Consider the following 288,358-nt stretch of genomic DNA (forward strand, 5'->3'; position numbering starts at 1 on the left):
GCCCTGGAGAGGTTAATCACTTTGCCCAAGGTCACGAGGTCGGGGATAGTTTTGCTCCAGGGCCAGGTGTCTGGACTCCTGCTACACCAAATGGACAACAAATAGTGATATCTTACTGCCGCCTCTCCACTGACCTCAGGTGTCACTTGAGTAAGGAGGTGGGACTTGACAGTGTTAAAGCATCTGCTGAGTTTGTAAAAGGAGCTCTGGGCTCTACCCCAGACCAGGAAAAGCAGTTTTCCTAAGGTGACATCAGTATTATTTTCTAAAGTATCCACATCATTTTTTTTTTTTTTGAGGAAGATTAGCCCTGAGCTAACATCAGCTGCCAATCCTCCTCTTTTTGCCGAGGAAGACTGGCCCTGAGCTAACATCCGTGCCCATCTTCCTCTACTTTATATGTGGGATGCCTACCACAGCATGGCTTGCCAAGCGGTGCCATGTCCGCACCCGGGATCTGAACCGGCGAACCCTGGGCTACCGAAGCAGAACGTGTGAACTTAACCACTGCACCACCGGGCCAGCCCCTCCACATCATTTTAATGTGAAGCTTGGTTGAGAACCACCGGCCTGGATGGATGCCAAAGGCCTTGCAAGTGCAAACCTTTCACGAAACTGGGGCCACAGTGGAACTGCCTTCTTTTGACTAAGACCCAGAATCTGGACAAAAACCTAATGATGCTGGTCTGGGAATGTATTATGGACCACATGGGGCTAGAGGAAAATGCGCCCTCAAGGATAGAGTAGGGCGAAGAGCCCAGGAGAAGACTGCATCATTAAACAGCTGGCTGACGATGGGCGCCTGACCCTGCGCACAGTCTACAAGAAGCACTGACCCCTTAGGACTGCGGTGTGAGCCGCGGCTGAATAAAGAAGCTACCCGGTGTTGCAGAGGCGCAAGATACACGTCAGTTAGTTGACACCTCACCTCCTTGACGCCTTCCCCACAGAATGTAGGAAGCAACTGCCTGTCCTCGGATTTGGGACGTAAAAAAAAGACGCAGCTATGTTGTTGCAAGTATCAAATGAAAAAGTGTTGTACACTCTAACGCAATATAAAATATACTGTACGTTGATTTTTCACATAGGAATAAAGATGGCGCCCGTTTTATCAGAGACCGTTATACAGACGTCGTCAGGATACAAGAACAGCTTCTCTGTTATTTCACAATAAGCTGCACAATAAGCTGGTTCCTCTGTACTGAAGACACTTGTTTATCTCATTCGTCTATCTAGGAACTTCAGACTTCATCCTATTAATATGGCAGGCTTATAAAATGTAACAGTCAGCTTAAAATAAAAATATTTCCCTCAAATATGAGAACTAAGATGAAGGAGACAGAAAATGCAGTGTTCTCCATTGGGATGCTATTTGAGATACACAACAGACATTCAAGAGAACTTGGAGCCTTGAGAAAAATACACTGGCTTTCTTTTACTCTCTTTTTCCTTCGTCCTCTCTTCTCACTGTCTTGCCCCAAGAACAACCTGGGTCTCAGCTGTTCTTAGATTACTTGAATAGAAGACAGATTCCATTTAATGTGAGAGCTGAATAAACAACTAGAATTTTAACACGGTAGTTACCTAGTTTGTCAAAACAAAATAGGAATTCTTTAGAATTTATCAAAACAGTGTGTTGAGAGTCTTTTTACTTTTTAGGGTAAATATGACACAATGGACAGCTTTAGAACAAGCCAACGTTACTGAGATTCAGGCATGTGCAACTGGTACAGTTTAGCAGTACACAAGGGACTCACACGGGTGTGCTGCAGGCCGGAGACTTCAGTTACAAAATATCGTCAATATTACAATTAATACAGATAGGTATAAACCACTGCTCTCAGATTCTGCACACTTAGAAAAAACATAAACTTTATACAATAATTGAAATCACGCATTTCTACTCAGATTATCAGGGCATATTACAAACACACCGAAGCCTCAAAAGTTACAGTCACATTTTTGGTTCTGTTCCAGTGATGTACAATCACATGAAATGTTCTATCCGTTTCGTGTGAAATAAACATTTGGCTGAAGTGCAATAGCTGCTGAGTTAAAAATACTTCCATAAAAATCTTTAGACTAAAATAATCCTAAACACTGGGATGTTTAGGATTATTTTAAGAGTCCTTATGAATTATAGAAATAGAAACAGTTAGGAAATTTCAGTGTATTCTATTTTTTTTTTAACATGAGTAAACAAATACTGGGTTTAAAGTGCAGCTTCTTTCTCCTCTCCCTTCGATTCTCCCTCCCTGAAGAAGATCAGGTCTGTATTAATCTTCAGAATCTCCACGGAAAGTTGCTGAGCGACAGTCAAGTCTGTTTGTCTCGAAAGTCCGTGATGGCCTTCCACAGCGTGCAGAGCACCCCTCCCCTGGTTAAAGACACAAGAACAGGGTGAAGAGAACGCTTCATCTGAAACACTGCCCTTGAAACAGAAAAGCGACTTCTCAGCTTTCAGCTGCTCTGATCAGAACATGAGGATCCCAGAGCCTTATCAGGCTTTCTGTATTCTTTTTGTATATATTTTCTCATCGTCCCTCCAAGCCTTTTCTTTCCCCTCCCACAAACCCTCAGGTCCCAGCTCTTTTGAAAAGTGTCTTGATGGAGGTAGGTGGGAGTAACAGTTACGTGTATGCTTGGCCTGATAGCAAAACGAATTATTGTAAGAAACTGTATCAGACTCTACCAGGCATTTGGATGGCAAATCAGCACATCATCCTAATATTTCTAATAAGTATGGCACAATCATGAACCAAATTAGAGCCTTTGTTTAAGGCAGCTGTAGGATATCTGCATGCTCTTAGTCTGACACGTTATCAGGAAAATTCTTCCAGCTGATTTGCATTTACTAATACAGAAATATTGGTTATTAGAGCACCTGATAATAGCCTGATCCACCTAACTCAGTTTACTCAGAGCAACTGAGAACCAGAGAGCTCCGCCCGGGATTGCAGAGCTGGTCAGAGCTAGGTTAGAGCTGGTCAGAGCTAGGTTAGAGCTGGTGAGAGCTGGTGAGAGCTGGTCAGAGCTGGTCAGAGCTGGTTAGAGCTAGGTAGGGACCAACCAGGGCCAGAGCCTGGGCTTCCTGCTCTCTGCCCTGCTCTTTCCATCATGCCAACTGAACACAAAGAAAAGTGGTACCTTAGTCTCAGGCATTTTAAATCATCACGTGTAACATAGTAGAGAACATCCACTAGTGAATAATCCTCAGCCAAAAACTGTGGAGAAAGCAAAATATGCACAAAATTAAGATGTTTTATAAAACCTTTAATTAATAGCAGATTATCCATAATGTAAACACTGGCAATAATAAAAAGTGAACCTAAAAGGAAATCCACATAATCTTCTGGAATTATTAGGGGAAAGTGCCCCCATAACAAAATAATTACAAAGAAATACATCCATATGTTTTCAAAATGCATAAAGTAAAGATTACAAGCAACACAGAATTTCTGACTGGTTTTCTAATAACTAGATAAGACTTGCTTGTAATTACATCCGCTGCTTGTAAGATAATTTTTTTAAGATTGGCCCTGAGCTAACATCTGTTGCCCATCTTCCTCTTTTTTTCCTTTTTTTTCCTTTTCTCCCCAAAGCCCCACTACATAGTTGTATACCTTATCTGTAAGTCATGCTAGTTCCTCTATGTGGGACGCCACCACAGCATGGCCTGATGAATGGTGGGTGGGTCCACACCCAGGATCTGAACCCGAGAACCCCAGGCTGCTGAAGGGGAGCACTCAAACTTAACCACTAAGCCACAGGACTGGCCCCTAAGATAATGTTTGTATTTGGGGGGTTTGGGGCCACGTACCTTTATTTCTCTCACATGGATAAAATATGTTCCTGGAAGGGTATTCCTTACACAATTTCTGAACTTATTTTTCATGGCTAATAAAAGGTACTTTCCAATAATTACTACAAAATCAGAGTCCTGAATTTAAGTGAAGCTTTTAAATATAAAAAAAAAGGGCAATGATTTAGTGTATCATCAATTACTACTTTTTCATTGTGATTTGAGTCTGAGTTAGAGGGATGAATGTTTTGGAGAACTTGTTGGGATACATTATTTCTCATGGGCAAGAGAGTTGCTTCCATTTATATAATCTGTTATGCAGATTTCTAAGGAGACCCTAAATTTCATTTAGTGGTCTAATAAATTATCAAGTCAAAAGACATCTTTATTCTTATTTTTTAAAATTTAAATATAAAGTTGAAATCAATGTAATATTGTATTAAGAGGCCATTTCTATAAAATAATAAAAATATAACCTCATGTGTATATGTGTGCACATATATATAATCTTAAAATATAAATAAATGCTATTCATGCTGAATACAAAAGTCTATAAGGAACGGGGTTATTAGGTCATTATAGACAGAATACGGTTTATATAGAAAGTGTTTGTTTCTGATGAAAGTTCACTAACTAGATCTATTTTATTAAGTAACAATAAATAGCCATTGCCCTGTGGAGTCTAGTAATGTTGCAAGAGAATTAAAAAGTTAACAAACAGAAGAAAGAATTGGAAACAGAAGAACTTCTTTTTGGTTCTGTCTTGATTTTTCCCATTTCTTATTTTCAATCCCAAAACACAGAAATCCTCAGGGGTTCTGGACCACAAAGCCCTGGCGAGCCTCACTAGGGGTCTTTGCACATGCTGCACCCCAGCCCCGGTGATCTCCCCTTCTTGTCTGCCCCCCACCCCCAAACACACAAATGGATGGCCTGGTCTGTTCCTGCGTCTTCCTTCAGACTTCCGCCCACCCAGCACCTCTTAAAGACCTTCCTCGACCCCCCCCCCATCCCCTGACACCGGACAGGCCTCCTTCACAGAGTTCATCAGGGCATAATTATACTTCTATCCGTGGAATTATGTGATTATCGTCTGCCTGCCCTCGTCTGTCAGCCCCAGGAGGGCAGGGCTGGGCTGGGTTCTCCCAGTGTCTCCCCTGTGACTAGCGCACAGTAGGTACCCCACACTATGACATGAGTGGAAAGGAAGCTTGTCCCACAGAGAGTTTTCTTTACCCGACTTATGGTGTCTTCATCGGCTCCATTTTCTCTCAGCCACTCAGTAAGTTCAGAATCTTCAGTATTTGTCCCAGGAGAATTCAGGTGACACACGGGCAACCCAGGAATGTCTGGAACAGAATTGAGGGTGGGGGGATGGACATTCATCACCAAGAGAGTGTTGATTCACCAACAGAGGTCACCAAAGACCCTCCCAGTCAACAGACATTTACTGACACTTGAAAAGATTTTTCTCTATCAGAGAATAAGCAATAGAAGCCATGGAGGCTGCAGCACAAATGATAACATAAATAAAACTCTCAAAGACTACTGGATACACGGGTAAACGGCGAGTCAGAAGCAATCATGTAATGACTACTCCCACCTCATTCTTTCATGTCAACTTTATAGTCTCTTAGAATAAAATGGTGCGCCAAAATCGTACTGTGTATTTTGCATGCAACGAAGATGAGTATAATTAGCAGAGAACCATATAACTATAAGCCTATTTTTCCACTATTTGCAATAATATGGAAGAGCCAGATATCTGAACAAAAAACTAAGAATTTATCTTCCTCTAAACTGGCTACTTAAGATTCTCTAAAGATTATCTCCCACCTACAATCTCTCACAGAAAAGATTTCTTCAAAGTTCTAATCTATGACTTTTTTTAATTGAGATATAATCGACATACAACATTGTATCTGTTTTAGATGTATCCAATCTATGACTTTTTATTACTACATCTTTATTCTATTTAAGCCCTGTCAAATAATAAAGAGAGAAAAAAACCTGGAATACACAGAATATAAATGCAAAATGGTAAAAAATAGCATTATTTCATTCTAGTAATCTCATTGTGAAATCTTCAAAAAGAAAGAAAGTCAAAAAAAGTGGAGAGCCCTATTTACCTCAATAATGTATAATCTCAGGAAAAGAGGACTCTGAATCATCTTACGTTTACTGCACTTACAAGAATTGATAGTTTGCTACAATTTTAATTGCATGTTTTTTAAACACAATTTCTGCGTGTAGCTGTGGCACTAGTGACAGATGCTGATCAAGCCATGAGATAAAACAGCCATTGGCTTTCTCAGCACTTGTGGCAGCCTGGCTGACCAGTATGACTTTAAAGTTTTCTGCTGTTCACCTATTGGTTGGGACTTAAGCTTCAGGTGTTTAATTTCTTGGTCTTTTTCTTCAATAGCTTGATGAAGGAGTGCTTGTAATTCTTTCTCTTTCTGAACCAATTCTTCCAGTAACCTGCGGAAGAAAATGACATTGGGTGACAGGAGCAGCCACAGCGACCTCCCAGACCTGGGCTCTCAAGCCAAAAGGAGCACAGACACCTCTGAGATTTCCCTGAAGTGCAGACTCTGCTCCAGCAGTCCTGGGCAGAGGGCTGAGGGTCTGCATTTCTAAGGAGCTCCCAGGTGACGCGCAGGTTGCTGGTCACAGACCCCCACACGGAGTGGCAAAGCTCTGGAAGGCGTTGTGCTTCCAGACAAGAATTTGAACCCCCACCCCAACTGTCTGCCCAAGTCTTCCGAGATGCTGCTCTCCTGTTTCTTTTCATGACCATAAAGGGGAAAAAGAGAGAAAAGTTTACATATGCTATTAACAGACCTATATTTTATGTGTACGGCCCCTCATCAAAAAAAGTTAGTCAAGACTAAAAAGCATCTGCAAAGCAAAGGAAACCATGAACAAAACAGAAAGACAACCCACCAACTGGAAGAAAATATTTGCAAATCATTTATCAGACAACGGGTTCATCTCCAAAATATATAAAGAACTCATACAACTCAACAAAAAAACCCCAAACAACCCAATCAAAAAATGGACAGAGGATATGAGCAGACATTTTTTCCAAAGATATACAGATGGCCAACAGATACCTGAAAAGATGTTCAACATCACTAATTATTAGGGAAATGCAAATCAAAACTACAATGAGATATCATCTAATACCTATCAGAATGGCTATAATCACCAAGACAAAAAACAACAAAGGCTGGAGAGGGTGTGGAGAAAAGGGAACCCTCATCCACTGCTAGTAGGAATGCAAACTGGTCCAGCTACTATGGAAAACAGTATGGAGATTTCTCAAAAAATTAAAAATAGAAATACCATAAGATCCAGCCATCCCACTACTGGGTATTTATCCAAAGAACTTGAAATCAATGATCCAAAGATATTTATGCACCCCTATGCTCACTGCAGCATCATTCACAATAGCCACGATGTGGAAGCAACCCAAGTGCCCAAGAACAGATGACTGGGTAAAGAAGATGTGGTATATGTTTACACAGAGGAATACTACTCAGCCATAAAAAAGGACAAAATCGTGCCATTTGCAACAACACGAATAGACCTTGGGAGTATGATGTTAAGCGAAATAAGTCAGGCAGAGAAAGACAAATACTGCATGATTTCACTCATATGTGGAAGATAAACAAATACACGGAGAAAGAGGACAGGTTAGTGGTTACCAGAGGGGAAGTGGGTTGGGGTGAGCAAAAGGGATAAAGGGGCATGTATGTATGGTGATGGATAAAAATTAGACTACTGGGGGGAGCACGATGAAGTGTATTCAGGAATTGATAAACAATAATGTACACCCCAAAACACACAATGTTATAAACCACTATAATCCCAATAAAATGACTTGGGAAAAAAAAAAAAGTTGGTGAAATGGGTAAAATAATAACCCATGCAAAGCAGAAAGGTAGTCACTTTTTTTAAACTATGAAAATTTGAGAAGTAACCAGAGGTGAGGTCGCCTACGGTCCCTGGCACCTGACAAGTGGTTGCTGGGGTTGTGACCACTATTCCCCCTTCTAAGGGGCAGTGGAGTGGGGGACGGACGGCTGTGCTCCTGGCACGTTCAGTTCCTCGGTGGCATCTGAAGCCTTCTCCAAGGACACAAGGAGCAGCTGAGCTATGATCACACGCAGTTCTCACGCCTGAGGTTGTCTGGGCAACTGAGAGCCCACTGCAACCCGCTCACCATTTCCAACACTGTTCTCTGAGGGAACACTCCACGTTATGAGAGAGATGCACTGGATTTTTAGAAAACTGTCTGTGAAGAACGTGGATTCAGAATTCTAATAACGTAAGATACACAATTATTCCTAAGATCATGGAGATGAATGCTTGCATACCCTAAGCTCTTAGCGAGTGGTATTTGTTCCGTTTCCTGAGTATTGGTAGATTTAACTCAGGACCAGCTTCCCTTCCAAGAGTTTGTCTCTGCTTCAGTTGACACGTTCTGAGGCGCAACTGCAAGGGGCCCTCGGCTCATCCTGGTTCAGCCAGCACTTCCTGTGCTAACTCTGACAGACGGCTAACGCCTCTGGGCTCCGGCTTTCTCGTTTGTAAAAAGGGAGAGCAGAACCTCCGGAAAGGATAAAGGTGACATTAAATGAGAGCCTAGGCAAGGGGCACGGGGCCTGCCTTTCAAAGGGCTGCTCTGCTCCCCACTGCAGCCTCGGCCCTGGGAGAGAGCTGCCCAGGGCTCAGTGGGGTTCCTTCCCCGACCCCCAGGCTCCAGCACTTCCCCCGGGACACAGAGACGTGTGGCCCTTAGGTAGGAGCAAGCATCTGAGCAGAGCAGGCAGCAGAGGCGGAACAAGGAGACGACCAGAGAAGGTGGTTTGAGGAAGACACTTGTTAAAGACAACTTCGGAGGCAGCAGCACACAATTAGGTGAATCAAGTGGATGAAATGAGAGCAAGCGGGAAGCAGAGGGTTAGAAGGAGACTCATCCACTCCGGCACGAATGGTGTTCAAAGAAATGGGTGACAGCTCAGTACGAATGTGTAAGTTGGCAATTTTTATTTTATTTTTTTTCGGTGAGGAAGACTGTCCCTGAGCTAACATCTGTGCCAATCTTCTTCTACTTTATATGTGGGAAGCCACCACAGCAGGGCTTGACAGTGGTGTAGGTCACCCCAGGATCCAAACCTGGGAACTCTGGCCACTGAAGCAGATCGAGCCGGACTTAAGAGCCGTTGGGCTGGCCCTGTAGGTTGGCAATTTTTTGATCTGGAATATATTTTTGTCTTCATTGCTAATTTACACGTATAAATAGTGATGCCATAGTCTTATTGTTTTCTCAAAGAACACAGTGAAATTTTCTAGACTTTAACCTAAGTTTATATAGACTATGTTTCCTTTTCATCTTTAAAAGCCAGAGTTTAACACTGGAAACAAAGTATTGGCAGGCCACCTCATTTGTCCCAAATCCAGCTCTCAAAATTATTTTAAGGACATATCTAGTCCATCAGGTTTATTTTTACTTTGTCTCCAGTTAGTGAGGAAATCCTTCAAAACCAAGGCAATTGCCTGCCTCTCTGTTCCAGAAAAGTTTGACAAGGATCCATCGGCCCTGAGGTCAGTTTTTTGTCTCGGATGGGTAGGGGTGGGGAGGGGGTCGGTGGGTCATTCCAGAACTGCAGGACTGGGAGAGCAGCTACCCGACAGCCCTTCCTGCGTTGGATTTCAACTGTCTCTGCATTGTTGTCCCAACTCCTCGTGTGAAGGGAATCATTTTTGGCACGTTTTATGTAAGCATATCCTTAAATATAAGTAAAACATACACTCTACCGCCAATTTATGACTTTCTGCCGTTAGTATGATTGATGATCTAACAATCGAGAGCTGGATAAACCTCATTCACCTCCACAGGGGGATTCTCCTAAAAAGAAGATTAGCATTTCTAACACTAGGGCTGCACCTTTCCTAAAAACACACTAGCATTTCCTCTGAGTTTATTCTGCAATATGTGTACTTCTGTATATCAAGTAACATGCAGCTGAAGATGACAAGGACCACGCAGCCGAGACCGGGCCCTTCTCTCCGTGGTCAGCACTCGGACTAAAGCCGCGGCTTTTCCTCCATGTTGAGCTTCATCTCAGTTTTCTGGGGGAGACGGAGGAGCTGTGGGTGAAATCACTCAAAAAAGAAAAAGGGGCTGATAATCCTGGAGATATCACAGATTCAAGTGTAAATATGTAAAGACAAATGTGTGGGCTATCGTGGAAAATGCAACTACGTTCTGATGTAGGAGGGAACGTGGCAAATCCTGTCTTTTCAACAGAGATGGGCAGGCGTGGGAAGCAGGCCCTCAGCAGCCGGTACCCTCAGAACAGAGACAGGGAGGAAAAGCACGGGAGAGCAGCCCTGGGGAGGCCGATGCGCGGCGGGCAGCAGGCGGGGGTGGGGTGTGAGCCAGGTAACTCCACCGGGCTCGGAGGGAAGGGCAGGGCTGCATCTGGGGAGGCAGGATCTGTGGGCACGGCCTGGGTGCGCAGACAGAAGGCTTTCGGGCCAGAGGAACAAACAGCCCAGCCCGTTGGTAAACAGAGTAGCTTTACTGTCTGTAATTCTGACTGGATGTCCTGGGGGGAGGAGGGCCGTACCTAAACAGTAATGAGGGCACGTCCCTCCTCCAGAGATCCGAAGGGGTGAAAAACACAACTCCCTTCCAGCCTGGGCGACACCAAGTGCAGGAAAGCGAACACCGGCGCTAGAGGAGGGAGCGTCGTGACTGGATGTTACTCGAGACGAGGAGGAAACGAGGCCCAAGATTTAGACTGAAGTTTTGGGAGGGAAAAGATTCAAATTCTCTTCCCCTAAGTCGAAGCGATGGCAAGTGAAGAGTGGGGTTTCAGAGAACAACATGGGGATATGGAAGTCAGAAAGTCACTGCCCCTTTGTCCAGAAAGATTTCTCCGTGTAAATCACAGAAGATACGATGGACTGACTTAATCATGCAACCAAAATTCACGTTTCTGAATACAGGAGGAGCTTTGGGCTACTCGGACGAAGCATGGCATTCAAGCTTAACTTTAAAAACTAAACTTAGGACCAGAAATAAAATATGCTTTATCTCCCAGGTGAACAACTAGAATTTTCAACCAAGGTTTCTAAACATTTGAACAAGCTTTATTGATTCACTTCAAAAAAAAAGTTTTCACTGTAAACCCAGAGCCATAAAGTCAGCTGCCCACCTGTCAGCCGTAGCCAGCTCGGGAAGCTGTAAACCATAAAGACGCGGACCTTGGCCTGTGCCAACATCTGTGCAGAACAGGAAATATTTACTGTTCCCTTCATAACCTGATCACGTGGGTTCTATGTTACCTAATTCTCAAAGAAAAATTAAATTCCAGACATGACACAGCACATTAAAAATAAAACAATCATAAATGTCTCCAACTGATCGTCCTTCCACGGTTCTGAAATGCAAAGCTTTAGCACCATTAGTTTTATCTCCTTAAGAACAGAGATCTTTCTCGCCTGAGAGAACGTGACATCCTAAGTCACGGGCCTTGAAGAACAGGGGCTGCAGTCTGTGTGTCTGTCAGGTACCTGCCTGGAGACACGAGCTGCTCAGAGTGCTTGCCCAAGACAGACTGCGAGGTTGCAACCAAGTTACTCGGCAAATCGCAGGGCGCGGGGAGAGAAAGCAGAGATCCAAGAAATGGTGCCGACAAAGGCTGGAACTGGCGGAAGCAGAACACGGATCTGACCAGAGACTGAAATAAGTCTCTCTTGTCTTAAAGAAAGGCATTAAGTCAAGTTTGCGCGAATGGGAAAAAGGAACCGTGTTGTGTATTTTCTGTGGACCAAAAACACATGTTTATAAAAGTAAGAAAAAAGAAACCTGCCCGCATGGGAACAGGACTTACCTGTTCGTTTCTATCTTCATCCTCCCAAGCTGGACGGTCAGCGATCGGTGGGCGCTCTGCGAGTCGTGCGAGACGGTGGAGCTGAGCGTGCTCACCCCCGAGGTGGCCACGGCGTCATCGAGGACCACGTGAGGTCTTTGGACAGTCTGACTCGAGGGCTGCTCCTCATGGTCATCCTCCGCCTCCAAGTCGTCTTGATCGGCGGTATCACTCTCAGATGCGAGGCTAAAATGCGGCCTCAGCTCTGTAAGGCATCACAGCAACAGACGCGTTAACAAACGCCACACTGAGGGCCTTAATTTCTTCAGACGTGAATGCCATCCCCCTGCTATCGCTAAGATCTGTGTCCCAAACCGCTTCTCCAAAAGTGGGGATGGATTTCCGCGCATTAACTCAGGTTTGTTCTTCCCGTGAATTTGCAAAATTCACAGAATATATAAACTCAGGATGATCTAACTCAAACAGAAGAAAAATGTTCACGCTGCACATAAGGTACGTGGGAAACATACTAAAATCAGAAAGGCAATTATGTAAAAACTGGGTAAGAATATAAAAATTTGTTCATACAAGTAAAATCCATTTTTTAGATTATATAATATCTGGCAACTATTAACTCACTTAGAAATGAGGAAACTGAGATAGAGAGACATTATATAAACAAAGGACGTACACAGAACGCTTTCTGACTGTAAAGGTCATAACATAAGGGGATGGGCCGGGCACTGAGAATGCCACACACGCTTACATTCACTCTAGGAAGACTCCGTTTTTGACCCTTGGGTCGATCTTTAGTGTGTGTCCCACCCTCACCTGCTGACCAACCATTACCATTTAAAGTGCAATAGCTACAGGTCTCCAACCTGAACACGCTGGATGACGTGACTTCAACACCACGCCATTTCAGAACCTGGATGATATCTCCCCATAAGAAAAATGATAAATTATAAATTGTGATGAGGTTCTCAAAATGGCCCACAAAAAGGAATTGCCTTCCTAGTTTAAGTGAAATCAGGTAGCAGAAATACTGGATCTTGACTCCATATGCTATGGCACCTGGGACTTTTAGTGGAGCACAGAACCCACTGAGATGGAGCCACGGAGATTCTCCCAGAAGAAGAGCACATTCGTACAACATTCTGCCTAGATTTCCTAAGGGCTCCCAGCCTCCCTAAAGCCTGTCCCGAGAGCCAGGAACCACAGGTTAAGAGCCCCTGAGTTGGGGAGAGGGCTCCAGTGGGAGTGACAGAGGACCCAGCCCACCACCCCAACATAGCCACTGTGGCAAGACCCCAAGGCCTACTCGTTGCCAGGTCCCCCAGGTAACTTCTCCCCTCCCCTACCGGGAGTGTGTCCTGCACCCTCCTCTAAGCCTCTGGCTGCTGTTTCTTTTCTTCAGAGCCTTTGTGTCCACTACCTGCCCCTTAAAACCTGGAACCTGGCATTCTACTCTTTGAGTTTTCACGTTTCTACTTACTCTCCACGGATGAGCTCGCTAAGATCTAGGAAGGTTAAGCACATGTAATGTGTGGGTGATACTGTATTTCTATCCCTGATCCTGCTGCAGTCAATACCTGCCAGATAGCCTGCTGGGGAAGCACTCAAAATTCAACAACCTAAAAAAGAACTCATCTTTTGCTCATAACGCAAAGCAGAGTGCCCTTCTTCAGAGCCAGGCTACTTTATGTAGCCCTGACTTCCTTTAACTTTGTTTATTTTTAAATTTTTTATTGTGGTTAAAAAAAAAACGCATCACATAAAATTTACCATTTTAACTATTTCCAAGCATACAGTTTAGTCAAGTATATTCACATGGTTGTTCAACCAATCTCCAGAACGTTTTCATCTCGTAAAACTGAAACTCTGTACCCATTAAACAACTCCCCCTCCCCCCACTTCATCAGTGGCAAACACCATCCTACTGTCTGTCTCTATGAAATCGACCGCTGTACAAACCTCATACAAGTGGGATCACACAGCACTTGTCTTTTTGTGACTAGCTTATTTCACTCAGCACAATGTGCTTAAGGTTCATCCACGTCGTGGCAGGTGTCGGAATTTCCTTCCCTCTTAAGGCTAAATCATCTCCCACTGTATGAACAGGCCACACTTCATTTATCCATTCTTCCTCAATGGACGCTTAATGTCACTTCTCCCTCTTGGCTACTGTACATAATGCTGCTATGAACTTGGGTGTGAAAATCTCTTTCAGATCTTGCTTTCAATTTTTTGGATATATACCCAGAAAAGGAATTGCTGGATCATATGGTAATTCTATTTTTAATTTTTTGAGGAGCCGCTATACTGTTTTCCGTAGCAGCTGCACCATTTTACAATCCCACCAACAGTGTACAAAGCTTCCAATTTCTCCATATCCTCACCTTTTATCTCTGAAGGTTCCCCAAACTCCTCCTCTCCTCTACTTCCTGCATGCTCTCTTTTCTCTCTCAAAACTCCAGTTCCTAATTCATCTATATAGTAGGAGTGACTCAAATCCAGGTTTCAGTTTTGTAAACCCAGCACCCAGGATAGGGGCCAAGACATATGAGGCTCTCGAAAAATGCTGGCAGAATGGAAGGGTTATCCTACTGGGATGATGTGTACTTAGAAGGGAACAATAGCGAAAAATTGTTTTACTTTAAAAATAATTTAAGAAAGTGCAATTCTAGATTAAATTAGAACAAGATTAGGCCTTTTAAAATTTTCTAAAATTAATCTTAAACTTCTTTTATGGTCTCTAAACTGAGATTTTAAAAACAATTTAAAAGTTTTGTTGTCCTATTGAATATCATCTCACTTTTGGGGAGGGAAAATTTCTGATATTTATTATTATATTTAAATATCCAGAGCTGGCCCCGTGGCTCAGTGGTTAGGTTAAGTTCGTGAGCTCCACTTCAGTGGCCCAGGGTTCTTGGGTTCAGATGCTTGCACGGACCTACACACTGGTGATCAGGCCATGCTGTGGTGGTGTCCCACACAGAAGAACTAGAGTGACATGCAACTAGGGTATACAACTATGTGCTGGGGCTTTGGGGAGAAAAAAGAAAAACAAAAAGAGGAAGATTGGCAACAGATGTTAGCTGAGGGCCAATCTTCCTCACCAAAAAGCAAAAAAAAAAAAGTGAGATGCAGGGAGCCCAGGCTCCAACAGTCTCAACCAAGTAACTCTTAAAAATAAATAAATAAATATCCCCTTATATTCCCCTGACTCTGTACCCTTTAAATTACCATAAATTATTATTTTATGTATGCATAAATGACTGAAAAATCCTCTCAAATAATTTGAAGAAAGCAGAAATTGTACGTGAAGGCAATACTTTGTTATTTTTGGTCTTTCAAGGTGGCTCCCTGAGCACGCGTCATCCAATCACACATTACAAAACACGCAAATGAGACAGAGCATCTGGTCCTTGTCCTCAACGAGGTGACACTCCGAAGGAGCACGGGGTGGGTGTACAGAAGAGCCTTAAGGGCACGCACAAAGATAACGCGAAGTTCTAAGTGTAGTTAATGCAGCGAAAAAGACCTCAGACGACCTCAGTGGCAGACCTGGCGTCATATGGAAGCCACGTGGACGTCAGCAGTGCTGGGGGTAAAGGAAGCTCATCCGCAATGACCAAGTCCAGTGGAGGTTTCCTCACTGATGGACTCGTGGAGGCAGAGGGGCCCAGGCAGTTTCCGGAGGAGGGAAGGCTCTGGCTCGGTGGAGAAAGGGGGAGAGGCATTTGAGAGAAGAAAGCTCGGAGGGCGGCCCAGGGTCCTCTGAGAAGAATGGAGAGCAGAGTGACTGTCAGGACAAAGGCAGGGACTCGAGGCCTGGAATGAGTGGACGGTGTTGGAACCCACGCGTGGGAAACTAGAGCTGCTGCATTTTTCCACAACAGCAAGATGGGTGAAACAAAAGCACTATACTCCCACCCCACCCAGGAAAATAACTAGACCAAGCTTTCTCAACACAGGGCGTGTCTGAGCCAGAGTAGATCCCAATGCTCGTCAGTGCAGCGTGCCGTTCCCGCAGCGAGCTCCTTGTATGGTGTAGAATTCTGGTCATTTTACACGAACGTGGACACGGGGCACACGACTGATTCAGCTTAACGACTGGTAGGAATCTCAAGTGCGTCAGCAGTTCAACACACTTTTGTCACACGAGAAGTCGGCCCATGGTACCAACTTTCTCCACCTTGTGCTGCCTCCATGGTCCTACGCTCAGCATTTCTCCATCTGGTTCCCACAGCCAGACTGTCCTTGAGGAGTACCAACAAATGCTCCACGCTGCCAACAATCTAAAGCTGATTCTTGATGACACGCGGGAAAACGGCCTGAGGAAAAAGCCTCTCACGGGGCTTGTACTGTACTCTCTGCTCTGTGCGCTCTTTTTGGAAGAAAGACGATTGAACACTTTATTTTGAAAGAATTTTAGAATAACAGAAAAGTTGCAAAAACAGTACAGAGAGTCCCCGTATAGCTTCCTGCAGCTTGCCCTGAACTCAGCACCTTACACCACTTTGGCACTGTTACCCAAACCAGGAAGCTAACATTGATACAACCCGGCTGACGCATCTCTGGGCCTTACTGGCTTTCACCAGTTTCCCCATCATGTCCTTTCTCTGATCGGGGGTCCCACCTGCCTGCGCTGTCACGTTCCCTCAGTCTCCACAGCCCGGGACAGCACCCTACTACTTCCTTACCTCCCGTGACCTCCATGCTTTTGAGAAGGACGGTCAGTTATTTTGTACTTGTCCCTCATTCTTGGTTCACTCAGTCTCGTCGTGATTAGGTCGAGGCTGTGCATTTTTGGCAGGAATACCACACGGGCAACGTTGCGCCCTTCTGAGCCACCGTCTCAGGAGGCACACACTGCTGACGTGTCTTGTTACTGCTGATGCTTACCTTGATCGTTCGGTAAAAGGGGTGTCTGGTACAGGGGTGTCTGCCAGGCTCCTCCACTACAAAGGCACTGTTTTCCCTTTCTAACTAGTAAATATCAGTGTGGGGAGATACTCTGAGATCATTCAAAGATCCAGCTTCCCATCACAGGATTCTAGCAGCCATTGACAGTTCTTGGCTGCAACAGCCCTCCCTGTGATGTGTGCCTAACAGTGATTTCCTATTTCCCATTTCCCTCGTTGCCTCTACATTTACTCAGTGGAATCCTACTACGACAACAAGCCCGGCCTTCTCTTCCACATATTTATTTACTCAATTACTTCTATCAGTATGGACTCATAGATATTTAGTTTATTCTATGGGCCATACTCCACTACGATCATTATTTTATTTTATTGGTCAGATTGTTCTGCTTAGCCTTTTGGGAACTCCTTCAAGCTATGTGCACTGTCCTTTCAATAATGCTCCATCTTTTCAGGGCACTTTGTTACTTTTCGGCACCACAAGATGTTCCAGGCTCAGCTTGTCCTTCCCCTGCCCCAGGCCTGGAATCCCGCATTTCTCCAGGGAGTGCTGATTCCCTGTCCTGGAGAATGGGGCTTAGAAACCAGGATCTGGGTCCTCTCAGCAAACAGATGGAGGAAATGTGTGTACTATTGACGGTAGACTTTTGAATGTGCGTTCTCTTTAGCACATCTTTCAAAATTTGGTAGATTAATTGTAGTATTTTGTCATCCAAAAGGAATTTTTATCAGGGGAATATGAAGGCAGACATTTTTAATGTAGTTTTTTAAAATCTTAACTGTATAACAAAATCTTTAGGGACATTTGGAAATTTGATGGAACTGTCAAGTGCATGAAATCAGTTCATGTTTTATGTATCGTCGTGTGGTACATATTGTCTTCCCCTGTCCGGAGAGCAACATAAAAATATTTCCTCCATGTAATTCTCCTCTAAAATTTCCCCCCTCTTTTTTTTAATGCTTTCAAACAGTAATTTCAGTTGCCACCTGAGCCTCCTAGTGGCCTCAAAGCAACCAATTTCACAGTGGAAGGACAAATAACTTTCCTGAGCAAACCCTTTTCACAAAGAATGTGACTGCTCCGTACATGGGCTGGGCTAAACCAGTGGCCATCGCTGGGACACCTCGCGAGGACCGTGCCTCTCTGTTGCTCTCCCTAAACTCAGTGTCTCGCCCACAGTGTGATTGTCACGGTACTTCTTAAACTTTCTATTCTGGAAGAATTTTAGATTTACAGAAATGGTGCAAAGATGATAGAATTCCCTTACAGCTTCCCCACAGGTCCCCTTGACACATCTTATCAAACTGGTATATTTGTCAAAAATAAAAAATTAGCATTGGTACAGTATTACTAACTAAACGACAGACTTCGTTCAGATGACACACTTTTTCACCGTGTTCTTTTTCAATTCCAGGATATAATCCACTGCATTTAGGTAATCAGTTTTTAAAAATTAGATTAACAGGTCATTTATAAACTGTTAAATTATTTCCAAGTATAACCCTCCCCCCCTCCTCACTTGGGCACCCTAGTTTAGCTACTCCTGTGTGTGACCATGGCCTGTCCCCGTCACTCTCGCTGATACACACCTGTCCCCTTCGCCCCTTGTGCCTGCTGATACACAGCCCCTCCATGGGACGCTGCCCACATGCGAGCTTCTCCCAGTGCAAATCCTCTGAGTGTAAGCGCCTGCTGGCTTCCTCCAAGCTTTCACAGGGTCATGTTAGCATTCCATCACATCCAGCTGCTGCTCACACATTTCAAAGCCTCTCTAGAATTTTTCTCTAAGTTACGCCAATTTTCCACCCTAATTTGTTATAATCAGGTGAAACTCACTTATTGTTTCAACCAATATTTATCAGAGGGCTACTGTTTTCCAGAGGTATACTGTGGACAATATACTGGGCACAGAATGAAAGAAAACAGACCCAGTTACCCTCTGAGGAGGGAAACAGCCATTGGACAAGAAAACAAGAGTAGTTTGATTGGGGCAAGTGTCACAAATGGGGAAAAACCTTGTTTCCTCAACACTGCCCCTGCTGCCTCCTCCACTGCAGATGGAGCTGGGATCTGCCTAGATGAGTGATTTCCGCTGGCTGTGTAACAACACAACCTGGGAGCTGGATGAAAATCAGATTCCTGGGCTTTTTCCAGCAGATTCTTACTCACTCGGCCTGGGCTGGGGCTCTGCAAGCTGTAATTTTAAAGAGCTCCTTACATCACTTGATGCGCTGGTAAAGAACAGCATAGAAGTGTGTTTTGTGGGCACAGATATCTGTAGATTGAATGCATATACATCCGGGCAACCTGTATGGTTTTCTCTTTCTCTTCATACTCAAACACGCTCTTTAAAGACAAGGAAACAAGTCTTCTTCCTCATAGTAAACCTCTGGCTTGGAGTACCATCGCTCAGACCGCATCTTGGTGTTAAAAGCAATAAGGAGACCATAAATGATGGATGAACAGTAAGTTAAATTATCAAACACTAAATATTGGCAAAGTAGTGAAACATTTCTGACCTGGAACCAGAATGGTGATGGCTGCCTGCACCGCCTTCCGGATGATACTGTCTAAGGCAAACATCCAGTGTGGCTTGATGTTATGATTCCGAAGAACTTTATTGACCTGGAGAAAGAGAGCAACATTTAGTCCACTTTAATTTCTAGTTCCAAACAACCTAGTGAACGCAAGCATTTGGATGACATCCTACCAACAAAAAAACCTAAGTTTTCTTCACCTTGAATTGTGAATAATTTATGTCACCAGAAAACAAATGAGAAGTTGCCGCTTTATATTAAAGTTTGGTGATCCCCATATAAGCAAATGAGATGCACTGCTTAAAAGAGAGGGGGTCTGCTTAAGGGGAATGTTGCTTCTTTGGGACTCAGAACACGCAGCTCCCACCTTTCATGATGTCTGCAGACCAGAAGGTGGAGGCGGAAAGGAGGAGAAAAGAGACCAAGTGGCTTCAGATAAAAAGTGACTGCATTTAACCCCACCAAGCACTGCTTCGTGCTCCGGTGACGTGGAGAAGCAGGTGGAGGGAACAAGCCGTATGTTCTACCCGCAGATTCACCACAGTGATCGGCTTGTTTTCCTTCCCACAGTTATTTGTACCTCTGTAAACAGAGGAGTCATCGCTAGAATATTCCAGAAAAGTTGTCCACATTAAACATCTTTGTGGTAAGGGTATCTTTTTTTGGAGACGAGTAACAGTTCACACATTTAAATAGACACTAAAATCGATATCCGTGTTACCTTCCTTTTTCTTTTTAAAAATTGTGGTAAAAGGCACATTAACATAAGATTTACCTTCTTCTAAGTGCACAGTTCAGTGGCATTAAGCACATTCACAATGTTGTGCAGCCATCACCACCGTCCATCTCCAGAACTCTTCATCTTGCAAAACTGAGACTCTCCACCCATGAAAGACTAACTCCCCATGCCCCCTGCCTCAGCCCCCCACCCACCCGGTGACCTCCTGTCTCGTGAACGGGAATGCTAGGTGTCTCCTGTGAGTGGAACCATACCATGTCTATCCTTTTGTGACTGGTTTCTTTCACTTAGTGTGATGGGTCAGAATTCCCTTCCTTTTTAAGAGTGAATAATATTCCATTCTGTGTATAAACCATGTGTGTTACCTTTTAAAGAATAACCTTTCTCATAAGGCTAAGAGAGGCTCACTTAAAATTTGGGATAACTCCACAGACTGATGGTTGACACGGGCCTCCAGGAAAGAGGCTGTTTTCCCAATAGGGCTTTGACTAGAGGCCTCAGAGGAAGCTGAGGAGAAGGCAACACGGAAGGTGGCCCAGTGCAATCCCACATCACAAGCTGGGGTGCCAGCAGCTTCTTCCTGTCCTTGGTCCATCTTCCCCAAAACCCCCAGTTTGGAGGGAGTGGGTCTGAGAAGTCCTCATGGCAGTACCTCCCAAGGAAGGGAACCACGCCAGGGTCCCACATGTCATATGAAATCCTTTCAGAGTGTGTCTTTCCTGGCACCTTCATCTCTTTAGAGGATCTGCCCATTTGTTCAAGTAATGTCGGGTATAACATTTCGTGAATGAGAGTATTTCTCTCAGAGCCACACACAGAAGATGGAAGAGGGGTCCTCGATAACCACGACCCACTCTGCATTAAACAATATACTACAGAGGCCCATTTCCTGGGTTCATTCCCATCCTGGACAGTGAGTGAGCAAGAGCGGGGGTGGGGTGTGTTTGTGTGCGTGCATATGTGACCTGGGCCCAAGGCCCAGGATTACACCTAAACCACTCTCGAGCTAAATTCTACCGGCCAATTTGCTTTCCAATTTCTCGGCTAGAAGCCAAGTGTGTGGGCAAGTGCAAATTCACTCAATTATTCCATTCCATTCCATTTGCAGATGGTAGGGTCCGCCTCGTTGCAGGGTAAACGTGCCTTTGGCACTGAATATTAGTGATGGGTTTGCCAGCAGCTTTCATTTCCCATGACTTCAATCAAGTCAGGAGCCCTGTTCCTACCCACAATGCAGCACAAAGACCACGTGGCTTATACAGACTTGGAGAACATCAGAGGTAGACCACGTGGCTTACACAGACTCAGAGAACATCAGTGATACACCACATGGCTTACACAGACTCACAGAACATCAGTGGCAGACCATGTGGCTTACACAGACTCACAGAACATCAGTGGCAGACCACGTGGCTTACACAGACTCAGAACATCAGTGGCAGACCACGTGGCTCACACAGACTCACAGAACATCAGAGGCAGACCACGTGGCTCACACAGACTCAGAGAACATCAGAGGTAGACCACGTGGCTTACACAGACTCAGAGAACATCAGTGGCAGACCACGTGGCTCACACAGACTCAGAGAACATCAGTGGCAGACCACGTGGCTCACACAGACTCAGAGAACATCAGTGGCAGACCACGTGGCTTACACAGACTCAGAGAACATCAGTGGCAGACCACGTGGCTTACACAGACTCAGAGAACATCAGTGATACACCATGTGGCTTACACAGAGACTCAGAGAACATCAGTGATACACCATGTGGCTTACACAGAGACTCAGAGAACATCAGTGATACACCATGTGGCTTACGCAGACTCAGAGAACATCAGTGATACACCATGTGGCTTACACAGACTCAGAGAACATCAGCGATACACCATGTGGCTTACACAGAGACTCAGAGAACATCAGCAGCCACTGAAAGATTATAATTTGGCTTTAAATCAAGGATCATTTGATGCATCAGGTACCACTGTCACAACATCTCCTCTGTAGGAGCAATAGACACATTAGGAGTGGGTGAATTTGGGGGATTTAAGTCAAATTATGCAAAGTGTTTCCATATTCACACCACAAGACTGTGAAGAAGTCTTGTTTCCATCTCCTACACTTGGTAACGCCTCCTGGGAGTGGGTTCAGGCTTTTTTGGTACAAAGTTCCACAGATAAGTCTCATTCAAGAACAACAGATGGTTCTGATCAGGCTTTTGGAAGATGGGCTTCCAGTCTGCGTTGCACGGCAACTCCCCTGAGAGAGCAGAGTCGTCAGCACCTCTCATTAGATCCCGTGGACTAATTTCATTCAGTGACGCCCTGGACTCTGAAGAATATTGCTGGCTAGGAAATAGTGACTATTTATTAAACAAACGTGTTTTTTTTTTAAAGATCAGCATGTGAGCTAACAACTGTTGCCAATCTCCTTTTTGTTTTTTTTTTCTCCCCAAAGCCCCCCAGTACATAGCTGTATATTCTAATTGTGAGTGCCTCTGGTTGTGCTATGTGGAACGCCTCCTCAGCATGGCCTGATGAGTGGTACCACGTCCATACCCAGGATCCGAACTGGTGAAACCCTGGGCCACTGAAGCTGAGCACCTGAATTTAACCACTCAGCGCCGGGGCTGGCCCCACAAACATGCTTAAAATATTCTGTAAGGAAACCAGAGAAAAACTGAAAAAATTTTTTTGGTTTTATTCCACAGCGACCATTCCAGTCTTCAGGGCCCCATTTCCCTCCACAGCCAGTAGATGGCATCTCTCAACAGAATTAGAAAGCGCTGGACCAAAGGGTGTTTGTTCTGTTGCTAAAGTTGTCAAAACCAAGAGAGACCCACTCCACGACTTCCTCAGAACGGAGTCCAGCCACGAGGGGTGTCTGGGAGCTCTGCTATTCTCCACGGTGCCCAGCTCTGCGTGCATCTAACTGGGAGGGTGCGTACCCACCAAACAACAGATGCGACACTTAGAAGCCCACAGAGAGGCCAGCGCCTCACACTTGTTTGTCACCCAAGGAGAAGAGAGTTCATCGAAATCATCAAACAAAGAAAAGATAACAGCACTTAGTTTCACCATATTTTTCTGAATAGTTTTAGCTAGAGTTTGTGGGAAAACAACAGCTAAATATTATACTTACAGCGTCTTGGAAACCAAAGAGGACCACCTGGACCTGGCTGATGCCGTGGCTGTCGAAGTCCAGCTCCAGCTTCAGCTTTGACAGCGTGGTGGCGATGATTTTTCGGTCGGTGGATCTCACAAATTCTCTGAGGCTTGCGATGAGGGTTGTGATGTGCTCCCACTTTAGCTTTGGTTCCTCGGCCCCCTGTGAACAAAACCCAACAAGCCGTAAGCTGATCCGTGCTGGACACACCGGCCGTGGGCCCCTGCTGGGAAGAGCCGGGCTTCAGAACGCCCCTGCTAAGGGAGAGGACTGCATCTGAACCACACTGCTTCTCCCCCAGCAAGAAATCATCAGACTTCGGGAGGAAGGGCGCCTGCCCCCTACGCTGGCCAAGAGCCATGATACAGTTAGATGCGCAAAACTGCCAAAACGGGGACAGGCTGAGGCGACAAGATTCTTGCTGTCAGAAATTTCAATCAGGAGCTAAAGAGAGATTCCGGCAGCAAACCCCGGGATCTCAGGCTCAAAGTCTGCCCAGAGAGAGGGGTCATAAAATAGGGGCAAGGGTACATCCAGTGATCATTTAGGAATCAGAAGCAATGGAGTTGAGAATGACAGCCAGGAGGAGGAGGAGAAGTGGACACAAACAGAGCTGGCAGGCCAAGAGGGCCAACGGCCACCGAGCCAGAGAAGAGACCTGCCAACTCCTGGAAGCTGACGTCCCTTGGAATCGCACTCCGTTTTCCATCTCTGGGAGGCTTGGCCCAGCACTGTGGTTGGAATTCCTTGAATCTACCTCCCTCGCGGCTGTGTGTGTCCACCTACGACATGTCCCGAGGACTTCGACCACACTTAAAGTGGGTCAATTCCTTGCAACCAAAAGGGGCTTGCTTCACACTCCACCCTTGAAACCTTTCCTTACCCACCAAGGAGGCAATTAGGCCTAAGAATGGACCAATGGACTATTTTACGTATTAAAAATATAATACAATATTTAAATAAGTTCCCTCTCTCAAGTTGAATTTTTTTTACTTTGTGCAAGGAACATTCTTTCCTTAAAGGAAACATAGCAGGATGTTATTTATCCTCATTTAAGTTTAAGAAACAACGAGATTTTTGTTATGCTCATTCTGTCTTATCTTGCCCATTCGGTTACTGCAGCATTAAAATTAAATTCCTCAACTGGGCTGTGAAAATGACAATTTCTAGGATTCTATTAAAATGAAAGAGAAACGCACCATCAAGTTCTTCCTCTCAATATATTTCCTGTGGGGGCTCCCTCTCATGTTTCCGTTTTCATGAGAAAAGATTACATTGAAAAGCTTGAAAGCTGTCATTACGGGAATATTTTAAAATCAGACGGGGAGCAATTATAAACTTTGTTTTTCTTACCATGAACTAAATTACACCCAAAGTAAAGATTCACAGGCAATATCCTAACAACGTGAACATATGTTCAAGAAGAAAAATGTGAGTTATTCAGAAACTGGAAGCTTGTCTTAGTGAAAAATCAGTTATGCGTTTGCCAGCAGTTTAAACAGCAAACATTTTTTTGACATTAGCTCTGTTTTCACAACAGAAAAACATGTTGCTTCTGGTTTTGATGTGTGTGCCCCGTCCTACAAAGGAAGGCTGTCTGCTCTGGGAAATGCTTTCTGTCTGGGCTACTTCACCCACTGACACGATCACTATTTCTGCTCCAACTCCCGTCTCTGCCTGCGGATCGACAATGTGCCTTCACAGACGAGCTTCCACGGGGTCAGGGAGCCTGACTCAGTGCCAGGAGGCAGCATTTGACGGACAGCCCTTCCTGGGCACTCGTGGTACCACCTCGGATCCTCCTGCAAAGGCGTTCTCTATTCTTCACCCTTTAAACCTCTTTCAAAGCGAGGAGTGGATTCCAGAAGGAAGTTAAAGACTGAAAGGGCTTTCGGGCACTGGTTGCAGGATCTGACCAACGTCTACATTTTGGTCTTGTTATAAAGGGTAGGCTTAAACATAAAGATGTAGCTAGAAATATTTAATACAATGAAAAGAATTACTTTGACCTGGTTGCAGAAAACAATTAAAGATATCAGATAACTGTTATTAGCCTCCTTGATAGCGACAACAACAACAGTTAACAATCGTGGAAACACTTGCTGTCATTATTTCAATTGCCCATGATCTTGGCTACTGTCAGTTCCTCCACTTTACAGATGAAGGAATTCAGCCTCAGAGGAGTTAAGTCACTCTTCCACGTCGCAGAGCCTTAAGTGGTGGGACCCGGCTCCTGCTCACTGCACTCTCCGGCCCCACTCAGCCAGAAGAGCTGCTTTGACCTGGCGGGGACCTGCTCTCCTGCTAGGTCAGCGAGTGATGTCCCAGGAGGGGCTCACTGCCACCCAGCGGCGCCATCAGAGGCCCCTCCCTCGCTCGACGATTCTGGACTTAGCAGGTGCTTCTGACCAGCATCTCTGGTCCTCACTGGTCACTCAGGCAGGTGCCCGAGGCATGGCCTCCGAGGGCTGCTTTTACGGTTTTCCTTCCTCTCTCCTTTTACAGAGAACATTCAGGTGTGCTTAAGAAACCAGTGAGACACAAACAATCGACTAGCATTAGCCAACTCCAAAGCTGAGGAGTTTCAGCGTGGTCGCGGAAGTGCGTTCTCCCGCCAGGCTCTGCTGAGAGCGGGGACAACAAGGACGGCAGCAGTCCTACCCCGAGGGACTACAGCCCGGCAGGGAGACAAAGAGAACCCCAAGTGGGCAGATGTTTTCTGTACTGGACAAGCACACCCTTTGGGGATAATGATGAGACTGAGGCCATTGCTGTGTCCTGTGTGTTTCTGACCCAAACAGGCCTCTCACACTAGTGCCCACAGGAGACGCCTTTCTCCCACATTGGCTAGCGGCGACCTCCTCCTTCGACCCCTGCCACGCCCCACCCCCAGCCCAGACTTGTCACCATCAGGCAGACCAGGGAGGGGAGTGTGTGGTGGTGAAGAACACAGACCCTGGAGGCAGATGGCCGGGTCCAAATCCCAACTCCATCAGCGAGGGCTCCACGGCCTTTGCAAGTTCCTTCTTCTGTGCCATGGTTTCCTCATCTGCTAAATGAGGATACGACTACAACGACTCCCAGAGTCCTATGTCATGAGGACTATGTGAGCCAATACACACGAATAGTCAGAATGCCTGGCCCACGGGAAGTGCCTGCTATTATCACTATATATTTCATAGACACTATGACTCTCCTGTATAGCTATACATTTAACCATGCATGCTACTATATATTCAACTACATTTGCTCATTTTTAAGGCTGACATCTTGCTCTTAGACTCCAGCTTCCAGAACTCTGAGAGTGATGTTCTGTTGTGTAAGCCACTGAGTCTGGTATTTTGTCCTGGCAGCTGAGCAAACGAACACACCCGGGAACAAGCGCGTGACTGACCAGCGTTGTTTCCTCCAGCTCACTATCTAAGGCACCGCATTGCCCAGCACCTTGCATCCGAACGCAGCCCCGCAAGCGTAGGAGTCTTGGTCGTAACTGCGACGTTTCCCAGATGCTCAGAGGAGCCCACGGCAGGCAGCCTGATGTTAAGGTCAGAATTAGCTGTTCCGTGGCTCCATGTGTGTTTACCAACTGAACGAAGGAGGAAAAGGCTTGTAGGGACCAACTGGAACCTCACCAATGTGAAAATTTTGCTTTTGACTTAAAACAGCTTATGTTCAAACATGCGGTTCTGTGTTGGGGGGTCTGCCTCCCCCAGCCCACCCTGGGACAGGCCACCATCTCGAGCTCTAATCAGAGCTTCCTCAGGCCCCTGCACCTGCGGCAGTTCCAGGGGGCCAGGACACAGTCCAAATACGTTTACTTGGGGAAACGAAGCGTCCAGGAGCGGTTTACCTGAGCCAAAGCCTCCATCAGGTTCCTCACGACCTTGTCCTGGTCTTCTGTCAGGATCCTGTGCAGCGTGGCCCGCCGTTCGCTGTCCTTCCTCAGCATGAAGAACCCGGAGTCCTTCTCCTCAGGGGACGGGGGCGCGCTGTGGTCTTCGAAGTTTTCATCCGGGATGCTGCGATAATTTACACAGCACAGATCACTTCCTTCACACAGCAACACACCACAGACTCCTTTCACCCCAAATAAGCCAGGCCTTTACCCCAAAAAGAGAGTCCGTATTCCTTTTCCGTCTTTCTCCCCGCAGGACTTGGCTCTCGTCTTGAAAGAGAAGGGGTCCACCTTGAGCTCCGTGTCAGGAGAGACGGAGCCGTACTCGCTGCTGCTGCTTGTGTCCTCCACCAGCACGGGCACCGGCAGGGAAATGCTCCTGAGGTACTCTGCTTGTGGGGGTGGGGGGGGGTGGGAGAAGATAAGTAAGGCTTTTAAAAACCTACACATACTCAAACGCCTATTCAAAGAGAGCAGTGTTAGTTGTCAGGTGTCTAGTCCCAGGGAGCAGCAAAATCACGTCCCATAAGGGCTGGTCACAGGATCGCGACTGCCCCGCGCTCAGGACAAGCCATGCAGGAGTTGGCAAGGAACATCGCGGGGGCAGGAAATAGCGGGGCACCCTGAGTTCTGATCCCGTCATTGTCACTGTCCACCTGCAGACTTTAGGAAGGTCATATATAGGTCTCAGCTGTCACATCTCTGAAATAAAGGACCTGACTCATAATTTTTAAACCATTTTCTTCAGAGGCTTAAGGGTCCATGTTGGCATCTTGGGGCTGCCTCGGATGGGTGAGTACAGAGTCTGTGATTTGAGGACACAGGTTCCAACCCTGTTTCACCTGAAACAAATACGTTCCTTCGGTCATATACCAGGGCCCTGCCTAGAGATTCACATAAAAAAGGGTTCTTTGCTAAAGACAGATTTTGGAAACTAATGGATCAGCTGATCTCTCAGGTCTTCCCCAGTCCTCAGATACCATGACTCTACAGCAAACACACGCTTTTATTTTATTTTGATGAAGACTGAGTTGGCACAATAGAACCTGCCTTCCTTTCATCAAACACTGGTTTTAAAGAAAGTCATCTTTGCCAGAAACATCTTTACCAAACAAATCAATGTCTCAGGCCAGGGGGGCAGAGCAGAGAGGATGAATCACGGGATGTAAAAATTCCAGAGAATTTGGGAGGCCTGGGGGAAGTTCTGGGTGAGGACAGGAGGGTCTTCAGGGAGAGGAGACAGACCCTTTGGCTGTGATCATGATTCTAAACATGCCACGGGGCATGGGCAGGCCAGAGTAAGAGGAGACCAGCAGGAGTACTCATAAGAACTGCCTGGTCAAGTGCCTGCTGCGCTCAGCATCCCACATACATGACCATATTTAACCCTCACAAGACCCCAGGAGCTGGCAGGCTTCGTGAACCCTCTGCACAGGTGAGCTGACTGAGGGGAGGTCATTTTCAAGGCCACTCGGCCAACAAGTGAACCCAGCTCTGACCCCAACACCCAGCCTCTTAATACTGACCCTATGAAACCTTAAGTTGCTATAATGTCTTAAGTGAAGTTGGACTCTAAAGCCAGAGCAGAGTCCAAGATTCTCTTGAATTACCCTGACACAGAGCGTGAGGGCACGTGGGGAGGGGTCTGGCCCCAAGAATCCAGAGGGTCTGCACCCCATCTCACGCGCATTCTAGGGCACACGGTCACGGAGGAGACTGGGTGCGACTGTCGGCTTACACCCTCTCCTGCTCTCTCATGCCAAGTGTGTACACTTGAGCTCACATAATTCAAACGTGTGTGTGACGGGATCTGTTTCCTGCAACAGAAACCTACCCACGTGGAAGGGATAAAACCACCACAGACAAGCTTCTGGGCCCGGCTCCAGCCTCTTCTAGCCTATTCTCTGCTTTATCCTCAGAACCAAATCTGTCAAGGAGGTATGTTACCAACACAGAATGCGTGACGAAACAAGGGAACTGTGACGAGTCACACCTTTAGAAAGTGGCTCAGCTGGGATCAGAAGGGACTTGTGCATAACTCCAAAGTCAGTGCTCATTTCGTGACACCAGAGACAGGCTGGGTGGCAGGCTGTGGGGCAGCCAGCATTCACCCTGTGAAAACGCAGACGGCCCTCTGGAGTCCAGGCTGCCCAGAGGAAGGAGGAAAGGGAGGCGTGCCCCTCTCCTTGGATCGTCCCAACTCTCAGAACCACAGGAGAACTGGGGAGGCTGTGGCCCGGAGACTCCAGTCACTGGCCTCTCCTCTGGACTGACCGGCTTTGAGGCGCCTGGGGAACCTGCAAAACCTGCTGTGCCTCACCCGATGTGGGAACCCTCCAAACTACGGTCACTTCTTCATTCTTCCCTGAGATGCCTCAGTCGACCTTCCTGGAGCAAATTCGCCTTCTTACTTACAATCTGAAAAGGCCGATATTAGGAAGCGGAAACACAGCTACTCCTGACAACTGAAACCAGTTAACATGCGACCCCAAAGAGGACAGAGGAAGGGGTCTGGCACTGGCAGTTTCCACAAGAAATCCCACTGGCTCTTAGATAAGAAAGAATGAACTTCACCCAAATTGAAGATTGAGAAAATGAAGTCCCCATCTGGCATTTAGGGAGGAATAACTCAAGCCCCTCTCGTGACAGAGGGATGTGTGGGGTTTCTGAAGGAAGGAGCCCAGCCAGGCGCACAGTGGCACACCCATCCTTGGTACCCAGAGCCCGGTGCAAGCAAGGAGCAGAAGATGGGCTGTCTGCTGGGAAATCTAGAGCTTATCACACGATGCGCCACACGGCAGCTCAGGGAGCAAACAGAAAAGGGACTCACCATTCGATCCGGCGGCCAGAGCTGTGGGAAGAGAGCGACAGCAACGTAAGCTGGGTTTGTCGTGAAACTGAGCAATCAACAAACGGGGGATGCTTGAAAAGAAATCAACGTCCTTTCCAAACATTCAATCTGCCCATCCTCGTCCCATATAGACCCCAAACATGCCAACAACAAACGGATCATACTTGGTTTTTCCTTCTTAAAGGAGTTATGGAAATTACTGTAAAAAGACCATTTATATTTGTATACTGCTGTTTTATTTATAACTAGCAATTTTCTCTTTTTTTGGGAGGAGGCGGTTAATTATTCAGAAAGATATTCTCTAAGCGGCAATAAGTATTTCCTACTGCCTAAAATTAAAAGAACAAATTATCTAGACAGCTCGGAAGCATAAGGACTCTCTAACAGCCCTGTAGCCCTTTAGTGGTAATTTGGCGTTTCTGCTGGAAACGGCTACAGTTCACCCCCTTTGCACTTGACCCCTGGTATCAGCAATGCCAGAACGCCATCGAGGCTGCCTGACTACCCACATGACGGAAGACCACTATGTATGGGGTCATAGCATTTGTGAAATTGATGGTAACGCAGCTGCCTGGTCCAGAAATCAAATGCCTGAGAACACTGTGCTAACGTTTACGCCACTTTCCAGTGATATCTGTCAACAGATTAGCTCACTTCTGGAAAAATCTTTCACCTTCAGAGCTCACGATTTAGTGACTGACCCATTTCCTCTTCAAGGCCACCACGTACCCGAAAGCTTCGGCTGTGTCTTCTTCTTCTTGCCCGAAACTTTTAAGAACTCATCCAGAAGCAGGTCGTTCGCGTCGTCTCTCTTGTCAGGGTCAGGTTCAAAACACTTCAGGATGAACGCCTTGGCCTCTGCCGACATGGACTCCGGGACCTCCGGGTGGACTTTGAACATCCCCACCTAAGACACAGCACAACGAACGCGGCTCCTGAGCGGCCCTGTCATCGCGTGGGCCCCACGCCCCAGCCTGGCTGCCCACCGCAGCGGGACCTGTAGCATCCACCACGCGCCCAGGCCTTTCTCAGAGGGACACAGGACTCGTTCCTCCAGGTCATGGAAGGTTCCACTGATGAGTGCTGCTGTAACCCCACCGACCACACGGGCAGAGGGACTGGCTTAAGACAGCAGACAGCACCTCGAGGTACGAATTTGGTCCTCAAAGCTCTAGAACAACGAGCACGCGGGCTCTCCGCAAAGGCATTTTTCACGGAGACCACTGGGTTACTCACGGCAGCTATGTGCCAGGAATTGTGCTGCCTTTTTCCTCTGTGAATCTCATCAAGTCCTCCCTACAACCTAGTGGGTTAAATTATCCTTGTTACAGCGATGGGGGGAAATGTTAGGAAAAGGTGGATCCGGGATCTGAACCTTCACTTGTCTGGCTTAAAGCTTGTGTTGTTTGCCTAGACCACGCTGTGCGAATGTCTCCCCGTCTCAAACTGCCTACGTTGAAAGGGATACTTAAAAATACTTAAAAATTAAACAACAGTATTTTTATAACAATCAGAATTTTCTTCTCATTGCTGCCATTCTACATTTTCTTCAATAACATTTTCATTTGTTTAGTACAGAGAAAATTTTCTAGGGAAATCTTTTTTTGGTCATTTTATAGCTTATATAAAGTTATTCTTCTGCGGATAATAAGATCCACTTATTTGTAATAATTAAATAGCCTTTACTGTGTGTCAGACACTGTTGTAGGTGCTGTGTGCAAACCACCTCACACACACCTCTGAAAGCCTTTATCAGACAGGTACTATTCTTATACCCATTTTACGGATGAGGAAACTGAGGGATAAGGAGGTTAACTAATTTGCCCCAAGTCATCCAAGTCCTTGACGGTGTGGAGCCTGGACTGGCGCTGTAAATCAGGGCCAGGGTCTACGCTCGGCCCTCTAACGCATGTTGTATGTAACAGGGCAGCACCCCACAGTGACGTCCTACAGACTGCTGGAAACTTGAACGACCGGCCAAGATGAGAAAGACCTGCATTCCTGGCAGGAGAGGCGGCTCCCTCGGCCGCTCTTGATGGGTCACATGGCCCATTTCTGTATCCACAGCCTCCCATCAGATCGTCTTCAAGCTTAAAGTAAACCAAGCTTTGTGCAAAAGTAGAGGGTATGTAACCCGCAGCCCTCACGAGATGCCATTCACTAACGGAGTAAGTGCTAGAAACACAGTCAGCGGCCGGGAAAGGAGGAACAAGTTATCATCACAAGTCCTCCGCTTCAGAGAACAGCAGACACGCGAGCTTTACTTCTTGGAAACAGGGTCTCCGTGTGAACCCTCCCCTGGCTGAGCGCAGCCGCAGGGGATGCCTCTGGGACTCGGGGGCAGGTCGCTGTGTCGCTCGGCCCCGGATTCCGCAGCTGCGGCCCCTGGGCTCTCTCAGGCCTACTTCCACCTCACGCGTTCCCTGTTTTGGGAGGTGGGGCTGCTTCCCACTCCCCAAAGAGCTACTAACGGGCAAACTAACAGGCGAGAAGAGCGGACACAGGAGAATAAGACTGCTGTACTTATAATAGTAATTATGTCCTTTGTGCATGGAGCCTGAATCATGATAGAGAAGGAAAGGAAAACATTTCTTTAATACCTAAATGGATTAAAAATGTTCTTATATCTCCCTCCGTGGAAGATTTTTAGACTGTGTTTCCCAAAGAGCTAAATCATCTTCCACGGAGTGTGTGCTCTTTACGCCGCGCTGCAACAAGGCGGTCACGGGGGTTTCGCTGACCCTCCCTTCGTGGCTGAGAACACTCGAGTGAGAGAGATGGACGCTGGCTCGGGGGCGGGAACCTCCTTAGGCTTAATGTTCTCTCAGAGCATGCTCACTGGGGCTCCCCTCCTGTTGCCTAAACAGATATGACGCACGCACACACGGAACATCCAGTAGCCACGAAAAGCCTTATGCATTGGTTTTTCAGACTTTTAAGACACAGGAAATGCGACCTTGAACATAGCAGCTTGTGGCTCTCCCAGCTCGTGGAAGGGTGGTTTTCCCGTGGCCATTTCGATGATGGTGCAGCCCAGAGACCAAATGTCTGCAGCCTTCCCGTAACCCCTGGGTCCTTTGTCTATGATCTCTGGCGCCATGTACTGAAGGGTACCTGGAAATACGCAAACACAGCTCCACTTGAAAACAGACAACAGATGGATATTGAACGACAGTTTCAATTTCCCCACACAAATAAGACAACTTTAAAAGCATGATTCAGGTCTTCACAGCTCATCTTTCTTGAGTTCCAGTTTTCTCTGCTGTTAATAAAAGAGGAAACAGCAGTTTTTGTAATGGGTTTTATTAGGGACATAAAAATAGTTTACCAATATTATCTGGTTATGAACAGATACTTTCTCACTTCCTAGATGGCACAATATGACGGAGGCCTCATTTCACTGGGGCCGCTTAGAAACCTCGAACAGTTAGCCACTTGAGAACAAGAGAGAACACAGCAACACACATTTTCTGCAATCAGATTTTCAAACATATGAAAACTCCTATTTTGTATACTTCCAACCGTGTCCAGGAAAAACCCAGGTCACTCATCCACTTCCTTAGACTATTATTTTCAATTCCTGAACTGAATGCTTACTACTTCTGTTTCCATTCTTATTTCTTATTCATCAAAGCATGGAGATTCTGAAAGCCAGTGTTAAAAATAATGTAAATAATTTCTGGTGTACTTTATTGCATAAATCAAATAAACAAGGCTTCTGCTGTGTGCCTGTGGCCCACGGAAAAACAGTTTTAACAGGGCAAAGACAGGACACGAGCCATCAGTACAGACAAATCACCAGACAGAGTGAAGAAGAATGAAATGAACCAGCGAGGAGGTGTGAAGGCTGCATGACAGAGAGCTGAAGGGCGTGTGTGATGGAAGGAGCATTCACCCGTCGGTCCTTGCTCTGACCTGGGAGATCCTAGAAACACTCCACTGCAGTTGCCTCCTTGGCCCAAGGAGAGGCCGGATTTGCACTTCTAAAAACCCCAGGAGTGACTTCTCAAAGCCCAGCCACGAGTCAGGAGAGCCACAGGAAGAGGTTATCATCATATCTGTCCCCTGCTTCTGATATACAAGCGACAGAATCAGCAGACAGGGACCCATACGAGGCACCATGTGGCACGAGTTCAAATCCCAAGACACTTGCCACAAGAGCTGCTCAGTATTTTCTGATTCATAACCAAAGTGACAGACATTTTGATAACTATGGGCAACTCCTTTTATGAACGCTCCACGCATGATTTATAGGTAAATTCCTCTAAACTGGGCCTATGAAACCCACTATCCTAGGCTGGAAACTAGCTGTTGTTCATAAAAATAGATGAAAACACGTTGTGTTTGTCAAGGATTGCCATCTTGCTGGGTTTACCCACCAGACCTCACGTCATACGGCAGCGGCCGTGTTCATGCTCACGTACAACAACACGTCTGCTCTTGGTTTCAGTCAGCGACATCCCTGGAGGGAAGCACATCAGCCGGTAATGGACAATGTGACCACGCTCCTCAACCCACCCCCCCTCAGTACAAAACTGTGGGGATTTCTCTTCACTTACAGCTTCCCCCAAAGTGGGCATTTCTATGATGGAAAGGGGATCGAGCGGTCTTTTAGAAAACAGGTGTTGAAGCCTACCACTCCTTTTTGTTATCTCTGGGTCTAAAATAGAATTGACGGGAAAATTTAAATTGTGTTAATATCTGAGTAGGAATTACAACTGATCAAAAATATAGTGAATTTAAAAAATTGGACAATTCAAGTAGTATCTTAACAATAAATTACGCAATGTTTTTATCCATCAGATACTATTTCAAAGAGCACTATGTGCCAGCTGTGTTTAATTATCCCCCATGGGGCAAGTGCCAAAAACACGAGGTTTAGCCATGTGTTCACATCTGCCTCTTCACTCCATGAACACACAACACACAGGATTCCACATAAAGAGTTTTCCAGAGCTGGACAGTGAAGCTGCCAGCCAATCTGAACATCAGCCCAGGGAAAACAAGCAAGAGTGTTACCTCTAAAACCTACACCTCCAGCGTCTTCACTCCAAAGTTAAAAAAAATTATCCTAAAATAATCTTTTAGAATTTCTTTGCCACTGAAACCCCCCAGGGAGGTGGCACAGCTTCGTGGGTAAAAGCTGAACCTCTGACATCACACTTCGTCCACTTGTTCAATCAGCAGATCTAGACTGAGCCTAGTGTGGGCCGGGCACTGTTCCAGGCACTCGGAAAATAGCAGTGGAGTGAACAGACAGGAATCTCAGGGCCCACGGAGCTTGCATTTTTGCAGTGGGAGACAGACAATAAACTGTAGGCATAATAAATAAGTAAATCATATAGTACATTACAAAGTGACGTTGTGACAAAAAAGAGACAAGAACAGGGAAGGGGGCTCCGCGGTGCCCAGGGGCAGCTGCCATGTAAACAGGGCTTCCCGGGCCTCGCTGAGATGACACTGAGTTAGACCTGCAGGAGCAGAGGGACTCTGCCATGCAGGTAGCTGGGAGAACAGCATCACTAGCAGAAGAAAAGCATGTGCAAAGGCCCTGCGGCAGGACCCTGCCTGGTGTAATGAGGAAAGGCAGGGAGGCCTGTGCTTCTGGTACAGAGTGAGCAAGGGGGGACGGGTAGTAAATGAGGTCGAGAAGCTAACAGACTCCGAATCAGGTCGGCACCTTGTCTACTGTGGCGTTTGTTTAGTCTGGAAGAAAGCTAGACATCCCTGAGTGATAGGGCTTGATTTATGTTTTAAAAGGACCACTCCGCTGTGGTGACACGCGGAGAGGGAGGCTGGAGAACAGGCTATGGAGGTGAGGCAGGCGAGCGGAGGGCGCAGCAGTGGAGGCGGGGAGGGGCTTGTCCAGTTTCGGCCACGTTCTGAAGGCAGAGCCACAGTGTTCCCTGACGGATGGGGCTGGGGTGGGAGAAGAGGCGCCACGGACAACTGCGTTTGGAGCGGCCATCCACTGAGGCAGGAAGAGCGCGGGAGGAACAGGTTTCGGGGGAAGATAACTAATCCCACTGGGCGTGTTAAGTGTAGTCTGAATCGCAGCTCTATTATTTCCCAGCTTTGTGACCTTGGGCAAGTTATTTAACCTCTTTGAACCTTAATTTTCTCACCATAAACTGGGATAATGACACCTAAGGGTTAGGGTTGACGTACGAATTTCAACGAGATAATCTATGTAAAGTGCTGAGCACAGTCAGGTACACAGTAAGCACCCTGTAATGGTGGGTGCTGTCTTCCCTCTCCCGTCACCGAGCGGAGAGAAAGATCAGCGTCTCCGGATTCTGCTCACCGGAGGCTGGCCGGGCCCCGTGAGACGGCCAGCACCGAGCGAGCCCTTGAGGCTAGGTGGTGGGCGCACCAAGGCACGCACAGCCCAGGCCCTCAGGGTCCACGGGGACAGACCCAAGCACGTCAGCCACAGGTCCCTCCCACGAGAGTGCCGAGCAAGGGCTCTGGGAGGACGGCTTTACTGACTCCTTTGGGGATTAAAGAAAAAAATGTTTTGAGTATTAAGTTAACATTTTGCCCAAATAAAGTGTCTGAAAGTAGGGATTTTCCTCCCAGAAGTGACGGAGTCTTGGCAGCATCTAAAACGTCTCTTGCCAAACAGAACGAGCATAGGGAAAGAGACGCAAAGACATTTACAGTTCCTAACTGGCTGGAATTTATTTTGTTCAAAAATATGCTTTCTAAGTGTGATTAACTCCATGCCCTGAAATGCCCATGGCCGTGAGGGTGGGAGCAGGGTCAGGTGCTGCAGACTGACCCTTCTGAGGAGAAAACTTAGACCTCTGTCCCCGGTCCCCCTCCCAGGCTTCCAGAGCAGATGCTGAGCACAGTGGACCGAGCCAGGAGGTCAACAGAGAGCAAAGGGCAGAGGGACAGTTGGAGTCCCCTCGCTGACACCCCATCACGCCTTCACTGTGATGGCTCCTCTCTCCGTTTCCCCGTCTGCAAAGCTGGGGTACTAACGTCCACCCCACTGACCTCAGACCCGGGATGCCTGGCCGTTTGCTTTCTAGCAGGCCACAGACGATTCATGATCGTTTTGCTAAGTTTCTCCCTCTGGTTCTAAGAACAGGACCTTCGCCCCCCATGAGGATCCCAGGACGGAGGGCCGGAGCCCGGAGCGGGGGCAGGCTGGAGTCGCCAAGCCTCCCGAGCTGGGCGCTCAGTCACCTCTCTGGGCCTCGGCTTCCTCTTGGCAACTGCCACCTTTTCGGAAATCACCGTCTCCACTCCCAGAACTCCGCTGTCTAGGTGGCTGGCTGGCTGCATTGCCTAATTTCCCAGGAAAGCTCTCCCCGCCCCGTTCTGAGCCACTGACTCACTTCCTCCTTCTGAACTCAGATCCTACAGTCCCTTCTGCTGTGAGGAGGGGAGGAAACAGACTGGGAAAGGGGACTCGCAGTGCAGACGGGCAGGGAGGAAGGCGTGAGCAAGAACCACAGAGAGGCTGGGTAGAGAAATGTTAAAAAAAACAAAACATCTCGTCAGGGTTATAGTGGCCGTGGGCCAACCAGGAGAGAAGGAACAACATGAAAAGAAAAACAAATAACAAATTGAGAGTTTAAAGAAAACCTTCAGTAGCATCAGGCAGGAGACTGAGCAAGTCCCATAAACACAGGATGAGAAAAGGGCCACATCAGATTCTGCACCTCTTCAGCGAGCTTAAATGATACCAGCATCGATGTCGTGAGAACGCGGACCACACTGATCTCTCACGTTCAGCTCAAACGCAGCAATTATTTCTTTAATTACATAAGATCTCTATCATCATCGCAAAAACATACCAGTAAAGGTTTCAGTGCATGGGTTGATGCCAGCGAGCCTCTTTGATGTCCCGAAGTCGGAGATCTTGAGAACACCGCTGTACGTATTAATCAACACATTGTCACCCTAGAGAACAGAGGACTCTGGTCAAAAATGGCACCTCTCTTCCAATATTGTTGTGGCTGGCTCGAAAGTCCAAGAAGAAAAAGCCTCCTTAGGGTAGATGGGGACACTAATAATTCTGTACACATCATTAATAGTTAATTTCTGGACACCATTTTTGTTTCCATGTTATCAGCTCACAATCTGCTGCTCAGGTCACAGGTCAATCACGTTCCTGCTTAGAGGTCACAAGGAGCAGGGGCTTGCTGTGTGCAAACCATGTATGACACGCTCAACTCTGACCTTCGTAACTTCCCAGTCACTTTACTTTCTTTCCTAACTTGTTTTGTTTCTTTTCCTGGAACATTTAGGGACAGCACAAATACATGGGCATTTGGGTTGGTTTTAGGGTAGTAATATTAACTTACTTTCAATAGTCCAGACTTTGTCAAAAATCCATTCATTCTGAATTTTCTTTTTAAAAGAGAACTTAATAAATTATATAATTTTAGTTTAACCCATGAGTATACGATACTTGTGACCAGAGGGGTTTTTTTTTCCTTCTAACCATTCATCCATTGATCCAATACATATTGACTGAGTGGCTTCTATGGCAAGGACACCAAGATGAACCCTCCTGTCAGCTCTTCAGCAGGAGGGACATGCCCTGTCCCACTGCATTCTTTTGCGCCACCAGCCCCCAGAGCATGTAAAAAGGGCCAGGCACGGAGCGGAAGCCTAATTTTTGTTGGCTGAACATGATTAAGGAGTTTTTTCCTTGAGTAGAAGAGACAAAACATAAACATCAATAACTGATTCAAGGCAGAGTGATATCTTATATTTCTCCTATTTCTAAGATTGATTTATTCACCACTCTAAATTAATACCCATAACACAATAAGGCTTTTACAAATAGAACAATTACCCACCAAGGAACCTTCGAAAACGAATCCTAGTGCATCCTACCTTTATATCCCGGTGAACTATCTGATTGTCATGGAGGTATTTTAATCCTTCGAGTATTTGCTTTGTATAAAAGCCAATTGTTTGCTCATTGTCTTTCAATGGGCCCCACTTGGAACGAAGGAGAGCAGAAAGACTTCCTGTAAAGTTGAGAGAGGAAATGGATAAAATCTTATCCAAATGAGTTCTTTAGAGCACATTACGCAACATTAACTTAAGCTAACGTTGACTGGTTGTTCTCGTCGCCCAGGAACTGTACCAGACGCTTGGCTCAGATACGACCAGGACAGTGTCCCTGCTCTGAAGACGCTCCTCATCAAACAGCGGGGGTGAAAGCCCGCGCAGTCGCTAACCTTATCCCAAGTCACCAGGACTAACGGTAAAACGGTTCCAATGTTTATTTATCGTCTCCTAACAAACCCCAAGGTGAGGTCACATGTCTAGTTTCTCTTTTAACTTAGACAAATTAAAAGCTGTAAACTAGGAAATCCCGCTCAATTTTACTCCTCTTCAAGGCCCCAGTAACTTATGCTTTTTAAGGAAAGAAGAACATCTCTTACCTCCTGGGACCTGCTCCATGAAGATTTTAATGAAACCGTTCTCACTGAAAGAGCCCAGATACTGGACGATATTTTTGTGCTTCAGATGCTTATGCAACGCTATTTCTTCATGCAGGGGCTGGGAGTACCTGAAAGGCACACAGACGGCATGAGCTGATTACGCGGCCAGACGTCAGTGCAGAAATTTAGGCAACACAAATAGAAAACGGCAGTTAAAAATAGGTCCATAGATAAAATCACATATGACCTGTCTAAGACGTTTATTTCTCATAACATAAATTCCGTGAAGTTGGAGCCCTTGTGGGGCGTGAGGGGACATGTGTCAGGCACTGCTCTCAGCCTTTCGAATATATTAACTCAGTTCTCATAACCCCGTGAGCAGGTACGATTAAGATGCCCATTTTACAGATGAGGAAGTTGATTCCCAGAGAGGACGCCTAACCTGCCCAAGATCTCAAAGCTAGTAAGTGACAGAGCGAAGATCCGAGCCCAGGAAAACCAAAATCAGCCACCCAGCTCACTGTCCACATCAACAAGACTTCCTCTTCCATTGGCCTCATGATGTAACTTTACTATTCCAGGAGACTCTTGCCCAGGAAGATGAAAACTGTAAATAACTTTAATGTTCATTCCAGAACTTACTGAAAGGTCATTTCCATTGAAATCAGCTCTTCAATGGAAAACACAAACCATTTATATCTCAAGTCTCCTGGAGCCATTTGCCTCAAAATCCTCACCTTACGGTGTCCATGAATTCTCTTATATTTTTACCCATTCCTAACCAAGACTTCACACCGAGAGACCAGTTTTAAAACAGACTTCAAAATCACGTACTTGGTGTATGTTGCTTTATGAAATTATAAAATGAAAGTAATCTGCATTTCTGGAGAAGACAGAATGACACTTTTGATGATTATTTGAAGTACTATAAGGCTCATGGACTCTTAAAAATCCTGGATATCAATTTTAATATTAAATTATATATATCACTACATTTTCTATTAATATAATTGTTGTATAGCTAACTATGGTAGGGTGTCAGCAATGATAAACAGAGACTCAAAGCTATTCCCTAATTGTTTTTTCTGTTGTACACGAAGGCTGCAGGTGTGAAAGGCATGAGCTACTAAGACACAGTAAACGTAGAGCCCAACGTGCAGGAAATGCTTGGATCTTATTGTGGCAAATGCATATAAACAGAATGGATGCTTTTGAATGCCAATAACGAATACTAGAATTGGTTAGTATTGCATAATACTATTTTCATGAAGCTTTTCAGGATAAGCTATAAAACTAAAGCAATTAGCAGGTCACAAAACTCCACAAAAGTTTTAAATAAACTTTTATAATCTGTGAAATATTATTCAGAAAGCTGTCTCAGCTACTCAAAAAAAACTGACTCGTATTTTAGATCTTTTACTCATTTCCTTTTTCTTTAGAACTGTTCTAGGAACTATAAAGGCAGCTAAAAACCGAACTCCTTAACAGGACACCAGTTAGACACCACCACCATTTTGATAACTGCCTGAACAAAGTAACACGAGAAATACGAGCATATGGTGTTAGCAAAAAGATACCAGGTAACGACTCTCAACTATGAAGATATTTGCAAGTTACTTCTTCTATGGGATTTAAAACATTTCATTTAACACCAGTTAATAAGCTTGCTTTTGACACGCAGGAGATAAATTAGTGGCAAATATTGGGCTTATTCTAAAGATTCAGGAGATCAAGATGACTAAATAATCTGAAGCAAGCAGCTAACTCAGTTTATGATGAACCAAAGGGCTCCCACCCAACCCTCTATGGGAAATCAGTCGTGAATGTTTAAACGTAAGATCCTGGAGAAGCAAATAATACAGTTTCCCCAATCATATCACCAAAGGTCAACTCAAAAGTGACAGCAACAGTCAGAATCCATCCCGGGTATGAGTAAGACCTGTTCTCCAACACGGAAATGATTAGTAACACCCACCAATTCTCCCTAAGTGTAAGTCACAGCGTAAGCCCCAAGCACGGTATAAGCATGAAACTATAATTCGTTCAGGTCAATAAGCTATGTTCACTTATGGGAATTGCAAAAATATCTTATTTCTTCTCAATTAGCTGTGACAACGGAAAGAAGGAACGGCACAGATAATCAGAGACACTTGTGTATATTTAGCTTTGAAGAATTATTACTCCATATGCGTCCCCAGAGCGCCTGGGAGTCAAACTCCCATGACAACCACCTAAACCGGTGTCCCAACCCCGGCTGGACATCAAATAACCAACGCCCACGCCCACCCCAGAATTCTGAGGGTAGGGCTTGAGCATCAATATTGTTAACAGTTCCCCGCTACTCTAACATACAGCTGGGTGGAGAGTAATTGGTCTAAATAAATAGTTCAGGGTGGGTAGCGTGTTAGAGGAAGAAGTCAACCGAGATTAACCCCTCGGTGGGAGAGCTCATGAGAGTGCACTTGAAATCCGCCACCTCTCTCTCAAAACTACTCTGAGTCTCTAACAAGATGCTTTTAGAATGTGAAGGAAACACACAGGGAGCTGTTTCATTGCTAGGACCCTTCGTTACAGATGGAAGGCTTAGTGTATGTGCCTCATGCCTTATTCACACCCCATCCAACCTTAGCAATTACCCTTCCTAACCGCTTCCTTTTTAAGTGCAACGTCGAAACTTCTCTGGGGCACACAGGTGCACATGCCTTTGTGTGTTGTATCTTGCAATAACACAGTGGGCTTCACTGCACTCTTCCTGTACAGGCAACGAGAAGATGCCCTGCACCAGCTGTTAAAGAAAAGGGCTTGTCACACAACTGTTCTCAAGCTACCCACACCATGCCGACTGCCTCATCACAGAACTGCACCTCTGCTGGCCTCAGTGTGCTCTGTGTGTGCTCAAGGGCCGTCCAATAAACTTAGGCTACAAAGGTGATCTTAAAAGTGGCTTTCTTCCAAGTCCCTATTCAAATGCTTCTGGTGGGGGGGGGGGGAGGGGAGGGGAGGGTGCTAAAGACCAGGGAGTTTGCTGCGGCAATTCCATAGCGACAACCCCTTAAATTGACATTGTTTAAAATCCACTCTCTGACTTATTACTTAAGAACCCACAGGAACATTTAAAGAAAATGTTAGTATGATAAATTTATATATATATTACTCTAGGTATTTAAGGAATCATCTCTCTGTTTTGTAAGAATTCATAATCTGTCTCATGAAATAACCAAGAGGCAACTCTGCACCACCACCACGGAAGACCCAAATTGACGCCATGCACGTGGCACACAGCAACGCTGTTCACCTACCTCACATCTGTTCTTGCCTTTCTATGACTTTTTGGGAGAAACAGACAGCTGGCTAAAAAGCTACGGAGTGCCTAGGTTCCCCTCTGGCTGGGATGGACACTTTTGGCCAATGAAACAGGTGAAAGGATGCCGGACACTTCTGGGAAAGTCTGTTTCCCTTTTTCCTCCTCCTGCCTGGAGTGCAGATACGGAGGCTGGAGGCAGAGCGGCCACCTGTGAAAGGCTCACACGAAGGATGGAGAGGCAGGAGGAGAGCTGGGACCCGGGACACTGATTGCAGGGGAGGGGGTGTCCTTTCCTGGGGTGGTCACAGAAGGTTCTCCGAGGGCTTGAAATTTGAATTAAGAACTAAACGCTGAAAATGAGGCAATCCTGCTGGGTTCTGGGGAATGAGCCTCGGCGTGCCTGATGGGCAGAGAGAGGCCGGTGTGGCTGCCATGGAGGAGGTGAGGCCACAGAAGGAGGAGGATGTCTGTGGCCTGGTGGTCTGAGCTAAGGGTCCTGGGTTTTATGTTGGTTACAATAAGAATCCATTGAAGGATTTTAAGCTGCAGTGACATGATGTGATTTCAACTTCGGAAAGATCTCTGTGGCTTCTGTGAGGAAGGATGGAGTAGGGGTGGAGGAAACAGTGAAAGCAGGGACTACTCACAAGGTGGGTACAGCAAGGGGTCCGAGTGAGAGACCTGAAGGCTTAGGCCGGAGCTGGAGCTGTAGTGATGAGAAAGATTCAGAATATATGGCGGGGGCTGAGACAGCAGTATGACTTACTGATGGAGTAGATGTGGCGTGAGAGAGAGAGGGGAATCCAAATGGATCCTGGTTTTAGCCTGAACAGATGGATGGATGGATGGATGGATGGATGGATGGATGGATGGGGTCACCTTAACTGAGACAAGGAATACGTGAGGTGCGTATATTTGGCGGTAAAACTCCATGGTTCAGTTTTGGCCATGTTAACCTTGAGATGCCTTTTAGACTTACATTGGAGAGGGTGGGTAGACAGATGACCCTGGGAGCTCAGGGGAGTGTCCTTTCTGAAGAAAGCAGGTCATTGGCCCTACCACCATGGCCAAAGGAAGCAGACTTGAAGGCAGCCAAAATACGTCCATGATGTAGCCTGGCATTAAACTTTGGCCAAATAAGGACTATAGCAATGACGGACTCAGTCCAATTCCCTCCCTTTCAGAGTTTAAATACACGACATAGAAAATGTACACAGTTGACTGAAAGAGCACTATTTTACAGAGAGAAGGTGTAAGAGAAGCCGTGAGGCAGCAGGAATCACGAGACTGAAAGAAGAGAGAATTCCCAGTTAGAGGACAGAGCCCTAGAGCAGGGAGCAACAGACAATCCCGTTACCAGAGCTGTTCCACGCCCTGAATGATGTCCTTGTTCCTGATAACCCTGCCATTTTTCACAAAGCCCCACTTTGTGTGGTTCATACCATTTTTTCAAATATTTCTTCTGCTCTTTCCTCTTTCTTTTCCTTCTGGTTTTTCCACAGGTATGTTACACCTGTAGCTGTCCCACCATCCTTGGATATTCTGTTCTGTTTTCTTCTGTCTCTTTTTTTCTCCTTGCTTTCCAGTTTTGGAAGTTTCTACTGACATATCCTCAAGCTCAGAGGCTGAGCTGTGCCCAGCCCATCAAAGGTGTTCTTCATCTCTGTTACAGTGTTTTGATCTCTGGCATTCCCTTTCGGTTCTCTCTTAGGATCCCCGTCTCTCTGCTTACACTGCCATCTGTTCTTGCACACTGTCTGCTTTATCCATTAGGGCCCTTAGCATATCAATCACAGTTGTTTTAAATTCCTGGTCTCCTAATTCCAACATCCCTGCCATGTCTAAGTCTGATTCTGATGCTTGCTCTCTCTTCAAACTGTGTTTTTGCCTTTTAATATGCTTTTTAATTTTTGTTGAAAGCAGACATGATGTACCAGGTAAAAGGGACTCTGGGAGAGGACATACGCTATAGTCCTACAATGGTCAGTCTCTTGGTGAGCTGTCCCACGGGGCTGTGAGCTTCACAAATGTTGACAGTCCCTGCCGCCCCTTAGGTGGGACAGGCTGGCAGAGCAGGCTGGAGTTGGGCATCTCCCTTACCCCAGGTCAGTTAGGCTCCTATAACACCTCAAATAGGTTAGGCCCTGGTAAAAATAGTTTCTCTTGAGGGCAGGCCTTGTTAAGAACAGAGCTCTGGCATATTTCAAAATGGTTACTCTCCCCCGCCAGAAGCAAAAGGGGATTTTTCTCCCATGTTCACTGTGAGGACCTGGTAGGGCTCCTGGAGGCAAAATGGAAAGAAGCGTGGGGCCCCCTATGACTGTCTCTCCAATTCTGGGGGGCATTGGCTTGTCCTCTGACCTCACTTCTCCAACGGATGCAAGATGAGCTTTTGCCTTCTCAGTTGGCCGAGCTTTCCGCTTGTCGTTAGGATGGAGGAATGACTTCCAACCTCCGTACGTTCCGGACTAGAAACTAGAACCTCTGGTTCAAAGCATTTCTGACAGTGCTTGCTCCCCATCTATCCATGTAATAAACCATCATTCGACACAAGCTGAGCCCAGCACGCACAGGGCCACTCTCTCTTCTCCTCCTTAACGTCCTTCCTCCTATCTCGGAGATGCGGTGCCTCCCCCACAGCCTCGTCCTGGAATCACGGATGACGCAGCCGCTAAACCTCACAGGGAGCCAACTGGAACAACGGAGTTTTCAGACGGAGTTTCACTAATTAGAACTCACCCAAATATTTTCTAAAGTGCTAAGAACAACCCAAAACACCTTAGAAAACAGGTTTTTCTTAACCGCAATTACAGTACCTGCTATCTCTCTCTGGGATTTCCTTAATAGCGATTCGGACTTGGTTGCTCAGGTCTCGGCCTGCATAGACGATCCCGTAAGTGCCTTTTCCTAGAACCACTCTGTCCCCGTTTTCATCATATTCGTAGTCATACTACAAAAGGAAAAATGGGGAGAGAAGATGGAAATATTAGTTGCATTCTACATTTTAGACATCAACTTTTTCCACGGGCATTCTTCCTTATTTTATCAAATAAAACAGTAAGTTCTAAGAAGCCACTTCAAGAACCAAACAACACACACTCTCAGCACACAGCACACGATGCTGGTGTTTCACACTGTTACGAATACTGTGGGGGCCGTGTATTTAAACCCTAAGGTGCTTCTCCGCCGGCCCGCTTGGATTGTTTATCGCACCAAGTCCTGTCTTTCATTGACTCTGGAGATGAGTCTGATGAGCATCGATGTCTGTCAATATCCATCCCATCTAATTAATCTTTCTCTTGTTTTTCAGCTTTTGGTGCTGTCAAATATTTCACACTCTGCCAGGAGAATAAAATCACTGAAAGGCTTTGGGTGAGAAGAAAATATTGAGATCTCACTAGTTGACGATAAAGTAAGAATTATTTTTATTTCACTCCCAGTTCCCCAAGACCAAAAAGCATTTTAAAAATGAAAAATAAAGGAAAAATTTCATCTTTGGAGTAAAAAGGAAGTTTCTATAGCCCAAAACACCAAGCTGTCAAGTGTGTCAGTCAGATGTGGAAAACCAGATCAAAATGAAAGCGGTTTTCAGCATGCAGACCTTCTCAGGCCTGGAGGCATCATCCAGAAAGGCACATGCTTGGCCTCGGACTCGAATTACAGGATTCAGGGCTGTCAGATGATCAGGCCACAGCTCTGTAGAAACCTGGTGTAAGACCACAGACCAGCAGGAGAAGACAGAGAGCCAGCTCCCTGTGTTGTCTATGTCCTGCTGGGTACAAAACTAGCCATCCACAGCTGGACTGAACTCACGGAGGATTTGAGTGGCCATTCAAAAAATTGATTTCTAACATTTATAAGCCAGTAAATTTAACATTAACATAGACAGATAACCCACAAAGAGGATAATGATCATGGATTTTTATACCTACTAACAACAATTTTAAAATACATAAAGCAGAACTGACAAAATTACAAAGAATAGACAAATACAAACCACAGCAGGTTGTTTTTTTTTTTTGAGGAAGATTAGCCCTGAGCTAACTACTGCCAATTCTCCTCTTTTTGCTGAGGAAGACTGGCCCTGAGCTAACACCCATGCCCATCTTCCTGTTTTATATGTGGGACCCCTACCACAGCATGGCTTTTGCCAAGCCGTGCCATGTCCGCACCCAGGATCCAAACCGGCGAACCCTGGGCTGCCGAGAAGTAGAACGTGCACACTTAACTGCTGCGCCACCAGGCCGGCCCCACAACAGGGTTTAACAGAACTCCTTTAGAATCTAATATATCTAGCAGGCAAATTTAAAATAGAGATTTTAATGGCACAATTAACAAGTCTGATATAACATATACACAGAGAACCCTGCACTCAGATATAAATTCCTTTCATGCCTATATGAAAACTACATGATAACTGGTCACATATTAAAACTCAAAAAATTTCAACAAATTCCAAAGAACTGATATCATAAAGACCATCCACCACAGGATATTAAAAATAAGATAGCCAAAAAATATATTTGAAAACTGACTATTGCACTTTAAAATAATCAAGGGGTTTAAAATGAAATGATCATGGAAATTACAGAATAGTTTAAAAGAATGACAAAGCGAATGGAACACCACGGGTACAGGGGTATGTAGATGGAAAAGGTCACGGCCTTAAAGAATTGCATTAGAAAACAAAGAAAATTTTAAGTGATCAAGTTAACTGGTCAAGTCAAGGAAACATAAAAAGAATAACAATTACTATCCAAAGACAGTAGGAGGGTTTCTGGTTTGGCAATATGGTGGAGTAGGTACCTGAAAACCTTTCTGCTAAAACACCCAGAAAAAATGAAACAGACACATGTAAAACGCCTCGCTGGGCTTATTTAAAAGTAAAGAAGACTGTCAGGGGATAGGAACAAAGAGGAAAAGGGACACTAGGTGGGTAATCATAAGAAGTGATGGCCCCAGTGCCCCGGGGTGGGCACGAGGGCAGGGGTTGGCAAACCCCTTTCTGTAAGGGGCCAGAAGTGACTATTTTCAGATTTGTGCAACACATGATCTCGGGTCAGCCACTCAACTCTGCCATTGTCAATGGCCAGTCAATATATGCAAGGGGACATATATTGTTCCAACAAAATTCTCTTTACCAAGAGAAGTGGCGTGCTGGATCTGGCCTTTGGGTTCTAGTTTGCCAACCCCTTATCTGGGACTTTGGTCTTAATGCCCAAGAGGGGATGGAAATGAAGTCTGTGCCTATACCAGGTGAAGAGCTGGAACACGGAAAACCAGGGCCCCCAAAGGACCACACCGTGGTGAAGGGCAGATTGGACAAGTCAGCCCACTGCCCTGGGAAACGGGAGCTTGTCCGTCTTAGCCTGAGCTCTGGGTAGACAGAACAAGTCTCTGAACACTCTCAGCTGATCCTCACGCTGCCTGGAGTTCAAATTTACACTTGTCATAATACCCATCATTGGTCTCGGCCCTGGGACATCCCTGGAGTGCCTCACAGAATCAGAAAAACACGTCAAAGGGAGACTCCTTCTCTACTGGCCGTGCGGCATTCTCACTGATAAGGCACCACTGAAACTGAGCTTGCAATCCAAAATTTTAAAACACATAAAGAAAGAATTCACTGCCAGTGAGTATTAGCTGATTTGACAAATATCAATGCCCCCAACTTCATACAAGAAATTGAAACTTTAAGGTAAGGACATTTAACATAAAGATATAAAATAGGAAATCAAAAAACATGAGAAAAGGATAAGATGCCCTAAAATGGCCAGATTTGAGACAGAATCAAATATAACTTTCAGAAACTAAGCCCTAAATAGGAAAAATAAAAATAAATTCACACTGAGATATAATACAGGGAAACTACAAAAAATGAAAGGCAAAGAGAAGATCATGAAAGGAAATAGATAAAAAGAACAAACTGCCCATAAAGGTGGGTAATCAGATCACTCTGAGACTCTCTGGGGTTCACACTCGACTCGAGAGACCACTGCTGCCGAGGATGAGGAAGACGTGGGCTGCCATCACCAGCTCCAGTTTACCTGTTTCCAAGCCTTGACAGAAGGCAATCGTTTGCATTCTCTTGGGGAAAAACTAGGCCCAATACCATGCCAGGACTGGGTCTGCACTGCCCTCCCAATCGTGTGCTCCGGCTGAGGACAGAGGCCAAGCTCTGGAGGGGAGCTGTCTCCCTTGCCGGTGGCAACACTGTACCCAACCGACATTAGAGAAAACTCCTATTCTAGCCGCCTAACGTAAGGCTGGAGACCCTCCTAGTCCAGAGCAGAAGACCAGGTGTGTTTTCAGGTGAGAGGACAGGGAGCAGGGATCATTTAGTAATTTCCCAGACCAAGAGATGAAACCGGGCTCCAGCAAAGAGGCAGGAAACACAGGCCAAAAATTCCACCTGAAGGAGCTCAAGTCTCCACACCCAGTTCCTGGGGTCTGGACTTCCACCACGCTGTGCCATGCATGCTGGACCAGCCAGGGCCCAGGCCAGCAGGAGGCAGGGCAGGGACCATCCCCAAAGGAGCTCATCTGTGCGAGGGTGCCCTGTCCAGAAGAACAGAAACCTACACTGAACCTGTACGACCACCACTCACACCATTACAACGCACTACAATTTAGAAGAAATAAACCAACTGTCAACAAGCCACCTTGTTTGTTGGGCATAATAAGCCCGTGTCATATTAGTGAAGGTCTATGATTAGCTCCAATTTACAAATGATCAGACACATCTTTTCCAGTGACAATATGTCACAGGTGTGGTTTAAACCCAGCTCATCAGATTCCAGATTTCATGTTCTTCCCACTACCAGTGCTGTAGGGAAGTCCTTTGAGAGCTTCTAAGGGGAATGTTAGTTCTGTTTCCAAAAACCAGTGATGCAGAGGTGTCCCAGCATATTGTCAATATCCACCAAACAGCCGTCTGCCGACTCGAGCAGACACCTGGCAGACGACGTCCGGTGACGACATCTGGGAGACGGCCAGCTCAGACTTCATCTCTCCCTCCCCACATCAAACTGCCAAACGCTGTCAGGTTTACCCTCACCGCTCTTACCCGATCAGGACCTCCCTGCCTTTCTTCTGGACTAATCCTACAGACCCTTCACTGACCTCCCTGCCCCCTTTCTTATTGCCCTGTCCCCAATTCACTCTCCATTAAGTGGACAAACTTTCCAAAGTCCAGAGTGCCACAGTGAGATTCCCACGTCCGCATCACGGCCTCTGCTCTATCAGCCCCTCGCTACGTTCGGGATCAAATCCAGACTCCTTCGCAAGCATCACTGCCCCTCAGGGTCTTATAGGTGCCTCAGGGTCCGACCCTCAGTCTCCTCCAAACAGTCTCAGGGAGGTTCCCAGATCATGGGGCCTTTCCACACGCTGCGTGTTCCACCCGGGTAATTCTGCCCCCTCCTTCAAGACCATGCCCTAGGAAGCGTTCCTGAACCATCCACCTGGCCCTCAGAGGCTGGGTCAGATTCTGCTGATGTGTTTGCCCGGCCATCTGCCCTCACTCTCCCACGCACTGACCGCTATCCCTCCTCCCGGCCAGTCTGTGTCCCAGTCTGCACTCGCTCCTTGAGAACCAGGACGTTGTCTCCAATGCTCTATCTGGCAGAAGATGCTCAGTGACTATTTGCTTAATTAATTAATCAGGCTGTAGGAAATTTGATGAGAACAATTTTTAAAACCAGGTGCCAAAACGAAACATTTAAAGTGAGTACGTGCTCATCTTTGGTTGAAAGGATGCCACAGGGATATTCACGTAGCAGAGTGAAGAAGAGATAAGCCTTGATGAAGCTGCCCAAGTGTTAGCTTCCCTCAGGAATCTAAAGCATCAAAACACTACTCTTTTTTTAAAAGGTTATTTATTAGGTACAGAAGTTGAGTTCTTTTGAACCAAGTGGTCATAGTAAAAATCAAAAGGACTTTTAATAAGACCGACGTGACTGAAAGCATTCCAGTGGGTGACAGCTGCTTGGATCCTTTTTAATCTCTTCTTCCTATTCTTACGATATAGAGATACAAATTGAAAAGGCAGGTTTGAGGAAACCACCATGGCTACAAGGACAGAGAATTATCTATGTGACGACCAGAAAAAGGAGAGCAGAGCGCAGGCCTTGGGCCAAGGGCAGGCAGGGGCTTAAATGACAAATATGGAGGAGAAAAATGGGGGGGAGCGTTTTAAAAAATAAAAAGTGAGATTACACTGCCTATATATTTTGCATTCTATTTCTATGGCAATAGTTAGCAAACCAGGTTGTTGCTAAGGGAACAATTTCATTTTGAAGCAGCGACGGGAATACATCTAGAATGATCCCTCCATTGTTGCCTGCCTGGAACAGTCTAAACGGGGCTGGAGGAGAGTGAGGGCAGCAAGACGACACAGACAAGGCCAAAGAACACAGCGGTGACCCACTAGTCCTCGCACCGTCAAGGGACTCCCCACAAAACCACCACCTTCTAGGAAGCCTCACACGTCCCTCGGGTCCTCAGGAGAGGAGCCACCTCAGAGACCAAATGGCAGCTCTGTTAACTTCCAGTCTGTGTCGCCCTCTCAATACGTAAATGCTACAAACATCCGTAACTACAGCAGCATGAATAGAACGGTAAAAACGCTGTAGGTACACATCTCCTAGATCTTTACTCAAACATCACCTGCCCAGTGGCCCCCCCGGGTCCTTGTCTAAGACTGCACGCCCGTCACACCCTTCACCGCCTACATCCTAACACGGATCATCATCAAACACACTCTGAATTTTACGTATCATGTTGTTTCCCATGGGTCTCTCACTGGAATGTAAGCTCAGTGGCGGTGGGGACTTTTCTCCATTTTGTTCTCTGCACCTAGAACAGTGCCAGCCACAGAGCAGGTGTCCAATAAAAACTGGGTGAGTGACGGGTGGGTGAGTGACGGGATCAACTTAGAACCATCAATGTGGTATGAAGATTATTTTAAGCTGAAGGCATCTGATAAATGGCAGCTGCAGAAAACCCTTATCTGAACTCCTTTTGCTGACTTCAGCAACCCTTCTTGAAAACACAGCTGCCATAACCCCTCACTGGGAGGTTAGGACCTCTCGGACCCGGACGAGAAATTACATCAACAAAACCTTGTCAAACTTTGTGTACCTTCCCACGAGTTTTCTGCCATGTGCTTCCCCTTGACGTTCAATTAAGGACTTTTTTATGAGAATAAATAAACTCTTAATTCTGGCTGTTCAGGAGCCACTTCTTTGTATGCCCCCACATACAGGAATAAGCTTTATCTTTTCTCCTGTTAATTGGTCTTTTGTCAGTTAATTCGCAGGCCCCCAATCACTGAATCTAAGTCGGTAGAGGAGAAAGTTGTTTCTCCTCCCAACAGAATGAAGGAATGAGTAACAAGTTGATTCTCCTCTCATACAACACTGTAAGTGATGATGTTCCCAGACAGTGCGGTAATGTGGCTGTTCAGCTTCAGATCTGTACGAAAACAGAAAGAGGATGTTAAAGAAAAACCACTAGAGTGCTACTTGGTGACTCCAAAGCAATTTAAAGGAATTCTAACCATAATTCACTGTTTGTGAATGTTTGCAAGGTAAATCAGCAGAAAAGGAAATGGGGAGGAATTTCATCATCCTGCAGAGGTCTGAGTCTAAGGAAAACGTTCCTTTTACCTTGCTTGTCCCCACTCCATCCCAAAGGGGGTCACCTTTCTCTCTATGCACACTGGAAACTACTGTGTGTGACAGCTTTACAGGGCCAGCTGCTGTGACTGCCTCAGGCTTGTGTCAATCACACACCCATGTTGATGAAACAGTGAGGTACAAACGCATGTAAGACGAAGGGGGAGGGAGGGAGGGAGAGAGAATATATGTACACGTTTGGGAGAGGAGGGAAGAGGAAGACAATGTATTTTTATTGAGCACCAAAGGACCTCAGTAATTTGTATGTTCTTTTCCAAAGAAATAAAAAAAGAGATGAAAAGAGAATGGGTTCATCACGGCTTGATTATGCTATTCAGTCTTTCACTGACTCAACACTGATTAAACAACCTTCAGGCCAGTTTCCCAGCACGTACTCTGCCCCTCCAAACCATATTCCCTCCCCGCAGTGGACATACTGTTTACACGATTCTGGTGTTGTCACTCCCCAGCTTCAAACCTTCCAAGCCTTCTGACTGACCCTCTGCTTGCACGCCTGGCACCACGCAAGCCAACGTGATGAAAGGACAAACAGAGTCACAGCCCAGCCTTGGGACGTTAACCATCTGGGGCAGGCTGCCGAACTACAACACCACGAGAAGAGCTGGGACAGAGGAGGGGGGGAAATGCCGAGAGCAGCGCAAAGTGAGAAAAGGTGCTGACAAATGATTCAAAGGATAATGATACGAGGTGGATCTCAAAAAGTCAGGATGCTGTCACCAAGTGGGAGACAGCAGAAAAAGCACGTGGAGCTGGGCATCTGCATGTGAAGCCTAGGGCAGGAAAGCTTGCCCATGTGGAAGACAGAAAGGAGTTTGGCGTTGCTGGACTGCAGGGCGGAAAGAAAATGGCAGGTTACAGCCAGAGAGTTAGGAACAGTGCACAGTGCAGAAACCTTCCTCCACAAAGAGAGCATCAGAGGGTTTTACTTAGGGAGTAACAGGACTAAATCCGTGTGAGAGATCCCTCTGATGACGACAGAGACAGATCAGGCCACATGGAGATGACAGAGACCTGAGATGGGGGAGTGACAGAGAGAATGAAATAAAGGGGCTCGAGGGAAGACGGGGCACAAGGGCCAAGACAGGCTGGAGAGGAGGTTTCTCGGAGGAGTCTGGCTTGGGTTCCTGGGGAGATGCCCTTGATCTAAGTGACGATACAGAATGTTGGGAGAGCAAAGATAGGGACCACAGCTGAGAAGTGTTACTGTTCAACGACTTCAATATAAGTTTATTAACACAATTAAATTTTTCAAGATATGGGTTCATAACTCTCCCATTTCAAAATACAGCCTTGAGTCAAAAAACATGGCCTTGAATCAGAAGTTGTTGTTTCTGTTTCTGTTTAAAAACAGAGCCATCCTCTGCAAGTGGTTTTGAGCTACACTTGAAAAACGCTGTACAGTTTGTACTAATCTTGAAAATTATGAAAAATTTGAGCCGGGAAAGGACATTTAAGATCTTCTTGCTCAGGGGCTGGCCCGGTGGCGCAGCAGTTAAGTTCGCATGTTCCGCTTCTCGGCAGCCTGGAGTTTGCTGGTTCAGATCCCGGGTGCGGACATGTCACCGCTTGGCAAAAGCCATGCTGTGGTAGGCGTCCCACGTATAAAGTAGAGGAAGATGGGCATGGATGTTAGCTTAGGGCCAGTCTTCCTCAGAAAAAAAAAAGAGGAGGATTGGCAGATGTTAGCTCAGGGCTAATCTTCCTCAAAAAAAATTAAAAAAGATCTTCTTGTTCAACTCTCTTTTACAGAATGCCCAGCAGGAGTATGAATTTTGTCCAAAGTTACAAAATGAGCTGTTGGTGAAGTCAGAACCAGAACCCACGGCTCCTGACGGCAGCACGGGGCTCTCACGGGAGCCAGGTCCGGCGAGTTGCAGGAGGAGTCTGTGCATGACCTGGAGGAGGCTGAATTCCTCCCACAACAACACCGCTTCAAAGAAACCTTACTATTCAAATCAGAAAGGAAAGCGCATCTTGACTCGGGCTTTGGATAAGAAGTTTCTCAAACACCAGAGTCTAAGGATTAGCTGCCAATTCATAGTTTACAGAACCACATTAATAGTTAATAGTTGCTGAATGTTGACACCACCCTAAGGGAAGTTAAAAACATTAAAGAGCTTCCAACTTTGCCAACATTTTAATTTTGTTCTGGGCCAAGGTACACATAGGCTTCAGGAATAATTGACAAATATGTTGAAACAATTTTAATTCTATCTCAAATTGATGTAAAGAACAGAAAATAATTATTCTGCATACGAATCTTAATCTCTAGGGCAATTCTTCTGTGCACTGTAAAGAGTCAGAAGGGGAGGAATTATTTTTGGTATGTCGTTCATGGGCTGAAGTTCGAGTTCAGTTTGTGGTAATGAAATTAAAGAACTTGCTTTAATGAAATACTTAGAATACTGAAAAAGTAATTTTAATCGAGAATGTTGAAAATATCTAAAAAATGTAGTCAAGGATATAATGGAGTTATGAATTATGAAAAATAAAAGTTAAGGCTATTTAATAACTCCTATTATAAGGTGCTCTGGCTACGAAAGGATATTCGGTGAGAGGGAGAGCCGAGAAGCTCATCATCTTCACAGCCCAGAACATCACTGTGCCCATTCATCAGCGTTATGCTAACAGAACACCCACGAAAAGAACATAAGCAATAACACTAGCTGGGGCGTAACGGCAAACTAAGCCAAAATACTTAAAATAAATATGCCTGAATTCACTGGATGGACTATACCGTCCACTGGCAATACCGTGGAGCCATTCTACGACACAGATTCTAAATTATTCTGAGGGAAGGCGAAGGACAGAAGCGTGAGCATGTTTGCTAACGTAGCAGAACTTGAGCAGGGCGAGTTGCGAGCACGTCTGATGAATCAGAGCACCACTGCACTGTGTTCTATGAGGTCAGCGGATCTACTAAAACCCTCTGGACAGGACTAGGAAGAAACCCGAGCATCTCCCTCCTTATTTGGATGGTGAGCGTTCTCAGTGCTGGCGGCAAAACTGTTGGACCAGGAAGGGCATCTCACAAAGCCCACCCAGTTACTACACAGACAGATCAGAGGATCTCGATCCTGGATCTTCTCGACAGCTCTCTGAAAGGTGATCTTCCTACTCCTTTTACATTACAGGAGACCGAGGCTCAGAAAAATCAGCTGTCCAGATTCACCACAAACTCTAAGGCAATTAAAGCCATGTTATGGGTATGCATATGGGTAACGTAGTTACTGGAGCAGGGACTGAGTAGTTGATTCAATCAGCTGTGAAGACTAACCTGGTATAACACGGCCACCATAGCCTGGCCAGGCTACGTGTATTTTCAGTAAGATGGATTCAGTTCCTCAAAGAAGGGTATGAAACAAAGGATAGATATCTCTGGTTTAAAAAAAGAATCCAGCAATTTATGACATTGCAGAAGAACTTCATGGATTTTCCAGTCCAACTACTTTGTAATTTTATGTTACTGATGGAACTGTCCCATTTTCATTGTCTTTGTTGACATTTACTCTGGTAGTTGCTGTGTATCAAGCGATTCTAACTTTAAACCAAACAAAAGCAGAGATGAGGTATAGTCAAAAAAAGCACTGACACAGGAGTCAACAGAGCTAGTTCCTAAAATAGTCACTTGAAAAAGAAAATACAAAATTGTAAAATATCAAACATACACAAATAAGAAGTATCATCTATTTCTCCTACAGACAGCAAGCTAAAGCACGGGGAAAACATTCTTTTCCAAATTAGGTCTTGCATCTTTTTATAACTTTGATGAAAGAGGCTTCGGCTCACCTAGGAATATCAAAGCTATACAGCTGCTAGATAATTACAGAACTTAACTACAGACAGAGCTAACACGTGCCTATTACGTGTAAATTTCCCCTGGACTGTTCGTTCCCCTTCTATTGCAGTGTTTTTATAAAAATCTTGTGCATGAGACAACATTAGCAAAGTGATCTCATCAGTAAGTGGACCAGCCAGGCTGGTGCTCTGGTTTCATCAACTTCACTTTAACACTAGAAACGTAATTTTCAGTATGGCTTGGACTCAGAACTCTGTCCCAAGTCCCACACTGGGAAGGGCTTGGAGAGAACATGGCTGCTCTCATGCCTGCAGGCACGTCATCCTTCAGACACTGAAGGCGCCCCCTGTGCTGGACACTGCACTCTTGAAGCACTTGGCACTTCCTTGCAGAGGCGGAAGGTTCTTCTTCATACAACAAACACGGCAGAGAAGATGGACATGACATGAAGGTCGGTGTCTGCAGTGTACCGTGTCCATGAGGCACGAGCAAAAGGTCTGCGGTTGAGAGGACTGGCATCTGGGGGATTGTTGCTCCCACCTGCCTTTCTTCCATTAATCCTCCATTGTTTCATGTGCTCCGTGTAGCACAGAATGAGGACCACAAATGGTCCCATCATTCAGGATTTTCCCTGATTGTTGCTTGTCTAGATTGCACGTATCTCAGAGGAGAATAAAAAAACGTGCAAGGGGCGCTGGGGCCCAAGCATTGAGAGTGATCCACACTCTCAAGAATAAAGCACAGTCACTCTCAGATGGGGAAAATACTTAAACTCAGGCGTCCTGAGTGAGGGATCTCCAAGGTTGACTTTTCAACCCTTTTTTACCAAAGGAATTCTAAAGATGCTTTACTATTTAAGGGAAAGCTTACGGACCCTGAGAGCGCCAGCCCCTCACCTCCACTCGCATGCCACACACACCCCTCCCTCGGAAAGGTTCACTTAAAAAAAATCACCCACAGAGAAACTTCGTACAACAAACACAGAAACGTCAGCCGTTACCTCCAGGGAGTCAGCCTCACAGTCTCCTTCCTCCGTGTTCCTGCCCTTCTCTTCGGTAATGGTGTTCACCATCTCAAAAAACCTGCGACGAGAGCTGGCATGTGGTCACTCATGATACACACGACATTAGATACAAGCAAGGACGTTCCAAAGTGACTTCGGAGCAAAAACAGGAGCTGAGAGCCGGGCAATAAACAAACATGAGTATCAGAGCAAAAATGTGATTTTGCAAAAAAGAAAACACAGGTTGGTAAGATTTTCCAGAAATGTCCATAATATATTACAGAGTTAGAAGAGTGCGGCTGACAAAGCCATAGAAACGTGCAGGATGTGGACTTGGACACCTGACCGAGGATGTCAGCATTTGCGTGATGTGGGGCGAGCTCCTCCACTGCTCTGAGCCTCACTCAACTGTAAAATGGGGAACATACTCCCCTCGCTCCCACGTTGTCATGAAGACGGCTGAGGCAATGCTTGCAAAGTGATTAGCACACTGCACTCATTAACTATCAGCTATTTCTGTTTTGCTGCTGTTAATACTATTTAAAATGGGACACAACAAAACCACCTTTCTTCTGAAATAGTGTCTAAATTCTAGGGTGACTGTTTGATACAGTGTCGGCCACTACTACCTTTCATCTCAGCCATTCAATCTTCTGCCCGAGCATCTCAACATCACACACGCGGGTCCCATAAATTCAGTCTGAAAAATACTGATGTGAATGAGGAGCAGCTGGCTTATATGTTTGTGACAGAAGCCACCTCTCTCTTGGTGAAACGTTTTCTTCAGGAACTCTCCTTGTTAAGTTTTTTTCGGGAGACCAATGCAGAGCCAAGAAAGATAATTACTACAAGAAATGGACTTGCCCCTGCAACACTAGCTGTGTGTATCTATTCCGAGGGGATGATCACGGTTCCAGACATAAAGTGAGGCAGGTGCCATGAACAGGGGCTGACAACTGCACAGGCAGGTCATGCTGTGTACTGCCAGCTCAAGGCAAGAGCAGGTTACGGTGGACAACCTACCATGACTCAGACCCTTTCTTCTATCTCTGTACCTTTTTCTATCCACCCACCCATCCATCCACCCATCCATGTAACCACCCACCCATCCATCCAACAATTACTCATCGATTGTCTACTAGAACGAAAAACTGTCCTGGCCTTTGGGAATATGACATTGAACAAACAGACGAGTCTGTTTGGGAGTCTGAAGCCTAGCTATGGAGCTCGTATGTGGTGCCTACTTCCTCACTCTTCCTTTCTCTCTACACATTTCTTGGAGGTCAAAGACAAGAAAAAAAATTTCCAACCTGATCAGAATAACTATGCTCTGATGAAGACTGAAAATCGTGATGAGTTAGAGACAAAAGCAAGTTCAACCAAGAGAAGGAAGAAAGTGAAAGACCTAAACAAGTCCTGGCTTTGAAGACAGACTTTAAGAACTGGCATAAGTAAAGGCTTCCATCAGCTCCTCACACAAAGTTTTTCAATGTGAACATCTCTAAGCAGACTATAACACTCGCAGTGGCTGGGAGCACAGAGTAAATTTTAGGAGCTTGGATTCGAGGTCACATATGCCTGGCTCAAACCCCAGATTTTATGCTTGCTGGCTATACATGGTTATGGGCCAGTTAAACTCTCCAAAACTCTACCTTTTTTTCCTCTTTTCAACAAAGATATTGTATGGAGTTTATTTGAAGAATAAAATACATATTGGGTCTTGGGTAAGCACTCCATAAATCTCAGCTATAATTATCACAGAGACAAATCAATGGCCTTGAGAATTAAGTTGTAAGGAGAAACGCAGACCACGTATGTGCTAGGAGCTCTCCCTTACTTCCAAGTCTTTTTACCATATATTTTACAATAACGAAGATAAAACTCGAGTCACGAATTGTCAATTAAACAAACATTTTTTTTGTACCAAGATAAAAATAACTGACTGTACACTTTAGTTGATATATCAATCACTCATAATGGGGTTAAACAGTGACTATTTGAATAAGAACAATCCCCAGCAAAATTTTAAGTCCAAGCTGGCTTTCACACACTTTGGTTTCCAAATTGTCACTCTCTTCTCCAGGTCCCCACAGTCAGTCACTGTGTTCTAAGAGAACAGGAAGTACTTAATTGTCAGCCCCAGAGAAATACATCCAGGGAGGTTAACACAAACACACAAAGTAGTTCCCAGATTTTAGATTATCTTTTATCGGTGTAGATCAGATCACTGGCTCCTAACTCAGTCTGTACCCCCCAGAAAATCCAACAGAATTAGTCTGGGGTGGGACCCAGGCATTTTTTAAAGCTCACCAGTGGATTCTAATATGAAGCAGAGTAAAGAGCCTAATTGTAGAAAATGGTAAGATTATTCAATAGAAGAATAAAAATTTGGGTAATCAAGTATTATAATAAGTGAGCACTTTAAAAATAAGACATAATAGTTGGCAATTAACTGGTAAGTCTTGGTTAAGGTTTTGTCTGTGGAAAAATAAATTATGACTAAGAAAAAGCTTGATTTATTAAAGAGAACTTCCCAAATTCTTTGTCAAGCGTACCACATAATTATAAAACATTAGCCCAAATGAAATATTCATATAACCACATAGCCCAGAATTCTTTACAGGAGCCTCACGTTCATTCATCAATTAAAAATAATCATCAGTAAGAACAGTCTTTTTCACACATAAACAGGGACTAATACGTACTTTTTACAGTGAAGTTCTGTACAGAAATAGATTTGGAAATCGTCAGAATTATGAAGCACATAAAGAAAACAGCATCGTTCTTCAAATTTAGAAATACTGGAACAAACAAACAAAAAAGAATTATTCAGGCAAATGCCAAAATTTCTACGGATCTGTAATGAAAAATAAATACTTTTTATATCCAATCTCAATTATGATATCAACGTTACTTACAGCAAAAAGTTATAAATAGCACTTTAAAAAGTGATATTCCTGAAACCACAGTACTAAAATTATTTAATCTTCTGAGAGCTGTCTCTGGCTCACACCTGCAGATGGGGCTGCTCTGGGGTGGGGTAAGCACCAACCCACAGGTCCCTCCAACCCAGCACGGGGAAGATGCCCTCCCCACTACGGCACTGAACTACGCGCTGGGTGGAGACCCATACACATGGACTGGCTCGCTGACCTTGGTGGTTCGGGTTCCATGGGATCTGCAGAACAACGGTCTGAAATGCTTCCAAAGCCAGGAAGGCAACGTGCGAGGGCAGTGAAAGAACCTCATGAGTTCTGAGATTTCAGGGGAGCGAAGAAACATGGACCAGCACCTGGTTTGAACTCGGCAAGTGGTTTACTTTACAGCAATTGAAACAATTTTGAGTTTAACAATCAGGTCACGCTGTTTTATGCGAAGGGTTGGTAAATATTTTCTGTAATGGGCCAGAGAGTAAATATTTCAAGCTTTGCAGGCCAAACTACTCAGTGTTGTCATTGGAGGAGCCTTAGACAACACACAAATGAATGGACATGGCTGAGTCTCAATAAAACTTTATTTACAAGAACATGCAGTGGGCCATATTTGAGCTGTGAGCTGTAGTTTGTGAATCCCTATTTTACGCCTTTGCATCTGCTGTTCCTTCAATTTGAAATGCACACCATTTTTGACTTTATAAAGAAAATCTATTCATCATTTAAGGCCCAGCTTCAGCCCTGACTCCTCTCCCTTCTTCTACCTTTAACAGAAAGACTTCCTCTTGCACCTCTGTTCTGTGTACACACTTCTGTCATTGTTCATCTCACACTATTGTCATCAGTTGTTACATGTCTGTCCCCAGCTGAGCTGGGAGCTCTCTGAGAGTCGAGGTCATGTCTTAGTCATTTTTGTGTTCTCAGCAGAACACAACTCAATATTGGGCACACAGCTGGAGCTCAATAAATGTCGACTGGGCTGAGCAAGTTTTGAAGAGGTGCAAGACTGCTGACTGGGTTGGGTTTTCTCTGATGGTTTGTCATCTTTTATAGAGGAGGAAGCCAGGAAGAGTTGTCTCTCTTGGAAGGCAAACACTGGAACTCAAGTTTCCCAACATATAAACCGGCAGTAGTCAGGGGTAAGCATCCTGTGCATACGTCACAAATCACAACAAAGGTTACGTGATGACCCTTTCCTAATTAAAGAAAATTAATTCATTGGATACAGATATGATAAAGTGAAATTTATGTTTACCAGATTTTCCTAAATTGCTTAAAAATGCAGGAATGAACAAGGGCGTTGCTAATGACTGGTTTTAAAAATTAAATATTAAGGGAGTAAAACTTCGCCTGAGAAGGCATGGCTCGGAAAGGTACATAATGAGTCAGCCCACAGTCTTGCTTATTTCTGTTCATATCGTTCATGAGGTAACAGGTGGTTTTACAGGCAAACTCCAATTATCAGTGACTCAGACGTTCCACCACTTCGTGCTCCAATGAAACCAATTACTATTAAGCCAAAAGCAACAGGGGACTGCAGAACTGGCCTGCAGAAATCTGTTTGTTCTCATTTCTCTTATGTGGGGATAAAGAGTAGTAAACACAACTGAGTTGGTTTGAAATTTCCAAGAGTTGGTTTAGCATGAGCTTCTATAGAACAAGTATTTAAACACAACCACTGACTCTTGATTCTGAAAAAAATCTCTCTTCTCAATCCCAGGAAATGGCATTTCCTGAGCCACTGGCATTATGACGAAGACATCAGAGCTGAACCCAATAGCAGTCAGCCACTATAATCTCAAGAACACTCCATTAACGGCGACCTTGGGAAAAGGTTTTAAAAAATGAATTCCCTATAATCTCATCCATTAATACTAGCTACAGGACACAATCTGGTGGATGGCATGTGTGATCGGATCCATCTAAGGAGAGATTAGTTGCTGGTAAACTAGACCAGGAAACCATCCTAAAACATAAACCAGCAGCTCAACCAGCTGGAGGGGACCCACACAGCTCACTTTCCTCTGCACCTTGATTTGGCTTCACCAGTCCCATTTACCCCTCGGTCACCATATTTAATAGGTGACAAGCACAGAGTCAGTTCACCTAACAGTCAAAGTTCTGTTGCAAATCTTTTCTTAATGGAGACAGTGAGACTGAAGAAGGTTGACCATTTTCCTCAACACAAGAGTTCTTGAAGTTCTCTGCATTTTTAAACCGTGACTGAAAGTCCTGTCCAAGACATTCGTAGTCTAGAAAACGGTCTCCTAAGTCAACAAAATGCACCAAGGAAACTTACCTCACTCCCCTGACAGACGAAGCACTGAAATTCCACTCATGGATGCCCTTCTGGAACACAGGAGAAGAACAACACACACGCTGAGTCAGCCCACCGAAAACAACACAACAAGAACTGTGCTTGCTTTCTTTTTAATAATACACACAGAGTAACTTTTCCTAGTGCCTAATTCTTCATGAACAAATTATCTGGATGGAAACTGCGATTCATTCTCAAGCCACAAGGGTGATGTTTACGGAATAATTTCCATGCTTTAACAAACAGCTTCCCAGAGAACCCAGATTTAGTCTCATTAAATTCTAAAATTTGATTTTTAGCAGATTAACCTAATAACTGCTGTGTCTTAATTTTTTAAGTAAAAAAATGCAGTGATCAAGGTAATTCAATTATTATAGTCAAGCAAGATTTCTGAGAAAGAAAAACACTAATTTGAATAAAATCTCTTTAAGCCTTTAAAGATAATTATTTCTGAATAATCTTCAGTTAAATTTTCTAGCTAAAATGTTGGTCCTATTTCTTCAGAAACTAGTACAGCAAGTATGAATGTGTATACACACACGTATAATGTTCATCATAGCGACAATGTGTTGTTACCTAATTTATGCAAAACTCAATGTACTAATAAAGTTGAACACAAAAAAATTGATTATCATGTGATAAACATGAGTGATCTGCAGGGCTAAGATGAACAAAATGTGGGAATTTATTTCTTGAATTTATTACCAAAGCCAAGTTAAAACTACTATTGAATTCATATGTCTCTAAATTAAATAAATTACAAGATGGACTACATTCTCTCTAAAAATACATCTGATAACAAGATAGAATTACTAACATGAATATTTTTACAGAAATAAAGTAGTTGATACATGCGTCTCTGTTTAGAAAATACTGTACAGTAGGCAATTCAGACTGCAATTCAATTCTGTGAGTGTGAAACAAGCAGGAAAGCCGCTCTTACCACCCACTGAAACACCGCCAGAGGGTGAGGCTCGCCTGGGCTAGTGACACGGTGACGAAGCCTGTGGCTCCGAGGGGCCCAGAGCTCTCCATTTGGCCGAAGCAACTCAAAAAGCTGTAATTTATATCCACAGCACCTAGTTCCCTGCTAGGACCGTGCAACTTAAAATAGAAAAAGGTCCTCTCAAACCCAAAGCAGATTTATTAAAAAACTAGTTTCAGCACACATCAGTCAGGTCACAGGGGTGACCTGCACGGGCACAGAGCAGGAAGCCCAGGAAGGGGAGAGACCGCAGAAAGCGGGTCACAATGGCTGCTCTCCAAACCAGAGGGCGGAGGGAGATGGACTCAAATAGCAGCCTGCAGCTTCAGCGGGTAATTTGCAAACTTGCTTCTAAACCCTGCTGGCCTCAGGTGACCTTCTAGACGTGGGGGCTCCAGGAGCTGCAGCTCTTACCTGCTCACTCCTTGTACACGGCGCAGCCTCATCCTCAGAGCCTGCAGCCGAGCTGCTCTCTAAGGCCACCCCCAGGATCAGGAGGTGGGGACCGCGTGCAGAGCTGGCAGGGCAGCGTGCAAACCCACAAATGAACACAGCAACCGACAAACGCCAACAGGACAGCACTGGCAAAATCTCTCTTCGTCAGCCCTGTTCTGATGGAAAGTCCATCTTCCACTAGCAGCCGAGGAGAGGTTTCCCAGACTGATTGGCTGGTTTTGTAGGAAAGGAGAGGAGCCTTCCAGAATGTTAGGTTCCCGAAGGGTTGCAAGTGCTGCCAGGGAACGTCCCACGTGAGTGGTGTCACACCCAGGGCCTGAGATGGAGTGATCTGCAATAATTTGGAGGCTCCTCTCCCTACCCTCCTCGCTACCGGGACTCCCCACACAGAGGCGCTGGTGAGCTAAAAGCCAACAGGTGAGCTGGAGGCTCCTGGGCCCGTCCGGGAATCAGGAGAAAAGGGACGGCCAGAGGCAGCGATGGAGTGATACCTGGTCCCAACAAGCCCCAAACCACCACTCGACCTAATTTAATCAGCACAAGCACTGTTTTCCAGAAACTGGGTGGCCTCCCCTCCTGTGCCCCAGCTAGTGCCAGAGCAGGGACTGAGCTAAGGGGGCAGGAGTTACACTGGCAGACACTGCTGGCTCCCTAGGCAGTGGCCATCCCTTCCTTCTTCACTAACAAAAAATGAATTTCGTTCAGGTTCAGGTGGTGACGTTTAGGGACGGTGAAATTGGTCAGTCTGCATTGTCAGGGTAAGGCCATGTCCCCTGCTGGTGGTGGCTTAGGCAGGGACACACGATGCAACTGCTGGTATGAAGGAGAGGGCCTGACCCTCTTCTCTTGGATGCTGCCTGAGAATGGATGCTTGGAGCCACGATTTAGGACATGAGAGAAAAAGCAAGCACCTATAGAGAAGCCAATGCAGAATTCTGACACTGAGAAGCCATGGAAATCACCCCCAGAATGACCCCACCTCAGAAGTGCTTGTAACATGAGATAACAGTTCCTTATTTTTTTATTATTTATTTTCTTGGGGAAGATTGGCCCTGAGCTAACATCTGTTGCCAATCTTCCTCTTTTTGCTTGAGGAAGATTGCTGCTGAGCTAACATCGGTGCCCATCTTCCTCTATTTTGTATGTGGGATGCCGCCACAGCACGGCTCAATGAGCGGTATGTAGGTCTGTGGTGGGATCCAAACTGGTGAACCCCAGGCCACCAGAGTGGAGCACACCGACTTTACCACCATGCCACCAGGCCAGCTTCAACAATACCTTATTTTTTTAAGCCACTTTTAGTTGGGAGTTTGTAGCTAAAAGCATCCTTGATGCATGAGAGCATCATATCATCAAAGCCTAGAATCCGAGGTAAACACGTTCCCCTCTAAATTTCCCTAGTCTTCTCTGAGTGGCCATTGGGTGGAGCTGCAGCGAGGTTGGCACTTGGCATCTACTGGGATGCTGCCCCCCGCGACCTTGGCCTGAGAAAGCACGGGACAGATGGGGTGCCTAGCCGGCAATCAAGGAAGGGATTCCAAACACCAACCACTCAAAATATCTTGCAAATAACTTCTCTCTTCCTCAGGCGAGGTTTCTCCTTCAGGTGTGCATGCAGACTTTCTTCAAGCGCTAACTTGCTTTAAGCAGCAACATCCCGTTGAACAAAAATTTGTTCAAAGATTGGGATTTCAATTAATTTTGCCCCTGTATGTTGAGTAACTAAGAGTCCCTGAACTCTTGGGAACTGGTAAAATGATCTTAAAGGTCTGAAGTTGGAACATAAAGTATATACTAGCTCATATAACTGTTCATTCCATATTTTAGGATGAAAATATCGAGAGACGCAGGGAGCAAAGAAATAAATAAGGCAAATGAAAAGCAACACTCTGTTGTTCTACTTGTAGAAAAAAATCTTAAACGTCCTGACAAAAACAATCCATTTCCTGTTTAAGTAAGACCTATTAAACCTGTTGCTTGTCTGTTAATTAGTTACTACAGCTGCTTATATTAACATAATAATGTTATTTTTATTGTTTGTCCTTATTCCAAGTGTATCACTCCACATATTTTAAAAAATAGAGAAAATGGCAGTGGTAATGAATAGACTATGGATAGAAATAGAGTTTGCAAAGAAATGGAAATAAATTCAAAATGAAAACCGGCTGACTTGAGAGAGTGTAAATGAACGAGGAGAATTTTTAGCACTAAAGGTAACAGGGAGTGGGAAAATGCAAATGTAATTCTTCCTGATCAAAAGATGGTAAAAATGGAAGCCGGACAGTTCACAGCCTGGGTTCGTTTGTATCCTAATCTATTTACTTCTTAGCAGAACATAAAACTGTCTCTACGGTTGTCACAAAACATAAGAGAATCAATACAGGCCTAACTTTATTGAGTGAAGAACCTCCAGAAAGGGGAAAATAATGACCACTAGTTGGAAATAGTACCCATTTTCCAAAAATCTCTGGCTTTCTTTCTGTTCTTTTTCTGTCTTCCAAGCACCTCTGGCCCTCCACTTACTCTCCGGCCTTGCTAATCGCTAACTGCTTTAGCCCCATTCTGTTTCCAGGTGTCCTTGGATAACCTTGCTCTTTCCAAGCAAGCCTTGGAAAGTCTCCTCTCCTGGGTAATAATGTCCGCGTCTCCTAACCTCTCTCAGATTTGTAGCTTCTATGGGATGACTACTTGGCTTCTGCTTGTGAGAACACATATGAACGTACTTCGAAATAATGTAAATACAACACTGTGTACTTTAAAACAGTGTTAACATGTATATACATACAGTAGTTAGTCTCAGTTTTGTCTCTGGATAATTCCACTTGGAGTCACGCCATCCTGCCTGCTAAAAAGACTGGTCGCTTCATTGCATAGACATGATTGATTAAATAACTGGTGGCTGGTAATTCATCAACCTCCATCCCTCTCCCTTCCCCAAATGTCAGGGGTGGGACTGAAAGTTCCGACCCTCCCATCACTTGGTTGGTTCCCCTGGCAACCAGCCCCATCCTTCGGTGCTTTCCGAAAAGTCGCCTCATTAATCGAACAAAAGACACCTTTTGGTTCTCAGCACTTAGGAAATTCCAGAGGTTTTAGGACCTCTGTGCCAAAAATGGGGACAAAGACCAAATGTATATTTCTTACTATAAATCACAGTGTCACAGTGTCCTCATATAACACCAACCACCTCCCCAGTGACGGTTGCCCGACCTCTGAGGAGCTGAGCAGGGCAGGACTCTGGGGTTCAGTCCACGGGGCAGTGCCCTTATTCTGCTATCGTGTTGTCATCACTGCTGTTAAAATACACCAAGCAGTTACTATACGCCAGGCTGGGGGCAGGACCCTCCACCTACACTATTTCATTAAGTTTTCACAACAACCTTTGGAGGTACATGTTATTATTATTACCCCATTCCACAGATGAGGACCCTGCAGCTTGGAGAAGCCACGTCAGGTCTGCGGACTCAAAACCCATGTTTTAAAAAATCGCAACCCCATAGTCCCAAATGTACTTCCTAATTCTCTTTTCAGGAATTTCTGCTTTATTTTCCCCCTTTGCATCATTCAGTATACCTCCATATTTTGTCTATTTGTTTACTGTCTGTCTCCCTGAGTAGAAGGCAAGCATCAAGAGGGCAGGAATTGTGCTTATCTGGCACACATCCGTTTCCTGGTGCCCAACACAGTGCCTGGTGGCATGTGTCACCAAGTAAGCACTCAGTAAGTACTTGTTGAGTACATGGAGGATGTTTAAGGAAAATTATAAGGGTATTTTGGAAAAACTACCAAAAAACCCCACAAAATACTTTGCCATAAGACATTTCTCACTTCTGTGGTTTACCCTGTAGACTGGAATCAGGTCTTGAAAAGTTTCTGTTTTTTAAAAATAGTAGGATGATTTGTGCATAGATTAAAATTGATGACATACAGAAGTGGAAAAGGTTATCCAGTTGATTGCTATGGGTGGAAATAAGAGTGTTTATGGGGCCGGCCCAGTGGCACAGTGGTTAAGTTCACATGTTCCGCTGCGGAGGCCTGGGGTTCGCTGGTTCGGATCCCAGGTGCAGACCTATGCACCGCTCATCAAGCCGTGCTGAGGCAGGTGTTCCACGTATAAAGTAGAGGAAGACGGGCATGAACGTTAGCTCAGGGCCAGTCTTCCTCAGCAAAAAGAGGAGGATTAGTGGCAGATGTTAGCTCAGGGCTAATCTTCCTCAAAAAAGAAAATAAATAAAAATAAATAAATTAAAAAAAAAAGAGTGTTTAAGATCTTTCTGGAAACCAGTGGCAGCGCAGCCCAACTCGTGTCGTACCCAGCACACAGAGCCAGCAGCTAATCTGAGACGTGGCAGCTCCTTGGATAACTAAACAGTGAGACATAAGGATAGCCCTCGTCCTACCAGCAGAAGATGAGACGTCACGTTATTCGGACATTGCCTAGAATTAGGATATGCATCTTCTAAACCATATGTTTTAAGTATCAGTTCTTTGGTATATAAATTAATTTGAAGCATGAATTTACAAAGGGAGAAGTATTCCAATTTTGATACACTTTGGATGTTTATTCCATCTACAAAAAACCCAAAACAGCTCAATTACATTTTACTAAATGAGTGAAATCCATAACCCAAGTTTAACAAGTTTCACACCACAGAACGTATTTATGCCATGATAAGTCTATGGTCAAGCTCTTTCTTCTTACCTAACGCAGACATTTGCTGGAATACATAAATGCTAGCAGGGTGTGCAGTCCTCCGCCACTAAAGCTCTTGTGACAACTGCACGACTCACCTTGTCATCTGGGAGCACGTGCCAAATGGATATCGTCTTTTCCTCAACTTCATTGTTGATAGATAAATACGAAGGTTGATAGATTTTGGTTGGTTCTAAGATCAATACCTTGAAAACAGAAGACAAAGAAACGAATATTAGTGCCCTGAGACTTCAGCCATGGAGAGCTGCTCTGACAACAGCACACTGACGTGGAGACTCTCCCATGAGGCTCTGGGTCCATCGCTGGAGAAAAACCATTTTCACTTCTGATCATTGCCATCCCTATGAGTCCTCTGAGCATTTTATGGTATTATACGATCATCCTAAGTTCCAACAGTACATCACCTATTATTGCTAAAGAAATTGGAAATAAATTTTTGAAGCATATATACAAGTTCAGCTATCCCCGGGGAATCTATTAATGGCACTTTTTAAAAAGCTCTTATTTTATCATGCTGTACATAATCTATTTATATAAATATAAATGTGTCAAAAAAAAGGTAGAAATGTGATGAAACAAACAATTCTGTACCCAGAAAAGCAGAGATTCCATATATAGGATGCCACATACCTATTACAGGCTTTCTGCTGCCACACCTGATCATAAAGAAGGAGTGTACGGTTTTCATACCCATGTGGATGGATTGAGAAATGATTTGGGTTATTATTGAAAGTTTTTTATATAAACCAAAGAAGTGGACGTAGCTGTATGAAATAATAAAAATGGTTTTGCACTGCCTTCAAGATAAACAGGTCCCTTCAATGATGATATATTTAGCCCTGTGAGGGAGAAAGAGATAAATGAAACTTGTTGGTGTTATGGAGATGCATGAGGGTCCATGATAAGTGGGGGCAAATCTCCATCAAAGGATTGCATGCAGAGTTATATCAACACTAACATCTCATTTAGGAGCAAACAACACGAAAACACCACCCATGCCCTCATTTCAAAGGCGCTCAACTATTTCTATTTGTACAGATGCTTCAAGACACCCACGTAGTCTGACTTTCCTATGCACTTAAACAGGAATGTTTAAAAAGAAAAGAAAAGCCAATACTTAACTAACAAAGAAACTGGAACAGTTCTTTCTACTCCACTGCTTAAAAGTCAAGAAAATTGCCTTTTATCAAGCAAGTTTACCAAATAAAAGTGGAGGAAAAACCCTTCGGCAGGTTCCATCAACAGATTCACAACACACTGAACCTAAGTGGAGATGGAGCCAGAAGTCGGGCTAGACTGACTCTCGGCCATACGCTGCAAACCAGATGCACTCATTTCTCACTAAATTTCTCATAACGATACCAGCCTAGGACAAGGTGGACAGAGGGAAGTCATACTGTAACTCAGAATGACCTCTGACTAACTCGCCCACACGGTCTGCGTTTTAACTAACACCTAGCTGAGGTGATGAATTCGCATGCTCTGCAGATTTTGTAATCCTAGCTGACAGGTGTATCTCCCCATAGCAATAGATGATAAATAACTTTGTTCTTTTGAGTTTCTTAGGAATATGACGACCTCAGAGAACATCATCTATGCTGGCTTCCGTCATCGGTGACAGCTGACAGACCTGATGTGGTGCCTCCAGTCGCCGATGCCAGATGGTCATGGTTCCTGAGCCTCTTCATAGCCCACCAGCCCCTGTATAACTCCCCCAAGATTATGTGCTTAAGATGGTCTTTGGGACACGAGTCCACCATCTTCCAATTTTGCTGGCGAATCGAATAAATCCCTTTCTCGATCACCAACTCATCTTGCAATTGGTCGGCTGCAGGGAGCAGAACGAGCCTTGCTCAGTTACAATTTCAGCACATTTATTTAAGTTAAGAGACAGAGAAGTAGGTAAAAGGGATTAGAAAAACAACATTTCCTTTACTCTTGAATATAAAAAACTTTAAGGGCTTAAAGAATGGTTGGTCAGGCTCCAGCTATGAAAACAAGGCAGGCTAGACCGCAAACAAGCATGCAGTGAGAGCCCACGGGCAGCATATTCTGATTCAGGAACACGCCAGGTGAACCAACGTCCAAACTCCAATCGAGAGAGAGTTCAGTGGTATTGATGAGTAATGGAAGTCAATTCGCAATCTACACTTTGCAGAAATGGCGCTCTCAAATCTGAGTATCCCAGTGTCGGTGAGATTAAAACAACTAACAGGGAGTAAATGTGGGTTTCCCAAAACCGCATGCCAGTCCCTGCCCTGACACGTGAGAAGGTACCTAGTTCCTTGATTCCGCGGGTGCCCTACCTAACAGCAGACAGGGCCGCCACCAGGTTATCTCTCTCCTTCCCAAATTATGTCTGTATCGTTGTCTCAAATATTTCCAGTAGATACAGTCTGAACTTTGTGTTCTTATCTTGAGACAGGAACTAAAAAACTGGTTGCAATGATCACTGTCTAATGTTTGCTGAGCCTTTTGATCTGCCCTTGAAACTACAGAATATGAGGAATTCGGAGCATGCATTACAGAGGTCACAGAAAGGCTGAGAAAAGAGCAGGAACAGGAGGCAACGTGACAAAACTAGCTCGACACAAGTTGCTGGGAGTACAGGCACTCCTGCTTTTAGTTTCTGATCTTTCATGTTGGACAACATTACAATCAACTGCTAACTTCATGGATCTGAAGCAGGAAGGGAGACAGCAAGGCTGACAAACTACAATGACCAGATACGAACTCGGGTCTCCACATTCCTCGTCTCGCCTGACATCAGGTGATGGGTTGACAGTCTCCTAACTTTTCAATGTAGGAAGGAACGAAAAGAGACTCAGAACAGAGGTGAGGAAAATGAATTGAACTGAACCCAAATAATAATAAATGAAGGGGCCATTCAAATCATTTCCCAGAGGGACTTTCTTCTGCTTTCCTTTGCTGAGGGTCACAGTATTTCTTGGAGGAATGAGAACAGATATCGTAGTGACATACATGGAAACAATCAAATTAAATATTTTCTAACATACCTCATCCCGGTTTTAGTCAGATCCACTCTAAAAGGAGGATAATGTTATCATCCGATCAAGACCTGCCACCCCTTCATAAGTGTGAGCCTCAGATGCTACTCTAAGGACCTGAGGAGTCAGTGATCGAAAGCACCACGGGGACCAGGGGCCTGCTGTTCTCTGTGCAGTGGAGGCTGGGTGGCAAACTCCAGTGATGCAGAGTATGGGCCTGGTGGGAAAGGCAATGAGGGAAGCAGGATGGATAGCACTGTGGTCAACATCTGAGATGGCACAGCTGGTCCGCTCAGTAGACTGTAGCTTTTGGAAAATGCAGTCACTAATCACCAGTCTGATTTTTCAAGAGCAGTCAAAATGTGGATCTTCATGTGAACTCACTTCTCACTTGACATTTTTATCAACTTTGTTTTTCAGCTGAAATACCCCAGCTTTCACTCATTTTCTCTATCTTTGCCTCTATTTTCTTTCACATAGTAATCATAGTTATTTGAAGTCCTCATGTGGACTCCAACATGTGAATCACCTCTGGGTCTGCCTCTATTGGCTGTTTTAGCCCTTCACTATCATTTTTTCCCTGCTTCTTAGAATGTCCAGTAATCTTTGATCGCATCTGAGTGACACATTGCAGAGGCTTTCTGCTGTGGTATTCTCCAGCTACCAGTTTCATTCTCAGTGTGCCACCCTGATCCCATCAAAGCGCAGGCTTAAGCAGGCTTTGTTGGGGCAGGTCTGTCTTAGTTTTGTCCTTACACCTAGGGCTTTCTACTTTTCAACTAAATTCTTCAAGGTCTCATCACTCTCGCTGGGCCCAAAGTCCAGCATATTCTCTGTGCATTGTTGAAGGTCTGGAGTACCTGCTCGGCTCTCAGCCTTCTGAAAGCTGTTCTCTGCCACTTCTGGTCCTGATCTCCCACAGAGCAAGGGAACTTACCTTAAAGAGGTTTAACTTAAGCCCCACAGATTTCATTCAAAACCCAATTTTAGTCAAACACTGGACCTGTAGTCCTGCCTATTCATGAGGTGCTTACACCCTACTTGCTCTATCTAGGACCTGCCCCAGGACTCAAGGGAAATAGCCAGGAGGGATCCTGGGATTCACCCTTCAAGGCTCTCCTTTGCCAACACCCTGTCTTCATATTCCAGCTGCCTCAGGGTCCCAGACCCTGATCCCAGCCTGCTCCGCCCAGCAAGGATGCCACTCCCCACTAGGGCTCCACCTCCTTGGGCTGCGCCAGGAAAAAGACCTTAGGGAAAAACCAGCAGATGGAGTCGGGACTCCATTCCAGTACCTCCCATCCAAGGATCGCACCCCTGCGATGAGTGCTCTAATGCCTGCAAACAGCCGTTATTTATACAAATACCCATACCATCTACTCCATCATAGCACTGAAAGTCCAACTCTCTTTATCTTTAAATGTTGGCAACAAATTCTTCTTTTTCAATTACTGAGTGGTCTTTTAAACATATGAACCTAATCGTATGCACAACTTCAGACATAATAAGATAAATACTAATTGAAACTACCCCAATATGCCATTTTCCACCTATAAGTTTAACAAAAGCAAAAATTTGACAAATATACTTTTTGGAAAGACTTTAAGGAACAGTCAGTTTCCTATGTTGCCACTGGGAATGTCAGGGGACACAATCCCTATGGAGGGCAATATGGCAACACGAATCCATTCCACTTCTGGGAACTTATCCTATTGATATATTTGCACACGCGCAAAATGGCGTAGCTACAGGGTTAATGCAGCATTATTTACAATAACAAAATGCTGGCCACAACCCAATTATCCATCAATAAATTATATTAAATAAATAATGTTAAAGAAATTCTATAAATTTGCTTAAGGAAATAAGTTAAATTATGGTACAATTGTACCATACTTGCAATACTATGGATTTGTAAACACTATGGAATCACTATGATGTTTTAAAAAAAGAATGAATAAGCTCTCTATGTAATGACTGGAACAATCTCCGTCACAAACTGCTGAATAAAAAAAACAAACAAGATGAAGAACATAGTATATAATACTCTTTTTGTACCAAAAAAATGAGGAGAAACAATAATTATAGTTAATCTTTATGCTACGTGGGCTATATGCCTGATATCATTCTAATAGTTTTAAATCTATGAACTCATTTAATCCTCATGACAGGCAGGTGCTATTACTGTCCCGTCTCGTAGATGAGGAAACTGAAGTTCAGAAAGGTGAAGTGACTCGCTCCAGGTGACACAGCCAGCAAGCGGCAGAGAGAGACAGCACCCAGGCCGACTGGCCGGAGAATCCACTACACCAGATGGCTCTCGAACTGCTACATTTCATACAAGGAACTGTGGGAAAGCATTTAAGAAACGCATGCTAATGGGTGCCTGGGGAGCCAGGGACGGAGAACTGGGCGGCGTGGGGCAGGGGTGGGCAGGAGGTGCTTCTCTATCCGCCTTCTGCTACATTTTAAAATTTTCAAACTGTGGGACTGGGTTGCCCATTCAAAAAATTCAATTACCGACATAAAATAAAAACAAAACAAAACCTCATGCAGGTCGCATAAGAAGGATGAGGGGCTGGATTTGTCTCGTGGGAGCAGAAGTTGGCGACCTTCACGCTGGCACCTTAAGACATCTAACTTCTCTGAGGGCGCATCTGAGTTTCCACTTGGTTTATGGGGACGGGAGACAGGGGCTGCATCACTGCTCTTGGTGCAATTCTGAGGATAAAACTTCAGGGCCCATATTTCCTGGACACTAAGGAAGGAAGCGCTGAGGTCTGCTCATGTGACTTTATCTTTCTCATCTATACGAGAAGTAGTTTTGGTTTTTCTTTCCTGAGGAAGATTCACCCTGAGCTAACATCTATGGTCAATCTCCCTCTTTTTTTGTGTGTGAGGAAGACTGGCCCTGACCTTGAGAAGCCCAGTTCTGAAAAATAAAAATAAATATCACAATCACTTTGAATAAACATGACTACAGGTCCCAGCATTTGACTAAAACTGGGTTTCGGACGAAAGCTACGTGGGCTTAAATTAAACCTTATCAACGTAAGTTTCTTTGCTTTTTTAGAAGATCAAGACCAGAAGCGGTTGCAATTTATTACCCAAAAGTTAGTATTATTTTTCTGCTGTCCTATCACCTAGATTGAGATGAAAAAATCCTCCATATTGCTTTAGGTATTTTTTTAAGGACTATCTTTGCAGTTTCTGCAGTTCTGGATCATACACGTAAAGGCAGGAACGGCTCATCTGAAGGCCATTTCCATTGAATCTGGGACATCCTGGCAGACTTACATTTGAACGTGGTAGTCAGCTTTTCTGGAATTCACAAAGATGAAGGAACTATGAGAAAGCCCAGTGTAAGAAGAAGTAGAAAACTGTACAATTTTGCACTCTGCTGAACAACCAACCACGAGAAAGCAACTTGAGTATTTTACCCTAGTCATGAATTCTGACGAAGGAAGACTGAGAGGTGAGTAGGAAAACACTGCATGGAGAGTCTTTTCACAACAAGATAGCCTCAAAATAAGCCACAAAGTTCCAAAAAAGGAAATGGACTGCTTGAAAAAGACACACAATATGTCATAAATACATCTGCGGTATGATGCACACGGATCTCACTCAGTCTTCTTCATGGCTGTGTGATATTCTAAACGTGACTAAGCTGTTATTAGCTGAATCACCCCTTATGGGTGATTGTTTCTTCATTTCTGCTTATAACCACAGCTCCAACAGATAACTGATGTTCTGTTTCTGGAGGATAAATTCATCCCTAAGGTAGGATTGCTGGCCAAATAAGTATTTTTTCAACATTACTAGGCATTCCCAGATCACTTTCTTAGTGTTCCTTTAAAATTGAAGGATATAGGATAATATAACACTCACATGCCTACTACCCATGACAATAAAGGGTTAATATGCTGCCATATTTGCTTTAAAATCTGTTTTAAAGAAAAGAAATGTCACAAATAAAGCTGACGTCCCCATGATCCTAAGGGGGAGCAGAATACGCCACCCCAAAATATGCCACTTTGGCATGTGGACTGTTTTGAGCTGAAGGCAATTAAGACCCAGGAGACACAGTAAAAGCTTTTCCCTCTCCCTTCACTGCCTCAGAGAGTTTAGACCGGGGGCACCTACCGGGAAGAGCACTACCACCATCGACCACTTTTCACGTCAGAAGACGTGCCTGCATGGCAGGGCACACACCTGCTCACCAAACAGTTGTTCAGATTGTCTTCCTCCCCCTGGAAGCCCAGAGCCCACCCGCCCCTCCCTCACTCAGGACGGCGCACCAGCCCCCACCGCCCCACTGCCCCACTCCCGGTCGCGCGTCTTTGTGTGGCCCTGTAAGTACGTAATTGAATTTGTCCTTCTGCTGTTAATCTGTCTTCTGTCAATTTGACTATTAGACCAGCCAAAGAACCCACAAGGAACAAGGGAAAGTCTCCCTTCCCCACAACCCTCTAGACAATCTCTCATCCCCCTTCTGAGATGATTCCCTGCAGGACCCAGCAACCCCGGGGCCACCGGCCGTCTCTAAAAACACCACGTCCCTCAAGTTCGCCAGCTGTTATAAAACTTATTTTTTAGTCTAATGAACAAAAAACGGTGTCTTGTTTTAATTTGCATTTTTTGACTACCCAGAGCGATTAATTATCTCCTCATATGATTTGCCCATTTTTCTTTTTTTGCTTATCAATTTGTAGGAGTTTTTTTTTTTTGCATATGAGGCAAACTGATCATCTTGCAGCATTAGTATTAAACCTCTCCTTGTCTAGTATTTGCCATGTTTATGATGTTTTCACTGAACAAAAATTTGAATTTTTAATGAAATCGAATTGGTCAGTATTTGCTTTTGGTCCTTTTCTTGCTTAAGAAAGCCTCTCTCGCCTGGAATATATACCTATATTCTCCTAACTTCTCTCCAAATATTTTCTGGTTTTATTTTTTCACATTGACTTATTTACATTGTGACAGACTAATTCATATTAAACTCATTTAAATTAGCTTAGAATAGCTAATATGAGTGGTTTCCTTTTGCAACCAGTTTTCTGGCCGATTGAGTCAACAATCAATTAAATATTTCAGTTCTGCGCTGTCCTCTCTCACCACCACGTCTGTGACCAGCAGAGCCCCAGCAAAGGCCAGCTGCCAGCTCCCTCTGACATAAGTATTGTCCTGGGCTACACGCTATCCAGGCTTGAAAATCAAGTGAACGGTTTAGTTTGCAAGGCTTTTCAAATAAAGACCTTGCTGGGCCTAAGGCCTCATCTGGAACAAGAGTAAAGAAAGCATGTTAATGTCGGCAAGGGGTTGAATTACAGGAAACAGATGACCCTCAAAAGAAGATCTGGAAGACAAGCTTCCTTAAAAGAGCTGAGCATTGCCACCACCTCTGCGGATGGAAACTGAGACTAGAGAGCTCAAACAGAGATGCACGCAGCATTTGATGTGGGAAGAGACTGTGTGCACAGTGAGTGCCCACAATTCTTGAGCTGGATGCCAAGCTACACTGCTTTGGATGGTATTCTGAGAACATCAGGTTGGGGATGGCACCAGCTGAGAATATGAACCATAGATTTTCAAGTGCGTGTGTGCGTGTCTATTATACATTTCTATATACATCTCTCTAAAGCCCAACAGAGACCAGCCAAAACGAGCTGCAGACCAGGACCTGCAAGTCTTCATTTCTCATGATCTAAAGCACCGTAAATAGTATTGGGACACGTGGTCCAACTCAGACCCACGTGGGTCAGTAGTGGAGACGGAGTAACAAAGTAGGGGAGCCTGACTCCTCACCACAACAACGGTGACGACACTGACGACAACGTCAACAAATCTGCAGCTTTAATTGAAAGCACCCATCTGCCTCGTCTGAAGAGATGTCTTGAATTACTGAGAGAGTCTCTCCTCCCGAAAGCACGCTTTACAGCTTACAAAAAGAAACCACGAAAATCCACAGCAAAAACATAGAAATGTATCCCATTCCTCTGGTTTTGAGAAGTTATTTTAAAAAGTAAGCTAAAGCACACCAATTTGCAGAAAATGAGTATTTTACCCAGATAACCATCGTTTCAGGGCCTGAAAATCAGCACAGCAGAAGTGTCACCATCACAGAGTTAAGATGTTCTTTCAACAAAAGAAACGAGATGGGAATGCAGATTACTCACTGGAAACCTCACCACCGTCACGTCCGTCTTGGTGGCCTCGACGAGGAAGTCCATCCAGAAGTCCACGAGCTCCTGCTTGGCCACCGGCTGTTCTGTAGTCAGTTTCACAAAATGCTTATAGATCAAAATTGTCTCCACAATAGACCTGAGGTACCTAGAAGTCAAAAGATATGAAACACATAACAGGCAAATTCAGAACCACCTGTTCCCACGCATTCCAGTCTCATTCTGTAGACGTCCCTCACATATACCCTTATGCCTTCAGAGTCACCAAACATTATTCATTATTTGTCACGTCATGTACTTCCGCACATTATCTCATTTAAATATCACAAAGATTCAATAAAGTGGGCCGTTTTATCCCCACTTGAAAGACGAGGAAACAGGCTTGGGTGGCCCAATAACCCAGACTGGGCAATACATCCACTTAAAACATGACTTTTAAAATAACACCTGTTTTCTATTTATTTGTTTAAAATATGCTTTTGTTTTAGATTATGCTTCTCGGAGAAAGCTTTTCTAAATAGGCCCTCTAAGGAGATCATTATCTTGCTCTGAAGCAACTCAGCTTACATATTATACAAATATCCTCAAACCTGGTAAGACAAATGGTACTCGAAGCAAAAGTCAGGAAGGAATGAGGAGCGAGCTAACGCTGCGAGCTGCTGGGTGTGGGACACTTTGTGAACCATAAACAGGGAGCTGACGCTGAGTTAGTGGAAACCTAAGGCACTGCTTTGTGGTTGCTACTAGTGCACAAAATAATGCCTGTTTTCTTGTCAACAGCAGCCATAACACCTAAATCCACAGCTCTGCACACCTGTGCTTCAGCCTCCTCCCGCCCCCCCTCCACTGTCAGAACGGCCACCGGAAACACAGAAATTCGCCTGCACGCATTCGAGCGTTCACTTATGTCCTGTCATTGGCTGAATGACCACTGCTGTCAGGTCACCGACCGTACAGCACTGTCCTCAAGCTGCACACGTGCCAGGAGACAGAAATGTTAAAGGCATGAGAGCCCATGAAACAAATACCAATGGGGCTATAACCAAATGGAGATACGACTAACAGAAGTCACACAGTCAGGATCAACAGAGACACGACTAAAGAAGGATGGGAACATGGAGGAAGAAATTCTCCTGACATGAAACAACCACACACATGTGTGCAGCATCCAACATCTTCTATCTGGGTGTGTGTGGGGGCTTTAGGTCAGAGTCTGAGTGACAAGCAGATGTGACTTAGGAGTGTCCCCAGGTAGAGAGGAGGCTGGAAGACACATTCTGGGCGCGTCTGGCATGTTGGGTGCAAACAGAGGGCCGTGTAATGCCGGGGGTGTGACAATAGCTGAGGCCGAAGGATGACGGGCACACCTTGTTTGCCAAGCCAAGGAGGCGGACTTTATCCTCCAGGCTGCGAGGAGCCATCAGCCTGTTGATTCAGGGATGTCGGTGGTGGGGAAGGGTCGACCATTTCAGGAAGATCGCTACGGGAGTGGTTTGCTGAAGGTGAGGACGTCGGCAGGAAGCCACGCGGGCCCACCTGGTGGGTCCTCCTCCAGCGGTCCCTCTGATGAAAACAATCACGGCCCGGGCTCTGAGCCGCGTGAGCCTTCTCCAGACCACAGCTAACCTTTCAAAGCCCTCACAGCTAAGGGCCACTCATCACAGAGGACACATCACAAAACCGGCACTGTTCTCCAAAACAGCCCTAAACGATTTGGAAATAAGTGACAGGAGCTGTTTATCAAAGATAATTGTATAAACACATGACAGTTTGCTATTACCATGCCGGCGTCTTCAGTTTGAAAAGCTTTTCAGAGGCCTGAATGACTCTCATGTGGTCATTGGCCAGGACACTGGCACCCAGGAAAAACCCGACTTCCCAGTAGCTCTGGAGCTTTTCCAAGTTTCCCTTTTTCCCCAGAAGGCTGCTGAGCTTCACGCCTAGAAGACGAACAGTAAGCACAACGTTACAAACACACAGAAGAGGCACAGCCGACTTCTTATTAACAAGCAAAATGAAGCTCTCATTCTTCCTTTCAGGTTAAAACAGCTCTGTTAACTACTGATTCTAAAAGGGGTGTAGGTTCATTGTAAAAGAATAAGTCGGACTAATCAGAAAGGGCCACAGAAGAAAGTGAACACTACCCTTTAATTCGAAAGCCCAAAGATAAGCGCCACTGTCACTTTGATGTACATCATTCCAGAATCTTCATGTCGGCCTGTACGTGCACATTAAAAGGTGATAACGCTGAACACCTTCCTGTGTTACCTCCTGCACTCTATCGCTATGTCATGAATTCTTTAGTTCCTTGAAAGGGAAATATGCTGAAATTCTACCAGCCAGTTGAAGCATAAACATATATAGTATATGTATCTTGCAAGAGTGAAATGCTACTATAATTAATAATTTTATACGCAGAAACAGTTATTATACACTTATGAGGTTAAATAAATAAGGAAACTGACAGATAACACTGTTTCGATTGCTGTTGCTTTGTAACAAGACTTGAAACCAGGTAATGTACATCGTCCCGTCTTTGTTCTTTTTCAACATTGTTTCGGTTCTTCCAGGTTCTTTGCATTTCCTTATAAATTTTTATCTCTACTCAGCCTTATATTATTTTTGCATTTGTAAGTATTTGTTTGCCTAAAAAGAATACATCCCTGTAGAACTGTTAGTGCCACTAACACGAGTAACATTAAAGCATCAGGAGAGTTACCCGAGATTTGGGAGGGGGTGAAAAGGTGGGACACTCATTTCAACAGCCCAGGGGGCAAAAGGGCACTCAAGCGCTCCTCAGGGAGTGTGGCTAGTTCATCTCACTATCTGCCACTTACTAAAGATCTCAGACTTAGAGAAGTCTACTTGTTAACTTGTAAATTTGGGTTCAGTAGAGATGCAAATAATTTCTGTCTAGTGAAACAGATAATCCCTGAGATTTACAACCTCTTGGACATAAACTAGTTTTTTTTTTTTTTTTAAATCAAACTCATAAATCTGATCCTAACATTTCTTTTAAGTTATCTATGAACACCATAGCTTCTTAAGTGCGCTTTGAACTGGACACATCCTTCACTGTTTTCTGTACTGAGTTAAATCTTCTACATATGTCCATTTGATATTTCCTGAGAATTACGAATTTGCTTATTCTGAAAATTATACCTTAATAAAATAACCTTCAAAAAACTTTATGCTACTTTTTATTATATAATTCCACTTAAGCCATGCGTATTTCAGGAAAAAGTCCACTTGGGAATTCTTCACATTTTGTCATGATGAGTTACAAAGACAATAGCTTTGCCAACTTAAAATTTCTGAGATGAAAAAAGTACACCTGTGTATGCAACATGATCCGTGCTGTCCTACCTGTATGTAATAGAAAATGTAACAAATACAAAGGGAAGAAGAATGGGCAGGAGCAAAATGCAATCCTACAAACACGTGTCTCCACAGCCTCCACCAGAAATGAGCATCTCATTGTGTCACACTTGGTGTCACACTTGCAGACGACAGACCTGGGTCTGATCTAGCACCAAATCATAATGTCAAACATTTAAACAGGGACTGGGACAATGTTTAATAATAAAATTACAATCATAATTTTAAAATTTCAGATTTATTCTTGCATGCCACAAGTTCATTCTATGAGGGTGATATTTAAGCTTTGGTCTTGGCATAAATTTCTCACATGATTGTGACATCAAACCATTTCAGCATTTGGAAAAAATGTTTATTTTAATACCAAATAGTATTTCAGTACAACGACGTGTCACGATTTATTTCCCCCAATGCAGATGACAGCCACTTTTTATTACTATAAACATTCTTGTACACATAGCTTTCTGCCCTTGTTCAGATATTTCTTTATAATAAAGTCCTAAATCTGGACTTGTTGGGGGCAGAAGATGTGCTCATTTTAAGTGGTGATAAATTTTGCCAAATTGTACTTAGGAAATACTGTGCCAATCTACACTCTGACTAGTGGCACCTGACCCTAATGTCTTGCCCACACCCTCCCCATTATGGGCACCATCACATCCTTCCATCTTTAGCAATCTGATGGACGAAAAAGGAAGCACTGCTTTTTTTAACCACTGAGATTGACTGTCTTTTCATATGTTTGTATTTCTTTTGTGAAATAGCTTTTGCATTCTTTCCACATGATGTGTGAAGCCTGTTTCTACATGAAGATATTAATCTTTTAAGTATGGAGCTAAGAACATGGCTCTAATTTTTTATATTTAGGATCTCTCCCCGCCCCCAAGGAATGAGGAATAAATATCTTAGTGCATAAAATTTATGCTGTCTTTAGGATTATTTCCATACGATCGTCTCAAAGGTGGCGTTACACTTGGGTTCCAGGCTACGCCATCTTTACGGTTCTTGACCTACAGGGCCCAAGTGTTAATTTTGCTGATGTACAATTATATCCTTTAACAAGACCTTACCAGCTGGATATTTTTCTCCATTAAAAAAATTTTTGGCTAGATTTATCAGCACTGAACAGAATGTCATTGCTGTTTTATACACTAATTCTTTGATTCAACTATCTGTTTAGGTAATGTAAACCTTGGCAATGCTCATAATTAGAATTAGTTGACTTCTAAGAATTGAAGATTTTTTAATCGTTTAGTTTCTATCAGTTTTACATCTTGCAGCTGCCATTAGATTCAAGGCTGTTTAAGTGGAGAAAGGCAGGAGCAGAGGCGTCAGTGAACACTCGTCACACGCCCAGCACCGTTCACAACACTGAAAATGTAACTCTTTCGATCCACTCAACACAGTGAGCTAGAGATTATCTCCCTTGTGCTCTGAGGAGGGAAAAAAGCTCCGAGATGTTTAGCAACCTGTCTATGGTCACACAGCCCGTAAGTGGTGGAGATCAGTTTCTTCCCATTTTAATTTTTCATGATGAAGAATTTCAGACATACACGAAAGTAGAAAAAATCTACAATGAATGACCATGCTTTCAACTATTGCTATCATTTTGCTATTGCTTCATCTCCCTGAATATTTTTGCTGAACTATTTCAAGTTACAGACACCATAACATCTCACTCTTAAATATTACAGCATATATCTTAAAAACTCTCCCACATATCCTATTCGATTATTGGACCTGACAAAAATAATAACTCACCAATATTTTCTAATACCTGGTCCTGATTCAAATTCCCCAGTTGTTCCCTAAATATCTCCTATAGCTTATCAAGGATCATTAATTGCATTTGTTTTTTATGTCTCTAAATCTCTTCTAACCCAACCAATCCACCCACACTTTTTTTTGGTGAGGAAGAGTGGCCCTGAGCTAACACCTGTCACCAATCCTCTTTTTCCTTGAGGAAGACTAGCCCTGAGCTAACATCTATGCTAGTCTTCCTCTACTTTGTATGTGGGATGCTGCCACAGCATGACTTTGTAAGTAGTGTAGGTCTGCACCTGGGATCTGAACCCATGAATCTGGGCCGTCAAAGTGAAGTGCACTAAACCACTATGCCACTGGGCTGGCCCCCACCCACACTTTTGACTTTTTTTTTTTGCAGGGGAAGATTCACCCTAAGCTACCATCTGTTGCTAATCTTCCTACTTTTTCTTCCTTTTTTTCCCACTCACAGCCCCAGTACACAATTGTGTCTAGTTATAAGTTCTGGTTCTCCTAGGTGAGCTACAGCCACAGCATGGCTACCAACGGACGACTGGTGTGGTTCCACACCCGGGAAGTGAACCCGGGCTGCCAAAGTGGAGAACGCTGAACTTTAACCACCAGGCCATCAGGGCTGGCTCGACACCGACTTTTAGAAGAGAGCAGCAGGGCTGTCTTGTAGAACGTCCCCGCATTCTGGATCTGTCTAATGGCACTTCATGATGCTCTTTGCCCTATTTCTCTAGCCGCTGTGATTCCTGTTAGCTGGACGCTAGGTCTCAGGATTCGGGTTAAATGTTTTGGCACAACCATTTCACAGGAGATGCTCTCACTCCACGTCTACCATCGGGAGGCACGCGTCGAGCCATCCCAGTACTAGGGCTGCTAGTTGACCTCTGATGGCTGACCCCGGGAGGGGATCTATACAAGGGACTGTACAGGTACACTTGTTCCTCTGTGACTAACAAGCCAGCTGTGGGCGAGCTTTGGTGCATGTAAATATGGGAATGTAAATTAAAAACATAAGTACTTTCGCTTAATGGTTTGAGTTCTAACTGATGACCCTTGTGAGAATCATTATTTAACATCACTGCCATAATCAGCTATATCAGCTAGCCTTCTCCTGAAGAGTAACTCCCTTAGCATGTAGGGCGCCTTAAGAAGAGCTTCATCCCATCAACCGGATGAACTACAGTAACTCTTTAAAAGGAAGAGAAAGTACTTCAGTTTTCCGCTAAAGTATGCAATTTTCTGAGAAGTTGTTCACCTCCACAGATGACAAATGAGTTGCTTTGAGGTTGTGACGGGTTTTGTCTTTGATTTCTTTTTCTTGAGCATCTTTATAGATTCATGGACTTTTATATTCAGTAACATAAAGTTTATTCTTATTGCTCCTCGAAAATGAGGTTCAAATCATGGTTTGTCTCAATTCCAATCACATTGTTCTTTAACGCATCATCATCACTGGTGGAGACCCAAATCTGCAATTCTAAACCCCTCCCATACAGCGTCTTATCAAGGAAAACTTCCACGGAAGATGAATCATCTTTTATTTATTAGCTGAAGTTTGAATATTAATTTTAAAGCTTGTAAAGCTGAAAATAAGACAAAGATGTAAGATGTGGTTCTGTGCTTTTAAACTTTAGTTCTAAATAGTCTAAACACCAATGATTATTCAAAAACTGGGAAAGTAAAATACAGATCATGAAGAATTAGTCACACTCTCAAACACACAACTAGAATTAAGAATCTTTGGGTAACAGATTAGGACAGTTAAGAATGGTTTCTTACATTAGAGATCTTAAGATAATTATGTTTAGAAAGCTTCAGATTTAGTGATCATCTTAATTTTTAATTCTACTTTATAAATAAGTCAAAATTTGAAAATGTATCTGAAGAAGAGCTTTCTTAAAAAAAAGTCTCATTACCATAAGAACTCAGTGACTCAAGACTAATTTGTATGTTTGCAGGGGACCAACAGAAGGAATGGGAGAAGATATAAATTACTGACAAATCTGATTAGATCATTTTTTAAAAGAATGCAAATCTATATCTTTAAAATACGTCAAATGGGTTATTAATTAGCCTTGTTTTTTGCTATACACTATTAAGTAATATCATTATTACATTAGTCTATTCATGTATTTAGTCAAACTGCTCTTTCATGAAAATCCCTTTAATCCTATTTTACCATATAAAAATTAACTTTAGGTCAATCTATGTTGATCAGCATAATTCATGATTGAGTAGAATCTAAATTAATGAGTTTTAACTGCTTTTAGTTATTGAGAACATACAATTCAGGGTGCATATCACAGATTCTAGACGCCTAAACTTTAGCTCTCCCAGTAGCATTGTCAAGTCATATTTTAGGTCTGTGTATGTTCTGCAATTTCCAAAATTTAAAATTCAACTTCACATGTTTTTAAATGCTTGTTCAGCACGTATTATGGATGAGTTCTTATTGGAAAAGCTTAGAGTGTGTTTCCTGTACCAGTTATATCAATCACAATTGCTCAAACCTCAGAGAGCTGGCCATCTTTCCCCCGCTTTATTAAGATATAACTGACACAACACTGTGTAAGTTTAAGGTGTACGAGGTGTCGATTTGACAAACTTGTATACTGCAAAATGATCACCACCCTGGCGTTAGCCAACACCGCCACGTCATATAATTACACTTGCTTTTTAGTGGTGAGAACATTTCAGACCTCCTCCCTTAGCAGAGTGCTGACCATCTCAATCTACAGGGAACCTACAAATGAGAATTCAGAATAGGTTTCCAAACCACTTTGTTAGTGCTTCACCTACAAATGCAAATCAGTGTCAGTTTCTGTAACTATCTGGAGGCGTCAATAAAACCTCACCTCAAGCTCGAGAACAGAACAATACAAATTATTTTTGGATCCTTGATACGTAAGGATACATTTTGGCTACTGTAGAGTTTTTACATTAACCTTAAATGCAAAATCTTACTATACTCGTAATTTCTGAAAAGCACGTTGCAACGTATTTTCTCTGATTTTTACCAATTATTTGTGCAGTGAATACCACTGCAATCCAGCAGCGACAAGCATTGCATCATTCTTTCAGGCTAGGCCTTTTAAAAAGTACTTAAGACTCAAACTTTATTTGCCTTCAATGATTTCCCAGAATGACATATGGCTGTTTCATAAGCCCTTCCCAAATCATGTTAAAAAGTCTAGGACCCATTTTTCTTTAAGGAAAATTAAACAAAACATTCTCTGCTTAAAAGTCTTACAGAAAAACTTTCTTCCACAATTCATAGCTTCACTAAGATCAACTATTTTCTCTACGAAAAATATGGCAAAATATTTCTGTTTGTGGTAAAAACTCCTACACGAGTCGGAAAGGTTCTCTGAAAGAGGGTGGCTAGGCATTCGAGAGAGCAAAATCTGATAACCATACACAGTCTTTCAGTAGCTAGAATCTAAAAGAACTGTTATCAAAGCCAGAACCAAGAAAATCACACAAAATTTGTTCACTATGATGTCCTTATTTCTTTAAATTCCAAAGAAGGGTCAGCAGATGGGACAATGTCCACAGATGCAAGGGGCAAAACCACATTCTATCAGTGGCTACAATTCAGATGGTCTCTGAGGCCTGGTCACTGCCAAGACTGCCCTCTGATGACCCGCTGTTCTAGGGGCTTCAGGAGGCTCGCCCTCCCACGAGACTGAGATCAGAGGGGCAGGTGTGCACAGGAAACAGAAACAGGAAACATCAGAGGGTTTATTTACGTGTTTTTTGTAAAGCACCAGGAAAGCAAAACCAATCTAACATAGAAAACATTCCTTATGTTCCACAAAACACCACCTTATTTGAGAGCTGGGGGCTGAATGCAGAGCCCATATTTCCAATATTAGTTTGAGCTGGAATAATAAATATTAACTAGGGGGTTTTCAGAAACAGGTAGACTAAAAACTGAATTACATCTCAATGTCAGGATTTTGCAGCATAGTATGAAACACTAAACAAGGAAATGTAATAAATTTCTTTTCAGGAAGTTAGATGAGATAGAAAGAAAGCAAAGGGACTATCCATCAATGATTCTTTTTCGTGGCACCAAGTTGGGTCCAGTTTCCTAATTTCCATGTAAAACATGAAGCTGTAATTACCAACTTTCCGGAGCTCAAAGGAAGATTCAAACTGGTGCCCAGCTGCCAGGAGGAGGACTGCATAATTAATTCCTGACTGTAGTGTTGGCTCAGATTCAAATGCCTTTTTGAACCTATAAAAAAAGCAAACGTACAAGTTTACTTTCTCAATCATGAAACCCTGGGTGTGCAATAGCTTCCGTTTGCATAACTCCAATGCCTGAGCAAGTAAAAATATTCCACTGGCCTTCACCCCAGAATCTGGTGTGCTACTAGGATTTAATGCTTAAGTAACTGCATCTCCTCACCCTCAGCAACGTGGCAATTCCCCAATTGACTCATCCTCACCATAGCCGCCCCAGTCTTTTAAAGAAATCCTCTCTTCCACAGTCTACCAGAAACGGGGGAGAGTGTGAGTGAGTGAGTGAGTGAGAGTGTGTGTGTGTGTGTGCATGCAGGCGTAAGCACTGGAAATTTAATAGTAAGAACGCTGCATATATTTTAAAAAACTGGTTTTTAAAAAACCTTAAAAATACACAAAGCAATGAGGAGGATCATCGAGGTAACACACTGCAACAACCAGTTCCATGAGAGGGATGTAGGAATGTAATAAAGGACGTCAACTGTGGTAAGAAATTAGGAAACACAGAGATTGTGCGTATGCATCCGAACTGTGGCTCAAAGAGAAGAAGAGCTCTTTTCTGAATATGCGTGAAACTGAACATCAACGTGGGAAGAAGCTTCAGCATTTGAAGAGACGTCGGTGCTTTGCATCCGTGGCATTTTCCAGGTACTTCCTGGGACCTTCGAGGGCTTCCTCACTTGCATCCTTTAACAGGCAGCAACAGTCAGTGTTAATTTGTTTGGGAGCAAGAAGAAGACAATGAAAATCAACACCCAGTGACTAACAGAAACTGCCTGAGACAAACATGAAAAATGAAATCTTTATTCTAAAAAAACCAGACTGAGGAAAATATAAGGATTAAATACTTAATGAGTGAGCATTTGATGATACAAAAAAAGGTTATGTAGGGGAAAGTACATTACAATTCTAAGATAAAGGCATTCCTATGCAAACCGTTAATTGTAAAAATGAAAGACAGAAATAGCAAAAGTGGTCACAGGCACAATAGTGTACATTACAGCATATTCTTGGCTTTTATACATACTTGAAATTTTCCATAATTTAAAATGAGTTAAACTTCAAACGAAAAGGTACATTTTTCTGAATACTGAGGATCACGTGCCCTGTTAAGAGTCTTATTTTTTAAACAGAGTAAGCAGCTCTAAATGGAAACAAAACCCAAATAAGCATTAATCTTAACTAGTTGGCTCAAATAGTTACGTCTGTGGAACAAGAAAAAAAAATTTCCAACTGCATCACGTTGGTGACTAAAAAGCATTTTTATCGCTCCAGAAGGTACAGGTGTTTCTCAATTCTAAAATGGAAACAGCACGTGCCCAGACTGCTGATATGCAAAAGTTTGTCGTATCAAGGAAACACAGGATTTATGAGTCTTGACTCACATAAGTCTCAAACGTCTTGTGCTTGTTCAGAGGCAAATAGAAGGTCCCAATAAAAAGAGTTCAGGAGAAGAAAGAAGTCACACACTTTCCTCCCTAGCAATTCACATCAAGATAGGGAATTTTTCAACAAATAAATTCTTTCATTTTCCCTGAAACCAAGGAACATGGAATATTTCTCTTAAGTATCTTAAAAGGAAGACACAGAAAGCAGGACATGCCCAAATCAATCAACAAACACTAAGTTCTTCCTTTGTGCCAAAACCAACCAAAGCAAAAAGCAGGGCTTACATCTGTTTTTCTCTTACCATAAACAATATATATTTTTAACCAAAATATAAATGCCAATAAAGTTAATAATTTATATTTTTCTGTGACTCACATCACTCCATGACAATAAGTTGGGTGTTGAGGAGGAAGTCTTAATATTTTCTGGATTTCCTAGAGATTAAAATTACATGTAGGTGTATGACAAAAGAAATCAAATCCTGTCATATACTACTAATCTGCCACTCACAGGAAGTGAGAATTCTCACACTGTAAATTAGTATAGGACTTCTTGGCAGAAATTTGCCAAAATCTATCAAAATTGTAAAATTAAAAAACAAAAAAATTATGCATGCCTGTGGACACAACATTTCCACATCTATGAATTTATACTAAGAAAAAACATTAAATACGTAATTAGAAATTTAGTTATAAGGATATTTGTTACAAGATGAAAAAGTACTCTAAATTTCTAACAATATTATTAATTGTAATATGGAATAAAATGTATTCCAACTACTAGAAGGCACGCAGCCATTTAAATTGTAGAAGGACATGCAATGTCGGGGGAAACCTTCTGCTTTCCAGTAAGATCTGACAGTCTACTGTCTCCACAACCAGGGAGAAGAAGATGCACAGCAAACGTGTATTTTTATGGACCTTGGAGATCTGTAGGCAACAACAACAATACAATCATTGAGCTAAAACTCCAGAGAGGGAGGCGCCCTTCCAAGATGAGCTGAGTGGCACTTGCTGAATCTGCCCATAACATCAAGCTCAGGCTCGGCACAGGCAGAGAAGCTGTGCTGATTGGAAGCTCCCCCAGGGAAAAGACAGCTAGTGGATTTGCTGATAGCTGCGTGGTTGGCACGACAGAGACAAACGCGGAGGAGCCCCAAACGTGCCAGCTTTCCAGAGGGGACATCTGTCGAATGCTGGGTTGTAGAGGAGGCTGGGGGATGAGGCGGGGCTGGACGGCAGAGTGAAATCTCCTGAGGTCTGGCGGTACTGAGGAGGGAAGTGCACTAGAAGGAGCCTGCAGCAGATCTATGACCATCTCCTTTTTAAGGAATTGACCAAATTTTGGAGCTGTATAATGTGGGAGAATAAAGAGTTAAACTCAGAACTCCAAAGGGCAGATAGGACATCTCCCACAGTATTTAAGGGATAAGGAGACAGAGACTGGCTTTGCTCTCAGTCAGAAGCGGGGGTGGGAGGGGTCACAGCCAAGAAGCAAGGACAAAACAGAGACAGACCAGCTCAACTACAACTGACACCCAGACCCAACTCAACTCAATGGCACTGTTCAAGACTATCAGCTCTTTACCCTATCTCCCTAACAGAGGAAACGTGAGAGAAAATAAAATCATCTTCAGTCTCAATAATTCTGAATACAAAATGCATGGGATACAATAAAGAATTATGAGACATGCAAAGAGCCTGGAAAATGTGACCAATAAACAAGAGAGCAAAAACAGGCAAGAGGGGCCAACCCAAAGATGAGTCAGATGATCGAGTTGTAGACAAAGACGTTAAAACAATGATTACAAACAAGGAAGAGAAAACTGAGAAAAAGATGGACAAATGGATATGAGACAAAAAATTTCAACAGAGAGCTAGAATTGTTTTTTTTATTGAATAATCCAGAACTAAAATATACAATACCTGAAAATAAGAATTCATTGTATGGGTTTAATAGCAGACTAGACAGAGCAGAAGATAGATTTGGTGAACTAAAAAACAGGTCAATTATAAGTAAACTGAAGCAGAGAGAAAAAAACGCAACAGAGCATAAGAGACATACAGGACACAGTTAAATGGTCCAACATATGTATCATTGTAGCCCCAGAAATAGAAGAGAGAGAACATAGAACACAAGAAATAATTTAAGACATGTGGTCAAAAATATTCCAAAGCTTATGAAAACATGAACCCACAGATTCAAGAAGTTCAGAAAATCTCAAGCAGGATAAAATCATCACAGTCTAAATACTGAAACCAAAGACACAGAGGAAAATCTTAAAATCAGCCAGAGGAAACAAGATACAGTACCTTCAAAGGAGGAGCAGTTGACTTTGCAACATAAACTATGGGAGCTAGAAGATAACGCAATGCATTACATCTTTAGAGGATCCAAGAAAAAAGAAAAGGTATAAGAAAGATGTTTGCAGACAAAAGTGAGAAAATTAGTTGCCAGCACATCTGCACTACAAAATAAAAAACAAAGTACTAAAAGTACTTCTACAGGCTAAAGGAAAGCGATTTCAGTTGGAAGTAGTGAATTGCAGAAAGAAAGAGAATCAGAAAGGGTAAATATTTGACTGTATATAAAAGATATTAACTACCTAAAAACTACTGAATATTTAAACTGCTCTAAGTTTCTTTCCTAATTCAGGAAGTGGTAAAGTACAAACCTGAGGTAGACTGCAGAAGTCAAGGATGTGGACAGTCGTCTCTAGGGAACTACTAAAAGAATAACAAAAAGTATCAGTAACAAGCCAACAGAGGATGAAGCGTAATACTAAATAGAAAATAGGGCAGAACGGAGAACAAAAGACACAAAGAACATAACAGACAAACAGAAAACAAATAGCCAGATGGTAGACACAACCACAACCATCTGTTACCACATTAAACGTAAATGACCTAAATACTCCACGCAAAAGAGATGTGGAGCGAGGAGGAGGGAGGGAAGGAAGGAATGAAAGAAGGAAGGAAAGAAGGAAGGAAGGAGGGAAGGAAAAGAAAAAGAAAAAGACTCTGCTATATGCATCTGAAAGGGACATGCTTTAAATATAAGGACACTGGTAGGCTGAAGTAAAATGATGCACAAAGATGCATCACTCAAATACTAACCAAAAGAAATCTGTTGTGATCACACATTAACATCACACAAAACTAACTTTAAGGTAAAAATTATCACAAGACATAAAGAGGCTTCATAAACATTGCTTCAAAATATATAAAGCAAAAATTGACGAAACTAAAAAAAACAGATAAATCTACATTCATAGCTGGAGATTTTAAAATACTTCTCTCAGTGATGATCAAGCAGGCGAAGAGAAACCATCAGTGAGGATGCGGAAGTGAATCTGACTGACTTGGGTGGAGTACCACACCCAACAGCTGTGGACCATATCCTGGGCCACACAGCATGCCTCAACAAATTTTAAAGGACTGAAATAATGCAGTGTGTTCTCGAACCACAAGAGAATTAAACTAGAGAACAACAAGGAAACATATGTTGGGATACTGGGCAATCTCAACAACCGAGGGGTCAAAGAAGAAGTCACACTGACAATTAAAAGATATTTGAACTGAACAATATTGAAAGCTCAATATATCAAAATTTCTGGGACACAGAACAATTTATACCTTTCAATGCATATTTTGGAAAAAGAGCAAGGTTGAAAAATCAATGTTCTAAGCTTTCATCTAGAAAAATAAGCATATTATCTTCAAACAAAATAGAAGAAAGGATCAAATAAAGGAAACAGCAGAAATCAATGACATAAAAAGCAGATGTGCAAGAAAGAAAATCGGCAGTGCCAAAAGGTGGTCTCTGAGCAGATGAGCAAAACTGATAAACTCCTGGGCAGCAGACTGTTCATCGGAGGGAGGGAAAATACAAAATGCTGTTATGCTGCACGATTAGGAACAAGAAGGGGCATCAGCATAGGTCCTGCTTGCCTCAAAAAGAAAGTAAAACGATATTTGGAACACGTTTATGCCAATAAATATGGTAACTTAGGTGAAATGGAAAAACTTCTTGAAAATCACATATTAGCGCAACAAGGAAAAAAATGGAAACTCTGAAGAGTTCTGTATCTATTACAGAACTTGGAACAATCTGAAATTTGGTCCTCTATCTCCCCAGTAGAACGTATGCTCCGTGAGAGGAGGGGCCTCGTCAGTCTTGCTGACCGCTGACTCGAGTGCCTGAATCTCCAGGGTGCCTAGACACTGCAAGAGATAAGGAAGTTCTTGCTGAATGAAGAACGAATGCACCCGCTCCTTACCTAGAACTGGGCTGAGAGAAGTCATAAGTGCAGTAGGTCACATAAGATACAGACAATCTACTCACTTCTTTCAGAACTCTAAATCCTGACCTGAGAAAGCTGTATCACCAGAAAGTGACAGTGGGCCACATTATATATAGTGAACTGCATATCACCTTCACCACACGACACTTTAATGTTAGTGGAGTCCACTACTCAACAAAAGTATCAAGGATACTGTTTATTCAGCTTTCATTGTTGCCTCCATAGGGTCTTAGATGAGAAATTCCTTTAATTTATTGCTAGGGAGAGTTAGTTCCTCTGAAGAAGTGGTAGATATTCTTTTTTCATGCTACTACTAAAAAGCTTATTAGCTTGAAGCTTCGTTATACCAAGCATGTTGATTCTTATTTATTTATTCTTTTTTAAAGACTGGCACGTGAGCTAAGATGGGTTGCCAATCGTCCTTTTCCCCCCCTCTTCTTCTTCTTCTCCCCAAAGGCCCCAGTACATAGTTGTATATTCTAGTCGTGAGTGCCTCTGGTTGTGGCATGTGGGACGCCGCCTCAGCATGGCCTGATGAGCGGTGCCACATCTGCCCCCAGGATCTGAATTGGCAAAACCCTGGGCCCCCGAAGTGGTGCGTGCAAACTTAACCACTTGGCCACAGGGCTGGCCCCTGCTGATTCCTATTATTGGCATATTTGTAATCTTTCATTTCTTGGTGCTAATTTTCCATATATATTTTATCATTTTATTGTATTTTCTTCAGATTCAACCTTGATAAAAACATATATAGATGTTAAAATAATGAAACTATCCGTTTTAGCTGGAGATAACGACATATCAGTCATTTTAGGGTAAGTGAGCTGCATATTAAACAACCTCCAGTCCAGGCGCCTTGCGATGCCTGTTCACATCACTGTCTTGCATCGGTTGGTTCAGCTCTCCCTCACACTGGTTCCCCCAGGCCCCAACCTGAAGGAGCAACTTTCTCTGGGAAGTGGCCAAGGAAAAGGGGACTTGTGGCTCAACCACAACCAGTGCTTAAGCTTCTGCTGATAATGAGCAGTGATCAAGACGCACCCAGACCTGGCGTCATGGGATGGGAACACACAACCTCCCTATGAACAGGGGCAGGGTATTCCCAACAATAACACACATGGCACAGACGACATTCTCTACCAAAGAAAGCTGTGATTAACACCAGATAGTGGAGAAACAGCAAGAGTAGCACCTCCCAGGTATAAGATGCTGTACCTGACACTTCAGGATTAATATCTCTAATTCTGACAACTCTTCAAGGTGAGAGCATTTGCTCTAGTTTACTATCAGGAAATTGAAGCATGGAAATATGAAGTCATGCAGTTTACAACTGGCCGAGCAAGAACTCATCCAGTTCTGCTGGATTCCGAGGCCTGAGCCCTCTCCTCTGTATCAGTCTGCCTAGCCTTCGGGATGTGTTAAACACGTGTTTTTTTCTAAAGTCCTTTTTCAACACTTTCTGGGTTTTTTGTTGTTTTTTAGTAAAAGGGAGTTGGGTGAAAAGGGAAAAATAACAATAAGGAATAAAAGCAGAGAGAATTGCTTTCATGCTAAGGATAAAGTTTGTATCCTACATACAACAGAAACAGGTATTGATATATTCTTGGAAAGAAAGATGTTTGTCACAAAATATATTTGATCAATCTTATCAGACCAAAGGCTAATACTTGCAAGAGACTGATACGGCAAGACTGCTGAAAGTGCCCATAAAAATGCACCAAAGAAGAAGGTTTTTGTCACTGAAAACTTCACAGTTCACCTACCAAGAGGATAAATGAACACGAACAGTATGTTAATCCTGACCTAAGGAAGTCTATAAGCAATGATGAATAGTGTAAAACTGTCCACAAAGAGAGAAATGAAAGGATTGGGGCGGGTGAGGCTAAATGAAAGAGGACTTCAGGAAGGAAACAAATCTTAAGGACAGAAGCAGACATTCACATCTTCAGAGAATTCTAGTGACTATATTTGAGTAACTGTATGAAGTTATTTCCACTATTTTTGATTTTTTTCTATTTTAGTACTAAATATTTGTTGAAAGAGGGTAAATAATTTGCATTCTTCAATTCATTGTTACATTGAAAAGATGCAAACTGCTCATTCAAGCTTTCAAAGCAATTGATTTTAGTCCATGGGCTGACTTATTATTAGACTGTATTTGTCTCTTGATGACAAGCCAGCTCTCAAAGAGGCAAGTACTTGATGACGGAGGGAGTGATGAAGTCTTTATAATAAAGACCTGGTTCGCTTTCTGCATCTGCACTGAGATATTCAACAAAGTCAAGAAAAAAGGAAATAATTCTGGAATTATTTCTAGCTCAAGAGCACCTACTTTCCATCAAAGAAGAAAGTGAGCTCCAGTCAAGTTCTCTCTATGGAGGTGTCATCTTTCCTTCTTTGTGATATAAAAGCCATGATTCTTTCCATGAGACATACAAGTAATTAAATTAGAATTTCATGGTTCTTTACGTCTCTAGGATATTTCTGAAATTATCACTCATAAAATAACTCAGAGGCAAAGCAGGACTGCATGAGAAGAAAACCGGTGCCAGACCACACTGTCTTTCTGATCAGGAGATGGGGAAGCCCTCTCTTCAATTCAAACTCCTTATTTGTATATAATCCTTATGATTATAGGAAAGTCAGGAAGAAAATAAAAGAACCCCAGATTCTATCCTCTTCGGGTCCCTTTACTATTCACATATTTTTTTTCCAAAAAAAGAGCATCATGCTATTTTTATAATCTGTTTTTAATTTTGATTATGATATCATGATGCATGTTACTATTAAATATTTTTTTAAAGCCACAATTTTCTTCTGGTTGTATACCTAAAAGAATTGAAAGCAGGGAACTCAAACAGATATTTATACACCCATTTTCACAGCAGCACTATTCCCAATAGCCAAAAGGTGGAAACGACCTAAATGTCCATCAAAAGATGAATGGATAAGCAAAATGTGGTGTATACATACAATGGTATAGGACTCAGCCTTAAGTAGGAAATTCTGACACGTGACAACATGGATTAGCCTTGAGAACATCATGCTAAGTGAAATAAGCCAGTCACAAAAAAGACAAACACCATATGATTCCACTTACATGAAATATCTAAAACAGTCAAATACATAGAGACAGAAAGTGGAATGGTGGTTGCCAAGAGCTGGGAGGAGAAGAATGGGAAGCTGTTTAATGAGAATAGCGTCTGAGTTTTGCAAGACGAGAAGAGCTGTGATGGACAGTGGTGGGAGCACAGCAATGTGAATGTGCTTAATGCCACTGAACTGTACACTTAAAAACAGCTAAAATGGTAAGTTTTACATTATGTATATTTTTACCACCAACTCCCCCAACAATTTTGAATGAATGCTATTCCCTCTCATGGAGATGTTATCCTTCAGTGGATATTTTCCCCACTGTTGGACATTTAAATTTCTTCCAATTTTTTGTTACCAGAATTCAGCATAGTGAACATTGTTGTAATTTCTGCTATTTCTTTAGGATAGTTTCCAAAGGACATAGCTGGGTGTAAGAACATGAATTAGTTCAAGGCTCTTCTTACATAATACTATAATTAATAATGCAGAATTGCTTTCCAGAATTCACATTCCCCAGAGCAGTATAGAAGATCGACTTTCACATTGCACTTATGCCAAAATAAAGTATGCTCATCTCTTCTCATCTTTGCCAACTGATAACACCAGGAAAGCCTCGCTCAGGATTCTAACATGCACTTACTTGATGCTGAGAGTGAATAGTTTTCACGTGTTTATGACCATTCTACACTTAGCCTTCTAAGGGCTGCCAATTCTCAAATTACAATGCAAAACTCATATTCTAAGATGGCTGAGAAGATGGGAGGAGACACACTTGGGAAAGCTCTGAAGAGGAGGCAGAAGTGGGGCCAGAAGCTTACACTTAAATCTTTAAGGATTTGGAGAACGGAAAAGTTTTAGGAGGAAGGGAGTGACAGCAAAACGTGGGGAATATATAAACATTTAATAAAAGGGAAGAGCCATGTTAGCAGTTATGGTCGACCTATTCAACAAAACGGATCCACGAAGATGACTCTGCAGGGCCAAAGAATTCCACGTTGTTGAAAAACTCCACAAGCAATTCTGATGTTCTGCCAGGCCCAGAATGACGGCTTTGGTTCACTGAGTGAAATCGCTCCTGTTCTCCCATACTCTCCTTCCTTTTCAGCATAATGCCTGGCAAAGAGCTAGTTCCCTCACTTGTCCCTCTGACAACCCAGTTCAATCCAGCAAGCCTTAGCTGCTCTCCTTAGAGGCTCAATGCTTGTCAGCCGCAATCAGGAAAGCTCCACAGTGACGTATTAAATACTGTCATCCCTGGACTTTGACTCGGTCCTGTCCTAACAGAGCTACATCCAATCTATCATCGGTCACACGTGGTATTGAATCAAGGTTGAGGCTGAGACCGGTGTGCCAGGGCGCTTGTGCCAAAGCAACCGAGGGCACACGGTGTGTTTTCCCCAAGTGTCAGGTCATCCTGCAACTTCTGGTCCCTCAGGCGCCATCTATGTCTGGACACCAATGAGCTGGGTTACTAAGAACTCTCAGGCTCTGTGTTCTAAAAACAAAACTCATCAAAATTTGGAAACTCGTCTAACAGACACGGTAAAGGACTAAACAAAAATGATGTCAATGGAAAGATAGTGAGATAAAACTCTGGAAGGAGGGGAGTGGAGATCGAGATGACACAGAGAAGGCTATTTTGAAGCCAAGAAAAGGAAAAAAGGCTAATCTGGAAAAGGGAAAATAGACGTTGGTCTTTATTTGTATGTCGATTGCTTTGTTACGTAACTCTTCCAAAGTAAAGCCAACTCCATTAACAATGTAAAAACCAAATCGTTATTAGGCACACATTACTGTTTGAATAGCATGTCACTGACGCAAAAGAAAATTAGTTGATAAGGCAAGGCTGTCGGTTCTTTTCCAAGTTACCATGGAAAAATGGACATATTAATGCTAAAAACACGCTTAATGCTTCTGATTTCCTGGCTATGGATCTTCTCTGGGATCACAACAGGAGAGACACGAGTATGTGCATATAGTATGGGCACCTAATTTCCTTTCCAAGTTCTGAAAATGACTTCCTATTGCCCCTAAGGAAGAGAATCTCATCATCTCTAAAACCAACTACGAGTTCAAGCAATCACTGCCTGTCCCACGGGACCCCAAGACAGCCGTGGCGTATGAAATTCAAACAAGGTCTGGGTGAAAAGCATACGGAGTCTGTAACTTTTCCCTCATGAGCTGAAATGTTCAGAAAGAGAAAGAAAACTCTTAGGAATATTTTAGGAAAAGGGAAATTTAATCTAGTCAATGTCTATTTGAACATGGGTAAATATAACCATATATAAAGAAACAAAAAATATTTTCACATATTATATACTAAGGATATAACACCAAGTGGCTACTAATTCCAGGACTTTAACACCTGTTGCTTTATTTAATCCTCACAACAGAGCATTCATTCCTCCTGAAGTGGTCAGTCTAAACCAGCTGTAATAACCCCATCCCTCCTTACCAGTGATGTCTGTGCTACTGGGCTGATGAAATACTAGAAGCATAAAGAAATGTAAGGAGAGTCTGGGTAGGTTTTTGTGAGTATATTTTCTCAGTCCTAAGAAAGATACAGGAGAAGACGGCCTCCCTTCCTCTCTACGCCTTGGTGTAGCTAAGCTAGACTGATGCCTGGAACGGCCACGGACACCCTGCAACCCTACGAAGGCCAGCCGGAGGGCACAGCCACTCGCAGCACTAAGGAGGGAACAGACCTGGGCTGACATCCTGAAGCTGCCAACTCGACCTACGCCAGACCCAATTTCTGGACTCCATGTTTTAGAAGATACATTTTCTTATTGTTTAAGCTCTCTGGAGTCAAGGTCTTTTGCTACCTGTAGGATGCTAAGGGCATTCTAACTCAGGTGGTAGGTATTCTTCTTATTTTTTAAGGAAGAAAACTGAATTTCCTAAAGGTTAAGTCATTTGCCGAAGATTACATGGTTTCCAAGCAGTAAGTCAACATTTATCTCATGTCAGTCTCCCAAAAGACCGTACTCCTTCAACAAAACAGCACAGCCATTCCTAGAAATGTCTGTTCCCGGAAATTGCAGGCAAGAGAGCCGAAGATGCAGGAAAAACACCACTGGATCTGAAAAAATTAGATTTGAAAGTTCATAAACCACAAAACATCAAGAAATTCACTTAAGTTCTTTGAGTTTCCATCGCCTCAGCTATAAAATGGGAAGAAAAATGTCAACCCCACCAACTTTACGAGGTACGTGTAAGCCTCTAACAGTCAATAACATACACAAAACCCTGTGTGAACTCCAAAGTTGAAGGGATTATTATTTCTACCTATTGAGCAAAAACCGCATGTAACAAAATGTCCTAAGTAAGTCACGGTGCATATGAATTCAGCATAACTATTTTGTGGTTACGTTTTTTTAGCATTTTCTTTAGGTTAAAAAAGAAACTGTGGACGTGACCTCGGCAGTGAACTTCCAGGGCCCTCCGGTCACAGTCCACAGTATTTCCCTGGGTCATTCCACCCAAGTCTTCACTTGAGAAACTCTGTGGCCTTTTCTTAGGCCTAAATCTAGGCTCTTGGATCACAGTATTTCATACTTTGAAAGCCAGTCGTCTTCCCAGCTTCGCTCTCTCACCTGCTCTTTATCCCACAGCATCCCCAACAATCCCCCAACAGCACTTGTGACAGGCGCCATCACTGCTTTCATTAACTCCTATTTAACTTTATATTGAACAGCTATGATAAAAAGCTACAACCTTTTAATAACTAAAAGCTAAACTCAGTTTAATTACCTAAGGATCATATCTTAACCTGGATTACAGACATTCAAATATAGAAAAAATGGCATTATTTTAGCCATCAGCAAGAGCTTCGATGAGCAAAAATAACTAAAGCAGTGACAGTGAAAAACATCAAATGTTAGAGAACCACTCTTTTTCATACTTAGACCAGCAGGATGTGTTCATTCAAACCACTCACCCTCTGCCCTAGATAAGATTCAACAACCAACGTTTGTTCTAAAAACATCTCACAATTCTGCAAACTTGAAAAATCTAAGCCATGAACTTTTTTCTTATTTTCTATTTCTGCATTCTGAACCCCCAAGGAAACCTCCCAGAAAACGGCCCTGCATCAGAGGTCTCCCCAGAAGTAAAGGGTGCCTGTGGGTCACTGTCCACTCAAGACAACAGAACACGATCCAGGCCGTGGAAAGTGTGTCCAGGGAAGGAAGCCTGAGGGACCACATCCCCGCCTCAGCCCGGCACCAGCACCTGACAAAATGCAAACTCAGAGACACTTAATTTTACTTCACTGCCTTAGTCCTGGGGTGTAGTTTGTTATTCCTAAGCCGTGGTCCTTATGGAGTTTCAGTGGAAAGCTCAAACTGTTTCTCAAGCCCGTCGAACTCAGTGAAGTTCACACTCCAAACTGTGTCTCCTGCATTGGGCAGCTGCTGAAATCTCTGCTCAGCTCCTTTGCCTTCCAGCTGCTGGTTTCCGTCTGGCTCCTTTGGGTCTTATCCCACACATGCACATGTCAGGGGTCAGCCAAGAATCAAAGGGGAGTATGTACACAGATTTGGGGCTCTCTCTGTGACTCCTTCATTTAGGTGGGATCACACTCAACTTCCTGGCAGCCTCAAACCGACTCCTCCAGCCAGTAAGACTGGGATTTTCTTCTTGAGTTCTCTCTGCCTTGTGCCCTGCAGAACAGGGCGTGCCCCCAAGGGAAAAGCCACTGAAATGTGGCTCTTACCCAATAAGGTACCCTTCATCCAAGGATCAAAACCTCCCCAGTTTCTGACTACTTTTAGCCACACTTTAGGACATTCAAACTTTTTTTACAAGTGTTTTTCCAATGTTTATAATTGTTACTGGCAGGAGGAGAAGTGCAATAGAAGCTATTCTATCATTTCCAGAAGCCAGAACCTTGATGAGCAAAAGCAAATGTTAATGCACCCTAGTTTCCCAATTTTTTCCATTTTATGGTTTATGGTATTTTTAAGCCTTGTTTAAGAAATTCTTTCCTATCCCAAAGTCATAAGCACAGTTTGTATATTCTAAAAATATTTTTTGTAAAGTAATTTAAAAAATATTTTGGTCTTCAATTCACTTGGCTTTCACTTTTTGTGCATGGCTTAAAGTGGGGATGCAATTTCATTTTATTTTTACAAGCAGATACACCAATTTCTCCAGCACCATGCCTGAAGAGCCATCGCTTCCGCTCTGGCTCATGAAGAGCACCGTGCCACGGATCCAGTCTCCTGCACAGCTCAGTCTGTTCCGGCTCGCTCTCCCGTTCCAGTGTTTTACTTGTCTCTGCCGACACCCAGCCTGCAATGTCCCAACTATCGCATCTTCACAGGAAGTCTTGTATCTGGTAAGGCAAGTCCCTCAACCATTCTTCTCCAAAACTGTTTTGCCTATTCTTGGCCTTTTATTTTTTCAAATAAATTTTAGAAGCAATTTGTCAAATTACACGGAAAGCCCTACTGGGGAGAATTAACATCTTTTAAGATATCAATCCTTCTCATCCATTCCCTTGGTATATTTTTCCATTCATTCAGGTCTTCTTTCATGTCTTTCTATAAACTTACATAAATTTCTCACCAAATTATATTTTGCCGTTATCTTATATATTATACTTAAAATAGCTTTTTAAAATTCTATTTTCTTAAATTATATATTTTCATCTAATTTACCCCAACTTACTCTGCCATATTAAATGAATTTCATCAAACCTGTTCACTAAAGCTATAAATTCTAAAGTTTACTTTCGAATACGTAATCTAAAGGATTAACAACAATTTAACTCTCATTTGCAAACAATCTTTTATGTCATGGACTATCAAGCATCGTTTCCTGTATACTTACCAAGAAGCTCCATGGTCTCTACTTTCAGTGTCCATGAAATTAGAGTCCAAAAACATGTCTTTGTAGATTCGACCCACGAGGCAGTACACGTCGGAAGCCACCTGCCCTTCGCTCTGCACCAGCGGGATCATGATGTCAAGAGCCTTCGTTCTGTCTCCAGGGAGATTTCTCCTAAGGCAGGGGACGAAAATGGCATCATTTCAATCCAGATTACAGAAGCAAGAGAGGCCAGTCAGCTTATTAAAACCTATTTAACGCACTGATCCAAACAGTGAAGTTCGGCAGGACAAAAACAACAATCGGATGTTGAGAGTCCTCTGTAAACCTCAGTCTGACACCCTCCATTCTTATCCTATTGCCTGTCTGCGGGGCCTAACGAGGATCTCTTCTGAAGTGCTTTTCTGATAATGGGGATGAACTTGTACGTAGCCATCCGTCGTCCTTCTGGTTTCCCTCCATTTACGTGCAGGTTCAAGCTGGTGGAGTGAGGTTAGGAATTTGCTCTGCAGCCTTGAATGGGGCAGAGTCAACGAATCCAAACAGGGACAAAACCCCGCCTGTAGGTTTCAATGGCTTTCACTCCAAAACACTGAGCAAACTCCTTCACAGCAATACCGACAAACCAACTTTAACCCAAGAGCCTAATTTCTAGGTGTAACCAATTAATTATGTAAGGAAGCGGCTTTACACGGCTCATTCTAAAGCAGCAAGTATGTATAGACTGTTCTTAAAACCAGATAAAAACTCTTCTAAGAGTTATTTCTTGGACCTTGAAAACATGCTAAGTGAAAGAAGCCAGTCAAAAAAGACTACATATTGTGCGATTCCATTTACATGCAATGCCCAGAATAGCCCAAGCTACAGAGGCCAAAAGTCCGTCAGTGGCTCCCTGGGTCTGGGGGATGTGCGAGGAGAAGGGAGCATAACTAATGGGTTGGGAGTTTCTTTTTGGGGTGACGAAAATGTTCTAAAATTTACTATGTTGGTGGTCACAAAACTCTGTTAATATATTAAAAACCATTGAATCGTACACTTAAATGGGTGAATTGTAAGGTATATGAATTATATTTCAATAAAGCATTTATGAAAAAAAAAGTTATTTCTATTCTCAACTACTACTTTAAATCTTCCTGTCCATGAAATTCCTTTTTTGCTTTGTCCTAAATACCCTGAGTTTAGAATAATGCTCCATACAAATACGCCCCTCAATTCATTATATTCTATTTTAGGAAAGGTAAAGATGAAACACAGATAAAGAAAACTATAAGAGGCTCTTAAGGACTTTCACTTTTCATTTCAAAATAGAATCTAGTCCATTCCATCTTTCAAAAAGAACTCATTTGAAAATCCATTGGAACAGGTAAACTCTGGAGGTCTCATTTCATTCTGTCACATCTAAAGAAAAAGATGTTTAATGAATGGGGAGAGAAAATATACTTTAGTTATACATTTACTGATAAAGTTAGCAAGTTCTATGGTTTGGGTGGATAAAGAAGGGAAGAAACAATCTCTGGTTGAACAGCATGCTGACTTTTTTCTTCATAGGCAGAGACAGGAGGACCCAGCGATGAGGAAGAGACCTCAGTGTCAGACAGATCTGGGTTTGAGCCTCGGTTTCATGACATGCTAACTATGAGCCTGGAAGGAAAGTCACTCAACCTTTCCAAGCTTCCGTTTCTCATCTGTGAAATAATCAAGCCTAAGTGACAATGGCAAGTGCTCAACAGACAAGATGTCCCCTCTCTTTCTTTTTATCATTCTCCACAGTTGTGTTAATTACTCATATATTCAACTCTGTACTACGGAAGAGAACAGCACAACTAAGCTGTGGACAGTTCAGAGCTTTAGGCCTCTCCACGGCCAGGGCAGGGATGGCCCTGGTGACGGTGCACGGAGGTGTGCGCCCTGACGTGGACAGAGAACAGAGGCAGGACTGGAAGCAGCAGCATCAGTCCTGGGCCTGGCAGATTCGTGGATACGTGACCTAAACTGTGGGCAACAGTCTTAATTATAATCAGGTGCATTCAGAACCATCCCAGTGAAAATATTCTCTGGTTAGGAATATTTTCACCCAGCTAAAACTACCCTTCCTCTACTTGGTTAATTTTTGTGTGAATAATCATTTAGTATTGAGCATATTTGCTTGAAGATAACATCATATTCATGTAATATTTAAAAATCTAAAAAAATATAAATAGCAAACACAAACTTCGACAGAGAGGAAAAGGAATTTTAAGAATTTAAATATACAAACAGTGGGGGCCCTTTTTTACTGACACAAAAATCAGCATGCATGCTTCCTATATTTATATGGTTGACATAGAAATATTAATGTTACTTTCTAACAGGGAGTGGTTGCAATGCTACAGCACAAAGATACCCCAGAAAGAATAAGTGGGTTAAAAAATCCCATGTTGGCACATCGTGGAGGGGACTACTTCTGCTCACCTGTTCAGAGCGAATGCATAATGGAACTTCACGTGGTGATGGGAGGCCAGGTCAAAGGTGGGCAGCTTTTCCAGTGTCTCCACCAGCTTCACAATCGAGTCGTAGTCCTTTCAAGCAAGAGGAGAATCAGAGAGAGTTAAACCCCTCGGAGAAAGTTCTGACAACAAAACGCCCCTTGATGCCCAGATTCCTGAATCTGAGAAGAGTATTAAAAAGAGAACGAGAACCCATGGAACGCTTTGAAGAAACTGTTTGTTTTTAAAATTAGGAGTCTGGATTACATGGATAAAAACATTAGAAATACAGAGTTTCCACATCCGACCCCAAAACAAAACAACCTAGCATGATAATGCTATATTGTCTAAATATAGTGGTTTACTTCCCCATGGAGCCAGATTCTGTTACGCAGTGTCCCTTCAATTACTTTCAGGGAAATAGTTTCCAAAATGTCGAGGATGAGAGCATTGACTGAATGTCTGTTATAAGTAGCAGAATGATTCTGTGTCAACGTGAGTAAGCTACTCTCATCATGGGCTCCCACATGCCACACGTCTCCACATGTGTGAGTCTCTGTCTTCCGCATGAAGCTTTACTTGGGTCGGAAAGGCTGGGAATAAGAAACTGGAAGTCGCTTAAATTTTACTGTAAAAGCCTAACAGCAAATCCCCAACTTAGAGAGGATTTCATTCTACTTACCATATTTTTTAAATTTTAAGACATGCCAATAAAAATAATATGATGTTAGTGTGTTTTACATTATATATTTTAAAAGTTATTTTTATAATTAATCAACTGCATATTTCTCGCTTCTGACCAGTAAGGTTGAGCACCAACAATTCCAAGCAATACAATTTCAAGGAGTAAGAGATATGTCCAGAAAGCTCTAAAAATTTCTGCTATTTGCCAAAATAAAGCTTTCATTCATTGACCGACAGGTGGGCCTGAGGCTAACAGAACAGAACAGACTGTCAACGGGTTAGCTATGCATGAAGATATTTCTTTTTGTTCTTTTAGTGGAAAAAGTCAGACCTTTAACATACCAGTCTTTCACAATCAGTGATGGGTAACTCATATGAGTTTTTTTCATTCATCATAAAATCTCAAAATGGAAAGCTTAGGAGCGTCAATCAAAAATTACATGCAGTAACAGGACTGACTTATTCACTAACTGAAATTCGACGTCCATTCTCCCTCACTCTTCCAACACACTACATAACAAAGACTTTAAGCATCTCTCACCTGGATATCTCTGTAGGAAAGCAACAGATTGATGACAATGTCTGCTGTCAAGACTTCAATATTATCTACTCGCTGACGAATTCTTGCCAATTCAGCTGCCAGTTCTTTACCAGTGTATAAATTACGAGCTTTCCTGATATCATTGAGTATAGATTCCCGGAAATACTGGCTGGTGGGAAAACACACATTTCTAAGAGTTAAAACTAGAAAGGATTTCAATGAAGAGCAACAATTTTATTTGAAAATGAATTGACATTTGCAGCATTAGTAGCTTTCAATTCACTAAAATGCACAGAGTGAACCTCACATATCCAGCATTATTTAAAAATTTGGTGGGAGTCCTATATTTCTTTTAACACTCTGCCTTGCTTCAGAAAGAAATAAAGGTAAAGATACTCCCCGTCAATGAATTTGCCAAGAACTTGCAATGTACTACTTAAAATGCCAATAAATAAATTGTGTGCCTATGATTTTAACATAACAGGACCTGTACTCTCTAACTCAGCATCATTTATTAACATAAATGACTGTTCCTAACTAAAATATATTAATGCTTTCAGCAATTTTTCCAGAGTTCTTGCTCATACACTAAAGTCCCTGGACATTTATTCAGATGATGTTTCTGTACTTAATTTGAATGTTTTTTTGCTCTACCATCATTATAATGTAGTTAGCAGTTTTTTGGAGGTTTTTTTTTTTTTTTTAATTAATGTTATGATAGATTACAACCTTGTGAGATTTCAGTTGTACATTTTTGTTAATCATGTTGTGGGTACACCACTTCCCCCTTTGTGCCCTCCCCCCACCCCACCTTTTCCCTGGTAACCACCAATCAGATCTCCTTATCAATATACTAACTTCCACCTATGAGTGGAGTCATATAGAGTTCGTCTTTCTCTGACTGGCTTATTTCGCTTAACATAATACCCTCGAGGTCCATCCACGTTGCTGTGAATGGGCCAATTTTGTCTTTTTTTATGGCTGAGTAGTATTCCATTGTGTATATATACCACATCATCTTTATCCAATCAGCAGTTTCTGGGCATGTAGGCTGGTTCCACGTCTTGGCTATTGTAAATAATGCTGCGATGAACATAGGGGTGCAACGGACTCTTGAGATTTCTGATTTCAGGTTCTTAGGATAGATACCCAGTAATGGGATGGCTGGGTCATAGGGTATTTCTATTTTTAACTTTTTGAGAAATCTTTTTGGAGGTTTTTTTTTGCTGATTTCAAGTTATGCTGTGAAGAAAGTGAAGAAAATGCAACGTGTGGACTATGTGGCATCCATTTTATATACTTAGAGGATATTATACATGTTTTCCCCTGGTTCTTAGCTGTGCAGAACAGCTAAGAAATACTCCATAAAATGCACAAAGAAATGAAGTAGAATAACACTTCATTATCATCACCAAACGGCCTTCTTAGACTTCACCTGGAACTTGCTTGTGCCACCTTCAGAAGCTGAATGAAACGATCCACAAGAGGTAAGCAGATGGGCCCAAGGAGCAGCTCGAAGTTGGGCTGCATGAGCTCCGTGAGCCCCTTCATGAAGCTGCTGTCGCAGCAGTAGACCTTGTTGTGCGGCGTGACCATGTAGGGGACAAACGTGTAGTTCCCGGTGCACACCTGCGGGAGGGAAGGCACAGCACGCGGTGAGCCGCCTGCGGACTCCGCGCCAGCTCAGCCAAGTCGCACCTCACTGCGTCATTGCGAGTAACAGTCCTGAGTGGGAGGGGAAATCTCGTTTTGCATTTATGATCCACGAAAATGGAAATTTATTCCAATTTCTTTAATTGCTTACTTCAAATAATTAGGACTTGCAGATGATCCAAAAAACAGAATGGCACAGTTCCAAACAAACAATTAAATACTGATACACCATCTCTCAGGGTTAAGTGCCATGATAGACGCTGTAGGAAAAACACAGTTTAAAACTCGGCCTCTGGCCTTCAGGGAATGTAGACCCAAGTCACAGAGATAGAGCCTAACTATATGAAATTACTAAGAGCTGACACGTAAGGGATGCCCCAGTGGCAGGCAACACGGTCAGGGAGGCCAGAACAAAGCTGCTCCGCTCCAGACAACTCTGTCTCAGTCAACGGCTCCATCAACCTCCCATTTACTAAAACTGAGACCCAGAAGTTACCCTTCCATTTCCTTCACATCCATGTCCTAACAGAGTCCTGTCTAGTCTACCGCCAAAACAAATCTCAAATTTGTCTGTTTTCCTCTATCTTCTTGCCAGCACGTTAGTCCATGCCATCAACGCTGTACTTGGCCCTCAGCTGCTCTCTCTGCTTCCACCCCCGCCCTCCAGTCTAGCTCAGTGTGCCTGTCACCTCCTAACAAAGCCAAGGGAGGGGACACTAGTGCAGGCAAAAGTAGAGCTGGGAAGAAGAAAGGGGGAACTGGATGGCACACTGCTGAGTAGGCATGCCTGACCGGAACTTAGGGCTCAAGGAGGGGAGCCAAATGCAAAGCTGAGGATTTTAAACTACAGATGCTGGGCAGTGGGGATCCCAGAACAACTCAGATCAGGACAAACATAACCAAAGCTGTGCACGGATGGTCTGGGCAGATAGCAGGACGGATGGAAAGAGCTGAAGAAAATAGGCAGGAAGCTTCAGAGCACGACCAGACAGGCAGAAGCAGTGATGGACAAACGCGCTCCATGTTGAAGAGAAAGAACCATCTAGAACCAGCAACTGGTTACAGACACTGAGAGAGGGGAAGGAGGAGGAATCAAAGGTGACTCCACAGTCTTACACGGGGCTACCTAAAAAAGAATGGGATCATTAAAAAAGCAAGAATTCGGAAAGCAGAATCACATTCAATCATGAACGTGTTATACTCAGGTCAGACAAGGAATCAAACACAACCTGACCTCCAGTTAAAATATGAGAAGAACGTCAAGAAGCTGACAGCAGATTTGCGGGGCGCAGGGGGGTACGTCCACTTGTAGAGAGGCTGGGATCTCAGGGGAGCAAGACACTGAAGGGAAAGTATCCAAAAGAGAGTTAGAAATATGGGATTGGAACATAAAAGAGATCCAAGCCAAACAGAGAGCCAGGAACTAACTGGTGTGGTTGAATGTAAGGACATGGGAGAGACTCAAAGGGAAAACCAGAGAGAAAGAGGAAAGCAGAGGGCTGGAAACTGGAATGAGACACATGGAAACTCCACTTATCTCTGTTCCAGGGAGCAGGGAGTCCAGGTTACGGCTCCTGGCCCTATCGGCCTTACGGAGAACAGCAACCACCCCCTCACCCCCAGGACTAAACAAATGAGGGCAAACGTTTATTCAGCGCCTCCGTGTGCCACGGAACAAATGGTCACACATTCTCAACAACCCGCGGAGGAAGGTGCGACTGACCCCATGTCACAGTTGGGACTCAGGTGAGGCTCACAGAGGTCATGCAGCTGGTCTGTGCTGTGTTTGGGACTCCAGCCCAGGGCATGCCCTTCTCTAGAAGGTATGCACTATTGCGAGGGGTCGGGCACCTTCCTGAGTGGCCTTTAAATGCTGGCACACCAACCCTGTGCCTCAGGTCACCTTCCACGGACCCTGCACGAGCCAAGTCACTGCCTCACAGCAAAGGGACGAGAAGTCCCAAACGCCCGTACAGCCAGACTTCATTATGCCGGGCGCAGTGTTCTTTGAGGTCCTTGCTGGAAGTCAGGTCAGGAAGCGGACACTGGACCTGACTTCCACTGAGAGCACGAGGAGAAGTGCCAGAGGATGAGATCTGATTTCCCATCCAGGACATCAACTTGCTCCCTCTCAAGATCTCTTTCGTGGAACCAGAATTGGAAGCCCAGTCAGGAAGGCAGAGAACAAGCACGGCCTGCCTCTAAAATGTCACAGAGACCCCAAAGCACGCCCACCGATCCAGTCCTTTCACCCAGGCCGCCGTCCAGGCAGAGAGAAAGCCAAGGCCACTGAGAGCTTGCTTTCCAAAGCTTCTGGGGTCTAAACTGATGGGGTGCAGAAGACCAAGAGAACCAAACAGCCCTGTCTGAGATAAGCGCTCCGACTCGGAATTATGAAAGAAAATGTTTTCCATCTTCTGAGTCGCACAACAACAAACAGACGAAGAGCCAATAAGCCAGAAAAGCGTATCAGAGTTTCGGAATATTCTGCCGCTGCTGCTGGATGAAGCTCCGTACCCTCAGAAGCCTTAACACCACGTGTATTTGTGTCTAAGGCATGAAATATAATACATTATTTATTGAAATACTGGGCACTGGGGAATAATGCATCTGCATAAAACTCATCTGGAAAAGAATGACTCTCAGATGTCTGGGTGTGTGCTGAGTGGTGGAGGGAGAGAGAGGAAAACGAGAGTCCTGCCGAGACCACGGAAAAGCGGATTCCTGCAACGGTCTTCTTCAAACCACATGGATTATGGCTTCAGAATCCTTGCTGAAAACCCAGCAGGGTAAGGTTTTCCTAAGTTCCCGCACCCTTGCACTTTTTAGGGTCTCTTCCCCGTGCCTCTGAGGCAATAAATATTTGTTTCAATTTCCCATTGCTGATGTCCAGACAAAGGGGAGGACGGTGCTGGGCAGGAGGCGCGTGGACGCTGCGAGGCCTGAGGCCAGAGACGGCCAGGGTGGGCAGCAGGAGAGAGGGTGAGGGGCTGAGAGATGCTGTGCTTCTGAAAAGACACTGACTGCTGAGAAAGGCACTTTTTCAAAATGATGAAAACTAATAACAGGGGAACGTTTATTTCCCAAGTTGTTTCACGTGTAACTTAGAGTATTACTGCAACTTCCCCAGAATCTAAAATAACTAATAATCCAAAGCAAATAAAAACCACCACTGTGTGATCAGGGGGACACCTCAGGGCAACAACTGCCATTTACGAATAAGACACTAATTCCAAAATATTTAAACCTGCTTCTTGAGGCGGAAGACCACATTTCCTTATACTTCAAAACACGAAGGCCTGGTCATCAAGTGAGAGCGCTCATCTCTGGCCCATGTTTGTTTTCACGGCTATACAAACCCGCAGCTCAGAATCTAGTCTTATTCTATCTAATTATCTTCACTGTTTCCTTTTTAAATAATGCGAATTCCATTTTTCAATTTTTAAAAACTACATCAAGGTGAATGTAAGTGCATGTCGAAAATGAATTGTGCTTCTGGGAAGAGATGCCCTCAGCATTCACACACATTGAATTACACGCTCGAAACACTCAGCCTGCGGTCAGGACACCCAGCAGCTTAAGCAGCAGCTTCCTCGGGTCAACGAGAGACCTGCTCATAACATGCAGTATCTGCTCAGCTCATAAACCTGCTTCTCCACGTGTGAAGCCGTCACAGGGCAAGACTGGCTCTTTCCTGCCAGTCAGGTCTCAGAAGACGCCGCCTCCTCTGAAAGACCCTCTGTGACCACTGGACATCACGGCCACCCTCTCTTTAGCACGTCGCCTCTGGGAACTTTCTAATTTGTCTGTTTGTTTATTTGGTTACTCTCTCCCCCAACTAGACTCTGGCCCTTCTCACTTGTCTTCTCAGCGGACAGTTACGAATGTGGCTGCTTCCACTTTCAACCTCCAGGCGAATCCCTCATGGCACCAAGCCCAGAGCCCAGCTCCCAGACGTGTCTGATCAATATTCCTTTGACAGAATCTGCTACACTGAACTGATGCATGAAGCCACAACTGCTCACTTCCTGAACGGACGTGAAGGATGAATTTATAAGGGAAACATTACCTCTGCTGCCCTGAGTCTCGGACCTGGTGAAATCTTAGCCGTAAGTTTCACAATTTCTGACCTAATTGTACTTACAAGCCTACCATCTGAAACGCAATCACATGCAGGGCTTTATCGAGGATGTTATTTCCACTCTAAGTGACAGAGACACATTCTTTAAGGTTGTAAGCGCTGGCCTACTTTCCCAAATGAAAAATACAACCTTTGGCATAACAAGGCTGATTCTACTATGTAATTTTTCTTCATGCATCTTTAAAATTTTAAGTTTATGTTTATCACTTTTCAACTTCTGTTTAATTCTGTGTGAAGGGGAGGAATTCTGTATTGTGGCCTCAAAGGCAAACTACAAGACTTAGGAACTTAAATCAATCTCAGTAGAGAGAGATAGAGATATGTTTGCACACGTCTCTCTGTGTGTGTATCTATAACCTGCATATATATAGTGTATACACAGACACACAGTGTACAGACACAATATATACATATAGACACAGGTATCTACTTACGTAAAGATACACACACACACATACACATCTGTGTGCACCTGTGTGTGTATATGTTACTTTAGGGCCACTCATAATGACACAAAACTGGATCTACTATGGAAAAGTTTTTTCCAAAACATAATTACATACAGAAAAAAACAGTATCCGTGTCATCTCCCAATATTATAAAGTTTCACTATAAAGGAATATTTAGATACAATAACCCATATTTATATTGATATGTCAGAAACTCTAAAGAGGAAAAACAGACAAAAATTAATAATTTGTGGAGATTTTAAAAACCCAGAGATTTGCTGATGGAAAAGAAAAGATAAAAAACTTTCTGGAAAGGTTAAGCAAAATACTCACAGTATTCTTCTGGAAAATGATTTCCTGAAAAAAAGAGAAAAGAAAAAAGTAAGGCAGAAGTTAATACAAAATTAAGTCATTCCAGTAATTAACGGAACTATTCTAAGTAGAAAATTTGTATTAACAATTTTACCCTTTATTATTAGCAGTTAGAAATTTCAGGAAGTGTAGAATAAATTTCTGCATCTGAGAAGTTTACAGTCTGATGGAGGAGACAGGAAAGCACAAAAGTATCATATACAGTTTAAGGAAAATAGCACAAACATGTAAAACCCAAACCTGAATAATCTAAACATTTCCGCAGAATATGCATGTGCAGCTTATCTTACCAGCCCCAATCTTTTGGGAAAGGGTAAAACCAGCTTGCTTTCCCTAAGTACAGCCTCACTGGTGCCCTGGGAGGGGACCAGGCAGCATGTGCCTCCTGGGCAGCTGGAAATAAAGGGTACTGGCTATGCATCACAGGGGGCAATCCACACACAGATGACAGGACACCTGACAGTAAAGAGTCATAAACACTGTTTATCTGTTGTTCAATAAGACGTGGAATGTGATAAATACACTGCAGGCAGTGTCCCCGTCTTCTAGGTCATGAGGACTAAATGAAGTCTTGCAAACCACACAGCTACACAGTGTCTGGCGCAGAGAAAGCTCTCAATAAAGCTGGCTGTCATCATTACTATTCCTACACAGGAAAGTGACGAGAGACATGGAAGAGACAACAGAGAAAAGCCTGTGCTATAAAGGCTCCACTGACGGGGGTGGGGGTCATGATTTTGGAAAATAGAAATGGGATGGTGTATTGGACAAGATGGCATGTATGTTGTCACGGAAACAGGAAACGTAATGCATTCGTGGAGCCTCCAGGAGGGTCCATCTGGCTCAGAAGAGGAGCAAGATCTGGCAGGTAAGTGCGGGGTGATGCGACGCCCAGCCGACGGTCCATTCTTCATCCCAGGATTGACAGGGTCAAGGGGAACCAAGGATAGCCTTGGCTTAGGGCAGTATGTAGGATGTGACAGATGAGTAAACAGAAATCTAGAGAGGAAGGAACTGTGACGAGTAATTTTGAGAGCCATAAAGATGTACTTAAAATACTAAAAGAGACCCTTCAATACCTCACAATCTTGCAGATGACAAAAGACACACACACACACGGAAAAAGAAGCATTCTTAGCCTGAACGCACATGCATGTACACGCCCACATGCCACGACAGCAAGGGCTGGGCCCTCTAAGAGAAAGGAGATGTTACTGGAGATTGAGAAGTTTGTGAAGATCAGCAGAAGGTGGAACTGGATGAGCCAAGGAGGACAGACACATCCTCCAAAGGAAGAGCTGGGAGGGGTCCAGGCCAGAGTTCTAGGAACAGCAAAGGCCCATTTAGGGAACAACAAATACTCTCATGGGGACTAAAGAGGACAGCCCACTGGGAGAAGCACTGAAGAGAGAGTTCAAGAGGTATTTGAAAAAGATCTTGAATCGAATCATTGCACTAAAGCAGAAAGCTCATTTTGGCACATACTGATACTAAGATTAGAGAGTCATCTGGAGGCTTATTGAAGAAGGGGCGTTTGGCGGTCCAGGCGTCTGTGAAGGTGGGTGCTCCCCACAAAGAAGCATCAGCACAACTGGACACTGTTCGTAACAGCAGAGGCTGGGACAGCGTACGTCTGTCCACCAGGACACAAACTATAAACTCCACATGCCGGACACAGCACAGCCAGACAGAGAACAAGGAAGCTCTCTGTGTAGTGACATGGACAGAGCTCCAAGATGCCGCTAAGTGAGAGAAGGCAGAGCACAGGATGGGTTTTACCCCATTCTCCTATTTATGTACAAAAGAAAATTCTAATTTGTACATTTGCATATAGGATATAAAGAAACTAATAACACCCTATAGTCTAAAGATATAAAAAAACAGTGTTGCTAATGGAGAGGGAGCTAGCTGGGGGACAGGACGGGACCGGAGAGTGGCTTTTCACTCGATGGCCTTTCACACTTTAAAACTTTTCTATCAGGTGAATGTCTTACCTAAGAAAGACAAATAAATACAAGGCCAATCTGTTAACCTTTTAAAAGCTCTACTTAGCTGGTGGTATTTAGTCCCGGAGGGCAAAAGCATTTAGGTGGCTACTGCAAACGTCCAGGGACATCAAAAAAAGGGCCTGCACAATGGGGGCTCCTGGCGGAAGGGCAATCACGACAGAGGAGTGACACTGTGGGGGGGCTCGAACGGGGCCTTCACACAGGCATCTCACAGGGGCTGATGCGCCTCACACACACACACTCTCATGCACACACACACACTCACACAATGCTTCATGAAAACCTTGTGGGAAAATGTCAGATAATCACAAAGCCAGGAACACGCCATGCAGAATTTTCCCAACTTGATTTACGGGGCCTCTCTCGAAGCAGCAAGCCACACCCTTTCAGACACTGCTCTCTGTTGATAGGAATATCTTTCGCTCTTCCTTTTAAGCAACAAGGAAAAGCCCGTCTATTCACCTTGCACCACACAGCATCCTCGTACGTCCTTATTTTTGCCATCATTAACCCTCGTGCAGATGTCTGTGACAGCGCTGCGTGGACTGCACTGCAAATGTTTCCTCATGATTCTCCACCCTACATCAGGAGCTCCTTGGATGGAAGGGCCATATTTTGTTCATATTTGTATCCCCACTGATTGCCTAGTAAATGGCATGGCAAATAGTAGCTACTCAATAAAAGCATGAATAGATGAGTAAGTTAACGCACGTATAAAATACGGAACTATGAATTAGGGTAGACAAACGTTAAGTTTGGCTCTGCTCTGGCCAGCCATGTGCCATCTCCTCTCTCTCTAATGTCACACGAAAGAGGCTGGATTGAGCAATTGCTGGTCTCTTCCAATTCTGTATTCTACCATCTGCTTTTGACTAAAGGCCCATCAGAGTCAGAATTGTCCTTGTGCCACTGGGAGGAGAGATGCCCCCATGCCCAGCATGGGAGCTCCTCGGCCATCATCTCTCTTTTGTGACCAGGCACAGAAATGGAAGTGGTAGGAAAGGGAGCTGTAGTGAGCACTGCTGCTGCTGCTGGCTTACAGCCAACGGGCTCCGTCGTCCTGAAGAACGGCTCCTCAACGTAATCTTTCATTCCAGGTAACGCCTGCATTATGGAACTATATTAAAATCACCCCTACAGCAATCTACTGAATTCTTACAGTTGCATAGAAGCTAAGTGGATACAAATTGTCCTCTTGAAGGAGAGACAGTATACTCAGTTTATGACGTAACCTTAAATGAGGCATCAACTTTAAACAAAAAAGGGACTATTTGCATTTAAACTCAGCACACATAAAGAGCAAACAGGACCTTGACAGACATCTAACTACTGAGGTGGGATAGTAAAAAAGGAGGAAGGGGAAAAAAATTAAGATACATCTGCCATATTTCACATCCCTTCATGGAAACCTCTCATGTAAAGTGCCCAGAAATAAAAAGATAAAAACCAACATGAACTCCAGTGACAAGTTTCTGAAGACACCTTCCTCCACTACAACGTCACACTTGTCTGGAGCCTTCAGGGGGCTTCTGGTCCCCAGATGTACCAGAAACATCCAAAAAACATTTTTTCAATATTTCAGTACCCTTTGAACCAACCAGGGAAGCAAGAAAAAAGAGATCATCTGTCTAGTCTCTTCCCAAGGGAGGGCAGAGACAACTTTTGATAGCTATTTGGGACAATATCATTTTGAAGGGGTCATTTTAAGGATAAATGAACGGAGTATCTCCAAAATTGAAAAGTGTTTGTGCCTAAAATTTGGGTGATTACAGCCAGGGGAAGGAAGTGGGAACAGCTGGTACGGGGCTGTCAAGTCAATCGACTCAGGGCAGGAGAAGCGGAACTCAGCCACCAGGGCCTCAGTTTCCTGAAATGACCACAGCAGCTGGCAGTTTCTGGCCAGGGAAAGAAGAACACGGTCCCCTGATGACCTGCTGGGTCTTCCCGTCCAATCCCTCTTTTGGCCCCAGTGGGACTTGGCGAGTTTTCCACTGCAGCTGGGAAAAAGAAGGATATTTCTTGTACGCCCCAGCTCTAGCCTCTTTACCTATATCAGTGCTTCAAAGCGAAATGAGGAAACATCAGCCGGGCTCTTGGGAACACTCTCAGCCTCACTGAGAAGGTGGACTCACCTTTACCCTCCTGCTAAAAGAAAGCCAAGAGGCTCAGGAAGCCCACTCCAACACGGGTGCCTCGGAACCGGCCCGTCTTTAAAGCTGGGAAGCTAATTCCACTTGTGCTTACATGCAATGCTTGAAAGTTCAAGTTTAAAAAAACAACTCGACAGGGGCTGGCCCCGTGGCCCAGTGGTTAAGTTCGCGCGCTCCGCTGCAGGCGGCCCAGTGTTTCGTTAGTTCGAATCCTGGGCGCGGACATGGCACTGCTCATCAGACCACGCTGAGGCAGCGTCCCACATGCCACAACTAGAAGAACCCACAACGAAGAATACACAACTATGTACCGGGGGGCTTTAGGGAGAAAAAGGAAAAAATAAAATCTTTAAAAAAAAAAAAAACTCGACAATCTAACAAAAACCTAGAATGTCATACTTTTACAGGATACATGAAATCTGTAGACAGACTTAGAGGGAAACGTCCCTGATGACAAATCAAAGAATACGTGAGTGGGCCCTGCCCCGACACTTAGCTGTGTGTGGCCCTAGGTCACTGCATCTCTCTGGGTGTATTTCTCATCTGTAAAGATACCTTCTGTCTGTCCAATCTACAGAGTAAGTACCTACCTTGTCTCTGTCGCTGGGCTGTCTTTAAAGACGAATTAAATAAATTTACAAAAGCACTTTAAGCATTTTCAAGCCATACACGATATGAGTATTAATGTCACCCAAGCAAACCACCCCAACTCAATTCCTGTATTACCAGATGTAGAGACCTTTTGTACCCGTGTTGTCTCGTGTTCAGGGGTAAGAACACCTCCTTCTCTTGATGTGGGCAACAGTCAATTAAAACCACCTGTACCAAAAGCCAGGTTAAATCACACCAAAGCTGGAGACCAATCCTAAAAGAAATTCTAGACTTTCTCCTCCTTCCCTTGTAATTTTGTTTCATGTTTAAATAAATATATCTCAGTGGGACTCTCCTGTCAGCAGATACATGTCTTCAAACTGGGCTGCGATGCTCGTGAGTGACATTTTATACACACAGCATCTGAAACAGCTTCTCAACAAGAACCTCTCCTGATAATGTGCTGCTATTATTATAATTAACTTCCTCTTTTTTGACACCAGCTGTTTCTTTCAGCAATGCCTTGTGGGACCACATTATCCAAGGGCAGGTATTTCTTTCTTTCTCTTTTTTTGGCTGAGGAAGATTCACCCTGAACTAACACCCGCTGCCAATCCTCCTCTTTTTCTGCTTGAGGAAGACCAGCCCTGAGCTAACATCTGTGCCAATCCTCCTACATTTTTTTGTATGTAGGACACCTCCACAGTGTGGCTGGTGAGTAGAGTAGGTCCACAGCGGAACCTGTGAACCCAGGCTGCCAAAGTGGAGCATGCAGAACTTTAACCCCTTGGCCACTGGGCTGGGCTCAGGTATTTCTTTTTTAAAAACCCGTATTGTTGAAAAGCTACAGGTATAGTGAGTTTCTGTAAATTACATTTCATATGCAAACTTCAAGGAGGTGTTCTAAAAGGACCCAAACAGCATGAGAGGCTGGAGCGCCACAAAATCCACTTCCGCGGGAAGAATCATTCATTCATAAGGAACAAAGGGGACAGAATCTGGGCGGTCTTGCCCCGTTTGGGCGGGAGTCAGGAGGCCCTTGGGCTCACATCTTCCATGTGCAGAGGGATCCTCCTTGCCCTTTAAGGTGTCACCCTGGGGGGCCTGTGATGGAGCCACAGCAAACGAAGCCAACACCTGGTGCCAGCCCAGGGATGTGATGGCGTCTTCCACCCACAGCACAGCACGGATTTCCTTCCCTTCAACAAAATGGCAATAAGACACTGGAAACGGCGGGTGGGGGCGGGGAGGGCACAGGTGGAATCAGGGAGCAGAGCGAGGGCACACTCCAACGGGGACATAGATAATTCCTTACAAGACGTAAGAGTGCTAACCGGCACCAAGAAAACTGGATTCTCCAGTCTCAAGCCCTCTCCCAAACCTCAGGGATGGCTCCTACAACCAGGAAATCAACTCCTCCAAATAAATCCTTCTTCTAGTTTGTCAGCTCAAGATGGGCAGGGAAAATCTTGATGAAGCAGAGCTCACTCGTATTATCTGCTCCTCCCCTAACTACCTCTGTCCTTCCCCAGTTTGACTTGGAACGATTACAGCTCAGATAAAAGGTGGATCATCTCTGAAATAAGTAAAAGAAGAAAACACGACAGTTTCTTCTCTCAACAGAAAGAAAAATCCTTCCATGAAAGAAGAAGTGTATGTGACAGCTTTGCTGAGCAGAGGGGAGCACAGAGCCCCTGACAGCAGCTCGGATCATGGAAGGCAGACGAGGGCAGGAAAGTCCAGAGACAGCGCCACAAAGGGCAGGCCAGGCTTCTGGCTCACACCTGACATGCTTCATAGGATCGGGATTTCAGGTGACTTTTTCCCTACCCCGACTCTGCACTTTGTACCACTGACTGAGTCAGGTGTTACTTTAAAGTGCTGAGAAGAACATAGTAAAAATTAATTGTTACACTAAAAGAACCATAAACCTTGGGAAAAATAGAAATTTTTACTCCATATTCAATTCAATCTAAAACTAAATTCATCTTAGCCATTTACCTTGGTACGGGAGGTAAAATGAAGAAAAGGAAGGAGTGGTGTAAGAGCAAAAAACCGTAAAGTTTCGCTGGGTTTAAGAACACTCTGGAATCAAGAGATTCACCAAATATTTAAGTTTGAGGTATTTATAACAAAAATTACCTCGATGTCCTCACCAACTTACTAGAAACTGACACAATCATCAGAATTTACAATACGGACATCACTACTCTTTTCAAAATTATGACCATTTGCTTGAAGTTCATGAAGGACATGAACAAGTACCGGAAAACAGACCTGATGTCCAACGTCACACTCCTCAGCTCCCAAGGAGACGGGGTCCCTCTGCACCTGCAGACTGAAGGTCTCGGGTCTGTGCACTGTGGAACTGCCTGAATGGGCGACTACGCAGTTCTCAGGGCTCATCCATGTCGTAGCCTGTGCCAGAATTTCCTTCCTTTTTAAGGCTGAATAATATTCCACTATACGTACAGACCATATTTTGTTTCTCTATTCATCCACTGATGGACACTTAGGTTGCTTCCACCTCTTGGCTATTGTGAACAATGCAGCCCTAAGCACGAAGTGTACACATAGCTCTTTGAGACTCTGCTTTCAATTCTTCTAGGTATATATACAGAAGTGGAATTGCTGGATCATGTGGTAAATCTATTTATTTATTTTTTGGTGAGGATGAGTGGTATAGGTCCGTGCCTGGGGTCTGAACCCGGGCTGCTGAAGCAGAGCGTGCCAGATTCAACCACTATGCCATGGGATGGCTCCTATTTTTAAGTTTTTGAGGAACCACGATACTGCTAAAAATTGCTGGTTTTTTTAAAGGGCTAATTTAATAACGGTGTTACAAACTTTGATTTATGCACATAGGTTTTCATGCTAGTGGGATCCCGACCTAGAAGATACCAGAGGTGCTGAGGCAGAGTAAGTGTTTCAGCTCCCACATCCATCTGTACCATACTCAGTGGGACAGCGAAGAAGCAAGCATGCAAACAGGCCACTGAGGAGAACATCCACCAGGGAAAACCCCATCTGTTACTTTTCAAGCAATGGTTAAGGAGAAGAACACAGCTAAATTTCTCGAGCAAGGAATAATCTCACATAATCATTACGTTTCAATACAAGCTGTGTCACCACTGACTGACATGCAGCCTCTATAGAAACCTTTATTCTGTAAGGATAAAGTGGGAATAAAGCCAATCTTCGTGCAGAAAGAAAGACACAATGTATGTGAGGCTGTCCAACCACAGCTGGATCGTTAGGGAAAAGAAACTACCAAGTATTTTAGGACTCAAATGCCAAAAATATACATAAATTATTCTGATGGATACAGAAAATAACAGACAATAGCAACCTTTTTCATTAAAAAAAAGGTTAATTATGAAATACTTCAAGTAGATTAAAAGTATAAAAATTATCAGACGCCCATGTATATACCACCTAGACTTAGAAATATATTCCAGATTAGTTGAAGACTCTCGTTTTCCCTCCGCATTCTATTCTACTCCTATTCTGAATGTGTTGTTCACAATTCCTGTGCACACCTCCATCCTTCTACAGCACAGATGTGCACAAAAGCATCATCTTGCATGTGATTACATCGGGTACAGATGGTGTGTCACTGTACACATGCTCTGTAATTTGCTTTTCCCTCCACACTGCTTTTGAGATATATCGATAGTGACACATAAAGCTCTTGTAAACTCACTTTAAGTCTCTATAATATTCCATTAAGTGACTATTCCAGAAGGTATGTATTCATTCTCCTCTTGATAGATATTTACCAGCTCCTGCGGGAGGGGTCATGACAAACAACGTTAACGTAAACATCTTGATTACTCCTCCTTATGCATGCCACAGACTTTTTGGCAGCACACTCCCAGAGCCAGAACTGTTAGTCTGGTGATATGCTCACAGCATATGATTAGATGTGGCCAAACTGCTCTTCAAAGGGAACGCCCGCGCTCCCCCAGGGCAACGCAGACGTTTCCTACTGGAATTACAGGGGCTTCGACCTGTGGGCTGTCTGGCGGCGTGCAGGGGTATTTCTTTGTTTCGTTTTGCTTTGTGTTCCTAAGAGGTATTGTTTAAAGTTAGTTGGGGGGTGGCCTAGAAGGAAGAGAGGGAGCAAAGGGAGAGGGAAGCCCCAGAACTAGAGCTGAGAGCTACTGCCATAAAGGGATTTCTGGAGACAGAAGAAATGGTTCATCGAAACAACCTCCTGACATTACACAACAGCCATTCATTTCTCCCAAACCCCATCTGACGGCAGACATATATCACGTATCTGACCCACAGCTCACAGGCCCGTGGTGTCCAGACTCACTCTCCCATTTACTGAGGGACTCCAGGGGGTCTGATGATTTCTACAATGCATGAAATAAATCAGAAAACAGCTGTTAGAGCAATTTCTTATTTCCAAGCAAATGTCAATCTTAGCAGAGTCCCATCAATAGGCACATAAGAAGTTCTCTTGATATTTATTTCAAGAAAATCGTGTTGACAAAATACTAAGGAAAATAAAAAGAGTGTCTATCAATCTCCCTTTCTCGAAATGTAATGATGATCTTTTATTGAAAAACAATCAAATATTTCATTCTTACTACAATTAAGATAGTACTTATGATTTAAAATGGATACAAATCTTTTTTCAAGCACATGATTTGAATATACTCCAAATACCTTTTCATATGAAAACTCGACCTGGGTTTTAGGTACTTTTATGGTTCCTATCAATTATTTTTCAGGAGCTTAAACTTCAAAAAATTTTTCCTGTGATTTCTTCCTGAGAACTTGCTGCCAAAGAGAAACCGCTCTCTTAACAAAGAGCAGCAGGTGAGAATAAAACATGTGCAGGTGTACTTCCTAAATGTCCAGAGGATCGACCGACGTGGAGCTGGCTATACGACAAGAAGGGCATTCCCATCTGTCTCTGCCCTGTGAAAACAGGCATGCATTTCACTTTTATTTTATTTGGCTAATCCATACACAATATATTATTAATAAATATCTCTTATTCTGCCTTATTTCAGAGCAGTGCTCCTTTCTGTTGGTAGGTGGCAGGGATAACAGCTACATACATAACTACCTACAACAGAAATAAACGAAATTAAAAATACACACACACACACACACACACACACACACACACACAGACTTTCCTCAGTAGCAGAGGACCGGAGGAATTTCTACGGCTCCGAGGAAACCTTTTCCATTTCAGAGACCTTTGTCCTCTGCAGCCAGACACATATGAGGGCTGGGAAAAAGCAAAATAAGAAAATGGCAAAAGCTGAAGTTAACGGAAGGAGGAAGAGAAAAGGATGGATGCTGCATGGAAGAACGCAGGAGACAGAGTTGATGGGTTTTCTAGATGAAGACACTTAGCAGGAATGTCCGATGCCCTCCCAACTAGAAGGAACTGGGATAGAGTCTAGTGGGGAAGGGGACGGGCTGTGGAGGCAGGCAGACCTGGTCCCACATTTTACCAGCTATACCACCCTGGGCAAACAACTGAAGGTGTTTGAGCCTCGGTTTGCAATTCTATAAAACGGTGATGGAATATATACCTCCCAGGGACGTTCTAGGAATTGAATGTGAAACTGTACGTAGGAGAGTACTCAGTACCCAGTACACAGTCAGTGCTCAGCGACAAGCTGCTATTATGCACAAGATAAATGAGTATATTTTAGATAGACTAGCTTTTTTAAAGAACTAGTTTATTCAAATACCAATAACACTTGCATACAAAGGCTGCCTGGAAGCAATTAAATAAGTCAGTTTATTTGTCCCATACAAATTTATGATAAGATTAGCTTTATCTGTTTCTCTCAAATGTAATTTTAATTCATTTTAAAAAAATTTCCCTAGGAAGGAATAGCCATAAAATTAAACTGCCAGATACCAGCAGGGAAAGAACAAAAGTAGTGTAGAGTGAAAAATGTCCAACACAACACTGCCTGCTTGAAATAAACTTAAGGCAAAGAAATAAAATCATAGAATCAAAAGAATAAATAAAATAATATCGCTCCTTCATCAACTGCTAATGTATGTTGTAAATAGTAGCAAATCAAAATGCTTAATTAAAACTATACCATCATGAGATCTTTATGATACAGTAATTAAAGGGGTAAATCTGGGGTAAAATTAAGCAGGGGTTTCTTCAAGAATTGCTCCAGGTAAAAAAGAGATTTGGGCAGAGTAGATGAAAATCTCTTAGGACTATATCAGAGTATTCTGGAAAGGGATAGTCAATCCAGGCCCAGCACAACGCCTGGCATGCAGCAAATGTATTTACTAAATTAAACTGCAGCTGTTTCAGAGAAGGCCATACAAGCTTTAGATACTCAGATAAAAGCAAAATGCTACTACACTTTTTTTGCATGGATTTGGGGTTAGAGATCTTCACATAACGATTATGAGGCCATCAGAAGTGCGGCTCTGGGTTTTAGGGCTTCAGCTTGCCAGGCTGGCTTTAATTTGAGACTGGCAGATACAGCTGAGAAAAGGCACACAGCCGCAGAGCGAGCTGGAAGTTTCACAAAGGAAACGGACGACACCAGGCCCAGCAAGAGCTTCACTGAACTGTTAGGCGCTGTCCACAGCATCCCACAGTGTAAATCACTCGGCCTTGCAGGGGCATTTCAGGCAATCTTTTTGGATGGAAGACATACCCTCCTATCATTAGGTCCCCATAACGGAGAGAATGACAACGGACACTGAATTTTGTAGACAAATACGTAAGTTTTTATTCCCCCTTTCCGATCTTAATTGAAATCATATCCCAGTGAAAGAGGATGGCAATTTTCTGGTAACCCTCAGAGAATTTCTGCTCGTAGTACTTTCAGCAGAAGCACAGTACCAGTTGAGACAGGTGTGTCCTATGAAACCCCCGATGCTGACAGCACGAGGCCTGGCCGCCCCCCAGGCAATCTCCCCTCCTCCCCCCACCGTGTGCACCGACAACTTCCTATGCAGCCTCCTCAGCTACAACTCTAAGTGCAGCTCAGAACTCAACTCATTTTTCTCCTACCTGTGTATCATCAGATTTCTTTCCTTTTTTTCCCTCAGGCCTTAGGAGAATCTTGAAATGGTCATGGGGTTCTGAGCTGTGGAAGTTCCAGCCAGCCCTGCAGCCAGGCGCAGTCCCCATTCAGCGGTCACTCACAGACCAGCCCCACTGCCAACCTGCGGGGCTGGCCACATCAGCTGGTCAAGTTTCCACACTGAATTCCAGAGAAACTTCAAAACTTGGCTACTAATTGTTGCATAATTAATTACCGCACTGACAAAAACATCCTTTCACCAACACAAGCTACTTAAATTGATTTGGATGACAGGGATGGCCCTCCAACTCGGGGGGCTCAAGAAGGTCTGGGTCAAGAAGTGCGGTACCTTGAGCGACTGCAGGGAGTCTGAGTTGGTGTCGCAGTAGAGGATGATGTTGCTGGCCATACTGCAGCTCTCCCTCACCCCGAGGTGGTAGAACAAGGACGGCTGCCGGAAGGCGTCGCTCATCTCCACCACGGCGACGTCTGCAGACACAAACAGAGCCCCCAAAGGGGACGCGAGTAATGCCCAGTAAGCACATTGTGTTCTCAACAGCTTAGCATGCAGAGAGGAAATGAGAGGGGTTTTCCCTCTCCAGTTACCACGGAATTTTAAATCCACAGCTCTACCCGGAAGTGGCTTTATAAAGGGCGGCAAACCTGCATTGCTCAAACGAGAAGATATATATATATATATATATATATATATAGTTACTGGAAACTAAGGAGAATCTGCTAGGGCTGGGGCTAATGCTCTCTGTTCCATTTCAACATTACAACAAGCTAAGTAAGGGTCCAGAAGCAGATCCATGGGAAACAGCAATAAGTAATAAATGGAAAATGAGATTTTAAAAAAGCAAATAGGTAAGATTATGAATTAATACAAAGCTGTATTTTATAATTAATTAATATCTAGCAAATACAATCTATAAAAAGAGAAAGCAAAGGTACAGAACATTATGACTAAGAAGGAGAATATAACCACAATACTAATTCTTCCAAAGCTCAGAGGTGACTAACACCAAGGGTGTAAAAACCCGACACCAAAATTTGAGAATAATGTCACAGAAATGAAATTCAGATTAGTCTCAAACTCATTTACATATATAGACAAAAATATGAAAGCGGGGCCGGCCCTGTGGCTGAGTGGTTAAGTTTGCGCGCTCCGCTTTAGCAGCTCAGGGTTTTGCTGGTTCAGATCCTGGGGGCGGACATGGCACAGCTCATCAAGCCATGCTGAGGCGGCGTCCCACATGCCACAACCAGAAGGACCTACAACTAGAATATGCAACTATGCACTGGGGGGATTTGGGGAGAAGAAGAGAAGAAGGGAAAAAAAAGATTGGCAACATGTTAGCTCAGGTGCCAATCTTTAAAAAAAAAAAAAGAAAGAAAAATGAACAAAATGCACTAAGCATTACACTATGAGAACACTAGGTCACGGGTTTAAGATTTACTTTGGGAACACAAGAGTAGCTCAATGGAAAAAAGTCACCAGCATCTCCACTGATGCCCCAAATATTTTATCTCATTAAATATAAGTGCACTTTTTTACAGGAAGAACAATGTATATCTCATAACAACTGCCAACTTTGTGCTTATAGATATTCCCATAAAAATCAGGAAAAAGACAGGGCTGTTAAGCACTCCCATGACTTGCTGGCTTTCTGAAAATCCGAGCTAATGCAATAAAATTTCAAAAGTAAGGAGGTGTAACTCTATAAAATAAAATACACAATTATCATTGCTTATAGATATTATGGTTGTCAACTAAAAAAACCCAGTACAATCAACTAAATAACTATTACTAGTAATAACGCAATTCAGAAAAGTGCCAAGATGCAAAACTACTGTGAAAACCAAGAGCTTCCTTTAGAACCATAATAAGCATTTGGAAATTATAACGGTGAAACAGATTCCACTCACAATCAAAGTGAAAGTGCTAACATACCTTACAATAAATTTAGCAGGTGATGCTAATGTGTTAAGAATATGTGCAATATGTGACAGATGAAAGGGTACTCTTTTTAAATCATTTCTTATTGGACAATTCAAAACAAACAAGCAACCCCAAAAACATGACAATACAAAATCAGGCTACGGACAGAGGCAGGCAAATTCACAAAAGTTTAACTAAAATGGTAAAAAGCATACGAAAAAATATTCTGTATCTCACTATTGATAAATGCATATTAAGTCAACCATAAAGTGTCAATTTTTTGCCTAACAGGTGGCCAAAGATATTTCAAAATGCCCAATGAAGATGCAGAAAAATGACTCTTTCGCACACCACGGGGAAGTGTACACTGGCTAGGAGACTTAAATCCTCAAAATTATGCACATTTTTAACCCAAACTCCACTCCTAAGAATTTACCCTGAGAAAAGTCCTACAAAGGCGGCAGATTTACTTGCATGTCAACCGAAATATATTTTTTACAATAAAAATGGAAAACATCTAAATATCCATCAATAGGAAAATGACTAGGTAGACAGATTAGAGATAGATGAATTCAAATAATGGCATGTTATTTAACGACTGAAAAATATATCATAGACTATTTAGCAATGGGGGTAAATTTAAGCTATCTTAAGTAAAAAATATTAAAATATAATATATACATGATAATGTATAGCATATACATTAAAATATATTATATATTAAATACATTACATATTAAATATAGTACATATTAAAATATATTATAACACATATTTTATGTATATATATGTATGTGCATAATAAATGTCTGGGAAGTTGTATACCAAAATGTGAGCCACGATAATAGCTATGTAACAGTATTATGAATTAGTCTTATTCTTCATGCCTTCTATATTTTTTACAATTTGCTTTATGAACATTGACGTCTTCATAATTTAGGAATCCACCAAAATATAAAAAGAACAACACTAAGACTGTATGAGTGAGTGTAAAACTGAAGGGCTGCACATAAGAACAATGCAGCGTCTTGAGAAGCCGCCTGGTGCAGAGTCAGCCTCATCTGAAGAATGTGCAACCAGAATTCTCCTTCCGTGAGGGAGAAATAGATCAGACGAAATGCAGGCTAACAGCAGATTTAGGGAGACGATGCAAAGGGAAGACAGGTCAAAGGAGCTTCAAAATATTTTTTTCATGACTTAAGGGCTCTTATACAAACACAGTTTTCTTTTGGGGTCCTTCACATTTTTACATCAGAAATCAACACATGAGAAAACTGAGTCACCTCGTCCCACCCACGGGCCCCATCTGCCTCCTGCACCCACACTGTTTCCTCCTGCCACAGATGCCAGCCGCCTGCCACTCACACGGCTTTAAAATGAAGAGACAGCGAAAAACGGGTCTGCAAGAAACCAAATGAAACAGTCGCTGACGAAAAACAAGAGACATGCAAAGAAAAATACTAGCTAAGTTAAACTAGCGACAAGGGGGGCAAAACTGGTTATTTCCAGAGAATTGACTCGTGGAATTTGATGCAAAATATAATAGAAAGATTGCAGAAGGCTTTCAGAAAAGAGAGAAACTAGACATGTAAAATGAATGGGACACACAAACCAAATTATATTCGTTAGGTCTGAACATCTAAGCAGGAACAGACCCACTTGTTCTTGCATTCTGTATAGAACACTAAAAACGTTTATTTGCATCATTTTAAAATACCGTAATACACACTACCCTAACTCAGAAAAAATGGACTTTTTCTACTTTGGATTCAGATGAGTGATCTGTTCTAATAGATTGTATTCTTTTCTAAATTTATCTTTTAATTTCCATAGAATAAAATTCACTCCTCCATCGTCTGGCAAAATGTTCAAAGCTTGTGCCCAACTGAATTTTTAATTATTAAGATTATTTTCTTAGTGTCGAGGTTTGCGTGTTCTTTATATTATCCGGATATTTTTTTCTTCCTCAGATACGTGACTTGCAAACACTTTCTCCCAGCTTGTGGCTTGTCTTTTTAGTTTGTTAACAGTGTCTTCAGATGAGCAGACGTCTCAGGGCCGGCCTGGTGGCCTAGTGGTTAAGTCCAGCACACTCCGCTTTGGCGGCCCAGGCTCCGTTCCCGGGTACGGACCTACACCAATCACTGGTGGCTGTGCTGTGGCGGCGACCCACATACAAAAAAGAGGAAGACTGGCCACAGATGTTAGCTCAGGGTGACTCTTCCTTAGCAGGGGGGAACAAAAAAAAGAAGAGCAGAAGTTTCTAACTTTTATTTATCAATTTTTCTCTTTTATGGATTGTGCTTTAGGTGTGGTATCTAAAAAATCTTTGCCTTACCCAAGGTCACAAAAGTTTTCTCCTGTGCTTTTTTCTAGAAGTCGTACAGCTTCACATTTTACACTTAGGTCTGTGACCCATTCTGAGTTAATTTTTGTAGATGGTGTGAGGTGTGGGTCAAGCATCGTATTTGTTGTAAAGATTCTCCTTTCTCTGTTGAACTCCCCCTGCTTCTTTGTCAAAAATTTAACTGGCTACATTTGTGTGGGTCTATTTTTGGATTTTCTATTCTGTTCCATTGATCTGTCCGTTTGCCTTTTGCCAAACCTACATTGTTTTGACTATTCTAGCTTCATGGTAGATGCTGAAATCAGGCAGTGTGGGTCCTCCAACTGTTTTTCTGTTTTCAAAATTGTCTTAGCTTTTTAAGTTGTTCTATTTGCTTCCCTGTGGAAATTTCAGAATCAACTGGTGGCTGAGAGCAGTCAGTCGATAGCTACAAAAAAAAAAAAAAAAATCCCCCTAGGATTTTGGCTGGGATTATGTTGCATCTACAGATCATTTTAGGGAGAACTGACATCTTAAACATCTCAACATTTTCAATTAATGAATATGGCATACATCTCCATGTATTTATGCTCTTTGGTTTCTTTCATCAGTATTTTGTAATTTTCAATATACAGTTCCTGCACATATTTTGTTGAAAGTATACCTAAATATTGCATTTTTTGGAGCTATCATAGATGTATTCTTTTTAAAATTTCAAATTCCAATTGTTCATCATGAGTATATAAAAGTACAGTTGATATCTGTATACCGACCTCATATCCTGAGACTTTACTAAACTCACTTATTCTAGGAGCTTTTCTTTTCTTCATGCTTTGGGATTTTCTACACGAATAGTCAGGTAATCTGCAAGTAGAAATGGTTTCATTTCTTCCTTTCCAAACTATATGTCTTTTATGGTTTTTGTTTTGTTGTCATTGTGTTTGTTTTATTTTGCTGTGTTATAGTGGCTAGGACTTCCAGAAATACAGCATTCTTTAAACAGTAATATTTCATTATCATACTAAAGAAAATATTATCTTATAATGGCCACCTTCTGACTCAGACGGATATCTTCTCAAAAGAAATAAAATTAACATGTGAAAACCATCTTCCTTGTGAAATGATCCAAAGATATGCTGAAAATGCAAAAAAGGATATAATTATAATAAATTGAACAAACTGATACTCCACAAGCCTTGAAACCCATTTATATGAGGTACAGCTTATCCACTTTTTTCACAGACATGGACTCAGGAATGACCATGTGCCAGGCACTACGTGCTTTTCAAGTATTAACTCACTTAATCTTCATAACACCCCTTTGTGGTAGGTAATGTTATTGTTTCAGGACTCAGAGGCAGACAGCGCTTTCTTGCTGCCCAAAATCAGCTAGAAAGTGATGGGACCAGGGTTTGAACTCAGGCAGTCTGGCTGGAGAGTCCACGCTCCTAACTCTTAACTGAGCCACACCCCAGACTTTCAGGATATGGAGCTTCCAAAGATCAGAACTCAAGTGAGCTGCGAAAATAGGTTTGAGGACCAAAACATACACTCCTATAATGTATTTCATGAGTAAATGTACTTAATAACTGTCTCATGGGGCTTTTGTGGTAATATTGTGAGTAAAACTGCCACGTTAAAAAATTTAAGACTAAGTCAGTCACTGACAAGCACAAAGACGCAAAAATCTCTTATGTTTTTTCACTAAGGTGTAGTTTCTTTCCTTGTTCCAATTGAGTTAATGTTAAATGGAGCATAAAATTAGGTTTACCAGGGGTTTATTAAAGCATAATAAGTTTTTAGGTCAATAACGTAAAACTGTGGTACCTAACTGCATTTTGGGTTGTCACTGGCAGTGGTTCATGGTCTGTGTTTGTGTTTCTTTTTTAATTTAATTTTTCTTTCCTAATACCGTATCTGTTAACTATCTCCCGAGAGCTGCTGCTGCCTGTGAAAAGCAACTGAAGGAAGAAATTAATCTCTAGTTACGTTTTATTGATTCAAGTGCTGTCCTCAGGCATCAGATCACTGATGACAAACGAGAACCCAGCAGTGATCTGGCTTGTACTGTGGTCTACAACGTCTCCACAATTCCAAATCAATGGACGTTTCCCAAGTTTTCACACAGAACACCCATCCAGTCTCGACAGATCAATCCTGAAGACGACCCATTCGTGCCAATTTAATTCCACAGACATCCTGAGTGCCTCTTATACAAAAAGTTCTCTGTTATCTGCTACTGTTAATGAAAGTTAAAAGAATTAATGAGAGATGATTTTTGCCTTCTCTTGGGGGACAGAAACACGCACTGACAGGCACCGACACAGGGCAGAGGGTGGACGGTGCCAGGGAGGCGCAAGAAGCGATGCTCAGAGGCCAAGGCCAGTGCTGGTGGGATGGATGGCGGAATCCTCCGAGGGTGAGGCAGCAAGGTGGCGGCAGATTTGGAAAGTGGAGCCCCTCAAAGAACAGACGAGAAACAGCAGTCTGGGGACATCCAAGGCGGTGGAGAAGCAGCCAGGGAGAGGACGGGGGCTGGGTCAGAGAAACGCAGACAAGCTCACTAGGAAACTAAGTCATTTCCCAATGGGATTCGCACTGGGTGAACCAGGAGAGATCCACCAAGAGCAGACACTAACCCCCAAATGCTCATCTCTCCTCTGATCCTTAAGGGAACTACAACCTGCATTCCACTGGTTTTTCTCTATTAGGAATTTACAACTCATCTACTACATGGAAATTACTAAAGTGTCACTCATCACCTAAGTCTCCCAAAGGCCCCAAGTCAGTCTCCTAACATCTGGCAGGCACACGACGTCGGGAAACTACAAAACTCCCGTGGTATAGATAGACCTGTCGAAACGTTCAGGAAGGACAGAAGAATCATCTACTATCGTTGTCTGGAACTGCTCGTGGTGTGGCCATTCCTGCTATAAACTACTCCTCATTCGGCTTCACCGGTATCGCTGTGTTGTCTTGTACGTTATTCGGTTAACCCTACCACATGTAATGATACATATCTGTGTCAACAGTATATTCTGGCCCACAATTTCCTCATCGCTAAACTCCAATAAAGTATGCACGGTGACTCAAACGTGAGTCATTCTTATATTGCTAAAGCACAGGCATACACAACATCCCCAGCCCAGCCCTAATTTGCTTGTCTGATTATTACTGAGGTGTTTTCTGTCGTTGTTAATAATTTTATAAGTCATTACTGTGGGTACACTAGCATTTTGTTGTTGCTCTTGTTGTTTGTCTCCAAAAAGAGGTTATTTTGATTCATTTTTCCTTTTTAAAAAAATTTTGTTGAGGTCATCATAGTTTATAACATTGTGAAACTTCAGGTGTACACTGTTATTTGTCAGTCTCCATACAAACTTGCCCCTTTCCCCTTATGCCCACCCTCCAACCCCTTTCCCCTCTAGTAACCACTAAACTGTTCTCTTTGTCTGTGCTTATCTTCCACATATGAGTGAAATCATATGGTGTTTGGTTTTCTCTGTCTGGCTTATTTTGCTTAACATAATACCCTCAGGTCCATCCATGTTGTTGAAAATGGGATGGTTTTGTCTTTTTTATGGCCATGTAGTATTCCGTTGTGTGTGTGTGTGTGTGTGTGTGTGTGTATATCTCACATCTTCTTTATCTGATCATCAGTCGATGGGCACTTGGATAGTTTCCATGTCTTGGCTGTTGTGAATAGTGCTGCAATGAACATAGGGGTGCATATGCTACTTTGGATTGCTGATTTCAAGTTGTTTGGGCAGATACCCAGTAGTGTGATAGCTGGGTCATATGGTATTTCTACTTTTAGTCTTTGGAGAAATCTCTGTACTGTTTTCCTCAGTGGCTGCACCAGTTTGCACTCCCACCAGCAATGTCTCGGGGTTCCCTTTTCTTCACATCCTCCCCAACATTCGCTGTTTTTTTGTCTTGGTGATTTTAGCCACTCTAATGGGTATGAGGCGATGTCTCATTGTAGTTTTGATTTGCATTTCCCTGATTAGTAGTGATGTTGAACATCTTTTCAAGTGTCTGTTGGCCATCTGTATATCTTCTTCGGAAAAATATCTGTTCATATCCTCTGCCCATTTTTTGATTGGGTTTTTGTTTGAGTTGTGTGAGCTCTTTATATACTTTGGAGATTAACCCCTTGTCAGATATATGATTTGCAGATATCTTCTCCCAGTTGGTGGGGTTTTTTTCATTTTGATCATGGCTTCCTTTGCCTTGCAGAAGCTCTTTAGTCTGATGAAGTTCCATTTGTTTATTTTTTCTTTTGCTTCTCTTGTCTGAGTAGACATGGTATTCAAAAAGATCATTCTAAGACCGATGTTAAACAGTGTACTGCCTATGTTTTCTTCTGGGAGTTTCCTGGTTTCACATCTTACCTTCAAGTCTTTAATCCACTTTGAGTTAATTTTTGTGTGTGGTGTAAGATAATGGTCTACTTTCATTCTTTTGCATGTGTCTGTCCAGTTTCCCCAACACCATTTATTGAAGAGACTCTTCTTTCTCCATTGTATGTTCTTGGCTCCTCTGCCGAAGATTAGCTGTCCATAAATGTGTGGTTTTGTTTCTGGGCTCTCAGTTCTATTCCACTGGTCTGTGTGTCTGTTTTTGTACCAGTCTGAGGTGTTGTATTTTTAACTGAAAAGTGAGGCCTGGGAGGCAGGTGATCAGAGGGACATTTTTCACCTCCAGAAACTGGGCTTTAAAAAGGTGGAGCGCCACTGCACTTAGAAAAGGAGGGGCAGGTAGAAGAAAGGGGAGAAGCCTCGAAGGGGAAAAGGAGATAAGAGAGAGGGAGGAGAAGGAGGAGGAGAGAAACAGAGAGAGGAGGGAGCAGGACCAATCGAGGTGGATGTTATAAGAACCAACATCCCCTATCCAGGCTGTAACAGCCGCAAGAGCTCAGGCCATGAGGCTCCAGCGTCAGACAGGAGGGGAAGGGCACACCTACGGAGGAGGTGCCCATCTCACAAGGACCTAGAGCACAGCTCTGCCAGGAGGAGACGCAGCCTCAGAAAAGTACACCACCGAGCTGAAAAGCTGGAAGGAACCTCCCATCTCCAGTGGCCTTGAGAGGAGTGATGCACATGCAAACAGCAGGCAAACCGTTTCACGACCTCTGGTGTCTGACTCCTAATTAAGTTTCTGAATGGATGGCCTTGGACAATACCTTAAATTCTCTGAGCTCTGGTTTCCTCCACTGCAAACTGAGGATGATAACACAGGTATTTGCCGCACAAAGCTGTTGTAAGGATTATGCGTGCTCCAGGCACAGTAATCTCTCAATATGTGGTTCTTACACGGAGCGATTACAAGAAGTGGTCCTATGAAGCCCTTTGAGCCATTTATCACAAAAATGTTACTGAAGACAATGCTAATGTATCACAATACCACGTCTTCAAACCCCACAGGAATAATTACTCATAGAAATGATGCTGAAATCAAACTATGAAAGCACAGAAAGCCAACACTAAGAGTTCTGACTTGATTCTATAATCAATGGTGATTCGTCCATCTCCATGAGTTTTGAGAAGGGGTGTGGCAGGACCAAAGTTTTGGGAAGATATAGCTGGAATTTGTGGATAGATGATAGACAAAATAAACTGGAAGCTGGGAGAAAAGTCAGGAGTCATCCAAGAGAGAGTGTGCCCTCAAACTAACAGAGAGACAACCCGTGGGGAAATCTAGAGGATTTAAAGATTTGGTGGATGCAGGACAATCGGAGAAAGAATAAAACATGATTCTGCTTTGATCCTGAATGATTGAGCTGACAACATTCCACTGACACAGTAAGTGACACAAGAGGAGGAACTAGTTTTTGGTAGGAACTTGAGTTTGGATTAGGACACACTAAACTGTGTGTGCGTGTGTGTGTGTGTGTGCGTGTGTGTGCGTGTGTGTATCTAACTGACAGCTGTCATTTTGAATCTCAGTAGAGAGACTGAAGAGTGACAGTGATGGGTGGTAGTTGTAGCACCGGGTATAGATGTGACTGTCAATTCAGAGAGCATAGAAAAAAATGAGAAAGCTCCCGTGACTCAGGAAATCCCTTCCTCATTATATACCTAACAGAAACACAGACACATGTTCACCAAAAGACACGTAATGAACGTTCACAACAGCACTAGTTGTAAACCATCAACAGTAGAAGAAATAAGGTGTGCTACATACAGACAATAGATGCTACACAGCAACGAGAAGACAAAAATCTACAAACACACGCAACCCGGATGAATTTCACAGATTGTTAAAAGAATGAACTCAGACACGAAAGAGTAGGTGCTTTGTGATTCTGTTAATATGTTTTTGAACCTGATATATAAAGTCAAAACAGTGGATACTTGGGTGGGGGCAATGGTGAAAGGGGACTCGAGGGGTCTTCTGGAGAGCTCGTAAGGCTCTACTTCTCCATCTCAGTGCTGGCGACTCAGGCATGTCACTCGGTGAAAACTCACTCATTTCTGGTTAATAATTTTGCTAAGCATGTTAAAAGAGAACTATATTTAGATTCCTGTGGCCATTATGATAAATTATCACAACCTTGATCCCTTAAAACACGAGACATTTATTCTTTCACAGCTCTGGAGGCTGGAAGTCTAAAATCAAGGCGTCAGCAGGGCCAGGGCCAAGCTAGCTCCAGAGGCTCCAGGGGAAATCGGTTCCCTGCCTCTTCCAGAGTCTGGCGGTTTGGGGTGTTCCTGGGCCCGTGGTGTGTGCACCTGTGGTGTCAAACTGCTTTCCACCTCTCTCTTATAGAGACACTTGTGATGGCATTTACCCATCCAGGTAATCCAGGATCATCTCATCTCAAGATCCTTAACTTAACCACACCTGCAAAGACTCTTTTACAAATAGGGAAGCATTCACAGGTTCCCGGGTTTTGACACAGATATGGGGCGTAGGGGCAAGGTCACTGTTCAGCCTACCACAGGATCAGAGAGAGCCCTGATGAGGGAGGTGAGTACAGCAGGACTAAAGATGGCGGAGGAGAGGTGAGGAAACGGAGGCAATAACACAGACGATTCTCCGGAAGACTGGAGGAAAAGGAAGACGACTGACATTTACTACGGTCCACAGCAGGAAGTTTTACATTCAATGAGGAAACCGAGGAATCAGACAACACTCGACTAGGACAGAATAGCCTAAAGGTTTGTAGTTTTAGGATGGTGCGCTTAAACATCAGTAGAAAGATTAAGATTTTAAAGGGGGGGTAATCAACAGAGATGATCTCCATATTCTTAGATGAGACATGGATGGGCTCCAACGTGAAGGAAAAGCCGACCTTGGAAGAACGGAGGGATAGTTTAAGGGCAAGAAGAAGGCAAGTGATAAAAGGGAAAGACCAAGAAATAATGAAGTGGCAGGAGGAACACTGAGGTCCTTCAGTTTAGGTGGTGACACTTGTCGGATAGAGCTGGGGTGCTGGTGGTCAACACAGAGGGCACCCCATCCAGGGATGGCAGAGACAAGCCTGCATCCCGTAGACATCACTGGGAACATGCATGAAGGCAGGACTCCCCCTGCTCTCGGAAGCTGTGACCCCAGCACGCTCCCTTCTGAGAAGGAATTTATGTTAGTGGTCCTGTCACTTGTGATGGTCAGAATGTTAACGATCACAGCAACAGAAGACGTGAACCCAAGCCTGATAAGAACCAAAAACTTTATTTTTTTCCTTACTTCTGTCTGCCTACGATGAGGTTAAAGGAGCATATGATGAAAAGAGGGAAAAGAGAGAACAGATTTCTATTTTATTCGGCTTACTGACCACAGACAAAAGCCTTAACCAGACATTAAAATCTCAGTCTTACAAATGAATATTCTTGGTCACAGGAAGACTGGGCTCACAGAGTCCTTCCTCCTAGTAGAAGAAAAGAAGTTCAGGCTCACGGCATTTGGATGGTGGTTTCGTAAGAGTCATCAAGGGAGCCCCATAAACACCCTACCCAGATTCCGTCTTCCTGGAACCCCCATCTCAGTGTGCAAGGAAAGCACAGACGTCACATCCTGTATCTTTGCTGCAGGTAATTTACACAGTGAGTTCCCGGCCACAGACACGCGGGCCCTATGCAATTCTCCTTGTTAAAGAAATACAAAGACCCTGCAACAAGAAGTGCTATTGTCTCTCCAAGTTAAAATAGAGCCTCATCTATATCTTAAGAATTTGTTTTTTAATGTTGTGGCAATAACCGACAGACCTGGTCATGATCTGTAGAGTATGTAACATAAGAAAAGTCCATATGAACCCTGAGGTTTACAGGGTGACAGTCCCAGGCTGCACATTATGAGTAGAAATGGGACATGGGGCTGCTTGGATGGTAAAAATTTCTATATCACCATCAACAACTATTTTTCTCCTTGAAATTATTATATTTCCTGAAGGTATACTGGGTTTAAGAATCTATAATCATAAATCTAGATCTCTATAAGCCCATTTTATGTAATAAGTTTCGGTCCTCAAGTGATCACTCTATTTTCATTAAAGAGCTATTCATGAAAATTTCGAGCAGGCTTTTTGAGAGGTTACTACAGTTTTTACTGTGGCTACAGTGCATGCCATTCTCGTAGATCTGTCACAATTAATTTTAATTAAATCATCAAACCCGTCTGCGTGTATGCTTCAGTGGAGCTCCCAAGTACACAGCCTGGCCCTTTGTGACACGAGAGGCCTCCTGCCAGCCCGAACTGATAATCCACCTCATGTAACTGGCACCCGTGTAAGCTGTGTAAGGTTCCGAGAGTTGGTTTGTGACGATTTTTAAAGGAAATCTGATTGTTCCTGGTAGATGTGCACCATAAGCTACGCACTCTTCTCTAATCGTTTTATACCTTTACAGCTTATTCACACAGAGGCAGCCAAGGTGCCCAGGGAACCCCTCGACATTATTTGATAGCAAAATTCCCCAGCAAAAACGGCTGTGGCAATTCTATTTGTGTTTGAGGTTGTTCTGATTTAAGAAGAGATTTTTCTCACTCTGTCTAGGCAAACAGCTGGAGTGGATGTGCGTTACGTCTACACAAACAATAAGGTACTAAAGCCGTGTGACACAGGGATACAACCAACAAAATTCAGACTACGGAAACTCCTACAGGAGAAATGACCAGGTTTCCTCAATAAAAATATTACAGAAGGTGGGGGAGAGAGAAGGAGGGAGGTAGTAGACATTAAAAGAGATTTAAGGGACATTATCAAATTGTAATGTATAGACCTCATTTGGATTGTGATTAAGAGAAACTTCAAAAAATCATGACATTGGGCCAGTCCCTGCAGACTAGTTGTTAAGTTTGGCGCACTCCGCTTCGGCAGCCTTGGGTTCGCTGGTTTGGATTCTGGGCGCAGACCTGCACACTGCTCGTCAAGCCATGCTGTGGTGGCGTCCTACACGGAAGAGCTAGAATGACCTACAACTAGAATACACAACTATGTACTGGGGTTTTGGGGAGAAAAAAAGAGGAAGATTGGCAACAGACATTAGCTCAAGGCCAATATTCCTCACCAAAAAAAGCAAAAAAAAAAAAAAGCAAGGTAAATTTAATCCTATATGAAAACAAGAAAAAAAGTGAATTGCTAGTGTATGGCACCAGACAATACATGTATTCTTTATCAAAGAGCGTCACTCCCCATGCAATAAGAAATTTAATTGCAAGCCATAAACACCAGATCGTTTCTGCTGTAGAAAGGATACAGGTAGTAAAAAGAAAGAAATTCAGCTTACACACCACTTGCTCAGCAGAGACAGTTACTACCCCTGATGAGCAGGCCAGTTTGAAAGGTTTTTTCCTTCTTGCTTTTATGGTCATCAGCTCTGGTACTTACAAACCCAACTGGAGCTGAGAAGTGTGCGTGAGCGCTGGGAAGCTCCACCGGGCTCCAGGCTTCTTAAAGTGTTGACGAGTGGAAACCTCTCTGAGTCAGAACCATCGACGTCTCTAAAAGATGCTTTTGCTTTCTTCATGCCCTGTCAAAGCCACTTTCAACACTAATAAATACGACATCTAGCCCAAATGTGCACTAGTTTTCTTCTAATTTACACATTTTCTTCTATGAGTATGTGCAATTCTTCAACACAACAGATGTGTCAACGTGACTGTGCCAGCAATGATCCCACTCCACAGCTTACGTGTTGACATTCCATTTGTATGCAACAATTCATTTGTGGGGGTTTTAAAACTTCTTTCTTGAGGATGATCTCTTAGAGAGAATGAGTGGAATTAAAACCATTCAGTGTTACAGAATGCTTTTATTGCTGACGGACTTAGGCGGCTGAGCTTAACTGACTGCAATGAAATCGTCTGGGTCCTTTTCCTTCCAACTAAAATTAAATGTCAGTCTTAAGCAGTTCACTCACTGTCTCGGAAAGTGAAGGTTTGTTTTAACATGACAGATTAATGTGATGATAAAAAAAGTCACTTACAAAAGGAGCTTTCGGTACATCTAAAAAGCCAGCCACACAAGGATGAAGACAGGGAGGAAGAGACCCCCTCACCAGCCCCCCCTGGGAAAAACGGGAGAAGCCTGTCCCACAGACTCAGCAGTGCACCAGGGAGGAAAAGACACAGCAGCCCCCTTTGCAATACCCGTTGAGTCCTGCTCTCCTCGGAGCCAGCCCACAGCTTCGTATCGCACGACCCTGGAGGCTGCACTTTCAACCCGTCATCACAGCACCTGGGAACGCTCCCTTCACTCTGCCCTCAGTTTGCTTATTCTAATAAGCATTTATCATCTACCCTGTGCAAGGTACTGGGGAGGGGTCAAAGAAATCAGCACCAGCCCTTCAACAAGTTTATAATCTTCAAGTGCACACGAGCTGCGGAAGCCCAAGGTCAAAAGAAACACACGTGACTGTTCCATGAGCAGAGAACAAGGAGTGATCAATCCTGACGGGGTCTCCAGGAAGGCCTGCAGGGGCAACAGCTGGGGAGCCAGGCTTGTGCAGCGGCCGTGCCTCAGCGCCGAGGCTGGGAGGAAGGGCCTCTGGCTCCTCCGTGATGGCATTATAGAGCAGTCTCTCTCTGCCAGAAACACTGCTCCAGCACCTAGGAATGGCCACGGGCACCACCACCGACTCCCTGAGGAAGGCCTTCTCATTCTGTCCGTCTGGTGTTCCTGCACGAAGTTTACAGGAGTGAAAGAAATTGCACAATCATGTTTTTGGAATCCTTTTCAGTAAACACTTTTTTCTTACTAGGAAGAGAAAGTTCATCTTGCCTGTGCCTTTACGCAGTCTGAGTTCCCTTAATAAACACACTCCTCGCCCACAGTGGCACTTGGATGCCGGTGTCATCTATCTTCCTGACTCTCCTGACCCAGGGCGAGCTTCGGCCCCTTCCCATGTCACGGCTCCCTCCACTCGCAGTCCGGGGCCTGCCTGTGCACTAGAAGCCAGGAGGTGCCTAAACGTGGAACATGAACCCCGGAGAGGAGGCTTCTGATGGCACGGAGACCACGTTTCATTCATATCGCTGAAGCAGGAGAGACAAACGAATCACAGAGGGTCTCCTGGGCAGCACCCCGCCAAAATGGAAGCCCCCAGACCACTACCACAGCTACAGAGCATTCAGAGGAGCACAAAATGTGGATTCGCCAGAGGCACTAACCAAACTAATTCATTTCAAGGAGAGCTACACAGCTCCCGAATTCTCAGCTTTGGCTTCCATCTGTGTATGAACGATCAGGAAGAGAAAGAGCCAAAAGGCACGGCGACGGTGAGGTGAGTTCAGGCAGCCCGAACACCTGCACGCCGAGCAAGCTGCTTTAATCATGGTTTTCCTCTTTTGGCATCGACATCTTCCTCCGAGGGCCTGTCTTTGTCCTCCTCATGTGCTTCTGCTGTTTACTCACCATTTCTCACTGAAAATATCCACGCGGGGTCAAGTTTCTCTTAGACATCAGCAAGCCAGAGCTGGTTTTAAAGCAGACCACGCGTCCCCTGAGGCTTGGACTGAAAGTTCCAAATGCTCTCTGGGGACTGGTTTAAACCAGGCAGCCAAATTGGAAAGACTGCACTCTCCCCGGTTATTTCTACTCCTGTGTGGTTTCCTCAAGAACAAAATCAAGACAATGAAAAGAGAAGAACAGAAAAACCACCTGAAATTCCACCATCCACAATCCCACCACTATTAACCCAGACGCTATTTTTACTGATTCCTGAATTTGTTTTTATGTTAGCTTGCTTTTAGAAAAAGTATCACACAGATTATTTTCTTAAGCTGCCAGATCTTCCTTCTGTGCCTATTGTCATAAACAGATCAGTGAAGAGGAGCCTGAGTGTTGAATAACAACGGAGCAATTTTCTGCCATTTATTTGGATCCCATCACTCTGAAGAGGAGCTACATGTTTTTACTTTTCTTAGAAACGAGAGTTAAATTAAAATGGTGAATGTTTTTCACTCCTGGAGCCACCATCTACTTCATGCTGAATGCCCCGTACCGCTTGTCGCATCCCGCTGTAATACACGCACTTGCTCTTCCATCAGGAGGGCTGACTCGCTTAAAGCTAAATGGACCATCAACACGACCCCAGCAAGGGGACCCTCCTCACCAAACCTATGAAATAATAAAACTATATCCAGGTAAGCGATAAAAATTTAAATGCTGCCAACTCTCAAAAATATAGTATATCTAGTCCTCAGTATCAAAGAGATAAACCATGATACGCATCTAAATGATCCACTGTTAAAGTTGATCACATGGAGATAAGAGCCTTTCTGTCTATTTCCTTCTGAGCTTTTCCCCACACAATTATCATATATACACACACACCCCACGTGGTACAGCTGCAAAACTGCAATTATTCAAAAATGATGTTCCAATCATAACCACTTCTAACTGCAAACTGTATCTGGGGAAGCCTGAATACAATGTTCATAATTTGCTGTTGAACCAAGAGACTAAAAGTCTCTGTTCAAACATCTACAAAAAACCTACAGCTAACATCATACCCAAAGGTGAAAAACTAGAAGCTTTTCCACTAAGATCTGGAACAGGGCAAGGATGTCCCCTCTCATCACATCTTTTCAACATCCTACCAGAAGTCCTAGTTAATGCAATTAGACAAGAAGAGGAAATAAAAGGTATACTGATTGGGAATGAAAAAATAAATCTTTGCAGATGACATGATTGTCTACATAGAAAATCTGAAAGAACTGACCCAAAACGCCTAGAACTTATATGTGATTATAGCATATAATTCATATAGCATATAATCCTGGCTGCAGGATTCAAGGTCAATAAACAAAAGTCAATCGCTTTCCTATGTGCCAGCAATGAACAAACAGAATTTGAAATTAAAAACACAATGCCATTTATGTTAGGACCCTCAAAAATGAACTATTTAGGTATAAATCTAACAAAATATGTACAATATCTATATGAGGAAAACTATAAAACTCTGATGAAAAGAAAATTAGAACTAAATAAATAGAGAGATATTCCATGTTCATGGATGGAAGACTCAATATTGTCCAGATCTCAGTTCTTCCCAACTTGATCTACAGATTCAATACAATCCCAAACAAAATCCTGGCAGGTTACTTTGTGGATATTGACGGATTGATTCTAAAGTTTGTACAGAGAAGCAAAGGACCCAGGACAGCCAACACAATAGGGAAGAACAAAGCTGGAGGACGGACGCTATCCTACTTCAAGACTTAACTATGAAGCCACCGTAACCAGGACAGTGTGGCACTGGTGAAAGGACAGACAGACAGATCAATGGAATAGAACAGAAGCCCAAGACGGACCCACAAAAATACAGTCAACTGATCTCTGACAAAGCAGCAAAGGTAACACAATGGAGCCAAGATAGTCTTTTCAACAAATGGGGCTGGAACAACTGGACAGACACATGCACCAAAAAAAGAAAAAAAAAAAAAAGAATCTGGAAACAGACCTTAACCTCTTCACAAAAACTAACTCAAAATGGATTGCAGACCTAGACGTAAAAAAGCAAAACTATCAAAATCCTAGAAGATAACATAGGAGAAAATCTAGATGACCTTGGGTATGGCAATGACTCTTTAGAAATGACACCAAAGGCATGATCCATAAAAGAAATAATCAGTAGCCAGGACTTCACTAAAATTAAAAACTTCTGCTCTGCGAAAGATACTATTAAAAGAATGAGAAAACAAGGCATACACCGGGAGAAAATATTTGCAAAAGACACATCTGATAAAGGACTGCTATCCAAAATACACAAAGAACACTAAGAATCAAAAATAAGGTAACAGCCAGATTAAAAAATGGGCAAAAGATCTGAACAGATACCTCACCAAAGGAGATATGAAGACGGCAAGAAGGCATACGAAAAGATGCTCAACATCATATGTCACTAGGGAATTGCAAATTAAAACAATAATTAGGTACCACTATACACCCACTAGAATAGCTAAAATCCAAAACACTGACACCAAACGCTGATGAGGATGGAGAGCAACAGGAACTCTCATCCATTGGTGGTGGGAATGCAAACTGAAACAATCACTTCAGAAGTCTGGTAGTTTCATAGGAAACTAAACATACTCTTACCATTCGATCCGGCAACCACACCCCTTGCTATTTACCCAATGGAGTTGAAAACTTACATCCACACAAAAACCTGCAGACAGATGTCGAAAGCAGCTTTATTCATCGCCAAAACTTGGAAGCAACCAAATGCTCTTCAGTAGGTGAAAGGATAAATAAACTGTGGTCCATCCAGACAATGGAATATGATTCAGCACTAAAAAGAAATGAGCAATCGAGCCATGAAAAGACATGGAGGGGCCTTAAATGCATACTACTAAGTGAAAGAAGCCAATCCAGGGAGGCTCCACACTGTATGGTTCCAACTCTATGCCATTCTGGAAAAGGTAAACCTCTCAAGACAGGAAAAGGGTGAGCGGTCGTCATGGATTAGGGAGGAGGGCAGGATGAACAGGTGGAGCACAGAGGACTTTCAGAGCAGTGAAACTATTCTGTGTGATACTATAATGGTGGATACGTTCTCAAAACTCAGAACGTACAACACCAAGAATAACCCCAGCGTAAACCGTGGACTTTGAGGGCTAATGATGCGTCAATATAGGTTCACGGATTGTAACAAAGGTACCACACTGGTCGGGGATTTTGATTGTGGGGGAGACTGTGCTGGTGTGGAGGCAGGGGGTATTTGGGAAATTTCTGTACTTCCTGCTCTATTTTGCTATGAACCTAAAACTGCTCTAAAAAAAAGTCTATTAAAAAAAAAAAAATCCTGGATGCCCCTCCCAAAAAAGGCTGTGTCCATGCTGTCAGGGTTTATGAAGAGGGCTCCTCTGGCAGGAGCCACGGAGCTCCCACAGACATCCTAAGATCGTGCTGGAAGGAGGAGCTGGTCCACCAGCACACTGCAGAACCCAGCGGCTCCCGGCCGACAGCAGGCAGCAGGCACCTTCGGCCCACGGGCCCCAGTGTGCGCAGGCATCCACACGCACACAGCCCCCAGCCCCACGCTGCGGGTCCTCGTCAGAGGGAGAGCAGCTGCAAGGCCCAGTTACGAAAGGATGATTCACAGCCTTGGCTGCACGCTGCGATCACCTAGGAGCTTCGAACAACACTGAGCCTGAGAACTCCCTCCACAGAGCCTCACTCACTGGTCCTGAGAACTCCCTCCACAGAGCCTCACTCACTGAGCCTGAGAACTCCCTCCACAGAGCCTCACTCACTGGTCCTGAGAACTCCCTCCACAGAGCCTCACTCACTGAGCCTGAGAACTCCCTCCACAGAGCCTCACTCACTGGTCCTGAGAACTCCCTCCACAGAGCCTCACTCACTGAGCCTGAGAACTCCCTGCACAGACCCTCACTCACTGAGCCTGAGAACTCCCTCCACAGAGCCTCACTTACTGGTCCGGGGTGTGGCGTGGGCGTCAGGATTTTCAGAATCAATAAGGTTGAGAACCAGCAATCTGGAAGCTCATTTACAGATGCTCGCTCATCCGTCAACCATGCAACTTGTCCAGAAGCAAAGCACAGGCTGCCTATTTCAGCATTTTGACCCATTATTGTGCTCCTTAGAAATTTTGGCAACAAACATTCATTTGCGCACTAATGGATATAAGTGGCTCTCCTGATGAAGACCAGTGTAGGCCATGTTTGGACGGAACCCAGTTCTTCTGCTCAGAACGCTGACAGCACAGCAGTTGGCATACACTTGGCAGTTATTAAATATTTTTATTTTTTGAGCAATTTAATTGGAGCTTGTGCATCTGTTATGTATCCTGCTCAGAAAAGTTCCTTTAAATTAGTTGAATAAATGACTACTTTTCCCTTTTCCTATATCAGATTATTTAAAACGGGATAAACGTAATTATAATCAAGTATTGCACCAATACACACATTTGGGGGAAGACTAGTTTCTCTGCAATTCAACTTCCCACCCTCAACACACGACGGCACTTTTCAATAACGAGGTAACACTGATGTGGCCTAGAAAAGAGGCTGTGTGACGGCACATGCAGAGCTCAAGGGAAGGCCAGCAGCTCTGTGCCCCTGGTGGCCGTGGGAGGATGCTGATCACCCTCACTGACCCTCTTTCTCCCCTCCTCTGAGCTGGGAGCACAGGAATGCCAGGACTCCCAGGGCGCCCACAATCCCAACCATGACAATCACAAAACCCTATACACAAGGTGGACTTTGAACACGAGTCCCTTCATTCATGAGCGTGGCTCTTGCTGCTGTCTCCGTCTTCATTTTCCCGCAGGTTTGCCTCAGGTTTCCGTCGACTGCTTGCTCCTCGCTTCCCAGTTACGCACAGAGCAAAAGGGCACACACATGAGAAAAAGGGGAATCTGTGTGCTATTCTGCAGTACTATTTTCAGTAAGGGCATACATTCTCTGTCCTGTATTGAAGCAGGTAAATTAACCCAGATAATTTCAAGGTTAGTCAGTGTAATCCAGTGATTTCTTAGTTCCAATCCAAGTTAATAACTTAACATCAGGTTGATCTCTAAGGTTCCTTCTGGCTCAAACCCAGATTGATTCTGGGGAGTCTGCTCACGGGATTTAAGTTGTAGAGGGGGCGCAGCCTGGAAGCAGGGAAGGGGGAGCAGAGGGTCGCGCTGGGAGGCCAGGTGTGAGTTGAGGATGTCTGAACGGGGGGGAAGCAGTAATGATGGAAAGAGACAAGGAGCTTCCAGGCCCATTTTGGAGGATCATCAGATACTTAAAACAATTTTGTATCTAAACTTGACTTCCCCAATAGAACAAATATTTCCCATGGTAAATACAGCAGGTTCACGGCCTAACATTCACTTAATAAGGTTTCCCTACGTCTACGTTATGAAAAAACTGGGCAGAAAGGAATCAAATGCAAAAATAGAAAGTTTTGAATGGGCAGAAAAATGCAAACATGTTCGTTTCTAGGTCTGTGAAAACGATACACATAGGAGAAGATAATCTAGACAACACATCTGATTATGAGGGTTAGTTACAGCACTAATGACAACTTAAGCAGAGAACTAGGAGTTTCTAGGACTGCCCCCTGGAGATCTGGCCCAAGGGTCTCCCTGGGACAAAACGGCCAGCGAAGCACTGCCCACCAGAGAGAGGACCGTGTATAAAACTGCAAATGGTTGCATCCTAATCCTGTCTTAGCAGGAAGCTGGGCCCACCCCTATGGAGAAAACCACACAGGGCTCAATTCCCACGAAAGGGAGAGAAAAATCTATGTATGATCACTGTTCTTAAGAGAAAAAAACAAAAAATAAATAAGTATGCATAATCATCTTTCTTTTTTGCAAGAACAACAAAAATCGAAGAAAAGGATTTGCAGAAATCCCCCAGTTCTCCCAGAGGCCTTGGCTTGAGCACCCTCTGTGCTCCAAGGATGGTCCGCTCGCTACAGACATGCAAGTAGAAGAACTGCACTCCACTGCCGGAACATTCAAATTCTTTTTAAAATTCTTCTTTATATGAGTGCAAAATCTCTCTTTAACTTCTACTCATTCATTGTTTCTACTTCCACTTTCCTAAAGCTACACTGAAAAAATCCGAATTCCCCTTCCTCTAAAAGCCTTCAGACATTTAAGGACAACCTTGGCATCCCGGACACTTCTTCTCCAGATTACACGGCCCTAGTCCCTTGATATGGCTCAGGGTTTCCCGATCTATCACCATGCTCACTCTCTGGATCCTCTGGCTAAGGAACAGAGAGGCAGCAGAGGACCCATAAAAGGGTTTTCCGGGGTGAAAGGAGGTAGAACGACATTCAAAGTGTAACTCACAGAAGTGATTAACGTCAAGACGGGACATGCTGACAGTGGATCAAAGGCTGAGAAGTGGAGCGTGTTTAGCTATTAACAGATCATCAGTAGGTTAAAAACAACAACTGGGGAGTGACTGGGAGATGATGAAGTAAAAACAGCGAGTGCAGACCAGCGTCCTCAGACGTCCTGTGGACACGCATCACTGGCAGATCTGTTAAAAGTCAGGCTCTGATTCGGCTGTGGGAGGGGTGAAGAGCCTGCCTTTCCACGAGCACCCAGGGGACGCCGTGCTGCTGGGGCAGGGAGCACTGGGGAGCGCAGCCTCGCTGTAAATCCACGAACAGGACAAAAGGGATGTTTTAAGCACACGACGAGGCCAACTTCAGCCAGCATGGCAAATACTGTTATAGAAAAAAACCCAGGCCCATCAGATATATGGTGGCTCTTTGGGGGCAAAAACATCTATTAATATAATCAAAAAGGTTTCAAAATGCTACGTCTCTGAAAGAAGCACATTTCCATTTTCTGTCCCCAAATGAGAAATCATCAATCAAGCAGTATCCCGGGTCATCTGTGGAGCTGTGACTGCATACAGGTGACGCAGACGGAGTAAAGTCACCCATTTCCCATCCTCACCCAGGTGTCTTGACCCCACCTGTCTGCACCAGGCACGAACATCTTAGCTGACAAGCTTCCTGAAATGTACTCAGATGAAGGAGGCGCCTGGAAAAATGTCAATATTTACCTATATAAATTTAATGTTTATGTAATATTAATATAGGTAAATAATATTATATGAGGGCAAAATATATATATTCTCACAAGTGGATCTTGTAACTATCCATAATGAATCCCAAATACGTCCATTTAGCGCATTTACACAAATAATGCATTTATTTAGAAAAGAAATGAAGCAGAAACTTTTCTTTGAAAAGAAAGTGGGGAGGGGTTCTTTACAAAACACGTGCAAACAATGGCACAGGGCAAACGAAATCTGAGAAAATACGTAACACACTACATAATATCAATAAGTCTTTTCTAAAGAAATAATGAAAATGAAACTGAAATTAAATTACAGAATTTAACACGACATAGCACAATAAAAAATATCTTTGAGATTAAGACAAAAATCAAAGGCAAATTTAAGGAAGTTAAAAGTTGAAGTAGGTATTTTGTAGAAACTGGTCAAAAATGAGAGAACTACTACCACAAAAAGGGTGTAGAATACTTTAAAACAGCTTTCAGGGGCTGGCCTGGTGGCGCAGCGGTTAAGCGTGCACGCTCTGCTTCTCGGTGGCCCGGGGTCACCGGCTCAGACCCCGGGTTTGGACACGGCACCGCTTGGCAAGCCATGCTGTGGCAGGCGTCCCACATATAATGTAGAGGAGGACGGGCACGGATGTTAGCACAAGGCCAGTCTTCCTCAGCAAAAAGAGGAGGATTGGCAGCAGTTAGCTCAGGGCTAATCTTCCTTGGAAAAAAAAATAATAACAAAATAGTTTTTTTTTTAATTAAAAAAAAACAGCTCTCAATAAGCAACACCAATTAAGCTCTTGGACACCTGCTATACATATATATATTTTTTTATAATTAAGGAAGAAAAATTCAGCCAGTGGAAGATGTTCATATCTTTCAGATATTTCAGCTATAGGCCAGTTATTGATCTTTGTTAAGAAATAAAAGTGGAACAATAAAGAAAATTATGTAATATGGTTGAAAAGTTGTAAAATAGCAAAGCTGACAATTATTGGGATCCCACTAGGGTACCTGTTAAGGTCACCAGTGAAAATCTAATGACTCCACGATACTGGTTGGCAGCTGCTGCTGCTGTCTACTGTGACCTAGCCTTTAGTGTCTCAGGACATTGTCACACCCACAGCTGGATGACCCTCTTCATCACCTACATGCTCACTCATCTTCCAAAAGGCTGAGCTCAAACATGACCTCCTATTGGATCTTCTGCCACCCAGAGAACCAAGTCTGGTTTGTAATTACCGTGAACTCAGAATCTGTCATTTATTTATCAGTCTTGTCCAACAGGACGTGAGCTTTCAGGCAGAGAACGGGTCTAATTCATCCCGCACCATATAAGCCTACGAGGATGTTGACTGAGCGATGGGGTGAATAATGCTGGGAGCCCGAGCCCAGGGATGAAGGAGGCCCATGGTGCTGTGCTTTGCCGCACTCCCCACCCGGTATTTAAGGGGCTGCCCAGTGCTGTTCGCCGTGAGCAGCTGCATCCGTAAACCACCTGTGCTGCTCCTTTCAAATTCATCCTCTTCCAACTTATAAACATGCAAACAACCAGTCATGATACACATGCCCCTGTCCCAACACACTTATCAAAGCAGACAGCAGAGACAGGCGTGGTCACCCGCTGAGCCCGGGGAGAGTCACGGCCTGCTCGCCGTCCTTCCGCTTCCATCAGCTAATACAGAATGGTCCAGAGACGTCCAGCAGACCTCTGAGAGACAAGGAGCCCTCTTCTCGTGCCCGTGAGGCGCTGCAAACCACTGCCGAGGAGCAAAGCTCCCCTTGATGAGGGGCGGACTGCTGGAGCTCACGAAGCACTTCACTGTTTTTGTTGTTGAAAATAATTTGCCAAATGACCTTGTCCCAAGGTCACGCAGCATCTTCAGATAGATTTAGAATGTGTTGCCCTTAAAAGGTATTTCTGAATGGAGACTTTGTTTTCTGACTGAGGCTTTTTTTTTTTTATTTATCTTTAGTTTCAATTGATGGGAAGAAAAGGTCTTAAACTTGACGTTTTCTGTTATTCTCATTCCATTTTCTTCCTCTTTCTAAAGAAAGTAGTTCTACAATCCTTGTCCTGCACTGTGTTTACGCAATCGTCTCCGACCTCTGAGGGCCAACTACTAAATGCAAAATTTTCCACTCCTCTCCTCACTGAGCATCTCAGGGATGTTAAAGCTCTGGATTTTCTGATGTAACTTTCCAACTTTGCTTGTCAGAATGACTAAACAGAGTTTGCTCCTCTCTGGGGGGACCCTTGTTAGGTCTGATTTTCTCACGACTTCTCACCCCAGTGGCAGCGTGTCTTCCGTGTTCCCTTCCTGGCTGCTGGCCCCTCCAGGGCAGCGCTCCTCTGCTCCCGCAGAAATCTGCTTGGCACATCTGCTTCCCCTGGGCTCTGGCCGCTCTTCTGCCTGTGATGCCGCCACCATCATTCCCGTCTCGGCCACAGAGAGGCCTGCCGCCTGCAATCCTCCCACACATGTGAAGCATTTATTTGGGGATTACGGTCACGGCTTTCTGCAGTTTAAAGCTGGGATTAGTAAAAGGAACTGAACTCCAGATTGCATTACGATAGCTCACGGGAATCCGTGAGAGGTGGGGTTTACCAGCAACAAAGAACCACGGAAGCAACCACTGACAGAAATGTTAAATACGGTTATGAGGACTTTGGCCAAATATAGTAATGATTTTCACAAAGAAACAGACTGGCAGAAAAAGACTTGCTATTTCTTCCTTCCATCCAATGAACGTGAAAATGCCAAGATGCCTCTGAAGGTGGAAATCGGCTGCAGGCACGGCCTGCAGGTGCTGGATCAAGGACGCCTTCCCCTCCCAGCCCCACTCGACAACCACACAGCCACGTTCCACGAAGTTTAAAACGACAACCTCGGCCTAGAAAGGCTGTCAGCGCAGCTCGGGAAGAAGACAGCGTGTTGCTCTGTTTCTTGTTTTCTGGCACGGAGCAGTACTTCCCAGCCCAGGCTGCTGAAGAAGGGATGTGGTTATACAGAAAGTAGATCTAGGCTTGCCTTCTTGTAAGTCGACCCACCAAACGCATAAAATATCAAAAACACGCTGACTTAAAAGAAAGCAGCTAAGCCACTGCCACTTTCAGAAGTTACCACCCTAGAAACCCAGGTGAGCCTTGCTCTGACTATGCCTCGATGGACCCCATGGCAATCACTCGGGTTCTTGCTAAATCTATGGTATAATTTTAAATCTTTATTTACTTTTAGCTCGTCGTCTTCTCAGCGAGCTTCAAACCTTCAAAGAAAGATCTGTAGGTTCACTCCCTGCCTCCCTCCGTCCACCCCTCGCTCTCCCTCCCTCCCCCACGCAGTCAGGTGTTCCCACAATCATCAACCACCGCTCACCTCCCTGGCATGGTTCTAGTGCTGGTGCTAGTGAGCCGATCAAGCCAGAGTCTCTGCTCTCAGAGGCTCACAGTCTAGTGGGGGAGGAGAATTTTAAACAAATCTGCTACATTTCAAATCAATAAGGCCGTATTAGAAATAGGGACGGTGCAGAGGAAGCAATGTGATGGGAGAGACCAGCTCCTCCTCTGGAGGAGGAGGGACGGGGGGCGGGGGGTGTGGGGGAGGTAGGAGCCGGGGGTGTGCAGCGCTTCAACTGCGTTCAGAAGTTCAGAAGCACGATTTCACCCAAGGATGGAGGGGAAGGGTGCTCTAGACAGGAGAAATAGTGCAAAGGCAGAGAGCTGTGAGAGGGGAGATCTTCAGCGTGGCTGGGACAGTGGCTGGAGGTGAGGGAGGCAGAGGTCAAGCTGGGATTCAGGCGTTCGAGTCCCAGTGTAGGGTTTTAGAAGGCAAGCTCTGCTCCCTCTGCCTGCAGCACGCTCCTCCCCATCTCTGCTCTCTGCGTGGCCCCTTGCCATCATTTCGCCCCGTTCCAGCACCACCTCCTCACATTTCCCGCCACTCCACCTGGCTCTAGCATGCCTCTGTCCCAGAAGGTCTTATTTTTTTCTGCATGGTCCTTATCCCAACAGGGAGTCCTTATTTGTTTATTTGTCTGCTTGTTTACTGAGTGACATTTTTCTAAGACACTGGAGGACCCTCAAATGTTACACAAAAGAATGTCTACATTTTAAGTAATTTTTCTTATGTGGGAAGCTTGTATTTAAATAAATCTGAGTCATCAACCCATTAAAACAGAAAGAGGCCTTTATTGATTTTCTCCTGTGATTAGTGAATTCCCCACCTTCTCTCTCCATGAAACTAGATGAACCTAGTCAGACGGCAGCAGTGCTCCCTCTGGGGGGGTGGGTCACCAGTGTGTCGGTGAAAGCACCGTGGGAACAGCATCAGGACAGTAAGGACGGGACATAGATCTTTCTTGGCCTCAACAGGTTATAGATTACAGAAAGGGAAATTCTGTGGTGATAAGGGAACATGACCACACATCGATTTTTTTCCCCTGAATCTAAAAGGATTAAAAAGCATTTCGATAATCTTGTTAAAATCCTCTAAAAAGCAAGGCGCAGTATTAAATGATGATGTATAGTAATAACCTGAACACTATCCTTGGGTCAAGTGAAAAGGTATCCACTGAATGTGCATTCACCCTCCCGCAAACATCCTGTCATGATTTGTTGGGGCATTTGTGCTAGGTCTGAACAAAACACGAAGATGAATCAGACCTCAGGCAGCTTATAATCAGAGAGGATGCTGAGGCCTGTCTGAAAGTCTGAGAGGCCACAAGAGAGGCAAAGAAAACACATTTGCAGGTGGACAGTCCTTCAGCGTCCATCAGGAGTGTCCGAGTGGGCTCTGAAGTAAAAGGAGAAAGTGGTCCAGCAGAGGTGGGAGGGCGCTTCAGGCAGCTGACACCGAGGGAGCAGAGGCAGAGATGCAGGAAGGCGGGAGGCCCTTGTCAGAGGCAGCGAGGAGATCAAGTTGGTGGAAGACAAAGAATATCAGAAAGTTCAGTTGGAGGGTGGATCTCAGCACTCCACCACCCGCACTGAATCTGCAGAAAATGGGATCCACCAGAGTTATTTTATCAGCAGAGTAACACGTCCAGGGAATGCTTCAGGAAGAACATCCAGGCGCCGGACCAGAGGGGAGCAAATCTACATATGGAGAAACCTCAAGGAAGATCTTCAACAGCCCGGGAACGAGGGATCAGTGACGGCAGTGCAGGTGGAGAGGAGGAGACAGGGCGGAGATGTACTCTGAGCTCCACTTGTAAGACCTGGAACTGTGTGGACTTTGGGGAAACCATTATTCGATTCGCTCAGTTGCACATGCTGGAAACCTCAGGGTTATCCTTGAAATTCTTTCCTCCTAAACTCACTCAATCATGAAGTCTTGTCAATTCTACTTCCTAGTGAGCCAAGTTACTTATCTCCCTCTATACCACCTGGCTTCCCAGCACATCCTTCTCCACTCCACTTGCCACATGATATTCGTGTTGACCTTTTTAAAAATGCTAGGCTGAATGGCATTCTCCTACAATGAAAAGCTTTAATGGCTTCAGTCTCTCACGCCCTGCTCCACTTTGCTCCTGCCTCCTCCTCCAGCCTCTTCTAGCTGCACTCTGCTCCAGCTTCCTCCTAGATCGTCACGCCCAGCTCTGCTCTTCCCTGCCTCAAAGTCGCCACATGAGAAATGCCCCTTCACCCTGTCACCTAGGTCCCCAGACGAGGGCAGGTCCATCCTCAGAGCCCTTTACACTTTCCTTTGAGCACTCAACTTATAATTAAATAGCTGAAAAGTGATTTTTTAAGGACTGTCCCCTGGCTAAGCCCTCCCACCTACCCTTACCCCAAAGCTGGAACTGTGGCTTATAGTAGCCATAAAAGCTGGCACTAGGCATCCATTGGACAAATGGATGAATAGAAAGCAAAGATCAAAGAGGAGACTGAGGTTTCCAGTCTGGATGACTGGAGAGAAAATACTACCACTGATAAGTGAACACAGGTTTCAGAGGAGAGACAAGGACATTAAATTTGAGGTTGAAAGAGATGTTCATTCAGTAGAATGTTGGATACACATATATGGAGCTAAGGAGGGAGGAATGGGCTGGAAATATATATTTGAAAGTCATTTTCATGGAGCTGAGCATGGATGGCATGGCCATGTCAGAGCACACTGAAATGATCTTTTGGAATGTCTGTTTTTTTAACTAGACTATGAGCTCCTTAAGGGTACTGACCCTGGTGGACCCATCTGCCGGAGAGTGAATGTTTGTGTCTCACCCCCAATTCATATGTTGAAACCTAACACCCAGTGTAATGCTATTTGGAAGTGGGGCCTTTGGGAGGTGATAGGTCGTGAGGGTGAAACCTTCATAAATGGGATTAATGCCTTTATAAGAGAGACCTCAAAGAGCTCCCTCAGGTACTGGCCTGGTGGCATAGCAGATAAGTTCACGCGCTCCGCTTCAGTGGCCCAGGGTTCGCTGGTTCAGATCCTGGGCATGGACCTAGCACCACTCATCAAGCCATGCTGTGGCGGTGTCCCACATAGAAGAACTAGAAGGACCTACAACTAGGATATACAACTATGTACTCAAGCTTTGGGGAAGGAAAAAAAAAGAGGGAGAAGAAGATGGGCAACAGATGTCAGCTCAGGGCCAATAAAAAAAAAAAAAAAAAGAGCCCCCTCACCCCTTCCACCTAGTGAGGGCACAGCGAGAAGAGAACCATCTATGAACCGGGAAGGAGACTCTCACCAGACCCTGAATCTTCCAGCACCTTGATCTTGGACTTCCAGCCTCCAGAACTATGGTAATAGATGTGTACTGCTTAAGCCACCCCATCCATGGTATTCTGTTAGAGCAGCCTGAATTAAGGCACCATCTTTTCATCCCAGGTACCCGAAATGATGAGAAAGGAAAAAGGGAGTCATCATCCCCATGTTCTTTTCTGTTAAAGAGAGTGAAGACCAAAGGCCATGTCAGCTGATGCATGAAGTCCCCGCTGATTCATCAGAAGACAGTTTCCACTAAGTGACAGGGGAAAAGACAACTTTAGTAGAGTTAGGTGAAGAACGGCAGCCGGAGAACCGGGACCACTTTCTCAAGAGTTTTGTCAGAGACACGTCAGCCTTGAGGGGGCTGGTGGTCCGGGACATGGGTGAGGTCTCCTCCTCCCCTTCCACCCCGTCAGGAAGAGTGACCCCAAGACTCCTCCAGAGACTCTTTCTCAACTGTACAGGAGCTTTCTCTTCAGATCCACTCTGGCCTTGAAGAACGCTCCTTTCTGCTGCTTCCTCTCTCTCTCCAGTCAGAGTTAAGACCTGAGGAAACTCAGGTCTCAGTCCTGTGGCGGAAAGTGGTAGGAAGGCTCTTTAACCTGCTTTGGTTCTAGACCATTCAAGCCACCTAGCCCCGAAAAGGAGATCTTCGAGGGCTCCAGCCCGGCTTAGCAGAGTTTTACACTGGGGCCTGGGGCCAGAGCCCCATGCAATAATCAAGAGGTGATTTGCCCTATTTCCTGACCACATACCTGCCTCTGGGATCTCTCAAGAAAGCAAGTTCCAGGGCAGGATTGTAGTATTTCTTAGGAACCCAGCCAAACACAACTCAACAGCATTTCAATTTCAACACGACTTACAGGAAGAGAGTCAGGGCTGGGTGAGAGGAGAAGTAAGGTCAAAGGAGCTGTTTCAGTATTGGGAAGCAAGAATTTATACATGAATTATCTGTCCAGTCAGCACCAGAGATTTGTGACATGTTCATATATTAACTATTAACGAGACTCTCTTTTGCTACTGTGTTTACCTTTTAGAAAAATTAAAAGCTCATTAGATATATTAATCAGAGACTCAGTTTACAGATCTTAGAGACTTTTATCTCTTGAAATATCTGAATCTATTTTAGATATAGAAAACATAAAAATGAAACCATTTAAAGTGGCAATGTGAGTGTTATCTAAAGGTATCAGGACTACAGTAATAGTCTTTGTGTAAACAACTGAAGCCTGTTTTCATACAGGCACCCAACGTAAGACTTTTGCTTAAATATTTTAGTATATTAGGCTCTTTAGTAATTTAGGAGCAAACATTATTTTAATTTTTACTTTCATTTAAATATACTGCAGATTGGTGTCATTATATCACACATACTAAAATTTAAAATTAAATAATCTTTACGCATTTTAAAAGTAAGCTTCTTTGCTCCTGCAAGGTTTATTCTTGCATATTTTAAAGCAGTACAAAAAATCATTATATAACACAGCCTTCCAATTTTTAGTCATTGCTATTGTTTGATTTTTATCCTTTATGATGTTCCCATGATGTTTAAAAAAAGTCTTATAACTTTACAGATGATGAAAACTGAACCAAAATGAAAATAGTCTCTGAATTTATGCAACATTTACAGCTCGTTGAGACATTCTTCCAGATTCTAAGATAACAATAATAATAATATCTTTGTGTTTCCCATTTAAAGAGACCATGGGCTTTACCCATCCTCCCAACTATTTTCAGTTGGCCTATCAAATAATTTTTGTAGTTTGGGCAGTCAGTCCAGGTCCTTAGATTTTAGAAGCAAAACATTTTTACCCCCAACCTTACCTGAGCTTCACAAAAGTCACTAAAATAAGGAGAGACTAGCAGGAAGCACTTGACAAATTCATAAGGTAAGGCCTTGTTTATACTTGAACAATTTACAAATAATCAACTATTAGGTTTAAGTACATTCTGCTTTGATGAAAACTGTTAGTCCCGCTGAGAAAATAAAAATGTGTTTTGAGTTTTTACACATCTTACATTCATAGTAGGAATCCTGTTTTTGCCTGTGTTTCTATGCGCCAAACCTGTATTAAGTATAGGCTTTTGAAAGTAAATTGTTCTCTATACAGCCTTATGTACTCGTTTATTCCATAAGTATCTACTGAATAAGAATTTTACACCAGGCGCTAGCCTGAACTATAGGGACAAGGATCAAAAAGAAGTTGGTTCATGAATGTGCCATATTCCCACTGCTGATAACAGGCAGGAATCAGTAACAAAATCCATGCTGTAACCTAAGAATAACATAGTCCTGAGAAGACCTTTAAAGAAGAAAATTTCCTAAAATAGCCTTTTTACTAAAACCATACATGAAGTAAAAGTTTGGGGGTGTGAAAAACTATCCATACACAAACGATCCCCAATTTTCAAAGAACAGGTTCTATCTCCTATTATCATGGGGAAACTCCATACAACTTTAAAGGAGAAATGAAAATAAGCCAAAATAACATTTTCACAGATGTTTTAAGTTACTGACGCAGGGAAGGGGTTTTTAAAGTCTCTACTTAATGTTTTATTTATCTAAAAGTGCTAAACGAATGCAATAAGCCAGGAGAGGGGGCTACCACCATTGCCTAACTTTGGAATCCTACTCTGACAGGTACCAGGGATGGCAGGATGGAAGGCATACAGGACTAGTCACTGCTCCTCTGTCATCTTGTGGCAGGGCGATATAGTATTTTAAAAAACGCCCCCGACTGGGGTGTCCCAGTTGCCATAAGATGGCATGAACATGCACTCTCAGGCATAAACATCAAAGAATAGCCAGCAGTCAGTAATGTACATAATTGTCATCAGCCTCGACTTTTTTCTTCCAAAAACGGAGAGGACTCAAAGGCAGTTAAGACTAGTAAATCCTACTAAATTTCAAGGCACATGTCATTTTATATATCGATTTGCTTTCCTTTTTAGCCACAAGTAATGACTAAAACAAAAGGCAAAAGATTTTCTGGATAAAGCTCTTCCATGAGGTGTTGCTTATGAAAATGATCAAATCATTAACTTATGTTCAAGGAATTTAGATAAGGACATTATTTGTTAAATTTATTCAAGAAATACTTATCGAGCACCTATTTCACGTGAGCACCAGAGACACAAAAATGAAAAAGACAGACCTTAATCTAACTAGGAAAACGGACAGTCTCAGCTGGTGGGTGAGCTGTTAAAACGCAGGAGAAGCAGGCGGCGGCCTGTGGGTAGACAGAAGAGGAGGCTCCATGCCCGGTGAGCCACTTCGCAGAAAGAAGGTTCGAAGGGCGTCCTGGAGGAAGCCAAGGAGTCCCAAGAAGTGAGGGAAGAGCACTCCAGGAGGAAGGAGCCTAGAAGAACTGGTCCCATTTCCCAAATGACTGAGTCCAGCAACTATAACCACAGCAGTCTGAACTAGAAAGGGGAAAACGGAAAAACGAGCGTAGAATAACACTTGGGCGCAAGAAGGGAGAGATCCTGAGCTTGACTCACGAGGGAACCAGCAAGCAGCCCCGAGGCGGGGTCCAGGCACAGGCAGGAGGATGTCAACCCATACTGGCAGGCCTCGCATGCTGGGCTAACAAGCTCGGCTCCCTCCTGTAGCTGGTTGGGAGCCCTAAGCGGAAAACAGCACTGACCGCAGAGCAGTTTCTTAGCACCTACTCAGACAGCACAGAGGAGAAGGGACGGAGAAGGAAGGTGAGAAGGGTGAGCCACCAACGCCGTCCGTTGGGAGCAAAGGCAGACGCAGCGCATGCCTCTGGGGAGACGGGCCCAGGCAGCGATTCTACTCCAAATCAAAGATTACGAGAGTGTCTGCATTCACCAACAAAATGTTAGAAAAACGAAACAGAGCAATTTAAAAACTAACTCTTCAGCCTCTTTCAATTTAAAATCCATGACCTTAAGGAAAGTCATGCAAATACTTTCTGTTTCTGATTTTAGCAGAGGAAGGCTTATGTCCATTCGGAACAAGTGACAAAAGTAAGAAAGGAGAATCTCTACTGACGGCCCAGCCAGAGGAAAGCTGGAAGAAAGAGCCAGCGTGGTGAATGGGGAAGGCGTGGGCGTGGGGATGAGCAAACCCAGCAAAGGGGCTCCTGACGCTGAACGCCAGAGCTGCAAGCGTTTTGTTCCCCGAGCAGAACCACTGGTGTTTCTAAATTTAAACAGCACGCTGGACAGGACCCCCGCCAAGAACCGTCCGCCGAGGGCTGCACGTGACTCTCAGGTGTCCCGTGGGCAAAGATGAGGAGCGAGGTGGGCGCGTGCTCCTCACTGGTTCAGCCGTCCATGGACGGCACCAGAAATCAGACAGATGGCCTCTGAGGGTCCGGAAGGAGGGCTCAGAGCAGGAGTGCGAGAAGAAAAGCAGACTTGTGGTCAGGTTTCTAAAGGCAAATAGAATTAAAGCCAAATAGAATTAAGCGGGGGAAGCATCAAGGGGATTACACAGAGAAAGGACCTCCTGTTCTCTTTCTCCCTCTGGAAACTCTAATGCTGGCTGCAGAAGTCCTCTTAGGACACACAGGTTGCCTGCAGGTTAGACCAGCCCACGGACCTCCTCTGTATTTGACCCCCCGAGGCCCTCCCCCTCCTCCAGCCTCCTGAGGTCTCTTGGTTAACGCCTTTGCTGCCACCTGTCCCCTGTGTGGACGTGCTCCTTCCTTGCCCTGCCCTCGGCACAGCTAGAGGGAAAAACGATAAATTCTGTCTATTCCCAAGGCTGAGATGGGCTAGTGAGTCTTGGATGCATGTTAGCTTGCGTAGCTTTTAAAAAGGCAACAATCTCCACTTTTTTGCGTAACTAGGCAGTTAAGATGAAGTCTTTGATGTATAAACAGGATTTTCACAAAACTGTCCACTGCTTTCTCCGCTTCAAGCACCAGCCAGAGTAAATCATTAGCTGTCCAGTCTCTGTTCAACCATCTAATCCCAACAGGCCCAAATATATGCATACACAGGTCGGCTTCAGGCAGCCTTCTGGTGGACAGCCAGTCTCGGGACAGTATCTGGACAGTGAATTTCCTACCACCCCTGTCCATAGAAACTGAAAATTCATAGAGAGAAAAAATTTTTCCATGTAAAGTGTATTCTTGCTGAACCTACTCAGGTACCTTCCATTTTCAGTTTTAACTGCTTCTTTCTCAAAACCTAATGACGACTCAAGGCCCAGGCCTCATTTTCTCTCCAGGACTTAGCCACCACATGGAAGTACGGCAGGCAGCGAGCTCCTGACCTGCTGATCAGCCTCCCCTCACATGCACATCCACAGGAGGAGAAGTGTGAGAGACCATCCAGACTGTGGGAGATGTTTCTGAAGACGTCCACCATCAACTCCTCGCCCTCTGTGTGCACGTGGCCACTCCCCCATCGAGGTGCCCCCCCCTCTCCTGGAGTCTGGGTTGGCACTGTGACTGCTCTAACCAATAGCATGCAGCCAAAGGAATGGTCCCAGAGTTCTGAGACTGAAACACAAGAGAACTGACAGCTTCCACCTCCTTCTTGGAAGGCTCACTCATAGGACACCCCCTCTCAGAATGCAAACACCACGTGAGAAGCACACCCCGGCCACGTGGAGAGAACAGGAGGAGAACTGAGGCTGGGCAGAGAGCCCGCACCAACACCCAGCAATGGGGAGGGGCCTGCTGGGACATCCCAGCCCCCAGATGTGTGCAGATCCAACCGACTTCTGAAACAGAAGAACCACCCAGATGAACCCAGTCAACCCACGAGCTTGGGAGAGATAATAACAGGTTGTTGTTTGAAGCCACTGTGCTGTGTATGGTTTGTTAGGCAGCAACAGAAAAATGAAACAGACCTCTCCACACAATCAATCAACACTGTGGGGTATAAATGCTGGCCAGGCAGCCATGATGTGCCTGCTCCCTTCAAATACATCTTCTCAGTTAATCTTCAAAACACGGTGCAACACAGGCTTTCTCACTGCAGAGAGGATCCGTGAGGCAGAACCAAAACCCAAGGCCAGCCTCCCGACCCTAAGGCACGTCTCCTTCCCGCTGTGTCTCGGCTGAGATGTGTGGACTCCGTGGGGTCACCCCCAGCTCGCGGCAAATCTGTCCCTTTGGGCACCAGCATGGCCACATATCTGCTCCCAGGATCACATCCCCCCACCAGCCGCCACTAAACGCCCAGCCGTGGAGAACTTTTTAAATGGTATCGTAACAAAAAGTCAGAAGTCATGGTTAGATGGCCCCCCAAAAAATCAAACTGATGAGGCAATGTGGCAACATAACAAAAGCACATCGAAAGGCCTCTTGGCAGATTCCTGCATCAGAGAAAGTGTTGGATTAAACCGCCACTGAAGTCTTTTTTTATTCCAACAGTCTATGACCTGCCAGGCACTATGCAAAGCTCCTTACACGCACAATCCCATTTAACCTTCGCAATGGGCCTATCGGGCAGTGACTGTTTGACCCCCGTCTTAGAGATGAGAAATGAAGGCTTCGAGAAGAGCACAGAACCAGCAAGTGGCAGGGCCCAGATCCACACGCAGAGGTCCGTCAGATCCACAGCCACGCGTTCACCACTGCAGCACGTGGCTTCGCTTCCTTCGCTAGGAACACACGACTTTTTCCTAGTCTGATGAGTGGAGATACAAGTCCCCAACGGGAATACACTTAGGTTACCCACATTCCAAGAAATGGTCCCCACCCCCACAGAGCCATCCCCGAGGCACCCAGGTCATGAGGCGGGCGAGAATTTACCTGGTAAGGCATAAAACCACGGAGGCCAGGTGAGGCCAGGCCCGAGCCAAGCCCAGCCCGGCTCTCCACGCTGGGGCGCAGGCAGAGGCTGGCTGCACACGCCTCACCCACAAATCCCCACCACTCCTCTGCAGGAAGGGCGTCTGAGTCAAAGCTCTAGTGCCCGTCTCAGAACAAGGCCCAGCAAGAACTCAGCAAAGAAGTGTCCGTAAGGATGACCTCTGGGATCGCTTCACAATCAAAAACAAAAACAGCGGGGCACCGCGGACCTCAGAGCCCAGCAGGTCAAGGCTGAGCCCTTGCTGCTGCAAACCTCCACACGTCCTTCACTCCAATTCACCCAGAGTGACGGACAGACCGGACTCATCCCCTCCATCACCAGACGTCACGGCCAACAACTGGGCTTTGAGGCACTGGGCGGTAGGGTATCTGACTCGACAAAAGTGGACAAGTCGGAATTTGGCGTTGAGGACAGAGGTCATTAAAAGATTGACAGAGCAAAGAGCATTTCAACGTGATCGCCCAAGTTAAGACTTCAGAGACAGTTTCAAATTGGACCAACATAAGACCATACAGGGCAATTTAAATCTACGATAAACTCCATTTCTTCATCTAATACTTAACACTAAGATGTTGAGTCTGCAAACCACAGAGGGCCAAACCACTTGCCCTGGAAATACTTACAGACTGTGAGGACTTTTAGAAAGAGCATCAACTAATAAGCGTGTTACAGGAAAATTAACTTTTCAATGAGTTTTTTTCTTACAAAAATCAGATTTTCTATATCTTGCTTAAGACAGCAAATCACAAGGGACGAGTAAGTTTATTACAACAATAACCCTTTCAAGAAACATTTAGACTTTTCACATGTAAATATTTAAGCTTTAGGTAATAAGCAGATAAAAGTAAGGAGTGATTCTCATTTATGCTGAAGTCAGACTCTACTAACATCCATAATTCTAATAAGTGCCAAACCCACAGGAAGGAGGAAAGGAAAGAAGGGAGGGAGGGAGGGAAAGAGGAAGGAAAGGAGGAAGGAGAGAATGAGCGGAGAGAAGGGAGGGAGGCAGGGAGAGACGAAGGCAGGGAAATCTACTCACCCCTGGGTGTGATAAATGACAATAAATGCCCAAAATCTGAAAACTCTGCCATTCATCGTTCATTGATCAGTTCAACAGCCAATAAATAAGGAAAAGTTGAGACTAGCTTGAAAAAAGTTGAAAAGTTGAGACGAGTTGAAAGCCAAAAATACAAGAGAAACAGGAAGAACAACATTTTAATAAGAAAGAAAAGAATATCAGGGACAGTTAAAAATAGGAGGAAGACCCACCTGTCTTTTTTGCAGAAATTAATGAACCTAAAATTCATATGGAAATACAAGGGAACCAAAATAGCCAAAACAGTCTTGAAAAAGAAGAACAAATGTTGGAGGTCTCATACTTCCTGATTTTAAAACTTAATACAAAGCTAAAGTAATCAAGACTCTGTGGTACTGGAATAAGGATAAACATACAGGTCAATGGAAAAGAACTGAGAAATAAACTCATACATATACTCAACTGATTTTTAACAAAGGTGCCAAGAAAATTCAACGGTGAAAGACTGAATGGTCTTTTCAACAGATGATGCTAAGACCACTGGATATCCACATGCAAAAGAATGAAATTGGACTGCTACCTCACATGACATATAAAAATTAACTCAAAATGGATCAAAGGCCTATATGTGAGAGCAAAAACTATAAAACTCTTACAAGAAAACATAGGTGTAAATCTTCATGATTTCAGATTGGGCAATGGTTTCTTTTATAGGACACCAAAAATACATGCAACAAAAGAAAAAACAGATAAATTGGATCTCATCAAAATTAAAACCTTTTTTGCTTCAAAGGACACTATCAAGAAAATGAAAAAAACACCCATGAAATGGCAGGAAATATTTGCAAATCATATATCTCATAAGGGATTTATATGGAGAACATGTAAAGAACTATTACAACTCAACAATAGAAAGACACTAAAAAACGAACAAGAGATCTGAACAGACAACTCTCTCACAGGCCACAACTAGAAGGAGCTAAAACTAAAAACAATATATACAACCATATACTGGGGAGATCTGGGGAGAAAAAGCAGGGAAAAAAAAAGGAAGATTGGCAACAGTTGTTAGCTCAGGTGCCAATCTTTAATAAATAAATAAAGAAAAGAAAAGAAAATAGAATAAAATAAAAACCACAATGAGCTACCACTTCATACCCACTAGGATGGCTAGAATCAGACAGACAGTAACAAGCACTGGGGAGGATGTGGATAGACTGGAGCCCTCAGACGGTGGTGGTGGTACCCGAAAATGGTGCAGCCACTTTAGAAAACGTTTCAGTGGTTCCTCAAAAAGCTTAGTTACCATTTGAACCAGCAATTCCACTCCTAGGTATATAATGAAGAGAAGTAAAAACATAACATCCACCCCAAAACCTGTATATGAATGTTCACAGTAGCTTTATTCATAATAGCCCAAAAGTGGAAACAACCCAAATGTCCATCAACTGAGGAACAGATAAACAAAATGTGTTATGTGCCCATATAATGTAATAGTATTCAGCCAGAAAAAGGAACAGGGTATTGACACTTCTTATGACATGGACAAAGCTTGAAAACATTATGCTAAGTGCAAGAGGCCAGTCACAAAATGCCACATAGTGTATGATTCCACTTATATGAAATATCTAGAATAGGCAAATTCAGAGACAGAAAGCAGAACAGTCATTGCCAGGGGCTGAGGGGAGGAGGATATGGGTGTGACGGCTAATCTGAGGTGATGAAACATTCTGGAATTAAATATTGGGGATAGTTGCACACTTTGCAAATCTACTAAAAACCACTGAACTTTATGTGCTAAAAGGGTGAATTTTATGGTATTTGAGTTATATCTCAATTTAAAAAATAGAAGAGAGAAGCATGCCGAAGAGGGACTGGGTAACAGTAAACAGGAAAACAAACAGCGAGGAGATGGGTGAGTGAAGATTCCACCTGAGGACTCTCTGCCCGGCCCACATCACAGCCGCTCCGTCTCCAACATCGGGCACAGGATGCAGACCCAACCAATGTTTACTGAATAAATGAATGAAGGTATGAATGAATGAATGAAGCAATAAATGAATGAAAGAAGGTAAGTCTGAGCTATGCATGAAGCAAGAATCTGCACTTAAAAGCAATAGAATTCACAAATGATAATAGTTTTGACTAAAAAAAGTGTCAAGAATTAACATAAAGATTATAATAAACATCAAACTAGTGAAATAATGTAATACATTTGGAAAAATAAAGGAGTGATATTCTTACTACATATACAATTCATGATTATTCCAAAGGAATCTAGAGCAAGTTTCTGGTTTGGAAAAGTGGGTGCCATTTAGTGAAATGTTAGGAGCAAGAGCAGGGGACCAATGAGTGGCAGCGGTGGACAGAAAGGAGTCTGGGGCACCTGTGTGTCAGCAGGAGTCGAGCGTACGGCAACAGTCAACCTACAGCCCTGGGCGCCTGTGCTAAAAAGACACCCTGGGGAGAAATCTGAGACTGAAAAAGGCATTTTGCTCATTTCACAGGAATGAAAGCAATGAAAGCTAGCTGACTGCCCAGCTTGCTGCGAGAAGACTGTCCACGAAATCTTTCAAGCCTGAACTTTTCATTATTATTACCATCATAACTAGCATCAACGAAGGTTCTGCACTATCGTGACAACCCAACGTTTAAAAATATGTTCTTTGAAAATACTCTTTGAAAGAATCAAATTTCACCCTAAACTGATTTTCAAAATAGGATTTCAAAAGATTTGGCTCTGTCAGGTTCTCCCATTACCAAAAAGAAACAAAAGGCAAGAGAGAGAGGGAGACCTTAGCGCTTAGCCAAGTCATCTTCACGTAGGTGAATTTTCTCTAAGCAGACGTGTTCCTTGCCCCTCCTGCTCTGTTGAGTGTGGCACATGAGACTCCTCTGTAAAGGGGTCATCCTGAGCATCAGTTGGTACCATGTCCCTCTCTCCATGAAGCTGATAGAAAAGGCTGAAGGGAGCTGGTTCCAAGATTTGCCAGTAAAACAACAGTAACTATTTGATAGGATTCTGGGGAGGGGGCAGGGAGCCTCCTGAGGAACAGACCCACGGACAATGAGTACAAAGGAATACGCGCCATGGTAGTGAGAGGACCTTCAAGTTAATCCGAGGTTTATTTCACTAATTAGTCAAAGCAGCCCACCAGTCGGGGGTGGTTTGGAACTCAAGGAGAGGAAAGCCTAAAAAGAGATCAGAGTATTGAAAAAATGTGTTTCCACTGTAAGTTTACAAAGTGAGATGGCACTGAACAAAGATCTCTCTTAAAAAATGAATCATTTTTACTTATAATGGCCAGTGTTATAAGCCATGAAGTGTTTCCAGTGGCTCAGAAAATAACTGCCTTTTTGGTCTTGGTTCTTAGGCTTGAGGTTTCGAAAGCTTCTGAAATCTGGCCACTGGAGACACATGGAAGAAGAGCTGCCCCGGCCTGAGATCCCCTTCCCGCAGGGAACACTGTCGCTCCCTGGACTGGGCCCGCACCTCTGCAAACTCAGTGCAACGAGGAAAGAGCCCCCGACTTATGCCGCAACACTGCGAATTCAAACCCATCCAAGTTACAGAATCTCATACAGAAAAGCAATTCCAATTAGCAACAAAACCAGCACATTTACCAAGGGTCATGCTCCAGAAGTTCTTTCTGGAAGAGAGTGGTTGGGAATTTGTATTCCACATTCCCGCAGAAACGATGCTAAATAATACCTGAGCCACAAAGGCTTACTGACCTCATCCCGTCTCTGAGGCAAACACACTGCGGGACCAGGCACGGTGCCTCAGCCCGGGGCAGGGCGCACTGCTTCCAGCCACTGCCTGCTCCTCCTGCCCCTTCACCAACACCTTTCTTTACAGAATAGTCTGCAAGATGCACCTCCCGCCTCCCGCTGTTCGCCAGCAATCACTCAAGACACTATCCACAGACTACTTTCCTGAAACTGCTCTGGCAGAAGTTACCAGGGGCTTTCGAATCTCCGAGTCCAATGATTCCTCTGAAACCCTCAACTGTACTGACTTCTGACAAGCCCTCCGTACATCGCTCTCAGCCAGCTCACCCCCTCTCTCTGAACCTTCCCCATCCGTTGTCCGCCTCCTGACCACTTCTCTTCTCTTGATGCCCTCCTCGGTCCACCTTTAAACGCTGGGGGTCCCTCGGTTCCATCATAGGCCTTCCTTGTACTCTCTTTCTTTCTTATGGGGAGATTCATTTAGTCCCATAATTTAAAATGCCTGGCACATAATAAGTGCTTTCACTTGTTATCCTTCAAAACCCAATTTGGTGATCATTGTGCAATATATACAAATCTTGAATAAGTACGTTGTACACCTGAAACTAATATAATGTTCTATGTCAATTATACCTCAATTTAAAGAAAACCAACTCAAATGTCACCTACTGTCCAAAGCCTTAACCAACCTCCTCCACACTCCCCTCATTTGTGTTCTCCAAGACCTCATATAAGCCTGCAGTACAGCAATCAGCACAACCGACTACGTGCTTACAGGCTGCCTCCTGGACCAGACTGTGAGCCCCTCAAGGCAAGGGTTGATGTCACTGAATTCTACCCTAAAGCATCATTAGGCGTGCTGTGCAGGTCAAGCACAGATACAGAAGACCTGGAGGATGTCAAGATGCACAAAATGTGATCTTCATCATCTAGGAGCTTAACTCACACTTAAGGAAAGGCAGACATGGAAACCAATAACTGAAATACCAGGAGAGAAAGTGCAATGTTCATGCATTGAGTCCACAAATACGCGTCAAGTGCCTATCACATGCCGAGTACTCTACTACGTACCAGAGATACAGGATAAATAAGACAGACAAGGAAAAGACACCTGGAAGGATATTTCAATGATCCTAAAGGACATGGAACTGCTCCTTCAGTGTCAGACGTTTCTAGCAAAGATTTCTCGTGACCCTTGGACTTGAGTTTTCAGTTGCTTCTTAGTCATTTCACATATGATGCAAGACTTATGGAGCAACAGCCTTTCTTATATTCCCCAAAGAATCAAGTGTGCATTGAACACTGAATTTTAAATAAATTGAGATTTATTTAACAGTTTTTAAAGGATTATTTTAAGGAGTAATAGATAAGGGCTACTAATATAAGCACACAGTAAAAAATTACAGATCTTAAAGAGAATCCAAATGGAAAGAGAAATTGTGCCATGATTTTTTTTGGCTTAAATGAGAGAATGCTAAGCTTAAGCCATAAACAACTATGCAATATGCTGGACTCAGGAAAGAATTTTCCTGGTGATCACATATTAGGTACATATTATGGCTCAAAACTTGGGCAATACTTTCTTCTATGGCTGAAGGGGACAATTACAAGCCTTGAGGAGGTAATTCTCACAGACTAAATATAAAGTCAGCAGAAGCTTGTCACCCAGTCCAAGTCTTAAACTGAGCTTCCCGCATATGGAGCAGATAAGTGAAAGCAGATTAGGCCTGGATTCTCCAATCAGAGCCCATTTCTCCTTTAATGCTCTCAGAAAACCTTCTCAAATTAAGTGTGGCTTATCCCCTGGCACGGAACTCTATTTAGGTAACATGCTCTTTCTCCCCCGACAAATAAACCAAGAACAAACCAAAAAAGCAGAATATGAAAACAGAAAATTCATGGTTGCTTCATACACCTGCCCCTGCAAACTTATTCCAGTATGTCTGACGACACTTTCAGAGGAAAGCACAAACGTATCAGAGTGGTGGTCTGGGAAAATTAAGGCACGGCAACATATAAATACCATGGTCCACTTTTGCTTGAAAATTCCCGAGCAGTGTCACAACACAGTGGCAGCAGCTTTTGTGTGAACACCTCACCTGAAGATGGCATCTGGCCCTTCTGGGGCCACCCCAGATTAAAAATGAACGGAAACAGGTAATGAGAAGAAGCTACAAGCCTGGATAATCAAGAGATTATCCATGAGGAAGAATGTTCACTATATATTTAACAAGATGAAATCTGCTTCTTGAATAAAACCTGACTACAGGCAGCATCCTGAGCTCCGGGAGGTCTGGAACTTGTGTGGCAGGCCCTTCGCCATTACTTACCAGTGTTTGCCTAACCATGAAAACAAGTGCCAATGTTGGAGGCAAACCAGGGAGATGCAGCAACATCTTACCTTTAGTTCCAAGTGTGCAAGAGATTTGACTGAAATAGAAGAGTCATCCTTATAATATCAAGGTTCTACCTACTCAAAGATTTCATAAATGGGCATCAAATGAGCCATCGGTAATGACAGTCATAACCTGTCCCCACGAAGGTGACTTCAGCTCAGTCACCTACAAATTCTTGCTGGGAATTGTCTGTCTGCCTTTTTTCTGCCTTGTGTTGCCTTAAACAAAGAATCAAGAACAGAAGGATTCTGTCTGAACTTTTAAACTTCCCGTAAATCAGGGCAAGCCATTCCCTAACGTGTTATTAATGAACACTGATGAACATTTACACGTTAGCTACTTTTAAATGCTCCTCTAATTGGCCTTAATTATGATATCTCTGCATCTAACTACTTTCTTCAAAAAAACCTTAAAAAGTGAACTTTGTAAACATACCATGTTCATAAGTATGAATTTTTGTCACAGATACCTTGGTGTGACATAAATTAATCAGAATTAATACCTATGATACAAGTGTGCCACTTATTTGAATATATGCTAAATGGACTAGTAAACACTAACAAAAGACTCGCGGAAATTACATGTTGAGTTGAAGGCATAACTGACTGCAAAGATTTCATAATGCTGACAACTCTTAATTTCAGACTCTGAAAACAAACAACGCAGAATGCAGGTCAACATTCTAGTAAACACAGCACCGTCAGTCCTTGGGTAATCCACTCGTGTGTCATATTTAGTGACTCAATGAATCTTCTCCACTACTGATTTTATAAGGGAAAGAAGAGTCTAGGACTCTTTAAGAGTCGAGGCTGGCGTTTCCTTCCGAGTTTTATTTCAGATTTACCAACTGCCAGGTGTACATTAAGCACATAAAATATTGGCAGCACTAGGTTGGTCGGCAGGAAAAGTCAAGCCAACTATCCTCATCATAACTCACGTGCAAGCTGCAACACTGTTCTCTAACTTCGCTAGGTCAAGCCAACCAACTTACACCAAGACAGTGCTCTGCAACTGCTATAACAAATATTCACACACACAAAGAGATCCATTAGGTTTCAAAGCCAGGCTCCCTGCCCTCTAGAGGTCTACAAACCGTTTCTTACTCTGACAGTGTATAAACACTGGGCCACTATATCTGGGAAACTGACCAAAAGTTAATTTTGAAAAACTAAAAGCCTACTCTCTAGATCTGAATGTCTGAATTTTCACTGGCTCAACCAAGACCAGTTTCCCAAGACCAATTCCTCAAAATCTAGGAACCATTTTGGTAGAGATAACGTACCTCGACTGTATGTACGTGACTCAAAAATCATTAGAAATGTTACGTCAAGTATAATTCATAAATGTTGCTTAGAACCTTCAAAGGTAGCCGGGATTTCAACCTTAGTCATGTTTAATCTATACCATAATATTGCTATGGTTCTGCAGCAACACTGTATCCAACACATCTGCCGTTTAGATCCGATTATCTAAATGGCATTTTGTTTGTTTACTATTCTCATTCAATAACTTGGCATTCAGAGTGACTATCTTCTGTCACCCAAGGACCATACACTCCAGGCTCATCAATAAGCCAGAAATACAATTTTACTACGGACTAGAGGCCTAAAGAATACTAAGGTAAAATTATGTGGTTGGCATACTTCATTTACGTAAAACATCCTAGATTTTTTTCACAAACTGAAAAGATTAATACAAGAGAATTTAAATACAGATCAAATTCTACTACTAGAAAAGCAATATATAAGAAAAAAGGTTCCAAGGATTGCTGCCATAAGAGTCAGTATAAAAAATTCTTCTTCATTAACGAATGATAACACCCTCTTGGAAGTCAATGCAATGAGATGTATTAATACTTATAAAAGATCTTGAAGGTTTTAAGAAACTGGGAATTTATTTAAGTAATCTTCAATATGATACTGATTTCATATAAAAATAAAGCAGGGAGTCCAATGCATAGTTTACAGTTGTGCAACATTTTTATTTTCAGTGCATTTTCCCGTCTATTATAGTGGTAACAAATGTTCTCAACTGTACAGTTCAATGAAATCACCCACCTTAAGAAGTCCTTAAAAAAAATCCCTTGGTCTTTTTACCTGTTCAGTCCTAGAGCTCCACCGCGCTCGTGACGGGCCGCCAAGAATTACTGATGGAACTGGCGAACTCACAGGTAGACCGTAAGACCATAAAAGGCAGAAACTGCACTCTTTGAACTTAATTTTGTGAAGACTTTGGGAAGAAATCTCTTAAGTAGTCAACAAATGTCTACTGAGGAGAAGACCGTAATCATGGTATTAACAATAACGTAAACTTTTCAAATAGAAAATTTGCTGGTGGGAGACAGAGGAGCGTGCTTACAACTGAAGAGACTGGAAGCAGCAGTCTTAGGTTCAGAACTTGGCTCTGTCCCTTAGTTGTCACGTGACACTGGAAAGTTGGTAACCACCGCAGGGTCTCAGTTCTCCCACATGCAAAACTGATCCCCTGATGCTATCTGCCTCACAAAGCTGTTCTAAAGACTGACTAAGGTCAGGCACGTGAAGCGACTGGCAGGGCACTGGCTTGTGGTAACGCAGGTTGTGCATTTGGGGACGACTTGCCTTAAATTACAAGACCAAAGTGATGTATTCGGCATGTGGAATTTTATAGCAATTTGCCAGCCCTCTAAAATATTATAAGGATTTTTTTAACCTCCAAAAAACAAAACTGTTTGGAGCAGTCTGGACTACTGAAGCTCCCGTTAGTAATGACGACGATTTCCTAGCCTAAGAATGAAGTTGGTTTGTGGACGCTGCAGGCATCACATTGGTGTATTTCTGATTTGGTTCTGGCTTGTACCTCTTATCACACCCAAAAGCTAGGCGATCGACAGACTAACATCCAATTTGTACACGCTTCCTAATGTGAAACAACCAGGATTAGGAGCCCCGGTTACAAGGGATCCTGGGACCCACTCAGAGCAAACACAGCTTCAGATGGTGGCAGAGCCGAGAAAAGAAAACAGGCCCTTTAATCGGGTCGGGTGTGAGCTCTTGAGGAACACACAGCACAAGGCTGCTGAGAATGACCAAGCTTCTGTGCCGAAAAGTTGCCAGAGGCTTGAAAATGGGCAAAGGAGAGTGCTGGGTCTCCTTTCAGTGGAGGGCGAGGCTTCCTGTAGCACACGCTCGGGAACGGTCTGACTGTAAAAGGATGCGCACCTTTGACTGTCCTAGCGACAAGGCATTGTCCAAGGCCTCGGGACGAACACTAGATTGTGCAATACTGATAGTGAGGCAAGTAATTCTCGTCCACTGCAACACAAAGGAATATTGTTTGGTAGAGAGACAATTGATTTCCACCCCGTAGAAAAGATGACTCGGACATTTGTACTCACAGAATTACCTTAGAGAACATTACTCAGTTTGCATCTATCAGCAAATTCATTTCAGCATTCCTGATGGTGCACAGGTGTGTACAATATCAACTCTTCAAATTCTCCTGTGAGTCCATTTTACTATCCTACTGGTTTTCTCATTAAATAATGAGTTAATTAAATATCCGACATACATTTATATTTGTAGAGAACCACAATTTTACATTTTTGAAAACTCTAATTCAGCACTTCCCGTGAAGGAAGCACCTCCCCAGGAAGGGAACTGGTGCAGCAGAGAGGGGCTTTTGGTGCTGTCCAGAGGGAGTTATTTCTCTAAGAGACAGAGAGAAAGAGAAGTGAAACAAACGTCAAATGGTTAAGAGCTAAGACATTTAGCAAGTGAATGCATGAGTGTCTTATACTATTTTACGTACTTTCTTTATGACTGAAATGTTTCACAACTTAAATTTGTTAAAACTGTTTTTAAGAAAGAGTGAGCTGGGTGGGGAAAGATGAGGAGGACGGGCAGTTCCTCCTGACTCCCGCCTCAGCATCCATGTTTCCCATGGAAACAGATGCTCTAAGCCTCTCTTCTCCTCCAGATTTCTGCCTGCCTCTCTTTCGTCACTCTCCATGCCTCTATCATAGTAAGAGGCACATCACAGGCAGTTAACAAATGCTTACGGAACCGAAGGACTGAGAATGTGCTAGAACGTCAGCGGAAAGCAAATCGGATGCAGGAGGCAGAATTTCTCAGGGAACCAAGAAAAGGGACGGTCCCCAGGCTGTGCTGTCAGCCCAACTCTGGCTCACCCTGGAGAAAGGCGTGTCTACACTGGGCAGTCCCTCTGACCAGCACGCCCAGAGAAGAGCCTCAGACCGGCCTGGAGAAAGCCAGATTCGTAGCTGCGGGCCAAGAAACCAGCCGCCAGGCCTCGGCCTCGGCTGCAGGCTCCCTCTTCGGTACCGACAGAGGTGTTACAGTCAGCTTTCTGATGATCATCTTCCAAGACTGTTAACAAGAAGCCACTGAAATTTGTTAACAAGAGGGGACCAGAAGTTACGTGACACCACCGTGACTCTTCCTCATAATAACGCTGCCGTCGCAGAGCAAGATGTTCAAACTGATCCTCTTAAACAGCATTTGTGCTTCAAAATGTTACACCCCGCAGAGGGAGAGCATGGGACAGTGGGCAAGCACACCTGGCTTATCTGGAAGGTGGAAGACCTGGGTTCGACTCCTGCTCAAGCTCTTGATTCATTCTGGCCAAGTCACAGACCCTCTCCAAGGAGGAGCGCCCGCAACTAGCAGATTTAGGTAACGACACGGCCACATCTATTCATTTTAGAGCTGACAAGGTGATTATGAGTGCCACACTGCACAGAGCAACACACGTCTATCACGATTCTGTTCTAATGTTTGTTCTATGATCTAATATTTGTTCACCTGCGGGTGACCAAACTATAAATCGTAAAATACCTAGCTGGAGGTAGAACCCATGCCCCCCGGACAGCAGGACTCGCACTCCTGGTCCTGCTGCTTTGGCTCTAAGCTGATATTTGTCACAACAACCATATTAGAAAACTTGAGTGTGACGTTAAGAGGTACTTCATGTGTAACAGACTGGGTGTATTTATTCTCCTTGGATGCTTTTTAAATAAGAAATAGGGGTAAGCAAGATTTTTCAAGGAGGACAAATTCTCTGGCTTAGGCAAATACTTGGTTTAAATGGCTTGGAGTCAGTGGACAGATGGCCTGACATTCACTAGGGTGGCTTTCCCCAAGTTTCTGTTTCTCAAGAGTTCTTAGGGGCCAGCCCGGTGGTGCAGCAGTTAAGTTTGCATGCTCCACTCCAGCGGCCCGGGGTTCACCAGTCTGGATCCCAGGCGCAGACCTACACACCACTTATCAAGCCATGCTGTGGCGGGCGTCCCACATATAGAGAAAGATGGGCATGGATGTTAGCTGTGCCTCTCAGCAAAAAGAGGAGGATTGGCGGCAGATCTTGGCTCAGGGCTAAACTTGATCAAAAGAAAAAAAAGTTCTTACAAGAGACTAAAAGTGTTGGAAAACACTGATATAATTGGTCACAACCATGAAAAGAGACTTGCCACACAAGGAATATAACTTCCTTCCTGTATGAATCATACACCGAAGGCAATTGCCCTCCCCATTGTTGATTACCTACCGTAGCAGAAAAGGTCTGCTTGGAACGAAGTGTTTATTGTCACCGTGTGCCACTTCTGTGGCATTTAAATTGCACAGCTCTGCTCTGCTATGACTTTCAGTAGGAGATGCTGTTAACATCTAAATTTTCTCTCCTCCCTTCTGTCTCCCCTAATAAAATTACCACAATGTGGACTGGGTTATTGTCTTTTAGTTTTAATGTTTTGGGGAAAAAGAAAAACTACAAAATAAAACTCACATAAGATATTAAGTACTCACTTTTAAAATTTTTAGAAAATCAGACAAGACGTCAAAAATCCATTCTGTCTCATACCCTTTCTCCTTCTCCAATAATCTGGTACAGTTTCTTTAGTTAACATCTCCAGCCAGAGAGAAAAGCCAATTTAGTAACAACCAAAGAAGCTAACGTGTTAGAATCACCAGTGGATTCTGAAATAGTTTACAGTTTTGCTTTGCTCTTTTTTTTCCTTTAATGTCACTAAGAAAATTTGCAAATTTAATTTTGCTCCCTGAAAATAAGGGTATCATTCCTAAATATAGCCAGTTTCCCCACTTATCTATACCCAAACAATGGGATGGCCAGGCTGTCTGCAAGATCTACCTTTCCCAACATCATGAGGTCCTGTGTTCTCCCTGATACCCACAGGGCTGTGGCTTCCTGCACTTGTGCCTGCTCCCACCTCTGTACCACATGCTCAACTCTCACCCTGCCCCAGGCAGGGTGGGGCGGCGTTTGGAGGGACCACTTGGGGCAAGTAGCTGGAAAGCAGAAACAGTCGGTACCTCTTGGTGGAGACCTGCACATTCACTGGGCCTCATGCTTGTCAATCTCCCAGTGCCCCACAAAGGAGCTGAGAACCAATTTTACCCCACAAACCAGAAACAGCAACTGAACGGGCCTCTAACCAGGCCTCCAAAACAGGAAGCAGGGGACAGTCCCTGCAGCCACCCAAGGGGAACTGACTTGGAGCAGAGAACTCCCAGCAGGCTGGCACCAGCTAAGGCCATTGGTGAGACAAGGCCACTGGTGAGACAAGGCCACACGGTGCACTCATAATTAGGCTTTGCCTGGGGGTGGATGCAACCCGAGCTATCAAGTGATGAATGTCTTAAGCAGACCAAAGGCAACCAAGTAGAGGAAAGAAATCAGGACTCAGGACCCTGGGAAGCAGGGTCAGGCACAACGACCTACAGTTGACTATCTGGGGTAAGAAACGGGTGCTCTAAAAACAAGTTCATTCTTGCACTTGGAAGTTTTCAGTTTTGCTTTTTTCAATCTCCTAGTAAAGCTTTTTCTGGAAAATTATAATTGTGCCTCCCAGAGCGCAAGAGGAAGCACAGTGCTCTGGGTTCACAGCGGGTGGGCAGCAGGTGCCCGAGAGGTGAGCCAGCAAGAGGGCAGAAGCCCAGAGGAAAACCACGCGCAGGGCACCACTGGGATATTTCTTAAATCTCTTCCTAACTAGACTTTTCCTTACGAGCTTGTCTGTGTTCGCTCTTTCGCTAACTTTGCTGAGGCCTGTTTCCCGCGGGAAGCAGCGACCGAAGGTAGGGGAGGGCCTCGAGTGGTGCAGACCAGAGGCGCTCACAGGATAGAGCTTCCACTCGTCCACGCTGAAACTGGGAGAGTCCTAAACAGTGAGTTCTTCCACCCATTTACTGTATGCAAAGAGCTACTCCTTATTCTAATGTTATGTCTGCCCTAATTTATTGTAAAAATCTTTTCTTTTTGAGACAGTGTGACAGTAGACGGCTGGCTGTCAAGTCCTCTCTCTTTATACTATCCTTACTTGTAAAAATAAAATGTTGACAAACATGTTGGTCTTCTGATTGTTTTAAACCGGCTCGTGGGAACCACTGTTCAGGAAACGCTGACTTCACCCACTCCCTCAACGTGTCTGAGACCACACAGAGGAAAGCCTCGCTGGACTTAGCAGAAAATGCAGACGCGGGCTGGAAGACCTTCTTCTTCTTTTCTCCTTCTCCCCAAATCCCCCCAGTACCTAGTTATACACTCTAGTCGCAGGTCCTTCTAATTGTGGCATGTGGGACGCCACCTCAGCATGGCCTGATGAGCAGTGCCATGTCTGCGCCCGGGATCCGAACCGGTAAAACCCTGGGCTGCCAAAGCGGAGCGCGCGCACTTAACCCCTCGGCCCCGGGGTGGCCCCATGGAAGACTTTCAAGAACTTCTCAGCCCAGGACAAACAGGAGACAAAGGTGATGCTGGTTTTGGTTTGTTGTCAGTAAGACTGACGTCCTAAGGAGCTGTGCTGAAGCAAGGGGACCACAGCCCAGAAAGTTCAGGTGCCTCTCCAGTGACACGGCCTAACTGGGTGACTTTCATCACAAGCCCAAGCAAAGCGGGAACGTAACAGATGAAAATGTAAAAGTTAAGTTCTCACGGTTTCAACAAGCGTATGCTTCCTTCCTGTTGGCCACTGTTGCTACAGGGCGAGGCTGTAAGAGATTGCGATCTGCTGGGAGCCTGGGTAAGAGAACCGCCCAGGTGGATGGACACAGTGCCTCGCAGCAGGGAAAGGAGATGCCGGCCTCATCCCGTGCCCACCGAGAGCAACCTGGCCTTGAGCAGAGCAATGTCCCTGGGTCTCACGTCAGCGGGAAGTCAAGGCCATAAACAGAAGGTTGGAGGGGAAGAAAGGTGAAAGAGGAGCAGGTGTTAACGGATCCCCTGCTGGCACTGCTCCCTCCTTCCCCAGCATCCTCCCTCTCCCTGCCCAGCCTCCCAATCCTTCCTCCAACCTCATCACAGCGCCTCCTCTCCTCACGTCCAATCCAAAGTGAAGCCCCTACATCTGGCCAAGATGCTACCAGAAGCTAGATAAAAGCAAAAGATTCTACCGCAAAGAAAGGTGCATTCAAAGTCCCGGTTTCAGGTTTCAGGAACATAATTTTCCCGAATGTTTAAAACGACGAAAGGGTTTCACACTTCAAGTCCACCGAGTCAACAAGCTTCTTACAGGCTATTCCCAGAAGCTAGCCACCACCTCTGACACTGTTGTAAGAAGTGTGCTTCAGTTCCAAGCAGCAACCTTAAGTCATTTAACCTGAACGTATGAATGCAACCTCCTTCCCGTTCAGGATTCCCATAAGCAAAACGGGGGACTCATGGAGCCTGTTCTCGCTCTACTTCACAGAACTGATGTTCCTTAAAAAAAGGTTTCTGAGACGCTTCCGCCTTGGGTCTACCTGGAGGGAGTCCCTCTGCGTCCCTGACACCTCTTAGCTTTATGGAAACTGACCGCCTACCAGGCAGGGGGCTAGGGAGAGAGATGCTCTTGTATATGTAAACACAAAGAATTTTCATAAAAGCCGCGACAGAACAGTAGTCTCCACTCAGAACGGAAGTGAAAAAGAGAACGAGACGTGTATCAGAGAACGAACTAGATTACAGTTAAACAACAAACAGGGAAAATCCCTGAAAACCTTTAGCCGCAATCTATCCTCTAAAGAGACACCAGGACACATAGACAGGGAAGCCTGTAAAAATGTAACCAGCTTTGAGTCCTTACCCCTTCCAGTAAGTGCAGCTATTCCAACACGAACATTCTCTTTTATATGTTGGGGTCCTTCTTATCCCTCTGCCTGAGTGTAGGGGTCACCTCTGAACCTGCTCCTCCACCCAGCCTCTCTGCCCCCCGTCGATTCTAGGGGCTGTTTCCTGGGAGCCCAGGGCGTTCCATGTGGACCCTCCCAGAGGCCCTGCTGCAGCCAGGCTTGATTCTGCCCCTTCACCAACTCTGAACTTATAGGCTGGGAACATGATATACACACACAGTTCACTCACCCCGAAGGACTGAAATGACTCGTTTTGTATTAATAATGTTGTAATTTTAAAGTACAGAATCTGAAAGTTGGAGGGAATCTCAGAAAACAATTATTCCAACTCTGTACTATTTTCTGAGATTTTAAATGACCTTTTCCAAATTGGAGAACCAGGGCCAGAATCCAGATCTTGAAATTCTTGGAAAGCTCTGCCCCAGCGTACCATCCTTCCTCAGTGTTGCAGACTCACAGGAGTAAAGCTGTGGATCTCAGAAATTTACTTCAATCTCCCTCCACTCCCACCGCTGGTCAGTTTTGGGGGCCTCTGGAGGAGGTGAAGGGCCTTGCTCCCGATTACATGGTTCAGAGCAGAGCCAGGATGGAAACCCCGACGGAACCTGAGGGAGAGTGTTCGTCCCCCCCAATATCATCCTGATTCAGCTTCCAAGTGGAGGCAGTGGATGTGGAACAAAGGTTAGCACGGCCCAGGGGCCAAAATCCTGCCAGGCCTGTTTCTGCATGGCTTGCAAGCTAAGAATTGTTTCTACATTTTTAAATGGTTGGAAAAAGAGAAAAAAAGAATAATATTTTGCGAATTACATGAAATTCAAATTTCAGTGTGCATTAATGAAGTTTAATTGGAACACAGTAACGATCACCTGTTTAGGGACTGTTAACGGCTGCTCTCCAGTTTCAACGGCTAAGCTGAGTCGTGGGAGAGACCTCATCAAGAGTCTAAAATATTTACCATCTGGCCCTCTACAGAAAAACCTGCCCAAGCCTGGTGGAGGAGAAGCAGGCACTGTCTTGGAAAACAGAAGAAAAGTTTTACTACTTTCAAACTGGGCAGCCCTCAGGTTAGAAAAACAAAGGGTTTGGGCAAAACTGATAACATCTTCCTTCACCACATCTTCAGGCAGAATGAGAGGGTTCAGAGAGGGTTGAGTCCATTCCACTGACTCAGGGTTAAATGGAGCCCACCCAGGCCGAACCGAGCAGTGGGATGGGACAGGGCTGGCCCAGCAACACTGGTATTCTGAGAGCATGGTCCTCCGCAGGCTTCCACACTGCACTCAACTGGCTCACACAGTCCCTCCAGCTCTCTGTCACATGATTCCAGGATAGAGACCTTCCCCTGACTCTGAGAGTAAATCAGCCTAGCTGAAGGGCAAAGCGGGAGCTTTAAGGGTCTGCACCTGAAGTGGAATCCTGCACTGACCAGTCACCACCCCGGGGCCTAGGGCTGGCTGTGGATCCCCTGGTTTCCTGAGAAGGAGAGGAAGCCCTTCCACCACAGGCTTGTCTGGAGGATTAAACGAGAGCCAGTCCAAATGTCTGGTCCCTTCTCATCTTTTTCTCTCCCTTCCCCAGAGACAGCACTTGGAGAACAAGCTCTCCGTGAGCCTTCCCGGGAAACCTTCTTTCAAAATAGCTCAGCGTTTAAGATTTTTTTTATAGAGCCCTATAAAAAATACCCAATCTATCAGCGCAATAAAAATAGGCCCAGAACTCGGTTGGGTGTTTTCCTCACGTATCTTTCAGTTCTTTGAAGCTTCTTCCAAATTATAATCCAAAAATAAGAGTGCTGTAAATTTTTAGAAAAGTTATGTTTACGTAATTTTTATAGCAAGCCACTCAGAGAACCAAGCCATAATATATGATACTCATGCTCAGTTAGGAAGACCCAGTCTGTAACAAAATAGCAAAACCAGAAAGTCGCAGTTTATTTAGTCTGGCTTGCTCAGCATGAAGTTCTTCCTGTTCTTAAAATATTCAGCTTTGGCTGAACTCCAAAATTGACACAAATCAGCCTACTTCAGGTGTGCTGAAGAGACTGAAGGGAAACAGAACTGGAACACAAGGTGGGAACACAAAATCTTTCACGTGATTGCAAATACAAGAACCTTATTGTTAGAAACCACCATTAAATCAAATTTTCCGCCCACACAAAAATAAACGCGTACATATTGTCAACATTGGTTGCACAGGGCGCTAAAGGTTAATTTCAAGAACATATTACTATTCCTCACATTTGCTAACAGCTTCAGCCACCAGAACTGCAGTGACACCCTGAAATCTGCGACAGGTTGAGAAGATACATTTTTTTCCACGGCTTACGATAGCAATCACTTCAATGGCCAATCCCGTCTTAGTTGTTAAGATAGCATATCAGCCTCTAAAGCAAAGTGAAACCCTTTCCAGCACATCAAGGGACATGGAGTAATAAAAACCAGACCTGGTTCTTTCACGAAAGTCCTAACAGAGACGCCACACAAGTTGTGTGGGTTACTTTTGGAAGTAACTACTTGAAAGTTCAAACAGGTAAGCGATGGGAAGTTCAAACCACTGAACTTAAGGCAAAACGAGTGGGTAAGATCCTGACATGACCTGCAAATCCGTGCAGACACACTGTGTGTGCAGCCGGCTCCTTGGCATCAGTCATGGTTTCTGTACCCCCGAAACGACACCGAGAAAACAAGACGTCCCCCAAAGCAGTCACAGGCACGTACAGAAGGTGAGCACAGGCCACCCCAATAGAAGAGAAGCCGCGACACTGGATGGAGAAGGGCAGATTGGGGCAAGGACGCGCACTGCCAAGGAGCTGAGTTCTCTAAGGGAGCACCCCGCGGCGGCGGCGGCCGCTGGTCCCGCCCAGACACCTGAGGCTCGGCCCCGCAAGGCGCCCCCCGCCCCAGGTGCACGGAGCAGCGCCGCGTCCCCCCCAGAAGCGGAGTGCAGGGAGCAGCGCCGCGTCCCCCCCAGAAGCGGGGCGCCGGGAGCAGCACCGCGTTCCCCCAAAAGAGGGGTGCCGGGAGCAGCGCCGCGTCCCCCCAGAAGCGGGGCGCCGGGAGCAGCACCGCGTCCCCCCAGAAGAGGGGTGCCGGGAACAGGGAGCAGCGCCGCGTCCCCCCAGGAGCGGGGCGCCGGGAGCAGGGAGCAGCACCGCGTCCCGCCAGGAGCGGGGCGCAGGGAGCAGGGAACCGGGCGCTCGCGGCGCGCCGTCGCCCGGAGCAGCAGCCCCCCGCGCGGACAGCCCCGACCCGCACACGCACCTGCGTTGTAGAACCGGTCCAGCACCGCCGTCTCCCCGAAGTCCAGCTTCCCGAAGTGCAGGGTCTCCAGGGCGGCGCCCGCCGCCTCGCACGCCTCCCGCAGGCTCTGCAGCGCCTCGCTCTCGGCCACGGCCAGCGGCCCCTGGCTCGCCTCGTTGATCACATAGGCCACCGTGGGGCGCCGGCCGCCGCCGCCGCTGCCGCCGCTGCCCCGGCTCCGGGGGGCGCTGCCGCAGCAGGGGGGGACCGGGGCGGCGGCGCTCTCCACGTTCCAGAAGCTGCCCGGCGGCGCCGGCGGCGGGCGCGCGCCCTCCTCGCCCTCGGCCGCCGCCCCCCGCCGGCTGCCGCCGCCCTCGGCGTGGGCGCAGGGCGGCACGGAGAAGGTGAGGCCCTCGGCCGCCTCGCCGCTCATGGCCCCCGCGCCGCCGCGCCGCCGGGCCGGCCACAGCTCGGGGCTGCTCCGCGCGCGCCGGGCTACGCGGCTGCCATCGCGCGTCCCGCCCTCCGCGCCGCGCCGCCGCCGCCTCTCGGGCGCCCTCTCGCCCGCGGGGACGCCGCTGCCCGGCGGCCGCTCGCCCCTCCTCGGCGCCTCCGTGGCCGCGCGCCGCCCGCCCGCCGCGGGAGAGGGTGCGGTGGGAGCGGCGGCGGCGGACCTGCCCGTGCGCTCGCGGGCGCCGCTCCGGGGGCGGGCGCTCCGGCCGGCCGGGGCGGGGCGGGCGCCTCGGCGAGCTACCTGGCGGCCCCTCCCGGGCTGGCGGGCCCGGAACGCGGCGGCCCAGCCTCCAGGACCCGCCCCTGCCGCCGCGGCCGCCCTGCCCGCGCGCTTCCTCCTCCTCCCGGCCGCGCTCTCCCCGCGCCGCGCGCTGCGCTCGCCGCCGGCTCCGCTTCCCGCCGCCCACTCGTCGCGGCACCGAGTGCCGGGCCCGCCCGTGGGGGGCGCTGCGGGCGGCGCGGGCCGGACCCCTACGCGCGCGGTTCCCACCTCCGCCGGCCCGCCCGGGGCGGACGCACGACTAGGGGCGCGGAGAGTCTGCCCGGCGACTCCGCGGCTTCTGCCCTCGCGCCCGAGGCCGTGGCAGCGGAACCCCGGCCGGCTCGCTGGGCTCTGCGCGCCGCGCTGGAGGACCGGCCGCCGGGAGGGGTCAGCCGGCGCCCCGGAGCCGGCGCCTAAGCGTGTGGGCGGTTGAGTGGGGCACGGGGGCGCCCCGGCAGGGCCAGGCTAGGTGATCAGGTCTGCCCCTGGACTTTTCATTGTAAATCTCTAGTAAGTGTGCTGTCATTAACGAGTAATCGATTAGCTCCAGCTGCTGAACGAGCTCGCATTCTCATTTAGGTTCTCAACATTCCCCCTCCACGCACCACATACTTCCTCGAGATGGAAGACCGGGACTTGGCAAATAATCATCTGCCAGAGGAAAGAGGGAGATTAAGTGATTTATTCTATTTTTAAAATTGCACCATAGGAAAAAAAATGTATGGACGGCTTAAAAGCAATCAAAAAGTATTTACTTATATGGGGAGCAAAAACAGATGTGTAAGTTCTCAGCTTCCCCAGAATACTGTAACTTTCGGGAAACCAGTGAAAGTTGCAGTGAAATAAAGAAGCGGGTTTGGACTTCCCATCTTTGGGAGCCCGGATTAATGAGTTCTGTGAAAGAGGCAGAAGGATTATGCAAATGATACTCAAACTGGGGGGGTTGGGGGGAGGATAAAACGGTTGAGTAGTGAAGAGTTAAAAGGAAGGAAGGAAATGGTAATGTGGAAAACCCCTCGCAGCTGCACAACTGTATCCTCAACGAAGCAAAGTGACTTAGCTTTTTCTCAAGGCTTGTAGAGTGACAGAGGTACATTGACAGTAAGGAACCTTGCTCCTCTACGTGTGAGCTGGAATCTCTGTGGTCCACATCGGCCTTTGGCCTGGGTATCATTAGGAAAGTAGATATTTAGTGGATCAGTGATCACACTGAACAAAATGTCGATAGGCTGCTATAGATAGACACCTTGTAATATTCCCGACAACTTGTCAAACCGCCAGCTCCTCTGGGAGTAGCTAACCCTCCCCCCACAACACTGGCCAAAAACAATAAACACTGGAAATTCATTAGGACCATGTCTAGAAAACTTAAATGCCTAAATTCTCAAATAGCATATTACTACACAAATAAGAGCTAAGATTATACATACAGCTATTTTCCAAAAACCATAATTTTTTAGACCATTTCACCTTTGCTTCCCTTCCAGGTCTCTTCAGAGCCATTTTCCATACACAATATTTATTTTCATTTGACTTCGCTCGCCTTATTTTACTTTGGATTGATTTAAGAACTTTAAAGATGTTACTGATTACTGGCACCCAGACCCCAACGCGATGCTGAAAGACTGCTTCTCTCGGTCCTGAGGCTCTCCGGCCTTAGAGGCCTGGCAGCAGAACTAAAGTCTAGCGGTCAGGGCTACCTTCTCGCTCAGAGTCGTCCCAGTTCCACTTAGAGATGGACCTTGGGACACCTTGAGACCACCTACAGGTAGGACAAAGAATCTTCTCAACAAAGAGGTGGAGAATTTCTGCTTCTGATTATGACAAGTTAGGTAATTCTGATCAACCCTCTCCCTGAAGAAGACTAGGAATGCTGGGCAAAATTTAAAATAAAGGCATCAAAGAACTGATGAGACAATGAGAATCTATCTGGCCAGTTTCTGGAAGAGAGGCCGGGGATCCAGAGGGTGTGCCTACAGTTACGTCTGCTCCTGGCCTGGAGATTTTCGTGGATCTGATTAGGCATCTGAGAGGCTGACCTGCATTTTTGACAACACCTGGAAGAACAAAAGAGGATGAGAGAGCTCGGAAGCAAGGGTCAACTAGCAGTAAAATGACCCTTACATGGACAGCAACCCTGCCTGCAGACATCAGAGTAACCCAGAAAAAAAGTCTCAAACCCTGAAATTGGATTAAGGTAATTCCAGGCCATCAAGAATCAAAATTCACTCCAGAGGGGCCAACATCGTGCTGGGCCATGAATTATTCCTGCAAATACAAGAGCTGTGGGTGGGCAAACCTTTGACTGCGTGGTAGAATGGTGGAAGAGAACAAGAACAGGAACCCAAATGCTCCTTTGCCATCTGTTCCTGAGTTTTCTCCAGACCCACTCTCCATTCCCGCCCCAAGGCTGAGCCTCGGGAGGCCAATCCCTATGAATTAATCAATGGCTCTCTTGCTTTCTGTTCACCAACTGCATTTGGTCAGTAGGGAATCCAGGCAGGGGAACTGAGGCAGGAAGGAGACGGTGACTCGGAGGAGTTACCTTGGGCTGCTATGTTCCTCAACAGGCAGTCATTGGTCTTCTCAGGTGGCAGGTCCAGCAGGACTCACTTTCTTCCAAGGTCTCATAACTGTCCCTAACCTCTTCCTTCGGCAGCTGGAAACGATGGCAGCTCTGAAGCGCTAGCCCTGAGTTCCCGCACAAGCCCTTGACCCTTCCCTGAACCCCTCCACACCTTTGTAATTAGTCTTTTGCAAATAAACCCACCTCGAACTGCCCTGTTTCCTGTTGGGACTCTGATAACTACCAATGAGAGTTTAGAAATCAGAAAACCAATTTAACCTCTTTTGTTTCTTCATCCATAAAATGAAGTGTCGAATTCGATTAGATTGAAAATCCACTGACGCTCTAATGTGCTGTGTTTAAGTGCCCAGTTGAGATACCAGTTCTCATACCGAACTGAAATGTATGAAGAATGAAAATGCCACTGGGTAACCAAACAGTAGACGAGGGAGCTTTCTCTCTGTAGAAATATTTCAGCTAATATGTCTAAAAAGTCTGAGGTAGTGAGAATATCACCATGTTGCAACTCTTAATGAATTTGGATCTGGGTATGGCTCATCCACATCATTAAGAGAGACAACCAAGTATCGTGTGCCTCGTGAGGGAAAGCACACCACCAGTTATGAGGCAGTCGCACCAAAGATCGTGCACAGTCCTAGAATCCAAGGCTGAGACTCAACAGCTAATTCCAGGAAGTGCACAGGACCGGGAGACAGGTTAGAGCACTCTGGAGATGCCACGAGTAGACTGTCTAGACTGCGGAACTACAAGTGGCTCATTTTCTCACGACCACTGTAACTGACGGTACATTCATTTCCTAGTAACAACATGGCCAAATGCGTCCTAGGCCATTTCTAGTTGGAAAATAATAATAAGTGCTCATCGCCATACTAACGGCTTCATATGCATATCTCATGTGTCTCATCTTTCTGGATGAGGCGCCCAGAGGAAAAGGCTACCTGCTGCCACACAAGGAGTTCATAACAAGACCGGGGGTCCAATCCAGAGCCTGTGCTCCTGTCTGCTGCTCCTTATCACAACAAAGGGGTAAGATCATTGTGTCGGAAAATAGCAGACGGCCTGCTGTTTGGGTTCTGGTGTGAGGACAAGCCACCAGTTCATCTAACAGCTGCATAAAGTTTAAAAGAAGGGTGATGAGAAGCGGAGACAGAGTCTGTTTGCCAAATTTAGAATTAAAATGTCATGTCAAAAGTCCATTCTTACTTATTCTGGATGCTGTGTATGGCAGCTCTGTTTCCAAACTCTTCCATCGGAGCCAGGGAGAGTGCCGTCTTGGGAAATAATCCAAGGCCAGGTCAATAAGGGGAATAGTGTTGGCGTTGGTTTGACACCTCTGTTTTATCTGCAAGTTTGCCATTTGTTTCATAATTTATGCTAATTTCTTTTAATACAAAATCATGTTTTGAATTCCTTAATCCTCCAAGAAAAATCTGTGCTCCTGGAAGATGAACCTGGTTGCTTTGTATATCCAGTAGCTTCAAATTCCCCTTCCACCCACCTCAGCAGACTCCTGGGGGTGGTTCTCAGCCGTGGGCACAGATCAGATTCATGGGAGGAGTTCACACAGATAGAGACCCCTGACCCCAACCCCAGAGAGGGGATTTAAATAAGGTTAAGAACGCGACTCCTTCAAGATGCCTACAGGATTTGATAAAGCAATTTTGTTGTCTAGAGATCTTATTCTTGGGATTCCTTTCATCTTTAAGTGACTCAATAAACGCTCAAAAATGGACAGAGTTCTGGAGTTCAGCTACACAAGTACCAGGATCTTCAACACTTAAAGAGATTGTCATAAATTCTAAAGTTGAGTAAAATGATCCCCTTCAGGCAAGTATAGAAATCTGTGCTACTATTCCTCTTATAGGAGCCATATAAGTGGAGAATGACGTCCCCAAGTTTTTTTAGCATAAAAGCTCACCCTGAATTCTATTATAAACCATTTTAAAATAATGCATTACTTACAAAAGACTTAAAATATCAGAAATAAGTGATTTCATTGGATTAAGTATACTGTATGTTATATTGAATGGCTTCTGTAAAAGTTAGGATAGAACCTAATCTGTCAAAATATTTAGACAAAAAATATTTTTACTTTGGGTTTTTTGCTGCAAACTTACCTATACCTTCTTATTTTGAATCACCTTAATCTAGCAAATATTTAAGCCTAAGTATAAATGACAAGGGAGTCCAGGAAATGGTTGAAGTTAAAGTAAAAAGTAAGAAAAGAAAACGTGACTATTTAAATTTAGATTAATAAAAATGACATCAAATTGAAAATTTAATTTCTCAGTCGCAGTAGCCACATTTCAAGTACTCAACAGCCATATGTGGCTAATGGCTACTTCACTGGACAATGCAGGTACAGAACATTTCCATCACTGCAGAAAATCCTACTGCACAGTAGCATAGAGAAGCTCTTTGCCATAATACTAACTGCAGGGTTTGTATTCATTCATTTAGCACTATATTAAACAATTAATAAAGCATGATCCCAACTGAGCTCACTCCTATCTGGAGAGACAGACAGATAGGTGAAGAGACTGAGCTGCAGTAGGATCTGCACAGAGAGTGGGAGTCAGAGCTACACCAGTCCAGGTGAGTGGGAGGGAATTCCAGCCCACGCAGAAGCCTGCAGAAAAGCACGAACATGAGCTGGTCTGTTGAGTCCTGGAAAACCGCAGTAGCTCAAGCGCTGATACATACAGCAGAGGGAGGAGCGATGGCTTCCTAGTTCTCCCACCACCACGCCCGCTCCACGCTGCCCTTACTACTCGGGAAAGCTACTGCTACAGCTGCTGCAGCGAGCAGAGCGCACGTTGAGACAGGGGTTGTCAGGAAACAGGTCTGCACACTGAGGCTGAGGCCAGACGTTGAAGCAGCTTCAGGGAAGAGAGCTTAACCTCATCCTGTAAGACCAGGAGACATGCAACGACTTCAAGCAGGGGAGTAATATGATCCATCCATGTTTCAGAAAGAGAACTCTGGCTTGGGGTAGAAGTTTGGGCCTGCAGCTCACCCAACAGGAAGTCAGGAGGCTCCGAGCCTGGACTGGGAAGTGGAGAGACCTCACTGCAGCTCGTCTCCTTCGGCTGGAATGACTTCTGACGGGATCTGGGATATGCTGCTTCTACAAGGACAGCTGCCAAAATTTTAATTTCACTTTCCGCCCTAGTAAGTTAAAGCCATTTTAAGACAGAGAATGCTTCTCTTCACGTTTTGTGAAAGGAAGGCCAAGGCCACATCTATTTAATATTGCCCATGCTGCCCCATGCTCCTCCCACACACTCATCTCCCAGACTGTCAGTGTCACCTCTTTCTTCCCTCTTTGACTAAAGTTCTTACTATTAAAGGCATCCCTTTAATGTAGATAAACAAATCATGAAAAATATATAGCTAGGGTTGCAGTAAATGTTTTTGTGTAAGCAACAGAAACCGACTCTGACTACCAAAACCAAAATATCAATTTTTTACCAAGATAATGGGGCTCCTGGCATCAATGCAAGACGGGGGTCCAGGCCCAGAAAATGGGCAGAAACCAAGAGCTGTCAGAGGCCAGGAGCTACACCTGAGGTCATTCCACAGGAACAGCAGCTGTGATTCTGTCCCAAATAGACATCACACCTATTTTATGTGACACTACAGTTGTTAAAGACATAAGCCCTCTAAAATTAATAGTGTTGGATCATGAGTAGACAAGTCAATGAGACAGAATACAAAATACAGAAATAGATTCAATTATATATGAAAAATTTAGTATAAGATAAAAACAGCCTTTTAGAAGATTGGAAAAGAAGGACTTTTAAAAAGTGGTGTTGGAATAACTGCACAGCCATGTGGAAAAGATAACATTGGATTCATTCCCCAGACCACTTCCAAATGGATAGGAGATATAATTATGAAAAATGAAACTCTATGAGTACGGAATAAATATAAGGGTAAATTCTTTTCAATTTAGGAGTGAAGAAAACTTTCAGGACTGTGACTCAAAATCCAAAGGCAAAAAGGAAAAAAATAGATAAACCTGATAACATAAAAATAAAAAGTCTTTACATGGCCAAAGACTAGGCACGAAAATAGCAAACTGGGGAAAATATTTGCAACTGATATCACAGCCCATAAAATGAGTTTCCAGAAATAGAGAGCTAGGAGACAAAAATTCCTATAGAAAAATGAGCTATGGGAAGCCATAGTCAACTCAAAAACATGGAAAGACAGGCATCTTTATCCATATAAAAAGATTACTAACCTTATTCACAATGTGACAAATGCAAATTAAAATTATACTAAGATTCCAATTTTCACTTATTATATTGGCAAAAATCCAAAAGTTTGACAACACACTCTATTGGTGAGGGTGTAGAAAATAGGCACTCATTCATTTCTAGTGGAATAAAAAAATGATAAAACACCTACAGAGGAAAATCTGGCAATATATAGCAAAATTATGTATACATTTACCTTTTCACCCATCAATCCCACTTCTAAAGCTACATTGGCACAATTTTGAAAGCCATTTTTACAAGGCTGTTTGTTTCAGTATTATTTTTAATAGCAAAAGACTGAAAAATTGCCCAAATGTTCATCAGTCAAGAACTGGTTTAATAAACTATGATATATCCACTAAACAGAGTACTATGCAGCTATAAAAAGGAATGTTCACCATCTCTATATAGAACCATTTTTTCCTAATCTTCTAGTTATTTACACTGGGAGGATAATTCCAGGTCCTATTTCTCTTTCACGGTTGGAATCAGAAATCCAAGTAACAATTTTTTTAAGTAATGTTTTATATTTCCACTGAATTTTGTAATATAAACACATACACATGTGTTTATATGTGTGTGTCTGTGTCTTACTTTTTTTTCCTGAGGAACATGTGCCGTGAGCTAACATCTGTGCCAACCTTCCTCTATTTTTTGGTGTGTGGGACACCTCACAGCATGTCTGCTAACAGAGTGGTGTAGGTAGGTCTGTGCCTGGGAACCAAACCCAGGCTGCTGAAGTGGACATGCTGAACTTAACCACTAGGCCACCGGGGCTGGCCCCGTAATTTCTCAATAAAATAGTATCACACTACATACAATTTTCCGCTTCTTGTATTTTCAGGTGTGTGCATGACTGTGAAGGGCAAAGTATCCAAGAGAAGGAAGCTAGGCACAGAAAGAATTCCTTTGAGATTTTGTCTGAATACACTCTGCATATGTCTAGGATGAAACCTCATAAGGCCAGGCAAGAACAACTTCTCAGGAAAGAAGTGTGGGGGACTCTCAGATGAACAGTTCCCAGAGCTGGGAGTAACCTCATCGAATATACAGAACATTTGGAAGAGATCCCAGAAGAGCCACAACTTAGAAATGAGCTAGGGGCTGGCCCTGTGGCCGAGTGGCTAAGTTTGTGTGCTCCATTTTGGCAGCCATGAGTTTGCTGGTGCAGATCCTGGGTGTGGACCTACACACCACTCATCAAGCCGTGCTGTGGCAGCGTCCACACAGAACAACTAGAATGACTTGCAACTAGGATATACAACTATGTACTGGAGCTTTGGGGAGAAAAAAAAAGATGGGGGCTGGTCCCATGGCCGAGTGGTTAAAGTTCCGTGCACTCTGCTTTGGCCACCCAGGTTCACAGGTTTGGACCCTGGGTGCAGACATACTCCACTCATCAAGCCATGCTGTGGAGGCGTCTCACATACAAAGTAGAAGATTGGCACAGATGTTAGCTCAGGGTGACTTTTCCTTACAAAAAGAAAACCAAATAAAAGCTAAAAAGAAAAAAGAAAGAAATGAGCTAGACAATCCCTACAGTAAAGGCAATGAAGGCATGCCTTAAATGATTTTAGGAACAAGAAAGTTCACCCATAATTGCTTGCCAGAAAAAACCTGATATCCTCTAAAGAAACAGAAAAAATATATAGCATTCAATAAAGTAAAACATTTAACATCTGGCATCTTATCAAAACTTACCAAACAAAGGAGAAAAAAAAATGTGACTCTTAGCAAGGAGAAAAATCAGTTGTAGAAACAGACTGAGAGATGACAGAAATAATGCAACTACAGGACATTAAAACAGGTTTATAAATACACACAACTGCTCGAGGATGCAAAAGAACACATGAGCATAATGAGGACAGAAATGGAAAACCATAACAAAGAACCAGAGGGGATTTCTAGATATGAAAAATAGAGTATTTAAAATTAAAATTTAGGGGCCAGCCCCATGGCCGAGATGGTTAAATTCATGAGCTCTCCTTCAATGGCCCAGGGTTTTGCCGGTTTGGATCCTGGGCGCAGACATGGCACCACTTGTCAGGCCATGCTCAGGCGGCATCCTGCATAGCACAACCAAAGGTACTCACAAATAGAATATACAATTATGCACCAAGGGGCTTTAGGAAGAAGAAGAAAAAAAAACAAGATTGGCAACAGATGTTAGCTCAGGTGCCAATCTTTAAAATAAATAAATAAATAAAATTAAAATTTAATTGGCTGGGATTAACAGCAGATTAGACACTACAAAAGAAAAGATCAGTGAACTTGAAGGAAAAGAAACAGAAGTTATCTGAAATGAAGCACAGAGAGAGAAAACTGAAAAAAAAAAAACATGGCAGAGGCCACTATCTGTGCAAAAATAGTGAGTGGCCCCAAATACATGTAATTGGCATGTCAGAAATGTTAAAGGATAGGTAAAAGCTTTTAAATTTACTTTGTTCCCTTTTCTGAGCTACAAGTTTTTCTTATTTTAAAAAGACAAACATTCTCCTATCATTTTTTATTACATAAAAAGCATGCTTTGTATAAATCCAAATGATTCTCCCAGTTAGTAATATCTTGACCCAATACCAGTTCCAGTCATGCATTTTCCAGTAGGATGATTAAAGATTATCTTCATATCTTGGGATGCCATATGAATAGCAAAGCTTGATATATGTAAATATAGGCTGCCCTTGAGATTGACTGAAATCCTCTTTTGATGTATGAGCCAAAATGTCATATTTCTACTACCTTTAGTTACAGATAACTCTAATCTCTAGTGTAGAATTCCAATTTATGAGGCCTTTAAACAAATACAAATACTTATTGTCTTCAATGATTTGTGAACTAAAACCCCCAAAAGCCAACCAAGAAAATTTTTAAAAATCACTTTTTATCTAGATAATAACATTTAATTAAATTGATTACTGTGATGACTAATTTTATGTGTCAACTTGGCTAGGCTATCGTGGCCAGTTGTTTGAGCAAACCCTAGTCTAGATGTTGCTATGAAGGTAGAATTATTAATTTTGTAGAAGGATTAACATTCACAACACTTGACTTCAATAAATAAAGCAGATTATACTCCATAATGTGGGTGGGCCTCATCAAATCAGTTGAAGGCCTTAAGAGCAAAGATTGAGGTTTCCTGGAAAAGGAATTCTGCCTCAAGATTGTAACATAGAAATCCTGCCTGAGTTTCTAGCCTGCCTTATGCATTTTGGATTTGCCAGCCCCTATAATCGCATGAGCCAGTTCCTTAAAATCTGTCTGTCTGTCTCTGTCTGTCTGTCTCTGTCTGTCTGTCTCTCTCACACACACACACACACTGACTGATACAATCACCCATATAAAAAAATGTGTCAAATGCTAAACATTTACACTGTACCCAGAATTTTGAAGCGGAAACTTCTCTATAGATTCAGGAAATTTTCAGCATTCCTAATTCACGCTAGAACTAATTCACAAACTATGCAAGTGTTTACACACTTCAAGCACAAAACATTTCATTTGAAACTTTACGCTTTTCATTACATTTAAATAAATTTAGCTATGTAGTTTTAGCACACAATTCCAAATCTGTGCCTGCTGTCACACGTGCCATATCCCAATCCCCAATTTTGTATTCTTTAGTGACTGTACTTAACCACTACTGAGAAAACCAATTAAATTATATTGTTTTAAAATTAAGGAAAAAATCTAAATCTCCCAGACTCATTGTTTTATTCCTTTGGATATCTGAAATATATTTACTACAAAAAACCAAATTGGAATATTCAAAAAGAAACCCTGAAATTCATAAATTATTCTTCTACCAAAAAAGGAGGGAAGTAGTTGGTTTGACCCTCATCTTTGTAAAACCATGCTTTATTAAAAACTAGACAATATTTAAAACTGTCATTTTTCCCCTTTATTTTTTTTCAGTTCTTTGCCTACTTCCTATCTTTGAAGTCTTTTTGAAAAAGTTTAATTTACACCACTTCTGGCTCCATACAAATACATTCATGGTCATTCTCTCTGGAGAAAAGCAATTTCAAGTGAAGTGAATTTCAAGTCACCTTTCAGTTCTTCATGTTGCATGGATTTACCACTCGAGGCTTCCTCACTTCAGTTGACTCGTGTTTGGAACACGAGTCTCAGACAATGGTTCTCGGCCCTGAGATCTTCGTGCCATTTCCATTCGCAGCCTTTGCGGTGTTTGCGTGATTCACAGGGCTACACGCTCTTTTTGGAAAGAACAGAAACTTTCATGTGTAAGACAGAACACCTCACGCTGTAACCCAGAGTCTTATGTTTACGAACATTTAAAACTCAGCAACTGCTCACTGCCTTCCGTCTCGCTGGGATTCTTTACTTCAAACACAGAAAATTCTTCACTCTCTGTAGCCTAGGCTTATTCTGATTTTTAATTTCTGAAATACTGAGGCTTAGACTCCGGGGAAGTGAATTTCAGTCCCCCTGACCTCCCCTTGGGAGGTGTCTCTGGTCCATCCAAGATAAGTGGGACAAGCTCCATAGGAGCACAGCACTTTCCCGAGGCACATATCCCGGAAATTCCAAGATCCTTATTTCTAGGATATTCACTCGGGTTTTCAGGCCAGCTTCTCCTCAAAGCAGAAGGCAGCTGGAAAAGGGTCAGGGAGTAAACTAGTGTGGCCAGCCCCAGGGTCACGTGTAGTCCTGGAGCCACACCACGAGGCTCAGCCTTCGGCTGCGTCAGGAGAGGGAGAGAGAAGTCAGCAGCAACAGAGGAGTGAGAGTGCGAGCAGACAGAATTAACAGCCACGGCAGGGCTTTTGAGGTTACTCCTTGTAGACGAACGGAATTACCTGGTCTAACCTGCTCTGGCAAGAATTCCAGAGCATTGTTCCCATCAGCTTTCCTAAGACCTCAGCCCTGAACACTAATACTCTGTGAGTACTCAAGTGTCACAGTCACAGGAGAGAGACTGTGTTTTTACCAGTAGTCCTGCCACCCAGCAGGAAGGGGATTAGACGAGAAATTGTTGGTGGCAGTAATTGAAAATGACAGGATTCCATGTTTATTCCCAAATGAGTTGAGACATCTTTATCACACCAATTACGGTCATTTATAACCGAATGCAGAAATTACAGTCTTGTCACACATGTGTGAACACGCTGCTGATTGCATCACCTCCAGGGGTATGTGCAGCTCTGCTGACTGGAGGCCTTCTGACGCTGAGCCGGAGCACGCAGTCTCGGTAGAAAGGAGCCCTGAAAAGGATGTACCTTCCATTGTGCCGATGGTTTCTATTTCTCACGGCTGTTACACATTCGTGCCAACACAAACCCAGAAGCTCTGAAACGTGGCTCTCCTCTATTACAAATATTCTCTTCTGTGCCCTCTGCAAACACACCTTTGCTGTGTGCTCCGTTGGAGGGGAGGTTTTCAGAATTGTTTTGCCTTTTTAGGAGGTAAGTTGGTATTTTCTATTCATGTGAACATTTAGTCAGAAATGCAGAAGAAACTTTTTCGTTAACTTTCCCCCAAAGTTAGGACGATACTCTAAGTCCACATTAATTTTCAGTTGGGCTCTCTGTCATTCATCAACCAGTCCTCTGCTCCTTTGTTATTCCTCCTATGTCCCTGTTTAGTTTAGATTGGGTTAATGGAAATATGCTTTAGAGTCCCCCAGAAATAAGGCAGTTGACAACCATCATTAATGAACATTATTAGTTGCTCATTTACTAGTGGCCCTGACTCATTCTAGGAATAAGTCATACTCAAGAAGGATAAACGGACCAACTGAAAAAAATAAACAATGCTATTACGTTAAATAGTGTATTTCCAATGGCATTTTACTTTTTTTTTTTAAGATTGGCACCTGAGCTAACAACTGTTCCCAATCTTTTTTTTCCTGCTTTATCTCCCCAAATCCCCCCCGGTACATAGTTGTATGTCTTAGTTGCAGGTCCTTCTAGTTGTGGCATGTGGGATGCCACCTCAACACGGCCTGACGAGTGGTGCCATGTCCGGGCCCAGGATCTGAACCAGTGAAACCCTGGGCCGCCACAGCAGACACACAAACTTAACCACTTGGCCACAGGGCTGGCCCCTTTACTTTTTGTATTTAATAATTATTTATCAAATTTTATTAAATGTTTACATAGTTTTGATCAATAATACTAACCATAACACTAGTACTAAAAATAAATGAATGATAACTAGTCCCAGACAAAAAAACTAATCCCTAAAACCATATGGTCATAGGATATTTTTTAAAATTAAAATTTCAGTTTACATGCATAATTTTCTTATAGTGATATATGATAAGGAAATCAATAAAATAATTCCAAGCATAAATGTATATATTACATTAGAACAAGATTCAGAGAATAGTAGAATGGAATTATGAGTTCAGGGAGAAAAAGGAATGATAAAATTTTCTAATAGTTAAAGGTGCCCTTCCTCAAGCATTTTCTAAAATTGGCAATTGTGGTAGGCAGCCACCACAAAAAGGCCCGGTGATCCCTGCCTCCTGGTGTTCACACCCCTGAGTGATTGCATCCCTGTGAGGCTGGGCTTGACCTAGTGACTTGCTTCTAACAAAGAAAATGCAGCAGAAGGGATGGGATGTGGCTTCCCAGATTAGGTTACAAAAAGACCGATTTTCTTCTTGCTCATCCTCTTTTGTTCTCTCTCTGTCTCCTCCTCTCTCTCTCTCTCACTTGTTCTGAGAGAAGTCAGTTGTCAAGTTGTGAATTGCCCTCTGGAGAGCCTCGTATGCCAAGGAACTGAGGGAGGACTCTGGCCATTGGCCAGCAAGGAGCCAGGCCCTCAGTCCACAGCCCACAAGGAACTGCATCCTGCCAGCAGCTCAGTGAGTGAGCTGGGAGGCAGATCCTCCTTGTCAGGTCTTCAGATGAGACTGGAGCCCTGGCTGACCCCTTGATCGCAATCTTGTGGGAGATCATGAGTGATCTGACCCAGAGAACCATGAGAACATAAAATGGTTGCTTTCATCTGCTTAGTTTAGGGACAATCTGTTACACAGCACTAGATAACTAATACAATAATCACAAGTGTCAAATGGCTGGTATTTTAGAATCTATTGGATACATTTAAAAGTGACAAAATATTTTGAATTATAAAATGACATTATTTTTCAATAAGCTTGAAATTACATCATTTGTACCCATTTAAACTTATGAGAAAACACTTCAGAAGGCAACTTAAAATGTGGGGTTGGGGGGTTTCATGACTTTTCTAAATTCTTTTACGGAGCACTTGAACAAAAAATTAGCAGAGTCCTACAGCAGTGGGAAACCCCATTCCTTGGTGATAGTGAAAGAGGTTAAGGGAGACAATTAAAACTGAAATGGGAACTAAAGGGTTAAACTTTCTGCCTTGAAGAAGTCAGGGCAGGAACTGGGCCAAGCTAGACAGCATACAACTAAAATAATAGCCCCTACCAACTGAGAGCTTGCAGCCACACGTTACCTTGCTGAATCTCTACAACAACCCTTTGGGGAGATTTTGTCATTACGGAGATTGGAGGTGACCAATTTATCATCCCCCAGGTTGTTTCATTGAGTTGAGCCTACAGAAGAGGCACCCATTTATCCAGCTGTTCATCCATTGGAGCCCATATCTACTTATGGGATACATCCACCCATTCATCCCATTCATCCATTGGTGCCCATATCCACTTATGGGATACATCCACCCATTCATCCCATTCATCCATTGGTGCCCATATCCACTTATGGGATACATCCACCCATTCATCCCATTCATCCATTGGAGCCCATATCCACTTATGGGATACATCCACCCATTCATCCCATTCATCCATTGGTGCCCATATCCACTTATGGGATACATCCACCCATTCATCCCATCTATCCATTGGAGCCCATATCCACTTAGGGGATACATCCACCCACTCATCCCATCTATCCATTGGAGCCCATATCCACTTATGGGATACACCCAGCTACTTATCCCATCTAGCCATTGGAGCCCATAGCCACTTATGGGATATATCCACCCATTCATCCCATCTATCCATTGGAGCCCATATCTACTTATGGGATATATCCACCCATTCATCCCATCTATCCATTGGAGCCCATATCCACTTATGGGGTACACCCAGCTATTTATCCCATCTACCCATTGGAGCCCATATCCACTTATGAGATACATCCACCCATTCATCCCATTCATCCATTGGAGCCCATATCCACTTATGGGATATATCCACCCATTCATCCCATTCATCCATTGCAGCCAATATCCACTTATGGGATATAGCCACCCATTCATCCCATCTATCCAGTGGAACCCATATCCACTTATGGGATACACCCACCCACTCATCCCATTTATTCAATGATGATCAAGAGTTGTCAGTACATGTGTAGCATCACCTAAAATATTAATCCTGCCCAAGAGCTGAAAGTGGATGTCAGACCCTCCTCATCACACAAGTGAGAAGCACAGGGCCTGGGATCAGTCCTAAGTTTGATTCTGAAGCCTGTGCTAACAGCTCTGTCTTTCCAGAAGACAAGGAAAATGACTAAATGCATTCTCTACTATGTTAGGATTCTATCAATCACTCAGATTGTTGTCTCTCCTTCTACTTAAAAGTAAACATGTGTCCTAGACCAACATTCTAGTTGAGATTCTAAATTTTTTTTCATTGTGTTAAAATATACATACCATAAAATATACCATTTTAACCATTTCTAGGTGCACAGTTCAGTGGCATTAAGTACACTCACACTGTTGTGCAACCGTCACTGTCATCCATCTCCTGAACTTTTCATCTTCCCAAATTGAAACTCCACACCACTAAACAATACCTCTCTACTGCCCCCTCCCCCAGCCCCTGGCAACCACCCTTTTACGTTCAGTCTCTATGAATTTGATTACTCTGAGCATATCACATAGGTGGAATCATACAATGTTTGTCCTTTTGTGGCTGGTTCATTTTACTTAGCATAATGTTCTCAAGGGTCTCCATGTTGTAGAATGTGTCAGAATTTTCTTCCTTTTTAAGGCTGAATAACATTCCTTTGTATGGATGGACCACATGTGTTTATCCCTTCATCTGTTGATGAACACCTGGGTTGCTTCCACCTTTTGGCTATCGTGAATAATGCTGCTACAAACATGGGTATACAAATATTTTAGTCCCTGCTTTCAATTCTTTTGGGTATATACCCAGAATTGGAATTGGGATCATATGTTAATTTTATGTTTAATTTTTTGAGGAACTGCTATACTGTTTCACACATTGGCTGCACCATTTTACATTCCCACAAGATTCTAAAACTTTTAGCAGAAAGGCATAACTAAAATAATAAGTAATGGGTGATATACCATGAGCAATGCAGACAATTAGCTCACAATTATGGACTCTCAGAGCTTGAAGAGCCTTTAAAATACAGCAGCCCAAATAGTCATCATTCATTTGAAGATAATGCTAAAGTGTGTGGCTGATGACTATGTTACCCTTTAGCAAACGTTGACTAAAGGCCTACTATGCACCCAGCACAATACTGTGCAAAACTAAATGAAAAAGGAAATTACTCACCCTTTTCTGGAATTGTTTCCTGTAATAACCAGATGCAGTCTTAAACACAGCAATCTGTTCATTTACCCAGCATAATGACTCACCTGGGTGGAAAGACCCTGTTTTTCAATTATTTTACTTTCTGCCTATCTCCATGGAAAAGATAAACTAGTTATAACAATGTGGATCAGCAAATATTTGCAATTAGAGTCTTTGTGAGGTCCCATAGCAGTTATAAAAACAAAACAATTTAAATATAATCGTAGATCCTTACAGAAACCTGACGTCTAGCCATGCCCACCTATATCATTTTAGTTAAATGGGCTTCCACAGCGTTGGCCAGGTTAGAAGTTACACAACTCTGAGGTTTAATGAACGTTTTGATGAAAATGGTTTCTCTCTCTGTTGAGAGCAATGATGATGAGGGCAGGTAGTGGACAAGCATATCAGAACAGGAAGGGGGCCCTTTCTAAACGCTGCTCAGGGCCTGGGGTCTGAGGGAGAGCACTCTGAGTTACAGTCAGGGAGGAAATGGTCACTCTGCTGGGCCGTGAGTGCCCTGTGTCTCCCCTCCTCTTCAAGGCTTCTGCCTGAAGTCCCATAGGGGTATATTATTCAGCCTTTAAGAAGAAGGAAATCCTGTGACTTATGACATATGCTAAGTGGGATAAACCAGTCACAGAAAGATAAATACTGCACGATGTTGCTTATATACGGAATCTAATATAGTTGAACTCATAGAAGCACAGGGTAGAATGGTGGTTGCCAGGGGTGGGGGGTAGGGGAGATGTTGGTCACAGGATACAAAGTTTCAGTTACACAAGATGCACAAGTTCTGGAGATGTAATGTCAGCAGTTAACAATACTGTATTGTATACTTGAAAGTTGCTAAGAAAGTAGATCTTATGTGTTCTCAACACACACACACACAAAGGTAAACTATGTGAGGTGATGGATATGTTCATGAGCCTGATTGTGGTGGTCATTTCACAATGTATGCATATATCAAAGCATGTGGAAATACATACAATTTCTACTTATCAATTACACCCCAATAAAACTGGCAAAAGGAGTCACAATAAGGTGAGAGTGACAGAAAGCAACTCTATCCCTTAGTCCCCCGAGCTGTGCAGAACCTTAAAGATCAACCTGTTTAATCCCTATGAACCTTTTCAAATATTTTTCCTCCAGGAGCCCCAGAAATGTCGCGATTTCATAAGTGGTCAATCAGAGGTTAATATCAACACCAGAGCATGAGTGGAACCACACTGCATTCATACAATGTCAGCCTGAAAACAAAGAAAACTAGAATTTTATGTTGGCCTCTGCTGCGGGGCATAAATGTACAATTCCTGTTTGGCTTTTGAAATATTTAGATTAGTTTTTCTAACCCTGTTATAGTCTTTAAGGCCTCCTAGCTAGAAATGATTGATCTAGTCGAAACTTTTTCATTTTACATAGGAAGATGCGGAAATCTGGGGAACACATGGAAAGGAGAAGGAAAAAGCAAACTGAGATTGAAACTCAGTATTCTTTGTCCTGTATCCTACTTGTATTTAAAAGAGGAACCCTCAAGTAATCGAATAAAAAACTCACAGGGAATAAATTTCTAGTAATGAAATTTCAAGCAGTTTGTAACTGTGCTTCCATCTAACACACCTGCACCCCCTGGAAAGCGCAGGTGCCAGAGGGGGAGGGGGGAGGGGAAGCTTCTTGTGTCTCCTCTCCCCTGATCGTCAGGTCAAAGCAGTTGTCAAACACCCATGGAAGGTGCCATGTGCAGTGGGCATTCTTGAAGACTCTGGAGACACAAACAATTAGACCTGGCTTACTTCAGGGTGCCCCAAATCCAGTATAAGAGTGTGGTTCGTTTATGTACATGTCTAATCGTTTCTTATTCTAGTAAACCTTGCTGGCGGGATGAAATATCTTACAGCGCTGTGGTCATGGGTTGCCAGGTAAGGAGTGGCTGACATCTCAGGGCCCTGAGGATTTTGTCCGTGGCCAGGGTCACCGTAAACAGTTTACCCCAGCTGGACCCAGCCTCTGTCCTTCCCAGAGAGACCACACTATTTTTAGCTCAGTTTGGATAAATCCTCCTGCAATCTTCGCCAAGGTTCCAGCTGCTCTGTGTTTGCTCACTTCTATCTTCCAGCAACCTCTCTTTAGCTCTGCGAAACACTCCAGAGTTTTCCCAGTTCACCCTTTGCAATATTACAAAAAACACAGTTAGAGTTTAGGCTGCATACTGCTGCATTCCCTCAACGATAGCCTTTCCCAAATGATGCCTATGTTGGGTCCTTGGGATATACCAGTGGCTATAACAGGCAAAGACTCCTGCCTCGTGGAACACAAACATCCAAAATAACTGAGGCTCAAAAATGATATAAAATTTTCTCTCACGTAAAACAAGTCCAGATTTAGTCAGTCCAGGGCTCCACCAGTGGCTCCACTGTCACCTAGGATCTTGACTCCACTATTTCTGCTTTCTCAGCCCTACCTCACAGCTTCCATTCTCAGGGTCACCTTGTGATTAGAAAATGGCTGCTGTAGTCCAGCCATCATGTCCAGATGCCAGGTAGCAGGAAGAGGGGGAGTGCAGGCACAAGCACATGCCTGCATGCCAGTCAGCTCTTTTAAAATCGCTTTCCTGGAAGCCTTACCCATCGATGTCCACTTAGAGAAGGGAGATCTGCGAGGGAAGCTGGAAACTTAGCTTTAAATGTGGACACACATGTGTGGCCAACAATTTAGGTTTTTCTTTTTTACCAGGGAAGAAGGGGAGACTGGAAAGTAGATAGGCAAGTCTTTGTTCCAGGTATCTGAATCTTCAACACAGTGTGTGTGTGTGTGTGTGTGTGTGTGTGTGTGTCCATCTATAAGTAGACAGATGGTAGATGACAGATAGACAGATGACAGACAGACGACAGAGAGAGACAGGTAGATGGGTGTAGAAGGAGAAACCGTAGAGCATCATATGGGGGAAACATCATATATCTGGAGTAGTTTGGGGTTGTTGTATGTGCTCTTTCAAAAAATCATATCTATAAACCCTAACTTTAAATATTAGACTTCTACCCATCTTTAAATGGTGCTAACTATCCCATCTAGACAATTATTGTTTAAGGAGTGTGGGTTATGTGCCGCCACTCATTTCGTTTAATGAAATCCACTATCCTTGGTTCTCAAAATAACCTGCAAATTCCTTAATGTATTTATAACCTGAATCAAAAAGATCTCCACTGATCTCCTAAATAAGAGAGAAAAGGCCTTCTCTGAGAGGCCCTGGTTTTGGTTCAGGGAAGAGAGCGCAGGTCCCTAAATCCTGGTCTCGTGGAGCTCCGGCAGGGAGGTGAGCGTGCGGTCAGCTCCCCCATCCCCTCCACTCCCCACTCCCTGCAGCCCAGGATGGGGAGACCCGGCTCTAAGCAGTGGCTGTGATGGTGAGAGCACTGGGCACCTGGACTAAACGCAGTTCTGGCTCAGCCGTGAGGGAGCTGACTTCCGCTCTCTTGGCCTGAGTTTCCGAATTTGTAAAGTAAACGTGATTAAGTGCAATTACTGTCACAGCAGTTTACTTCACTGCTAGAGTAAAGCACTAACTAACTTCTTGACAGGTTTCTGAACTTGCACTGTCTGCATCTTTTTTTGTCTTAGAAACAATTTAGATTGAAGACAGGTATATATCTCAACAAAAGCAAGAGCCCATTTCCAGCTGTCCCGACAGAGGGAAATTCCTCTAGCAGTGTGTTAACCTACTCAGGCCGCCATAACAAAAGATCACAGACTGGGTGGTGTAAACTACAGCCATTTATTTTCTCACAGTTCTGGAGGCTGGAAGTCCATGGTCACGGTGCCGGCAAGTTCAGTTTCTGGTGAGAGGTCTCTTTCTGGCCTGTAGACGGCCACCTTGCTGTTCCTTCACATGGCTGTTCCTCTGTGTATGCAGGAAAAGAGAGAGAGAGAGAGAGCGAGGCTGGAGACCCTTCCTCTTATAGGGATTCCAGTCCCATTGGATTAGAACCCCTCTCTTACGACTTTATTTAACCTTAATTACCTCCATAAAGGCTCTGTCTCCAAATACAGTCACATCAGGGGTTGGGGCTTCAACATATAAATTTGGGGAGGGGCGACACAAATCAGATCATCACAAATAGTAACACAGAGAGCAGTGTGGTTCTACAATCGTTTCTTGACAATTGTGGCAACGTAGCAGATAAGCTACGTATGCTATATGTTAGTTGAATGTCTCAAATAGCTCCCTCATTTTTGGCCTGAATTATTCGAATTGGAAAGCTCAGCTGACAACAAGAACGGATAATTGCTCCATGCTCTCATTTCCCTCATTTAACTGCCTGAAAAATAAAAGACAAGCTTGGTCCTTTCAAAGGATACCCGATCTTGGATCACACTTACTTTGACACCTACTTTCCAGTGTTTATTTCCTCAGAGCAGAAGTCTACTACAAACTCCAAGACGAGGAGGATCACTAACAACAATAAGAGCACACCTTAGTCTCTTCATTTCAGGCATTTAATCGACTTTTTCAAAAAGCCAGCAGAGAAATCTGAACCTCACTGAGTGCTGACCGTGGCCTGGCCCTTTGCATAGCTGCGGAGTCTGCGTGATGTGCTCCTCACATCCTCACAATAGCCCTGACGACTGGGGCCGGATCAGCCACGGAAAAGGCACCTGACGTGAAGCGGCACCCAGAGCTGCACTCGGAGTTAGTGCTGGAGCCTGGATTCCAGCCTGGATCTGCTCAGTTCCAGAGCCTGGTCTCGGCAATATTATTTTGGGTAAAACTGAATATATGTAATTTCAAGTAGAGTAAGAACATTCAGTATTGTTAAAAAGCATGAGATAGAACTATGTGTGGATATGGAATGGTCTCCAAGATATGCTGTGGGAATTTGTAATTGATAGCTGCACATGGTATAAAATTAAAAGGTAAAAATGTATACGGTGACTACTGAGTCTTGATTCCCTCTTGTCTCCTGGGGTCTCCATTTTTCTTCCCCTTGGCAGCCATGATCACCAGTTTCCTCATGTTTCTTCCCAGAGACACTCTATGAATTTACAGGCAGGACATACACACACATGTTCTGAAAACACAGATGGTGGCATGTTATAAGCGCTGGGCTGCACTTCGCTCTTTTCAGCAAACAGTGTACTTCTCTCTGACGAGGGGGGCTGAGAAATTAAAGAGATTCAAGGTTCTGGAGTGAGAAGGAGACGGCTTCGCAGCGACACTACTGGAATAATTGTTTTAACTGTGTGCATGTATTAATTTTTTCAATTATAAAACATACATACAAGAACACTGCATATTCTTAATATTTGGATCTTAAAAACAAGTAGTAAATTTTAAAGAAAACCAGTTCAAGGTCCTTTTACTTCTAATTTTGTGGCACCATAAACTTTCTGCTTCTCGAGGAGCATGATTTTCAGCAACAATCACTTTGTGAATTAAGCTCTGGATTGTGAGGCTACTTAAAATCAATCACCACGAGAAGGAAAAGTTATTCTGTCGCCCATCAAATGGAGATTCCAAGTTTCGGGATACCACCACCTGGTGGTCTTAGTTTGAATAGAAATAACCTTCAATTGTAATAACTTTTCTTTGTAACAAGTCTTGGAGTCACAATACTAAGAGATAAAAAGGATGAGAATCTAGCACACTTACTTTATGATGAGAAAATCGAACACCAAAATGGTAAAGCAATGTGCCCCAAAACACAAAGCAGAGGCTCCTGACATTCAGTCCACTGCCTTCTCCATTAAAAAAAATGCCTTAATAATCATTATCTCATAAAAATTTTATTCATTAAGTTTGTCACAAAAAGGATATGATCTGTATAACCCCAAGAATAGGGGCAAATGAGAAAAGCAACTACAATTCTTACAAACTATATTAGATGCTCTTTCCAAACTAGGAAGTTAAGTTTTAGAGATGAGTTAGGATTTCTGGAAGAATTCAACCTTGAGGGAGAATTTGAAAGAGGACAGAGAGTTGGCTCGTAGATAAGAAAGCAAAGACTTTTCCTGCGTAGGGGGCAGCATTAAAGAAACCCAGAAAATCAGTGGGTGTAGGGAACAAAAGAATCTTTCAGAAGAAATCTGTAGGCAAGCCATGTTAGTGAGATGGGGGAGGGGAGACTTCATTTTCTTCTTTAGCTTCTTGAAAAATTTCTCTCTGGAGGCTTGTGGAGAATAAAACTAAATTCTACAACTCTTTTAATTTACTTAAGAACATTAATTGCTTTAAGGTTTGTTTTTAATGCACCATTTTTTTTAAAGATTATTTCTTGAGAGCAGTTTCAGGTTCACAGCAAAACTGAGGGGAAAGTACAGAGAGTTCCCATATATCCCCTGCCCCCACACGTGCACAGCCTCCCCCAGCATCCTCTGTCAGAGTGGTACATTTGTTACAATTGGTGAACCTACACTGACACATCATAATCACCCAAAGTCCACAGTTTACACCGGGGCTCACTCTCGGTATTGGTTTGGACAGATGTGTAATGACGTGAATCCATCATTATGGTATCATACAGAATATCTTCACTGCCCTAAAAATTCTCTGTACTCTGCCTATTCATCTCTCCCAACCCCCCTTCCCAACCCAGAGCAACCACTAATCTTCTTACTGTCCATTATTTTGCTTTTTCCAGAATGTCATATAGTTGGAATCATACAGTATGTCGCCTTTTCAGATTGTTTTCTTTCACTTAGCAATATGCATTTAAGACTCTTCCATGTCTCTTCCTGGCTTGATAGCTCATTTTTTGGGAGGGTTAATGATATTCCATTGTCTAGATGGTAAACCACAGTTTATTTATCCATTCACCAACTGAAGGACATCTTGGTTTCTTCCAAGTTCTAGCAATTATGAATAAAGCTGCTGTAACATCCGTGTGCATGTTTTTGTGTGGACATAAGTTTTCAGCTTCTGTAGGTAAATACCAAGGATCACAATCGCTGGACCATATGGTAAGAGTGTTGAGTTCTGCAAGAAACCCCCAAACTGTCTTCCAAAGTGTCTGCACCGTTTTGCATTCCCGCCAGCCACGAGGGAGAATTCCTGTTGCCCTGCGTCCTCATCAGCATTTGGTGTTGTCAGTGTTTGGGATTTTGGCCATTCTCACAGGCGTGTGGTGGTACCCCAGCTCTCTTACCAATTCTCTAAGTCACCTGGTTTCCAGACCCCCCACTGTTCTGCTTGGCCTTCTTGGGAAGCTCTGTTTTCTAAAGAAACTGAGTCTCCAGGAGATGAATCATTTGCTCAGAATCATACAGTCAACAATATCAGAGCTGAAATTTGTACTCATCATTGTTTGCAATGAATCGACTCAGAATGGAGTGACCTCTTTTTATACTGTGAATAATGCTGTACTATAAACACCAGGGAGCCCAGGGGCTATGAGAAGAATGAGATGACTTTCAAGATTTCTACACCTTTCACATGAAAGCCTGCCTGCCTTTCTGACCAAAAGGACTGAGCAGGTTAGAAGGAATCGGTGTTGCTTCTGTTTCCCAGTTAATGACATGACAGCTTTTGGAGAACACGCCAAGCCCTCTCAGAGCTGGGAAGTCCAGGGCAGTAAGGAGCGAACTGGAGCTTTACCGTCTGATACTCACATCGAGACGATCACACGCAGTCCCTTTACCCTGGGCAAACGCTTCTCTATCAGAACGTGTGCTTAGAGCACGTGAACACCACATACAGTCCTGAGACGCAGCTTCGCGCTGTACCGCACGTCCATCTGAGAGATGAAGCGTGTGCAGTGGTCTGGTTTACGTTTGCTGTCAGTGGTAAGACTGATGAATTGCCGAGTCAGCCCTACCAAGAATCCTGGAAATGGCGATCCTGACCTGACTGTGATTTCTCCCTGAGGTCAGCGCTGGGTCACCGCATCATGAGTCTTCACACCACTTAGTCATGACGGGAACTACAGTTGACCCGGATTTCCACCCCCCCGATATTTCCACTTGATTGGCCCTGGAATATGAAGTCTATGCGTTCTGTTTTGTTCTAGACTTAAGTAGCAGGAAACTTCTGCTTTTCTTCCCAAACACACTCCCTCAAATTTAAGGAGGTCAGAAGTCCCAGTAGAATCACATAACAGACGTTTCTGGCTTGTGATTTGCCCATAGGGACCCTGCGGGCACCAGGATAGGAATTCTTCCCAGGCCCCAGGGTTCTACGTAACAAATGAGAGCCGTTTCATACTAATTCAAGCTAATGGACAAAGAACGGTCTGAGTCAGTACAATCTTCAAACACAAGCTTCAGAAAACCTTTTAACTGCAATAATTTCAAACTTACAGAAGAATTATAAGAATATACAAAATTCCCATCTATCTTTTATCCAGATTCCCAGATTTTTAACAGTTTTACCCCTTTGTCTTATCGTTCTATTTGTGCAAGTCTCTGTTCTTTATTTGTTCTGAATCATTTGAGGGTTATCCTATTATACTTCCCTTTACCTCTTATTACTTTATAAGTATTTCCTAAGAATAAGGGCATTTTCTTACATAACCACAGCGCAGTCATCAAACGGGACACTTCACATTGATGCAATAGTTTACCATTCCTGTTTTTTTCAACTATCCCAGTAAGATGTATGTGACAGACAGCAACTCCATGCCTTAGTCCCCTGGGCAGAGAGGCCTTGGTGAAGGCCTCCTGCAGAACCTCAGACAACAACCTGTTTAACTTTTCAAATTTTTTTCCTCCATGAGCCCCAGAATTGTTATGATTTCATAAGCAGTCAATCAGAAGCTAATATCAACACCAGAGAACAAGTGTAACCACCTTGCATTCATATAATTTCAGCCTAGAAACAAAGAAAATTGAAATTTTAGGCTGGCCTCTGCTGCAGAATTACACACGTAAATTCCTGTTTGGCTTCTGAAGTGTTTAGATTAGTTTTTCTAACCCTGTTATTGTCTTCAAGTCCTCCTAGCCAGAAATGGTTGATCTAGTAAAAACTTGTCCATTTCACCTAAGAAGAAACAAAAATCTAGAGAAAGTATAGAACAGAGAAGTAAAGGAATTACTTCTTTCACTGAATTTAAATTTAGTTAAAACTCAGTGATTTTTGTCCTAGAGCCTACTTGCATTTAAAGAAGGGATCTTCAAGTAATCATTTCAAAAACTTGCAGGGAATAAAATTCTAGTAATGGACTTCCAGGCCGTCCTTAACAGGCAAAATCAGATCAGCGGTTGATCGGGGGCAGGGGTGGGTTTGACTAGGAAGCGGCACAAGGGAACTTTGTAGGATGACGGGAATGCTCCCTGTCTTGATGGGCTCAGTTCCACGGGCACACGCACCTGTGTGATCTGATTGACCTGTACACTTAAGGTCTGTGTCGCAATAAGACTGTTAAGAAGAAACAGGTGCATAGCCCCCAGCTAACAGCCCTGTTTGGGGCTGTATCTTATTGTGAGAGAAGTCACCTGTACGTGAGGATGTGCGTGAAAGGAAGTCTGCTGTAATAGTATTTATTCCAGTAAAACGACCAAACAATCCACACCGGGAAACATCCTAAATGTTCATTTTTAGAGGGATAGTTAAATATACTTTGAAATAGGTATAATGGAAAATTATGCAACTACTTAAAAGAGTAAGTACAATCTAAAGATACTGATCTGGAGGGACGTGCATGATGTATTTTCAACCGCCAAAAAAAATTTTGAATAGAGTGTGTGGTATTTTACAATTTTTAACTGAGATATAATTAACATATAACTGTACTAGTTTTAGGTGTACAACATAACAATTTGATATAGGTAATGATTGCAAAATGACTACCACAATACATTTAGTTAACAACTATCACCACATATAATTACAATCTTTTTTTGTTGTGATGAGAACCTTTAAGATCTACTCTCTTGGCAACTTTCAAATATACCATACAGCATTGCTAACTACAGCACCACGCTATACATTACATTCCCAAGGGCTTATTTATTTTATAACTGGAAGTTTGTACCTATTGACCACTTGCACCCATTTCACCCACCTCACACCTTCTGCCTGGGGCAACCACCAATCTGTACTCTGTATCTATGAGTTTGGGTTTTTTGGTGTGTTTCTTTTTAGATTCCACAAGTGAGATCACACGGCATTTATCTTTCTCTGTCTGACTTCTTTCACTTAGCATAATGCCCTCAGAGTCCATTCATGTTGTTGCAAATGGCAAGATTATATTCTTTTTTATGCCAAAGTAATATTCTATTCTATATATATATATACACCCCATCTTCTTTACCCATTCATCCATCGATGGACACTTAGGTTACCTCCATGTCTTGGCTGTTATAAATAATGCTGCAGTGAACACGGGGTCCACACATGTTTTCAAGATAGTGATTTTGTTTCCTTATTGGATAAATACCCAGAAGCAAAACTGCTGGATTACATGATAGTTCTATTTTTAATTTTTTGAGGAACTTCCATACTGTTTTCCATAGTGGCTGCACCAATTTACATTCCTATCAACAGTGCACCTGGGTTCTCTTTTCTCTACATCCTCGCCAACTCTTGTTATTTCTTGTCTTTTTGATAATAGCCATTCTAAGAGGCGTGAGGTGATACCTCATTGTGGTTTTGATCTGCACTTCCCTGATGATTACTGATGTTGAGCATCTTTTCATGTACCTGTTGGCCATCTGTATGTCTTCACTGGAAAAATGTCCATTCAGATCCTCTGTCCATTTTTTAATGAGATATTTTATCTCTTGAGTTGTATGTTTGAGCCAATTTTTATTAATTCTTTTCTTCTGCTTACTTTGAATTTAATTTGCTCTTTTTCCAGTTTCCTAAGGTGGAAACTTAGATTATGGATTTTACATCTTTCTTCTTTTCTAACAAATGAATTCAATGCTATAAATTTCCATCGAAGCACTGCATCCCACAAATTTAAATAAGTTGTATTCTTATTTTCATTTAGTTCAAAATATTTTTAAATTTCTCTTGAGAATTCTTCTTTGATCCATGTGTTATTTAGAAGTGTTTGTTTAATCTTGACGTATTTTGGGATTTTCCAGTTATCTTTCTGATATTGATTTCTAATTCAATTCCATTGTGGTCTGAGAGCAGACATTTTATGATTTCTATTATTTTAAATTTATTACAGAGTGTTTTACGGCCCAGAATGTGGTCTCTCTTGGTCAATGTTCCATGTGAGCTTGAGATGAATGTGTATTCCCCTGTTGTTGGGTGAAGTAGTCTACAGGTATCAATTATTTCCAGTTGATTGATGGTCTTGTTGATTTCACCTATGTCCTCACTGATTTTCTGCCTGCTGCATCTGTCCCTTTCTGAGGGAGGGGTGTTGAAGTCTCTAACTATGATAGTGGATTCATCGACTTCTCCTTGCAGCTCTGTCAGTGTTTGCCTCATGTAGTTTGACACTCTGTTGTCAGGCACGTACATTTTAAGGATTGTGTCTCTTGGAAAACTAGCTCCTTTACCATTATGTGATGCCCTTCTTTATCCCTAGTAGCTTTACTTGCTTTGAAGTCTGCTCTGTCTGAAATTAATGGTTACTCCAGCTCTCTTTTGATTAGTGTTAGCATGGTATATTTTTCTTCATCCATTTTCATCTATGTGTCTTTATATTTAAAGTGAGTTTCTTGTAGAAGACATATAGTGGGGTCTTGTTTTCTTATCCACTTGGACAATCTCTGTCTTTTAATTGGTCCATTTAGACCACTGATGTTCAAAGTGATTACTGATATAGGTGTATCCATATTTGTTACTGTTTTCTATTTGTTGTCCTTGTTCTTAGTTCTGATTTTCGTCTTCCACTGTTTTTCTGCCTTTTGTGGGTTTTTTTTTTTTTGAGGAAGATTAGCCCTGAGCTAACTACTGCCAATCCTCCTCTTTCTGCTGAGGAAGACCGTCCCTGAGCTAACATCCATGCCCATCTTCCTCTACTTTATACGTGGGACGCCTCCCCCAGTATGGTGTGCCAAGCAGTGCCATGTCCACACCCAGGATCTGAACTGGCGAATCCCGGGCCACTGAGGAGCAGAACGTGCGCACTGAACTGCTGCGCCACTGGGCTGGCACAGCCTTTTGTGGTTTTAACTGAGTGTTTTCTCTCCTTTCTTAGCTTACAGATTGGCACCTGAGCTAACAACTGTTGCCAATCTTCTTTTTTTTTCCTGCTTTTTCTCCCCAAATCCCCCCTGTACATAGTTGTATATTTTAGTTGTGAGTCCTTCTACTTGTGGCATGTGGGATGCCTCCTCAGTGTGGCCTGATGAGCGGTGCCATGTCCATGCCCAGGATCTGAACCAGCAAAACCCTGGGCAACCAAAGTGGTGCGCGCGAACCTAACCACCCGGGCATGGGGCCGGCCCCAAACTTTTTTTTCAGTAGTTGCTCTAGAGCTTGTGATAAACATCTACAGGCGCTCCAAGTCCACTTTTAAATAACACTATACCGCTTCATGGGTAACGTGACACCTTATAATAACAAAATAATCCTAACTCCTCCCTCCGCCTTCCACCCCTTGTATCATTGCCCTCATTCATTTCACTGATATAAAAGCATACATAGATACGTAAGATATACACATAAGCATACATAAACAAATACATCGTTGGTATTGTTACTTTGAACACACTTTCATCAGATCAATTAAGAATCAGAGAAACAAAAATTTTATTTCACGTTCACTTATTTCCTCTTCTGTGCTCTTCCTTACTTAATGTACAGCTGAGTTTCTTACCTCTATCATTTTCCTTCTCTCTAAAGAATTTTTAACATTTCTTGCAAGCAAGTCTACTGGCAACACATTCCTTCAATTTTTGTTTGTCTGAGAAAGTCTTTATTTCTCCTTCATTTTTGAAGGATAATTTCACAGTGCACAGAATTCTAGATTGGTGGTTTTTTCCTTCAGCACTGTAAATATTTCACTCCACTCTCTTTTCGCTTGTATGGATTCTGAGGAGAAGTCAAATATAATTCTTATCTTTGTTCATTGATAGGTGTTTTTTCTTCTGTCTTCTTTCAGGATTTTTAAATTTATCTTTGATTTTCTGTAGTTTGAAATTGATATGCCTACATGTAATTTTAATTGGCAGCTTCTCCACATCCGTGTTGTTACTGTCAATGTTATTAATTATTGATTTATATCCATTTTTGTTAATGAATAGTATGGCAGGACAATCGATTAGGGATTAGTTTGTGTTGTGCTGTAGTTTTTCTGCCCTTGCTCTGATTAGATAGCCAGGTGGTTTGTGATCCTTGGTCTTAGGGCACTTGAGGGACTGGCAGCAATGCTACTCACAATCATTAAACTCACTGAAGAGAGCTTTGATGTGTCCTTGAGGAGGGAGAGGCAAGAGATGACCATACGATGGCAGGGAGGGAGCAGAGGGAAAGATTCTTCAGCATGGAGAAGTGACAACAATCTGGCCCTGCTCCCCAGTGGGAATGGCTTCCGGGGCCCCCAGTAGTGGGAGCCCCTCTCAGTAACGATACCTTGGCCCTGCCTAGGTGCAAGCATGACACAGAAATGCACTTTCACATGCTCATCAGATGTGCACAGGGAGCTATCCATGGTGACCCCAAAAGCCGGAAGATTAGAGACTCTTTACCATTTGTCAGGCACTGTTCTAGGCGCTGAGATACCTGGGTGAACAAAACGACAATCCTCCCACTGTGAACTTTACAGTCTAGTGTCGGGTTCTGGTGTGATCCCAGGGAGTGCCAGGAAGAACCTTCTAACAGCCTAGGGAGCTGGAGATGTAAGTTCGTTGTAGAAAATAAAGAAATGTTCCATTTCTTGCATACTTGAGTCTGTGCTGGTAAACTCTTGCTTGCTACAATAGTGATGGTCACTTTATTATGCGTGCCTACTATGCACCAGGCACCATGAGAGACGTTTTATGTTCTTTTCTTTGATACTCTTATGATCTCTGTTGAGTCATCTTCCTAATATAGGACCCACCCCAACCTGTCCACCTAAATGTGCCTCAGGGGGTAGTGTGCAAATCCTCCCAATTTGAGCTGTATTCCAGAACAGATTACTTGATTAATTAATAGGATCCACCTTGTGTCCCTCTCAGCCATCCTAGCTCTTCTTCTGCCATCTCTTAAACACGGGTGTTTCCTCCAAGATTCTGTCTTTGTCCCTTTTCTCTTCTGAGTGAGGGCAATCCTTTCCACAGCTTACATATTTTCTTCATGCAGATAAGAACTCTTGCCTTAGCTCCCGACTGGTATGTCCAATAGCCCATAAGAAATTCACATTCCACCTGTTTAAACTGGAGCTCATTTTCTCCCCAAACGTGCTCCTCCTCCCACAGGCCTTACTTCAGTTAACAGTCCCTGCATCCATCCAGGCACCCGAGTCAGAAATCTGGGAGTCATTTTGACTCCTCCTCGTTCCTTACATATTATAAGAGCTATTCCCTTAAAATTTCATCTGACTCTTACTTTCCACTCCCATTACCACAGTCTTTGTTTAAATTCTTATCATCTTTTGCTTGAACTATTACTGAAGTCTTCTAACAGGCCTCCCCACCTTTAATCTCTGTCCTCCAAATTAGTAATGCAAGACGATCTTTCAAAATGAAAACTTGGTCATTTAATTTCTCACATTAGAAAACTCAGATGGTTTCCTTTGTTGAAATTACAGTAGAAATCCAATTCCCTTGGTTTGGTACACAAGACTGCTCATGACCCAGCTCCAGTACAACACTCTAGTCCCTCCCCCCAATACTCTTCGCCACACTCCTTCCACCTGCACAGGCTGAGTCCTGGCAGCCGCCATCTCTGACGATCACGCTGTTTTAGATCTCTTGGGTTGCTCATGTTCTTCCTGCTCCTACAATGACGTTCACCTCCTTGTCTATTTTAAGAAAACCTCATCATCTACTCACCACAAACATTACCTCTGTTCTGAAGCTCTTCCTCCCATCCCCATCCTCCAGTCCTGACAATTTCCTTTTTTAAATACCCCACATACATTTCTCATAGCACCTGCTTAACTGACGACACGTCTACTAGACTAATTTCTCGAGGGCAGGGACTATAGCTCACTGCTTTTGAATCCCAAGTGCCCAGCACTGTACTTGGCGTATAGTTAAGCTGACCATACGACTAGGTTTGTGCCTGTAGCAGGCTTAATTATTAACCGCACCCTCTTTCACTCTCAAAAGTGTCTCGTTAGGCGGATAAATTATACGTGGCCCTCCTGCACGTAGTACACGTTGGTAGATGTTTGAATGAATAAGCCCTAGTTTTCCTTAATCAGCCCGCATCTGAGCACTTAATACTATAAAGTATATGTAGAGAGCATTGGGGAAAAAAAAAAAAAAAAAGCTGCTTCCGACAGCCTCCCCTCGCTCGCTCGCCCATTTACCGCCGCTGGGATGCGCCTGGCGGCTCCGCGCTCCGGGGCCCCGGGCCCGCGCCGGCCGCAGCGTGCCTCCCCTGCGAGGGTCGCACCGTGTCCCGACGGCAGCCTCCGAAGCCCCAGGGTTAGGAAACAGCAGCCGGCCCCGCGGCGAGGCCGACTCGCGGACACAGCAGCCGTCGGGCCGCTCCCACCCGGGAACCGCCTCGCGCCTGGTTCGCCGCTCAGTTTGTTTTGCCCAAAGCAAAGATGGGCCCGTCGGAATCACGCCCTCTCCATCGCGGGCCAGTCGGAGCCCCGCATTCGGGGCCCGTGTCGTCACTTCCGCCCGGCCTTCCGGGTCCGACCTCCCACAGCGAGCGCGGTGGTCGCCGGGTGTCCGAGCCGTGCCGTCCGCTGGCGGCATGAGCGCGGCGGCGAGGACGCTGCGGGTGCCGGGCCGCCACGGCTACGCGGCCGAGTTCTCCCCGTACCTGCCGGGCCGCCTGGCCTGCGCCGCGGCGCAGCACTACGGCATCGCGGGTGAGCGCCCGGCGGGCGGGGCCGGCGGCGGAGGTCCGGTCCCCACGGCCACGCTCCCCCCGCGGCCCGCGTCCTCCCCTCCCCTCACGGCGGTCCCGGGGCGCTGACCGCGTCCTCCGCTCACGGCGGTCCCGGGGCGCTCACCGCTTCCTCCCCTCACGGCGGTCCCGGGGCGCTGACCGCGTCCTCCCCTCTGGTCCCGGGGCGCTGACCGCGTTCCCTGCTCTGGTCCCGGGGCGCTGACCGCGTCCTCCCCTCTGGTCGTGGGGCGCTGACCTTGTCCTCCTCTCTCTGGTCCCGCGACGCTGACCATGTCCTCCGCTCACCATGGTCTCAGGACACTGACCACGTCCTCCCCTCACCGTGCTCCTGGGACACCGACCACGTCCTCCCCCGTGGTCTCCGGACACCGACCACGTCCTCCCCCGTGGTCTCGGGACACTGACCACGTCCTCCCCCGTGGTCTCCGGACACCGACCACGTCCTCCCCTGTGGTCTCGGGAACCTGATTTTGATTGTAATGATTGAAGCACAGTATAGACAGAAATGGAGAGCACAGTCCTGTCACTTTGTGTACGTGGTCTCGATAACCGTAGGGAGAAATTTGTGTAGTAAAATGGCTACTCAGTGCTTGATCCCCCCTTGACCTTAGACGGCCGCCTGCAGGTTCGACAGCATGACCTCGATTTTTTGTCTCCTTAGGCTGTGGAACCCTGCTAATATTGGATCAAAATGAATCTGGGCTTAGGGTTTTCAGAAGGTAAGGTGGCTCTAATTATTAAACTTAGGTGTCTTCTCTGTTGCTCTTAAAGCCTTAATAGAATTAGGTTTTAAATCGTTTTGATCAATGAAAGATTTTTAAATTTGCAATATAAAAGAAACTTCAGCATTTCCATAGCGTAGAAGTTATTTTTGCCATTAAGTTGTGATTACATCACTTTTCTGCTAAAGCTCTTGTCCCTCAGTGTCCATTTATACATCATAAAACTTAAACATGAGAAAGAGCGCACGCGTTAGTGTCTGGGTGGCGTTCCTGTCTTTGCTGTCTTCTTGACGCAGTTCAGCTCCACCCGTCAGGAGCTAAGTCTCCGTCCTGTGGCTTGTCTGGCCCGCGTTCCCTGTCTTCTTTCCACACTTGTCTTGTCTGCGTGACTGCTGGACTCACTGACACCTCCATCAGGGTGGTCAGTGGTGGAGCAGGAAAAGGAAATCCCGTCAGACAACAACTACCTGCTCGTGCCTCAGGGGAAAGATTTGTGGGAAAAGTTGAAATGATTGGTCTGAATACTAATTTAGCATTAGTGGCAGCATGCCCTCCTGTAAATAGTGCCGTATTTCTAGTTGGGGGAACTAATTTTATTTTATTTATTTATAAATTATTTGATTGAGGTGATGCTGGCTTATAACATTGTGTGTTTTCAGGTGTACATTACTATTGATCAGTTTCTGTATAGACTACATCGTGCTGCCCACTACTAGTCTAGCCTTGAGGCGTATGTGGCTATCACCATACCCATGTGCCCCTTCCCCCCTTTCGGCCTCCCGCCACCCCTTTCCCCTCTGGTAACCCCCAGTCTGTTTGGGAGAACTAGTTCGGTCTAGCTCTGCAGTTTTCCAGCTGGGTGACCTGGGCTCTGAACTTACGTCTGAACCTGTCAAGTGCCTGCTCTGCCTACCTCCCATAGTTGTGGACACCATGTGAGATAATGTGTGTTAAAATATGTGGTAAACTTGAAAAAAAAATGTAAAATTATGGTTTTAATTTTATGTTCAGCTGCCTGTATAACTAGATTTTTTGTCTTAATTTTCCTGGCGTAGCTTTGAGTGGAACGACGGTTTGTTTGATGTGACCTGGAGTGAGAACAATGAACACGTCCTGGTCACCTGTAGTGGCGATGGCTCGCTGCAGCTCTGGGACACCGCCAAAGCCGCAGGGCCGCTGCAAGTCTACAAGGAACACACTCAGGAGGTGGGAAGGAGCTCTCTGGGCTGCTTGTTTTTCTCTGGGTGAAATCCATTTGGGGATGGAAACATGGGGAAGTGTCTTTAGGGGACAAGAAGTTTGAGCTTTAGTGTTTCTTGTACGTGGTAGATGTCACTTATTATTTGATTACTCAACATAAGACGCCTCTTGGCCTGGGGAGCTGGGAAGCAGGAAAAGGTCAGGCTTCTCATGAGTCAGTGAAGCGCCTCCAGTCCTGAGCACACTGCTGCATCTCCTCCAGAGGGCCCCGCTGTCTTCACACTGTAGGGTGTGCCTGCCCTGCACAGCCTTAAGACAGAGATGAGCGGACTTTTCTCAGAGACTGCACAAGGTCGCCTGGAGGGCTTCAGTAAGATTCCTAAGGGTTTTCAGAATATATTGGAGCAAGAGCATCTCGTACTGAATCTGAGGCAGGGCTTACTGAAGAAATTTTAAATCTAAATCTGGTTCGTGTGTCTGGATATTGTGTGTGTGTCTATGGGTAGCATAGAAAGTAGTTTGGCCTTCATTGTTAACTCACATACATATGTATTTTAATGAACGTGATGGGGAAGACATTCTCTTTTGGTGTTTGACCTTAAATGTTTTAAAGTTTTCCTCAAAGTAGCAATAGATCCTTCAAATGAAAACTTGCACGTTTACTTTCGAGTTTGTGTCTGCCACAGTGCCTGGCCCCTAGAAGGCCTTCAGGAAATGCGTATTAGATGCAAGAACCTTAGTCTTTTGTGATAAAGGAATGGTTATGTGAGATTCCGGACATGATTTTATAGCTATAGCCATTGAAAATCAATGTTTCTAAGAGTGGAGTGGAAAATTTTAGTCCCTCGATCTCATTGTGAAGCCTCCTTGAATAAATGTAGTCATAGATGACCATGTTTCGTAGAATCACTGAATACTGAGACGACTTTGGGAAAGGAGGACTTCAGTTTCATGATGTTCAACGCAAGAATCCCCACAGATCAGCATGTCCGAAATTCAGATGCTTTTGTGGTACCTTCATGATTTTGCTGTTTTCTTATACCATTTATAATTAATGTTTTCCTTTTTTGTTTGTTTTAATGTTTTTCCTCTCAAAAGTTTTTTTTTCTTTTTCTTAAATCTTTAGTGCCTTGTGTTGGTTATCTTTGTACATTTTTGGGCTTTACCTAACAGATCATAAAATAGTATATCCAATTATGTTAAATGGGATATACTGATTTAATGTTTTTCTTTAAATGAACTTTATTATTTTACTTATCCTAAAACAGTTATATTCATGAAGCCATGGGATTGATGGCTAACTTAGTATGTACATTTATTAGCTTTTAGTGTATGTTGGAGTAAGTATATAATGAATAAAATAAAATGTATATAACAGTTAAAATCATCTCTTGTACAACTAGTGGTCTGTGTACTACTCTCTGGGAATTACTATTCTAGAATTTTCCTGATGATGGTCACTCAGTCTTTACTTCACTCAGTGAAAGTGAATTTCACTATCTCCTGAGATAACTTATCTGACTTTTAGGTTGCTCTAATGGTTAAAAAAGTTTGCTCTTTTAAGCTCAAACCTACCTTCCATATCAACCAACTATTGCTTCTAATGCCTTTCTCTGCAATGGTGAGATGAGGGTCATGCTCGTTTCTAGGAGAACCCTCAACAAGAGCCATCGTGCCCCTTTTAGTCTTCCCTCTTCCAGACTGTGCCTTTCTAACTCCTTTAGCCTGTCTTCATGTTACGCGGTCTATCTTTCCCCTCCGGGTAAGCTCCTTCACGCACTCTTCTGTCTTTCATGACTTTTGATGCTGTATACCTAATTTATTCCAGAAATGTGGTGATCGGTACTGAGCTTCATAAGACTTTGCCACCATAATCTGGAACCTCTGGTTCTCATATCATCCTGTGTTCCTCAGCCGTGTCACAGTGTTGAATTGCTTCGAGTCTGCTAGTAAACCATCTTGATCTTTATTATTTGAACTGCTGTTAAACCAGGTTTATGTCATTCTACAATTGCATAACCGGATTTTTTGAACTGAAGACATACTGTGTGGGTTTTTTTTTTTCCTGACTATTATTCTAGGTTGTCCTTCCTTATTCTCTTTTCAAATGCAGTTTTTGATAAGTGTTTGTATCAGTTAGGATGCCTTGGCTGTTACTGTAATGGAAAATACGGCTAAAAGTGGATTTGACAGTCAGAGTTGATTATTGCACATAACCCAGTATGTGGGGGTGGGATGGTCCTGTCTTGATTATTCAGGATTATTCAAACCCTGTCGCCTGTGAAAGAAACAAGCCACCATTCCTGCCTCACCTGAGCAGGGTTCAAGTGGTTAAGTTTGCGCGCTCTGCTTTGGCAGCAAAGGGTTTCGCCTGTTTGAATCCTCGGCGCGGACATGGCACTGCTTGTCAGGCCATGCTGATGCGGCGTCCCACATGCCACAACTAGAATGACCCACAACTGAAAAATGCACAACTATGTTCTGGGGGCTTTGGGGAGAAAAAGGAAAAATAAAATCTTTAAAAAAAAAAAGAAGTAATTATTTACTCCTTTGATAATGATAGAAGCTGAAAAGTTTATAATGATGGATGCCCATAAAAAATAATAATCCAGAATGACAACCAGTCGTGGATTTAACACCAGTTTGTTTCCCTTAAAAATGCATTTACATTTAAAACTACACAGCAGGTTTGTCACCGAGGGGATCTAGCTTTCTTTCAGGACACAATTGAACTTGATGTATTTCCTTTTGCATCTTTAGTTATGCTCAGCCATTCATTCTGGATTAAGTTAGTGCAGTAAGATTTTTATTATAATCTATAAGCCATTTAACACTTTCTCCCCTAAAATTGTGATTGTAGAGAAAAATAGTTTCTAATTATATGTCAGTTGAATCAATTCTCCCTTTTTGGATTTTACTACAGGTAAGATGTAATCTCTCTTACCACTTTTCAATCTTTGTGTTTTCAAAGCATTCACTTTTTTTGTCTTTTAAAGTTTGGACTTGTGTTAAAAAAGCTAGATCTGTCTGTACTGGTAGCACATGTTATGTGCCAGGCATATGCTAGTCTCTGAAGATGCAAATATGAGTAAGACTCAGGTGCTTGTCTCTGGTGGTGGTTCTGGGACGTGCAGGCAAACCATTTAATATGATGTGGTAATGCCGAAAAGAAGTGTCTGAAATGTACACAAGAGGGAACCAAGAGAGATGCTGTTTGAGCTGAGTCTTGGGCAATAGTAGGAGTTTGCCAGGCAGCCCAAAGGGAGAGGGCATTTCTGGTAGAAAAGAGCATCTGCAGAGGGGCCGGTCTGTGGGAGAGCATGCTAAGGCCAGGCAGCCACAAGTCCTTTGTGTGACGGGAGCATGGAGGGTACAGTGGGATGGTGGGAGACGACGCAGGAAGGTGGTGAGGGGCCTTCCTCATGGGCCTTCAGTACCTGGTTGGGGTTGGACTTCATGCTGCGAGCGTTCAGGAGAGACATGGACTGACTGTATTATTTGGGGCCACGCACTGTGGGCAGAAAACAGGATGTGTAAGTGTTAGCCATTTTCCACTCACTCTACTTTTTCAGATGTTAGGTAGGACTAGACTGTAATTGAGGTATTTGAAATTTTAGTATTTGAAATGAAAAAAAAGTAGAAAATGCTGGTCTTAACTCAGTGGTTCCCGAACGTTACTACTTAGTAGAATCTCCGAGGGAGCTTGTGAACATCTTCATCCTGATCACACTGCCTGGGCACTGGAGCCGGGTGTAGTGTTAGTCAGAGGCTCCCAGATGGTCCCAATGGGCAGCAGTGTTCTGAAGTCACTGTCTTAGCTTAGTAGGCCTTCAATCCGATGGCCTCAATATGTGTGTCTAGTATTTTGGGGGTTGTAGATTCAAAATGTAGATTTAAAAAATTACTCAATAAAAGGAGTTATTTGATTTACCTTGCAAAGTGGTCACTCAGAGTCCATTTAACCTCAAAGCTTTGAAACTGTTTTTTTTTTAAAGAAGAGAAAATAATAGTTTTAAATAGGTGGAAACTGCAATGGAATATGTTTGGGTAGAGAATGGCTTTCGTGCATGCCCACTGCTGCTATAGCTGTCGTTTCTCTGCCATGTACCCCGTGCAGGCCTCAAGCACTGCATGTGTCTCCATAGCAAGTTGGTGAGTGTGTCTCACCTAGGAGTTAGAACCCCGTATCTCCTAGTTTAGAATCTGTTAGGAAACATATGTAGGAGAATGATGCAATCTTATTTGATAATTTCAAATCATATGAAACTAGAAATCATTTTTAGTTTAGCTGCAAGCTAATATCCTATGAAGTGAAATTATTGGCAGAGCGGTTTAAATAGATGTAGAATTTACTTTTATGTAAGACAGGGAGGAATACAAGCATATATATATATTTAAATATGTTAAATATATACTTTATAATTTTTCAAAAAGAAACGATGGAAAGATAATTCGAAAGCTAATAAAAATGGTTACCTTTAAAGCGAGTGGGGGGAGAGAGGACAAGGATAGACATAAGATTTCTCCAAATATAACTTGTCTTATAGTTTTGACCTTGGAGCAGTTGAAATATTTTACATAATTAAAAATCACAACTTAAATTTTAAAAAAAGCAATTGCTAAAAATTGAAAAAAAAAGAAACAAATTAACCTAGTGACTTTAAAAACAGTATTGTGACTGTACATACCTAATGGGGTATGTCTGATAAACAAAAAGAATTGCAAAGGAGTTTTAAACTACGTTCAGAAAAATCAATGTTGTTATTGTGAAACTCTCTTATGTTTATTGTAAGATAAAGCAAATCAGTAATTATGTCATTAGAAACCAAAAGTTTTAAGTTAAGAGAAAAGTGATATGAAAATAAAGATGTTAAATGGAAACATTTAATCTTAAAATTGAACGAGAAGGGGCTGGCCCCATGGCCGAGTGGTTAAGTTCGTGCACTCCGCTTTGGCGGCCCAGGGTTCAGATCCTGGGCGCGGACATGGCACCACTCATTAGGCCATGTTGAGGCGGCATCCCACATGCCACAACTAGAAGGACCTGCAAGTAAAATATACAACTATGTACTGGGGAGATTTGGGCAGAAAAAAGCAGGAAAAAAAAATTGAATGGGAAATATCCATATAGACTCATGATTTAGTTTTCTCTAAAAGTGTACATGTTTCCTAGTTCTTTGGATTGTAAAGACCTAGAAGCATTGACAACTCAGTTACAGTGAACATCCCTAGTGCCCAGACTATGGCCTCCAAATGCTGTTTCCCACCAGAAGGAACAGGGATCTTTGGAGAAACAGTCGATTCCAGGACTGGGCAGGAAACATACGAGATGAATCCAAGACATCACCTAGTGTCAGAAAGCAGTGAAAGGCCACTGGGATCACGTCAAAGTTTGGAAGAGATGGCCTGAAGAGGCTCTCACTGGCCAGTGATGGGACAATTTGAATGTCAGGAAGAGTGACAGCAGTGGATTGAAACACTGTACACATACAGACACACACTTGTGTGTACATTTTCACTCATTACATGGAGTTGTATGATGAAAAAAACAGCTGGTCACCATTGAAGATTACTAGGACAACTGCCTCAGTCTGAAAATTGGTAAATGAAGATAAGGAATCAAGGCGTTTATCCTGCCTTTCCTATATGAATTTTATTGTGAGGTAATCAAACAGTTGATGTGGAAATTTCTTATAACAGAATTCTAGCTAATAAATGCAGAAGAATTAACAGAATTAGAAAATCACCAGTTAGTAGCCCCTAGTGAAATAATGACTCTAGGAAGTATCATCCATGATGCTAAAGCCATTAATTTAAGATCAGCACATCTTCTGAACGGTTTTGGTGTCACTAAAAGTGGGTCAACCAGAAATTGCACACCTCCTAATACAACAGGAAGCTGAAGATTGAGCTGAATCTCATCAAGCCTCCAGGTCTAACGTCCAATTTAAAGGAAGTAGGACGGGTAGAAGTTAGACACCACCGTGAGGAAACGATGAGCCAAAGCCAGAGTTGGAAGGTTCCACAGCACCATCCCCTTCGGTTCTTCAGCAGATACATGTCATGGGAAGATGAGAAGAGACTTGAGAGATGGAACAGCTGAGTGTGAAATGTGCATTTTGTTTGGATCCTGATTCAAACCAACTGTTACAAGACATTTTTGAGACGATCAGGGAAATAGGAGTATGAACTAAGTGTTAAGTGATATTAAGGAACTGTTGTAAATCTTGTGAGATGTGAAAATGGCCTTGAGCTTGTGTAAAAAAGAGCAGTGTCCTCATCTGCTGAAGTGTTGATGAGTGAAATGGTCTGATGTTAAAATACGGCAGGCAGTCAGTCAGTCAGTAATGGGACAGACGAAACGAGATGGGCAACATGCTGATACTTCTGGAAGGTATGTGATGGATACCTGGGGATTTATTATGCTGTTTTCTCTACTCTTTTGCACATTTTTAAATTTCCACAATGAAAACGTTTTTATCTGAGTTTTACATTGAAAGAAATCGTTCTCTCTAATCATGCAGTAATGAAAAGTCAGTGTCCCTTTCCTTTATGTTGATACAGAGAAATGTGAACATCCCGGACATAGTTTTTATTTGATGATTTTTAATTAAATAGACCAACTTAAAAAGGCAGTACCGCACAGTAGATTAAAAACGAGCTCTTTGGGAATTGGTTTCAATAATAAAATTTGTCCTCTCAAGCTATGGTTTTGATGAGGTTCAGATTTCATAAAGCAGCACAAAATATTGTTGAGTGGTTTTCTTTTTTCTTTTTGCAGTTTCTCAGTTAATTTTCTTTACCACTACCAAGAATAACTTCACAAGATAGGCCTTCAGACGACCTGCTTTTGAAGCAAAACTGCATCTCTCTCTTTTCTTTTTTATCTTTAATTTGACCATTTGCCACTTCCACTGTTTGAGTGGGAGTGGCGGGGGTTTGGGGATAGGGAAGGAGGAGGAGTGGGTCACCAGGAGATCTGCTTTCTGTTCACCTTTGTTCTCTGTCCCTTCGCTCCTTCCCAAGCTTTCGTGGTCTCCTGTCTGCAGGGGACTGTGCCAGGCTTCCTGGAAAGATGCGCAAGTCAGGCAGGACCCTTGTCCCTCTGAGGGAGAGGCTAAGCTGCTGGGTGTCTAGTTTATGGTGTGGTAAGTGCTGTGAACATGCAGGCAGAGGGGATCTTGTCTGGGGAAGGGACAGGAGGGCATCCTTCGGTCTGAAGGGAATTAGCTATCCAGGTGGAGAGGCCAGAGGAAGAGGATCAGTGGCAGAGGAGAGTGCGTGCTTGAAGGGGAAGGACTGAGCCTGTGAGCCTGGGACAGTTAGCATTTTAGCTGTTATGCTAAGATCAGTGGAAAGACATTGAGATTTTTAAAAATTTACTATGAAGAATTTCATGCATGTAAAATACATGTAAGATGTAAAATGTATAATAAACACTTGTATAGTCATCATCTTGCTTAAGAAATAAAACTTACCTGCACCATTGGAGCCCTGGATACCGACTCTGCCCTTCCTCTATCTCCTTTTTTCTGACTCTACTCATCTCCCTCTGTTTTTCTTTCATCCCTTCTTCCCTCTGGAGTAACCACTATCCTGAATTTTCTATTTATATTTTCTTTGCGTTTCCTTTTAGTTTTACTGCTTGTGTGTGCATCCCTAAGTCATGCATAGTTTTGGGTGATAAGCAGCAGCATGGACACATCTCAGTGTTGAGTGAAGATGGAAAGTTACAGGAGCCATGTAGTACGAAACCACTGAAGGGCTTTCTGCAGGGAAGTGACGATAATTTGTGTTTTGTAAAGGTTATTTACTATGCGCTGTGGATAATGGATTGGAAGGAGCAAGAACTGATGGAGAGGGCAGTTAGAAGGATGCTGTGACTCTTCCTTCCCAGAGGCTAATGGTTGTAGCCTCTCAAGAGAAAGTGTAGACAAACTCATAACCATGGCCCTTTACCATCTTGTCCCTCGTGACTGTTTGACCTCGCTGTTGTTCAGACATGACAAGTGTCTCCTGTGTTGAGGTCTTCCCTCTTCTTCCCCTGGAAGGCTTTCCTCTCAAATGTGCATTCTCTTTCACTGCCCTCAGGTCTCTGCCCAGAGGTGTCCCCTGCCCACCACTGAGAAGTGACCCCATCCTTGTCACTGTTTTCTGGTCTTCTTTTTTTTTTTTTTTTTTAAAGATTGGCAGCTGAGCTAACAACTGTTGCCAATCTTTTTTTTTGTTTTTTCTGCTTTTTCTCCCCAAATCCCCCCAGTATATAGTTGTATATTTTAGCTGTGGGTGGTCTTCTTACTTTGCTTTATTTCGCTTTGTAGTTTTTTTCAATCGTACCCTGAAATCATATGTTTATTTATATACAGCCTGTCTTCCCTGCTAACATATAAGATCCACGAGGGCTGGGACTTTTATCTGTCTCGTCTGACACTGTGCTCCCTCCCCGTGCCTTGTGCATAGCAGGCGCTTAACGAATATTTGTTGAGTAGGTTAGTGAGATTGGGACGATGGGATCCAGTTGTCCCTTTTCGGCTGTCTCCTAAACATACCTCTGGCTGTGAACTTTTTTCAGAGCTTAAGGTTAATACCAACTCTTATTCCCACAAGATGTTTCCACTTGACTGTCTTGCTGTCGCCTCAGACTCAGTAAGTCTAAAATTACACATTGTCTTCCTTCCTCCAGTCTTCCACTGTCACTGGTGGTCCCCAGGCACAAAGCCTCAGAGTTATCCACAGTGTTCACTAGTCTTAACCCCTCGGGTACTCTCTGTCCCCATTTCTGTCCTTGGGGGTGTGTCTGGTCCCTGTCGTCATCTCTGCTTTCTGTGCTGGCATTTTAGCCAGCCCTCAAGGCCCTGCTCGGATCCTTCTCTTCCGGGCCTCAAGCGGAAGTTTCTACCCCAGCACCCTTTTGTACTTAGGTCTATAGTTTTTGTTTTTTAAACACAATATCCTGGTTTGTACTGTTACTTTCCATGTCCTAATATTTAAAAATATTTAACTGTCCTAAATACTTAAACAAATATTTGTTGTATAAAGTACAACAAATAAAGCACTTATTGATTGAGTTGCCTTTGTTTCCTTCATTACCCTGTTTTTGGCCTCACCACGTGTCCTGTCCTTAGATTTGTCCTGGAGCCCTAACCTTGTCACCTTGTTGTATGACAGAGAAGACAGCTGCCAGCAGCACTGCCAGCAGCAGAAGTAGCTTTCTTGCCTCCTGTCTCTAGCCCTCACTGGCGCTGGGTTCTCTCTGAGCCTGTGGGGGCTCTTGCAGTTTTAAAAGATGAGAAGTCGTGAGGTTTCAGCTCCTGCATCATGCTGGGAATGGGTAGAGGCGGTGGATCTGAGCTGATGATGTTAGTTTTTAGTTATACTTGTTCAGTTATCCTCTAAAAGGAAAACAGCAGCTCTTCATAACTACTTAGAGATGCAGATTGTGAAGATAAACTTGATTGGTTAAATTATTTTAACTCCTGTTTATTGAGTGTCTCTTATATTGCAGTGAGCATAGACAAGATGGTTTTGCTTCTGACAGGTCTTTCAAAATCTAGCAGGTATGGGAGTTATTTAACAGTAGATTTAGTAAGTAAATCTGGTAAAGGCTGAATTAGAAGTAGGCACAAGATGCTGATGGAGTGCAGGAAAGGAAGCGTCTGACTCATTGAGGGGTTCCTAGGGAAGGCTTGTTTCATAGAGGACGGAACAGGCCTGGTCTTGACAGGTGAGCGGGAGTGCAGCGAGTGGCAAGGGCTTTAAGTTCTTGGACGTGGGTAATTCATGAAAACAAAACGGAATCAGTCTGGGCCCATCGGAGCTCCATTGAGGGGCAATATCAACAAGGACAGGGTTTTCTGTTTCCTTAGTGTCAGCCCAGGGTTACCACTGTGCAGTCCCAGTGCCACAGTACCCTCAGGCAGCGGGCTGCAGAGACAGCTTCACATAGCGGTTGACGGTGGACTCTGCACTTCGGCTGCCCAGCTGCAGATGCCCCTCTGCAGCTTCCTGGCCTTGGGGATTTGAACAAGTGACTCAGCCTCTTTGGCCTTGGCACAGTGTCTCTTCACAGAAATGAAGATTAAATGAGATAAAATAGGTAAAGTGCTTATGATAACGACTGGCACCCAGTAGATGCTCAATAAAATTTGCTGTGGGGGTGAGTTTTGACTGTTCACATCAGCCCAGAGCAGGGGTTGGCAAACTATTGCCAGGGCCAGACCCTCCCTCTGTCTGATCTGTCTGTAAAGTTTTCTGGGAGCACAGCCATGCCCGTTCATGCAGTAGCGTCTCTGGCTGCTGCTCTGCTCTGCAAGGCTGAGTTTAGCAGTTGTGACAGAGACCAAATGGCCCACGAAGTCTGAGATGTTCACAGGGCCCTTTACAGAGGAATTTCCTGAGCCTTGGCCTGGAGGATGAAATCAAACTCTTCAGCTCTGAAGATCTTCAGTGGTCACTTCCACGCCTCCTTGTCCGTCCGTAACTCACAGGTGGCCGCAGTAGCTCTTTGGGTTTTGCTCCCCTTTCTGTATCCTTTGTGAGCTGCTTCCTGTTGCTGGCTCCTGGGCTCTTTAGAGTTTCAACTGCTCTGTTCTCTTTTGCATGAATATGGGCAGCAGCGGGGCCAAGACCCCGGTGAGGCTGGTGAACTTCTCACCTTGGCACACAATTTAAGAGGTTCCCCCCAAAGTCTATAATGAACAAAATGTCAAAGTTTTAAGTAAAGACAGAACCAGTGTTACTGATTTTTTTTATCCTCAGGCTCCAACATGGCTAGACACAGCACTAGGCAGCAGAGAACAGGCAACCCGTACTTAAGCCACAACAAACCCTAGACACTCATACTTCCTACATAAATATAGTAGAGTTTTTAGATTCAAAATAATCTGCTGGCTGATCATATTTAATCACACATACTCAGGTCCATGTCAGGACTACTTTCATAAAGTGTAATTAAGCACGCATTTTTTTGGACTTAGCTTATAGTAGTGATCCATATATAATCTGTTGTATAAAGTGACAGAATGAAAAATATTTCCGTAAGTTTTTGAATGATTCATTTGAATGGTTCCCTGAGAGCCGTGGAGCATGGATCAGAATAGCAGCCTTGGATAAGTGAAGCTGTTTGCCAAGAGATCTGAGAGGATCCCCTGGTTCCTATAAGCTTTTTCTAAGAAAGGCCAGATAGGGGTATTAATTGAATTTTAATGCTTTCTGATAAACGTTGGCCCGGCAAGCGTTTTTAGATGACTGACTTTCTAATCTGCTTTGACATTTCTTCAGGGTGTTGCAAACAGTGCTTTGTTGGCAGGTTTAAAAATGTGTATAATTTGTATTAGTGAAGAAGGTTTGGAAATATTCTGTGGAATTCTCTTCCAGTAGAACGGAGTCTGGTCTGTAGGGAGTGGGTCTGGAGGAGTGGACAAGATGACCTTTCCATTTCTCAGATGCTATGTTGAGGTTTGTGGGATTTTATTTGATGTTTCAACAGAATGAATTAGTTGTTCTAACTGGCCGTCACTGTTATAAAGAGATAAAATGCAATATTGAGCTTACTGAACTTGGTGCTCCTTTGCTTTCTGAATGACGCTTTAAAATGTTTTTAGGTGTATAGTGTTGATTGGAGCCAAACCAGGGGTGAGCAGCTTATGGTGTCTGGCTCATGGGATCAAACTATCAAACTGGTATGTCAGCATTACTGTATTCAAAACCATATAGTCCCTTCGCCAAAGCCTCCACTGAATTTTTTTTCTTTCCTAGAGTATAATTCTGTAGCTTTTCAATGACAGCTAATTTCCTTTTCAAAAAAATACATCAAAGCATTTATTAGAATTTAAAATTTTCTAATCTTGTGGCTAAAACCTAGTAATTAGCTCAGCACTGATTGTTTTGGCTCCTTAAATACCATCTTGCTTTATATAAAAATAGACTTAAAAACCCCTTGTATCTGTGTATATTGTGTGTGTGTATAAATACACATATATGGTATATCGTATACATAAAAGCGTAAGCTTGACTTTACTTCTGTTGAATATCAATCTGTTCATTTATTTGTAGTGGGATCCGACTGTTGGAAAGTCTCTGTGCACCTTCAGAGGCCACGAAAGTGTCATTTATAGCACGATCTGGTCTCCCCACATCCCTGGCTGCTTTGCCTCCGCCTCAGGTGAGTGAGCGGGTTCTACTGGAAGCTTTGCTGGTGGTGCACGGGGCCTGGCTTTGCCCAGCAGGTGCTGGTGGTGGACCGGGCCTCGCTTTCCCCAGCAGGTGGCGCCATCCCCTTAGCTGGGAGGCAGTAGGAGGCTGCGGCTGTTTGTGCTCTTTAGGCCGTGTCCCACCAGCCTCGGATCAGTGTTCCGTGACCGTACCCACTTGACTGCACATGTCCCTTCCAGTGAGGTGAGAGGCAGGGACGAAGCGCAGGGGAAGGCTTGGCGTCATTCTGCTCGAAGGGGAGCCGTCCCTGCAGCTGGCTGGTTGTGGGGCCTCGGGGCGGAGGGCGAGCGTCCTGGTCAGCGGCTGGTTAAGAAGGGCTCACCTGGGGGTTTGTTCTGAGGGTGAAGTACGGAAACACAGTGACGTGTCCAGCAGGAGGTCAGCCTCCCTTCCTCAGGGTCAGCCTCCTTTTAGGATCTCTCTGATTCATTGCCACTGAGCCACACAAGGATGTTTTTGGTATGATCTTTTTTCTGACTGCTTTTGATTTATGCCAGCAAGTCTGCAGTAAAGTAGATACTTAGATTTATATGTCTCTATGTTTTTGTATAGAAAAGTCATCTTATAGAAACTTAAAAATTGCACCTTGTACTGTTTGCATAAAGATTTACAAATTTAGTTTGCTAGCCAATTCATAAATCACATAAAACATGACAGTCTAACTCATACGTGAGTTGTGGAGAAACCTTGCTCGGCCCCTGTGCAGTGCTGCTTAAAGTGGCAGAGTCCCCTGGCCAAGTGGTCACTTAAGTGGCCTCCCCTCTTTACTGTTGTTGTGAATTGCACATTCATGTCTTTGGCCCATGTTTCTACTGAGAGATGTTTGTTGTTGTTTTTCTGTATCGATGTATGAGTTGTTTTTATTTTTAGGCATTAGTCTTCTGTATCTTACAAATGTTACTAATATTTTCCCAATTTGTCTGTCTTTTAACCTGTTTATTTTATTTTACTTTTTACTGTATAAGCATTTAACCTTTTTGGTAGTCAAAACCATCAATTTTTTACTTGATAGATTTCTGACCTTCATTTAAGATGCATAAGGAGTTGGCTCAGTGAAAATTGGGAGGCCTTGGATGGCAAAGAAGGAGAGAACATTCCTGTCAGAGAGAATAGGATGCTGAAAAGTACAATCTTGATGCGTCTGAGAAACTGAAAGAAGGCTGTTGCTTCAGAGGAAAAGGGGTAAAAACGAGGTCGGGGTAGTAGGCAGGGGCCCACATCACACCTTGTGGGCTGGATTCAAGATAGTGGATTTTATCCTGTGGACAATGGGAAGACGTTGAAGAGGTTTAAGCAAGGTTGCGATATGATCATGCTTGCGTTTTTAAAAACGCACTCTGGCTGTCATGTAGAGAATGCTGTGGAGGGGAGCAGAAGTGGGTGCAGGGGGACCACTTAAGAGAGACAAAGACGTGGATGAGGATGGTGGCAGAAGGGATGGAAGAAAGTAGGCTGACCTGAGTGGTATGTAGAGACGATTTTACAAGATGTGGAAGAGGTGAGGGGGAGGGCTGAGGCAAGAATAGCTGCTGTATTCCTCGCAAGGACAAATTCATGGATGGTAGTGTCGTAGCTGAGGTAAGAAGTTTGTTTGAAAGAGAAGATGTCTCGTTTTGTTTTGGAGCACCTCCTGCCTGTGGACACACATGTGACCTTGTCAACAAGCGGCTTGAGTCTGGAGCTGAGACATCTGACCTTATGGATAAAAACTGTGTCAGTGGCTCATCAGTGGTAACTAAGGCCATGGCGGTGAATCAGAGCACCCGGTGAATCAGAGCACTAGGGAGAAGAAACCCTGGAATAGAGCACAGGTTGGCAAACTACTGCCCTCAGATCCGAATGACCCGCTGGCAGTTGTTGTGAATAAAGTTTTATTGGAACACAGCCACGCCCTCTCGTTGATGTGCTGTCTGTGGCTGCTTTCACACTGCAGTGGCAGAGCTGAGTGGTTGTGACAGAGACGGAATCGCCCTCAAAGCCAGAAATGCTTACGCTTAGGCCCTTCCCAGGAGGCATTTGCTAACTGCCAGTGTAGAGTCTTGAGGGAGATGAAGATTGGAAGCTCCTGTGCAGTTCGGCTGTTGAGGGGGGAGAGATGACAGTGAGGGGCAGGTAGGGGGCTTCCAGCGCTGTTTCCTCGGGGTAGGTGTTCCCTTCTTGCTAGTAAACTGCATCGGTGCCCTGAGTTGTTGGATTATGTCGAGTGGCTTCCACCGGAAATATGCTGTCACAGAATCCTTTCCATTTGTTTATTTTATTTTTTTAATCCTAAAAATTAAAAATGACCAAATATCTCTCAATTCTGGAGTATTATTAGATTGAAGACACTCAGAAGTGGGAACCTTCAGATAAATTGTGCAGACAGATATGTCCATTTAGATTAAGCAATTTTTTAGATCCTAAGATAATAGCAAATAATAGTAACTGTGTATAGAGGTTCAGTTAATTCAAAAAATGTTTTATTCACTGATTAAAATTAACAGCATTGTTTTCTAGAATGAAGAACAGTACATTTATAAAACTTTTACTATTATTTTTAAAATTTCTGAGTTGTCTAAGTCATAGTTTTTTGGTCCATAATCTGAATCAAATCTTTTCCAAAATGTCAAGTCTTTGGGGATGGAACCAGTAATACATTTTTCCTGTCACCTTTCCTTTTCCAAGCCTAAATTTCTTCTTTGATTTTTTTTGTCTGTCTGTGGCACAGCTAACTGTAAGGCTGGGTGTGTGTTAAGTAAGTGATAGTGATATTGATACACTCCTTTGAATTAACTAACCCTTTCGGCTTTGTATATAATTTGAGTTAGTCATCTTTTGTGCTTTTAATTTAGTGTAAATGCTACTGAGTTTCATGCTGATAGTGATCAGATCTGTAAGATGACCGCAGTTCAGCATAATGGTTACAACTTCACTATTGGTGAAAAGCCCTAATACAGAGAGTATTAGTACAAGTTCAATTAAAATTCTTGTAAGGATATGTATTTTTACATTAGCATCATTTTCAAAAGGTTCATTGAAAACCCTGGATGGAATTAGTGGTACAGAATAGATCCATCCTCAAAATGAACTGAAACCTACTTCCCGTCTGGTGGAACAGTGAAGACTTGTCTTCTGGGAGCTCTGATTGGCAGTGTGTATAATCAACTGGGATTAATAATGAGATAGTTTTATGTATTTGGAAAAGGATTAGTAAGTAAAACTTCTTGAACTAGGGGTAGATTTTTAAAAATTCCTTTACCTTACTATTCTATGTATTTTTGTTAATTTATATTATTAAAGTTCTAAAATTGTCCTCATTTGTTTTTAATCACTGTTCTTTTTATGACCATGACTAAATGTAAAATCTGATAGTGACAAAATCATGAATGAATATGGCTGCATTTATTTAAACAACAGCCAGAATATTAGCCCTTTGTTTGGGCTGAGTCACACACCTCTTCCTCCTACACTGGCCTTCTGTGTAGCGTGGTATACATAATACTGACTCTGGACATTGCATATAGAATATTCAATGTGTGAGACTGAATAGCAGAAAAAAATGAATTGTGTGTAGAGTTAACAGTATAATCACAAAACTTAACTCTCTGTACATTGTAAATAGGTGGCATATGAATACAGTCTTTTATCTATAGAATGGCCATTTGCTTTAATAGAAAAAAAAGATGATCTGTTTAATGACATTACCTTTATGTGTTTTATTAGAAATTAATACAGTTGTCATATTAGCCAAGACTTCTTTGGTTGAAAATGAAAGACATTCTGACCCAAACTGCCTTAAGGAAGGAGATCATTTATTTGCTCATCTAGTTGAAATGTCCAGAATTACATCTGACTTTATAGACATGGCTAGATGTAGGGGTCAAAGGATGTTCTTGCCTCTCTTTTGTTACGTGTTCTGTTGAGTTGGTTTCAGTATCAGGTACCACATGATAGGAAGATGGGAGTAGCTCCACCCCTGCATCCTTTCTGGTTTCCGTCCAGTAGGAAAAAGTGAGAGGTTCCTTCTCAGACATCTGGAAAAGTTTCCTTTCCTCTCCTTGGCTCTGACGGTCCGTGTGGATGTTCCTAAACTAACCATTGTGCCTGGGGGAAGGGGTGTAGTGTGTTGATTGTCTTGGGCCAGCCCAGCCCCTGCAGTTGGGAATGGGAGGTGGGTGGGGGGGGTGGGACCCAAACTACACGCTGAGAATGGAAAGAGTGGGTCCTGATTAGGTGGAAGGAGATGGGGGCCAATATTCACTAAATGATCTGCACATCCAAGGCTTAAAATAAATCAGAAGGGATTTGATGAAAACTGAACTGTAAAATATATTCCTGTAAAAAAAACTTAATACATTAAAGCCGTTTTCTGCGAGCTTTTATGATTTTGGAAACTCATTGGAAGGTTTATTTATCAAGCATTTGCGATTTTCCTGACGTATTCCTTCATGATGATTTTCAGATATTAGCCTCTTGATAAAGTTGAAAAGATTTAAAGTTTTTCTTCCACTCTACAAAAAGAGGGTTCGTGGGATAGTAAAAGTTGGGGTGAGCTCTGAAGCTCTCATTGTGCCTTTGCCATTTCAAGTGAGACAAGAAACTTTGCTTACTATGGACAATGCACTCGTAGGAAATGAACTTCTTTGCATATTTTCTTTGCTTGACTTGTCTTCACACTTTACCTTTGGGGCATGTATATCTTCTATATACCTGAGTGCCTTCCACAGGCAAACACTAAAACATTTTTGATTATTATCATGTAAGATATGGGTGTAACCGTCTTATTAGAATTTTGAAAACATATCTCAGGCTAATTTTGTTTGTTGAGGGGGACGTTATCAGTGAGTCAGATATTTAGTCAATGTCCACCATTTTCTGGGCACTGAAGATACATTGAGGAGGAAAACAGACAGGGTTCCTGACCTCTGAGAGCGTAGAGTCCCATGGGAAAGAGAGATGCTAGAAGAAAAACTAATAGCAGATGATGAGGAGGAGGGTGATGTTCTCTGAAGGAGAGGCAACACAGCCAGTGGTTAGGAACATGGACTCTGGACAGAGCTGGACTGCCTGGGACCAAACTCTGCTTTCAGCACTGTTACATGACTGGTGATGCAACTCAACCTCTGTCTCTTCATTCCTCATTTGAAAAATAAGGGTGATAATAACACCCACAGCATGGAGTTTTGGGAAGGATTAAGTGAGTCAATGTATGCAAAGGGCTCAGAACAGTCCCTGGCACAGAGTAAGGGCTCCATAGAATGCCTCTTATTATTAACGTGTGTGCTCAGAATTCTGCGGAAACAGCTTTGACGTGCTCAAGAATGCTTTGCTATGTGTCTGTGCTGTAAGAATTAATGGTCAGTGCTTATCTGAGAACTCAAATCTGAGAGCAGAGTTTTAAAGTCACTTGCTCCAGATAGAATCTAGAATGCTTGGTTGTGTAATGACATACTAGTCCAGTCATCCTGAAACCTGGCTGACCATAAGAATCATTTTTGTTTTGTTGTTAGTAGCATTCAGTGGACTCCAGCGCCTAGTGACCCTGTGCACAGCAGAGGGATCCCAGTCCGGTCTTTCTGCGTCATCCTCTCACCTTCCTGTACTCTATCAGACAGTGCTCTGCTGCTGTTCACAGGGTTTTCAGGGCCACTTTTTTGGAAGTGGGTGGCCAGGTCATTCTTCTAGTCTGTCCTAGTCTGGAAGCTCTGCTGAAACCTGTCCACCATGGGTGACCCTGCTGGTATTTGAAATCCTAGTGGCATAGCTTTCAGCATCACGGCAACATGCAGGCACACAGAATGACACCCCACAGATGGTGGTGTGATTCCCTGACCTGAAACGGACCTGGGCTGCCATGATGAGAGCACCAGATCTAACCACTAGACCACCAGGGCTGGTTATCAGAATCATGGGGAGGAACTTAAAAAAACAACAGACTTCTGGCTCTGTCTTAGTCCTGCTGAATCTAATCTCTCTGGGAGATATATTTTTTAATCACTCCAGCTAAATCTAGAGATCATCCTGATTCAGAAAGCACTGTACTAGTCTATGGTGTTGCTCTGTTTGAGATGCCAAATTATAGCTTTTTTCTGTTGATATAATGGGAATGGCATGTTTGTTTTAATAGAAATATACTTATTTCTTTTTTAAAAACCCACAGAATGGTTTCAGTGCTGAATTCAGAGAGGAAGTAATTTCTTTAGTTTGAGAACTTGTTAGTTTTTTTCCAAAGTTTTTTTAGTTATAGTTTGAGTTGTATTATGGTCTTTATCAATTAATTCTTTTACTTTATGTTCTTGCTTACAGGCAGGAACTTGTTATAAAGCATACTATAATCTTTGCATAAAAATCATCTCAACTGCAAAATTCATGGATCTGGAACCCAAAGTGGTAAAATATTTGTTTTTACAAATATTAAAAATATTAGAAGCCTCTATGATAGACAATTAAGGTGTATTTTTATGTTTAGTCCTGTGGTGCATGTATAGTTAATTATGTCATCAACCGCTCATAACAGTTTATATTTTAAGAAATATATGAGAATATAGCATTTAACTTATTCCAAGAATTTAGTCACCTTCAAAGCTGTATGGTGTTTGCAAACCTAGAACTAAATTTGTTATCATTAGCTAAGTAAAGACAGGCCCAAAGGGGATTTTTAGAGATTGAGATCTAGGTTTACCTTCCATAGCAGAGTCTCTATGTTTTGTCATTAATGAAAGTCGTATAGGACACAATTCATGTTTCTAGAGTCTGTGAGATAGGAGGAAAGAATAATTGAGCTCTTTACAGAAGATTAATATGAAGTACACTTTCTTGGGAACCTTGAGAACTAAATTACTGCTCTTACAGACCCCATATAATCGTGTAAGCCCTGGCTGTGCCTGAGTGTGTGGGTCCAGTAGTTTAAAAAGCTTCATTCTACTCTAGGAAAAAAGTCATATTACATCTGCTAGGCATCTGGCATTTCCGTTAAATTAAGTTATTTGGGCCCAATATGCATCCTTTTGCTACTCATTTTGCTTCACAGTTTCAGACTCAACATTTACCCTCATTCTCCTCACCAATGGCTGTGATCTGAAATTAGATGTGGCGGCAGCCAGCACTTCCTATCCTGTAGCATGCACTTGACTGCACTGGTTCTGCTACCGGTGGCAGGGCTGCAACTGATAAGGGAAGCTGGTGATGCAGGTGCGTCTGTGGCACCATTACAGGCTCTGATAAACGTCTGGCTGACAATGACAGGCCAGTTGTCTGGAAAAGGCAATTTGAAAAACAGCATACATACAGATGTCCTGGTGGCTAAAAGAGTTGAGTGAGTCATGGTACCATTTGGCCAGAGGTCTCCCTCCTTCCTGGACAAGAGTGATGAGGATGAAGTGCCAACTGTGCAGCAGAGGGTCTGCGAGGAGGCGGGGTCCTGAGCTCCTTCAGAGCAGCCCTCACTCTTTTGTGCCCTTTAAATTAACTGCGAGAGGTGACAGCCTAAACCATGCCTGCTGAATGCGAGAGTGAGGAGCCGGAATATTGTCCCAGAGAAATTTGGAATAGCCGTCCACCCAGCCTTTGTGCTCATCTATTTAATCTTTTATTGAAGTATAAGACACGTACAGAACAGTGCGTAATCTCAAGTATATGACACGATGGATTTTCACAATGAACGCGTCTGTGTGCCATCACCCAGATCAGGAAACAGAGTGCTCCCAAGCTCCCCCGACAATCTTCCAGTCCTCACCCCCTGCCCCTGCTCCAGGGCAACCACTGTGCTGCCTTCTGATAACAACGGATTAATGTTGCCTGTTTTTATACTTTTGTTTCTGGTTGCTTTTGCTCAACATTATGTTTTGTGAGATTCATCGCTACTGTTGCTGGAATAACAGTTCTTAATCTAGTCCACGTTCACTCTGATGTTTTAGTACTTTAACTCATTCATATACTCATAAAATGTAATTTTTAGGATGGACACAAGCTCATTGAACTTTAAATGATGCTTTAGTCGTAGCTATAGCAGACTTCATAGTTTCAGACCTGATGTTAGACACACACTTTTGAAAGCTAGTGTACATCATTAGGCATTTCCCATGTTTTAGTGGTAGCCTTGTGCTGGATCACGTGTTCTTCTCTGGGGCTAGGCTCTTTAGAGACTGAAGCTTCAGATGGATTCCATTCACTCCCTCCATGGTGATAAGGGATCTCCTTTGCCTACAGGTGGTAGAACTTGAACTATCTTGGGTCTTTGTAGAATTTATTGAAAAGCATCCCAGAAAGGGAAAGGATGCTTGAACGGCCACAGGATACATTCTCTGTCTCTAATCTGGACTTTTCTCTGCTTGTTGGCTTGACTCTGCCGGCTGGCTTTCTCCATACAATGAAACACATGGCCACCAGCAGCTCCTCAATTTTATAATCTGTAAATTCTCTTATAAGAGAGGGACTGACATTATTTTTTCACTTATAGTTCAGAAAATCCCAAGTACCTACCTTTGACCTGTTAGCAGTGGTCAGGACAAGAAATCAGAGGCTTGGACCTGTCCCTGGCTGGTCATCTGTGTTGAGCCATAAGTCTTTCTAGAATCACATGGTGAGAAGAGGATGCTGTTCCTAGAAGGGTGTTGTTGGGTAGACCAAACACTAGATATCCAGAGCCCCCTGCTTTATACTCTGAAAGTTAGGGAAAGCCCTGGAAGATCATTTTATCAAAGCTATTTAGAATTGTGGAGCAAATTCTACTGACTGGTGGCAAGACCACAGACAGCGATTATAATTAGGGCCCCTGAAGATATTTGAAGCTCTAGTCTGTACCAATTCTGAAGTTTCCGTTTGGTGCTTTCAAACTTGTCATTCCCTCCTATCCCTGCCATCCTTGACTAGATCCAGAGAGGTTGCTTACTCTTCTGTCAGAGTTTTCAACCTTCTGTAAAGTAGGAGGGTGGTGTTTTAAAATAAAAACATTTAAAATCCAACACACAAAGCAAAAGTACATGTTTGTGAATTCATGAAAATGTAGTAATAGGGGCTGGCCCTGTGGCTGAGTGGTTAAGTTCGCGCACTCCGCTTTGGCAGCCCAGGGTTTTGCTGGTTCAGATCCTGGGCGTGGACATGGCACAGCTCATCAGGCCATGCTGAGGTGGTGTCCCACATAGAGGAAATAAAGGACCCACAACTAGTGTGTACAACTATGTATTGGGGGGCTTTGGGGAGAAGAAAAAAAAAAGAAAAAGATTGTCAACAGATGTTAGCTCAGGGCCACTCCTTAAAAAAAAAAAATGTAGTAATATATTACAACACAGACTAAAGGGACACACACCAAATTCATGACCGTGGTGACCTCTGGGCAAGGAGGATGGGGAAGGGAGTTGAAAATACAATAGAAGTTTCAACTTTATCTGTTGTGTGTTATTACTTTTATTTCTAAAATAACTGAGGGGCAAATATGACAGTGTCATGTGTGTATGATTAAATGTTTTCCCCCCAATTTGTAGAAAAAATTAACATATAAATTATAAGAATAATTCCTCAAGATCCAGCTGGCCTTGGTTGCTTGGAACTTCCCTCCAGCAGCGTTAGGAGGCAGCGTGGCATAGAAGAGCTCACAGCCTGTGGAGCCGGCAGCCTCGCCAGCTTCTGGTTCCACATCCTGACCCGCTCGCTTTCTCCGTTGAGCAAGTCATTTCATCAGTTTCTCCGTTTGTGAGTTACTACAAAAAGTACTTTTTATATTATCAAAATTTCTACCTCACTTGTGATGTTTTAAAAAAGTTAATACATACAAAATGCTTGGACCAGAATCTAGTACATAGTAAGCACTCAATAAATATTAGCTATTATTCATGTTATTAATAGGGACAGGAATGAGTTCTAATCATGGGTATGTTTTCTTGTTTTATTTTTAAAAGCTTTATCTCATTTCAACTTGATAAGGTAGATATTTTATCATGGGGGTGGAAATGAGAATCAGTGAAGTTAAGTAACTTGATTAAACGTCAACAGTTACTAAATGATTGAGCTGGATTAGAACCAAGCTCTGGAACCCCAGCACCCTGGCTCTTAACCTCTACATTCATTACCACCAGCAATTTAGGTCTTATCTTTCCTAAGCAACTTCCAAAGGAATCAGAAAAAAAGTCATAAACTGCTAAATTTAGCTTAATGACATATGATTTAGAATTAGGAATATAGGAAAATACATGTGGGCAAGCAAAGGGCAATTTAAAATTTTAGCATTTTGATATACAATATAAAGTATCTACTATGTGCTAGACACTATGCCAAGTGCTTTACAGAAACTTTATTATACTAAATCTTACAACTCTGCATGTAGGCATTCTGTTTCTTTTTTAGAAATGAGAAATGAGTGTCAGATGTTATATAACTTGTGCAGGGTCATATAACTCCTAAACGGAATTCAAAACGTTGACTGCCATGGCGCCGTCACCACATTTTTTCATCCAGCTGAACCACATTTCTCCCACGATTAGTTGTTTGTAATTTGCTTTTGATGTAGACACATATATCCCGTTTTGCTCATCTGATAATTTTGTGGTTTCCTCATAGTTTACAAAAATTGAAGGCAAGCAGCATAGAAAACATTTAATCAGGGCGACTTTCTGCAGCTAAGCAACATAAACCATTTTGTAATAATGCGAAATATAATCCTTAAATTTTTTCAACTTGTTTTTTCTAAGGAGAAAAATATACCTATGTCTGGCCCATTGAAATGTTGTAAATATAAAGGCTAAGATTTAAAAATTGTCCATTCTGGCTTGGTAGACTTTGCCCCCATTTAACGTAAAACTGTTACCATTTTGTTTCCTATAGAACGTGCTGGTACAGGGCGCTAACTTTATTTTATGAAATGAGGATTTTCAGGGCCTTTTCCTATCCTGAAGGAAAATGCCTGGTGTGTATTTCGTCACCACTGTGCTTGTCTCAGCATGAGATTCACATTGTCCTACTTTGAGTAGATCTAAAAATATTATCGTGGTATGTCACTCTTAGTCTTTTGTACATGTTGTCATAGTTAAAAACAACATATATGTGTGTGATACACAGATGGGAGCATCCTCACAGTGAGACAATGTATATATGTATGTGTGTGTGGTACACAGATGGCAGCATCCTCACAGTGGAACAGTATATATGTATGTGTGTGTGATACACAGATGGCAGCATCCTCACAGTGAGACAATGTATATATGTATGTGTGTGTGATACACAGATGGCAGCATCCTCACAGTGGAACAGTATATATGTATGTGTGTGTGATACACAGATGGGAGCATCCTCACAGTGGAACAGTATATATGTATGTGTGTGTGATACACAGATGGCAGCATCCTCACAGTGGAACAGTATATATGTATGTGTGTGTGATACACAGATGGGAGCATCCTCACAGTGAGACAATGTATATATGTATGTGTGTGTGGTACACAGATGGCAGCATCCTCACAGTGGAACAGTATATATGTATGTGTGTGTGATACACAGATGGCAGCATCCTCACAGTGGAACAGTATATATGTATGTGTGTGTGATACACAGATGGGAGCATCCTCACAGTGGAACAGTATATATGTATGTGTGTGTGATACACAGATGGGAGCATCCTCACAGTGGAACAGTATATATGTATGTGTGTGTGATACACAGATGGCAGCATCCTCACAGTGGAACAGTATATATGTATGTGTGTGTGATACACAGATGGCAGCATCCTCACAGTGGAACAGTATATATGTATGTGTGTGTGATACACAGATGGGAGCATCCTCACAGTGGAACAGTATATATGTATGTGTGTGTGATACACAGATGGCAGCATCCTCACAGTGGAACAGTATATATGTATGTGTGTGTGATACACAGATGGGAGCATCCTCACAGTGAGACAATGTATATATGTATGTGTGTGTGATACACAGATGGCAGCATCCTCACAGTGGAACAGTATATATGTATGTGTGTGTGATACACAGATGGGAGCATCCTCACAGTGAGACAATGTATATATGTATGTGTGTGTGATACACAGATGGCAGCATCCTCACAGTGAGACAATGTATATATGTATGTGTGTGTGATACACAGATGGCAGCATCCTCACAGTGGAACAGTATATATGTATGTGTGTGTGATACACAGATGGGAGCATCCTCACAGTGAGACAATGTATATATGTATGTGTGTGTGATACACAGATGGCAGCATCCTCACAGTGGAACAGTATATATGTATGTGTGTGTGATACACAGATGGGAGCATCCTCACAGTGAGACAATGTATATATGTATGTGTGTGTGATACACAGATGGCAGCATCCTCACAGTGGAACAGTATATATGTATGTGTGTGTGGTACACAGATGGCAGCATCATTACACTGAAGCAGTGCACGCTTCCTGATTTATCATCCTGAGCCCAGTATGTCCCTGAGCATCCAGGTGGTGTGATGGAGAGTGATCACATCTTCCTCTTTCCTCAGGTGATCAGACTCTGAGAATTTGGGACGTGAAGTCAACGGGAGTCAGAATTGTGGTTCCAGCACATCAGGCAGAAATTTTGAGTTGTGACTGGTGTAAATACAATGAGGTACCCTGTCTGGCTCTGACCTGAACTGCTGAGCCCTTCCTAATGTTGAAATGTTCTAGATTTTATTTTATCTTTGTTTATGTGGACTTTGGTCATGTTTATGGGCCATTAAGTTAAATTCAGTCCCTTTCATTTCTAATTGATGATTGTGAGTGACCTGCATTAGCATTAATTGGATTTAAGGGCACATAAAACAGGCTTAATAAGAAACAGAAATTCTCAAAGTTCAACAGTGCAGCCTTACTTGTTTGTTTGGCAAATTGCTTTACAATTTATGTAATTTTTTCTTTATTGTTCATAACCCCACCAATTTGTATCATCTTTTTCTTTCATTTCTTGTTCACTTTGCTCATCAGGCTGCTGAACTATTTGTGACTTGATTTTTAATTTGACACTTCATCAGTTTTTAAAATTTTCTGTTTCATCTTCCCATATAAGCGTAACCAAGCTTCAGGCTTCTGTAAGATAGCAGCGTCCATTTGTAACTTTTTGCAAAGCTTCAGTTAACCACATGAGCATACGAATTAGAAATCCATTAAATATGTGTTCATATACTGTTTATGTACCCGAAGTTGTCTGTTGACTGTGATGGTTAGGTAAAACATTTGCCTTGTTTTTTCCAAGTTTTAAATTAATTAATGAAAGTTAAGAGAACATTGTACTGGCATAGTTCTTTAAATAAAAAGAAATAAAATAGGTTAAAAGAAAATATAGTACATATTCAGTAATAGACTTTAAATAAAAATTTCAATGCTGATACCTACAGTTCAGATCTCTCACATCATAAATGAATTTTTCATATAGGAAAATGAAATTGTGGAGTATATGTTATACTTTTGGGAATTCTAAAAAAGATGCTGATAGACACTTGAGAGTGGTTAAAAACAATTTTGTTCTGGGGCCGGCCTGGTGGCGGAATGGTTATATTTGTGCGCTCCGCTTCAGCAGCCCGGGGTTCCCTGGTTCAGATCCCAGGTGCAGACCTACACACTGCTGGTCAAGCCATGCTGTGGCGGCATCCCACATACAAAGTAGAGGAAGAGTGGCACAGATGTTAGCTCAGCGGCAGTCTTCCTCAGACAAAAAAAAAGAGGGTTGGCAACAGATGTTAGCTCAGGGCCTATCTTCCTATAGGATATATATTTTTTTCTAAGTTACTGGAACTTTTCTTCAAGTGAGCTTATCCTGAAGCCCAGCACACTGAGCCAGTGAATTACTGCTGTGGTTGCTGTGAGACAGGGCTGACTGTGGACCCAGCACTTGGCCTGTTCAGCCGGGAACACTGGGTTCACCTAGGGCTCTAGGCAGCAGGATTTGTAAAGCCTGACTTGGTAGGAGACTTATAGCCCTGTCTGCGTGGATTCTCAGGCATGATCAGATATTGTATTAAGACATGGCCCATGAGAGTTGGGAACAATGATTGACTTACAGTTAGAAAACATAAAAATGTAATTTATACCTTTGCTCTTTCAAATATTCCTAAATTAACAGTGCTTTTGCCTTTTAATGCCTGGTCAAACCTCAGAGCATGCTGAAGAGAAAGTGAGCTCATTAGTAAGGCATTGTTTTTATCCCTTACGTGCTTATTTATTAATCCTACTAAAGGCAGGTTGGAGAGTCCACCATGCTATTGGGGCCTGGGCCTTTTTCTGCTGTGTGTAGTGTTCCATCAAATGCATAAAGCATGTTGAGTTCCGTTTCTCCCAAGTCATATTAATTTTTGCTTTTTGATATGTGTTTTGATTTTTTCCATGCTTGTCATATAACTTCTCAAGAATGACTCCTGGGTTCAGATTAAGTGATTACTAGAAAATAGATATCGTTTCTAGTAGGAGAGCCTGGATACTGCTTAATTGCCAAGAAGTCACTGTTGACTTGTCTCTGACTTGTTTTCAGAATTTGCTGGTGACAGGGGCAGTCGACTGTAGTTTGAGAGGCTGGGACTTGAGGAATGTGCGACAGCCAGTGTTCGAGCTTCTTGGTCACACCTATGCTATTAGGAGAGTGAAAGTAAGTTTCTGTCTTTTCTCTTCATATGTAGAATATAAATAGGAACACAATCAATGAAGTATATGTAAAAGGTGTTTAGAGGTTGGGGTTGATTCTTTTTGGGCATATTTTTGTTACCCAATTAATGATGATAAACACTGAAAACTAAAATTAGGTAAAATATTTGAATAATTATTGAATGAAGTAGGACAGCATAGCCAATCAGTACTTAAGGTTAAATAAAAATGTTTTTCATGCTGTTATCCTCAATCTACTGTTCCTTTTAGTACTTTTTAACTATAGTAATTTACTTCTGGTATTACATTCTTCATAGTTTTCCATTCAGTTGGAAGGTCTCTTTACCTTGTTGAAACTCATATGGAGAGATGGTTAATTCTTTCTTTTCTCCAATGTGATAACATATACGAATGTTCACAAACATTTGGGGTATAGAAAGTTTTCCACTCTGCAAACAGCAGAGGATGAGATAAAAATGACTTTTTTCTGCTGCTCCCAAGAAATTTGTCTGGTTATAAGATGACTGAAGTTAGTGTCCCAGCTTTTACGTAGGTGAGTTTTGCTAAGTCACTGTGGAAAACATCTTAAGTGACATCTCCCAATTTCATTCTTTGTTTTATTACTTAAAGAGTAAAAAAAGCACCTTAATGATCTTAGCAGTAAGATAATTATGCTATTCCTATTTCAAAAATTCTGAATTTCAGTTAAATTAATATTTGAACTTTTACTGGCTGCAACTCAGCATATGAGACACAGTGTCCTGTTTGTTTAACGACACAGGTTTTAGCAGCTGAAAAATATTTTCTATGTATGTTTCATAGTGCTTCTGAGACTGAAATTGGTTAACGTAGTGAAAATATTTTGCAAACTATAAAGCGTATTCAAATGTAGTTGTGTCTGTGTTTATAACTATTAAAGTACTGGTGAGAAAAACACTGAAGAAATATAATTGCAAAGGGCAGCCTATTGAAGTATGTTTATTACTTATCCAAAAGATATTATTGGTCTCTAAGTTTGCATTTTTTATTCTTGATATCATTTTTCATGAGCTATGATATACAAGTAACAAAAATTCTTTTACAGATATTTTTATTTAACATGTAAATGTTTATTTGATACTTGTGTGTATAGCAATCCTTATATGTAGTCATAAAATTGGTAAATTACATGTTTGTACTATCACATACTTAAAACCCTTGTATTCTGTAGGTGTCATTTTTGGATAGCCAATATGAAATTGTATTTAATTTTTCTAGAATACAATACTTTGGGAATATTTTCTTCTAAATAAGCTCTAAAAAGCCTGAGTAATGGTTTTTCTTTGGAGAATGTAAAAATAATGGTTTTTTCTATAGATGATACTTAAAAGGCCGGAAGATTTTTGCCTTGAATTAAAGTATAAGGTTCAGGAAAGCGTATTTTAAGGACAGCACTGACTAATCTTTCATTTATTGTGACGTTCATGGGAATGACCATATGCAGCAGCATGGTATAATTACGGCTAACTTCAAAAGGCTGTTTTTGTTTTGTAGTTTTCACCATTTCATGCTTCCGTGCTGGCCTCGTGCTCCTATGACTTTTCTGTAAGGTACAGTGCTTTTGATAAGTTTCATTGTAAAATACCAAGTAGCATTTGCATCTTTGTAACTTTTGTGAAAGACAATATGTTTATCTTACTAATGTGGAAATAATCTGAACTAGGCACATTTGAATATTTGCAACTGGGATTAATATTACATTTTTTCTGTTTTTATGATCCTACCACATATGTGAGTACATTCTTTGCTATTTAAGGATTCGCCTGGCTGCTCTGTTTAAAAGCGTTTTTTCTTGACAGTTTTTCATAACACCTTCCTATGGTATACATTGCATAGCCAATATCTTTTAAATTTAGTTTTTAAAAATTGTGAAATTTCATTTCTTCAGGCATAATCATATGAATCTTAAGACTAAGATTGTTATAGATGGGAAAAAGATCAGCATGAGTAAACGTGTTTGTGAATGTGTATATATGAATGTGTGTGTGTGTATATCTGTGTGTGGATATATATGTCTGTGTGTGTGTGTCTCTCTATCCATGCCTCTTAATTCCAGTCCCACACTACACACTACATAGGTTCATTCTACTTTTCCTCTTTTTCCAAATTTATAACTCCTGATTCACGTTATTCACAACATATTTACTCATTTGCTAACCCCTAAATGCTCAGAAAATAGCCTTGGAATTGCAAAGCCATGCTGCTGCAAAAAAGAGTCTTATAAGTAGAGTTCAACATTTGTTTAGAGCTTTTATTTTCTGGTAGAAATACTGTGTTTAAAAGTTATTTAGGTTAGTTCTGCTCTCCTCCATCAGTGTGGTTATATTATTCATTAGAAACATAGCCTGATTCATTTGTTTCTGTTTCTATTCAGTTTTAGGATTTTCTTCCCATCCTTGTTGGTTTTGTCCATTTTTCTGAGCAGACATTTCTGAACAAATGTTCACCTGGTTCCCAAAGTCAAGATGTGGATAAAGGCCTGTGCAGGAATGTGTCGCTCTCCCCCGCACTTCCTCTGTTCTTTCTTCCCATTCAGCAGGCGCCCACACTCTGTAGGTAACCAGTCTTGCTCGTGTGAGTAGACACATGTATATTTTCTTATTTCCCACTTTCTCACTCAAGAAGTGGAATCCTCTGGATACTTTTCAGTTTTGCTTTTTTCACTTAAAATATATCCTGGAAATCACTCTATATCAGTTCATAGAGCTCTTTCTCATTCTGCATGATACTCCAATACATGGATGTCCTATAATTTATTCATCTACCCTCCTACATATAGGCATTTAGCTAGTTTCAAATATTTTGTAAACCAACAATGCCACAATGAAGAATAATCTTGTATGTATGTTTCTTCATATTACTTGAGTATAAACTTCAGGCTGTATTCCCAGAAGTGGGATTTGCTGGGTTAAAAGGTAAACATATATATATAGTTTTGTTAGATAGTCCCAAATTCCCATCCGTAAGGAATATACCAATTTCCATTACAAGCAGCAGTGTTTGAGCGTACATGTTTCTCTACTGTCTGAAGATCATTGATTCTTTAGGGTTTTCCAGGTATATGATCATGTCATCATGTACCTGGAACAAGGATAGTTTTACGTCTTCAGTTCTAATTCTGATACCTCTAATTGGTATCAAATTGGTTTAGCACATACTTCTGTTACAATGTTAAATAGTATTATAAATGTCATTTCTGATTTTGTATATTTGTGATTTCTTTGATTAAGTTATCTAATAGTATGTTTATTTTCTTATTTTTCTTCAGCAAACAAGATTTTGATTTATTAATTAGAATTGCTGAGTTTTTATTCGCTGTCTCATTAATTGCTTCTTTGATCTTAGTACTTTCTTCTTGCTTTCTTTGTAGTTTTTCCAACTTTTGCACTGGGAATTTATTTAGTTTTACTTTTCCATTTTATTAATAAAGTGTTTAAGGCTATGAATTTTCTTCTGGTTACTATTTCAGTTGTAGCCCACAAATTCTGATATATAATGTTTTCATTGTCATTTAAAAAAATTTTGTAATTTCTATTTTTTCCCCTTTCTCCCAAGAGTTGTTAAATAGGAAATTAATTTCCAGATGAAAGTATCTTTTAATTTTTAAAAATTTGTTAGTAATTTCTAGTTTTATTGCATCATGATTAGGGAATACTCTTTTTAGCCATTCTATTTTATGAGACATATTGATATTTTGGGGAGGATCTAATAAATGATGAGTTTTCGTGAATGATCCATATGTAATTGAGAAGAAGGTGTGTTCTCTATTATCATGCTTTGAAGTTCAATACAGAACCATAAGCTCTACTAATTGTTCTTTAGATCTTCTGTATCCTTTTAATTTTTGGTCCACTTAATCTGTTTTGTGCTGAGAGTGAGATGTTAAAATCTCCTATTATCTATGAACTTCTATCCGTGTCTGTCTGCCTCTTTTGTAGTTTCATTTCATGAAGGCAGATGGGCTGTTATTTGCCACATAGATACTTAGAGCATCCACGTGGTGAATTGAGACTTTCAGCACAAAGTTAGTGCTTTTTAGTTTTAATTGTGGTTGGTCTCTCACCAGTATCATGAACTAAATAAAAAATCTTTTTATTTTAATCTATTCATATTTCTTGATAAAAACATGTTTTGTATCAAGTCTGTCATATTATGTTAATTATTATGTGTGTTATGTTACATTTGCTGTTTATGTGATGCGTTTTTTATTGTTTTGTTTTTTGCTCTTTGAAACATTTTTTGTATATTTAGGTGTTTAATTTTTTTAGTGGTTGCCTTTGATCTTATAACTTTTTAATACCTTTATTCCCTTGTGTTTTAAAATTTAGCCATTTGTTATCTGGTTTGTGAGTTTTTAATGGTATTTATTTTAACTTCTACTTACTGCATGTACAACAACCAGTGAGCTTATTCTACTTTCCTTTTTCCCTCTCCCGTCTCCATCAGATTTTGAGTTGTTTTATTTATACTTTGTCAGAACGTGCAACATAGAACATAGAGCACACACCATATGATATGTTCTTCTTCCTCTTTTCCCCACCTTTGTTTTCATCTTAGATACGTAACTAACTATATTAAAAACTCACCATCAGTCTTTTTGCTGGAATCTGCGTGTCGTCTCTTGGTTTGATGACGTTTATCTTGTGGTAGATTCCTCACCAACAGCTGATGGGGACAGAATTCTCAGGGGCTCTCGCATGTTTGAAACTACTTCCTGTAGTCCTGTTGTTCAGAGCGCAGCGTAGTGGAATATAACTCCTTGACTGACAGTTCTTCTCTGGAGTTCTTTGAAAATGCTACCTAATTTGTTGTTTTTGAGAATTCCGATGCCTGTCTCATTCTCTTTGTCTTTGTCAGTTATTTGATCTTTCTTCCTGGGGATCCTGATTGTTGTGGTTCGCTTTTCCCAGCTACAGGTTAAAGCATTCAATAGCTTCTTTAAATGTGTAGATTCAGGTCCTATTTTATTTCCAGAAAGTTATTTTGGATTGTAATTTTAAGTATTCTGATCTATTGTTTTATTTTCTAGAAAGTCTTCAGTTATACAGAAACTGAATCTCTTTTACCTGTCTTTTGTGTCAGACACTTTCTCTCAGATACTTTTTACTTCTTTCTTTATCTCATTTTCATTCTCTTGGTTATTTTTCTGCTGTCTTCACTGCCCTTGTTGTGTTTGTGTGTAAATTTATTCTTTGGGCACCATGTAATTTTGTCTTCATTTCTGATATGATTTTGCCATTTTTCTTCTATTTCTTTCTTGTGTTCAGTCAGCTCTATTTCACTTCTTTCTGTTATTTTTTTAAAATTGAGGTCATAATAGTTTATAACATTGTGAAATTTCAGGTGTACATTATTATTTTTCAGTCACCACGTATATGTGCCCCTTTCCCCCTTATGCCCACCCCCACCCCCTTCCCCTCTGGTAACCACTAATCTATTCTCTTTGTCCCTGTGTTTGTTTATATTCCACATATGAGTGAAATCATATTGTGGTTATCTTTCTCTGGCTTATTTCGCTTAACATAGTACCCTCAAGGTCCATCCATTGGTTGCAAATGGGACAATTTTGTCTTTTTTTAATGGGTGAGTAGTATTCCATTGTATGTGTGTATACTACATCTTTATCCATTCATCAGTTGGTGGGTACTTAGGTTGCTTCCACGTCTTGGCTATTGTGAATAATGCTGCAATGAGCATAGGGGTGCATAAGTCTCTTTTACTTGTTGATTTCAAGTTCTTTGGATAAATACCCAGTACTAGGATAGCTGGGTCATATGGTATTTCTACTTTTAATTTTTTGAGAAATCTCCGTACTGTTTTCCATAGTGGCTGCACCAGTTTGTAGCCTCACCAGCAGTATATGAAGGCTCCCTTTTCTCCACATCCTCTCCAACATTTATTTTCTGTCCTGGTAATTATAGCCATTCTGGCAGGTATAAGGTGATATCTCATTGTAGTTTTGATTTGCATTTCCCTAATGATTAGTGAGGTTGAACATCTTTTCATGTGCCTGTTGGCCATCTGTATATCTTCTTTGGAAAAATGTCTGTTCATATCCTCTGCCCATTTTTGATCAGGTTGTTTGTTTTTTGTTGTTGAGTTGTATGAGTTCTTTATGTATTTTGGAGATTAACCCCTTGTTGGATATATGATTTGCAAATATTTTCTCCCAGTTGGCGTGTTGTCTTTCCATTTTGTTCCTGATTTCCTTTGCTGTACAGAAGCTCTTTACTTTGATGTAGTCCCATTTGTTTATTTTTTCTTTTGTTTCTCTTGCCTGAGTAGACGTGGTATTCGAACAGATGCTTCTAAGACTGGTGTCAAAGAGTGTACTGCCTATATTTTCTTCTAGGAGTTTTATGGTTTCACATCCTACCTTCAAATCTTTAATCCACTTTGAGTTAATTTTTGTGTGGTGCAAGATAATGGTCTACTTTCATTCTTTTGCATGTGGCTGTCCAGTTTTCCCAACACCATTTATTGAAGAGACTTTCCTTTCTCCATTGTATGTTCTTGGCTCCTTTGTCGAAGATTAGCTATCCATGGATATATGGTTTTGTTTCTGGGCTTTCAATTCTGTTCTATTGATCTGTGTGTCTGTTTTTGTACCAGTACCATGCTGTTTTCATTACAACAGCTTTGTAGTATATTTTGGAGTCCTCAGCTTTGTTCTTTTTTTCTCAGAATTGCTTTACCTATTTGGGGTCTTTTGTTGCCCCATATGAATTTTAGGATTCTTTGTTCTATTTCTGTGAAGCATGTCATTGTGATTCTGATTGGGATTGCGCTGAATCTGTAGATTGCTTTAAGTAATACGGACATTTTAACTATGTTTGTTCTTCCAATCCACCTGCGTGGAATATCTTTCCATTTCTTTATGTTGTTGATTTTTTTCAATAATGTCTTATAGTTTTCATTGTATAGATCTTTCACCTCCTTGGGTAAATTAATTCCTAGATATTTTATTCTTTTTGTTGCAATTGTAAATGGGATTATATTCTTGGGTTCTTTTTCTCTTAGTTTCTTATTAGAGTATAAAAGTGCAAGTGATTTTTGTAAGTTGAATTTGTACCCTGCAACTTTGCTGTACTTGTTGATTATTTCTCATAGTTTTCTGATGGATTCTCTGGGATTTTCTGTATATAGAATCATATTGTCTGCAAACAGTGAGAGTTTCACTTCTTCCTTGCCAATCTGGATACCTTTTATTCCTTTTTCTTGCCTAATTGCTCCGGCCAAAACCTTCAGTACTATTTTGGCTAAGAGTGGTGAGAGTGGGCACCCTTGTCTTGTTCCTGTTCAGAGGGATGGCTTTCACTTTTCCCCATTGAGTATGATGTTGGCTGTGGATTTGTCATATATGGCCTTTATTATGTTGAGGTAATTTCCTTCTATATGCATTTTGTTGAGAGTTTTTATCATAAATGGATTTGGGATCTTGTCAAACGCTTTCTCTGCATCTATTGAGCTGATCACATGATTTTTATTCCTCATTTTGTTAATATGGTGTATCACATTGATTGATTTGCAGTTGTTGAACCATCCCTGCATTCCTGGTATAAATCCCACATGATTATGGTGCGTGATTCTTTTAATGTATTGCTGTATTCAGTTTGCCAATATTTTGTTGAGGATTTTTGCATCTGTGTTCATCAGCAATATTGGCCTGTAGTTTTCCTTCTTTATGTTGTCCTTGTCTGGCTTTGGGATCAGGGTGATGTTGGCCTCATAGAATGAGTTAGGAAGTGTTCCATCTTCTTTAATTTTTTGGAATAGTTTGAGAAGGATAGGTCTTAAATATTCTTTGAATGTTTGTAGAATTCTCCAGAGAAGCCATCTGGTCCTTGGCTTTTGTTTTTTTGGGAGGTTTTTGATTACTATTTCAATTTCTTTACTTGTGATTGGTCTATTCAGATTCTCTATTTCTTCTGGATTGTCCAATTTGTTCACATATACTTTTTCATAGTATTCTCTTATAATCCTTTGTATTTCTGTGGCATCTGTTGTAATTTCTCCTTTTTCATTTCTAACTTTATTTATTGAAACCTTCTTTTTTTTCTTAGTCTGGCTAAGCGTTTGTCAATTATGTTTATCTTCTCAAAGAACCAGCTCTCAGTTTCATTTATCCTTTCTACTGGTTTTTTGTTTCTATTTCATTTATTTCTGCTCTAATTTTTATTATTTCCCTTCTGCTGACTTTGGTCTTTGTTTGTTCTTATTTTCTAGTTGTGTTAGGTGTAGTTTAAGATTACTTATTTGAGATTTTTCTTGTTTCTTAAGGTGGGCCTGTATTGCCATGAATTTCCGTCTTAGGATTTCTTTTCCTGCATCCCGTAAGAGTTGGTATGATGTATTTTCATTTTCATTTGTCTCCAGATATTTTTTTATTTCTCCATTAATTCCTTCATTGATCCAATGGTTGTTCAGTAGTGTATTGTTTAGTCTCCACATATTTGTCACTTTCCCAACTTTCCCAGTTGATTTCTAATTTCATAGCATTATGGTCAGAAAAGATGCTTGATATGATTTTGATCTTCTTAATTTTGTTGAGGCTTCCCTTGTTCCCCAACATATGGTCTGTCTTTGAGAACGTTCCATGTGCACTTGAGAAGAGTGTGTATTCTGCTGTTTTTGGATGGAGTGTTCTCTATATATAAGTCCATCTGCTCTAGTTTTTTGTTTAATTCCACTATTTCCTTGTTGACTTTCTGTCTGGATGATCTTTCCATTGATGTAACTTGGGTGCTGAGGTCCCCTACTATTAATGTGTTGCTGTTAGTTTCTCATTTTAGGTCTGTTAATAGTTGCTTTATGCACTTTGGTGCTCCTGTGTTAGGTGCATATAGATTTATAAGTGTTACGCCCTCTTGGTGGGGTATCCCTTTTATCATTGTATACTGCCCTCCTTTGTCTCTCATTGCCTTTTTCATCTTGGTCTGCTTTGTCTGATAAAAGTATGGCAATACCTGCTTTCTTTTGTTTGCCACTAGCTTGGAGTATTGCCTTCCATCCCTTCACTCTGAGCCTGTGTTTGTCTTTAGAGCTGAGATGGGTTTCCTGGAGGCAGCATATTGATGGGTCTTGTTTTTTAATCCATCTCTCCACTCTGTGTCTTTTGGTTGGAGAATTCAATCCATTTACATTTAGAGTGATTACTGATATGTGAGGGCTTAATGCTGCCATGTTATCACTTGTTTTCCAGTTGTTCTGTATTTCCCTTGTTTCTTGTCCTGTGTATTTCTGACTGCCATTTTCAGTTTGGTGATTCTCTATGATGGTTTTCTCAGTTTTTTTCTTTATTTATCATTTGTGTGTCTGTTCTAATTTTTTGTTTAGTAGTTACCATGAAGTTTGTATAAAACATCTTGTAGATGATACAGTCCATTTTCTGATATCCTCTTATCTCCTTAGCCTAAGTAGTTTCCATCCTTTTCCTCTTCCCTAAGTTATTGTTGCTACAACTTATTCCATTTTGTGTCATGAGTTTGTGATTAAAATGAAGTGATTATAGTTATTTTTGATGCTTTCCTTCCCTTTATCTTTAATGTTATAGATAGTGTTTGCTAACCTGTTCTGATAGAGAGCTACAGTTTTCTGATTTTGTCTTTCCATTCATCTGCTTGCTCAAGGCTTTGTAAACCTTTTCTTTCTTTTTCAGGTATGAGGGCCTTCTTGATCGTTTCTTGTAGGGGGGTTTCTTGTGATGATGAACTCCCTCAGCTTTTGTTTATCTGGGAAAGTTTATATTTCTCAATCATATCTGAAGGATAGTTTCTCTGGATAGAGTATTCTTGACTGAAAGTTTTTGTCTTTCAGAATTTTGAATACATCATTCCACTCTCTCCTAGCCTATAAGGTTTCTGGTGAGAAATCTCTGAGAGCCTGATGGGGGTTCCTTCATAGGTTATTTTCTTCTGCCTTGCTGCCCTTAATATTTTTCCTTTGTCATTGACTTTTGCCAATTTTACTAACGTATGCCTTGGAGAAGGTCTTTTTACAGTGATGTAATTAGGAGTTCTGTTAGGTTCTTTTACATGTAATTCCAGCTCCTTCTCCAGGTTTGGGACGTCCTCAGCTATTATTTCTTTGAATAAGCTCTCTTCTCCTTTCTCCCTGTCTTCTCACAGTGGCATTCCTGTAATCCTTATGTTGCATTTCCTAATTGAGTTGGATATTTCTCAGAGAATGTTTTCATTTCTTCTTGGTCCTAGTTGTCTCTCCTCCCTCTGCAGCCTTTCTACATTTCTGTCCTCTAAATTACTGATTCTGTCCTCCGTAATGTCAGCTCTGTTTAGAGTTTTAATCTGTTTTGTGAAGAATTGCCTCTGCTTATTAATTTTATTCCTGAGTTCATTGAACTGTCTTTGTGAGTTTTCTTGTGACTCTTTGAGTTTCTTCATGGTAACTACTTTGAATTCTCTGTCATTTAGATTGTAAATTTTTGTGACTTCAAGATTGGTTTCTGGACACTTGTCATTTTCCTTCTGGTCTGGAGTGTTAATGTGTTTCTTCATGCTGTTTGATTGAGTGGACCTTCGCCGTCTCATAGTAGTAGTGTCTGGTCGCAGATTCCACCTGTGACCACTGCGGGAGGTGGGGGGCGGGCAGGAGCTGTGTTTCTGAGCCTGCTGCCTCCCCTAGCAGTTGTGCCAATCCATTGGAAGCTGTGCCTATAGGGCTCTCTGTGTCTGGCTGCTCCTGCTTCCCACACAGGTGCATGCACTCTGGTGGGGATCCCCTGCCCTTGCTGACAGGCTGCACTGTTCCACCAGGTGGGATAGGGGGAAGGGGCGCCTCCTTTTCCACCTGTGCTCCCACACTCCACTCACTGGCGGCCCACCTGGGCTGCTCAGCTTGGTGGAGGTTCATCCATGATGGCTTAGCTGCCTCAGTGTAGAGCATTCCTGTGGGCTGGGGTGCAACTCTGAGAATGAAAGCATCCCCGCAGAGGGCCACCTTTCCCTGTCTCCTCTCAGAGTTGTGCACCAGCTGCTATGTGAGGTCCCATGCCCTAGATTGCTGCTGCTGAAGGGGAGGAGGGCCACTCATCTCCTTCCACTGCTTCCCCAGGGGTCCTGTGCCCCCACCTGCAGATGTATGGCTGTGTACATCTCTCAGCCATCTGTTGTGTTGTGTGAATGTCCTCTGTTGGTTAATGAGTGTCATTTTCATCGTGTCTTTTGGGGAGAGCCTAAGGGCACAGTTCATTCCTCCATGATACTGATGTCTCTCCCACTTTTTTTTGTTTTTATCCACTCCTTTTCTTTATGTTTGAGTTCTTGATTGTAAGGGGAAACTCTGTTTTTCTGCTCTACTCTCAGTACTTCCGACCTGGATGTGTGTGAGTTTTCCCACACAGAGCAGTTCTGCAATTCTCACTGGATATCGACTGGATGTCCAACAAATTTATCTCAGTTCTGACACTGTCTGCCTGGAGGTAACGTCAGATCCCACAGGTTAGCTCAGTTCCACAAGACTGCCCCACTTCAGATGCCACTTGCAAGTCTAGGTTGTGTCAACGAAAATAATCCATATCCAATCTATAAATGAAAATTTGGGTGAGTTTATTCTGAGCTTAAATCTGAGGATTATAACCCGGGAGAGTCTTTCCACAAAGGAACAGAGCACTCCAAAGAAGTGGGGGTATAAGGGTGGTTATATACCCTCAAAGAGGATGTTTCACATAGGATTGCAATGTCCCTTTTACAATAGTCGCGAGACTGCTCTGTCGGCACAGCGATTGATGGAAATAGCAGGTAGGTCTTCTGTCTCTGTGAACACAGCAGGGTGGCAGTCTGTTGTCTCCAGCTGGGTGGTCACAGGTGAGCTGGGAGGTGAGTGCAGCAATCAGCTCCTAGCCTAAGGAAAAATGCTTATCCCTAAGGAAATGCTGATGTGGGGGGAAGTTGCATCTTTATCACAAGGGCCTTTGTTCTGGCCATAGGAAATGTCTAAGCAGATATGCAATGCGTGCTCAATAGCCAGTCAGGCCCTTTTGGAGGAAAAAAAAGAGAAGTCAGGCCGAATTAGGTTTATACCAAATGGCTTCCTCATATACTCCAATATATCCTATTGCTTGCCATTTTTATTTGTCAGTTGCCACCTGTACTTCTGACTGACTAGTTATGAATCGAGGTTCCCGTGATTCCCTCCTCAGGTTCAGTAATTTGCTAGAATGGCTCACAAAGCTCAGGGAGACATTTACTTACAGTCACCAGTGTTTATAAAAGATATTGTAAAGGATAAAGATGAACAGCCAGATGAAGAGGTGTGTAGGGCGAGCTCTGGAAGTGTCCTGAGCACAGGAGCTGCTGTCCCCATGGAACAGGGGTGCCTCACCCTCCCAGATATGGACGTGTTCACCAGCCTCTAAGCTCATCAACTCTCGTTGTTCAAGGGTTTCTATTGAGCTTAGTTTCTAGGCCTCCCCTTCCCTGGGATGCAGTGGGTAGGGCTGCACTTCCAACCCTCTCGTCACTGGGACCACGCAGGGACTCCATCCTAAATCACTCATTAGCATAAACTCAGGTGTGCTTGAAAGGGACACCTTATGAATAACAAAAGACCCTCCTGTCACTCAGGAAATCCCAAGGGTTTTAGCAGCTCTTTGCCAGAAGCTGGGACAAAGATTATATTTACTATACCACACTGGTCAAGATCAAGTTTGTTTGTTTCTTTTTCTTCACATCTTGAAATTCTTGTTTGAAGATACTTAATTCAGCTTACAATGTTATGTTACAATTTTCTTCCACTTTGCTGTTTGTTTTTTGAGGTGAATCTGTTGTCAGGTGAATTGTTTGAATTACCATATCCATTTTATTTTTATGGCACCTTTTTCTTTTTTCAACAGATGATGACTGTGTGTGTTTCTGCAGATCCGTGGACAGGGTTGGTGGTTGGGGTGGGCACTTCCTTTGTTTTAACCCTCTTTTCCCCTAAACTGTTAGCTTCCTAGGATACCTCCTTGTGTCCTATGCCCTTTTAAGTCTGGACTCCCTGCTGTGGTTTTCCAGGATTTTCACTCGTAGGTTGGACTTTGTCTTTCTAGTGGTGGCTTTAAGTCCGTTTTAGACCTGACCCCAGCTCTTTGTTTGGCTCAGTTCTTCCTAGCCTGCCCTTGCGTCCAGTGTGGCTTACAGCTGGGACGTGGGAGAGAGCTCCTTGGGATTCTGTTTTTATTTTTATTTTTACGTGTAATTAGAAGTCCGGGTGTGTTGAAGCCTGTGTTTTGTGTAGTTCTATTTGCTCTTCTTGTTCTGTGTTGGGTTTTGTGAAGATACACTGAGACTTTTGGATTTACATGGCCTCGTTGGCTCAGCTACCCGGAGCCCTCTCTCCGTTACGCGTGGGTCAGTATTTGATGTGGCAGAAGCTGCATAACTTTGTTTGCGTGCAGTGTCCTCTAGTAGACTAAATTGCAGCAGTGCCTTGAGAGAAATTACATGCCCAAACTTGGTTTTTTTGACTGATCCAATGCAAGCAGGCAGACAGACGGAGAAAAATAATCACACTGAAGCTTCCAGCTCTCAATTAAAAGGATACCATAACCAGGTTTGTTTTTGTAGTAGTCTGTATAAAGTAGTAAGGAATGATGCTGGAAGTTTTAGTGTGGGAGCCAAAGAATGGCAACGTGGCAGACAGGGAGAGAACTTGTCAGTTGTTGCCGGCCACCCCAGACTCTTCCAAATTTGAGCTGCAGAGGTTTGGGCTGTAAATGCAGATTTGAAGGCCATTAATTTACTGATAATTCAGTCTGGAAGAACGAATGAGCCAAAGGGAGATAAGTTTAGAGAAAGAAGAGCAAAAACACATTGTCTTCTGGAGGGAATTCATGTTGGAAGGAAGAAGGGAACGGCCCACCCCAAACAGGAGGAGATCCCGGAGTGTGCAGTGTGTCACAGAAACTGGGGGAGAGGCTTCAGCCAGGCAGGGGCGGCCGTCCAATGAGGTCCCCCAGGTAGGCTGTGCAGGATGAAGGGTGAACTGTCACTCCTCTCTTGCATGGTCAAAAGGGATTTCTGGATGGAGAATCTAGTCCTTGGATTTCAAAGACCTTTATGGTGTTTGAAACTGATCACCAGAGACTTGACCATCTGAGATGGGGCATTAATCTTTTGATTATCTCACCTTTGGTATCCTTAACAAGTTTTAATTGGGTCTTTCTGATTTTTGGATCCTGTCAATCAGAGGACTTCTTAAATCTGTTTCACTGTTCTGTTTCTAATTAAGGGGGAAACCTAGTGACTGTCCATCCTTTCTTTCCAGAATTGTCATTATGATCTCAGTCCTATGGGCCCCTCCCTGTCTTATCTACATACTTAAAGATCCCTGAACACCCAGCAGGGAAATGCATTACTTTGTAGATATAGGTTTGTCTCAGGAATGTTTGTTGAGACTGGGCTTTTGAACGTGAACTGCACTGTCTGATATGTTGTAGGTACCTAACCGTGCTCAGAAATCATCACAGTTTGTGGCTCACGGTCTTACTTTTCTCTCCACTTTTAAGAATTAGGCTTTGTTTATTTCCTGAATCCTAAGCAAAACTGGAGATTGGGGGTAGATGTTTAGGCTTCTGGGGAGAGAAATGGCTGAGGTCATGGTTTTATGGCATGCGAGATCACAGTGTTGTAGTTGTGTTGGTAAGCATTTGGAAAAATTGAAATTATAATTAAGTAATATGAAATCTTAACATGTAGTTGAAAAAGACACTCTAATAGGCAATTTTCCTATATGACTTAGTCCAGGTTTCTTTATATGTAAAGTGGAATTGGTAGTATCTGTCCTCACAAGCTCACAAGGTGATTATAAGAGTCACAGAAGAGGACACACTTGAAAACCCCATGTGAATTTGTCACTGTTCCCAGCCTTTGCTTCTCTTCTCAAGCCACGGCAAACGCTATTCCCGGCACTTTCAGTAAAAGACCTTATCTCTCTCTTTAAAGAAAAAAATAACGGTAGGGCTCAAGCACAAATTATCTCAATTTCCACTGCAGGCCTGCAAATTTATCTACGTCTGTACCTGTCCATTTCTCCTCTGCTGCCCTTGGACATGAGTGCTCTTACCCCATGCGCTTCTGTTTCCTGCAGGACTTTACTCTGTGGAATTATCCCACCGTGTCATCAGTCTCCAACTCTACCGACCTTTTCCTTAGCCTGCAACTTCTTCCTTTATCCCGTATTTTCCTTAACTCTTCTCTTGCATTTCTCTTTCCTCTCCAGCCCAGCTCTTAGTGTCCCCTTCAGCTTCCATTTGTCAGGGCCATTTTAGGGCCGTCACAGCCCAGGGGACTCTCCTTGGGAGGTCTCACCCCGTGTCAGTTGAATCTGTAAAATGGCTCCACATCACTGACTAAACAAGGCTAATTATGCTGAAAAGATTTTTATACTTTGCTTTTGAAGTGATTTGGCAGTGAGTGACTCACTCATGATAGATTGTTATTTCTTGGCAATTACAATGCTTACTTAGGGATTTCTGTGAAATAGGAAAACCTAACCTAGAAATTGTTTTCAGATGGAATGATGCTTAATATAAAATTTGTCGATTAATGATGTTAATTGATATATAGTTAATTAATTAAGTTTAATTTTCAGCTCTTAGGCATTTCTAGGCCCTTGGAAACTTGTAGTCCTAAGCCCCCAAGGCCCCTTGTCCATTTACTCCTAAATGCATGGCTGGCTTCAGCCCCACTTCTTTCTGAAATTGCTCTGGCCAAAGCCAGCCGTGAGCTCCCTAATGCCGGATCTGGCCCCTTGTCAGCACTTGTCTTGCTGGACCCAGCTGCTGTATTCTGCACTGTCGACTCAGCTGTCCTTCTGGAAACTCCCTCTCTCAGGGAGTCTGTGTGCTTCTTGTTTTTCTCGTCTCCTCTGATCCTTCCTTCTTAGGCTTCATCATGGGCTCTCCTCTCTTCCCTTTGAACTTGGTGGTCTTTGGCTCAGTGCTCTGCCCTTACGTGTTCTGAGTGGTAACTCCGCCTCCTGTGTCTGGCCTCTAGGAGCCTTGGGCTGCATCTTCCGCTGCGTGCTGGACACAGGCACCTGAGCGTCCAACAGGCATCTCACGCCAGACTCTCTTCCTTTCCTCCCCTCCCTCTGTCAGTTTCGCATATTTGTCCCCATTATTTGTCTCGGTTAATGGCAGTATTATCCCTAGTCAGGCCTGAAACCGGAAATTCCTTTTTTCTGCAAAATTGGTAAACATTTTTCCAATATGAAGTGGAGCAAAAAACTTAAACCAAATTGCTTCACAGGCAGAGTATATAAGCAACATCATTTTTTTTTCCAGAAATAGAATTTTTATTTTAACATACGTTATAGCAACTAAATTACAGTTTTGCCTCTGTACTAAATGTAACTGGAGGCTAGTAATTATGTATTTCAGTATAGGATTATCAAGGACTTCCTTATGAAAACGAAGGTAGATAGAAACGGAAAACAAAATCATTTTTAAAACTTTCATTTTTTAATATATGTATTATACGTATGTGTATTTGTAGCTCTCAAAATATTTTGAGAACACAGCTTTAACTGTACTAATGCCTGTGTGAGTTCTGTCTCTCATATGTAGGGGGACCACTCACCGGAAAGGTCAGAAAAGGGGTGTTTTTGGTAGACTTTTACCCCATGTGATATGAGTTAAATTTATCCTCTGAGGAATTTTAAATCTCATTGGACTGGTGATATTCTTAGTGCCAGAAAAATCTTAACAGAAAGGAAGATTCAAGATGTAAGACTAGCAGTAACCTGTTTAGACTCTGGCGCTGGTAATTATACAGATATGTCACTGCTCAATTCTGGAGGGCTGGCTTTTGTAATCTAAGCTCTTCAAACATAAATTTTCTCTTACATGCTCATTTTGTTTAGTTTTTTAAGCCTTTAAAATTTTATTTTAAAATAGTTCATTTGGTGGGCATTATATCAAAATTGATGATATGGATGTTTCAGTATTATAAAATGTAAGTTTCATATTTTTGTTTTGTGTGGATATATTATTATATCTAATAGAAAAAGCTTTAAGTCCTTTACCTGTATAATAGCTCATTATGTTTCACTGAATAAGTAATGAAAATCTAAAAAGTAATATGGAACATAGCATTTGAAATTATTTAGTATGGTTTAGATTACATAAAAACTCCAGCCTTTATGAAAAATATCAGAACTCCCTTCAGCTGATGGCAAATATACTGTGTAAAGATACACATTGATTCTTTCTAAACTTCATTCAAGATAGTACTGAATCTAGAATATTTCATAGTGAGTTGTTCCATTCCTCTGTGAGTGTTCCCATCATAGCTTTCAGCGTGTTACCTTCTCCTGGTAGACTCTCCATTGGATTACTTCTCTTTCTGCTGAGCCACGCTCGCTGTGCCAGCCTCACCTAGGCAGGATTTGAGTTCTGAAGGCTCGTTTTTGGTTTCATACCAAGTAGATAAACAGTCAGAAACCAACAAACCAGGCATGTATGACAGCCAAATGAAAGTAAAAGCTGCCATAATTATGTTTTTTCATTGGGAAGAGCAATATTTTGTCTCTTCCATGTTGTAGCAAATATTTCTCAGATATTGGAAGATATGACTTTCATAAATTGATAAAGCTAAAAGGATCAGTTTAGCCTCAGAGTAACACTCTTCACTTTCATGATATTTTTACAAATATTCTAACCTTTAAACTGTTTCTTATCAACAGTCTTTGGTAATAATAAACCAAACAGTAGTGGGTTTTTTTGGACTTATAGAATATTTGCCAAAAAGAAAAAATATGAAGCGAATTTTAATTCCGTTGTTTTCAAACTGTATTCATCCACAGCTTGTATGGTGTGAAACCTCTGCCTGTACAAAATGGTACAGCTGGACTCTGCTTTAAAATTCAGACACTATAGAATGCCTGTTACCTGCTAGCCATTGTTGTAGACACTTTGGAATACTTTGCTGAGGAAATGATAAGAGCGAAGGCTTGGAGAGAAGTAGAAACATGCTTAGGAAGCCTGAGTGTCCATTGTGTCAGCGTCGTGGAAGGTGTGTAGTCACAATGGTGGGTTTGAGGGAGTGGAAGATGCGTGCCGAGTGGACTCACTGTAGTTGGCACAGCCACAGTGACAGGGGAGTTAGGGTCACAGATTGGAGCTAGACTGCGTCTTACTCTCTGCGTAGACGGGAACAGCTGTTTTAAAGCTGTGGCTCAGTGTCCTCCTCTGTAGAGTGGAGGAGACAGTAGGATTGCCGTGAGGATCAGAGGAGCTAATGCACACAAGTGCTGGCACACAGGAAGTGCTCCCTAGGTGTCTGCCGCTGTCGTCATCATCGCTCCTGCCAGGGTGGGCGGTCACAGAAGACCATCTGTTTGGGGTTGAGGGCCGTTTTGGTTCTAGTCTTCAAGGGTGAGATAGTAATTTTATTTTATGGCAACAAAACCAGGCCGCGTCCACCTGGCCTTTTGTTGTCTTCTGCCTCCTTGGAGTTCAGTTTCTTGGTGGCAGTGTGAAACTTTGTCAGCCTGTTCTCCGGTACCTAACTTCTGAATTCGTAGTTCCAGCTGAGTTCTAAAAGTGTCAGTGTAAGGTAATAGTGTTTTTATCAGCGCTTCTCTTGTTTATAAGACCTGATAATGACACCATTTGAGTTTATTAACAATTTATTACTCAACACAGAACACAGTGAGGGCCCACCAGTGATGTGCTGATAAACGTTTAACAGCCGGCTCTCAGGTGGGTGGGGGACCTGACCTGCAATGTTTGACATATGCGTTTGGTGGTGTGCATACTCCTGCCAGGGCCAATAGCAAGCTCCCAGGATAACGTGTTGTCACTAAACGTGGAGTCGGGACGAGATGTGCAGTCAGCTCTCACAAACCAGTACCAGCTGGCTCCAGCGCTCCACAGGGGCTGGCCCTAGACCTTGATGACTGCAGTCTTAATTACTGACTTTAAAAACCTTCTGTGATTAGAATGTGTGCACATACATGCGTTTTCATTGAGAATGTCTGGAAGGTGGAGACCTGATACGCTTTCCTTCAGCATTCCGTGCCTCCTCGCCTTCTGGTGACTTTCTAGCCCTGGGCACGACCTTCTCCCCCCTACCATGTGCCTGAGGTGCCTAGGGATCTCACGAGGTCTCGCGGGCTCTCTCCCCTTGGTTTGTGTGGCGGTCAAAGGGCCCGAGGCTTCCCGTGTGTGTCCCAGTCGCGCTCTCACCTTGAGTTAAGCCTGCAGTAGTTCTTGGTGGGGCATGTTGGCTTTTGCGGCAAGGGTGGAGGCCGCTTCTGGCATCGAGTGGGCAGGGACCAGGCGTAGGGTCCTACAGTGGCACGGCAGCCCCTACAGTTAGGAGGTGGCTCCCCTTCCTAGTGTGGTAGCGCCCCGTTGAACCCCAGCAGTGGGAACACCGAGTGGGCTAGGCCGCGGGGCGGGGGGAGTGTCTTCACTGTGTCCCATACTCTCCGCATCACCATCTGTCTCCTACTTAACTTGTTAGCTTTGTGTGGCCATGTCTGGTTTACAAAGCGTGTTCATGTGCAGTGCTTCCTTTAATCCGCACTGCCCTCGCAGTGTGCTCCTTTTGTCCGGGAGACCATCGACTCCAGGAGGTGGCAGGCAGCCCATATCCCACAGCTGGCAAGTTAGAGAGCGAAGTCAAACCTAGATCCTCCGTTTCCACATCTAGTGCTTTTTATGGTACTCGGTACCTGAAAACTTCATGTAAGCCCAGGCCTTTCTGTATTCCCAAATATGTATAATTTTCTTGTATTGTGTAAACATTGTCTTTATAGGGACTAAATCGCCAAAATACAGTATTGCCTCTAATATCTGTAAGCATTTTAGGATTGAAATATTCCACCAAGTGAGTCTTGACAATAATAGATGCATGTATGCCGTAACTTTGATCTTAGCAACTGTGGATTTAAAACCCTTTCAGAATGATAATGTGTGTGTTTATACACGTATCCACACATAGGCATATACGTATATACGCACGTGTGTACATATATGTGTATGTAGACACACACAAATGTATATACACACAAACATACACATACATGGACACATTTTTACTGAAAAATGTTTGGACAGACGTAACTAGAATTTAAAGATTACTCATGGGTGGGATTTCGAGTGTCCTTAATATAATTTTGTAAACTCCTTTATTGGGACATAACCTAGGTACACAATCTTAAGTCTTCCCTAACTGGAGTCTCCCCTCCTCTGACCGTAGCCTGTAATACCGTCTGTGTGACATAGACTGTCCTGAGGGACTGTGGCCCCAGAAGGTTTTACTCTACAGTTTCTTTTCTTTCACTTTTCGTATGTTTTCCCTGTGCTTCTTCACCTCCAGCTTCATGTTATTCTGCTTTTGTATGTACTGTTTTTAATCTGCTCACTTAATAAAATTCATGTTCGCTCCTCAATAAAATTCACAGACTTAAAAATAGCCATTTACCACATATACACACTTTTCCATATTTTTTGGTTCTCTATTTTGGGTTATTGTTCCTCCCAAAAGTCAGATTCCTGAGTAAGTGCAATGTCACTGTAATAAATATGTATCAGATGATCTGTCATTGAGTGAACTATATTACTATGTTATTAAAGTATATTTGAGTCCCAGGTTACAAGTCCTGCTCGCCAGCCGTGAAACACAGGCAGTGACTTGCAACGATGTTCAGAGGATTCAGTGAAACTGTCTTTAGACACTCTTGGCACATGCTCAGTGGTCAAAGGAACGGCAGATATTTTAAAGGAGAATATTAATAGCAATAATGTTTCCTATTTTAAATGTAAGTGCCATCAGGAGAGGTATGGTATTCATCATTGATGCCTTACCAGCGTTATTTTAATATTGTAGTTGTGTTGCTCAGAGCCGCTGAGGAGCTCTGTAAATGGGAATTCTTATTCCATTGTCAAGAGGAGGGGGAGCGTACCTTGTGAAGACAGTGCACGTGAACTGCACAGTGGACCACATACAAAGTTGAAAATGGGTGGACCCTTTTATGCAAATCCTTGACCACATGACCACTTCACTTCAATTCAACCTATATTTTCCTCTCAGTTATTATTTGTGATCTATGTTTAAAAATTATTTCTTAAGGAGGCAGCATAATGTAGTAGAAAAAGAGCTATAGTTTAAAATCCTGGATTTGCCATTAGTTGCTATTGTTCTATTAATCTGCTATATAGTCATTGACATCCCTGAGCCATTGTTTCCTCAGTCATGAAATGTGTCGTTATGTGATTTAAATATCAATATATGCAAGGCTGATCACATAGTGCCTGGCCTATGTCAAGTGCTCAATAAATTTTAGTTTCTTCTCTTTTTCATTCACATATATCTTCCTCAAACTTTGTGCTTTGTACCATAACACTACAAATATATGCTCTTATATTTGTTTTTTTGTTTTTGTTTTTGTTTTTGTTTTGGAGGAAGATTAGCCCTGAGCTAACATATGCTGCCAATCCTCCTCTTTTTGCTGAGGAAGACTGGCCCTGAGCTCACATCCGTGCCCATCTTCCTCTACTTTATATGTGGGACGCCTGCCACAGCATGGCTTGCCAAGTGGTGTCATGTCCACGTACGGGAGCTGAACTGGCAAACCCCGGGCCACGGAAGTGGAACATGCAAACTTAACCACTGCGCCACCAGGCCAGCCCCATGCTCTTATATTTGTGATAAAAATTGCTGTAAACAAGCAGAATCACAAAAACACACTCAAATCATGATGTCTGCAATTTATTTTTAAATGGTTCAGCAAAAATATTATTTTATATGTATATGTCTGGGAGAGAAAAGTAAAGCAAATGTGGCAAAATTTTAACAATTGGTGAATCTAGATGAAGGGCATATGGGTGTTCATTATATTATTCTTTGAATTTTTCTCTGGGTTGGTAATTTTCAAAATAAAAACATTTGAGGAAAAAGTAAGTTGTATTTACTCATGTAAAATGACACCAAAAATGTTTCTTAGTAATACCTTTTAATAAACGTGATATTTAATGATTTTGTTTAATATCAAGATAAATTTTACATTTATATGTTTAATGTTGAGATAAATGGCCTTGTTGTGTTGCATAAGCAGGGAGATGGTCTTTGATTGGGTTGTAGTGGACGTAGACTCCACACAGCAGTGGATGCAGAAACACCTTTATCTCTGTCCCATTTACGCTCACGAGATTCGTCTTTACATAGCAAGTGTCTTAACTTTGGTGTGGTCGATGGGCCTTTTTGATCCTTATGTTTATTAGCACAGAGATTTCCACGGGTAGATACTTCTCTTTCTTCCCCTCCCCCATAAAAAAGGTCAGCCAGAGTAAACAGATGGTATAGCTGAATATGTACTCTGTCTCACAGGCTTTCATTTCAACTTTACTCAGTCCCCCCACCCACAAAAAAGGTCAGTCAGAGTAAATAGACGGAAACACGGCTGAATATGAGCTCGTGTGCAGCTTCAACTCATCATTCCACCTCACCTTTTAAGGTAGCCATTTCTAATTCCTCTTCATTTGTTGCTCAAACCACCTGAAGTTACGTGGCTGATGATATGATACCAATTGTTAATATTTGCAGGAACTCTGACCAAATTCTTGAAATGATCAAAGAGTTGTTTAATGTTCTGTGCCTTTCAGATACCGTATATATGAATGTCTCTGTATTCTGTCATAGTTTGTGCTTTGTGGCCAGGTTCCCCAAACTTCCCCACTGATATTAGGAAAGCATCTTAGTGTGGTTGTCTTTGGTTTCCATTTTAAGACTGAGAATATTTACATTCACATATTCATTTAATTCCTGTAAGGCTGTTTTAGTACTGCGTATATTTTGCGATAATGAAGCACATTGTCTGATGATGGGGAGCGGTCTGTGTCATTACTTTATTCCTGGCACCTGGGACATGAATGTACTAAATAAGTGGTTATAAATGTGAGTGAATTTAAATTATATGAAAAATCATGGTACCCTTTGGTCACTCGGCCTATAAAAGCCTGCAAGCAATTGTATTTTAATATGGTTTTCACTTTAATTATGTTTGGAGTAGTTACTAATAGAACTGAATTTAAAGTCGTGTGGGATAAGAAAGTGATATTTTTCAAGGAGAAAACTTGCTGTTCTGTTGTGTTTAAGTCAGTACTGACTAGATCCCCAAATTTTACTATTTAACAAATTTGGAACCAGTATATTAGAATACTGATTATTAACTAAAGTTACAGGTAGATATTTTTGTTTTTTCTACAGTCAATTGTATTGTGCAATTTACTAATAAATTTCTTTGAGCCTCATATACCTAATGGTTAGGATATTTGTATGTATGAAGCAGTAACTCCTGAGTTGGTTGATGTGTTGGTGTTTTTATATGTCCCAAAAGAGGTTTTCCATTTGACTCGTTATAATTAGAAAATTCTTGTGTTAATTATTGTCATACTGGAAAAGTCTTTTGATGACGAAAAGTGTAATTATGCAAGGTAAATACCAGGTATAAAATGAAAATAATTTCCTGTGAAATGAAACAATATACATTAATTAGAAAGAAACTTGTAAGGCTTTTGATTTTAAATAGCTTGATTTATAACTGCAGAACATTTTCAGGGTTATTGAGTACTAACATTTTTCTTTAAGAATCAAAGCAAATCCACGTCTAATTCATAACCTAATGCAAGCACGTGAAGAGCTAGATCTGAAGGAGTGAGGAATGTTAAGCCTTAGCTTAACGCAGGATAAGTCACTGCTTTGGACTTTGGATTGTGCTGATTAGTTCCAACAGAAAATTTATGAAGTTTGTCAGTTAATTTGCATTTTAATTTTTTAAAAATTCTGTTGTGCAGTTTCAGTAAGGCAACGGCGTGGATTGTGTTGTGCTTATATTTTCTAATGTAGGTATTGCTTTGCCTCATCTTCCATAGTAGCAAGTCAAGAGATAATATCTGAAAATCAAAATAATCAGTGAATTCTGTGGACATATTATTTAGGGATATAGGGTAACATATCAGAAGAAACAGCGAGGAGCATTTGGTGTGGTTGCCCCGAGGTGAAGGGGTGCCGCAGGAAGCTGCCACGCGCTGTAGTGAGCCCTGTAGAATTGGGGGACTCGACTCTGCATTTACGGTTTTTAAGAAGAAGGTAATCGAGCAGAACAGCCTTGCCGTTTCCCTCTCCTAGTTGCTTGCACATGCAGTGGGCCTGTTTACTTATACCAGCTGGGTCCTGCCAGTCAGCTGCTAACAGTTCACTCTGACCCCTGCGGACTCAGGGATAATCATTCTCTCTGAGCTCTGTCCTGAACCCCAGCCTAGAGGGTCGCAACACCAAATAATATCCTAAAGTTGAATTCTTAGAGATTTGACCTCGTGGAATAAACCATGCAGAGAATGAAAAACAATAATTATTAATCTATTTTCATCTTCAACAAACTTCAGCCGAGTCCTTTATCTTTCTCCAGTGTGTCATTTAGGGCATGTGTGTCTGCATGTGTGCATGCTCGTGTCTAAAACAGAAAACATCTTGAGCCAGCCTAGCTAGAAAGGGGAAATGTTTCTCGGGATGTGGGATGCCCCAGAGGCAAAGGGCGGCAGTGTGAGAGCCTGAGGGAGACTGAGGCAGCCTCTCTGAGTGTCTGCTTCACCATTGCTCCCCTTTCTGTAGGCTGACTCCTTTTTCTTTTTCCCTCTGGCTTTCATCTGCAGCCACAGAAAAGAAATAGAAGTGTTTGGTCTGCTGTGTCTCTGTCTCTCTCTCCACTTTGTCGGTGTCTGTCCCCTCCCCCTGCATCCATCCTCTGATGAGGAGAGCGTTGGTCACTCGAGGAGGTCCTTGTAAGCTGGGCAGACATTTGTTCATTAGCTGCCCTGCTGAGCTGCAGAGATGGGGACACCAAGTGTTCCGTGGTGACGTGGTTGTGAATTTGGTGCTCCGTGGCCTTTGGTGTGGGGTGCAGCCCTGCTGTGCCCTCTGACCACGCTGTCACCAGAACGTCTGTGAGCGTCTCTTGCTCAAGGAGCCACATTTTCCTGCTGGTTACCATCCAGATGCATGCGGACTGTTCTTATCTCTGAGGTGCTGATGATGCTATTTCCTGTGTACAGAGAATTACCATTTTCTAGTCAGATGTGTATTTGGAACTTTATCGCAAAATTATTTCATGGTTCTTCAATTTGTACCAGTAAGCAGTAAACAAACCCTATGGGAGTTTTCCTCTTTTCCTTTTTCTCCTCTTGTTGATGGGTAGCATCCTTAAGAAAGTCACCCTGCATCCCCATGGATCACAGCCATAAGCACTCCCAGAGCAAGCCTTCCATCAGCTAATGATTTTCTTTCATTTATCGAAGTGCTGTAGCCTTTGTGGTCTGCGGCTCCTGGGCTTAATGTTTATTGTGATGGAGTGGAGTCAGCCCTCTAAAATACTGATCTAATTAAAGTTTTAATTGAAGTATTATAATTAGTCCATTTTGATAGAGAAGCTTAAGTCTAGAATTTTATCATATTTAACCGTGAAAATTTGTAAATATGGTATGGTTTCTGGGTATTTGTCATTGAGTATACTAAAAGTCATCTTTGAAAATTGTTCGGCAATCCTTTGAAATTAGCATATATTCTTCATTTAGCAGGCAAGTGTTTTTCTGTTTTAAACTTTATTTTTGTTATTACCAGTTCCAAAAACAAAAAACCAAACAACTCTCCAAGTCAATCATGCAAATAAATGAGCATTACGACTCATTAAGTATTTTTGAGTTAATGGATGAAAATTTAGCTGTTTATAAAGTTGTTTTGCTAGTCTACGATTTCTGTCTTTAATCCCCTCCAAAGCGATGCAGACGGTGGAGTATTAAGCCTGTGACTCCATGTCTCCTACTGAGGGGAGGACTCACTTCAAAGGATGGGAATCTGTGAGGTTACAGAAAGAGCGGATCAGTTGAGCAGTGCTAAGTCAGGAAGAGGCAGAAGGTAGATGAGAGGATGCAGTAAGTGTGTATAAAAATATTAGAAGACAAAAGGGAAAATTCCTATACTCCAGATTTATTCTGGCTCGTAATTTCCTTAGGCATTGGTTTGGAATGTAAGTTGGCAGACGAATGGAGTCTTGGCATGGACTTTGGCTTCTGGAATTTTCTGTGTAGTTTGAGGAGTTTGAGGGAAGCCAGACTTGGTCCAGATCCATCTGAACTTCCAGGGTGTTAATCAGAACTGCTTGAAGAATCCCAGATCCTGCCCACCTGTATTCCAGATTCCCTGGCATGGCCCAGGCTTAGAGAAAAAGTGGACGACAGCATCTTTCAGTAGAAGAAGTACTTGACATGATGCCAGTAGAGTCCGTGCTTTGGGGCTGCCATTTGTTAGCTCTCTCCCCATGGGTTGCTTAATTTCTTTGAGCATATGCTCCTCATCTCTGAAACGAGAATAATCACACTGTTTGGATCTGATCAGCAGTGTGGAAGATGATGGGAAAGACCGTGCAGGCTGTGCGTTAGTCTTTCTTGCTAAGGATGGGTTGGGTAAAGTGAGAAACTCAGTTTTGGATCATCTTCATTCTTTATTTTTGGGAAGCTGGAGCTAACATTGATACTGTTTTGTTGTTTTTTTAGCAATAAAGAACATAGCAGCCGTTTATACCTAGTCTGCTGAGTTAATCAAATTATATGAAACAGTAGTGTTACTCTTCCTGTGAAAATCTTTGCCTATCTTTTGCTTCTGATATATTTATCCCTCCCCAAAGTTTTGCCTTCGCTAGTGGTTAGAGGCACAGTGTATTAATAACTTCTTCCCAAAAACAACTGTCTAGATCAGTGGTTTCCAGAGTGTGGTCCTGGGACCAGCAACATCAGCTGCAGGAACTTGTGTCCAAAGCAAATTCTGGAGCAAACTTCAGACCTTCTGAATCTGGCTGCATGTTGCAGTCACCTGGAGAATGTTTGAACCTCCCAATGCCCGCGACATACTCCCAGCCAATTAAATCAGAATTTCTAGGAGTAGCACTCACACATCGGTGCTTTTGAAGTTTCCCAGTTGATTCCAGTGTAGCCGAGGCTGAGGACCACTGTCCAGTGGCCTTCTCTTCGCCTCACCCTCTGCTTGAAGGCACTTTCTGAATGGGAATTTATCAGATCTGTGTCTGTTGACATAAGGTTGGGAAGACTGCTTTAGATGGTGATTCCCAAACCTAGCTGGTTGAACATCAGCCTTTCCTGGGAAGAGATTTCTGGATTCCATACAGATCTACTCAATCAGAATTTTCAGGAAAAACTTCTTCAGCAAGTTTTTCTACATGTCTGATATAATGAGTCTTTGGGCCATCATTTGGGAAGCATGTCTGTAGGTGATTTAAAAGTTACCTTATTTCTGGTGTTGGCCTTTTTTATTGATCTCGTCCTTAATATACTCATTTAATTAATTTATTTCTTCATTCATTGATTCATGAGACATTCTTTGTCCACTTTTATACATGCAAGAGATGCAGAGAAGACTAGGATACTCTCCCAGAATTCAAGGGGCTTAGTGCCCATTAGTGGAAAATACGCTCATAAATAAATAAATGCATAGAAGTGTTGTACTACAGTAGGAGACAGAAACATGGGAATCATTCTTGACATTTTCTGTCCTGTGAATCATTCTTGATTTCTTCTGTCCTACTAATTCTTCCTCTTAAATGTATTTCCAGTCTGTCGACCTTTCTTCATCATCACTGTTACCCCTTAAATCCAAGCTACGGTACCCTCGTTTGGGACCACTGAGCGCTCCACCCCGTTCTTGAGCCCTCGAGTTCATTCTCCTCACAGGGGCCCGGGACACCTTCAACAGGCAAAGCTCGCCGCACCGCATGAGGTCATACTGTACGGGAATTCTCTGTGCTGCCTTCACAGGTTTTTTCGATAAATTTAAAACTACTCAAAATTAACGAAGTTTATTTTAAAAAATTTTTTAAAGAAGGCAAAGCTGACTATATAAATCTGCTGCTTAGACCATTCATCGCGTATGTTTGTGTGTGTGTATGTGTATTTTAAACAAGAGAAAATTCCAAATTCTTCACATCGCCTATAAACCTGTGTGACCGGCCCTGCTTCGCCTTCCCCTGCCCCAGCCATGGGGCCCTCTGTCACAGCGTCGGGCTCCTCTCTGTCGCTCCATCGGGCTCCCCTCTGTCGCTCCGTCGGGCTCCCCTCTGTCGCTCCGTCGGGCTCCCCTCTGTCGCTCTGTTGGGCTCCCCTCTGTCACTCCATTGGGCTCCCCTCTGTCACACTGTCAGGCTTCCCTCTGTCACACCGTCACAGCCTGTCTGTCACACTGTCCGTCTCCCAGCCGACAGGGGTAAGCTGCCATCTTCGCTCTCCACCAGTCTAAGTCCTCACCCCTCAGGCTTCAGCTCGCTGTCACGTCCTCAGGGCGTCATTCTTACATCGCCCTGCATTGTCTTTTCAGGCTCTTGTCCGTTGAAGGAAGTTTGTATTTTTGTGATTTTTAAAGTCATCCATCTGTCCCACCGAGCTGTGAGCTGCCAGAGGGCTCATCCGGTCTCCCGCTTCTGGTGCTCAGCACGGTGCCTGCTCTGCCAGCACTCAGACTGGTGAAGAGACGAGTAATCAGATGACAAGAAGCTCTGGTGACATTTTTTGCTTATCACACTGGAGACCAAGCAGTGCAAACAGAGGGAATTATGATGGTGCAATTTGGTTAAAATTTTAAAAACACAGGATGACCACAAGGCACTACGGGAGGACCTAAATGCCTGTGGGCCCTGAAAAGTTCACTGGGCAGTGTGAACAGCAGCAAACCCGCACCACCAAAGTAATGTGCACGGAGAGCGTCAAAAAGTAGCCAAAACATTTCCCTGTCTTTTTCTTGTAGTTAGGAGAGACTCACCAAGAATTAATGACTAACTCCTAAGTGGAGAACGGGAAGGGAAAGGGAAGAACTTTGAAAAATATTTTAAACCTTCTGCTGAATTCGTCTATTGGCTAAAATTCAAAAATGTTACCATAGAGATTTAAAATTACACTTTAGTAAAGTAAAAAGTGATTTCAGCTTAATTTTTGAAATAGTTTTGTTGTTTTATTGAACACAGTGCCACATTCTTGCTTTGTTAAAGAATTGTGGAGTCAGAAGGCAAAAAGGGACTCAACCAAGGAGTTGTATCATGATGGATTTTTCTCTCTCTCTCCATCTCCCATTTAAATGAAAAATGTTCCTACGGTTCTGTAATATTTTTAATCATCGGAGGCCTGTCCAGTATATTTACTTCCCATGAGAGAGCTTAAATAGTCAATGATTTCATCAGCAAAGAGACAAAAAGGCACCAAGTAGAATATGTGCTGGACCAAAACAAACATTTCACTTAAAAATAATATATCTTATTTGACTACTTAATGATGTATGTAGCCTGACTTCTCCCAATAGAGAGGAGCCCACTTTACTTGTGTGATGGGCACATTATGGGCTCCTCGTGTCCAGAAGAAGATTGCAGAGAGGCTTGCCCACTTTATTAACTGCAAGCATGAGAAAACCTGGAGAAACGCTCACTTCCTTCTTACAACTCACCCCTTCTTGCTGGAACTTGAGTGAAGATATGTAGAAAAATTCTGGAAATGTACACATCAAACTGTTAACAATAGTTGCTGTTAGAGTGGGAATGAGGCAAGAAATACATATATTCTTTTGTTATTAAGAAAGCCATTAGTGCTTAAAAATAAATTATAGTGTATAGACACATTGCTTAGCTTTTGGTTTTCTAAACTTATTTACGTTGTAAAGTTCACTATATTTAACTTGATTTTCTTTTCTTTTCTTTTTTTTTTTTGCTGAGGAAGATTTGCCCTGAGCTAACATTTGGGACAGTCTTCCTCCACTTTACATGTGGGATGCCACCGTAGCATGGCTGACGAGTGGTCTGTAGGTCCCCACCCAGGATCTGAACCTGTGAATCTGGACCACCAGAGCAGAGCACATGAACCTAACCATGACGCCACGGGGCCAGCCCCCTTAACTTGATATTTTTGATAAGATATTTTAGTTTACTGAAAATTATTTTTAAATTATTAATATTAATTTTTCTGACTTTCCTGGGTCCTGATCCCCTTGAGGTTAAGAAAACTGAAGCTTGGGGCTGGCCCCGTGGCCGAGTGGTTAAGTTCGCGCGCTCTGCTGCAGGCGGCCCAGTGTTTCGTCGGTTCGAATCCTGGGCGCGGACATGGCACTGCTCGTCAGACCACGCTGAGGCAGCGTCCCACATGCCACAACTAGAGGAACCCACAACGAAGAATACACAACTATGTACCGGGGGGCTTTGGGGAGAAAAAGGAAAAAATAAAATCTTTAAAAAAAAAAAAAGAAAACTGAAGCTTAGGCTCTCCCTATTTAGCAGATCCTCTCAAGGCAAAAGCTGGCTTCCTTGTTATGTGTACTGCTCTGGGTTTCCATTTAAGCATAGTTTTTTCCTGAGTGTTCATCACTGATACTTTCATCAAGTTTTTGTGGTGGTGGTTATTTTTATGTGTCATCTAGGATTTTCAGGTTTTTCCAGTAGGAATGCTGGTCTAGGTACCTAGTCAGCCATCCTGCTGGGAGTGAACCTCTCATCATGTTTGCACCGTAACGTACACTTGGCATGTTACACGCTTTCCGTCAGAGCTGTGAAACGGTGTGGTAGCCAAGAGCACTTCTGTGTCACTCGCTAGACCAAACGTCCCTTTGCCAAGTAGGACCCTTAGAGTTTTAGCATGCGTTTTGTCTGATGCACTGTTTGTAGGATGCGGGTAAATACTTGGTCGTGTTTCCCAGGCTAAGGTTATGGCAGTGTATGGCAGGCGTGACCTGTGGTGTGGAGCTGGGTGGGGCCTTGACTACCCGCGGAGCGACTCAGAGTAGAATCTCAGCCCTCCCGCACGTGTGACCTCCCTTCTCCCTCTTTCAAGCTGCAGTAGGCTGCTTTCACGTGCATGTCCTCATCGGGCCTGCCTGTCTTGTCCTCGGTGCAGCCTTAGCCTGACCTGCCTTACGACAACAGAACAACAAAAACTACCTTCCAGGAACTTGTCAGGAGGGTAGAAACGAACCCTTGTTGCTTTTTGTCATCCTTAAAAAGTTCTACTGAAAGAAACCAATTTTTATGGTTTGTCTAAGGACTGTTTAGCCCCTCCATTCTATTGAAATAAAATCTGTATTCCAAATGAGGTCAGAGAGCCGAATACTGGGATTAACTTGACCTTCCTGTGGAATGATTCCACCAGGCTGCCCTTTGGGGTGACACCTTTGACTCCTGAGGAGCAGCCTGAGAAACAGCATCTCTGTGTTTCCTGAAGACACGTGAGGATGCTCTTCATTACATAGGTGTGGGGTTTCTTCTCCACAAACTCCCGGGGGGAATTTCCCTCTGAGATTTCCAAGAGCACTTTGATAGTAGACACTAGGAATTCAGGGCCCTTTTTCCTTTGGCTGCTGGAAAGCTCAGCATCTCCAGATCTCCCTGTCAAGTGTGTACAGTTTCCTGGGATCTAGTCTGCTTACAGTCTCCTTTCCTACCCTCACTGTCCCTTTAGCTCATTTTTTTTTTTGCCATGTTAAATGCATATTTTTAAAACCATTTGAATATATTTTGAAACATAATGGGTATATACAAAATCATTTGATTATTGTTTCAAATAATGCAAATCGGTGAATAACTATGTTTTAGAAATGAAATTACACAGTTAAATATTTACTTTTGCTTTTGTAAACATTATCAAGATAAAAAAATTAGATTTCAGTACAGTTCACTGTCGCTCGACCCAAAACAACAAATACGTGAAGACAGTGGAGACCCCTGTTAGTAATGCAGAGAAGGGCTGCAGCTGGTTCCATCACTTGTTTGAACAGGCAAATTTTCAAGAGTAAAATCACTCTCCTTCTGTATTTTGCAGGTTTCAGTAATCTGATAAATGAGCTATTTATTCATTGTCTCCCTGTATCCACACAGTGGATTATCCATAGCAACAATCCTTTTCAAACTTAATAAGACCAACTCTGTATTTATTAGAGAAATAATACGACCAGGTTAAACAAACTCTGACTATTGGTTCTGGGTATTTACTCTCTTTCAAAGACATCTGCCAAACCTTCGGTGAGTTGCATGTTGTGGATCATTAGGAAGCTGAATTGAGGTATCACTCTATGATTTCAAATGTGTCATTTTATGGTGTGTTTAGAGTCAAATAAGGAAGATGATGAGCAAATAAAGCTTTAGAATAAAGTACTATTTTGTGTATTGAAAGTAGAGCCGTATTCTTCTTTGTACAATAGAAATCAGAGGTATATTGTGGTATTTCCACTCCCAGTCTATAGAGGATAAATAGACTACTTAATATGGGCCCAGGAAAACATATTTCAATTTTTCTTGACTCTAGAAATTACATTGACATGGACTCTGTAAGAAAGGCTGTACCTTAAATAAAAAGATAGTTTCAGAATTACAGAGATTTTCAAAAGAGAACAGATTCTTTTTAAAGAATTTGAATTGCTGTTGAGATGTAAATTAAACCTAAGATCTTTTCATGTCAGTCCTCGAGAAATGAAGTAGTATTTAAAATCATAAAATGTTAGAGTTCACGTAATCCAATATCCTAATTTTACAGCCGTGAATGCTTTTAGAAATTGCTGCAAAAGCGTTAGTGTCTCTCATCTCCAATGTGCTTGTGCGATGTAGAACTGTTTTACTCAAACTTGTTAAGCTTCCATCCTACAAAGTCTACTAATGGGAATATAATAATGTCTTACAAGAGTAGATTGATTAATCTATTTTGTTTTGATTTTTTACATATAATAGAATGGAGTACATTTTTTTTCTTTATTAGATTTTTTATGTGGATCAGTAGTGGGGCTCTGCATTTATGAATTGGTTGAATCTGTTTTGGTAAAATCTTTGCTATGTTAAAGATCTGTTTTTTTCTTAGATAAATTTTTGGTAGTTTTGGCACTTAAATTGTTTCTTTTTGTTTATGTTCACAGATTCTGGAACTTTTCAAATCCTGACCCTCTTCTTGAAACAGTGGAGCATCACACGGAGTTTACTTGCGGTTTGGATTTGAGTCTTCAGAGTCCTACTCAGGTAATGGAGGCAAACTGCTGATGCTTTTCCACCCGCACACTTCCCAGATAGCTCTGCGTGTGGCATGTGTTGCTTTTTGTGAACAAAACTGTTGCCCTTAGGGCAGAACAAAGTACTTTACTTAATCAGCCTGACCTCTTAGCTGTATAAACTTGAGCATTTGAGCACTGGAAATACTAGAGAAGGACAGGTATCCAGAGACGACATGCCTCTCCTCTGGAAAGACTCTCTCCTCTGAGAGGGACAGGAGCCCTCCCCACAAATGTTGTGCCTGTCATGCTGAAGGCTCCGAGTAGCCCTTTTCCAGTGGAAAGCGTGACAAGAGAAGAAAGGACTCGGGAAGGACTGTCCCCAGAGGTTGGTGGGAGTCAGTGTGTGTGGTCCTAGCTCCAGCAGTCCCTCTAAGAAGCTGAGATGACGGGAGGTCATTTCCCTCCCAGGACGGTCACCCTCATCTCCACATCCCACATCAGAAGAGAGGGAGGCTTCAGATGGGGAACAAAGCAGAGGAGAGTGGCTCCTGTTTTAATTTGTAAACTTTATATTTTCCTACTTTTGTTCTCTTGAGGACTTGAGAGTCAGTATTTTGGAATTTAAGTATTCTTCAGGACTTTTTTAAAGCTATTTCAGTTTTGGAAATTGTAAACTGAGGTCAGAAACACTAGAATGTGTTGAGTGATGAGGGACTTTATAACACAGAGTCTGTGAAAATACCAGCATATCAGTGAAACAAATAATATGTGGAAATTCTAGAGTGTGACTAAGAAATTATGCTTTTATGATAAATTTTAGAAGTTAGACAAAAAGCAAATCTCATTTCTCATTACTGTGTTCTTAAATTTAAATGAATACGTGGGCTTCTTTTTATTTTAGGAATTTAAGACATACTTCTGAGTTTAAAATATTCTCATTCTCAATGACATTAGAATAATCTCATTAACAATAAAATAATTGTTTAAAAATGACTTAATAGCATCTAAGAGGAGAAGAAACTGAAACAGTGATGGGTGAAATGGCATTATCTTTAATGTAAATACAGTGTGCTTCAAATGAGCTGGTTCCTTTCCTGAGAAATAGATTTATTATACATGATTTTTAATAAACTAATCTTACCTGTTTGCTATCCCAGTTAAATAAAACGGTTGTGTTGCGTCTGTTGAAATGTGGCAATCCTAAACCAAGCCCTCAATGAGGACTTTCCTTCTCTGTGTTTCTGTCAGCCTGGCCTCCGTGAGTCTCGGGCTGTGGCCCGGGCAGCACGCGTGCCTCCTGGCCTTCCTTGGCCACGGCTGTGCCTCAGTTGGTCTAGGAGTGCCAGGTGTTCTCTAAATCCTCCACACGTAGGTCACCTCATGAAAAGGAACTTTGTTTTCACAGGATTTTATTAATCAGATTTTATGCTTTCTTAAATAATAATAGCTTTTATTCCAAGGCCATCCATTTTGTTTGTAGTCTGGTGACTGCCACCCACCTCTTCCAGTTGAATAACCAACTTCCCTTTATACTAAGGAAATAGTTGCTATTGAGAGCAGATAGGAGTGGGAAACGGGGTCTTCAAGCCCTGAAAAAGCAGCAGGTTCAATGGCATAATGTGTAGTTCAGCTGTGCTAGAAATCCCACTGAGTTAATTCACAGTGGGACAGAATCTTGGGATTAGGAAGGACCTTAGAAACAAGACCACTCCCTCTCTTTCATTTACTCTTTCCATAGATATGTTCCCATGTCAGACCTTGTGCTAGGTACTGGGGATCCAGTGGGAAATAAAGGTAAACATGGGCCCTGCCTTCATAAAGCGTATAGTCCACTGTTATATCAAATAATCTCACAAACGAATGTCAAGCCTATGAAGGAGAAGCACGTTGTTCCTCAAGAGTTCATAATCAGGTGGCTCTTTGACCTATTGAAGAATTCTGTAAGGAAGTGAGGCTCATCTGAGATCTGAAGAATGAGTAGGCATTGACAGTATGAAGAGACAGGAGGAAGACTGTCAACAGGCAAAGGTCACAGCATGCCACAGCTCCATGATGGAGGAGCGGGTAGTACCTGAGAATAAAGAAATCACTTCTTCCTCTTCATAGCATATTAGTCAACATTAGAACTTAGGAAAATATATCTGTTTAATTGTTATATTTAAAAAAATTGAGTTCTGAGATTACTAAGTAAATTTTATGTTTCTCCTTACTCTTCATTGTTAGTCAATTTTTCTTTCTATAATTTTTTGCTATGTGTTGTAGGTCATACAAATGAAATGTTGAAGAGTTTTTATTATTTAATACATCTTTCATTATTAACGTATTTTTAATATTTTAAAAGTATTATAACATAGTTACTATTTCTCTTAATGCTCTTTTGACATTCATTGATGCTGTCAATTTATTGAGTGTCTACTACAGCTGTAGGACAGGTTGCGTGATAAATGCTATGATAGAGGAGAGCAAAGGATGCTTTGAGAAAATACGCATTCATTCCTTTATGATGTGTTATGCGTCGTATCATTCATAAACGTTTGTCCAGTGCCTGCTTAGTGCTGGGCCTTGTTCTAGGCACTAAGAAAAAGCAGTAAACACAACAGACTAGATTCCTGCTGTCATGGAGCTAACGTACTGTGGGAGAAATGAAATGATAAACAAGTAAACAAACAAGATGATTTCAGTAGTAGTAAGTGCTCTTCAGAATTGGAGCAATTTGCTAGGGAAGTGGGGAGGGGGTACTTTTGCTTGAGTGGTCTGGGGAACGCTCTCTGAGAAAGTGAAATTTGAGCTGAAAACTAAGTAATGGAATGGAGCCATCCAGCCAAAAATCCAAGGGGAGAATGTTTATCAGAGAGGAAACAACAAATGTCAAGTCCTTGAGATGGTAATGGATTTAGTATGATTAAGGGACAGAAAGAGGCCAGTGTGGCTGGAGCCTCGTGAATGACGGGACGAGGGATAGGAACTGGGTTGGGGCCAAATTGTGCAGGCCTAGTAGACATGTTGAGTTTGATCTTCTTTGTAATCACATTATAAAGCCATTGGAGATTTAAAAGCAGAAGAATGATAGAAATTGATTCATGGATTTTTTTTATTGAGATATAATTGATATATAACATTATATTAGTGTAAGCTGTATAACGTAATGATTTGATACTTGTGTATATTGTGAAATGATCACCACAATAAGTCTAGTTAACATCCATCACCATACACTATTACAAAAAAAAATTTTTTTCTTGTGATGAGAACTTTTAAGATCTACTGTCTTAGCAACTTCCAAATATACAATATTATTAACTATAGTCACCATGCTGTACATTACATCACCATGACTTACTTATTTTACAAGTGGAAGTTTGTGCCTCTTGACCCTCTTCACCCATTTTGCCCACTCCCCGCCTCCTGCCTCTGCAACTACCAATCTGCTTTCTGAATCTATGAGCTTGTTTTTTGGTTTTAGTTTTTTTTTTAGATTCCACATATAAGTGAGATCATACAGTATTTGCCTTTCTCTGTCTGACTTATTTCACTTAGCATAATACTCTCAAAGTCCTTCCATGTTGTCACAAATGGCCAGATTGCATTCTTTTTTATGGCTGAGTAATACTCTGTTGTATCTGTGTACCACATCTTCTTTATTCACCCATCGATGGACACTTAGCTTGTTTCCATGTCTTGACTGTTGAAAATAATGCTGCAATGAACATGGTGGTGCAGATATCTGTTGAAATTAGTGTTTTCATTTTCTTTGGATAAATACCTACAAGTGGAATTGCTGGATCATATGGTAGTTCTATTTTTAATTCTCTGAGGAACCTGCATACTGTTTTCCATAGTGTCTGTGCCAATTTACATGCCCACAAACAGTGCACAAGGGTTCCCTTTCCTCCACATCCTCACCAACACTTATCTCTTGTCTTTTTGATAATAGACATTCCAACAGGTGTGAAGTGATATCTCATTGTGGTTTTGGTTTGCATTTCCCTGATGATTAATGATGTTGAGCATCTTTTCATGTACCTCTTGGTCATCTGTATATCTTCTTTGGAAAATGTCTATTCAGATCTTCTGCCCATTTTTAAATTGGATTGTTTCTCTTTTTTACTGTTGAGTTTTATGAGTTCTTTATATATTTTAGATATTAACCCCTTAGCAGATATATGATTTGCAAAAAATTTCTCCCATTCAGTAGGTTGCCTTTTCATTTTGTTCATGATTTTCTTTACTGTGCAGAAGCTTTTTAGTTTGATGCAGTTCCACTTGTTTATTTTTGCTTTTGTTGTCACATCTGAAAAACCATTGCCAAGACCTGTGTCAACAAGCTTACCACCTATGTTTTCTTTTAGGAGTTTTATGGTTTCAGGTCTTATGTTCAAGTCTTTAATCTATTTTGAGTTAATTTTTGTGTATGGTGTAAGAAAGTGGTCCAGTTTCCTTCTTTTGCATGTGGCTGTCCAGTGATTTGTGTTTTTAAAGATTCCTCTGGCTGCTGTGGGAGAATAGCCCATAGGGAAGATGGGAGCCTGGAGGTTCCTTTGGAGTCTCTAGAAGTAACCTAGGCCAAAGACAGTGGCAACTTAAAATCCAAGAGATGGAGAGATTTAGAATATATTAGGTTGAGCCCTATGAAATTGCTGGAAATTTCACAGAATTCAACCTAACATTTCGGAGATAATGATAGTAGGATTGGCTGATGGATTGGAAATGGGCTATGAGAAAAACAGGAGAATCAATGATTCCTCCTAAGATTTGCATCTAGAAAACAAATTGGAAAGTGGTTTAATTACTGAGATAGGAGAAGAGGAGATGATTTGGGATAGGAACAATCAAGAATTGCGTTTGAGATGTCTCCTGTTAGACATTCAAATGGAGCTGTTGAGTAGACAGATATAGGCTTATCCACCTTGGAACAGTTTAGGGCAAGAGGTACAAATTTGGGAGTTTTCGGCATATAAATGATTTTAGAAATTTTGAGGTGGAGTGAAATTATCTAGAGAGAGTATGTAGATGAAGAGGCTCAGAAGAAACTAGAAGTCTGAAGGAAGAGAATTCCACCAAAGAGGATTAAGAAGGAATGGCCAGTGAGGTAGAAGGAAAACTACAAAAGTATAGTGTCTTTGAAGTTCAAAGAAAAAAGTAGTTCAAGAAGGAGGAAATTCCCACATATTGCTGATGGGAATGTAAAATGTTGCTGTCACTTTGGAAAAGTTTAACTTTCTTAAAAAGTTAAATGTATAAATTTACCATACATCTCAGCAATAACACTCTTAGGTATTTACCCCAAAGCCACAGCAATTAGTCAGAGTAAAGAAATAAAAGGCATCTAAATTGGAAAGGAAGAGGTAAAATTCTCTCTGTTCACAGATGACATGATCTTATGTTTGGAAACTTTTAAATCCAGCCATTTCAGCAATTATATTAAATGTAAATGGTCTAAACACTCAAATTAAAAGGCAGATTAAAAGTGATAGATATGTGGGAGACTTTGAGAAACTCACCAGGTTAAGATTTGTAACCTATTGGATTTGGTTCTCTAACTCTGAGTCCTAGGATCTAGTTACTTTCTGTATGATATTTTCACTGATGAGTTTGTGTCATTCTTCTCCCTGTAAATTTATCTTTAAAAGTTAATCCTTTTTTCCTCCATTTTTTTTAATATTCTGTTTTGGACTTTAAACTTTTTTTCCTTTCAAACTAAGATGATAATCTCAACCAATTTTTTTATTTTTATTTTTTACATATCTAACATTAACACAGACATTTGTATTATTTATGTGTTTTTACCAAGTAACATTAAACTCCTTTCTAAGGGAAATAAGGATCAAGTTCTTGGTGCATCTCCCTAGTCTTCTCTCACTTATTTTATCTCACTTGTTTATTGATACATAACAAACCCCCCCACAACTTAGTGGCTTAAACAGCAGTTGTCTTTGCTCACAATTCTGTGAGTGAGCAGTTGGGGCTGGGCTCAGCTGAGCAGTTCTTCTGTTGGTGTCTCTGGGGTCCCTCACGTGACTCCAGTCATCTGGTGGCGTAACCGGGGCTGGGTGGTCCAAGACGGGTGGCCCTCCCTCACACGCCTGCTGTGGTGCGGTTGTCTCCGGAGCCACGTGTCCCAGATGAGCCCAGGCCGCTTCACTCGGCAGGTGTCAATCGCCAGGAGGCTGAGAGCAAAGCTGCAGGGGTCTTCAGGACAGACTTGGAGGCCACACAGCATCCTTTGTGCTGCAGTCAGTCACAAGGCAGCCGCTTCACAGAGTGAGAAGGAAACTCTGCCTCTCGGTGGGAGGACCACAGAGAATTGGTAGCCATGAAAATCTACCCCAGGAGCCTTGTGTTGGTAGTTTAAGTTATTTTTGACATATTTATCCTTTATTCTCGCAACATGTGGTCAAGTTTACTGATTGTGTGTTAATTTAGTTTCACCCTTTGTTCAAAGTTTACTGTCTTAGAAAATAACTTTCCATCAGCTTTCGAAAACTCACTGTCTCTCAGGATCTTCACAGCTGTAGGACTTTGCTGACGTTACAGAGCTTCTGTGTCTTAATATATTCTCTGTCTTGAAAGAGATTTATCTGAGTTCTTGTATTTATAATTCCTTTTTCTTTTTTAGCTTCTCTCTTCTTAGAGATCTGAAAAACGAGATCCAAAGGCATTCTTACGTTATACCTTTTTCTCTTCTTGACACAATGTAAGATCTGTCTTTAAAGGTTTAAAACTTGACAGATACATGTCTGGGGTCATTCTTTAAGGATAATTGCTGAGAAATACTCTATGCCTCTCTTGTTAACCAGGCTGAAGTTGTCTTTCACTTCAGAAAATTTTTCTTTGACTTTTTTTCCTTCTGATCATGATTTGTACAGTCCTGGCATTTCCTCTTTTCTCTCTTACCCTTATTATTTCTAAATTGGATCCCCTTTTTCTGTTTTTCGGTTTATGATTTAGACCTGTAATATATCCATTTGTATAACTGGGATTTTCCGTATTAATGTGTTTAGCATTCCTGACCCCGTGCTCAGCAGCATCAGCTCTGCCCTTTCAAGTGCTCATTGATACTTAGTTTAGTGGTTATAAGCTGGCTGCAGGTTTACATATTGTTACACATTCCTTTTGGCGGATAGTTATTTCTCTTTTTAATCTTTTTTAAGGTAGACATTCTTAGTTCATTCTAAGATATCACCTCTATATGTTTAATAAAGTTTATCTTTTTTTCCCATGATGAAATTGGCAAATTACATTTACAAGAAAGAAAAAAGACTGCCCATGGTCCCGCCTTTCCAGAAAGAATCTATGTTATAGCATATTAATGTTTCTTTTCAGTCTTTTTCTTAGACATTTTTATTTGAAGTGTAACAGCCATATTGGAAAATGCCCGTATTTTAAGTGTGCAGCTCAGTAAGTTATCAAGAAGTGACCACACATTCAGGTTAAAATAGGGAACACCACCAGCATCCCAGAAAGCCCTGCGTGCTTCGCCTGACTCTTACCCTTCCCTCTTCCCAAAGGGAACTGCTCTTCCAGTCATTTTCCGTATGTGTGCATATTTTTCATAGTTGTGGTTACATATATGAATTTATCTTACATATATGAATTTATCTTCTGGGATGCCCAAAATCCTTGGTGAACATAATCTTTCATGAATGAATATCCTAGTGTATTCATGATAGAAACTTGTAGGTACTATAAAGCTTTTTCCTTAAAATAGGGCAGAAGAAACTTTTTGTATTTTCATTTTGTTTCAGTGGAAGATGCTTAGATCTGGTTCTGATTTAAACTAGTTCTGTAGAGGTATTTTTAAAGGTATTTTTGGCTTTGTTCATATTTTAGTAAAAAAATATTAATGATCTGTACATATATTGAATCATTATATTGTACACCTGAAACTAATACAATGTCATATTCAGTTATACCTAAAAAATAAAATCAACAACAACAAAAAATTAGGTATCATTTAAAAATTCAGCTCATGTTTTGATTCAAATCCCTATTCCCACAATCTTAGTTATCAGGTTTAAAGGTTGACAGTGGATAAAAGTATTTTAAAATTCTCATTATGAGTTGGAAAATCGATTTTAGGAGGCTAGCAGTATTGATAGGACATCGTATCCTGTTCCCGTTTCCTCTGGTCTGATCCTCTGCGTCTGTCACAGACCAGCTTTAGAGTTGATGCCAGAAGCATCTGGTGTCCTCAGGCCTCCCTCTGTTGTTTCTTCTTTGATGCTTTCATAAGTGTGTAATTTTTAATATTAAAATTATATAACAAGTGCTTGTTTTTCCAACCGTAAAACGTTCTCTGGGCCCCACCCTCAGGGGTCTTGGTGTGTTCCTGAGACGAGTGTGTTGACCTGTGTCTCCTGCCCTCTGCACTCCGTGCACAAGCCTCGCAGCCAGAGCCTCCACAATTGTTGACACCTTAGCCTCTGCCACCTCTGGTCCATTCCCGAACACCCACTGTCTCACTGAGCTTCCTTCCTCTAGACTACAGAGCATTGCTTCTAAAGACCAAGCAAAAGTGCTGACTTGGCACACTTCAAATTCCTTTTTCAAAAAAACTTCGTTTGGGCTCTTAGTCCTACCCAGCTCACCGACGTCTTTGATTTTCCAGCCCATTCTCCACATTGTCTTTTCTTAGCCTTCTGTAATATCATTAACTCTCAAGGACTCTTGACCTTACCTCCTACTTTATTGTAAAAATAGACAAGAATGAGTATCTTCTTCCATCTCTGTCACCTCAAAATAATTATGTTCTGTTTCTTTCCCCGTTCCATTGGGTTCCTAATTTTCTCACTGACTTCCTTATCCAGGTCTTTGCTTCCTCAATTATCCATTGGTTTTTTTAGATCTTCAGTCAGTCCTTTTCTCTGTTTTCATAACTCACTTGATGCCACTGTGCTATGTTTCTACCGGTAAATTCAGTTTGCCTTCTATTGTTATACATCAAGATTTAGCAGATTTACCTGTTGCTGTTAGTTTTTAAAATCAACCCTCTCTTTTAAGCCTGTGTTATCTGTCTCCCTTTCATCATCCAACTGAAGTTAAGCCCAAAAAGGTCACCAGTCAACTCCTGAAAACCAAGTCAGCCTTCTCTCAGAGTCTTTCTTCTTTAGCTGTATAATTTTGATTTTTTTGAAGAAAGATATTCTCCAGCTATTGCTGTGGTGCTAACCGTGCTAAGCTCTTCTTCCCTACCTCCTTGCTAAACGTCTTCATCTCCTTTGCCAGTTCCTTCCTTACCATCCTTCCAAAAGTAGATATTCTCCAACATCGAACTCTGAATCCTCTTACGTTCATGGACCTTCCCCTGGAGCTGTCATTGACATGGGTGTCATCCTATGAGTGATGCTTGACTCATGTGTCCAGTTGCCTTTACTGTGTGATCTCAATCAGTGGCTTACTTTTCCTCCAATATTCCTAACATGGCCAATTGATTGCATAATGGGGCCAGGCTAGATACCTGACAAGGCATCTTAGTTTCCTTGTCTCTTTGCACCCCTAAATTAAGTTTATGAGTCTTTCCTCACCAGTATCTCTGAAATCTGGACTGTGTCCTTCAGCCCCACAGCCTCAGATAAGCATTTATTAGTATCTCACCATGTGTCACTGCAGTAATCTTCTAACTGGTCTCTGAGCTCTTTCCGTCATTCCACTGATTCTCAACGCTGCTTCTGGGGACAGCTTTCCATAATGCAATTCTGATTTTGTTAGTCCTTGACCTGACATGTATCAATGGCCCCATTAAAGGAGGAACAAGATGAGAATTACCACCATCGCTACTGTTAATCAACGTGATTGTATAAAGTGTAGCTAATTAGTAATAGAAGAAAACAAAATGGAAGAGAAATATTTTTAAAAGGTAAAAAATTTTACTGTCTTTTGTGCTTCATATGATTGTCAAATGTTATAATCCAAGAATATCAACTTTAAACCTATTAAAAATATAAGGGAATTCAATAAGACGATCAGTAAAAAATAAATATATGAAAATGAATACTAGGTAGATACCAGTAATCATCAGCTAGAAAATAAAATGAGAAAAATTACTTTTATGTGGCACCAACAACTGTGTGTATGTGTTTGATACATGGAGGAAGAAAAATAAAAATTGTGCAGGACTCTACATAATGAAAATTATATTCCTTACTAACGGACCTTTAAAAAAGACTGGAATAAATGAACGGACCTTTTCTTTTCTTATTGCTGCCATTTTTTAGGCCTTTCTCATGTAATAAAGAATTTGTCTCCTAACAGATCTTTCTCAGTTGTGAATTCATGGTCAGCCACTCTGTGATGCTCTTGTCTACCCTGAACATTAACGTGCCGTACTGGTTACATAACAGTTTTAGTTTACAAATCCACATAGTTGTCATCTTCGTCTTGTCATCTCAGAATCCTTCAAGAGGCAGCTCATTACCATCAGGGTCGAGACTGAACTTTCACTGTTACTTTCAAGATTCCATGTGATCTGTACCACGTTCTAATTTTATTGCCCACCGTCCTGTTACCAGTTCTGTCTTGTTTGTCATCTCCATATTTCTGCCACTGTTGCCCTCGTTCGCCTCTACTCTGCCTGTGCAGACCCTTTTTGCCTCTCAGAGCCTAGCACAAGCTCTTCTCTCCTTTCTCTCCTTTCCTTGTTTCGGTAAATATTTGAGCACCCACCGTGCCAGGAGATACAGAGTGGATTAATGAAACTACTTGATACATATGAACTAAATACAGATTGAATGAATGAACGAGTGAATGAAAACAACATTTTTTAGTATATCAGTCAACTCTTTCCTTACTTTACTTAAACTCCATAATAGTTAACGTAATTGACCATGTGCTTCTCTGTAGTCACTTCCTGCTGTAAGCTGGTTGAGTAAGTAAAACATGTTCTTTCTTTAGCCCATAATTTTTTTATTTTTAATTTTTGAAATTTTTTAAGTTGCAGTAGCATTGGATTATAACACTATATAGCTTTCAGATGTACATTGTAATATATTTCAAATTCTGTGTAGATTACATCATGTTCACCACCCAAAAACTAATTATAGTCCATCCCCTCACATGTGAGCCTAATCACTCGCTTTGCCCTCCCCTTCCCCCTTTCCCCTCTGGTAACCACCAATCCTATCTCCATTGCTATGTGTTTGTCGTTGTTTTTATCTTCTACTTATGAGTGAGATCATAGGGTATTTGACTTTCTCCCTCTGACTAATTTCACTCAGCATAATACCGTCAAGGACCATCCATTTTGTCACAGATGGCCGGATTTCATCATTTCTTATGGCTGAGTAGTATTTCATTGTGTATAAATACCACATCTTCTTTATCCATTCATCCCTTGATGGGCACCTAGGTTGCTTCCAAGTCTTGGCTATTGTGTATAATGCTGCAGTGATCATAGGGGTGCAAGTATCTTTATGCCTTTGCATTTTCATGTTCTTTGGATAAATACCCAGCAGGGGGATAGCTTATGGTAGATCTATTCTTAATTTTCTGAGGATACTCCATACTGCTTTCCATAGTGGCTGCACCAGTTTGCACTCCCACCAGCAGTGTACTAGGGTTCCCTTCTCACCACATCCTCTCCAACATTTGTTGTTTCCTGTCTTGTTAATTATAGCCATTCTGACCGGAGAGAGGTGATACCTCATTGTAGTTTTGATTTGCATTTCCCTGATAGCTAATGATGTTGAGCATCTTTTCATATGCCTGTTGGCCATCCGTATATCTTCTTTGGAGAAATCCATGTTCAGATCTTTTGCTCATTTCTTAATTGGGTTGTTGGATTTTTTGTTGTTGAGCTATATGAGTTCTTTGTATATTTTGCATATTAATATTAACTCCTTATCTGATATATGGTTTGCAAATATCTTCTCCCAGTTGTTAGGTTGTCTTTGCATTTTGTTGATGGTTTTCTTTGCTGTGCAGAAGCTTTTTAGTTTGATGTAATCCCATTTGTTCATTTTTTATTTGTTTCCCTTGTGCAGTCCAACATGGTACTTGAAAATATGCTGCTAAGACTGATGTCAAAGAGCGTACTGCCTATGTTTTCTTCTAGAAGTTTCATGGTTTCAGGTCTTACATTCAAGTCTTTAATCCATTTTGAGTTGATTTTTGTGCACAGTGTAAGGTTATGGCGTACTTTCATTTTTTTGCATGTGGTTGTCCAGTTTTCCCAACACCATTTATTGAAGAGACTCTCCTTTCTCCATTCTCCATCGTATGCTCTTGGCTCCCTTGTGGAATATTAGTTGTCCATAAATGTGTGGGTCTATTTCTGGGCTCTCGATTCTGTTCCATTGATCTATGTGTCTGTTTTTGTGCCAGTACAATACTGTTTTGGTTACTATGGTTTTGTAGTATATTTTGAAATCAGGGAGTGTGATACCTCCAGCTTTGTTCTTTTTTCTCAGGAATCCTTTGGCTATTCGGGGTCTTTTGTTGTTCCAAATAAGTTTTAGGATTCTTTGTTCTATTTCTTTGAAAAATGTTGCTGGAACTTTGATAGGGATTGCGTTGAATCTATAGATTGCTTTAGGAAGTATGGACATTTTAACAATGTTAATTCTTCCAATCCAAGAGAACGGAATATCTTTCCATTTCTTTGCGTCTTCTTCAATGTCTTTCAACAATGTTTTATAGTTTTCGGTGTACAGATCTTTCACCTCTTTGGTTAAGTTTATCCCTAGGTATTTTATTCTTTTTGTTGCAATTGTAAATGGGATTGTATTCTTAATTTCTCTTTCTGCTACTTCGTTGTTAGTGTATAGAAACACAACTGATTTTTGTACGTTGATTTTGTATCCCGCGACTTGACCATATTCATTTATTATTTCTAAAAGTTTTTTATGGATTCTTTAGGGTTTTCTAGATACAAAATCATGTCATCTGCAAAGAGTGACAGTTTGACTTCTTCTTTTCCAATGTGGATCCCTTTTATTTCTTTTTCTTGCCTGATTTCTCTGGCTAGGACTTCCAAATCTATGTTAAATAAGAGTGGTAACAGTGGGCATCCTTGTCTGGTTCCTGTTCTTAGAGGGATAGCTTTCAGCTTTTCTCCATTGAGAATAATATTTGCTGTGGGTTTGTCATTTATGGCCTTTATTATGTTGAGGTATTTTCCTTCTATACCCATTTTGTTTAGGGTTTTTATCATAAATGGATGCTGTATCTTGTCAAATGCTTTCTCTGCATCTATTGAGATGATCATGTGATTTTTATTCTTCGTTTTGTTACTATGGTGTATCATGTTGATAGATTTGCGGATGTTGAACCATCCCTGCATCCCCGAAATGAAACCCACTTGATCATGATGTATGATCTTTCTAATGTATTTTTGTATTTGATTTGCTAGTATTTTGTTGAGGATTTTTGCATCGATGTTCATCAGTGATATTGTCCTGTAATTTTCTTTTTTTGTGTTGTCCTTGTCTGCTTTTGGTATCAGGATAATGTTGGCTTTGTAGAA

The 288,358-nt window shown here is 43.0% G+C and overlaps 2 protein-coding genes and 2 long non-coding RNA genes across 6 annotated transcripts in view; 1 reads left to right on the forward strand and 3 right to left on the reverse strand.

Moving 5' to 3' along the window:
• Window positions 1-1,351: 1,351 nt before the first annotated feature.
• Window positions 1,352-180,925, reverse strand: MAP3K5 (mitogen-activated protein kinase kinase kinase 5). Of its 3 annotated transcripts, none has more exons than XM_070496531.1 (30): window positions 180,056-180,925; window positions 124,082-124,221; window positions 111,907-111,930; window positions 106,766-106,959; window positions 105,331-105,499; window positions 104,092-104,198; window positions 101,644-101,814; window positions 86,900-87,012; window positions 79,399-79,558; window positions 77,613-77,766; window positions 68,506-68,613; window positions 62,256-62,305; window positions 59,729-59,824; window positions 57,021-57,102; window positions 45,340-45,473; window positions 39,220-39,347; window positions 38,663-38,799; window positions 37,615-37,720; window positions 32,763-32,920; window positions 30,536-30,713; window positions 29,786-29,806; window positions 27,167-27,347; window positions 26,911-27,079; window positions 23,037-23,222; window positions 19,140-19,245; window positions 11,713-11,956; window positions 6,171-6,283; window positions 5,039-5,151; window positions 3,148-3,224; window positions 1,352-2,377 (listed from the first exon to the last, which is right to left on the reverse strand). In XM_070496531.1, exons 1-30 carry the CDS (start codon window positions 180,465-180,467, stop codon window positions 2,317-2,319), a joined length of 4,092 nt encoding a protein of 1,363 aa, XP_070352632.1. In that variant the 5' UTR covers window positions 180,468-180,925; the 3' UTR covers window positions 1,352-2,316. The 3 variants fall into 3 exon arrangements, with proteins under 3 accessions (XP_070352632.1, XP_014706090.3, XP_070352633.1); XM_014850604.3 differs by having other exon boundaries at window positions 27,167-27,344; window positions 180,056-180,917; XM_070496532.1 differs by lacking the exon at window positions 124,082-124,221 and having other exon boundaries at window positions 27,167-27,344; window positions 180,056-180,238.
• On the reverse strand, window positions 147,115-150,507 carry LOC139041827 (uncharacterized). The gene is made up of 2 exons (XR_011497808.1): window positions 150,370-150,507; window positions 147,115-149,977 (listed from the first exon to the last, which is right to left on the reverse strand). It is a non-coding gene; the product is annotated as an uncharacterized lncRNA (long non-coding RNA).
• A 20,054-nt stretch (window positions 180,926-200,979) lies between the features above and the next one.
• LOC123279506 (uncharacterized) lies at window positions 200,980-212,716 on the reverse strand. Its single transcript, XR_006517592.2, has 2 exons — window positions 212,577-212,716; window positions 200,980-201,124 (listed from the first exon to the last, which is right to left on the reverse strand). It is a non-coding gene; the product is annotated as an uncharacterized lncRNA (long non-coding RNA).
• A 127-nt stretch (window positions 212,717-212,843) lies between these two features.
• The window catches only part of PEX7 (peroxisomal biogenesis factor 7), an 89,823-nt gene continuing 14,308 nt past the window's right edge, over window positions 212,844-288,358 (forward strand). Inside the window, exons 1-9 of the mRNA XM_070496676.1 lie at window positions 212,844-213,092; window positions 213,795-213,852; window positions 214,911-215,061; window positions 226,659-226,736; window positions 227,110-227,218; window positions 239,731-239,837; window positions 241,734-241,847; window positions 243,377-243,432; window positions 274,828-274,927. Coding sequence (XP_070352777.1) covers window positions 212,975-213,092; window positions 213,795-213,852; window positions 214,911-215,061; window positions 226,659-226,736; window positions 227,110-227,218; window positions 239,731-239,837; window positions 241,734-241,847; window positions 243,377-243,432; window positions 274,828-274,927 — 891 coding nt within the window. The 5' untranslated portion in view covers window positions 212,844-212,974. The remainder of the gene's footprint in view (window positions 213,093-213,794; window positions 213,853-214,910; window positions 215,062-226,658; window positions 226,737-227,109; window positions 227,219-239,730; window positions 239,838-241,733; window positions 241,848-243,376; window positions 243,433-274,827; window positions 274,928-288,358) is intronic.

The sequence above is a fragment of the Equus asinus genome, chromosome 24, assembly GCF_041296235.1.
Source record: "Equus asinus isolate D_3611 breed Donkey chromosome 24, EquAss-T2T_v2, whole genome shotgun sequence".
In the NCBI taxonomy this organism is placed as follows: Eukaryota; Metazoa; Chordata; class Mammalia; order Perissodactyla; family Equidae; genus Equus; species Equus asinus.

What these genes read in the sequence shown, in the direction of transcription:
- MAP3K5 (XM_070496531.1), bottom strand. Translation starts at nt 180,467, where the DNA reads ATGAGCGGCGAGGCGGCCGAGGGCCTCACCTTCTCCGTGCCGCCCTGC. An exon ending in GTGAGGCTGACTCCCTGGAG is followed by an intron (nt 45,474 to 57,020) that starts GTAACGGCTGAC and finishes TTCCTTTTGTAG; the next exon opens with TATGACTACGAATATGATGA. An exon ending in TGATGGAGGCTTTGGCTCAG is followed by an intron (nt 23,223 to 26,910) that starts GTAAACCGCTCC and finishes TTTTGTTCACAG; the next exon opens with GGGGCCGAGGAACCAAAGCT.